At 32.5% G+C, this 288,358-nt stretch overlaps 5 protein-coding genes and 2 long non-coding RNA genes across 18 annotated transcripts; 3 read left to right on the top strand and 4 right to left on the bottom strand.

Annotated features, from left to right (window-relative positions):
• Positions 1 to 97,344: 97,344 nt before the first annotated feature.
• Positions 97,345 to 129,774, top strand: LOC130445078 (anoctamin-5). The gene is made up of 17 exons (XM_056780579.1): positions 97,345 to 97,512; positions 98,743 to 99,060; positions 106,728 to 107,052; positions 110,060 to 110,128; positions 112,054 to 112,116; positions 112,235 to 112,395; positions 114,394 to 114,559; positions 116,374 to 116,606; positions 116,667 to 116,827; positions 116,882 to 117,114; positions 118,240 to 118,416; positions 118,493 to 118,696; positions 120,198 to 120,447; positions 122,445 to 122,650; positions 123,166 to 123,329; positions 124,428 to 124,681; positions 124,905 to 129,774. Exons 2-17 carry the CDS (start codon positions 98,744 to 98,746, stop codon positions 125,078 to 125,080), a joined length of 3,159 nt encoding a protein of 1,052 aa, XP_056636557.1. The 5' UTR covers positions 97,345 to 97,512; position 98,743; the 3' UTR covers positions 125,081 to 129,774.
• Positions 112,033 to 118,379, bottom strand: LOC130445088 (uncharacterized). Its single transcript, XR_008910021.1, has 5 exons — positions 118,219 to 118,379; positions 114,250 to 114,437; positions 113,674 to 113,913; positions 112,226 to 112,393; positions 112,033 to 112,171 (listed from the first exon to the last, which is right to left on the bottom strand). It is a non-coding gene; the product is annotated as an uncharacterized LOC130445088 (long non-coding RNA).
• A 4,431-nt stretch (positions 129,775 to 134,205) lies between the features above and the next one.
• LOC130445526 (RB1-inducible coiled-coil protein 1) lies at positions 134,206 to 197,132 on the top strand. 11 transcript variants are annotated; one of them, XM_056781239.1, is made up of 17 exons: positions 134,206 to 134,504; positions 136,960 to 137,070; positions 157,022 to 157,236; positions 160,134 to 160,416; positions 166,450 to 166,572; positions 166,864 to 167,098; positions 169,140 to 169,322; positions 173,867 to 174,039; positions 175,143 to 175,329; positions 175,434 to 175,636; positions 176,063 to 176,344; positions 176,439 to 176,565; positions 180,656 to 181,700; positions 182,810 to 183,096; positions 184,188 to 184,666; positions 186,064 to 186,187; positions 190,857 to 197,132. In XM_056781239.1, exons 2-17 carry the CDS (start codon positions 137,003 to 137,005, stop codon positions 190,860 to 190,862), a joined length of 4,020 nt encoding a protein of 1,339 aa, XP_056637217.1. In that variant the 5' UTR covers positions 134,206 to 134,504; positions 136,960 to 137,002; the 3' UTR covers positions 190,863 to 197,132. The 11 variants fall into 11 exon arrangements, with proteins under 11 accessions (XP_056637217.1, XP_056637169.1, XP_056637234.1 ...); XM_056781191.1 differs by having other exon boundaries at positions 176,439 to 177,024; XM_056781256.1 differs by having other exon boundaries at positions 134,227 to 134,721.
• On the bottom strand, positions 183,212 to 185,896 carry LOC130445590 (uncharacterized). The gene is made up of 2 exons (XR_008910065.1): positions 185,089 to 185,896; positions 183,212 to 185,031 (listed from the first exon to the last, which is right to left on the bottom strand). It is a non-coding gene; the product is annotated as an uncharacterized LOC130445590 (long non-coding RNA).
• LOC130445579 (Y-box factor homolog) lies at positions 196,849 to 208,283 on the bottom strand. 2 transcript variants are annotated; one of them, XM_056781292.1, is made up of 7 exons: positions 208,038 to 208,283; positions 205,794 to 205,891; positions 201,145 to 201,414; positions 200,869 to 201,024; positions 200,560 to 200,802; positions 198,721 to 198,756; positions 196,849 to 197,705 (listed from the first exon to the last, which is right to left on the bottom strand). In XM_056781292.1, exons 1-7 carry the CDS (start codon positions 208,108 to 208,110, stop codon positions 197,661 to 197,663), a joined length of 921 nt encoding a protein of 306 aa, XP_056637270.1. In that variant the 5' UTR covers positions 208,111 to 208,283; the 3' UTR covers positions 196,849 to 197,660. The 2 variants fall into 2 exon arrangements, with proteins under 2 accessions (XP_056637270.1, XP_056637279.1); XM_056781301.1 differs by lacking the exon at positions 198,721 to 198,756 and having other exon boundaries at positions 208,038 to 208,280.
• Positions 208,284 to 213,084: 4,801 nt separating this feature from the next.
• Positions 213,085 to 256,213, bottom strand: LOC130453031 (protein PF3D7_1417600). The gene is made up of 11 exons (XM_056792618.1): positions 256,002 to 256,213; positions 248,985 to 249,374; positions 240,517 to 241,640; positions 235,592 to 235,787; positions 234,088 to 234,290; positions 232,826 to 233,076; positions 232,453 to 232,769; positions 231,440 to 231,535; positions 220,326 to 231,324; positions 217,621 to 218,848; positions 213,085 to 215,379 (listed from the first exon to the last, which is right to left on the bottom strand). The coding sequence occupies exons 2-11, from the start codon at positions 249,319 to 249,321 to the stop codon at positions 215,053 to 215,055; spliced, it is 15,078 nt and encodes a 5,025-aa protein (XP_056648596.1). The 5' UTR covers positions 249,322 to 249,374; positions 256,002 to 256,213; the 3' UTR covers positions 213,085 to 215,052.
• Positions 256,214 to 258,596: 2,383 nt separating this feature from the next.
• On the top strand, positions 258,597 to 286,107 carry LOC130444313 (alpha-(1,6)-fucosyltransferase). The gene is made up of 2 exons (XM_056779395.1): positions 258,597 to 259,782; positions 264,175 to 286,107. Exons 1-2 carry the CDS (start codon positions 259,004 to 259,006, stop codon positions 265,157 to 265,159), a joined length of 1,764 nt encoding a protein of 587 aa, XP_056635373.1. The 5' UTR covers positions 258,597 to 259,003; the 3' UTR covers positions 265,160 to 286,107.
• The last annotated feature ends 2,251 nt before the right edge of the window (positions 286,108 to 288,358 follow it).

Raw genomic sequence — 288,358 nt, 5'->3', positions numbered from 1 at the left:
AGTTTGTTGTTGAGTGTGAAAATCAATTCTCCGCTAGCAGTGTAACCTTCGCTTTAACTGGAGCGTCTTTCTTAGTCCATACCCAATTCTTCAGCCACGCGCTCACTACTGCGTTGGTCTCCCAAAATGAGTTTTTCTACAGCGCTGTCATTCTCATCGGTAATATTTGTTCCGGGATACCGTGTATGTGGCAAGTTTGCCACCACTTTTTGGCCGATATGGAAAGCGGAACACCATTTATGCACTTAAGTCTTGAAGAGGCACTCATTTCCGAATTGCTCAAGTAATTTTCGATAAATTTCCGCGGATTTTACATTATCTTTGACTAAAAAACGATTACTAATAGATAGATACAGGTACATTTTTCTCGCTGATACCTATAAGACACCAAAAAATGAAGTTACAGGGTTTCGGCTGTTCTTCACGCTTCGTAACAGATTAGTATAACGTCCAGTTCATCTACTTTTACGAATTTTTATTTCATAATTCAAAAATTTCGATTCATTTTATAATATATAAAATTACATTCGGCAACTAATTTCCAAATTTGGTATAGGGACCTAAATGATAATTCTTAACAACTTTACTCCAAATTTTTTTTCACATTTGCCACACTTAAAAAAAATAGGATTTGTGGAGTTATAGATTAGACTTGAAATTAATTCTTGAAGCAGTGCTTAAATTGGAATGTAGAATGTTTTATTTCTTATTACTTATCTGGTAACAATTTATAAGTAATAGTAAGATAGTATGTACAGAGACAACCCTGAATTATATGTTTATTTTTCAGCTCTTCTAACTTGAGCTGGCACTGCAAATACGCAAATAAAAGGGAAAGGGTAACATCCGTAACACTATATATTGAAAATAGGACATTAATAACATTCGACTTCGACATTTCGACATATGCTCTTCGACTAATCGTAGTAGGTGATAGATCGGTCTATAGGCACGTGCAAGCGCCCCTTGATAATATACATTCAGCTTGTACCGGTCACCCCTTCATTTGTACACGTTTAATATTGCATTTGGTTCAATTATGTAGGGCTTCCGAAGAGAGAGCTTAGGTAAATGGTTTTACCGCTAAGCTTTTAGAACTATTGAAGTTTTACGGCAAATTTTTGTTCAAATAATTGAGGTAATCAATTAGCCAAAGTTATGATCAGTATCCTTGTTCAATGAGGATGAACTTTTTTGATAAGTCTCAGCCTTTTCTATTTCTTAAAATATTCAAAATCAGAAGAAATATAGAATGAATATGGAAGCAGACTAAAATAACTTAAAATCAAGAACATTTAGATGCATTAATAACTATTAATTTGATTAGGTAACGAGTAATTTGTGATTGGTGCTAGAAAAAAGAACGACTTTTCCTTTGCCGAGAAGTTTTTTCGGTTCTGTTACATCTTAAACAATTGCTTTCCCTGATATTGTAATATTTATACATTTGGCTAAACATTGAAATAAAAATAAATTGAAAATATTATGTTCATTCACATTTCAATTCAACAAATCTCCATATTTACTAGATAGAAGTGATTTCAAAAAAGACCGAATAAAATTTCGGGGATATGATTCCAAATACCACCCTGATGAGACACATTCAAAATATATAAAGTTAAATTAAAAATTATTCAAATGTGATGAACACTATTTAAGTGTCACGCACGAGAGAATCGAAGGTATAACATCAACATTTATAAAAGGGCTTTGTCCTTTTTAAGCGCTTCTATTTATTTAAATTTGTTTTGTCAGGGGTGAATAATATTATTTGGGGATAATAGTTTGAGAACATAAATTTGTAGGACGTATGAGTCTAGGGAAGTTACATTGTAATTGATAAAAATGTTTACTTGTCACAACTACGGTGTACAGTCTATTTTCTACGCCCGTGTAAGATAATTTCAATAACATCGATTATTATATAGTCGTAAGACATATTTTATAATAACGTAAACATGCATTTAAAAAGTTTGTAATGAAACTAAAATCCACTTATTATCTGCAACATCATTTAGTCATTTCAAATATAGAGGATGTCTTATAAGTAATTTCGGCTTCCAATGTTCACATAAAAAGAAAGCCTTGATATTCGAAAACTATCTTCTGAAATTAGACCGAAGATCCAGACTAATTGGTCAATGTGGTAGGAGTTCAGTGCCACCAAACTAGTTTAGCATTGTCTTGTAAGAGAACCTGCTTTCGGTTAACTACACCTGGATATGTCTCGGAAAAAACCTGATATACTACCATCAGTTGTCTACTATATTCCTCGGTATTGATAGCTCTACAATATGGAATGATTTCGAATCACACCAAACCTTCATAATTCCATTAGACACACAACAAGACTTTACGCTCGAATCGAGTCTTATTTGTGACAGGTTCTGGTAATTTCCTGTTGTATAACCACTGAGTTTCAGTGTTCGGGTTGTTTAAATGCGTCCATTTTTTATCACAACAATCTAAAACAATCTAATAGGCAAGGTAAAGGCCTCTACACGACGTTTCGCTTGAACCTTGATTAATTCGACAAATTTCATAGTATCTCTGTAGGATCCAAGGAAAGATGATAATCGACGAGTGCTGATACTAGGTTGATGTTCTATTGCTTTTTTTGTCACCTCAATGTACCACACAGGTGGACAGACCGATCGTGAACGATGCTCAAGCGTCAAATTTTTATTATTAAAATGCTTAAACCAACCACATGGCGATCCTGAAATATTCAATAGATGGTGTAAAGACGGTACAATATGCTTACTACTGGTTGCCATAGTTTCATTATTTTCTATTTCTACAAACTAGTACTAACTTCCTTAACGCTAGACTTCCTTACAGAATTGTTTTTACGGGGTAATTCTTAATCGCCGGATTGGCCACCACCAGCTTAAAAAAATTGTCCTCGGCTTTTTGATATATATGACATGCTCACAATTCAATAATGCGACGATATTGTAGTACTTAGGTACCATTTTTTTCTTTTTAAGCAGTTCACCTTCAGACAACATCTTGGTTATAGAAACGCGCGTCAGACAGTGTAATTATGAGTGTTGGTGTAGTGTTGGTGTAGAGAGTATATTCAGTATGAATATCGCCAACAGCTCCAGAAATTCCAACTTAGTCAAATAGATTGGTGAAATGTACAAAAGACAAATTATGAACATCAATTCGGACATTGTCTCGGCGATTTCAGGTTGCACAGAATTCCGATATGCTGCCGAAGACATCATTTCACAAAAAACAGAGTGATTATGGATGACGAAAAATGTTTCACTTTATCACATTCAGAAATTGAAGACAATAATGGTTTTTACACAGAGGACATAGAAAATTGTCCAAATAAATGTGAAATATAAATTCAAAAAGAAATTTGAAGATAAGTTTTGGTCTGGTGTGCCATATCCGAAGTATGTATTTCACGTCCTTATATCAGGTATGTGAGTGGTGAGGCGTTACATCCACATATTTATACAGGGAGATGTCTCCCAAAATTGGTTGATTTTATTAATACACATCCTCCCAATGATGGATTTCGCTCCTTGTCACTACGCTAAAATAACCAGAAATTGATTAGAGGCTCACGACATACCATTTGTATCGAAATGTTCCTCCAAATGTTCGTTCGCCCTATTAAAGATTTTTTGGCGATATTTGTTAGAAAAGTATATGATAAGGATTGGGAAGCCGACAATGAGCAACAGCTTCCACGTAGAATATTTCGAAAATTGACAATCGGTATATGATGCAACGCGATAAGAAAAAATTACGTGCAATAATTTAAATTGTATCTCTTGTTAACTGTATGTGGAAAGAAAGTGCTGAATAAATGAATTGTTATCATTATTACGTTGTTTCAAAATTAAGCTAAAAATTTTTTCCGAAAACTTTTATTTGCATACAATATTATTTTCGGAAAACTGTATTATCTCGGGGATTATCTGACATATTAGATCATGAACTAGAATTTAAAACACCTACACCACAAAAGTATCATTATGACTTGTAATGAAAGAATACAATATTATTGAAACTTCATTTATTCAAACTTGTTTCTGTAACAATGTTAAATAGTGATTCAATACAATGAAAACATCTCGAAGACCATCTAATAAATGCACTTCATTCGATTTAATACTATGTAAACCTTCATAAAGCCGTTGACAATTGACATGACAAAAAAATTTCATCGCAAAGGTATCGTCTCTCGTCTTTTCTTTTGGTGCTGTCGTTGGAAATGAATAGTCTGCTGGATCAAAAAAACAAAACCAGATAAAATTAGTACTCGAAAAGCTTTTATATAGCGTACATACATTCCTATTAAAAGAGTATCAGATTACATAGGATTTTCTTTATGTTAGTTGAGCTCACTATAGACGTGGAGGAATGTATTTTCATTCTACATAATTCGTACTTTAGGAAGAATAGATTTTTGTGAAAAAATTAATATAAATGAGTATCTTCACACAAAAGGTAGTATAAATCATTGATTCATTTACTCACATAGAATCTTACAGCTGTGAAAGAAAATGTAAATAATGAATGGAAAAAGGAATAATATATTTAACGAAGACTTTTTGATTTACTACTTGACAATAAACATTAAACAGTTATAGAGATGGAAAATAAACTTTTCTTTTAATAATAATTTCATCGATGTCTTTAATTGGTTGTGACAGATACTGTTCTCAATCTTAGATACAATTAATAATCTTCAAGTTCTTTATGCGGTCATAATTTCCGCAGAACTTATAGTAATCAAAAATTTGTTTAGAAAAAATTGAAATTATAGTTTAGAGAGCGATTAAACAACAACATAAAAATGAAATATAAGCACCAACATCAAGCGATACATTTTAAAAAGTACTAAGAAAAACGACGACCAAAAACTCACTTTTTGTTAAGAGGAGATTCCACTTTACATCATAACTTTACATATCATATCAATAAAAATTCGGCATAATGTATTTATTTCAGTATAAGTACCTTAACGTACATTCAAAACATGTGGTGTTTGTCAACATAATAAGGGTGTGGGGAGAAAAAATACGCACAGTTTTAGATAATTAGGCGTTGACTGAGAATGTTATAAATAGTTTCTCGTAATTTGGCAGTTGTGAAATGTCCCAAGTATAAACATTACGTCTCTGTTAGAAGTATAGTTTCTAGTGTGGAAATTCTAGAAGAAAACGAATGACGTAAAATAATTGTCAATTTAATGAACAAGATTAAGGTGAAATCGTTTACAGTTAATCGCTTTGTAAAAATGAGAATAGCCAGACAAACAATTTACTATATCTGTCGGCGTGTTGAGAGAGGTATTTCGATTGAAAGAAAGTCAGGATCAGGCAGAAAATAAAAAATGTCAAATCAGGAGAGAGAAGCTTTGCTTGAAACATCTCAAGGAAAACTGAGAGTTTCCAAAGATTGGGCAGAAAATTTAAAATCGATAAGAAATAGATAATGCAACATTCTAGAGGAACAGAAGGTAATTCAAAAATCAAGAAAATCGGCACTCAAATATTCTAAAAAATAAAAAATGGAACAAAAATCAAAGCTTAGAATTGACAACGAGTTTTCGCCCACTGAAGGTTTGGAAATCATTAGCGACGACGAGTTTTAACAAATAATAAGATCTACTGTTGTCAGAAAGGCAAGAAAATTAATTCAAAAATGTGTTTCAAAAGACACAAAAAGTTCAACACGAAAGTGTTGGTATGATTGGCAATATCATCTCGTGATCGTTCTTTAGGATACATTTGTTCTTCTGGAAATTCTATAACCGCCAAATATATGAAAAAGAGTGTCTTAGATAAAGATTAATGCAGTTAATTAGGAAAAAGTATCCAAAAGGATATTTTGTGTTTTAGCCAGATATGGCAACTGCTAATTATGAGAGCTTTTGCAGAGTTCAATATTTCGTTTATTGTAAAGTGTAGGAGCGTTCCTAATTTGCCTCAACTGAGGCCAATTTAACGTGTTTAGCGGAATTTTAGACGAGATTTATATTCTGAAGGTTGGAAAGCAGCTACATATGAAGAATTAAAAAAGACTAAACTTCTTCAAACGTCAGATTTAGAAACAAAAGTTAGGAAAACGAGTCGAGCCGAGCCGAAGCTCTGATTGAGTTATATAAAATGTGTGTAATTATAGTGTGACAACCATTATTTCATAGAGTAAGGTGCAAATAATTGAATTAAAACAGTGTGTATGGATTTTTTGTCCCCGCACCCTCACTTACATTTTATCAATCAATCAATTACTAATAAGAGGCATAATGGTAACTGTCAAACGATGAAAAGACAATTTTTGATAGTCAAAAATACTAAAAAATAAGTAAATGAAACTATAGTCCATTCGTTTAGCGCGCGAAGGAAATTACCTAACTAAAAGCAATAACAGGTTCCCCTGACCCGAGTCCGTATACCGCTAGCTATGTACTGTTCGACGCGGCTACGGCAGAATATGTGCATCTTATAGTACTCGCCGTCCAGTTACCTGTTTCAATGTCTGTTTCATGTCTTCCACGGTTGTAACTCAATCCAAGTCCATCATTTACAGTTGGGTTTTTGCGAGTTACAGTCCTGATATTGCCAGCGTCACCTACGACATGTTGAACCGCGCGTTGAAAATCGCCTCGTCCCTCATCTGTGTTTGTCCGTATTTTCAAGAGACAGAATTCATTGTTGGTCTTCCTGCACTTCATTCTTCGTTGGGTCTACAGTTGTTCGTATCTTCCGTATTACGTCCGAGTACGTCTTATCTGGCCCTTGTTTGACCAGAATAGCCTTTACACGATGTTTTGGTGGCGGTTTGACTCGGTTCTTTTGGAGATTTTGTGTATTATACTGAATTTCGTCTTTTCACGTGTTACTGTTGTCCAGGGATCAGCCGCTTCTACTCTTGTGGGTCTCTTTTACGAGGTCTCCGGGGTAGTTCTGGTGGTCTCTCGTTTTCGTTTTGTTCGTAGCGTCTCCTATTCTGTAGTCCCTGTTTCTGTGTCTGTCATTTCATGTCTCTGCTTGTACAGTTCAAGTGTTGCCTTCGCATGTTCATACAACGCTGCATCGGTATCTTTGAGAATCAGCTTTATTCCGGTTTTGACCGTCATATTAGTATTTTTTATACAAAAAAGTTTTTTAAAAAAATTTTCCGGTGTCGAAATATATAATTGGCGACGTACAAAACAAAAAAAGGAAGTTAGGAAAAACTATTTGGATATTAATAATAGTGAGTAAAATAAATAGAGCGGGATAAATCTTAGAGCAGATGAAAAGGAATTTGGATTAGATATAAAATAAAAGAAGATGAAGCCTTTTGATAAACAATATTAACAATAATTCTCACTCTACACATTGTCTTATCGTAATAATTTTCATTTATCAAAGTCTAAAAACAAAGAAACTGCTTGGCATAGCTGCATTAACCCTTAATTAACATCTCTCATACTGATATGACAACACCAAAAGGAATTATCGTTTTAATTAAATCTAGACTTTCAGAGGCACATGCTAGCTAATTATAAGAGAGAGAGAGAGAGAGAAGTTTCGCATATATTGTATGATTCACAATCATTTTATAAGTGGTATTTCATCGTATCAGGACATAACAATTCCCTGTAACGGTTCAGTGAAACTATTCTCTACCCCTTTGATAATATTAAACTTTTGTTGTTTGAGAGTAACATAAATTAGAAAAATGGGTGATAAGATGAAGAGGATTGTTGTATTCATTACTATTTCATCTGACCTGGAAAATAAGGCGACGATTATATAGACTTTGATACAAATTGCGAGAAAGGTTTACGTAGTGATCAGTTTACAAATGAAATAAAAAAAAAAAGAATTACAGGATAAAGTGAAAGCAAAGAAATAGTGACAGTATGATATGAAAGGGTTGAAAAGCTCATAGATATTAATTAAAACGAGAACGAGATTTGTTAGAATAAAAATGTTACAAAATGTAAGAAGATTTAACTAAATATATCAAGGAAAAAGAGAGTAATGCGATTAAGAATTTACAAAAACAATTTGGAATGAGCAAAGAACAGGAAGGAGGAAAGTATTAAGGAATGGATGAAGGAATTGAAGAGAAGGGTTTTAACAAAGAAAAACTAAGCGGGACCGAGAAAATAATACAGGAAAAACGGATGAGATAGTATGCCAATAGCTACTTAAAAACGAAGAAAAAGATAATGGTGCCAGAATTAGATGAAGCAATACAAAGAAGAAGTAATCTGGGAAATTACTAAACAGAAATATAGAGATAGCTGGAAAGGAAACCGGCATTGAAATATAAGATTTAAACTAAAAAATAAAAACAGTAAAAGCACACCATCAGAACAACAGGAAGTTGAGAGAAAGAGAAAGTTTCAAATAATGTAATAGAAAGAAATAATATATAACTCAAGAGTAATGGAAAGCTCTAATATACCCAATTATAAGAAATATCGACAAGTTACTACTCTAGAAAAATTATAGAGCTGCCTTATTAAATATCTGTTATAAAGAAAATAATAAAGAACAGATAAGTATGCAGAGAAAGCGCAGAGCTTTTGACCTATAGCTCATTTTGAGAAGTCAATTATAATCGCGCGAATTGGGACCACATTTTTTAACTCAGTTTTAAACCACTTAAATATGTTAAAAAAAAATTATAACCAATTATCGGAATTTTCTATTATTTTCCCGGTTAATATCCTTTATAACATCATTTTGGTTGAACAAGTAAAAAATCTTTTCTCTCATCTCTATGGTAGTATCATAAAAAAATTAGCAAATAAACGTTAGGTTTGGAACTTTATTTATGAATGTAACTGAATTAAAACAAGTTTAAATTTATTTTAAGACCATTATCTCAACTTAATCTATCACATCATTTGGGTGCGCTACAACTCGTGGCCATTTTTAAGAGAAGGATGCGCCATCTCGGGACTGGGATATTTTAGGTAAACGAAAAGGTAATCCTAGTACATAATACAACTTGTGACGGATTCGTTTATTACCGGGAATTTAGAAACTAGAATTTCTAAATTTTTCAAGTTGCCTTTCAACATTAGGTAGGTACTAAATAATAAACAACAGAGATATGAGTTTTTAAACTTAGCAAAAGTCGTAATTAGTATATTTACATATAACTTAATAATGCATACTTGCTATTTGTTAGGTTAGGTTAGGATGTGTTAGTCAAATAAAATAAGAGAATATGAATTTGTGAAGCAGGTCTCTTATAGTCACAAAATGTAATATTTTACTAAAATACACTGTACATGTATATTTTATTATTGTTTCGCATTTTATAATTAAAATCCCGAGATGCATTATCTTCCGTCACGAGCTGTCTAATCACGACAACCACGATCACGAGTTGGCACATTGTAACAGAAGTTATAATTTTACGGCGGGTAATAAAATCAAGAGTTGGCGCACGCCCCATTATTTTCCTCATTTTTCACATACTCTATGGTTCGTATCCCCTTTTTCTTCATAGTACATTGAACGGCTTCCATACATGATACCAACACATCTTTCATTTCAAATATAGTAATATTTCTTGCCGCCTTATTAAGGCCTTATTAAGAAAATATAGATTATAGATTATTTGGTCAATCATTTTGGATTTTCAGCTACTCTATACTTATACCTAGAAGGTATTTTGTATAAAACTCTGCATCTCATTGTTCTACTTCAAAAGAAGACTATTTTTATTGGGTTTTCGAATGTGCTAGTACCTACCTAAGCCTTTTAATGATATCTAAGCTTTGCTTACTAAAGGAAGCTGAATACTTAGAACTCATATTAAACTTAAAACTTTTATGGAATGTAGAGGTAAGAATGAAAAAAGGAATCAACGCTTTTTACACCTAAGCGAGTTGTTATCAAAAATGTAAAATATTGGTTGTGCACAGCAAACGCTTATTATAATGTACGGTTCAGTAGTATTGTTAGAATCCACAAAACAAGAAACAAATGAGAAAAATCTGACGAAAGTGCAGAAAAACGCAGCATGGGAATCAACGCAGCCGTGAGAATTACTGCACTAGAAACAATCCTAAGCCTACAGTCTATATAATTCGCTCTCGGTTGAAGTAAGTAGAACAGTCTTTGGACGCAAAATAATCATAGACATACAATTACAGAAAATGGCTAGAATAGGAAAAACAATAATAAAGGATCTACTAACTGTTGGCACAAGACTCCATACATGGGGAGACACATTAACAACTATTCGAAAGAGTTTATTATCTAGAAAAAAATAATAGAAGTATAAGTAGAAAAAGGTCGAAAACTTCTATGTTGGAAATGGTTAAGTGCTCAACAATAAGTTATGAAGGGGAAAAAGGTGGTTGAATAGTTAACTAAGTTACTAAAGTATGGAAAATAAAAGGTAATACTATAGACACCAATTGAACTACGATCAAAGTATGGCACAGATATTTTGAATGCCGTAATTCTTCGTTATGGAACGTTTGTCTCCAGAGAACAATAGGTTAATAATTATCGAGTTATATACCTCAAATGTTAAATAAACAGTTCCTGACCAATTGGATTTATTCATTGCTATTTCCATCTTAAAGCGAAGATAAAACAAATATCGAAACCGAGAAGGACCGTCTTTGCTTACAAGCTTACACTTTCGTTTTCATTCGGCCAAAATCTTCCTTTAGAAATAGACATACACAACCCAACAAAACCACCACCAACCCAGCCCAGCAAAGGAGCTATTCCTATATCTGGGCCTACTCAAACAAACCACATTCCTTACAAAAATCCTCCTTATCCTCCCAAACTTCAACCAACGAATCTCTCACACTCTTAAAGCGAAATAGATCATTGTTAAAAAAAATTCGTGAGTTATTGAAAGTGAACGTGAAAGAACTTTTATTGTTTTTTAAAAAATCTTGTCTTGAAAAGTTAAGAAACACCAAGGAGGTGCATTGTAAACATAGGCCTCACACCAGACGTTCCCAAACTTTTTCCTCCTAAACCTCTTTCAAAATATTCATTACTAGTTTCAGTTGATACATTTACACCATATTACCAACTCGTCAAAAAATCAGATCTAGCTATGGAAATTCAAGTACACTCTTGTTGTAGAACTTCCATTGGAACCCTGGGGGTGCACTTTGAGAATCACTGACTTTCCGCTATTGAAAAGGTGAACCTAATATTCAGGAGGGACCACGGAGCATAATCACGGTGCATAATCACGGTGCATTTGAAAAGGAAGTGAGCGAAAAAGCTGTTTCAAGTGCATTTAAGCTGAGAAGTTTTAGCAAAAAATTTGCCACCGTGTCTTACGACTGCCGATGTTTGCTGTATTAAAAGAAATATCTAGAACCCTTCCAGGATATTTATTGTTGAAACTTCAATGTATATAAAACGTCTTTTGGAGACTGTTATTATGTACTTGGCATTTTTAATGTTTATGTATTATTATATAAATGTTGCTTTCGAATTATAAATTAGTGAAAGTGAAGTGAGTCACCCATTTTTCTTTTTGATTTCGATATAAAAACCTAGCGATCAATATATAATCAATTATAGGACAAATAATTGAAACAAAATCATTTACTTTAAATAAAAATTTGAATTTATTGATAATAAAATATTTTAATTTTCCTTAATATTCGTTTATTTATTATAGACTATTATTATTAATTAATTTATTTATTTATTACAATAATTGCTACTGTAAAAATTACAAACTTTTTATGTGGACCAGTACGACAAATATGTCCAATTCGAAAAAAAATCCATTTTTAATAATTCATTAATTACACTCCCTACTCCATCAATATATGAAATTTTAGATCACTCCTAGGAATCTGCTTAATAATTCAAATTTTCACAGGATTATTTTTAGCAATCCACTATTATCCAAATATTGAATTAGCTTTTAATAGAGTCACCCATATTTGTTGAGATCTTAATTATGGTTGTTAATTACGAACATTACACACAAATAGAGCTTCTTTTTTTATTTATTTATACATTCATATTGGTCGAGGTATTTATTATAGATCTTATAATATCATTGAAATATGAATAATTGGAGTAACAATTGTTTTCCTAGGATATGTATTACCTTGAGGACAAATATCTTTTTGAGGTGCTACAATTATTACTAATTTAAATATCTGCTATTCCTTACTTAGGTAACATATTAGTACAATGAATTTGAGGGGGATTAGCAGTTAATAATACAACTTTAACCCGATTCTTTACATTTCAGTTTATTTTACCATTTATTATTTTTGCATTTATAATCATTCATTTATTATATCTACATCAAACAGATAGAGATTAAATGGATCTTCAAATGTTTTTATCGGATTTGTGGAACATGTAATCTTGGTGACGAGAATGCCACAAGTTTAATTATAGTATATTTCCATACTGTATTTATGTTTGATTATTATATATGTACTGTAGATACGAAGTAAGTACTAAGGTACAAATCGTCTATCTCTATTTCTTTCTCCAATTTCATTATAGTTATTATCACTTTCGTAGAACTGGATGTATTCTCAAGTTTTTGATTGAATTTATTTTTAATTTCGTGTACAACATAATTTCAAATAAAATATAATATTCATAATAATCATGCGGAGTCTTGAGTGGAAATACGAATTAAGACAAACTAACCCTATTTCTTTAAATCGATGTGTCACATTGATAAATGTGAATTGAAAGTTGAAATGAAGAAATATATCAGTACTCATTCTCATGACTCTGAAAATATTTGAAGAATTTGTGTTATCTTGTAACCCTTTTGCTCAGGATATCGAAAAACAAGTTTCGAAAAATGAATGAATATTTTAAGATGTCACAGCATATGTGTTCACATACTTTTGTGAGGCATCTACTCATTAGTCGCCTAAGGTTAGACAAAGTATACCTGTTGCAAATAATTAACCAAGCAGTTAATTCTAGAATCTTATAATATTTATTTTTCAGTTTAAAAAGAATTTGAGTAAACAACTATACTTTAAGGACATTCGTAATTGCCAACAACAATTTTTTTGAAAGAATAATTTCCACAACGTTATCCAGTATTGAGTTTTCAGAATAAATTTCTGTTAATTTCTCAAATTCTAGTTTCAAAAGATTAATTGACAGAATTTGTTGTTTAATATTCATTTTAGTGGAAAATTATGCATTTATTTAGAAAAATTGATCTTTTTTCTAAAATTGTTTTTACGGTCGCTCATAATCATCATATTTGCAGTAGCCAAAAACCGTTATTTTCTTTTCGTCTAACTACCGAAATGGGTGCGCTACAACTCGTACGATACTTAATCTATTGAGATAAGGATAGGCCAATTCGGAACGGAGATATTTCGGGTAGACGAAAAGGTAATTCGACTACAAAACTCGTAACGAATTCATTGTGAATATTACTTACAATTGTTGAAAAATCCGAAAATTAAAACCTTAGAATTTCTAAATACTCCAAATTCTATTTTAACATTAGGTAGGTAGGTTGTAAGCAATATATAATAGAGAGATAAATTTGCGGAATTAGGTTGGATGAGGCTAGATAAAATATTTTTCATTTGAAATACACTGTAAATATATATTTTATTTTTGTTTTTTATTTCATAATTGAAATCCCCAGTTGCATAATCTTCCGTCACGAGTTGTCTAATCTTAATGTAAACCATGATCACGAGTTGGCACATTGTAACAGAAGTTAAGTTTTATAGAGAGTATTGAAATCAAGAACTGGCGCTCATCCACAGATATCGACCAGGATCGATAATTTTTGGAATTAAAAAAAGTAGTAGCATGAAACCCATTGGAAAATAAAGGGAAAATAAAAAAAATTGAGGAAAAATAGTTTAAGCTCTATGTAACATTCCGCAACTTTTTTACTAACACTTTTTTCACATAGCCTCCAAATTCACGTGGCTTTTCAAAAAAGTGATATTTTCGTTCATTTAAATCTCTACTTTCTATGGAGTGGAAAAACATACATTGATATTTTTTGAAATTTTACACTTATACTTATCAACGTAATATGGAATCTCCCCTTTTTCTAGTAGTTGTAGTGAAAAATTTTAATAAATAGTAAAAAATTGTACATAATAATTGAGAAATATTCAAGTTTGTTTTATTGTTTCCATTTTTTTTAAAAATTCATCAAAGTAATGTATACCTTTTCATGCCATTAAAAAGTAGAGAAGCCAACGAACAGAGAGACAGACAGATGTTGGATATCAAATAGTGAATTTTTACCGAATTTCGTGCAAAAAAATTTTCTAACAATAAAAAGCCAAAAATTTAATTATTAAGATGAGAACTTTGAGGTTATGTGATGAAAGTGTTAATACAAAATAAGAGTTTTTAATTACCTACAACTTTCCCAGGGGACTTGCAGTTTTAACTATAAGAAAAACCATTCTTATATCTTTAAAATCTCTTCCCCTCCACATCCTGACCTGAGATCGCCGGTAAATTATTTTTCCTTCTATTTTTGTTATATTCTCTCCTTTTTTCAATGGATCGCATCCCACTATTATTTTCTTGAATTTTTGACCCCTTTCAAAGGCTTTAGCTCTGGTTTCAAAATGATTATCAGTTTGTAACAAAGTAACTTATTTAATTTTCATAGTTATTATGTTTTACAATCTACTGACATCAAACTTTTTGTGGTGTGAAGCAGCAAAATAAATTGTAAATGGTTAATCACCGCTACCATATTTTCAGGTACATCACATTGGGATTATCATAAAAATTAAGTATTTTCTACATTTATATTGCCAGTAGTATTGATCGTTAAAATTATACGTTATCGCCATACAACTGCGGGTTGAAATAATCTCTGATTATTGATCATAAAATTTTAATAGACATGAAAACAGTCATCCAAGACAATTACTTTCAAGACCTCACAACATTAATCAAAGACACGTTGGATGGTGTGTGAAAAAAATTTTTCTGCTGCAAATACTCCAGTAAATACTTTTTGCATTGAGTTTTGGAATTTGTAAATTGTGATTGCAATTAATCCGAAGATTGCCTTTAAGAACAGAAGACAAGACTTCTGAATCTATACAATATGATTTAATACGACGGCTACTATTTAAGTATTGAGATGGACAAATAAAAACAAATATTTATAATTGGCTTTATTGTTTTTCATAATATTCTCCATTAAGATACGCTTTTGCTTGCGTTTGAACCAATTGTCGAAGAATTCTTGCCATTCCAATTGAGGTACCTCCAAAACATGTGATTTGACACATCAGCCGCTTCTTCAGGTATAGAAAAACGATCACCTCGCAATTTATTTTCGATATGCGAGAATGAGAAGAAATCATTGGGTGCCAAACAAGGACTGTATGGCGGATAAACCATCAATTCGATATTTTGACTTTTAAAAAACGTTTTAGCTTGAACTGAGAGCTTGAAGTGTCTTGGTAGAGAACTATTCGTCTTCTTCGATTGGTTAACCTTATTTTTTAAAATTTTCCTGGTAAACAAATGATTCCCGCCTGTAATGATCTCATAGACATCTTTTGAAACACCGCTATGAAATTTTTTTTCAGCATTTCTTTGCCCCAATCGACACGAGCTTTTTTTGAGCGATAATCAAATTATGCGGTATCTAACGCGAACCTTTCTTTTTTTACAGCCAAATGTTCATGCAATATTGAATGTATGCGAGTAAAACTAATGCCCAAGTATGCCACAATTTCACGATCTTGCAATATCAGTTTACGCACAGCATTGATGTTTTCTAGCACAACATCCGATTTTGGACGATCTTCACAAAATTCATCCTGGAGCGAAGTTTCACCACGATTGAATTCGGAAACCGAGCCAAACACGGTGGCTCGAAATGGTGTTCCAGTACCAAAAGTCGAAGAGCGTTGATACGCACACTGCTGTTGGTTCAATCCATGTCGAAAGTCATAGAAAATCATCGCACGAAAATATTTGATTCCATTTTTTGACCAGGATGAATGTTTCAAGTATCTGTAAACAACTCAAATAGCACTCGTATAACAAAACGTTCCGAGGGCGTTCATCATTGAAAATGTCAAACTTTATAATGACATTGTCAAATTTGACATAATGACATCAGTGTTGCCATATCTCCAAACTTAAGTAGCAACCATCGTACTAAGTTTATACACGACCTCAATATTCAACGTATCATAGTTTTTCGGTCATCCTGAAATAAAAAATTGGAAAATACTGTTTGTAGCTATATCAGGAGCTATGATATATTTGTGCCAACCAAGCCAAAGAGTCATTATATTTCTCTTCTTCTCACTCTTTTCTTAAAAGTTGGTCTTGAGAAGTACATTTACAGCTTTCATGCTATCTCTTGGAAGATCTACTGGGAGGTCTCCTTGAGGTTCGTTTTTTATCCTTTGCCCATTTAGCCCATCAATATTCCATCATTCTGCCGACGTGGCCTCTCCTATATCGTCTTCTCGATCTGGTGAATCGTACTATATCCTGCATTCTCAAATCTTATAGCTTTGCTTCTTATTTGATCTCTTAAGCTCACTCCTTCAATAGTTCTCAATGTTTTTATTTCTGCTGCCCTTATCATGTTTCGTTTTTGTTTTCTGTCCGCTCGAGTTTCCACTGCATGTCTAAGTATAGGTCTCACGATATGCGGACATTAGTATCGGTGGACATATATTTGTTTTACCATATGAGGCCCCACAGACAACTAGATGTGCTTGAAACCTTATTTACTTGGAAGTACTTCTTATTGTTTTCGGAGCTTATGATCTCGACTCCTAAGTATGTACATTGGTGAATAGGGTTGTCGTTCACAGCTAGTTTATATCTTGTAGGTTCTTTTGCTATTACCATTGGTTCTGTTTTTCTACAGATATCTGCATATTAAGGTATTCCGTTGTTGTTTGGTACCGATATAGCAAACTCTGTAGATCATCCTCGTTATCCACTATCAAGATTATGTCGTCGGCGTAGCATGACATATTTATTGATCCACATCCCATCTTGTATCATTTTTTTATCCATAATCAAATTGAATAAAAATGGTCTCAGACTGTCACCTTGTCGAATTCCTGTTAGTATTGAAGCTTGTTCTGTAAACCCCTGTTGTGTTTTGATCTGTTTTGTTGTTTTATTTCATTATTCTAAAATGCCATAAAAATTAAAAAAATATCTGTTGAAAATTCGTGAAAAATTTATCCCTCCGAATTACCGTAACCAAGATAAAAAATTTTGGAATAGCGGTATTAATGTACACCAATGGACGTCACCTAAATATGGTTTGCATGGTAATGGAAATAGTATAATTCCTAGAATATTCTCAAATAGAATTGAAACAAGCATGACAAGTTTTATTTATAAAATAATAATTTTCGACCGTTTGCAGATATTCTAACAAAAAATCACACCCTTTTAGAATTATCCATGAAACTGCTCTCTAAACAAAACAAAGCATGACGTAACATCCGTTATCTGTCTGACGATCAGCAGGAAGTACATCAGGAAGTCAGGATCTTCACTAATCTACAGGTTCCCACACCACACGAGACATCATTTAGGGTTGGTTGATAAATCCCCTTAACCCCTGCGGACACTTAGTAGATAACAGAGAAACCCTATACTACCAACATGCAATCGTGATATTTATTATAAAGTCATTGATGAGTGATTAAATCTTATTAATTTGGGTTTTTGGGAACAGGGAAGTTGTGGGAAAATTGTGTAATTTTAATGGAATTATTTTCAAAACAAACTGCATCTAATATGTTGTAAATTCGAAAGAAACATATTTGGTTCATCCTATAATATTTTGGTTACTAGGAGTGAATTATTATGAAAATTTATCACAAAATAATTCTGCTTCGAACAAAATAAATGTAAAATGTTACGTAAAAAATTGTATGTGGAACTTTGCCGTTCTTTTGAACTTTGCGGAACCCTTTTAAAGGGAAGTTCATCCCTCAAAATCTTAAATGTCAAGCTCCACTTCGTCCAATTATTTCGGTCTTCGTACATAGTGCTCTGTCTGCTGCTTGTATCTTAATTATAATATACCTACACTACCACCCTATTGTTTGTGTGATAAACAACAAATAAAAATTCGATGTTGATATATATATTATTATATTTATTATATAAAGATAATAGTACACTTGAGTCCCGCTAATCCGTACACGTGTAATTCGAACACGCGAGAAAATTACAGGAATTTTTGTTAGTAAATAGAGTAAATTTGGATATTTTATAAATTAAAAGTAGACAAAGCTGCCGGAAAGGAGAATAATGTTGAAAAAATTTTAAGTATGTACAAATAGTTTGTTCAATAAATACAGACTAAATTGACACAACGTAAACAATAAACAAAAGAAGTTCAAACATATTACGCAGTCAAAAAGATTGTAGGTACACATACCTTACTGAGCAAAAGAATAAACTTAAGTTACTTTTTGAACATAAATTCCCTCATCGTCATTCTTTGCAGCTTTGTCATTCTGTTTTTAGCCGCGTAGTTTCGTCATTTTCGCCATTTTCTCATGAACAGGACTTCCACGGGTGTGGCAGTAGACTATTGCTCCAAGTAGCGAAGGGGAAGGTCAAGTGCAGCTACTGCGTCATTGTGCTAGACTTTCTCCTCTCCCCCCGCGTACCCTGGCTCCTCGTCGCACTGAATCTGCTCACGAGTCACAGTTGCGATCATGTCATCATCTGTCAAAGTCTCTGCGCTATCACCGTCTGACGCCATCCATTCATTCACGTCTGCGTCGACTACATCCTCACAACCAGAAAGGTTCTGTAGTGTAGTATTAAATTAACGGTGTCATCTTTTGTTGAGTCTTCTTCAAATTCCAAAGATGTCCATACTTCATTCCAAGATTTTCTTATTGCTCTAACATTTTTCCAAAACTCAACTGCCCAAAAGACAACATCCTTTATCTTTGTTTCTTTAATCTTTTGTATCCAAGGTATGGTAGCGTCTTCAATTATAGATTTCATAAACTGTTTTCGTTACTTCATTTTCAGCACCTGCAAAACTCCCTGGTCCATTGGCTGTGGTAAAGGTGTCACATTTGGTGGTGAATAGGCTGCCTTAATCTCACCGCAAGAGAGTTCTTCGATATCTGGGTGGGACGGTGCATTGTCGATCAAAAGGATAGCACGTGGGGGTAGATCATTTTCCTCACTAAACTGCTTATCAGAAGGCATGAATTGATCATAAAACCATTCTTTAAATAATTTTCCATCCATCCAGCCTCTTAATGTTTAAAGGCTCGAGGCTCAGCTGTTTTGCCTACCATCATGAGTTGAGGTTTGTGGTTGCTGTCTGTCTAATCAGTCTTGATCAGAAGTGTGTACAGTCCGCGCCCAGTATTGTCACGTATTCACCATGCACGTCACGAAATTATAAATATCTGCGCAGTGGGCTGGTTTGCTGTCTGTAATGCATGCTGCATGTAATATTATTTGCTACTCACTAGTATTAGTAAATATCCTATCCTAACTGGTTTTTGTGTATTAGTCGTTCATATTATAACATTACGGACACGTTAAATTGCATTATTATTGATTATTTTAATTATTTCGGCTAATCGAACAATCACCTGATCCGAACAGGGCTAATCCCAATTAGTTCGGATTAGCCTGACTCAACTGTATAGTAAATATATAATAAAATAATAATAAAAATTCAGTCTGTAATTGTTAAATATTTATATAGTTATGTTTTTCATTCATTAATATAACCCCCTTTTACTTCTATTCTTTCGATGCACAATTTTTGCAGTCTCTATTTCTACAAATTATCGACGTCTATTTGATTCCATTAATTTTTCAGGATACTTTGAAGTTGTGAAGGAATTTCCCCTTCCAATTTATCCCACAATTCAATTGGGTTGAGGTCGGGTGGTTGTGAAGGCCAAATCATTATTCTCAGAACATTCTTCCTTTCCAAATTCCAAATCAAAGAACGTACTAGATTTCACTTCAAGATTTTTTATAGCCTCCTTCCTTAAAAACTCCCTCAATTTTTACCACGTCTCCAGTCGCCCTTCCTCCAAAACATCCCCAAACCATCATCGGACATGCGCTCTTCTTTCAGACCCAAAAATCAATCAAATTTTAATCTTATCAGCCCACTGCAACTCCTTAATTTTATTTTGACGCCTCAAAAATAGGTTCTTAACTGTCACCCTTCGAAAAAGGCCAAACTCACTCAATCTACTTCCCAAAGGGAAATCCCTAGATTCATTCATCTGAGCTTCTATCTCTGGGTCCATGAGTTATCGATCACGTTCACTAATCAATGCAACTCATTTATCTTCAACGGTTGTGGTTTTTCGAGGACGCTTTGAATGTTTTCTATCGCTCCTGGTGGATGCATATTTTTTCACATTGTAGGCCACGGTACGTCAAGGGATTTTTAACTCAACAACAATGATATAGTTACTTTTGTCGTATACAAACTTCGGAAAAGGATATCTTGGTCTAAAGAGTATGAATCATAGCACATTCTTGCATATCACAGAACTAACTGGTACTGAACTACAATTATAAACAACTAATAAGTAACTAATGAACTAATTAGCTGATATTTGCAAGTTTAACATGTCGCACTCACCGACAAAATATAAACATGCGCTCGTATAAAGTAAACAAATAATGGAAACTATTTTTTTGATTTGTGAGATACCGTTTCGACCTTCGCTTGCCAATATGAAAGAGAAATTTGTTTGCAAACACTTTGGATCGGTAGTTTGGTACTGATTGTCTTTACTACTTCAAACTAATATATTCCAATTTTCACTTTGTTTCTTCTTTGTTCCCTCTTGTTCCTAGATTTCATATACAAACTCTCAGATAACATGAATTCTATCAATTAGAAAAAAATTTAGGATTCTCTTGAACGTTGAAAATAAAAATACTACGATTAGATTGTGAGATGTGAGAGATTTTTCAACTATTTCTCTTCATGGGAAAGACCGTTTTATTAGAATTTAATTATCATATAAAAAATTAGAGACATAAACTTTCTATCTATTAACATATCGACTCAAACGTTGTTCGTTGCCTACTTTATACACACCAAAATACAATAAGAATGTCATAATATCAATAAAGCTATTGAAAACACGTTAATGAAAATGACCTCGACAAGATGGTCTTAGTTTAGGAGTGTAACTATCACGCTCAATACACCACCCTACTTGCGCTTGTATGGCCCTTAATTCTCCCAATGAATTCTCCATTTCCTACACTTAATTGACAAACAGAAAGAATAAGCAGCCGACACAGACGTCTCCCCTAGTTGCTTCAATTAATATTATCGGATTTTAGGACCTGATTCGATGAAAACGTTGATCATATAAAGAAAGGAATATACAGAGTGCGTCATCTGTATAAAATTTGTGTACAACCATCACTAAATTCGGCAAAGCATTTAATATACTCATTTACATAATAACCGAAAGGCCCACTAAACATCATTTCATTTCTGTTATATGTCGTGTATATGTCATGGAGTTTCTAACACGGGAATAATTATAAATTTCAGTCTAATCGGAATAAGACAACTAAAGATTTTGCTCACCAGCTTCACTATCATCAGGTGATCAGTATCCGGTGTTAAATTCCATGTCACTCTAATAATAACTGTCATAGTTTGAGGAAGACGCTGTAAATTAGTTTGATCATGGTAGATTCATCTGGATACATGGCCGAACGATATGTTACTGATAAGTCAGATGACTTTCCATTATTTCTTGAATGTATCGATGTGCATTCGTATAGCCTCTTATCAAAAAGTGAGCTATATATAAAAAGGATATACGTTCACCTAGTCTTCTAAAGAATGCACAATTCCACTCGTCATTCCACGCAATTCTTCGACGATCCTTATAGATCAGAGCCGATAACTTTAAACATAAAACCTTCGTTTACGATCTTGGCCTTATCTTTTTGTGTTCAGATTTATTGATGCTATGTACGATAATATGTAAGAACTTTATCCACATTGTGGTTTATTGTAGTAGCAATTTCTCAGAACGACAACTTACCAAAGAGCAATAAATGGATCTTTCTCGGTTCCAAATTGCTGCTAATAATTTGCGGCCAATTCCAAGAGCTCTTCAAGTACCCTTTCCTAGAGAGTTGAGAAAGACATAATACTAAAATAAACGCAAGCAAAAAGAGCTTCTTAAAGCTCGCTATTGTTAATGCAGTTCTTTCAAAAAGATAGATTGGTTGATGACAGTTGATGAAGTTAAACATTTGTTATATGTCAATCTCCTAAATCCCGTTTCAAGGATATTCATTCTACAATTTCACATCTTAAGAGGATAATGTGGAAGTTATTTCGCGTTTCAATGGTATATACAATCAGAATCTACACCTACTAAGAAATCTTCGCAGTATCCCATAACTTTGTTGACAGTTCTGAATAAAGCTATTAATTGGTCATTTTTACTTTTCCAAGAAAAAAGTTTCTTCTTGTTTTTTCCTCAGCATACTCAGAGATACGCTGACATTGTTGTCTAGTTGCTGAGTTTTCTCCAAGTCCCTTCATCTGATCTTTAACAAAAGCTAGATCTTCAGCACAATCTTCGAGAAGTTTTCTGAGCACCGAGTAGTCACACAATAGTAAAATGAACAATTGGTGGTCTTGCAGAATAACAGTCCTCCCAACTGTTTTAAGCTTTCTTTCAAAACCATGAAATGATGGTGAACAAACCTATAACTGCGAATTCGTCTAAACTTTATGAATACTGACACAATTCTCATTGATGAGGATGAATCCTCAAGCCAATTGAGCTTCTGCCTTGCAATAAATCCCTTATTCACCATACTCAATGATACGAAATATCAATTGTACCATCCCCCATCTTCTCTACATGGATGATATCAAACTGTATGCAACAAATGAGCGTCAAATCAGTCACCTTCTTGATATAATACATCGCGATTCTCCGAAAACGGCAAAACCTACAAATACACAGTATTTGAACAAGCTAAGTTATTGGACCACAAGCAGGCAAAAGTTAGAATCCATAATCACTATACAAAAAAAGTGAAATCATTTGGTCCAGGCAATCAATATCTATGGCACGCCTGTTTTAACGTACTCTCTTGGAATATTGGAAAGGACGAAAACAGAAACAGAAGGAATTATGAGGTTAACAATGATGACAAAAACAACATGCAACACCCTAAGTAACTATTATAACAACATTTCACCGAAAAGAAGGTGGAGCAGCATTAACTGATGTTTGTAAACCTACACTCTTGGCATGAAACTACGCGAATTTGTTACACAGTAAATCAGAAATCTCAGCCCTATATCAGATATACAAGGCGGATAGGAATTACTCTTTACCTCTGCCTCACCTGAACCTGACCTTAAGTTGATATTAGACACCGAGAAGTTGAAGCAAGGGCCACAAAAGGCATTATTCGGTAGACATTATCACGACCTCAACCATCCGCACATTGACATAGAAGCTTCGACAGGCGGCTTACTAGCAGAATTATTTTTCCAGAGACTGAAGGCTTCATGATAGCCATTCAACATCAAGTTATCAACACTTACAACTACAGAAAATATCATATCAAGGATTCGAACACTCAATCCAACGAATGAAGAAAGTTTCAGCAAACATCAGAAACCATTCAACAAATAACATCTGCTTGTAGCTTCTTATCTAATACTAGACACTCTGCAATAGTATAATTAAGTGTACAACATCTTTCACTACAAGTGTCAGCCACAGAAGGCTTTAGAAAATGACAGTTTTGGACTCTACTATGACAAGTCCATTATCCTCGATATACAACATAGTGTTTTGAGAATAGTTATTTCAGTTCTTTTCTTCGCAATACCAAATACTCATCATCTCATCAAACACTAGGAGCAATTGGTTGAGTACATAATCTCGCAATTGAGATGGGACATGGGGATAATTTGGAATTAGTTCCAGTTATTTTCTCCCTAGCCAGCGTCATGCCTTAGACTCTGCACGAAGGCATCACAAAACTGGTATTACCATAAAACACCTGCGCCGGCATCCAGAAGTTTATTGTGTGATCCCTTGTATCCTATGATGCAACTGGGTGATAATCGTCTTGTAAAGGAAGAGAAGGTGGGATTCCGCATTGTACAAGTCGACAGCATACTGAAGATATGTGTTGGGTGAAATTCTAAGAGTTAAACGAGTCAAAGGAGTGACGCTGCGCTTAGTTTTTCTAAAAATAGAGAGATGTGATTGGTTTTAGTGGCCTCTGAGATCAGCTGCACCGATATGGCCAACGTTCAGAAATGCAAATTTAGTTTTCTAAAAATATAAATCTTGATAGCGAAAACACATTGATAAAGGGTGGAATAATTATTATCAAACAGTATTTTCATTGAGTTTTGTGGCCTGTCACACTTACATATATTCCAAACAAACTCGAACAATCAACTGTCTTCTCAAAACCGATAAAATATAAAAACGTATAAACGCAGTTGGTATTGCAACAGACAACTTGAGATCGACAGACTAGATTAGTTATAGAGGGGTGAGTACCAGAACCCTTATCGGCAATAACCATAAGGTTCAAAACCTCAAAACTCCCTCGGTTTATTAAATACATTGAAAGTTGCGTCACGATCTGACCACATTGTAACTTGACCTGATCCTATTTGTATGTGTTTTGTGTTATTTGAATAGTCAATAAATGTTTTGTTGAGTTTTTATGAGGGTAACTTAAATATATTATATTCATGATATTTTCAATGTGTAGATCAAATAAGGATATTACTAGTAAAAAAAGTAGCGTAAATTGTAATTCGTTGACCATTAATAATATCGAAAGAAATAGTTATGATGAAGTATTTATTCGTTATAAAATCACTTCTTGGCGGTCTGTTAATCTAATTGGCATATATTGTTCTAAAAAATCTACGCATGGTTTATTTATGAGGGCAACGATTGATTGTCTCATGAATTATGTCGATATCCAATGCTTTATTCAATAATGATACAAAAAAATGTCTTAATATTTGAAGTGTAGCCCATCACATTCTACGGGTATAACCCTACGTTCAGCAAGCTTTTTGAGGCCTTTGTAAAGCCATTCTGTCGGCAAAAAATGGTTGCAATGCATTCTCAACTTCTCCTTTGGATTCAAATGTTTCCCCACGCAAGAGTTTCGCCATGGATCTGAGTAAACGGTTATCTGACGGTGCAAGGTCCGGACTAAATGCTGGATGTGAAAAAACTTCATTACCACCAAGTCCTTCGATAACATTCCAAGTAACTTTCACAGTAGTTGGTTTATTAGTATCTTGCTATAAAATTATCCACTTTCGGTTAACTAAATCTGAATATTTCTCACCTGTCCACTATATACCTGGGTAAGGATGGCTTGATCATGTGGAATGATTTCGAACAACACAAACTTTCATAATTCCTCTAGACATAAAAGACTTTCCGCTCGAATTGACCTTTCTTGGTGACGGGTTTTGATAATTGTCTTTTGTGTAACCACTGATTTTGAATGCATGGGTTAATAAGATAAGATAAAAGAAAGGAGCTCTTCCTACACCTGAATCTCGGTTAATTTTTGATTTTAAATAGTTATGTACGGTATTTGTAGAAGGACATACTGAGTCCGATAATCGGTGAATGCTGATACTACGTTGGATTTCTAGTACTTCCCTGATAACCTTAATTTCCCACTCATGTGGACAACCTGAGCGAAAACGATCTTAAAGCATCAAATCTCCAGTTTTATAACGCTCTCGCTTAATAATTGTGTCAATTTAATATATTTTATTTACTGCCATGACTCAACTTCAACTTTTGTTCCAAATAATTTCTTAGCTAAACAACACGAACTACATATTTATCACAATCCATACTTTTTATTAGAAAAACGTACTATGTCGTTAATAAACAAAGAAATTTGATTAAAAAAAAGTAAAGCTAGATTTAGTATCGAGGGTAGTCGAGAGGTAACACAATAAACAAAATTCGATAACTCAAACTTACTTTACATCAACAAAATAATATAAATAAAAACATATACAATGAAAGATTGAATAACGTCGCGGGAGCTAAATTTCTGGAATCGACATAGCTTCGCTAAGATCTCGGCGTTCGAGATCTGATCGCTTCGCTGTCTAGAGACAAAATGAATTTCTCCTCGATTCCAAACGTCTCGCCTGCAACAATGAGTAGGAGGAAGGATACAGATATAGGGGTTTTTCTTAAAACGTGTGTCAAGTATATTGGAAAGGATTAATTTAATTGTATGCTATTAGGACATTAAGAAGCTTACTTGGAATTTCCTGGTTCAGGTATCGGTGAATCAGGGCTGCAAGGATTATTGTTTTGATGAGGATATTGTTGGGAAAAATGTGTACCTGTCTCAAGTGTTTTTAAATGCTAGGGCACATGATGAGATCGCCACATAACCCCCCCTTCCAATGATGAAGTCACGAAATTGTGTTTGTATACGTGTGCGTGTACTTATGTGTGTACGTGTAAATCAGTATGTGTGTTCACGAAAACCCGGCTTGATAACGTTGTACAAAGAGAATTCGTCGCTCTAAACGTCGAAGCTCTTGCTCCTGCTGCGGTTGGTAATCGTCAGGCTGCTGTTCCGGATTGTGAGCTGCTGCTGGTGCCTGTTGTGATGTCTCGTTCAGCGTATACGTCAGTTTCAGTCGGTCGATTGTTACACTTTTTTTCCGCGGACTTTGGTAATGAGTTTCATGTTTTCTTCCCTCGTTCAATCACTTCATAAAGCCCGTCGTAAGGCATGTGCAAGGAGTAATTTACACCGTCGTAGTGAAGAAAAACGTGTTTTGCTGTGGTCATATCTTGAAAGACGAACAAACATCAACCAAACTAAATACATAAAAAGGAAAGATTAAACTACGTTGCGCGAGCTAAGTCTCTGCAAACGGCGCAGCATAGTTGAGATCTTGGCGTTTGAGATACTATCGCCTAACCTTAAATAGAGATGAAAAAGCACAATGTGGCATCGAGGGAGATGTATAAATATATCAAATGGAAATAATGATTCTAATTTATATCAGCCTTTAGCAAGAAAACGTTTCTATCAAACTTAGAACAAAGAAATGGTTTAGAGTGCTGTTAGGAGGAAATAAAATTGATTATTTGCACCGATATCCGACCGCGATGAACCATAGAATACTATAATCAACCTACAAAAATCGCAACAATTGGCTGAGAAGTTTATATTTCGGGACACACGATGAATAAATTTTTTTATAGAATAAAAAAACATGCAAGTGTGTCAGCATTTTGTCTAATATGGTTAGAATGACTCTAGTAGCGATTACCTAGTTATAATAACTAAACATATTCCATTTAAACGCTCTCCAAACAGAAACGTTTTCCCATAACGGAAAGAGCTTAACTTTAAGTGCCCGACACAATGGTGTAATTTAACCCTTGTTATTTGGCATTTATCCTTTAATGAAGGGTTGAATATTGACTGAACTGCCACCACCCTTTTAAAAGGGATACGATACGTTGTTGTACGATTTACTAAATTGACAAGGAAGGATAAATTGAATGTATTAATTAGTATATAACAGAGTCGAATTCAGGGATTCGCTTTTGCATATAACATAGTTATGGCTATTGTCATTTTTATGAATTTTGCGTTAAATGGTAGTATTGTTTCAATTACAGAAAAGGAAGATATCCAATCTGAATGGAGTTACAAGCTTTAAATAAATCAAGAAGAGTAAAAAATATATAGGGAGTTTCTAAATTCAATAACCAACTTTCCTGCTCCGAGCCCTTTTCGAGATATTACCTCCAGAAGGTGGTGACTAAAATTGAGTTTTTATTTTTTTTCAAAAATTTCAGTAAAGCTGAAATTCTGTAATTTTGACGTTTTGACTTTTCTTTAAATCTTTCTCAAAATATGATATTGACACTGACATTCAACTTAGAACTTTCCAATAAGAAAAATTAATTTTTTCTTTGGTTCCCACATCTCAAATATATAGCGGTAATCAATTAAATTTATGAGAATTTACAAAATAGAGCTATATATTTTACTTAAATTATTTAAATATTTTTTATCATTTAAAGCTTCTTCGTTCTTATGAATGTGAACCAATTCTAAAAATTCCCTTTTTCGTGTATTAGATTCCGTATCAAGAATTTTTAAATCTTTATACTTGAATTTATGTTTTTTTGATATTTCATGATTCGTTAATGCAGTTTAATTTTTTTTAATCGTATTGATGACCTTTTAGTTTATTTTCTAAATACTGAGATGTCGTCCCTATGTACACAGTGTCACAATTAGTACGAGGCACTTGATATATAATATTACTTCTTTTGTTTTCTGGTGTTTTTAATTTTAATTTAGTGAAATATTTGGATTATGTATTATGTCCTCTATGACTTACACTAATATCATATTTATTGAAATAATTCGATAATTGTTGGGAAAGTCCTTGTACTTATGATGGGGAAAAGTGTTTTATGTTTCGATGTTTCGTTTCTGTTTTGTTTTTAAATTGATTGTAGTAACTGTTTATCCTTTCCTTGAATATGTTATTTGTCATTTTTTCCGGATAATTATTTTCTTTCAATGCAGTTTTTGCTTTTTGAATAGCTAAGTATCTAAATTCAGGATCTGATCACTGATCTTTTTTGTTTAAATATCTTGAGGACCATCTTGGTTTCGTTTACCGTATGTTCTTGTTAATTTTATATAATGTGACATCAAGAAAAATGATTTTATTATTTTGCTCAACCTCGATTGTAAATTGAAGTTTTTCATGATAAGAATTGAATTTTTTACTTATGTTTTCAATTTGATTCTTTGGTACAGCATTAATGCAATCATCTACATATCAGAAAAAGAATGGCTTGCTTTGGACGGTTTTCTCAAGATCTTCCATTACCAATTGTGCTATAAGACAACTGTTTTCTAATCTCTTGAGCTATTAATTGCTCTAGTAATCTATTCTATTATAATGGACAGCCCCCAGCCTTCCAGGTTATTTTTTATTGAGTTCTTTCATTGGTAAATAGGTTGCAAATATATTGTTCCTTGATAGTTTTTCTCTGTTCGTGGTCCATTTGCCCATGTTCATTCTGTATGTTAGAAAAAGTCTGTTTTCTATATATTCCAGATGTTTCTTCTCTTTTTTGTGCAGGTTATACTCATCGTGCTGTTTTTGTAAACATTCCATATCTTCGTACTGTTCGTTCAGCCATTTATTGATTTAAATTTTGCTTCTCTTATTGCTCTTCTTATAGTATTTTGCAACGTTGTATATTTGTCGCGGCTACCTTGGTTCTTGTATTTTCTTCTTTCTTCAAACATGGCTAGTGTTTCGTATGCAATCCAATTTTTTTTGGTTTGTTGATTGTCTCATATTTCTACTGTTGTCTTTCATTATTTCTCGTATGTCTTTCCATGTGTTATGTATTATGTTACTATATATCAAAGATTTGATACAACTGGCATGTATGTAGAAGAACGGAAATTCTAGAAACTTGATTATATCGATAGAGGAAACAATAGAACCAACATTTCTGTGGGAAGTAAGGAAGCTAATTATTGCTCCTTGAGAGAAAATGAATCATTTATTTAGATCTGTCACTGTATATTTATAATAATTTACTATCTAACTTTGATAACAAGCATTTTTAAAGGAACTTTAATTGATTTCCATTGGTTTACGTCAAGAATTTATAACGCCAAACAAAAAGTTTAATAATTGTCTAATTTGTTAGAATAATAACATTTTTTGAAGCTTTTTCCGTTAAATTCATATAATATTTGGAGACTCAACCGTTATTATATGAAATCTGTGACTAGCAACTGTTATTACCAGATGTCTTAACTTTTTCTCTTCACATTGCTTCGTTGTTTGTTTTTGAGAGAATTCGCAATCTTGCGGCATAATGTTCATTTGAATTTTGAGGTAGTTACAACTTCAACTCCTTTCCAAACTTGAAGCACTTACTTAGTATAGGTGTAATAATATTTTAGCACCAATACATACTTTCGAGTCTTGATATTAGGCCTTTCACTTAATATATTTCATTTGTTTTAGATTAATTTTATTCTGAGACGAAGTTATTTAACAAACGTATTGAGAGGGAAGAATATTTATGATGTGCTATTTCTTGTTCAATGTCAATTGTTGTTGTTAATCGAGTGAATTATGACTACACCTAAAAGCGCCATTATATTTTCAGGCCTAAACCGTATACCTAGCTACATGTCATGTTATTAACAAGTGTTTGAGAATGTGTGGTATATGAACAATTTATATTTGATATATTCTTACTTTGTAAATAAAGGTTTATTCGAATTTTGTCATTTTTTTGCTTATAATGTGGCAGTGTTTTATAGCTTTATATTTATTTTATTTTATAGTTTGTATAGCATGAGGTGATTAATAAAATTTAAACGGAATATGAAAAGGATGTTCATAGTTGTATACCTGCAAAAATACCAGTGAATTTTACAATTAGTAAGAGCGATACGTGCGAAAATGTAAAGTACGAAGGGATTTCATGTGAAATTTATTGAAAGCGTAAGAGTTTTACAGTAACAGTTTACTGAAGCTCTTTTTTAGCACCAGAATAACGTACCCAGTTGAGAAACCACCACATTATTCAAATTTAGATTATAGACTGGTTCCAAAACTTAAAGAATATTTGCTAGGTAAACGATTTTCTTGGATCAATGAACTAATATGTGTACCAAATCGGTATTTCACAGAGGTTGAACAACCTTTTTTTGTTTGAATGAAGGTACCAAAAAATATAATATCGCAAGATCTAAATATCAGTGTGCACTACATACTTTTAATGATTATTATACAGAAAGATTGAAGATGTTGAAAAGTTTTTGATAACGTAAATGTGGTTACGTCATTTAAAACTAGTGACAACGAGGGTTGATATGTTTCTTGTGTCTTTGTTCCATTTACGCATTTCAGAAGAAAGAATGATGAATCCCTTCAAACCACTGATACTGCACATTTGAGTCAAATATTCGAAGAGATTCGTTCTCCATGCAAGTCTTATTTAAGTATGAAAACAGCCGATAATTGGGAGGAGCAAGTCTGAAGGTTACACATTGAATAATTTTTTGCAACCGCTTTGTTGCCACAAATAGACAATAAAAAAAGGAATACAGAAATTCCAAAGAGGTTACGAGCCTCATGATCGAGAAACAAGCAGAGAGAGATAATTTATAAGAATTTATCCCAAACTCTTTAAGAACTAGAAAGTCGAATCAGAGCCAAAGTACAAAATATAAGCCGGGAATAATTCAAATATTCGCTAAGATCATTTGTTGACAGGTTATAATATTGTCAGATAGCCCAAGGTTTCCAAGGTGTATAACTATTTCAAATAAATTTCAAATTAATTTTTGATTACTTTTAATTAATATCATATCTACTAGAAAAAAAAATTAGAAGGATATTCCATTCCAAAAAGGTGAAAATTTTGCAAATTACATTTCATAGTAAACAAAAAAAAATTATTTCTAGTCATATTTAAACATATATTCGGTGTTCTGCCCATTTTCCGACTTCATGTAGCTGTGGCTCATTTATGAAAAAAGTAATTCCAAAAATTCAATATTTCTTATTTACAGCTCTTATTTATATTAACCTAATTAGTGAACCAAATACCTAGCACAGACATTAATTATTTGATCAATCAATTACATTCTATCCGAATCTATAATAAAAAAAAACCAGCTTCGCCAATTGCACTCGTAATATTGCAAGCGCTCATGCAAAATGAATCGTCGTTTTTTCTATTTTCTTTTATTAATCATTCTCGCTGATCGTTAAACTGAATACCTCTCGTGTTCGTAGGTAGGTAAGTATCTATTAAAAAAAGAGAAAAATGTTATCACCTGTACCCACATGCGTCGGGCACACGCCTGCAAACATTCCTATTATTACTTATATTTCTAATGTTCTTGTTAGAAAGGTGTACGAGAAATCAACAAGAAGTACTCCAAGTACTTGCAGGTTGCTTTATTTTGTAGTCGAAGCGGTTATCTCTAAATAGGAAAGTGGGTAGCTTGAAACGGTTTCAATTTGGAAATATATCCTTCATAGAAAATTCATTAATATGAAAACTCACTTATCAAGGAGGACAGTTTGTAAACTGGTTTTCAATCAACCTTCTAGTGGGGTTGGATACATGACCAAAAATAGGGCTTAAGTATTAATTTAAAGTTCGTTAAATACCTTTTCGAAAATAGCAATTATTAAATATTTTCTTACGGTACAAAATTATTGAGGTAACTTAAAATTTAATACATTCCATGTAACAAGTGTTTTGATATACAACGTGAAATATTAAATTTTCCAAATATTCTCAATTTCTTCTCTAATATTTTGAAAAGCTATTGCCTGAGGTTATTTTCTCCATGAAAATATTTTTATCTGTCTTTCAAAAATTATAAAAAAAAACAATTTTAAACAGGAAATATAATCAAGAAGATTTAGAAACATAAATATATACGCATTTTTCATTGATTCCTATTGTTTCAGTCTTCCTCTCTTAGTCCTCGCTCGCTCAATGATCGTTTTATTTCTTTTATCCACGTTTTCCTTGGTATTCCTTATTTTCGGTTTTCTGGTGGTAGGCATCTCATTACTTTCTTTGGTAATCTTACTTCTGTCATTCTCTGAACATGCCCTACGATATCAGTTGCTTCCTTTCTATACATGTTATAACTGTCTCTTCTACATCCATTTGTTCCTTAATTCTCTCATTATTAGACACTCTTTCCAATCTTAACGAGGTCATTCTCATTGAGTTCATTCTGAGTCCATTCCTGTAGCTTCTCTTTTTCGTTTCATTTGTTCTCTTTGTTGCCACGTCTCTGATCAATATGTTAAGATACTGGCATCACATATACTCATTATTTTTGTTTGCCTATATCTGTGCTCCATATAATTCCATAATAAAAGCACTTCTATCATCTGTTTCGCCTTGTTTATTCTCAATTTAATATCGGCGTGATCCATTCCTTTTTTCATTCAAATTTACGCATAAATATCTATAGCTATCACATTTTTTCGTTATGTTCCAGAACAAGATCCGTGGTCTCTTCACAAATATGATGTGTTTTTGTAAAATTCATTTGAAAACCCCATTTTTCCTACTCTTCTTCAAGTTTTCTCGCCATGTATTCAAGATCCTCTTTCTCGTTTGCTCATATCACCTGATCATCACCGAATTGTCCTCTGCATTTTCTTTTCCACTGAAAGAGTGCTTTCGCAACATACATCTTAAAAAGTGTCTATCTTCAATATACTCTACTTATGGTAGTTACAAATACGCCTCTATGGTTGTCTTTCTTGTGTATCGATGTTATAAAGGCCATTTTCCACTCTATTGGTATATTTTCACCGTTGATACATCTTGTAAACATATCCAGAAGAAACACCTCTTTTCAGTTCCATTTTTACGTAGTTCTGCAGCTCTACTATTTTTAGATGTTTAATTGCATTCTTTACCACATTCTGATCTATATGTATTTCTTTACCTACAATTTGTTCTTCGGAGCTCATTATTTGATTGTAATCGTCTCTATTTTCAGTAAGAAGATTTGTGTAGTGACCCATTTATTTGTCGGAGTTCCTCTTTTCTTTTATTGTTTGACTTTTTTGTTCTCTCGCCTTTAGTGTTCAGCCATTTTGATAGAATCTCTTTTTATCGTTAGCCTATTCTTCCGATTCGTTGTTCTACCCACATTTCTTACTTTTTTTTACTTTCTTATTGTTCTATTGCTCCAAATTGATCAATCAACCATGTGAGGTATTTTTTTTCTAATTAACCAATGAAGATAACAACTTTGGAAAATCAAAACATTTTACTAATCACCTTATTGGATAATATAAAAATGCTTTCCGATTTCTTGGTAGCGGGTATATGGATACAGTCCATTGTCCAACTTTCATTGACATTGGGGGAAATATTCTTTTCGATTACGTTTTAATATATCCAAACATTCATTTGAATTTTTAATCAGTATTAAGCAATCGAGGCGAGATTGAATATATGGGCATGTGTCTTAGGATCGATGATGGCGAAGGTGTAACATAATAATCAAAGTTCGATTGATTATAAGAAATTCATATTATATTAGGGATTTATTGAAATAATGGTGGCTTCACTTGTTTTTACTTCTAATGAAGAGGTTGGAAGAATAGTTTCATATGAAGATATTTTTGTAACAGTTAAACTTTATTAAAAATTCACCTTAATGTGAAACCATAACTTACATCATACTTAAACGAAGAGAAGTCCAGAATGACACGACACGAAATCTGTTGGAATTTGGACATCGTATACAAATAAAAATTACCATTACAATAATTCTCTATTAGAGAAATATAATTGAGTTACAATGGTGTAAAGTGTAAAATTCAATTTAGTCGATATCTTCCCGTTTGCCTAATCTCTAGGAGCAGCGTAGTCTGGTTAGAAGTAAGTTAGGTGTTAATATTTTCGTGTCGACGTTGGGTGGACGATTGATTCGCTCAACTCTCGGATCAGAATCCCCCACTTTGGGTTCGTGTAAGGATGTATGTAGGAGAGTATGCGTAGCCATGTTGATTTTATATGAAACGTGCTACATGGTATATTGGAAAGGATTAGGTTGGTTGCATGTAGCTATGAAAGTAGAAAGCTTATAAAAAAGGCAATTAAAAATTCCCTGGTTCAGGTGTCGGTCAGTCGGGGTGCAAAAGAATATTATTTATTAAGGTAGTTGTTCTGGAAAACGATAGAATGATTAAAAAAATTGTCAATAAAGTTGTACGTAAGCATTTTTAAGTGCGTCGGTTGTAGTGAACATAATATAACCTTTTGGGCAAACCATTCTATACACATTGGGTTGAAAAATATGTTTCATTAATTATTCCATAAACTTCTATCAAACCATCACTACGTATAGGGACACGGATTTTGTTAACCATGTGGTTGTTAGAGTATTTGACGTTCAGTGTCATCCGTGCCAACTTCTAAAAACAAACAGTCACCTCTTCTGTAGTATTTCGTAAGACTTACAGGAGATGTCTACACCAAATTTTCATTCTTCTTGTCAAGTTCTCCAAATATCGAGTTTATTTTCTATAATGAATCGATTCCATGGTTGCTATTCCTCGAGAAGCTTTCGATCAAACAAAAGAACAAGTCTTCATGATATAATAATTTTTATCTTTTAGCATAGTCCCTTTTTAAGTCCACACGCCTAACACTGCAATATTTTATGCGGTTTTTTCTTCAAAATATGTTTTTACATACAAGGTAACGTCTTTGTCTGATGAAAATCTCTCTCTTTCAATCTTTCGATCAAAATCTTTCAGGTTAGGGAACAAAAAAAAGTCGCTTAAGACCAAATCTTATGATTACGGTGAGTGGTAGACCAATTTGAATTGAGCCATGGCGATCACTGAAGTGTGAGAAGGTGCATTGTTCTGATGGAAAAGCACTGCGTCTCTTTCTTCTTTTTTTCCCTTATCAAGCAATTACGCGTGATACTGTTAATGTTCTTCTTTTTTGAAGATAGTTGATGGATGCAAACCCATGACTTTCCTAAGAAACCGTCGCCGTCACTTTTCCAGCCGATTAAAGTGGCTTTTTCTCAAAAGATTTTTGCCCTTTCCCTCCTACTATCTTGACTGTTTTTGTCGATTACTTCTCTTATCTTCAACCTTATTGTTAGTAAGGTCGTAGTCTAGTAACATTTAGTGAACTTTTTCGTTGTTTTAGGCTATCACGATCGCTCGTCGTGTGTTAGCTACGTACGAGCTTAGTACGATTTCCACGGCCCTAAATGTAAGGTGTTTATACTCTATTTTTTCCTATTTTTAGAAAAATCTTCATAACGACTCAATTATACGATTGTCAAACAAAAACTGAACATCCAACAATCTCTCAACACATCCATATATATGTTTCTCAATTTATATTGATTAGTGCTGACATGCTTAGTTTGAGTTTGAAAACCTTTTAGACAATCCTTGTATTTTCCCACTTCTACTAATGAATCTGTCCGGAAATATATCATTTAACCAGTAAAACTTCAAGGATGTAATATAGTAAAATTTTATTATGTTGAAAGTGAATAATCATTTTAGGAGTCGCATCAAACTAATTTTCCAAATCAGTAGCTTTTTTGTTGTATGGGAAATCCTTAAAAAGCGTTTGATGCAGAGGCCAAGCAACGTTGAATTTCTACCATAGAAATTCAATCCTACAAGATCGACAATTTTTAGGTATTAGAACATTCTTTCAAAGGTTTTTTCATTGATATTCATTTTATTGAATTGATTTTGGAGCCAAGTTTCGGAAATAAAACATATTCTTCCTGCTTTCATCCGTGGATGCAAACGAAGCAGGACATTCTATCACCCATTGTCATTCCGACAGATCTTCATTTTAATTATTGACGCGGTTTTGCGTAGACTCCTTCCTCTCCCCCAATCTCTATAGAAATTCATAAGGTCTTCTCTTCTTGTTAAGGATTAGCTAGATGGCTATTTTCCCCTTATCTCCGCGGTTGTCCTGTTGCCGTAATGTGTTTTAATAATGTGTAATGTGTTTTCACTGCCTTTAGTGAATCCTTTCCAACATTCTTCGGCCAAAAAAGAACTAATCCGAGTGGTCCTTCAAGTTCTTTACAGCTGACCCCGATGTATAACTCGGCACTTGCTTATGAAGTACGGAGTTACCGTGTCGGGGGAAGTCATCTTGTGGGTTAAATAACATTTTTGTAATTTTTTTTTGTGTTGTTTGTTATACTAACTCAATTTAACCTATCGATCTCCCATGTTTCATTTAGTTCTCTCTGGTGTACTTGATGAGTTCTTTTAGTTCCTCGTTAGGATGTGTGACTCGAATAACTCTTTTGCCCTGTCCAATAGTATTTGCGGTTCCGTTTCTCGGTATAGTTCCTTGCTTCTTTGGTTCCAGTGAACATTCAATGGTTGTTTTAGCATTGCTTTTAACGTCTTCCCTAAGAGTGAGACTTTGGTCCAATGTCACTCCCGCTATTTGACCTTATTGGTCACTGGTTTTATTCGTCGTTTATTTTGATGTTGTGGTTGGGTCGTTGGATCGTTCTCTTCTTGTAAAGGACAGCTTGGTTTCTATCGCATCTCTATTTTTCATGTTTTACACCATTCGTCTATCTCGCTGGCGACGTTTTGGAGGCTGTTTTTTACTTTCATATCACGTCATTGTCATGTAGGAATACATCGGTTTCACTTATTTTAATCCATTCAAAAAGTGTGTTTGAGAATATTCTTCATAGCATTGATCAGATTTTTCTACTAAAATTAAGTTCAAATACTTTTGAAAAAGTTTTTGTAGATCTTTTGAACTGAGATAATCCCTATATACTGATTTTATCTAGAATTGAATGAGACGTGTATTCGATTTTTTAAAGGGCGCGGTTTTAAATCGACACGTCGTATTTTTATATTTAAACCTCGGACATTTTGTACATGAGTAGGTAATGATGTCTGGTTGCAAAATGGTTGCAAAAAAACATTATTACAAATATACACATATTGATAACGCAAATTGAGGTATTTTAGATTTTGAAACTTGCAAATTGTGACATTATTTTCTTTTTCAGATATTTAACAATTGAGTTTATTGTAACGGTCGACCTAATCCAATTCTTTACCTTCCAATAATACAATATAAGTTGTTCTTGTGTAGTAGGTTTACCACGGAAATTATAAAAACGTATCAAAGCACCACCCGCTGATTCAGACAATCACTGCAGAGGAGAGAACACAGTATCTGAATAAAATTAATACAGGGGTGAGTTACAATGTGAAGGACACTTTTTTCTATACGACTGATTCTAAATATTCATTTAAAGTGATTTTGGATGCTAATTTCCCAATATGGTTACATTCGAGTATCAAGCGGTTAGATTTAAATAGGTACTTGTAGATTTGCTTCTTATTCAAATGGAATTTGTCTCAAGATTCGTTTGTGAAAGAGTTATTGTTAAGGTACTAGAAAATACATCGTTACTAGACCGAATAAACTGTATATTATCGCAACGTGACTTCCCCACATAAAATTTTTTAATATATTTTTTGTTTCCAGCTTCAGCAGCACAGAAAAAATTTATAGCTTCAGAAGTTAACGAAGATATAATTAGTAGGTTTGATAAAAAAACAATTATATGGATTAAAGTGTTGAGTTTTGTGTAGAAGCTTTAGCTTATGGGCTACAATTACTTCTCACAATTGAGCATTGACAGACCACAGGAATTCGAAGCAATGACTGGTAGTTTCAATCATCCTTTTCTATTCTGTTAATCCCAGGAAGCTGTTTTTTTAGTAAATCCACTATTTTCTGATATTAGAAGAAAGGATAAATTCAGGTACAGTTATTTTTGGAGATGTAGTCCTTCCAGCTCTGTCTTGTAGACATGTAGAAATAATAACCCAGTGATTATTTCTTATTAAGCTATAGTTATAACGGAACTACTTAAGAGCTAGGACACAACAAGTTTTGACCGGTTAAAAGAATGAAAGTATTGATAAGATCTTTATAAGAGAAAGGCGTGAGGTTCAAAGTTCTAACATTTAAATTTTAAAATCTATTAACTAAGTCGTATGGAATAAATCGTTTGAGTCTACGTATTATAATACGTTGCGACATTAGGTTTTTAGTAAATTTGTTTGGATGCCTTTTAAGCCTATCACTACAGTTTCCACTTAACTTTTTGGTTTCTTTTTCAACCGAGTTGACATTCAGATCACCAGTGATACCAATATTAGGCACACCGTATGACCAGATTGGTTTGAGAATAACTTTGTATATCAAGACCTTGTTCTCAAGAGATAGCTTGGAGTTTCGTTCGATATTTCAGTAGAGTTTATGTAGCTTGAAACCAAGCAGTTTCCTTCTAGTGAAGATGTGTTTTTTACACGTTAGTCTTCGGTCCAAGTGAATTCCGAGGTATTTTACATCTCCCTGTTGTGATATTTCCTTGCCGTTTAGTCTCACGGATGGGCAATTACCTTTTCTATTTGTGAATGGTATATGTACCGATTTTGTTCCATTGACTTTTATTTTCCAAAATTTTAGCAATACTTGTAGACTATCCAGGTTTGATTGTAAAAGTTGGGATGCTATTTGAGTGTCTTCGTGCAAAGATAAAACGGTAATATCGTTGGCAATAGTAGCCGTTAAGGCGTTATTAGAACTAGGATCCGACTAGAACTAAGTCCGACGAGTATAGTATGTAAAGAAGAGGACCCAGTATACTTTCCTGTAGAAGTTCAGCTTCTATGAGATGGAAATTTGAATGTTCATGTTGGCATTTAACAAGGAATTGGCGATTAGTTAAATAGGATTTAAGTATGAGAAAGAGGTTAAGGGGAAAGAAATTCATAATCTTATACAATAGTCCAATGTGCCAGACTTTGTCAAAAGCCTGGCTCACATCCCAGAACGCAGCAGAGCAGTACTTTTTGTCTTCTAGACATTGCATTATTTTGTTGTACCTGTTGTACCTGTTCAATAGTGGCGTGCTCCTCTTGAAAACCAAATTGTTGTTCTGGGATTAAGTGGTTATCTGAGATGATTGTTTCTAGCTTAGTTTTGATTATCTTTCCTAGTATTTTGGAAAAGATAGGTTGGAAAAGATAGGGAGCAGGCTTACTGACCTATGCGAAGTTACATATTCGGTGGGTTTACCAGATTTGGGGATTGGTTGATACTACTGGTATGTAGAAACAATTGAGATCAAACCAAATATTTTATGACCGCGACCATAAAGAACACGATTTTCTAGATATATTGTTAGATGCATATAAATCCAAAATAAAGATTTGTTTGACAAAAATTTATCTGAAATACTAGTCTCACAGTTTTCAAAATTAAGGCTTATATGACAAAAATTTATCTTAGCCAATAATTATAATTTTAAAATCACCTACTTGCCTTCGAAATTTTGAAAATTAATTTCCTGTCTGCCGTGAAATGAGAGACTATTTGAAGTATGAATAGAAAAATTATGAAATTATTCAATTTAATAATATAGTATCTGATACATTATGGATATATTTTGTTTATTTCTATGAGCGAATCATATTTAGATAAATAAACAATGTTTTAAACACTTTGCATTATATGGAACTATCCTCTTCGACATGAATGGAACAAACACACGCTAAAATGAATAACACATCAATAAGGAGTATCGTATCGTATTATTTTCAACCAGACTGAAACCGTTTTTGTTAATAATTCTATAAGTGTATCGACAACATCATAAAATAAGTATAATTATTGGAAAAAAATAGAAATTATGTATGTTGTTTTGTGATTTACATACATATTTTAAATTAATTTTATCCTCTCAGCTACTGGGTTCTATCCACTGCTTCTCAAAAATTTTTTTTGAAGCCAAACTATCAAATGCCTGTTTATTTTTTGTATTTCGATTAGTGTTATTGCACGTAGCGACGTGAAAGTACAATATTTTGAAAGAATAATAACAGTTAGTTCAACTGTGTAATAGTCGCTAAATACAAAAAAAAAAAAGATCAAAAACACACAACCCAGTAAATACGTACAACTTCAACCTAATCTTATTGGCTAAGAAAACATTCTGATTCCAACGTAACGTAATGCGTGAGGCATGTCAAATTTGAACTGACAATTCAGTATACCGGTGTATGTGCAACATTTCCAGAGTAACCACTTCGTCTAAGGCTTTCTTTGATAGCTTTTCCAATAGCAAAGGATCATTCATCGTACTATCTATTCAGTAAAAATGAAATAAGATGTGATGTATATCTTATGTATTACTTGGAAATAATAAATTTTTAAAATCTGCAATAAGATTTTGATTGCGGATTAATTTTATTATGAACCGCTTTATCCGCATTTTATTTCAGTGGTTGTACTTACCATTAATCAAGCTAAAAGTCATATATATAATTGAATTCTAACAATAAAATTGAATACTGTGATTGATGGTAACGGGAATTTGTAAATATTTTGACCTGAAAATGTTGGCTGATGTTTTTTGGTGTTAAGTACATACAAAATACTTTTTCTACAACCGCCCGGGAAGTACCTATTTTTCGAATGCTGTTTCTTTGAGAAATTATAGCTTTTTCGACCTAGTCCTAGAAGTACTTACTTTCCAGGCTAGACCGGGAATGGCATACGTTGTTGTCAATGTATGTATGTATTATTATGGAAATCTAGATAGATGCATTAGAAAAATGTAATTCACCGTAACTATAACAACGACATATCAACTTGCTAATTTGCTTTTTTGTTTTTAAAAGTTTGTATGGTTTTTCGTTACGATTATTACAATAAATGATGGGAAGAAACAGTGAAAACGAGGTTGAAAATGAGCTTGACGAAATTACATATGCAGCTACATCAACTACAACACACTATACAATACACTTAAATACTCTTATCAATATCACTTACATAATTTTTGCGATCAATTTTTAATAATACCTTCTTTTCACTACGACTATTTATTTGAAACTAACTCCTTATATATCCTAAATAGAATCTAGAACAAAAAAAACAACAAATAATCAAATATACTTTTCTGCAAATTATTTAAAAGAAATACTGTGAATAAACTGCCAGTTATAATAAGTTTTAAAATATGCGCTGCGCGAATTCACCGAATTTTGAAATTCCATTGTAGCTGGACAGGGCTGACCTAAGGACCCATTTCGCGAACTTGTTCGTAACAGTACGGAAATATTTTTAATTATTCACAAAATTGATCGATCTAAAGAAATGCAGAATTATTCCGTGGGATGTAGTTTTGGCTTATTTGGCACAAAAATCGTTAAGCCTTCTACTCTGTGGACCATCTACTCGAAGCTGAAAAATACTATTTTAGCCAACAATTTTGTAAATATAGCCAAGATTCCGGAGGTTATCGCATTTCTTAAAAGGAACAGATAAATCAGAGGTCTTCAGCAGAAAACAAATAAACAAATTTATTAGGAAATGTAAAGTTTTAACATAATTTATTTATACGTTCGGGTAGCAACAATTATTGGATTAACTAACTAACAAAGATGTCAATTTATCATATGAACGACAAGGAAGACATACTGCTCATACAAATATAAGGTTCGAAGATACACATCGAAAGCACATTTATTGTAATTGGACAAGAAAATTTGTTACTAAACGAAAAATATTCGATTTGGCCTGTTAGTTTTTTAGGATTTTAGATTGCAAATCCAGAAATTACATAGATCTTCGCCATCGTCGATCTACAGCGATATTATTTGTTGATAATGGTGGAAATATTACAAATTTAAAAAGAAATGGTGGCTGAAAGTCAATTCACTTAAAAACAAAATTAAAATTGCCTAGACCATACAAAATTTCTTTCATGAAAATAATAAACTTGATTCGGATATTTCACTTTAATGCTGTGACAACAACAAGCATTTAAATATACCATGTGGTGATTAGAATATAAAGAAATGTGTTTCACTTATTTTTATATTGAAGTTAATAAATAATCCACAAGTTTGCCGAAAAAAAAGTACTTCTCTCGACCGAAAACTATTTTCTCAGACTCGGGGACTTCCAGGACTTTCTCGACTTGTTACTTAAATTATAAATAAATATAAAAGTCTTCTATAAAGGTCATGTCTTAAGATGTTAAGTAATGTACACTCTTTAAAACGTACTAGAATGCAAAAAACATTATTCGTTTACACTTAAAAAATTTCTCTTCTTTTTAAATAGAGATTCCAGAACTCTTTTTCATTTTTGCTTTTTCGTTTCGAATAGAAATAACCGCAGTGTAAAACAGATCCGGTCGATTTCGTTCAGAAAACTTTGATTTAAAAAAAACCCTTGCTCTATACAGCCAACGGTTGAATGAAATTCTTCAAAAAATCGAAGTAGATAAATATATTCCATGTAGGGATATCATTGAGAAACTGATTGTTGACCATCAAACAATTTTGAACCGATTACTTGAGAGTTGACTTCAAAAAGAAACAAAACTAAATCGAGCAATTTTCAAAAGCGATAAGAAGTAGATCACGAGCAACTAATCTATTCGAAAGAGATTATAAAGTTCGAAAAAGCTTCATAAACTGTTATAAAGCCTGTATTGACGTGACGTATGTTGAGGGGATGCTTGGCAGGATTGAAACGCTATATATTCAGAACAACGTGGACAGACTTAATGAAAAGGATGCGTTGCGTTTCATCAGGACAACGCTAGACGCTAGACGCTAGACATTGACCCCTCAAAACCTTAACTATTAATCGCTCTGAACTCTGCAAAATTCTTTTAATAGCCAAAGTAGCTTCAAAAGTGATTCTTGATGTTCATTTTTGCTAATTCTTTACTAAAAAAAACCAGAAGTTCTACATTAAAACAATTATGCTTCTACCAAATATATGCCAAAATGTCGATCAGAATGGCACGTATGTCACTGATTGATGTTGTACATTTATATTGTTACTTCCACTTTGAAAACTAATATTGCATTTTCCCCAACCCGATCATTCAAATCAAGATAAGAAATTTTTATAACTAAAAATTTCTGTTCATTCCATTTGTACTTGTATGGACGTCGTCGTATAGCGTAAAATGGAATATTATTATTTTAATATTAATATCGTTTAGGACAGGTTTGAGGTATAATTTCAATTAATGAGTTAGTTTTTTCAATATAAATCTCCAACATCCTGTTGCTGGACTTAAAATCAATGGTTTCGTGAGATAATGAGTTATTTTTTTATGTGAAACTGCATAAACGACAATTGAACCTAATTATAAGACCAGTAAATTTAAAATGTTAATTTTCAATGCTTGGGTTTCAAAAACAAGTAAAGAAAATTAATTAGTTTGAAAGCAGACTTACAGGAATTAATTCAGTTCTAATATAAATAATAATTCAGGATTCAATTTTCAATTTATGTCAAATTTAACAAGAATATGAGAAAAAATAGATTAATTTACACTCCTATTATATATATGAACTTATCAACTAAAATTAATTTATAAAAAATTATATATTAGGTGGACTAAAAAATTTGAACAAGGTGAAATGAGCATTTAGGACGATGTATGCAGTGGATGCCCCAAAGATTTTCTCGCGACAAAAATATCAAAAAATTTCACAAAATTTCGGATAATCGTAAAGTAGAGCTGAATAAGAAATCTGGTGCCCTAAAAGTGAGCAAAACAAATGATAATTTTGAGCAGTGTTTGGGGCTATTCAATCGTAATAACCCTTTGGTTTTGCGTTGATAAGTGACAATAGATGAAATAAGACTCTGTTATATCCCATCTGTGACCAATCAACAGTCAGCTGAGTGGACTGCACGTGAAAAGCATGAAAATATGAAAAAGTCAGATGGCAAGGTCATCAGAATTTTGCGCCTGATATACGATCCATCGACTTTCTTAAAAAGGGGAAAGCAGCTACTATTATTAGCGTTCTTGGGAGCTTTTAAAGAACAAAATCACGAAGAAACAGGCTCATTTAAAGAAGAAGACAATGTACTGTGTCACAAATCAATGAGAACGAGTACAAAATTGCATTAATTGGGTTCCACTTTGTCTCCACCTCCACCGCAGATCTAGCCCTCAACGACTTCTGTACACAAACTCCACGACGATGCTAGCTCGACAAAAGTGTTATGCCGGTGAAGAGGTTATCGCCGAAGTTGCAGCCTATTTTGAGACTAAAGGCAAACCGTACTATAAAATTGGTATCTTGATAGTTGATAAATTTCGATTTTGAAGCATCACTTAATAAATGTAGTAAACTTTGACCGAGCTGTCAGCAAAATGACCTTCTATGTCCAAGAACTTAACAAATCGTTCCGTTGATCCAGATTGTGAACTATCATAGTCAGTTGGTCTACATGCGGTATATCTAGAGTAGAATTCAATGAAACATGTTGAGCCATAAAAGCTTCAAATTGAGCTATTTATTCTAGCAAGCCTAAATAATTTTCGTTGAAGTGAACCAACAATTTTGTCACTGCTACAAAACGCAAGACCTCCAAAAACTTTATTACTGCAATGATTTGAATTAAGATGTGCTTTCAATCCTTTTGCTCAGTCTCAATTTGGCTGACATCTTGAGTATCAAAACGCGTACTCTTGTTCTTGAGGCTATCGAGTTTTAAATTTCACTTCTAGGAAGGTTATCATATTTATAAAAATCATCACAGATAATATCAGAAAAAAATATAATCACTGGCACTGTAGCAAAAGTCAATTTGGAACGTGAGTGTTCAGTCAATCAGTCCTCGTACATCAGTATGCAAAATTTTTTATTCAGATATTTAATTAGATGTACAGCAATTAAATCAAAGCACGATTCCTCATATTTTCGATAACTGTACAGGTATTCAATAAAATATATAGAGGTCACTTTCAGTTTCAAAACAAATACAACAAAACCGGAACGGGGCACTTTTAAGCACAGATGCTACTAGCCTCTTGCTGCCGGGTTTCGGTATCGAAGAAAGATCCTAACAGCTCGCAAGATTACCTTGACCCTGACCGTGGCAAAGATATTAAAACTTGAGGTAGTCCGGGGCAGGGCACAAAAAAAAATAAATATGCGCGTCACGCATTGAAAGGAAACGTGAATAGAGACAGGTGTTGAAGTAGAAGACAGGATTTGTTATAATATTGGAGTAGATTACGTATTTATAAATTGTTAGAATACTAAACAGGAAAATGATAACGCAGTTACTATAATATTTATTTCGATAGATGTTGTTGAGGTTTATCTTTTTTTTAATTTTGTACCTGTCAATAATATGTATGAATATTCGTAATGGAAACGAGGAATAATGGTATATTATTTAACGATTGGTAATATAGGTCATGATGTTGTGATTCATCAAGTTAATTATAACCATTACTGAAAGTCAAATACTATACTTTATCTACGACTATAACAATAAATATTAACATACAAGCACAGCTTATGTGAATGCATAACTTTAGACGTTAGAAACGCTTCAATAGCGCATCGTGGCAACACATTCTCGATGAGCTTAGATTGAGAGGAATCAATGAAAGCTTAATAAGCATCAAGGCATCGTACCTGTCTAATGGGAAGATAATCACCGAGGCAGAAAATCACTCCTGGATTGTTCGACATGAGCAGTGGAGTACCACAGGGATCAGTACTGGATCCAACTCTGTGGAGCATCTTGTATGATCTGCTCTTTAGAATAGGGATGCTACAAGGAGACACACTAGTTGGCTTTGCAGACGACGCCGCCTTAGTGGTAACAGCTGTAACAGCACAACCTTACACAACACTGCAACTCGTAACAAATTAGCTAAAAATCAAACGTCTATCGCAAGAAAAAACAGAAGCTGTCCTATTGACACATAGAACGAAAATTGGGCGAATATGGTTAAATGTAAAAAGCACGACTATTACGACTACTAAAGCAGTAAAGTACCTAGTCGTTTGGCTAGACACGAAACTCAGCTTTAAGCAACACGTAGAGAAGTCAATAGAAAAAGCAAAAAAAAAAATCTTTCAGTTTTGGCGAGTATAATGTCAAACATTGGTGGTCCTAGAGGATCTAAGAAGAAAATACTTTCGAGCGTGGTCCATAGCCGAATTTTATACGGCGCGGCGTATCAATATGGCATACTGTCTATGAAAAGAAAACTTTTATGGCAAAGCTGACATGACTACAGAGGAAGATGGCTATTCCCATACGCAGCACCTACCGGAATGTATCTGCTTAAAGAAATAGGAGTTATCGCAGAGCTGGCTCATATGGAACTGCAAATTGAATAGAGAATAGACAGGTAAGACGGAGGTGCGAAGGCTGCCGCAAGAACAATTCTTATACAGAAGTGGCATGTTAAATGGGACAACGCAACATATTGCCGATGGACCCACCGACTCATTCCTATTATCGAAGTCTGGGTGAACAAGAAGCATGTGAATGCTTTCGTAGCTACCTTTATACTAGGGGGAGATTAGATACACCTTAAGCTAAGCACCTACTGCAGTGAGGAAAATGATGCTGAACATACGCTTTTCCACAGCTTCAGATGAGAGAAGGGAGAAACTTGTATACCCAGAAAAGTGGGTGAAGCTATAATAAAAACCAAAGACAAAAATAGTAGGAGCTAGACAGAACGAAAGACAGCCTTTGCAACGAAGCATTGCGGGAGCGGATAACATTGCAAAGTGCGGGAACCTAGGGGAGGTTTTAGTTGGTAAGAGTCCGACACTACCCGACAAATTCGCGGGGTGTCCAAGAAGATTTCCCCTCCCACAGTAAAAAAAATTACAAGCACAGAGGACTAACTTCATTAACATTGACTAACTGCTTGAGGTGTATTCAATTTGCAGTGTCTTTCTTATGTCTTCACACATGTAAGATATTGGCACCTCATTCTCATTTCGAGATGTAGTGTTTTTTTCCACAAGCTTTTCAATAACACTATACACGACATACCTGCAAATGTGAAACAGAAGTTAAGATAAGGTTAATAAAGAAAAATTTTTATTAACAAATTTTGACGAAGGAGTGTTATGAGTTAATTAATATCGAACTCAATTTCCAAACTATTGGAACTTACCAAGTGACGATAATTGAATGCATATAGGTTTTTCGATAATTTTAAAGCTATCGCTAGCTCTAGTTATATTATTTGGAAATTACTTACCAAATTAAATGAATACTAAAAATAAAGAAATTATTTCTAGACCTATTGAATTTATACTGTAATGAAGAGATTTAACGTTCAAAGCTATATTTAACACTAATTAGTATTTGGATTAAAAATTTATTGATAATCTTAAACTGGATAAACTGGCTTTCACGAAGTAGATATTTTCATATTTTTTTGTTATTAAATTTTATCGTTTAATTATTTTTGAAATTCGTAGCTTCAATTTAGCTTAAGATATTCACTCTTACCAGTTATGGTAAAATTTCATTATTATGCTTCAGCATATTATTGGCTCCTGTGTTTTTTGTGTACTATACGTTAATCTTCAAACAGAATTTTATCAATTCACTAATTGGTCCCTCAAGGAGAATATGCTTGTAATGCCCTCTTAACAAATATTTTTTTATATAGAAAACCAGTTTGTTATGTATACAAGTCATACTTTTACCTTACTTAGAGCTCCTCAAGGATGATATCATGAAGCTACTAAAAAAGTCAACCCTTCATCTTTATGTATTTGTGAAACCAATGAAAATGACATATATGCGACAAATTTTTAATGAAGGATCATATCTCATCAAACATAGAACAACCATAATAACGTATAACATCATGAGTAATTAATTTGAAGAAATGTTATAAATTCAAAGTATTTAACTGGAATGATAAAGTGTGAATAATTACAGTAAAGACAAACACCAAACAGCTAAATAACAAAAACACAATAATTGCAACAAAATAAGAATAATTTAAAGTAGAATCTCGAAATAGAACCCATCAGCCTATTCATATCATTTACTAGCTGACCCGGCAGACTTCGTACTCCCTTAAGCGATAAATAAAAGACCTAAAGCTCTGTATAAAATAAACTTAAAACAAACAAAAAAAATCCTTTCAAACATATAAAAAGAAATACTTTAAAATCGTTGGAATCATCGGTATACGTGGGATCAAGACATCCTCTCCTTGTATTGTCCCTTTATGATTGTTGCCTCAATGACGTTATTATCGCCTTTCTTAAAGCCAGTCCTGTTTCATTGCACAGTCGAGGTTGATTAATGTTACGCAGCAAGATGACAACTGATCCTACTTTTAACTGCAAATTGTGAGATAGTAATCCAGGCAATTCCAGCGAATTTAAAAACTACGTGGGATAGTTGAGTACGTCCTCCTGGTTCATAACGGTGTTGACTGATTTGAAGGAAGCCAACTGGCGCGAAAGAAAATTCTGTAATTGTGAGTGTTGGTGTAGCGGTGGTGTAAACAGTGTATTCAGTACATTCTTCGAATAAAAATGTTCGCATTGGCAAGCAAATTCGCAAAATATTTTGTAGATAGTCCAAAGAGACTTGTCCTCTTAAAGTACTATCAAAAAAGTAAGGACCTACCGATTGGTCATTTACGACACCAATCCACACATTAACCACCCTATCCCGACTCATGTAAATTAGTCGGTATCTGTAAATAGTAGCCTGTACAAATTGTTCGATGATTCGTCTTCAAAATTCCAACCTATGGATTTAATCTCCAGGATTTAAACCAGTAACATTAGGTTCTCTACTCTTATCTCCTATTATTGTAGGTTCACAGTAATAACGTCAATAATATCTCCATTTACATCTGCTCTTTTACTAGGAAAAGTGCCACTTCCTCACAAATAATTAAAATCTGCTCCAAATGTTGAATTACTGGGAGTTCGATTATCAGAAAGATTCCTGCAATATTCTCTAGCAGCAGCTCTGACATTACCATTGCAGAGTCCACGAACAAAAATTATGTCGGCATATTCTGCGGTCGAAAACTGATGTGGCATTTTACACGAAAGTAACAAAAGCTCTACCAAAACTAACATAATAGTATGATAAAGACAATTGGTATAAAAATATTAGTCAAAAAGTTATACGTGGTGGTGATGACATTTTGCAAGATCGATGTCAGAAGGTTAGGGTAGGAACATTCGAATGGAAAACCAATAGTTTCAATTTAATCACATTGCTTGAAAATCGAAAGGATTGCTACAGGAAATATTTGGCGATGCTCTAACTTCAACTATCCATACTCCTAATCATAACAGTCCACTCTGATCTTACACCACCAAATGTCTATCTAAGGGATTTGTAAAAGAAGAAAATTCTTCAGCGGAACAGACCTACCCCCACCTCTCAATGATTTAAATAAAAAATCCTTTATTTCTGTAGAAATAATAATGTATAAATAATAATAAGTAATATACTCCATTAGTGTATGTTTAAGCACTCTGCATTTACTCACAAATATTTCCGTCTTTACTGCCTGCAACGCCAATTGCATTTTACAGCTGGTTCCAATACACTTTAAGGGGTATTTGTATCCGTCCAGCTGATAATAGACAGTTCGCCAAACGTATTATATTTATCACCCACTCAAAAACTATGTTTTAGTTTTATAATCACATAAAAGGTACTTTTAATTTAATTCTTCTCATATTTTTACTTACACTACCGGTCAAAAGTTTTTGCTTTGTCCATTCATTTAATTTCAAAATAATACACTTAAAGATACAAGTCGAAACGGTATCTTACAAACCAAAAATAATCGTGTCCGTTATTTTATACGGGAGCTTGTTTATGTATTGTCGATGAGTGCGTCAAGTTAAAACTTGCAAGTACCGGAGTATTTGTTTATTGTTATTTAACTGTGAATTATTTCTTTGGTGTTTATGATTGTAGTTTAGTCCCAGTTAGTTCTGTGAGACAAAAGAAGGTGCAGTCATTCATACTTTTTGAACTTTTTGAACCAAGACATATTTTTGTGAAGTTCGTATACAAATTATTTTCGTTCTCGTAAATTTAGACTTGTGAGTTTTAAAATGAGTGAAACCAAGCAACTACCGGTTGAAACATGTAATAAGTAAGTAATCGTACCATTGCCGCCGAATTAAAAATACCATGGACTACAACGTGAAAAAAATGCATCCACTATAAACTTTGGCGAATGAAAACATTCATGGCGGCCCCGAAAAACTATAAGGTGTGAAATCGAGGTTGAGGTATAAAATCTAATAGAAGAATGTTTGTACTCAGATTAAAAAAAGAACGGATCCATGTGTATTCTTCTTCTTCTTCTTCTTCTTCTTCTTACGTTAGGACTAGGTCCTGTATTTTCATCAAGGGTTTGCCAGGAGTAGTTGGGATGGGAAATTAAAGGGACTTCGAAGGAAGATGGCTATAAAAATACTGAAGGAAAATTTAATACGTTCTGGCCAGTGTCCGATTGGCAGAAAATATACCTTCCAGCATGATAACGATCCCAAACATTTCTTGAAGCTGTGCAAAAAGTATTTGAAAGAATAATGTACTGAAAGTGATAATTTGGTCACAATCGCCAAACTTAAGCCCGATTGATTTTTTGTGAAATACATTGAAGTCAGAAAGAAGTGTCCTACTTCTACTTCAGATCTTTCAAATATCCTGAAAAATCAATGGAGCCAAATAGGCGATAAATACCTGTCGAAATTGTTCCCCAAAATATAAATATCAAAAATGAAAGTATTGCTTTTATTTTTTTATAAACTATAGAGTGGACAAAAGCTTCTGACCGGTAGTGTATAATCTACAATTATCAATTATACAAAAATCTCGCCAGATATAAAAATATCACACGTGTTTTAATTTCCAATTAGATGTAAGTTTTACCAGCATTGATCTGAAACTGTTGCTACACAAATCCCATAACAGATCTTTAACTTCCTATTGTCATACCCGCAGAGTTTTAAACCTCTCAATTAAAATTTAAAGATCAACTCAAAGAGATATCATCAACACCATCAAGTCACCGTTTTAGACATTCGGTATTTTTAATCTGACGATCTTAAAGTGTCGGAAGTTAATGGAGCAGCTATATATCAAATTTTCATTCATGATCGTTGTCATGAAAGTAATTACCAGCATTTTACGTCTATTAGTAGTAGATTGTAGATATGTTGCAATTAGCGAAGCTGTGAAAAATTTATTATGCGAGTTTTAAGATTAACATAATCACTTTCGATTCAAATCTGGGTACATCTAAGAACAATATAGTTCTGAAATATTCCTTCCAAACAATACGTAGTGAAAATTGAGGACAATTTTATCGCCGGAAAAGTATTTTTTATAATAATTAAGCAGTATTGAAAACATATATCTAAAAATAATAAAACATGGTGGAAAAAATTACAAAAGATATTATGAAATACAAGTATTTTACAGAGGTTTTGGCAAAAAGGGAAAGTTCTTAATTTATGGAAGAAGGTAGTATGCCCAATTTAAAAGGAAGATAAAATTATTGCTAGATATAGTATATAAAGTAATCGCCGAAGTGATACGAAATAAGTTGAGGAAATATGAAGATAACATAGTTAGATAGTACCAAAAAGGAGCTGGAGGGAAAAAAGAAGAGTGTGTCTAAAGAAAATACTACTACAAGAAGTCAAGTGGGATGTATATAAGGTAGGAAGGATGGAATGAGAAGTAGGAAAGGAAGATTAAAGCCAAGGATTTAGAAGACCTGTTAAGCTGAACTTGGAACAATTGGGTTTCAAAAAAAAAATAAAATTAATAGTTTAATAATTTTTTCCTGTAATGAAGATGTAGTGTGGAAACTTGATCTTGATGAATTAATTTAATTTAGAAATTTACACTAGTTGTTCAGAATACCTTGAAACATTAATCGTGATGTCGTTGCTCCATTATTTTATTATGTTCAAGTGTCCCAATTTTACCAAATTTAAACAAATTATTTCCTATTTTTCCAATGTTCACTGTAATCTTCAAAGCGGCGCTTTGGAAAATCTTGAATCATATTCTTTAAATAAGTTGTTGCCGAAGTTAGATAGCGCACCGGTGCATTTTGAATTAGCTGTAAGAAATTATCTAAGTAATAGAAAGGGGAGGTCCATTCAGTTGCTCACCCACATCCCCAGATCTGACTTGGATGGTGGCACGTAAATATATGTTATATTTATGTTAAACATAAATATATGTTTATAGTACTCCAACAAAGTTACCTTCCATATTTGAACATCCTTTTTAAAAATTATAGAATAACATCCATCGTGATTAAAGGTATTCTAAATCACTTATGTAAATTTCACTTGTCCAAATTGAATGGTACATGGAGCCTAATTTAAAGTTGATCAAATTTTATATTTAGGGTTCAAAAATGTGGGTGGTCCATTCCAGAAGTCGAATTTGTGAAGTGGCTGAAAATGTGTAAGATCAGATGACTTACTTTATTTATTACCATAAAAAGTGTAAATCAGGCGTTGAAGTAATGTCAGTACCTAGAAAAGTTTGAAACTTATAGACATTGCTCTAGAAGAATTTGAAAAATTTTGATTATCCAGACTAATTAAAACTAATACAAGGTTATTAAGGCTTAAGGTAGATCAATAGAATAGTGCCAAATTGTACAACTTGATGATAAATTCAGCTTTATGTCCCTGAATGTAAATTGAATAGAAGGAGATGTAGGAAAATATTTCCTTATATTTTTCTCTCTTCAGTAGTTGCTTTAATTTTGATGACACCAATAGATTAAAATAAAAATATTTCGTACGAGTCACTTAACATACAATGTAGGTTCTACTTTATACATTTTCTTCTTGGTGTGGAAATTCCATTTTTGCACAACTTGTATCAGGAGTGACACTTTTAATGACAGTCAACAGTGTTAGAAGTGATAGAAAAGTGTTAGAAATATTTAAAGCTCGAAAAAAATATTTTTAACACAGTGTTACGATTATTTGAATTTTGCAGTTCAATGTTATTCCCAATTCGCTTATATCATCAGAATAGGAAAGTAAATACAAATACAAAAAACATTGTGTGACATTTTTTTCACGTTCATGCAATAAACACTTTATTGAACTTTATTGCATTCATCTGTCATTACAGTACTGAGGTTTGTGATCAAGACAAACATAAACATTCAAATAAGCGAAATATTTAGACTTTATCTGTGAGATTGTAATTCGTTCCAAAGAATTGCGGATTTTATGTAAAAATGTCTCAAACGTAAATGCAGGTCTAGAAATGTTAGTGAAAAATAAATTTGAACAATTAAACAAAGTTTAAAAAGAGTAATTTTATTGGAAAAATGGATGAAAGTGATGAAGAAGAATTTGTTGGAACCCTACCAGAAGTTATTGAAATTGCAAATACACTGTCATTAAACTTATTACCTATCAAATCAAGATAACCATATAAAATTCGTTATAATCGTTTTAAAGAGTGGTGTTTCCATAGAAAAGTTCTAAATCTTATAGAAAATGTGCTTCTTGCAAGATATTAAGCCCTCATCACTTTGGTCTGAGTATGCTATGGTGAGAGCTTGCCTTGCTACAGAAGAAGATATTAATATTAAAAATTACAAAAAACAAATGGCATTTATGTAGCAGAACTCTGCAGGATTTCGATCAAAAAAGTCAAAAGTTTTTAGTATGGGACACATATCAATTTATCTCCGAATTCCCAGTATTAAATGAAAAAAGTAAATCAATAATTATTGTTTAGCTTTTGTAAAACATTTTAAAATTACTTGTTGTAGATCGCTGTAATATTTGGTATCGCAGAGGCATGTCGTAGAGATGAGCTTCAAAAATTGAATATTGAAAACATGGAACAAGTAGGTTCAATATTAATTGTTAAAGTGCCACGTTCAAAAACAAGGATTGAAGTTTTGTCATTAGAGGTGAGGCTGAACAAAAATCAAATTTGATCGATATATACCGTAAATACACGAAATTACCTCCCAGTAGTATTCCACATAAACGTTTTTTTACCAATTACCCAAATTAAAAGTGCACTGTCCAAGCTATTGCTGTAAAAACGTTTGCTAAAATCCCGTCTAAAATTGCCAAATTTCTGAATTAGGAGAATCCTAAGCTATACACAGATCATTGCTTCAGGAGATCATACGCAACACTTCTTGCAGATACTGGAGCAGATATACTAGAGCTGAAACAACACGGAGGATGGAAAACGTCAACAGTAGCAGAAGGATACGTAGAGCAATCACTTGCAAACAAACTCAATGTTGCAAAATAAAAATTTCAAGCTGAAGAAAATGACAATGTACAGATACCAAGTACTAGTACATTTAAAGAAGTCGCAATTTAAGAAATAGAATTAAAAAGTAATTCACTAAGAAATATTAATATTAAAAATTGCAAAAATTCTACATTTACTTTTAATATTAAAGATACTGTTTAAGTTAAATTATTCCTAATGACTAGTTCTCAATGTTAACCGATAGTATTAGTAATTAATCAATATTTTGCTCTTCAATTACGCTATCTATTTATCTACACCTAAATAAAACATTTTTTCATGAACGTAGAAAAAAAATGGATACAACTTGTGTAAAAGTGTTTATGGCACTTGACGTGTTGTCGTTAGACAAACTCACGTCGCGTGCAATTAACACTTAATTTTTGCACTTGTATAAACTTTTTCACCCATAAAATAGAACATCTCTTTTAACACTCATATCATAAATAACTATTTTCTTCTAATTCCGTGAATCAATTGGTGAATTTATATTCCGTTTTATCCTATGTTTGCAATTATTCGAAAATTAAATACTATTAAAACGTATAAAATAAATGATCGTTCTATAATTCCTCGCGTATACAAAAGGCTTATCCTAATAACCCTCATTTTTCGGCAAACTTCTTATCTTATATAAAGATAAAGGGCTTATTTGCCGCAATTAGAGAAATAGAGTAATTTGGGACAATCATAGGCTTATCAACTTCTCTAACACCTATTCGTCTAATATCTTTTTCTTGATTCATTTTCGACTTATCTACACGTATCGAACGCTTCGATTGATGAAGTCCATTAACGTTTTTTTTCCTACCAAAAATTAACGCTACCATGTCACAGTTCTAAATTGGAATCAACTGGAAGTATTGGTTGAGAAACGAATTGTCTATACACAGAAAATATTTAGTGAAAAATATTTTCAAGAAAAATTCAAATGAATTATGAAAAAGTTTAAACGTTATTATTTGTTACGAATTTTGAAAATTAACGGTGAAATAAGTGCCCTTAAGTTATTATATATAAAAGCCTTAAAATGTCTTAAGCTAACTTAGTTTATAGACATGATTTGGTTATGATGTATGATGGAGATATTGAGTCCTAAAAGTGTCCAAAAAGAATTTTGTAAACTGTACAATGCATACCAACATTGAATTATCCAGTATCCAGTGGTGGTGTAAACAGTGTATTCAGTTTTGTGTAAAATTCGCCAAACGTCTAGAAAATAAATGGTTTAGACCATGCGTCCTGAATTTGATACAATTTGCTATCGCGAACTTATTTTCATAAGGTTTCAATACGAGCGATTCCATCATTCATGATTAGAACGTGACTATATCCGTTTACGCACGCACGCATTAGAAGCTCTCAGAAAAAATCATTTTTTTCCGTTCTTTCAACATTTTTTATGGGTGCTCCGCCCCCATTGGTCTGTGATGGTTATTAACCTCGAAGATCATAAATACCCTATATGAACTAAGTTGAACCTGGGCAGAGAACAAGGTTAATAGAAATCAAAATTACGTTCATTATATAGCTAAACATCTAAAAGGTAGTTTTTGTACATTTAGGAATTTATGTAAGCATAAATATAAAAACACACTCGGTATAATAAACCAAAGCGCGAATTGTTTACTATAAGTCTCAGATAGGAACCATGAAAGAGAATGTACACATAGATAATTGTTTTCTCATATTTGATATAGTTGCATATAGTTGTATACAGCTAAATAGGTAAACAGAAGTATGTAGTATGTAAAATTGTTTATATAATGTAGATAGAAATTGTATTTAGTGTAATTATAAACCATGTGAACCAGACTATGTCGTTGATTTTCTACCCTGTATTCTCGTTTGGGGTGAATCTTTATTTACATTATCCTTCAACGTAACGATACACTACAGGTCGTAGCGTAATGTTGTATATTCTTCGGTCATAAACGGCCCATAGAACATTGAAATACGTTTTCCAATCAATTATAAGAACAAACGAAATCTTCAACTTTATAAAACTAGTATAAATTAAGAAATATCGATCTTCAACCTCATTTTGAGGTTACACAGCTGGTAAATGGGACACTAATATTTATTATTGTATCGCCTTCAGAGCAGGTCTCTTAAGTAACTACGGCGAATTATCTTTTAATTTTTATGTCGACCGAAAACGTTTGCCTCGAAGTGGTAATTTGGGTCATCCAGTGCCACTTTGCATGGTTTATACCTCCTTGTTTACCTTCGGCCTCTGAAGACAATAACGTGATAATCGAAACGCGCATCAGATAACGAGAAATTGTTATTGTTGGTGTAGTGATTATGTATGGTATGTTCTCTGTATCTTTTGATGTTTTTTTTTGCAATTTAAATCAAGGGGCAAGATAACCAATCTCATTCTAATAGAATACAAAACCTTAGAAAACTGATAAATAAGAAAAAATTCTTTCCAATTATAATATAATTAATGTAATAAACACAAACAAAATTCCGTTTCAAGAAATAATTATTAAAAAGCTACAAGTGTTTTTATAGCATTGAATGTTGTTTCGAAGGTTTTCCATGGCATGCAGTTAACCAGTTATCTGTCTAAAAACTAGATCAACATCGCTAATGACTTAAATCCTTAAATTAATTATTAATGAAAGGGTTTTTCTATATTTCGACTATTATAAAGTTCAGCTTTCAATGTACACTAACTATTTGCAATATTCTGCACCTGACGGCTAATGACCAATGAAAATCAGTCTGAAATATTTTTTTCTTCGGTAAATTGTCTTTACTGTAATCTCTTTTCGTACTGATATCATGTCGTGTTCCGCTGGGTATTAACATCTCACTTCAGTAAGACCGAAAGGGATTAGTAGAATTGAATATGTTTCCGCTTGAAGTATTTTAGGATGAATAACATATTACACTCCGTAGTACTTTTTAATATTTTTTAAGTGTAAGAATATGGTGTTCGATATTTGAAGTATCTTCACACATTGAAAAATTAACGATGTAACAACCATATAGGACTTTACGATGTGGCCAGTATAGGCCCAGACTTGGGCCAAGTATGTATAGCTAGCTCAGACTTGGTGGGAATCTGGAATAATAACAATGTCCGTCGCTTGGTTTAGAAGCCTGAACCGGTTGTCTAGATAAACCCAAGACTGATCTGCAACCGTGGGCCAAGCTGGTTGCTTGTGAAAACAGATTTTTAATATATTGTTAATAAAATTATAGATTTATGACAAATTTCTGTTGAGGCACTTTACTCATTAATGTACATAAAATATTAGTTAAATAATTAAAAATATACAGAAATTACGGATAAGATATTAGCACAAAACTTTATATAGTTATTCAGAGTTCTGCCAAGCCTGACTGACTATATGATGACCGAGGATGAGTAATCCAGAGTTCAGCCAGGCTTGGGTGAATATAGAATGGCCGGTGCTAAGTTACCCAGACTTCAACAAGGCTTGGGCCATTATTTTGCCAAGACCAGGTTCCTAGCGTTGGCCCAAGATAAGCCCCGTCGTTAAGTCCGGGGGCTCCTACATGGGTAATGGTTTACAAGCAGTTTCACAAATAGGTGAACGCTTCGAAATAAAATACACATTTTTTACGATTTTTCCGTAACATTGAATACGAATATGTTTCGGAATCTGATATATCCCATGAATTTGCTATAATATCTGACTCCCAAAGAGGCGCTTCTTACCCGGTTAATATCTACCAGTAGTGTATCGTTTTCGGAAGATTTTTATTTGAAAATTACGAATTATAAAACCTATATTGCTACCTATAAAGTAATGATAAAGCTATCGATAATTATTAATTATAATCTATTTTTAGTTACTAGAGAGTAATAGAACCCACCTACTAAATGTATCCGAGGTAATACCAGTTTTCTGGCTTTTAATGGTCTTTTATAACCATAAACTAAACAGATTACATAGCCGTATTATAAGTACCCATTTGGCATTAATAGTTAGAAATTTTATTTTACTTTAATTCCAAAAATCTCTTCGATTTAAGGTTTTTCCGTATATTAAGGAGGTTCAAGTTGTCAAGTACTTACAGAATGCGTATAGAGTAGCAGCTATGTCCTTATCATTAAGTCAAGAGCTCTTACCAAAAGATCTACCGGTTAGCGTGGATGTTTGTCAAACATTACAAGAAAGACAGCCCTCAATCGAAATTTTTAAAAATGTATTCTTTTTATGGACGTGACCTACTTTACGAGAATCCACAACACAAAAGATTATCACATTACCAACATTCATTTGAAATTAGGTAAAATTTAGGTAAAAAATATTTTATTAGAGCTAAATCAAAATTACAATTATACATAATAAGTGCATATCTATATTGATACATTTTTTTATTATTCACGTAAGAAATTACTAGTGTTAGTTTCATTTTATTTTTGCTACATATCGTAATAACTATCTCTAATACTATTTATTAAAGAAGAAAGCGCCATCATCGAATTATCATTTCTAATACTTCTATGAACAAGTCGTGATAACAATCTTGCATCCTTCGATGCCTCTTATGCGGTAGGTGAAGGTTCTTCTTCAACTTCCTCTTAATAATCACTTTCGTGTCTCATTAACTTGAATGTTCAGTACGATATTTTCATCTATGAATTCTCCGTATGTGAGAAGAGTATCTAGTATTGATATTCTTTTAAAATTATGGTATTCATTAGTATCGAGGCAATCAATCATATCAAGCACGATTCTTCCTAATAGTAAATTCGTGTGACCGTACTATTCCTTGATCAATTGGTTGTAAGACTGCTGTAGTCAGCGAAAGGAAAACAAGTTTATAGACTTTGAATCAGTAACTTTCCGATGTATTGGGCAACTGGTATTTTTTACTAAATTGCGATTTATTTTTCTCTGTGTCGCTCATATTTGCTGATACCATGACAGCTTGCCGCCCTTAATAATCCTCACCTTTAGATTTCAAATATGTCATCAAATTCTGTCCAACTACCATGTATTTCACTTTTTTTCTCTATTCTTTGTAATATAGTTTTCTATTATTCTGCATGCAAGATATCGCTTCCATGTGCCTTTTTTCTCTCTTATTTCTTTATTTGGATAGTAAAATATATTTTATTTAATAGTATGTATTTGAAAAATAGTAGAATTTGTAACAACCTGCGTGAAATAACTCATAAATAACACATTTGAACAAATTCTCATATGTGAAATTATACATAACACTCATAGAAATTTACTATTATCTCTAATCTCATTTTAAGAAATGCAGTAAACTATTTGTCGTGTCTGATACGTTTTATTTCCTGCATTAATCAAATAAAGAAGATCTGCTTGCCGACAAAGTAAATTAATGTACGTACTTATTCAAAAAATGATTTGAATGCACTTGTAAAAAATTTATATCAGATCTAAAGAACCGAGCGTCCGATACAAATATGGTATCTTTCTAGAGTAGTTTCTAAAAATTGCATATCTAGAATTCTGTCAACATTACACCAAAAGTTTAAAAGGAATACGAGAATGAAATTATGAGTTTTTCGAATTTACATAGACAATTTAATGTTTTTTTTAAAGGACGATAATTACACAATATAGTTTTGAATATTTTTTATGTCGAAACGATTCAAAAAGAGTTTTCTCTGCCCAAATGAGACCTGTCAATAAACTATCTAGAACAGCTCAATATTTGCTTTTCACATTTGATTCCTGTAAAATTCTATCACAGTATATCTTTCGATTAACCAAGTTTTATCTATATAATATATTTTCTACAATCTTCGAAGCACTGATATTTCTTTCAAATATTTTGTGTACCATTTTTAATGAAGGTGTATTCCTTTTTTCTCTTTATAAGCCTGAAGTTCATCTCATGCAAAGTGTGTTCATTAGATACAGAGAAAACAATTTTCTTTTCACTCGGCTCTTTTTTATAAAAAAATTTATCTCAGTATCAATATCGATTATTTCCTCCTTTGGTTTTGATTTATCTTATATACACCAGCTTCGGAATTTTCTGTCAAAATACTACATAAAATACCTCATTAACATTTAAATTTTGTTCTCTGATTCTGCATTTTTCTTCAGGTGTTAAATTATGACTTCTCTTTTTCCTTTCTGGTTCACTATGACCATTCTCACTCATATACATTATTTGTCACTAAATTACTGCAATTCACATTTCTAATTATATCGAAAATCAACAAAGAGATAGGAACAATGTTTTCAAAGCCTATGAGTATATACAATAAGTACCGTATGTAAAAATATACAACCTGAATTAACATAAGAAATATTTTCTTGATAATACAAAAAAATCTCTGCTTTATGAAACCCTACAGATCAATGACGTTGTTGCCAACATCATAGCTTCGATTTTCAACATCAATGTTGATCTCGTCTATTATCTACTGTCTTAAGTTGAATCATACAAACTGACAAACTTTTATTTAGCATTAAACCGTTTCAGCGGACCCGACAAACGTTGTCCTGCATGATATTTCAAGCGATTAGGATATAAAACAAAGTATGGAATGAAAGACAAAAAATATAGTAATTTAATTATTATTTACTTTGAAATAATATAAATTTTTCTAAAAACAAGTCGTTGTAATCTTAATGCGAGTTGATGAACAATATTTTTAGTCAATTGCTGAGGAGTATAAATGAATAAACTTGACGATTTTTCAAAGCGAAAACACGCCACATATAATTGGCAATGTGAGAAAACAAAAAAATAAAATGTTATAATAACTAAACAAATTTAATATATTACAATAAAATTAAAATGTCAAACAATAAACGGAATACATTTAGTCTACACAAAATTTGAAATAGTAAAACAATACAAAGCTTTTGATATGTACGTCGAATTACAGTGCTGATTTGAGAATGTAAATTTCAAAAGTCAATCCAGCCGTTTAATTGCAGTAGATACTGCAGAGCCATCTGCCGGGGTGACTTGTAAATCGAAATTCAGGCACAAAACAAGAATTTCATTTGAAATTAAAAAACCTTAATTGATTGTCATTTATCTTATTCAAAAGTATTTCCGTTAACCGAATTTGCGTTTTTTTCTTAACCTTTGAATGCCTATGATGGGTCCTCGAAGGACTCCAGTACAATATTTTCCTTACGATTTTTGAAAGAAAATACAACTGGCAACTGCGCTTCTAGCTGTGTGCGACAAAACTACAAAACCTATAATGTGTTAGTGTGTTTTGAGCCGTGGAAATTTGGTTCTAGAAATAAGGTGTCTTTTGCAGATTTCGATTAGAATAGATCGTTTTCGAAGACTTTGACCAATGACTCAACACGTGCATGAGGAGGCATTTAAAAAAAACCGAATACAGATAGTTCGGAATTAGAAATTTACTATGAAACGGATGAAGAATATGAGGACGATATCAATGAACTTGTTTCGGAAATAGAGAACAATATATGAATATAAATTGAAGAAGATTCGTTTCAAGAACCCACACCTCAAACTGTTGTACCCATACCTCTTACTCAAACTCATATTTGAGATTGTCCGAATATACCTCAAGATCTGGTCTAAAATGGCAAACTGTACCGTTTAGTTTTAACTTATCTTAGTTTTTTTCAATTTGTTTTCTACGACTCAAATGAAAGAGTTAATTTGTCTTCGCATCAACGAAGAAGCTTTTAAATATCACAATAACTGAAATGAACAAATCCAAACAAACAAAAACAGTGGTTACCGATCGAGAAGGTCGAACTAGATATTTTTATAGGCATTCTGATAAAAGCTGGGGCACTGAGATGTAGAAAACAGTCAACCCGAGAAAGTTGGTCCACGATCAGTTCCATATGCTGGTGGTTTTTACAACCGCCATGTCTAGCGATAGATTTTAACTAATGATCGGCTTTTTACGATTTGACGACAAATCTACGCGAGAAGAGAAGGAAGAATGACAAATTAGAAGCTATTAGAGAAATTTGGGATATGTTCGTTGATAAATGAAAAAAGTTTTTGCATCCATTCGAAACCGTTACAATTGATGAGCAGCTAGTTTGTTTTAGGGGTAAGTATCCCTTTAGACAGTTTATAAATCAAAACCGGGGAGTTATGGCATGAAAATTTGAGCAGCCTCAGACGTAAAAAGAATGCATCTTTGTAATCTTCAAAAGTACACCGGGAAGTTGTTGACTGGAAAAGTAGAAAGAAATTAGTATCGTATTGTATCAGATTTGGTAGAACCATACCCCCGCTGATGGCGCGTTGTTATAAACAACAGACAATTTTTTTACAAGCGTCCCTCTTGCAAATTACTTAATATCGAAACAATCAACACTTTTGGCAACACTTCGCAAAAATAAGTCTGTTACATCGCCTGTCTTAGTGTAACTGCCAAGCCTTTAGAATCATCAATGCTTACGTTTACCAAAGACCTAACGATTGTTTCGTACAATCCTAAAAAAACAGAATGGTCCACCTATTCTTTATGTAACATGACTATGACAAAATTTGTCCTGAAACTAAAAATAAGCCACAAATAATTTCACATTATAACAAAACCAAGGGCGCAATTGATAACGTTGACACACTGATAAGAATATTCAGGTGCTAGAAAAACTGCTCGCTGGCCACTTAGACTTTTCATAAATATGACTTATATACATGGAAAAAAATTCTGATTTTCGGAAGAAATTCAAGTTTCATAAATTACATGTAACAAGAGCTTTGCGTGATTGTGGCTTTTAATCCGAACCTCAAGAACAACAAGATGATCTTTCCCAAGATGCAGGTGTTAGAAACGATGTCCACGTAACTGTGATAGAAAAGTCAACACTAGATATAGCATTTGTGCAATTTATGAATAAAAAAATAGCAGACAATTTTAAGCGGAGTACCTATGTAGTTTAGAATAGGCAATCATTTGTTAGACTTACGAATATTATGTTAACCACTTTAGATTTATTTTTTTAAGGTAACGTTTCTATTTCTAACTGTGTAAAATTTCTTAAAAGTTTCAATTATATGTTAGCAAGTTTTATGTTCAAACTAGCCTTTTATTTCATATCGTTCTATATATTTCTTATGGGTCCTTAAAGAACTCTTCTACGTTAATTTTCTAAGCACCAGAATTAATTTCGTTTGACAGTGTTTCTGATAATCAATATGGTTCGTGTAGATACGTCCACCCTATATAAGAAATCATACGATCTTCAAGTACACTTTAATCTTTGCATTGTAACAATAGTTCATATAAGACAAATTTGATTGTATCTGAATATAGCTGGAAGAATCGCAACAACCTCAAAGGGAACTACCACAACTGTCAAACCAGTCTCAAGCAGACCCGTTGATAACGATCAAAATATTTATACTTGATAATTATTATAATAGCAAAGCTTCCTCTACTTTCGTTATTAATTGTTAACAATCTACATAAGCCAACAGGTTTCAGACTAGGGCGCACCAAATCATGTTTTATATGAAATAACGTTAGAAATTGGACACTAACTACTCAATATATTGGTCATTTAGTCGATGTACTTGAACATATTTCTGAATCTTTTCTATGTTTCGTGATTTGGGATTTGCTCCCAAGAATTAACTACACTTAAGAGTGAGAAAAATTAAAAAACTGTTGAACAGTAGTTGAACTAGCAATTGTAGTGTATGAAAACTAGTATATAAGTACTATTTTCAAGCCATAATTCTTATCATTAAAAGGTGTGTACATGTCCATTTAGACAAGAGATATCTCATAGAATGATATAAAAATCTTATTCAATAGCCATGCAGCCATAAGATTGATTAACTGATGAAAACAAATCATCACACACCAATGATATACAAAACGAGAAAACTGACGATTTAAAGGAAAAAAGTTCTTAAGCTCCTATCATAGAACCATGTTTCTCAGAAGTTATAGATTCTGGAACTGTTGGTGGCAAACAGTTTACCGTCAGTTTCTGAAGACGATAGTTTGATTATCGAAAGGCTCGAAAGTTTAACTGTGAGAGTTGTTATAGTGGTAGCAGTAAATAATGTTTTCAGTATTTTAGCCATGTACTCGAATTAAGACTATTCGAGACTTTTCATTGGAACGGTCCAATAAAACTAATAAACTAAAAAAGAATCACCATAAGCACTCTCAGAGTTCTCTTATCGAAACACTGTCATTTTAACACATACATCAACACACTCAACAAAACCGCCCTTTTTATAATGCTCCCTTCCACCAACATTAGAAGACAAACTTCCCACCTTCCGTCATCAGTTTATATATGCGGCTATCAACTTTTCTTCGAGGTAATTCCAAGCACTAATTCTTTTCGGCATTCTAGTTAAGTATATGTAGCCCATTAATAGCCCATTTACTACTAAAAGTTAACTCCACGTTCTTCAAATTCCTCGGATTTAGATGTCTTCTAATAGTTATCCTTGTTTCATCTTTATTTTTATCCTTACTGGTGTCTTCACAGTTGATTTTTTGTTGAGTTTTTTTAGCTGGCGTGTCCCTTATGTACTTCGTACTTCGTCACCTACTTTAGTTGAGCTACACGAACCTTCTCCTGGCGGTATCATGATCTCTTCAACCTTCTTCTGATCCAAGTCACGGTAGATCTTCTGATTCATGATGTTTTTAGGGGAGTTCACTGCTTGCCTTATTCTGAAGTTTTACTAGATTTTGATTTTTTAGATGGCAGTATATTCCATGTATACAATGTGAACACATAGAAGATAGTATGAATCCTTCTTCTCATCCTCTTACTCTGTCACTTGAACGAAGAAACCATGGGAAACAACATATTTTGTGTAAAAAGAGTGGAACACATAAGTCAGTATGCACCCTGGCGGTATTTGGTGAAACAACATCGAAAACCAAAGACGTTTCAAACAATAATATTTAATAATGCTCTGACTAGATGAAGAACTATAGCATAAAAGACACAATATATCTTTTTAATCCGGAATGTGAACAAACCACTAATCTTTTTCAGCAGTTGCTACGAGGAAGAAAAAATGTTCACCAAATCCGTAAATTAACAGCTTTGTCATCTACACATTCCATTTTCGCAGAGAAATTTGGGCGTGTTTCCAAGATTTGGTTTGTAGTTGATTTACAAAAGGTCCTTGAGTCATTTTGCAACGATAGATATCCAAGTAGTTGGTTTTTTAAACAAGAATTGATGAGAGAGGTCTTGTGTATCTAATAGGTCAGTGAGAAAGATCAATATATTCAAAAATATTTTGTATGACACTTTTGTGAAGCCATCTGGTACGCTACTGAGAAAACTGACCTTGACTTCAATGTGGATAAAAATGATTCTTATCTGATAAACTGGCAAACCGATCAGCATTGCTTGTAGATATTTTAAACAGTCATTAACGATAGTTACTTACAGAAACGAAAATGAAATATATTTGTTGTTTGTTTTATGCATAGAGACAAAAAAATATTTATTAGATAAACAAATTCCTAACCCCAAATTTTATCTAATATTTTGTACCTAGTTCAACAATTACGAAAATCAGCTGATCTGTTAAGCCAAAAGTAACTAGATCGCAACTTGCACGCAATAAAAATGGCACAAAACCGATAATGTCAAAATCTTGCATGAAACAATCAGATGAACTTCATCTGCGCATGATTTTGATCAAGAAATATTGCATCTTGCATTGCATCGCACGTTGTATTGCATCATGCCAAGCGGCCTTACGAATTATGGAAAAGTGTGCAAATAGACAAAGTAGAAAAAATGGTTGGTCATTTATTTCAGAATACTTCAAGAAATATATAAAGTGCATCACTGTTTTTCAAATCAGCAGTTTATACATTTGTTGACATGAAAAAGACAGATTTGAACTTAACATTGAAACACTCCAAATGGTTTGAGCTCTGCTTGACAATAAAGTGGAGCTGCTGGGTTTTCTGTTTGCTTTGTGAAGCGGGGGAATTCAGAAGAAACAATCGTCGAGCTGTAGCTTTACCTATAACTATCCTCCGATATGCTAAAGAGAAGTAGATTAAGTACATGTTATTAATTATAAAAAATTCACTTCCTTATTAAAAAGTACAGTAGCTCAACTTCGTTGAAACATCTTATTCCGCTTCAGAATTATTCAAATTTTCCATTAGCAACCATTGAGAAATTATTTAAACTGCATACTGCTTTAATAAATTCTTTTATGTTTGCGGCAAAGATCAGACAGAAAAGTTAATCCATTACTTTGAAATTTATTAAGTGGGATCACTTCATATCAAAAAACGGTAGATTACTGTGCTATTAGTGCAAATTACACACAGTTGTATAATAAACAGGAGTAATGTGATGTGCAATCATGGCATTTTTGATTAATAAAAATTGTATCAAGTCGTGGTCTTTGGAATTTTTTATAGAATGCAATGACATGTGAAAAATGTTACTTTGATATCTGGAACATGTGATGAAATTATTGAAATGGAGATCAACAAAGATAGATTGAATTAAAAAACTAATTAAATTAGATCCAATGCTGTCGTATAGTACGGATATAGTTATAAATTTTGTAAATGCATATACAAGTAGGTAAAAGGACGATATAATTATTTCCAAAATGAATATATAAGCTCTAATCTGTGTAATGCTTGCATTATTTTAGATTCGATCCAAATAAATTACCGATAACAAAAAACTTACTATATTGTGTAATGCAAATCACTAACAGCGTGATGTCAATTGACCTTTTTGCCGAAATTAACATCTCCAATGGTTCGCAGTTGCAAGGAGAGGTTTGTAACTACTATATATAGTTTCGACGTTATTTCGTCTTTTCAAAGTGGTTTAACAACTCTCGTTCGGGCTGAAGACAACGTCAAAGAGTGTCACTATTTGGTTTATGCAATTGAACATTCTCCAGTGAACGCTAACTGGTGCTATCCTCACTTCCAACTGCCAACAACTGGTCAGGTAGTATAGTCGCCGATAATATAGATTCCGATGATAAATGAAGTGTGTGAAACATATTAAAATAAATGATAAGAACGGCCGAAACGATTCGGTTGAAAATTGGTGGGGTTTCTTTGGAACGTGACATAAAACGTGCTATAACAAAATGCAACAAACAGAAAAATAGCTAAACGGAATGTTATCTTTGGTTAAGTATGTTAGAAAAGACAATTAGTTTTCACCGGTTTATGTGTTTGTTTGTTTCGAGCTTCTATTAGCTCATCTTACCGATATTATTATTAACAATACCCGACAAAGCTATAATGCAACTAGGTTTGTGAATGAAAGGACTGAAGAAGAACAAGAAATTCGGTTTGAAAGATTGTGGTCTAGAAAATCCAAGTTTATCCCAAGTTTATGGTCAATTATATATGATATATTTACGGGTTGGAAAACCATCTGAGTTATTTGTTCTTGCGCCTGACAATAAGACAAAAGATGACTTCTATCACAAGGTGCTTGATTGAATATTCCAACCTATGCACTATGGCCAATGAATTGAACTCAATAAAATCAAAAATTTGCTAATTTATTTCTTCTAATGCGGAACAAAATTCTTCAGTTTAACTAGTACTATATATAAGTTGTTAAATAAAAATAAATTGGGTTAGTTTAGGAATGGGGTTAAGTTTTCTTCATTCCGCTACCTCAAGTGCCAGGCCTTGTCTCACCCTCATCCAGTATCAACCCGATAGGATGTATGCAATCTTCGCCGAATTTCAGGTGTATGCAATCTTCACGTACTCATCTGTACTGGTTTCAAGAAGTTCATTTGCCACAAATTTCCCGTGCAAACCATTTTTTGTGTTGTCTTATGAATAAATGAAAAGCTCACTCTGACAGGGTAATACGAAGTTATTTCCTCTTTCCTATAAAATTTGCACTCATCACTTTCTGCTATACGCAGCTCCAGCAGATGCTGGGATCAAGATTTCTCTTAGATATCGGAGCCTTCCAAATTATACTTTATCAAAAATCATAAAGTTTTGAAAAGTCGAAAAGTAGAAATTGCATTCCAACGAGGTCCATTGATATTCTACACTAATGGCTCTAAAATTAAAACTAGGCTTATAAGGACAGGAATATATGATCCCAGAGCTAACCTCGTCATCTTAACAAACTCAGAATTTTTCATTTTTCATACGCCGTACGTACATGCGTAGTCAATTACGCCATGCAAAAATATTTATTCTATCAGACAGCAGAGCAGCTCTCCAAGCACTTGACTTTTGTGAAATTGTGTCAAAGCTAGTGAATGAATGAATGTAAACTCCAAACTCAATGACAATAAATAACAAAGTTACTGTGATGTGGGTGCCCGCTCACACCAAAGTGCAAGACAATGAACGTGCTTTTTTATGGAACAGCAACTTTTCACATGTTTTCCACAAACTAACCAAACCATGATCTTTAAAAAGTGAAGAAACAAGAGGAAATCAGAAACACGGAGTAAGGTCCCACAATCGGAGAAATTTCTTTGCTCTCTTATTTTCCTAAGTGGATTCAAAAAGTCCAAAAGTGGTTTCATGAAGCAAAGAGGAATTTATAAGAGTAAATGATATGCTCAATGGACACTATTCATTCAGTTACCACTTGAAAAACATTGGAAAAACCCGACAGCTCTTTTCTTTTCTTTTCTGTAGACGAGTACTTCCTTTGTGGAATCGACTGTCCATCATTAGAGACTACAGTAATAACATTCATTATTCTTGAAACCAGAAGAGGTAAGCTGCATATTCCCCAAACAAATAGCTCACTTTATAAAGCTGTTGCTATTTGACTGGTAAACAGTCTGGAGTACACAATAGTTCAATTTTATTCTCATTCAACACAGTTGCATCTTAGTTCTATTCGTGCATCAATGAATTTATTTTTTTCTATGTCAATTTTATTTTCTCTTAGTAGCACAGCGGTCCAAAAGGTGGCGAGAGCATGGGGTTGAGTTTGCAAAATTCGTTAACAGAAAGCGATCTACACCTAGCATTATTGTCTAATATCAGCAATACTGGCTCTTCAGCAGGAAGTTCAGCGTGATACTTGAAGTGCGAAAGCCAATCAAAAAGCTGCTTATTTATTCAGTCATTGAATCTTTTCTATAGTCTCGAGCATGGAATATATAAAACTTTTCGTGAAAAACCATCTACTTTAACAATTTTCACCTCTTTTTCTAAAGTATCAGAAGACCAGGAAGCATTTCTAGTAGTTCTAGCTCGTATTTTCGGCATCTATAACAAAAATAACACTGGCCACTACCGAGAAATGGGTCTCATTACTTTATTTCATACAGGGAAAAAAACAAAAATATAGCTATATTAAGCACATTCTTTTTTTATATGAACAACTTTTGGAATATCAAAAGGAAACTAAAACAAATGTCACTGGACTAAATTATGTTACTTTATTTTGTTAGAAATCCTTTAATTTTAGTGAACAACACTAAATATCAGCTCTGCTTTGACGTGAAGTAAACAAATACAACATATAAATCAATACGACATCAAACGTATATTCTCCAGACGGCCGTATAATTATCCGGTTATCCAATACAACTGATCAAACACTGCTCGCCTAGAAGGGTATGGAACAGCCATTTTGGTATGAATAACGTCGGTATGACTGAAAATGTCTCCCGAAGTAGAAGCCACTCTATTTGTCATCAATAGTCTTTCTTAAAAATTTTGGTGAAAGACTTGTTTGATGTTCTCTTAGAAACTTCAAATACTGCATGAGCTTCTTCGAAAATCATCATAAGCGACGATATCTATTTGCATATCTGTGGATACGCAAATAAGCAGAATTGAAACATTTGTTTTACTCGCCAAAAGATACTGTTCGATTTTGAAAACTTTGTGGGTCAAACATCCACGATGAATTTGGGATCGAAAACAAATATTATAACAGGTATATGAGGTGTCTACTGCATCACATAATTGAAATTGTACTGCATGTGGTGAGGGCTGCATTCTCGTTACCCTTACCTCTCGTTTTGGTGATTTATTACTACCTTTATACCTTCTTTTTCCTCAAGTTAGATGAGTTTAGCAGCAAACCTTGGACTCGTGAAGTCCTCAATGAGAATATTCGTTAGTTGTATGGGAACCTATCGCCGTAAATTCTCGTAGAAATAATAGAGCCCGTGTTGTTAAAAAAATTTTTACCACTCGAAAAATATGATATCAAAGCAAAGGAATTCAAAACGCAAAACTAAAGATTACTAAAAAATGACAGTAAAAAACTTTTACGCCACCCTATAAACGCCTATAATATATTTCTTATGTGAGCGAAATCTTCTATTCAAACTAGAGTATTTTCAAGTATTTTCTGTATTATAGTCTGAATTCAAAATAATTATTTCATTTTGTTGATTAATATCAATTGACATTAAAATTATGTTGGAATTGACTTATAATGTTTTTTGTAATTTCAATATTCCCGTAGATTTTTCTACCCCAAAATTCCGTTATAAAATTAAAAGAATAAACCATCTCCAGCAGTTCGAATTCAAAATCGAGTGGTCCTTGAACCATAAGTGCCCATTATAGTATCCTCGAACGAAATTTGTGACAAATTTATTGTATTTTTTGGGGGACAAAACGCTCCTTATCTCGTACGATCAAAAAGTCACTTTTGTGGTAAATCTACAACAATGCGGCACAGATTTTTCGGATTGATAAAGTTGCAGTTTAAGAGATTTTAGCGCGTTAGGAGGGCATGTGTAATAGATTGGAGTGTAATGATGTGTGTATGAATACTTTGAATTTGAAAGTTTTGCACCCGTAGGTACAAGATTTATACAATGTTGTTATAGTTATAGAATAACACCAATGTGGCTATTATGAATTTATACCAGGTTATTAAGGGATTTTACGATTAATAGTATTTCACTATTTCATTATATGGCTTTTCAAAATGAATTCAAAAAATCAGATCAATAAATTTGTAGTTTTCGAATAGGAAAAAAATTCTCCTCTTTATAAACATTGCTTTTTGACACTGTTATACTAGAATGGTCCCAGAAGTACCTGGCTTGACCTAGAGATAGCGGTAGTTGCTTGGAAAATACCACTGTTTTAGAAAGTACCCAACCAATATAAGAGTTGAACTAGATTCTAACCTGGGTGAGAATGTTCCTTCGTTATCAATGGTAAAATATTGGGTAACAGAGTTTAAACGAGGCCGTACGACCTGCGAAGACAAGCATCGACTAAACGAGATGACGACTCCAGAAATGTTGAAGAAAATCCACAAAGCAGTACTGGATGATCGTTAACTGAAAGTGCGCGAGCTAGCAAACATAGTTGGCATTTCAAAAAGTTCGGTACATCGCAGATTAACTGAAAATTTGGACACGAGAAAGATGTTGGCAAGATAGGTGCTACTTTCGCTCACAATGAAACAAAAACAGCGTCCTAAAGATATTTCCATCGAGTGTTTGGCAATATTTGCGACGTTAGTCCATCACTTCACACCCGAAGAAAAAGAGCAAGCAAAACAATGGACTAAAAAGGGAGAACAAGCTCCAATGAAGTCAGATATCTTTCCATCTACAGGTAAGGTCATGGAGACAGTCTTTTAGGATGCAGGTGGATAATTTCCATTGACAATCTGGAAAAAGGAGAAATGATCAACCGCGAGTATTATGCAAACTTATTACAACGTTTGAGTGAAACAATCAAGCAAAAACGGCCGCATTTGACTAAAAGAAAGTGTTGTTTCATGAAACCAATGCACTACCAGACACTTCCATTAGTGTGCAATGGCTAGAATTAATGAATTAAAGTTTGCACTGCTACCTCATGCACCCTATTCGCCATATTTAGCCCCCTTGGGATTATTTTCAGAAGAAATGTCTTGATGGTCAAAGATTTTCCAGCAATGAAGAACTGATGCTTGCAGTTAATGGCTATTTTGAGGAGCTTGACGATTTTGATAATCAAAGGGTATCGAACTTATTGAAAATCCCGGGAAAAAGTGTATAGAGTTTAAAGGAGATTACGTTGGAGAATAAATATATTTTTTTCAAAATTTTTGTGTTTTCTTTGTTGGTTCAAATACTTTTGGGATCATCCTTGTAAAGGACGTAATAAAGAACAATTACCAAATAGTTATAGATTGCCCTTAACGGCGGATTGTAAGTCAACTTACCACCCTTGGGAGATAATAATTTATGCAATAAAAGCGTGTACCCGTATATCATTTATTTAAAAAATCTATATTCATCAAGTTCCAAATACAATTATAGAAAATACCTTTAACGTCAAACAAAAATAAAAAGTAATCGGAAGGAACAATAAAAAGATACTCAACCAAAAAACGAGAGTATATGTACATGCCCAATAAACTACAAAATATTAAAATACACTTTAAACAAACAAACAATTAAGAAATTGAGAGGTGAAAAAATTAAGAGAAGGTACAATCAGTTAATTTCTGAGTACCTTAAATCAATGACAACAAAGGAAGGAACAGTTCTACAAGAAAAGTTCAAACATGGGTTGAATATTTAGGAGTATCGAATTGAGGAAGCAGATACCAGATATAGAAATAGAAAACTTGGAGTAATCAAAGGAATCAACGAGATTTTAAAAAATATAGAAAATTTTAAGTATCATAATTGCGCAGGAGAGGGTGGGCTTCAAGTAGATATTATAGAATACAACGAGGAAGATAAATAGAAAAAAATACGCAGAATAATACGGAATGTAATGAAAAACAAATGCCAGCAAGTTAGAATAATGGAACACATGTCCAATATTCAAAAATGAAGGTAAAATTAGGTGTGAAAATTATAGAGAAATATCACTTCTGGTTGTGGTATACAAAGTTTTGGCTAGAGTTGTAAGAAACATACTAAGCGAGTATCAAGAAAAAATAGTAAATAATACCAAGGAAGAAGAACAACGGATCAGATATTTAACCTTAGACGTTAATGGATGAAATCTATGAGGGAAATCAAGGGATGCGTGCTATTTTTACAGATTTTAAGAGGCTTATGACAGAGTAGATAGATATAGAATGTATATTGCCTTTTTATTAATCTTTTATAGATAGCAAGATACTAAAAACGGGGATAATTTATCACCATGAACAGCAAATAGTTGCATATGCATACGATTTAGCTTCAATAACTAAAACAAAGAAGTGAAACTGGTAACATGGACAGGAAAGGTATCAAGAAGCATTTTTGGCAGAATAAAAAAAATGAAGAATGTAGGAGAAGAAGAACTAAACAAGAACTGAAGGATCTGTATAAATACCCATCAATAACAAGATACATAAAAGCTCAAGGAATTGTGGCATACTAAAAGGATGCCAGGAAATATATTTGAAAGAAGGGCCATATCAAAGAGGTAGAACCAAAATGGATTGCAAAAGTACAAAATCTCAGCCTGTGTAGAAGAATTGTGAAAACAGCTGAAGAAAGGAAATTAGAAAAAAAAAGTAAGTAATGTGCCTTGAAGGAAATATATATAAATGTCTAGCCAACAATAATTTTTTTCAAAAGCACGAAACTTAAGTTACTTAGAAATATAATTTCCTCTGAAAAGGGTGCATTTCAGCAGATTCTGGGAGAAGAAGAAAAACTCTTATATGCTTCACAGGAGATCAGTATATAAACTAGTCTCGAATTTATTGCCAGCCCTCGCTATCGCTCGGGTAAATGTTACTTACGTACCTTTAGTATAAATAACTATTATGTTCCTCCTCTGATATTTACACACTTCATCCGACATTTTTCCAATTGTTTTATTCCACTCCAAAAATATGAGTTGTCATTGTCATTAAAATGATTTTGATAAATTTTCCGTTGAAATCAAAGTACTAAATCTGGACAATATAGCGGATGAGAGGGCTGATTGTGTGCAATAAACTTTTTTTACTCATACAGAGGCTTTTTTTCAAATCCTCCTTGAAATTGGAATAGTTGCGATGATTTTATCTTTGGTGTGTCGTAGGAAATTCACGCTTGGCTTATAGTTACTAAGCGGCAGAAAAATTCGTTCTTTAGGTTGAACAAAGTCAAAGTTTTCTCGAAAGTTAGCATACGATTGCGTGAGCAAACGAGACACTCATATTGCCGAAATATTTTTACAAAATAAATACAAACCATTGACCCATCTAAGGTGCCTATGGTCACCACTATCTCCTACACCTTACATGGTTGTACACTTTACAAGTTTGAGCTTTGTAAATTCTCCCAAAATTGTTTGAAAATCTGTTATCCTGGCGTCTTTACTTTCAATCGACCTAATTACTAAACTATTTAATTCATCTCAATTCATTGACGATCTCAGATAGTATTTTATTAGTTTTAGCATGGAAAATGATCCCTATCCAGAAGCAACGCTTACTGGAATGGTTAAGCAATAAACAAATTTGGAAACCTATCATTAATCGATAAAAATTTGAATATTTTAAACGTATTTTCAAAATTTTCAACATTTTTTATATATCAGTTTCTTTTACCTTCGGAAAATTATTTTCTGTTAACTCAGAATCTCTTAGAGAAATTTCTGATACAGCTGCATGTTTCTAAAGTAATTCTTTCTCCACATTTTGAAATGTACCAAGAATCCCAAAAAATTCATTATGATTTTTCAATTGTTCAAAACGATCTGTTAATGATCCTTTCGCTTTATCTATAACAACATTGAAAGATATCTTGTACGTTTTAATCGGGTCTTCAATGGGTTCATCATCACCTTCATAATTGAAATGGAAATTAAATTCCAATTTTTTTTTGTTAATTTTGTTGGTAACGCTTTCAAACGTGGGCCCCGATTGGGCCCTATCGTTCCAATTACCCTTCATCTGGCCTGTCTAGAAGACTGTCGAAATACACTATCCAGCTGCTACTACCTTTTCGTTCGATGAATATTGCTTACCAAATATAATATAAGAACAGCCAGAACCTAAAGCTAGGCTAAACAAATATGTCACGCTGTCCGAACAGAGCATTGACGAATGACATTATTTGAGTCGGCTTTAGGTAGCTCACTCTTGGTGAAATATAAATATATCATACAGGTACCTGCTGTTTTATTTTCTCTATGTGCTCATTTAAGTGACAGTTTTCCATGAAACCCTGAACGAATGCGTAAGTGATCCTATTAAGTATTCATTCAATCCAAGGTCATGATTCAGTGGGTGTCACGTGCTTGTTCGCGGTTTTCTCTTCTTTTTAATACTCATTTTAAGTGGTATGGCCTCCCTTTTTCATTAGATTATTCGCTTTTTCGTTTCCGCGTATACCTTAATGTTCTCGTACCCATATTGGGAAAACCTTTTCTGTTTTGCTTAGTATTTCTAGATATTCCATGATGAGCTTAGACTTGATTATTAGAAAGTTAATCGTTTAACAATAACATCAAAGCATGGAAAACGAATGAAAATATAGAATCGTCTTCTTAACAACGTCAAATATTATTATTTGTTTTAAAAAGTCTCCCTTTACCAATGTCGATAAATAAACCATCCATTCAACACAAGTTGTCTCCTACATCTATTTTACTACTAGCCATTTTATAAAGGTCATTTCAATATAAAAACTCTCTTAAAATGCTCTCACATTACAAATAAAATTTCAACTTGATTTACTCACTAATATCATGTTTTGGAGAAATGAGGTATCTTGGTATACATATTTTTGCCCAGACTATGATTAATTAAAAATTCAGAAACGTCTTTTTTGTATAATGAATAAATTACACTCGAATCGAAAGATTGAAGCCTATAGAATATGCAAACGTCGTCTTAACTATAGGGTTGGTAGGCATAAACAAGTTCATTTATCCATTTAATAAGAAAATTTCATATCAAGATGAATATTATTTCATTGCTATCACGACGATAAAAAGTTGTTTTTTCTTTTTGCAAACAACCTTATATCACTGTGCTCGCAATGAAATTATCATTATTTCGATATAAAGCTATTTTATTGAACAAATTAGTGGAGATACCTGTTTTTACTTGCCAATCCAATAGTTATGACATGAAAATGATACGTATAACGTGTGCTTAATCTATATACAGGCCCCATGGTCTCATTTTGTGTATGATTAATTTATTAAGCAAATGAAGGTAGTTGAAAAAATACCTTCTGAATTACCTAATTACCACTTGTGATTTATTCGAAAACTATTTAATGGGATATAATAGCTATTTACATACCAAGAGTGGAAAATTATATGTTTTCTCCCGAGGATAGTTTGATATTAATATCCTACGGAGAAAACATATTTTGAGACATATACGAGGATATTCCCAGAAAATATATTTATTTTCCAACCCTTTTTATTATAAGACTCGTAAAGCTCCTCAAAATAGCCGATATCACCTCTTTATAGTTTTTCGCCCTAAGGTTGGAATAAGTTCGCATAATACCCGCCGTTGATAGTTTTTCCTTCTTTAAGATAGTCAATGAAAGTTATCCCACGCGCATCCCAAACAACCGACGCCATGACCTTGCCTGCAGATCCACGTTTTCATGACCTTGCATGCAGATGGAATGGTCTTTGTGTTCTTTGGACGTGGCTCTACCTTTTCAGTCCTTTCTATTGTTTTGGGTGTAAAGTTATGGATCCATGTTTCATCCCTGGTTATGAAACGGTGCAAACATTGTCAAACACTCCATGGAAACATCTTCACGACGCTGTATTGTGAGCAAACGCGGGACCAATTTTGCGCACAGCTTTCTCATATCCTGATTTTCAGTTAATATACGATGTACTGCACCTTTTTAAACGCCTACTATGTCTGTTAGCTCGCGTACGTTTAGTCGACGATCATCCAGTATCGCTTTGTGGAATTTCTTCAACATTTTTGGAGTCGTTACCTCATTTGGTCCACCACTGCGATGCTGGTCTTCGCACGCCTTCATTTGAACTCTGCCTAACCTAACCCAATATTTTACTGTTGATAACGAAGGAGTTGTCTTACCCAGAGTAGAATCTAGAATTATGATATTGGTTGGGCTAAGGCCTCTCAAATAAAAGTATTTCATCACAAAACGATGATCAATTTTTTCCATGTTTACAAATTTACTGAAAACGTTCACTTTTGATTGCTGTTAAACCAAATACTAAACAAAGTGGCGTATTCAAACTTAAAACATATGCTGTATAGATTGTGTACATTCTAATGCAGTGGTATTTTTCAAGCAATTACCGCTATCACTATAGTTTCCCCTCTTATACTCCAAAAACAAAATTTGTGAGAATTCTGCAGCCGCAAAAAAAACAATTAAGTACATCATACCTAATAATGACACCTGCAAGTCTAATAAGGTTATTTTTGTTATCATTAATGACGCTTGACCAACGTTATTCAAAGCTTAGAAATAAAATAAAATTAGACAGGGGATACATCACTTTATAAACACATGTATTTTTGTCAACATATTGAATCTCTAATCTCAACAGTTGCAACATGAAAAAATTTGCATATTTTGGTAAAAAACGCCTCAATTATCTCGGTAACGACTTTTATAATATTTTGTTGTATAAGGGTCTTGTGATACGGCTGATATTATGTTCACTGTACCTAAATGCAAGTTTAACGAAACTGGTTCAGTGAAAGATTTATCCAAATCAGGGCGCAGAAGAACTGTATCGATTGAAAACAAATCTTTAGATGTTTGTGTCCTGCTAGACGACCAGCCACACTTGAGAACAAATATCTAGGGAACTTGATATTTCGCAAACATCCGTAATGAAAATTTTACGTGATAATAAATTCGATCCACACAAAGTAACGTTGTTTCAATAGTTGTCAGATGACAAATTTTATAGATGTGAAGAGTTTGCAGACCTAATGATGGAAAAAATGTTACAATCAAAACGATCCAATTTTTTAAGTAATGTTATGTTTTGTGATGAGGCCATTTTTTGTATTAATGGAAACGTAAATCGGCGTAATTGTAGATACTGGTCACGTAACAATCCTCGTTGGATGCGTGAATTCCACACCCAATATCCCGAAAAACTGAATGTATGGGCTGGAATAATAGGCGACAAAATAATTGGTCCCTTTTTCATTACTTAAATGGTCCGGCGTATTTAGATTTATTGGAAAACAGTATTATCTGAGTTGGCTCGGATATCTTCAAATCTAAGTATGTATTTTCAATTACTTTTAGAAAATCTTCATTATTAGAAATTTTCAGACAATAACAATATCCCAAACGACAATATTTGGCTACAACAAACATTTTTCGGCGCCAAATTTGGATAAATGTTTTACTGCACCAGTTTCGTTAAACTTTTCACTTACACACTCACTCACAACTTACTGACACTAGACCTTGTTACGAGATTCGTATTAGCACATAAATTATTAAAGAATATTCAAATAAAAACGAATTTATTCAATCGTAGCCATCTAAATGTACAATATCCCTTGTAACTTTCGTGTAGATACTGTAAACGTAGTTACAATTCCGAAATTATGGCACTTAGGTATAGAAAATATTACATAATAAATAATCAGTATTTCTTAAAAATTTCTAAAAACACAAAATATATAGGGTGATCCATTTGAAATAACAAAGTTCATTATTTCTCCGGAAAAGGAAAGATCTGACAATAATGTAGATAACACAAGACCGTTGCGTACAAAAATTATTAAAATCGTATGAGCCGTTTCCGAGAAAATTTAAGCGTTCCATACATAAAACTCACTCTGTATATCATCATATACTCTTAAATAGAATCTTTTATCTTAGAAAATATGGAGAAATAAACTATTTTATTCTTTTACGTAGTTAGTGTGAAATTTACATAATTCCAATTCGTATGCACTTCATTACATTTCTAATATTCATTTTCCCCATAATTTTAGAATAAGTCTGAATAAATGAGCTTCTACAATCTGAACTCTGACCTCAGAACGATATCATCACTCGACCAGTTACACGTACACAGTAATTTTTCATTTCTTCTTATTTTTGCTTCAACTTCTTCACGTACCATAAATCACGTTCCGCAACTAACTTCATAACAGAATTGATTAGAGTCATATCGAACGGCATTTATCATTATTTATCATTAAAGTAAAGAAAAATTGCGTTAACTATATTAGTTCAATCACCCTTAATAACTGGTAAGACCTTTACTATGTACAACGCCTTTATCGGTTCGAGTTGATTAGGTTTAAATTTTTCAGAAATGCTATTATTATATTCTTTCCGTTGGTATAACTGCAAGTTTTACACAATTGGATAATAAAATGAATAATCCGTGGTATAATTAATGAAGTCCATGTTGTTATTTATCCACCACACCTTCGATCATCTCCTTAAATTAAATGTTGTTAAGTGTTTAGCAAAAATTGTTTTTTTATGATTTCAAAATTGGCAGTCTTCTATAGATATGTACCGTTAACAGAAACACATATGACTGGTGGAAGAATCCTAACTAGGACATTCCAGGATCTGCTTTGGATATTGTTACGAGGGTTGGTACTTGAGTTTTGAGATGGCAACAGAGCTTGACATTTCTATTGAGGAACGTACTCAGAACGTGTGAAAGTTTTGTTTAATGTCCGTCATATTTACCTATTCTAGCTCCCTCAAATTACTTTCCGTTCCCATACTTTTAAAATGATTCATTTGCAAGTGATTACAGAAAAAATTAGACTGAACTTTTGGAATGTTTATTTGGATGGTTTGAAAAAGTTTGACTTACAAGGAGATTATCTCCATCGAACCGCCCTCGTAAAAGTCAATCTCTGTTTAGAGACTCAGGCAATCCATTAGTGGTTTTGTCTGTTGAAAACAGTATTCGTTTCTCTTTAATAGTATTTACAAAATACGAGTATAGATTATAGCTAAAATAATTCAAATATGAATATTCAGCGCTTTTCTTCTATACATATTTCTAATTTATTCTTCTTTACCCTGTATATCAACACCGTGCTCAACAAATGGAAAAAAAGGAAAATCATTAGTGACTCGTGGCTTTGAAATTAATATGCTATAAGCTCCCTTTGAATGAGCCAAAGATAAAGGTGAAGCAGTTAGTACACCACCTGTACACCTTATCAAAATGCAATTTCTAACTGATGCGGGCGCGTGTCACACTTACTTCATTTTTATTTTACATTTTTATCGATAAACTGATGTTTACGTTCAACGTTCAAATTATAGCAATAAAAAATAATATAATAAAGTCCAGAATATAAATCAACTGTTAATAACATTGAAAATATTGATAAATAGCTGTATATAACTGATTGTTGACTGATTTTCTATTGGAATTAGATGGAATTTGAATAAGAACGAGAAAAGATTAAAAGGAATAGAAGAAATGGGGCCCAGGTCGCCCTGTGACTGTTTCAACTTCGGAAAAAATAACCAAAATCAACCAAAATGTTTGTGCAGATCGTCGAATGAGCATCCTGATGATTGCTAAGGCTGTAAAAACCAGAAAAGAAACGGTTAGAAAAATTTAACACGAGGAATTACCCACCAACTTCGCACTGTGCGATGTTGATGCCAAAAAATCCTGACCAAAAGCTCTGACGTCAACGGGTCTGCTCAGATTACTCTTTTTCACGCTTTACTTGATTTAATTTCCATTCACATTCGAAGTGGAGACTGTCTAATGAATTTATTGAGCACACCGCGGAATTGATCCACAATCACTTCATAGTTTTTACCTGGTAATTTAATTAATTGATGCAACGAGCATTGTTCCCTCATGAAGCGATCCATTATGATTAAACTTCCTAAGAAACGACGAATTATATGATATTAGCTCCGATCCCTCCCCCAGTGCGGTTCCTACGCTAGACCGGTTATAAAAGTGCCCAAATGTAGAGCCCACCCTGTATAAATACTAGAAATTGATTATTCACAGTTTTACTCCGATGTATGCTTATAATTCTGATCCTACCTGTAAAAAATAATAAATGACACTTCCTAGTCATCAAAAAATCTCGATAACTCGCTACCGTTAGAAGACCCTGCATTAGGTATCCACCAATTTGTTGTCTTACGCCATAACCCTTTGCACCTTTTCGCTCGCCCTACTCGTGCTCTATTCAAGGACCAGATTACCCTCCGATTAGATTTCGGAGAATAATAAAGCGATAATGGGACACAGCTTGAATCATTCTTCGAGGTGGTCTTTTGATTTCAAGAAAAGAAGAATTGCGCGTTTTTTTTTTAATTTCAATGTAGATGTAGATTGTGAAGTGTTGTTTTTGTGTGTTGGAAGTGTGAAAGAAAGATCGTATCTGAGTTATTTTGTTGGTTATTCAGTAGGGTTAGAAATAAATAATAAACTGTTGATATTTCATTTTGAAGTAACTGGTAGAAAAACAAAAGTGGATTCGTTATGATACAAGTCGTCACTTTAAGAAAACCTGATCACCTCAGGTTAATAAGAATAGATAAAACATTGATATACGAAATGATAATCTTATCATATTTTTTACACGAATCAAATGGGTTCTAGATCGAAGAATTGAAATTTTTCAAAAAAATTTCGATGTTAATAGTTTCATACCATTTTTATTATAAAAATCGTTAAGCTCCTCAACATAACCATTATCTGCCGACATCAACTCTTCATTGTTGAAAAATCTTTGACCACCAAGCCATTTTTTCAAGCCATAAAATACTAAATCTGGCGTATGAGATAGCAATTAAGACTTTAATTCATTAATTTTGGCCATTGCACACTAACGGATCTCTGGTGGTGCATTGTGTTCATGGAACAACACTTTCTTCTTAATCAATTGCGGCTGTTTTTGCTTCATTTTTTCGCTCAAACGTTGTAATAAACTCGCATAATACTCCCCTTTTTTTCCTATTTCTATATTGTTACCTGCAGATGAAACGGTATTTGCTTTCTTTGGAGCCGGTTCTATCTTTTCAGTCCATTGTTTTGATGGTTCTTGATTCGGGTGTGAAGTTATGGACTAACGTTTCATCAACGGTTATGAAACGACGCACACATTGTCAAACACTCGATGGAAACGTCTTCAAAACGCTGCTTTTGTTCCATTGTGAGCGAACGCAGCGCCCATCTTGTACACAGCTTTCTCGTATCCAAATTTTCAGTTAATATGCGATGTACTGCACTTTTAAGTTTGCATAATACTCGCCGTTGATGGTCGCGCATCCCAAAAAACCGATGCTATGACCTTGCCTGAAATTGGGACGGTGTTTGTCTACTTTGGAGCCGGTTCTCTCTTGGAGTGAGTTCTTCTTCTTCAGTCCATTGTTTTGATTGTTCTTTTGTTTCAGGTGTGAATTGATGGACCCACGTTTCATCCTTCGTTATGAAACGGAGCAAAAATTCGGCTTTATTTCTGTGATAGAACCATTTTCACGGCGCTATTTTTCTTTCATTGTAAGCAAACGCGGCACCCATCTTGGTGACAGCTTTCTCATGTCCAAATTTTCAGTTAATATGCTCTGTGGATTTTTTTTAACATTTCTGGAGTCGTCACCTCATTTGGTCGATCACTACGATGCTGGTGTTCGCAGGTCGTATGGCCTCGTTTACTTCACCATTAATAACGAAGGAACAGTCTCACCCAGAGTAGAATCTAGTTAAACTTTCATATTGGTTGGGCTAATGCCTTTCAAATAAGTATTGTACCACATAACGATGACCAATTTTTTCCATGTTTACAAATTCACTGAAATCGTTCACTATTGATGGCTGCGAAACAAATACTAAACAACGTGTCATGATCAAACTTGAAACATATGCTGTATAGATTGTATACTTTCTAATACAGTGGTATTTTCAAGCAATTACCGCCATCTCTAGGTCAGGTCAGGTACTTTTAGGACCTTTTTCGTATTTTTCACATCTTTCTATCGAATCTACCATTAGGTATATTAATATATAAAGCGGCATACTCTAAATATTTCTTAATATCTATTTTATAATTATTCTAATGTCAATGTCGTCCTCATTTAGGTTGATAACCAACAAAATTTGTATTTAAGTAGTGATTCACTGTTTATTTCAAAAAAGTAAAGTTGGATGGGGTCACTTTTTCAATTGTCCAATTTTGTTTTTTTGATATCAACTCACAGCATAATGAATTAAAATTTATTTGAGAATTTTTCGAGATTTGGAGATTGATAGTACTGTACCTGCAGGGGATCCACGGGATTCAGCCAAATTGTTAAAGTGATGTCTATGAAATAAAAAACTTTGGGAACCAATAATATACGTATTACAAATGAATTTATTTTTTTCGCTACGCTTCCCTGACAAAATAAAATCTTAATTTCAACACTTGTATCGTAAATAACTATTTTTATTAATACAATTATCAAATAATATTAGCTCCTCAAAGATTTAGAAATAAATCATTAAGTACCCTTGAACACATTCAGTTTTTTTAAATGTTCACACCTTCCCATATATACCCACGTCGCAGTACTCTGTAATATTAAATAAAGTTGCACACTCATCAACTAATTCCTTATATCAGTGTTTTATCAAATTTATAACTACTTATACTACCTTTTTATTTTTGATCTCACCATAATGACTACATTTAATTGTTGATTTAAGATATATATCCGCCATGTCATCGCTGATACATTTTATCATCAGTAGTCCATTATCTTGTTGCAAAAAAGTATATTGTGATTATAAAGATCGGGCGCTTGATGAGTTTTATTGAATATGATGGTGTAATTATTATGTCGTACACGTGTACCTCTTCGAACAATGAGTAATTTTAATTATTATGGTTCAATATATGGACTTATAGTGCACTTTATCTCTTTGCTCATTTTTCATGCTTAACAATTCTCTTTAGCTTATAATCCTGCCAACCAGTTATTATTCTAGTTAATTTCTCAATTTTTTAACAAGGAAATTATTTTCTGATACCGATTTGACTAATCACTTTTGATACAACAGTCACGACAGTTAATTGTGCGAAAACAAACATAATGGTTAACCTCTTTTAGTCTCATAGATTTCTCAATAAATTTTGCCAGCGATGTTAAAGAAAGAGAAAATAATATGGATATATCAAATCAAATTATATATTGATACAACTAAAATAGTCAAAGTTTATAAAAAATAGTAAAAAACAGTGAAAGTCATAACTTTTTTTGGGTACTTCTCACACTTTTAACAATATTTTGTCTAAAATAAGTGTAATATGCTTGACTGTGTTCAATTTTTTTCTCTTTTTTGGCATTGCGAAATCATTACCAAAAAATAGAGAGAGAGAAATGCTTTATTGTCAAAAAATTTGTAGACAAAAACGTATAAAAACTAAAAACCCAACATGAAAATAACTAAATAAAGATAAAACAAATAAAATAAAATTTTAATATACAGAATAAAACCACAATGAGTAACAAAATTATAGGTAATAATAATAAATAATAATTAGTATAGTCCATAGCAAAATTAAACCAGTACAGAGTAGAAGGCACTTTCCAGTAAATATGCTCTGAAATTATTGCGTAATGCGGGAAAAGATGATATAGATTTAGTTTCAATTGGCAAGTGATTGTAAATTTTTTGTATATATTGAGCCCTTAACTAATTCTGAACGTGGAGTAGGTAGGTAGAGGTTGTGCAACGATCTTTCTAAAATTGGAAAAATGTGCTTACGAATTAGGCAAACGGATTCAAAGATAAATGAGAAAGCATTTTTAATCTTTTAAATAAGTCCCTGCAGGGAGCACTAAGTAAATATCTCTTTTGTATTTTGAAGATTCGCACAAATTGAGTCGCCGTAAATGTATTCAGCAATAAGGTATCAGATATTTTTGACTCCCTTAAAAACAATTAATAAAAATAAGCAAAAAGATTCCCAAAATACGTCTCTGTAATGTCACCTCTTTCATAAAATATTTTTTATTCCAAGGATATCTAGGTACCTCTTTTATGTAATCAGGTAGGTAATAAACTCTTGAATTTTCAATGAAGAAATAATAAAATTGAATGTCCTCGATCTACCAAATTCAAACTAGCATCAAATCGGCATGAGCGACAAAGAAATTACAATTTATAGAGCAATAAACTTTGCTATAGAATAAGAGACGTTTTCACGAAGTTTTTAGTAGCTTATGCAAATATTGCCCCCCGTTGGGACATTCAAGGGATCATAGCGGGTATATAGATAGTGATTTGAATTTTTTTTTGTCATTGAATGACAAAACTAATTGAGTGTCAAGATTTACTTTGATTTTTATAGTATCAAATTTACCTTTTGAATTACAGAAATGAATCAGAGTGGAAACACCGGATTTAACTTTATGTAATAAAGAAAACGGGGGATATAAATGATTAACTGAATGAAATATACTTCTCAAATCATTTATCCATGATGTTTGATATCTGTCTATTATTATAAACATAAAATAGATTAACTTGAAACGTATTTATGGAACAAAACTTAATCCTTTACTGCATGATGTATTGAATATGTAAATGAAAAAATGTTTTTTAAAGTGATTAGTTTTATTTATAATACTCAAAATAAATACACTTATATTTTGCCTGCGTAAATCAGAAATCCTACATAATGGCACTGTCATTGTCGGTGCCTCCTCAGGTAACTGAAATTCAGAAGACTGACAACTCATCTATAGGTCTTACTTTCAAATAACGCACAAGATGTTGCATTGATTATTTGTTGAGAGAACGTCCCTTTGATTAAGCTGCTAGTGTTGCATAGGCACAAACTCTTCAGGATCGCGTCCTACGGCATGGAGACGAATTAAAGCTTTGGATTCGAAAAGCTGTATAAGGAAATCATTGCTTTCAAATGAGTGCAAACAATCCAATTGACGGAAGTAATAAGAAAATTCAAGACTGAGGTTTACCTGAATTTGTAGACCACAATATGTTGTCATCGGTAAATCAAGCTTATGGTGGAAATGATATCATTTACCAACATGTCCTGCCGATACTACTCGCATAATTCAATAATGGTTTCGACAAAACAATATTGAAACTTTACAGTGATCGACAAATAATCCTGACACGCATCATTGAAAATTTATGGGAGTGGTTGTTAAAAAAAATTTACAAAAGGAAGTTTTGTCCCAGAAATCAAGAAGAGCTATGAGAAGCCATTGGAGCAGCATGGAAGATCTAAATCGAAATACGATTTGACTCGATGTTTTCATTCTGTAGCTTTCTTTGGTAATAACATCGGAAGACCCCATCGGAAGACCCCCGAGCATTTTTCCTAAAGACCGAGGAACACAGCTTCTGACCAGGTGTCTATATCAACTCAAGATTCAGAAAAATGGAGCAAAAATGGTGGGGCGCGGACGGGATAATGCCAGTTCCGACTCGTTCGTGCTTGCATAAATTCGACTTTTACTACATATTTAAACATTTCGTAACTTGGCTCGGATAATCGAGTTCGTGCTGTACAAGCAATTAAAAAAGTTGGATTTGTTTTTCAATTACCAATTCGTAAAGGACCGACCTTTGGAATATTAGTCATAATGATTATTTCTACTGAATCGAATGATTTGATTCATATGAATATTGTACTGCTGCTGCGTATAAGTCACATGATGGAAGACCTCTACCGTTTCTACTTTATGATCGTTCAAAATGGGTAAAAATTCCAATAAATCTGTTACGTACGATGCTAGTGATCCTATCAAGGATACTATTATGAATTTATGAAATTATTGTATTGTCCGATCCTTAAAAAGTGAGAAAATTTTCGACACATTCCGACATTTTTAAATGGTCGAATTCAAAGTTCAAATAATCGTTATAGATATACATATCAAGATAAAAAAAGCGTGTTAACACAACGAATGTTATAAATAATATACAATGAGTTATGAGAAACGAAACCACCATAAATTCCTACCTGCTACTTAAAATGGTCTTAAATGAGAATACAAAGTCTTAAGGACTACTTGAAATCCTTTTCTTTATTCCACTATTCATAAACCGCACCATCAAAAGCTATAGCTATTTTTCGTTCTCGAAGTACTAACTCATTTTCTTAAAACAATTGCTTAATAGCTCCATTATGAGGTATTCGATTGCATTGAACAGTAGCCATGAAATGATCAAAACAATGTAGCATCAACTGAAACAATATTTCCCACGTCCCCCTTTTTTATATTTATGGCCCACTAGATGCTAAACAGTGGTTTAGTGTTACCCATTGTTTGCAACACTTCATGAAACAAAAGAGAATTAATACAGTGTTTTGTCTACTATTCACATTATTCGTATTAGGGATACTTGGCGTACGTATTACGATTAGACCCATGGGCGTTTTCATAAAAAGGAAAAGATCGATTAAAATCAGTAAGAGAAATATTAAAAAACTAAGAAGAAGTGAAAATATTTTGATGTAAATCTTTGTACAATTAGTCGTTCATAATATAATTTTGGAATTATTACTTTTTAATAATTAACTGAAAATCCGCTATTGGATAAAGTTGAAATTTATTACTTGAATACTAACGTAAATAGAACTCAATCATGGTCTTATAAGCAGGTTTTGAAACAAGGGTATCAAGGTAGGCTCATTTCATGAGCTTTTAGTCATCTCATTTTGTGGTCGCCAGGGCGGCGTTGTGATCGAGGGAGTTAATAATAACATATACTGTGCAGTTTGATCTAATGATAATACGAGGGTTAACTTTTGAGATATGGCAGCACTGATTTAAATATGTAAAATGTGACAAATCAAATTTCGTGCGATGATTTTCTATGACTTTCGACATGGATTGAGCCAACAGCACTGTGCCGACCAGGTCACTTCGACTTTTGGTGATGAAGTACCATCTGGAGCTAGCGTGTGTCCCTGGTTTTTCGAATTCAATCGAGGTCGCACTTCGCTACAAGATAAATTTCGTAAAAGTTGTCCAAATTTGGCTGCCGTGCCAAAAAAGATCGATGTTGTTCATAAACTGATATTGCAAGATCGTCATGTGACATACCCTGAGATTGAGGCATACTTATATAACATGAATTAGGAGGTCGACGTTTTTGTACACCTGAAGAAGCGGTTTATGCGTTCAAATCACATGTTTTGGAGGTACCTCAATTGGAATGGAAAAAATGCTTCGATAATTGGTTCCAATGCATGCAAAAGTGAATTGATTTTAATGGAGAATATTTTGAAAAACAATAAAGCAGCATCCAATTATAAATATTTATCTATCCCAAAACGTAAGTAACAACCCTAGTATGAATGCTCAAATTTTTTCTCCTGATTTTGTGTCTTCGAATTTCCACACACACATTGGGATGTTCAAGAGTCGGAGTTAACCGATGATGAAGATTTTATGGGGCTACTAGAACTATTTCCAAAGGCTCAACAGAATTTTAGGAACAGACAAAACCTCTGTTTAAATGGCATGGGTAATGATGGGTAATTCGTAGTTCGTTTTCGATTAACTAAGCTACAGGATCAACACTACAGGCATTAGGATATTTCACAGGTTAGGTGTTGAATTGTGTAGAAAGTACATAGTCTGGAAAACCTTGATATGTATATATTACATACTTATATTGTTGCAAGCCAAGTAATCGAGAAAGTATTAACCTGTATAGCAAGACTTCTTCCTGAAATGATTAAAATCCCCAAGTACCAAAATCATCGTTTACAATTGGTCACAAACATTTTAAAAACCGTTAATGTTTTTGGTATCGGGCATGAGAATGACTGTTTCTAAAGAGTTATCAATGTAGTTGGAACAATAGTTATTTTCCTAACAAGTGCGGAAAGTGATACTTTCCCGCACGCGACTGCAGTTCTCCCGAACGACGCGAAGCGTCCAAACTACCAATTACCAACCAAAATACTACCAACCAAAAACTACTAATTATTATAAATATTAATATTGAAAACACAATTTGTTGAATTCTTTAGACTAGTAAGAATTGCCGGTCCAGTGGAGTTATTTGGTTTCATCTGGAAGGTAGATGACGTCGATGAGGGTGGCATCGGTTACAGCAACGGTTTTAAGTCATTTGTAGTACAGAGAATTTTATTTGATATTTTTTTCTTCTGATTCTCGGAGTCCTCCAAATAGCCTTCAGCGACAGTAGTAGACTTCCAGCCACCGAGGCGCTTTAGGTTGGTTATTTCTTCGCCGGAGTCTGCTAGGAACGTTGCCGAAGAAAGACTGAAACTGTGTCCTGTATAACGTTCCGAATTAGGTAGGCGTAAATATGCGACGAATGATTTTTGGAATCAGAAATTTTCACAACAATTAGGTTGACTTCATCTTGAATGTCGTCGACAGTGATATTTACAAGCTCGGATCTGCGGAGAGCGCCAGCCAATGCAAAAATGGTACTCACTTTAATCATCAGGTATACCTCATCGGAAGCTAGCATAACCCTGGATATATCTTCTTTGGTGAAAACTTGTGCTTTCTGTACTCGAAAACCAATATTTTTTTGTTTAAGAAACGACGATAAGTTAGCTTATGGAAGTTTCCTATATCCAAATTTTGTTTTATTTTTACCAAACTTTTTACCATCGAATAGCGGGGCCATAATGTATTAGATTTCAAAACCTTACTTAGGTCTGAAAAATACCCCAAAAATACCTCTTCCTTATAAGTTTTGGCCCCTTTCTCCTTACACCATGTAACAAAATGGTCGTATTGCTTATCATACCTTAGTCTGGATTTGGCAGATAACAGCTCGGAATTAGCTTCATTTGCAGCCTTCAAAATGGCTTCGGGAATTTCTTCGTCGGATGAATCCATTAATATTATTGTATCGGATTCGGTTTAATGTGGTTTAATTTAGGAGAAGATTGTTCTTATTCGGTCACTTCCAAGACGTTTTGAACAACTTTGATGTTTTAGTAACAATTACACGCTTGGGTTGTCATAGCAACTGATATCAAACCCGGGTGGTTTAATAGTTGTTTCTCCTTTGAAGAATGTCACTTTCCCGCACTAGTGCGGGAAAGTGACACTTTCAAAACTAAAATGCGTGCGGGAAAGTGGGTTAAAACGCACGGTCGTAGAAAAACCTAATATCTTCACACGCGCACTGTTTTCAATGCATCACCAATTTAAGGAATCGAATATCAATAATTTATAGTTATATGGAACGTTATTAATCTTTCGACCAACCACCGATAGACCAATAAAGCTACCAGATGGTATAATACACGTGAACAGATCCGCAAGGACTTTATTATATTGTTGCTATACACAGTTGCGTGTGAACGGGGTGGTCTTCAGGGTCCTTATCTCTCTCATCTTCTCTGCGTGTTACCACTTCGGTTATGCAGTTTAGGGCATTGAGCTTTTAAAACGTCAGCCCTTCACTGTGAGAAACAGTTACTTTTCTCAATTAAATTTTGGTTTTTATTTATCAGATTAAGACTCCGTTAATATCGTTTTTGAGGTTTGAAAGGGAAAGTAACTTTAATGATAATTCTGTATTTTATAGTAAAAGGTGGTTTTTGGGGTAACAGTTTTTTCTTTTATAAAATATCATATTTTTTAGCAAATTTTATCAACACCGGTATTAGGGCTATTTGAAAACAATGATCCGTTTAACCTTATCAGGATTTGAATCCTTACATAACTAGGACAACATGCTGTTCAGCCTGTTTCGATAAGTGTTGTCACGATTAAGTTTATTAATTATTGTAGTTACTTCTGTTATATAGCTACCCCTAATATCTCAAAGATTCCCTACTTCATTTCGATCTTATTTTAACTATTTCCAAATTTTTATCACTGATTCCTCTACCGTAATGATATCTATCTTTAAACTTAGTAGCTTTTGTGTTAGATCTTTTCAGCTTTACTTTGATGTGTAGCACTTCCAGCATATTAAAGGTCGTACCTTTCCTTTTCAGGTGATCTATTATATCGTTACTTTCAATTTGGGTGTGAACTGGTCCTTAAGTAGACTTGCTTACCAGCTCGAAAAAATGTTGTTGCTGCTATAATCAGGAAATTGCAAAATATCTTCAAATGAAACGTCCGATGGATTCAATGATGTTTGTTTTGTCTTTTGTTGCTGCATAAAATGACCAAAGGAATATTTGTATTACTTTCCGAACCATTATTTTCATCTTTTCTTTCCATTATTACTGTCAGTTTAATTTGTAGGCTATCTTGAACCCCAAAACTTCATTTGTGTGAACATTTCTGTTTACAAGTTAAATGCCAAATTTCCGAAAACCACTTGCAGCTTCCTGAAACTTCCCTTATGATGCGTGCTACCTGAAGCTACTAACCACTCTTCAATAATATTTTCCCAACAAGTTCTCAACCGCCTAGTCATAATAAATCTTCAATAGCTAAAATATCGATGTAAAAGAATAATTCCGTTCTCTCGAACTAGTTCTATGGCTGTTTTGGGCTTTGTGTGCATCTAGAATTGAAAGCACTTTATTTTCCGTCATTGGTTGTTCGACTACAGCATTAAAGTACTTTATCCAGGTTATACATGTTTCAGCGTTTATGTAACCAGTACCGAATATCTCAACTATAGAACCAGAAGAAGCTTCTTCTGGTAGATTTAATTAATATACGTGTCATATATTGACCTGACGAGATTATTTTAACTTCTATTCCGCCACTAGCCACAACTTGAGATTTTCCTTTTCCATCAACGGTGAATATATTTTTCAAAAATCTATTAACATGTCCCTTTTAAATCCTCTGCATCATACGATTGGAGTTGACTCTGGTTGTCTGAGGGGATAGCGTAGTATAAACAGATAGAACCATGTCATACCAGTCATTTTCTTAGTCATATTAAAGTTATGTTTTAGTTCTTTACGTTCAGCAAACTCGAAGGAAGCTTTTCTTAACTCTATAATTGTTATGCCATAGAAGATTGATTATAATTTCAGAATATGTTTTTCCAATTCTGTCTCTTCACTAAATACACACGATCGCCCGATTTTGTTTTCTTTCATTGGTATGAATATCAAAAGGTTTTAGGTCTGCTGAAAGTTGGTTTTGAAAATTGATACTGATCTCAATATAACCTATTTTACCGCCCCGAAAAGCTCTTATTGCTGGTCCTCTCCACTGACTATACTTCTCTGAGCTAGTTGTTTCTTTTATCATTGCTTGTTGCTATAAAAATAATGGAAAATAACATTTCATTCAAAGTCATTTCATTGTAGAGTCGTCAAATAAAAGATCCTTGAATTGTAATGCTGTACCTTTATTGAAATTGCATGAAACTAGAGCAGATATCAAAGAAGCAGGCACTCGTACAAGAGATGATATGATATGACGACGTCGGTGGACATGAAAATCACTTTTTGTGAGCATCCCCGATTTTATGTCAGCAACCAATTTACCAGTAAGTCGTCACTAGTTGTTAATGAATCGATATCTCCAGTTGACAAGTTAATAAAGCAGGGCCGGATTAAGCTAGAGGCTTGGGGGGGCTATAGCACCGGGCCTTTGTGAATTTTTCCGGGTTTTCGAATTCCTTAAATTCCTGAAATTATTTAATGTTACTAAGATCATTATTGCATATAAATCGTACGAATTAAGCAACCATAAGTACAAATTGGACATCTTTATTTAATATAACAAGATAAATTATTTAGTCGGATTTTCAAAAGTAAGGTTATGTTTAATCACTAGGAATGGAAGGTAATGACCTCTAGTTTCAGAACAAAATACACGTCCTCAATAATGTTTTCTTAAGCCATACAAAATTGCTTACCATGAGCCATAGAAATTTTACAGATCATGTATAAACAATTTTTGACATGATTTATTTCTTCAACCACGGGTACTACTTGAAAAAGATTTTAGGTATTATTTTTTGGTTCGTTAAGCTTACTAAATATACCGATAGGTAAAATAGATATTGAAAAGTTAATTTGTCAATTATGGCACCAATCCACACATTAACTGGTATGGAACTATTTATCCAGTCTTTTGTAAATTGAGCTTTATCTTTAAATAACGTCTATTGTCATTTGATGTTGATCGATGTCTTATGATGTCTATTGATGTAGATTCACGTCAATTCATATCATTTGGCCAATGGGATCACATTTTGGTTGGTTTAATTAATTTACAGACAGTAGTGTACTGCATCAAGAAAAAATTTAGTCAAATAAGATGTGTAAACGTTTGTAAACGTTACAGCCAATTAATTGGTCAATTTCACAAATCACCTTATAAATTAATAAAGGAAAGTAGTTAACAATTTTTAGTAGCCTCTTGACATCGTTCCTGAGAGGCTCTACATATAGTAGAAGTATGTAAAGTTCTTTGCAACTCACCCTGTATACTTCAGCCACAACTTTTTTATGTTGGATGCGCTTCGTTTTATGCTGTTCAATTCAATTCAATAGAAACCTATTTAGGGAATACGGTATCCAAAAACTATCCAAATTTAGGCGATTGTTTCTTATAAATAGATATAATCAAATATTTTATCTCAAAAACAATAATTCTCGTATTTCCTCTTAACTATATTATACTAGAAAGTACAGTGTGAGTAGTACCCACATGGATTGTAATTGTTTCACTTTTTATATAGATGATTAATTTGTAAATCGTTGAGCACGCGACGCTAAAGATGATGGTAGTACAAAGCTTCCGAGACATGGACTAGACTTTGAGGTCTCTAGGCTAGCAACATTCTTCGTCGACCTCAAAGCTAATGTATTTCTTTCATTATTCAATGTCTGCTATCGTATCGTCGCGAATATTTATAGTCGACATCCTGTGGAAAAAAATCATTCACAATCTACTGGTGGCATCCAATAGAAACGTAACTATGTCAACAATGTAATGTTTTTCTTATTTATTTATATGATTTATATTCGTGGGGTTAATTAATAAGCACTGTCTCTCACTTCTTAATTTATTTAAACACTATACACTACACTTAAATAACTTTATTTGAATTCTTCGATTTCTTTGAGAGTTCGTTTTGTTCACTACGACTATTTATTATAAACTGAACTAAACTGAGCTACATAAACATAAAAATAAACGAATAAATAAATAGACCTTCTTAGAAATTATGTAAATAAACCGCTTGCTATAAAAACTTACATAAAAACAAATATCAAACGAATTCCGGGTATTTCATTAAATTTCGGATCCTCAGAAGAGGTCTGAAGCAAGGGAAGAATATTTCTTGTATTCTGTTCAAACTGACCTTGTAAAGAATATTTAGGAGACTGCAAAGTAACCCAGGAGAAACCCTACTCAACCGATTGAGACAGAAGGGAAATGGAGCTGAAAGAGAACTTCCGGACATTCAACGATAAAGTCAATCGAGCAGGACTCAGTGTAAACGAAGCTAAAACGAAGTACATGCTCATGTCGCGCAGCCGAGACCACGCAAAAATGGCAGCGTTACGGGAGATAAATATACCTTACAGCCTGTTGACGACTTGAAATACCTTGACTCTCTCATAACTGAAAATAACGAGACTGCTTTGGAGATACAGTACTCAGAAGATGCTGAAATCTCGCCTACTAAGCAGACGCACAAACGAGAGGATCTACCGTACAGTACTAAGGTCAGTTGTCATGTGTGCTTCTGAAATCTGCGCGATAACTGCTAGAGACGAACTGAGACTCAGCTAGTGAGACAGGAAACTACTTCGGCGCATCTAAGACGAAGGAGAATGGCGCAGATAGAGAGCCCAGCCTGGTAGCAGAAGTCGAACGAACGAGCAGACTACCAGGATGACCACGCATGAGAATAGGACCTAAAAGAACTTGGCATCCGAAACGGGTGGAGAAAAGTGCAACATCGAGAAGAATTGAGGATAGTTGTCCAGGAGGCCAAGGTTCTTCAAGGACCGTAGCGCCAATTGGTAAGGTAAGTGGACAAAAACGAATTCGATCTGTCGTTCCAAAGGTAGTATGAAGTTGGTGTCGATCGACCTGGAGTACAATAAATCGTTTAATATGTAACTCGTTTAGTTCTATAGCTTCGATAAATTTATGGATTGATGTTCGTTCTCGGCATAAATTTCAAATATATTTGGCATTGGTACATTTGAAAAAAGATGTCATACATTCATTAATACCTGTGAAGGACTTGGCAAATAAAAAAATAACGTTAATTAGGTAACAACCTACTATTATTCAAATGTTATTGTGTTTCATTTTTAGAATTTCAAACAGTTTATCGGAAGATAATTTTATTTTTTATACGGGTACCATAAATTACGGTTTTTTCTATTAGTTCTATTGATTTTTCGAAAGTCTATCGAGAAGTTTAATAACCCTTGTTAAACTAGGACAAGCAGTAAAAATTGCGAATCCAATATGAAAATGGTAATTTAATGAGCTTATTCGTTTTGGGTGTTAACACTAGATTAGACCGAGCCAAATAAAACCTGCTAATGTTAATGTTAATCATTCATTTGATTAATTATATAAAAAATAAAGAATTATTTGAGTTAACATTGGTAGATCTTAATGGTTCCAACCCGTAGGAGTCAGCGAATTCAGTTAAAACAACTGAGGATGTGAGCAGAATTGAGGCTGTTAATGAGGTACGAAAATGACTATTGAAAAGGCGAAAAAGGACATCAGAAGAATGAGAATAATAAATTAGATTGCAAACACCGAAAATTTGAAGGAATGGAGATCCATTTATTGAACTTTCTAATTTATGACCGACGTAAATTGTTAATAACAATGTGAGGTTTTTAACAATTTCTTAATTCTCTTGACGGGAATCTATTCTGAAGCCTTTGTAGAATACTTCTATTAAAGGTAAAAAATCCGATATTCGTAGTTTAATAATAACGTGCTCTGTTAACATTCAATCTTCATGAAATATTTAATTGCCTGATGCATTTCTTGTTGAAATATCGCGATATAAATTTTCGCTGATAGATTATTATTCACATCTAACCTATGAGTAACTGAGTTTTCTCAATTTTTGTTCATATTTAAAATGTTTAAATAATATTTTAGTTGAAATATTCAAAGAGGACGTTTTCTGACGTATTTTCAACCAACGGTAATAATTACAAATATTGATGCTACAGCTCCGTATGTCAAGATTTGTCTGGAAATATCTTCTGTTTTTTTTTTGATCTTTTGGAAAATCTCAAATGGCTTTTGAGACATAAGAAAAAAACAAACGCCTTTTTTGGAATAATTACGACCGGCCGAATAAATGTTTTAAAAAGTACATGTTGACTAGACTACAACAGCTACTGAGGCAAAGGAATACGAAAGTTTTTTACAAGAGGTAAAGAAAATGTGATTTAATCCACCAAGGAAATCTAATTGAACGAGCTATGAAATAGCTACAAAATTTAATCTTTCACATCCCTGTATATATAGTATATATGCCTATTTTTACTGAAATAAATAGTTCTTACTATTCCGGTTTCTATGCCACTCTGTATATTTGAATGTAATATGTATACTGGTAATGTTCTTTAAACCTTAATAATTAAAGAAAGTTTTAATAGTCTCTGACAATAACTAACATCAATTAACAATTAAATTCGTCTTCTATTGTCACGATGCTGCCACCTTCATGGGAGAAGCTCTACTATTATTTACTTTTTCAATTAAATTTAAGATTTCTTTAACTGTTTATACAGTCAGTTATAATAATAGTTCAAATCAATAAGCTAGTAGATTCAAAACACCGAAAAATAGTTCTAATTGATAGTAGGTTTCTGTGTCAAATAGTCGGCACTTATCTTTAGTGTCATCTCTAGGTTAACTTTTAGTGTAGAATTTAAGCAAAATCATAGATTTGAAAAATACCACTTAAAAGCAAAACATGTTATTTAAAAGTAGTTGAAGTTATTTATAAAACAGTTTATGTAATAAAGGTAAGTCACTCAATATTTAAAATGTTTTGTTTTACAAAAGTGAAATTACTAGGATCCTATTTTTAAATTGTTTGTTATTCTATAAATGGAATTATTACTTTTATAGTTCTAGTAATAAAAACTTAGTTTAACACTGTAAATGCAGGTGATAATTATATATTACAACAATGAGTCATATTTTTGGTTACAAAAAAAACTTGCCATAATGTATTTATAGATTACATTTCTAATATTGTTAAAAGGAACGTAAGGTATTTATTTTAATTTCCTTAAATTCCTACCTATATGAAATAAACTAATAATAGAGAATTTAAAATTGCTACACTATTGTATTTAAAATTATGCAGATATATCGATATGCTCTGATACATTTGAATTACTTGAAAAATCTTGAGTTCTTTGTATCTATGCATTACCTGCAATATCTCTAAATTACAGGTCTGTTAGGCTATCAGTGAGTCAATAAAATCAAATGAATTTTGTTAGTGAATTAGTTGCTAAAGAATTAATTTTGTTACTTAAGTTTATTAAAAAAAATTGTTAATACTAACTTTACATCAATATTTTTTTATATTCATCTTAATCACAACTACTATAGAAACAAGATCATCAAGCGTACTTTTCTATTAAAATCTTAATAAAAATAAATTGGTTTGAATCACTGGTGTTTTCAAAGCTTTTGTCTTGGTTATGTTAGGTCTATCAGCTGGCTTGCATTGTGATTGATTGTTAAGCTGTACTTCATAATTCCTTATAAAAATTCCATATCTCATCTAAGACGATTTCCACTTCCAGGTCGAGGTCGCATTTCTTGCACACAGGCTTTATCAGTTTGTGTCTCATTGATACTTAAATTTCTAGCTAATAGCCAATATAATTCTCAACATATGAGATTCCGTTATTCTATTTTCTTCAAGTGGTGTTTCCATCATTGCTATGCATCATCCAGATCATTCCCAGATTCTTAGCTGAGTACACAAATGAAATAATATGATTGCACTAATAATGATAATGGTCTAGAAAATATAAGCTTGTTATTTTGAAAAGGTTCTACAATACAAAGGAAATATAGATGATATATCACTCGCATAAAGAGAGTTCAGTTAACCCGAATTTTAAAAACCGCGTTATATCGAAATAGTGCAAAGTGAGGTCGCGTAAACCGAGGTATAACTGTATTTTATTTATATATCTTAATATTTTTATCCATTACTGATATTTTTGTTTCAGTATGTCCTCCTTTTGTGATATCCATAGTCCACAGTTATGTTCTAAGGGTAAAACACCACTTATCCAAAAACCCTCAGCTTCTAAAATTAGTTTAAAGAAAAATGAAAAAAATACAAACTCAACTATAAGCTTTAAAAATGAGACCAAACAATTACCTCAAAATTTTACTAAAGAAAATTTTAATTTAACAAATGCAAGATCTATTATATATGAAAATAATGAGACTGATGATGAATCAGAAAGTGATTTTGATGCAATGTCTATAGCCAGTAGATACCATAGTGGAGATAATTTAGAATACCAAATGGATACTGAAAGGTAAATATCTGTTTTAAATCCTCATACTTTTAATAAAATTAAACATCAATTATATTTGTGATTAGATTTTTGTTACAATTTTAAACAATGTTAATATTCCAATTTTATTTTTGGTTATTGTCCAATTTGTTCAATTGTATTATGCATTAATTGTGAGATTGGTTTGTTGACTACATTGCTGTGAATGGATCAATTAGCATAAACAATTACATTGATAAAAAACTATTTTCAAGATTAAACAAAACTTGTAAATTGTTAGAAATGAGCATTGAAGTTAGAGGACAATGCACCTTTATTGAATTGTATATTTTCTTTCAACACACATACTAGTTTTCAAAAAACCCTTACACAAAAGTATATTCATAACAAATGTTTGGTATTGATCAAGTTCATTTATTGATCTGCTGTTGGGGTTCTGACTCAAATCCGAAAGTTTTTTAACCCTCAGTCATTCTGTAATCTGCCTAAATTTAGAAAAAATAGGGTTCAGACTTAATCTGCCTACTCTCTGATCTGATAACACTGTTAAATCATAAGATATGGTCAGCAAGAGCTTACACTACCACTACGCCAACTCTCACAATTACACTGTCTGACGCACGTTTCAATAACTTGACTTATCTGTTTTATACTGAATTTTCCCACCGATAAACCTTCTCCCGCGAAACTTAATTCCGGCGGAAAAAGCTCCTTGTCCTGAAAAAGCTTAAATAAGGACAAAGGGCCAATTTCTTACTGCCCAGTTCAATAGTCAAGGAATAAATGTGAAGATTCCCGCTGGAATTAATTTTCGCAGGAGAAGGTTTATTGATGGGAAAATTCAGTATAAAACACGTAGGTCAAGTTTACCATATCACCAACGGTTACAAAAATTTCAACTTAGTTTAATAATCTCTCTAAGGTTTTAGAAGGCAACTAACATCTACATGAAAGAAATAATTTTTTAACTGCAGAAACTATGTTCAGATATTCTCAAGCATGTTTTGTAGCTTAGTAATGTTTTTAAGTGTGAGTTTGTTTCTTCTAAACAGTGTCATTTATTAACGAACTTGTATTGGTTTTATCATAGTACGAGTGTTGAAAAGAGAAATTAAAAAATTTGTGAAAAATAGAGCAGAATAAATTACAAACAATTTAGTTAAAAAGTTTATTTCTACACCATGTCAGTTTTTTTTTCTATCAAGGCAAAAATATATTTTTCTCTCTGACTCTCATATTTTGTTCAATTTCTTCCTTCCAGGTTCTCGCCTCCTTCTAATCTTCGGTTGATACATCAATGTTGTCTTCGGCCACCTCCTCTGCCCCATCCTCATCACAGAGCAGAGCAGTTGCTTAGCCTTCCTGTCCTTCATCGTACATCTTCGTTCTGTATATGCTCTGTTCTGGATATTCTGCATGATCTTCTTAAGTAGTCAATTTCCACAACCTTTATATTTTTCTCCTGTCTATCTTTTAGTTGCCAGCACTCACATCCATACGTTAAAATAGGTTCTACTATGACTTTGTATATTTTTTCTTATTTATATTTTTAATTAATTCTATTTCAACATTATGTCATGGTTTTCCCACACTGATATTCTAGGAAAGTGAATCATTATCACAGTCAATAGTGAGGTAAGAAACATTTGTGATTAATAAATTGTGTACTGATGATACTTGATTTGTATTAAGAATATTACTAAAACTGTAGTTGTATTAGTAATTACCTCAATAACACATTCATACAAATAAATATATTTACCATATTTTTTTACATAAGGATATCGCGAATGTACGGGGTTAACTCAAAAGAATCATTCATTTAAAAAATCTATTTATTCATAAGTATTCGTATGTTATAAGAAAATCACAACAAAATATCAAAGTTTAATGCTCATTTTGCAAATGTTCTATATACCTTCTTGATCAAGGAGTAGTTCAATACACATTTTGTAGCATGATTACTCTCTGATTACTCCCATTTTACCCATATATCTTTTATCTCCTTTAGTGTGCTTTTTTCAATCAGGCAGAGGTCAATAATGGATCTTTCGTTTCTACTGCTCACTTCTAAATACCTTCTTGATTAGGTGGTATTTCAAAACATTCCACACATTTCGTATCATGATTACTCTCTGTAGTGTACCCCCTTTTTACCCTTATATCTTTTATCTCCTTTAGTGTGCTTCTTTTAACCAGGCAGAGATCTATCATTTCTACTGGTTAACTCCTCGTTGGGAGTGTATGCTATCAATATTGTATATATGTAGTGCAGTACATGAGTTCTCAGCCTAGCATAGAAAGAAATCTCATCATTGGAAAAAAATTATTATTTTTCAAAATGTTCTCACTTCTACAAACTTTTTTGAACATCTGGCTAAAGCTATTATAACGTTCTTCGTATTTATTTACACTCTTTCTATTCGTGGGGTGAATTAATAAAAACTGTCTCTTACGTTCTTAATTTATTTACACACTATACAATACACTTAACTTATAATAATTTACTTATAAATTTCACTTAGATAATTTCTGCTCTTTTCACCACCATTCAAAAACTAACTAACTGCGTTTACACCAATCATTTATATACCTAAATAAAAGTCTATAAAGTTCTAGAACAAAAAGACACAAAAGAAATAAATAAGTCCTAGATATTATTTAGTAGAAATAATGTAAATAAACCTCCTGCTACTAAAAAAATTATATACAATTAAACATCAAACGAGTTCCGCCATTTATAAAAAATGTAAAAGAGGCCGACCGGAAAGCGCCGCGCGAATTCTCCGAAATTATAAAATACCATAGTAACAGGGCAGGGCCGGCCTAGGAAATCATTCGTGTATAGTAGCATTGGTAAGCGAAGCTATGTGGACTGGAGCATTGTCATGAAGCTATCGCACACCTCGGACGATTTTTCCGCACCTTTCTTCGTCAATTTGATAACGTAACTGCCTTAGTAAGTCATTTGATTCTTGTATGCTAAACTCATGAAAGTCGAGCCCATAGGTTTCGTATATGAAGTGCTTAAAGCAGGGTTCACACCATGCCGGGGTGGGCCGGGTGGTCTGACCAGGGCGGCCTAAGCCGCGTTAATGTAGATGCCACGGGCAGCTTTGCCGGGTTAGAAAATGCCGGCCCGGGCCGTGCCGATCCCTACCCGCATAAAGTAGGTACAGATCAAAGGAAGCCGAGCCGAACAAAAATATAGAGTGGGGACGTGCCGAGCGGCTTCAGTTACAACTAAACCTCCGACGGAACTAGACGAATTATTTTATTTTCGACTCAGTTTGTTTAAGTAGGGTTTTTTATTGTTCATTTTAAGAGATGGAGTGGAATGACGAGGTCTTCTTCATCTAAAATTAAATCTTTCATTAATTCGCTAGCCCTGTAGAGCTGCCGTCCTCTCCTAAGGCTCGGGCGAATCCAAAATCTTCCTTGACGTCTTTTTAGCGGCTGATTTAAAGCGAGTATCACCACAGCCATGGCTGACATAGCGACGTCATAGTCGGTAATCATTTTGAAAACACTAACACTTTAAGGACACTTTAAAAACACTTCTAAAAAGTACTCTTCAACGAAGTCACCAGTCTTGGTGTTGAAACTATAATGTACGTAGAAATAACCCGGTCGGCTTCGTTTTCGGTGTGGACGTCGTGCCGGCCCGAACGTACCCGCCCGGCCTACTATGCCTACCGCGGCATAGTGTGGACCCTGCTTAATAAATTGAAAAGAAACTATTGTGTAATGCTTGTTGAGACTTGTCACTGATGCGTGCATAAATATTTTTGCGAACGCACTCTATTTACTATATAAGGTCAAGAACTTATGCACTGCACCATGTATTTGTTTCCCTTATAAGTGTTTCACTTATAATATAATAACATACGATGGGAGTACATTCGAAAAAATATGTTCGCGTTAATTAATTAAACTATATTGATTTTGAGAATTCAATATATTTTCCCGCATTTTTTAGTATCTGTACAACCGTTTATCATGCGATATTATATCATTTGACTCTGTTTAGACACGTATAATTTGCGTTTTCCCATTAGTAGTGTTTTTCCATTCTTGACTTCATCTTGAATTCTCAGTTACATATAAAAAATGTGAGTATGTTTTATATTGTAACGTTTTTCTTATTTATTTACACTTTTTATTCGTGGGGTGAATTAATAAACACCGTCTCTACATTCTTAATTTATTTAAACACTATACAATACACTTAACCTATAATAATTTACTTAAAAATGTCACTTAAATTATTTCTGCGATTACTTTTACTAAATTCGCTCTTTCCACCACGACTATTTATTCAAAAACTAACTAACTGCGCCACATAAACTTATTTATATACCACAAATACAATTCTACAAAGCTCTATAACAAAAAGAAACACAAGAAATAAATAAATAGACTTTCCTACAAATTATTTAAAAAAAATACTGTAATAAACCGACTTCTATAATAAAAAGTGCATCAAAGGCGCGTCCGCCATTCATAAAGGACATGTTAAAGGCGCCGCGCGAATTCGCCGAATCCTAAAATTCCATTGTAGCTGGACAGGCCCGGCCTAAGAACCCATTTTGCGAGCTTGTTCGTAACAATATTCATTACAAAAATTTTTATAAAACTAAAAAAAATAATTTTTTGCTCCGTTTTACAATATTACTATAAACTGAAAGTGAATTTACTATAATTTATATGAATTAAAAGAATTAATAATTGTAGCATAGTGGAATCAATTATCAATCATTAAAAAAATGTTAAATTAATAAAATAAGTGCAGTATTTTCATAAAGAAAGGCATCAGCTTTTTTAAAATGTCGTTCACGGTTCTTCTTTTCTTTTTAATCGATAGCTAAATGCCTATATGACTCATGGGCTTTCAGAAATGAAGAAAAAGAATATCTGTTTCAATACATAACTAAATTCCCGACTTATAATTTAGTTTTTTTTCATTTTTGATTTCTTTACAATATACGATGACTTCATAAAAAAGAAAAACCTTCAGGCTAGAAATACCAGCTCTGTTCCGATATCTATCTTTTTAAAGTCTACTTTTGTAAAATGTAACAATACTTTTTCCTAATAAAAGAGCTGACAGCATTTATTGCTGACCATGTCTTCGGGGACAGTACGCACTGAGTCGAAAACCAGCATCACCATCCCTATTCATAAGAAAGGAAAGAAGAACGATCCAAGCAATTATCGAGGCATATATCTCCTTAGCACCATAATGAAACTTCTAACAAGAATTTTAACATAGTACCTCTCACAAAATAAAGAAATAAATGAAGAGCAACAAGACAAAGAAAAAGCTTTGTCGACCTAAGCCAGGTTTTCGATATGGTGAAACTCAAAGACGTCATACGCATTTTAGAGGAAGAACGAGTCAACAAAAAAAGTGACACAAATGTCAAGGAACTAAACCGTACAAAAATACAGCACGAAATCACACTCACAGATAACATTCCAATAACAACAGGAATTAGACAGGGTGTCAGTCTAAGTACAATGCTTTTCAAAATTGTCTTAGATCGCATAATAAACAGAATCAAAACTGCAGAAAGAGGATACACGGTAGGAAATAGCGACTTTCGAATTATATCCTACACAGATGCTTTCCTTATAGCAGAAGTCGAGGACAATCTACAATAAATGCTCTTCAGATTCAACCAAATTGCAAAATAGTTCAAGATATTTATCCCCAAGACAAAGTCTATGACAATAAATAAAGACAAATTATAAACTTTTAGAAACTATAACATCAAGCAATAGAAATATCTATGATGAAGACGTATATAAGCCAACAAGGCCGCTGGAATATCCGGGAGTTGGCGCGACGTCATATGGCTCAACATATTCATGTCCACCTCAAGCAAGTTGCGTATATACAAAACAGCTGTACGTTCCATATTAAACTAAGCAGAGTTATTTGAATAACATTATTTGTATACAATACTACAGTCTTGACAAAATAATATACAATGACCGTAAGTGGCAGATTTGTGTCAATTTAAAAATGGTAAACATTCTTTTCGGTCAATAAAATTGTTACACTAAGTTTCCTTGTTTTATAAGTCTTTGGAGCAATCGAGCTAAACAAAAGTAAGAAGAAACTGCCCATTGAGAAAAAATATGCTTCGACAATTTCAAAACGCATCTTACTGGAAAATATTTTGAATAACAATAAAGTCATTTCCAATTGAATATACTTATAAATTTCGAAGGTTAATTCAACACTCGTAGCGCCACTGGTTACTGTTCCGATTGATCTTTATCTATGGATTGACATTTCTGTAAATTTTTTCAACCAAATCACCATGTCTTTAGTCTTTATCTTGTTTTCAAGCGATCATATCAGGAATACCTTGAGGGGTAGTGGGATTGTAGCAAAATTAAACAACAAAGTGTACTAATTGTAATATATTTCCAAGCTTTCGAATATTTATGTATTCATCATCGGGGACTTGAATTGTACAATTACAGATTATCTATAAAAGTATAAAAATTACTTTTACAAATGTTCAGTTTTGTGTTCGCTCAACATTCGCAGTTCATTCTTTTAATAAACAAAATCTTCATACTCATAGTATTGTATTATCTTAGTAATTATTGTTATAATCGTAGATAAAGTATAGTATTACGGCACGAACCACCACGAGTATTTCAAACTTTCTTATGAATTATAACCTAAATAACCAGTTAAATAATATACAAAGGTGGTTCAAATATAAACCGAAATATTTGAATAAACGCGGGAAAAATTCAGTCCTGAAAAAGTGGCTGCACTGAATGTTAGGTGGTTTGTTACTAAGCGTATGGAACGGCCTGGAGGGCTATCTTCGCTTTTTAATGTACTTATAGCCATGAGAGAGAAGGATGTACCAGTGTTTGTTATTCAACGCATCATTATTCGTTTTTGGTCAAATATAATGTGAAATACGCGAGAATTTCGGAGATGAGTGTCAGGGACGTAAAATTTCCAAGTGCAGCTTCCCGAAGAGAACGTCGCCGCTTTAGAAAAACTCATTTTGGGAGACCGACTTAGTATTGTACGCGATATAGCTGAAGAATTAGGCATCAGCGTAGATTAGTGTTGAGTAAATAATACATGAACGGTTCGATTACCACAAAATTTCAGCCAGATGTTTACCAAAATTTTCTGAGTTATATTCCGGAGAGTAAACCGCGCGTCTATGGAGTTGAGGAAACTTTGAACGAGGTAGGAACCACTGGATCACCCTCATTAAAGTCCTGATTTGTCGCCATGCTAGTATTATTTATTTGGTCCATTCAAAGAGGACTTGGCGGACTGCGATTTGAAAGTAATGCGGAGGTAGAATCCTTAATACGCGACTAGCCGAGAGATTTTTACGAAAAAAGGCATTCGGAAGATTTCGGAAAGGTGGCAAAAGTGTGTAGAGTGTGACGGAAACTATCTAGGAAAAACTGTAAAACATTTTAGCTCTGTAAATTAATAATAACCTTTTTTATAACAAAATTCCGGTTTATATTTGAACCACCCTTGTACTATTAATATACGTAGAGGTTTATTTGGAATCCCATCCTCATATCTTGTTTTGTTTTCAATTTGATACATTTGTGAGTAGAGATTTATTATTTATTAAATACTATTAACCTATTTATATACATTTTTAGTATATTCTTACATTTTATAGGGATTTCACGAAGCCATCTGCCACAATCGAAGACTTAATTGAAGAAACTCCAATAAATCATATATCAAATAAAACGAAATCCTGTAATTGTTCCTGTAAAAATTCTAGTCAACATTGCGATGCCGCAAAATGCGCCACACCAAAGATTTTCTTCGAAGACGGAATCAGATCTGTAGATTACGTTTTAGTATGGGACGCTTTCAATCATCACGCCATAGAGGAGAAAGCGTACGATAAAAGAAAAACGTTTGAAACAAATTTAAAAAGAGAAGGTTTACAATTGGAATTTGGAAAGCAAGAACCCAACGGACTGAATTTTGTGAAGGTTCGTAATCATTGATTTCCCAAATAAGTACGTTTAGCTGTTTAAAGCCTTACAAGATAAACGGTTTGGTCTACGGTATCACCTTCTAACACATTTAGCATTTAATTTATCAGAAAAAATGGTAAACAGCATTTTTTACTGTATGATGTTATATATCGCTATAATTAAATTGATACATAGTACTAAAAATTGAAGGATAGGTTATTTTTTTTTCGTCCTTTTAACTTTTACCTATATGAATACTCATCCTTCAAATATTCTAGAACTATCTATAGAATTTTCAATGTAAAATATATATTTCAAAGCCTATAAGTTTTGTTTTGTTTTCCCTCCACTTTCTTTAATATATCTTTCCACCCGTTTCTGTTCTTTTCATCCACTCAGTTATTCCCACTCTTCTTACATCTGAAGTTACCTCTCATATCCATTTCTTTTATGGTCTGCCTCATATCCTGAATCCTCTTCCTCTATTTGTGCTCTCTTGGTAATTCTATGTACATACATTATGTACACGTGTCCCAATCACCTGACTCTTTCAGCAATTGCTCTTCTTCTTCATGAATCCGTTGCTCACTTTCACGTAGCCTTGTTTTTTTTTTGGAGCAACTTCCTCTCCTAAATTAGTATATTTTCATATGGTCAAGCCGTTTTTGAGATACGATGGAGGAAAGTTTGAAAAACGCGCTTAAAGTTTCAAGCCTTCTTAAATCTATTAAAATCTCAACTTACCCTCAATCGGTGATGTCTGGTCCATAGACTTCTTTTCTCTTCCTCTTGAAACTTTTTCTTGAGTCAATCCTGGCTTGTTTAACGACAAAACTTACGCACCGCTCGGAACGTGGGCTTCGAGGCCAAAGAGGCATCCCATAACCGACATTACTTTTAAAACACCTCCAAAACATTCATTTAAGATAATAACTGATGATAGCTAAGAATTCCAACTATCTTGGGACCAGAATGGAAATGCTTAGAAGCAAAACTCCAAATCAGTTAATTCAAAGATTCGTTATTGTTTTGTGTCTAAGCTCCAAAAAACTAATTAATAATTCGTCTATTGATAAAGATTTGAAAACAAGTTTGGTAGCTATTTGTACTTCTGCTATTAGAGGTGTTTTATCGTGATGAAACTGGTCCTTCTACCTTACGCCATTTCTACCAACTGTCTTCGCCATCCTAGACAAAATTGATGTTGAGGGTTCTCATCTGAAGAACATTTGTGATAATACGTTGCTCAAACTTCCTTTTTCATATCTTCAAGCGCATTTGAATGACCTCGAATAGCTAATCCGTATAATTTCGTTGTTTCTTGAATAACTTTATCAGTAAGTTTACCTGGTCCTTTTCCACCGATTCCTTTATTTGTTTTAACAGCCCGAAGTCGTATTCCCATTCTTTTTTCTATGTGGCCCACACATTCTTTTTTGTTACTACAGTATCTCCATATAGTTTTACTGTTACCATCGTTGATGTATGTAAGAAACTTTACGCCTTATTTTTCCATACACCTCAAAAACATTAGCATGATTGTACTTATTTCCATTTTACCGGAACTTCCAGAGTGGCTTATGATGTTTTTATCTACATCCGTTTTTTTACTTTTCCACTTATTACATGTACCACATAAACTCCACATAACCATGACATCTAAAACTTTCCCGATGTACTTTCCAATTAATGTAGAAGCTCCAAAATTTTCTTACAAGTACCTCCACCTGGTTTTTTTGCTTTTTCAATCATAGCTTTTTCTTGTGTGACAGCGAATGATAATAAAGTTTGACACAGTGAAAATGTGGCAATATGAATGTTTTTTAGTAGTGCAGTATAAGTTGATTTTCCAATACCTGAATATATATACCATGAACCTTCGTAATAACTTTTAATAAATCGCATCACAAATTCAAACTGGGGATTAACCTCAAATGCAATCTCGATCAATGGATCCGAGTTTATAACTATCTGTTTTTCACACTCGCACAATAAAGTAATTTTAAAATCAAAGCCTTGGAAACTTGATTGCGAAATAGACACATCACTTTTACCATTTCAGAAATTGCAGCGAATACAGAAACAAACTCCGAAATACAATACTCGAAATTCATAGCGATGCCGATGGGAACCTCCATGTTCAAGTTTTTTCGCCGAAGCTAATGTAATTGCCGTTTCATTTTGGGTGGTAAAACGGTTTCCACTAAATTTTCTTTTTTTTACTACGGTCAGAATGAACATTTCCACTCCTATTTCCTTTCCGTCCACTCGTTATGAAAAGAAATCATTTATAGTTGTTACGTTCTTCGAAGTTAAACCAAGACTAAAATAACTTCAGTAAAATATTTAATGATTATAGAAATTACTTTTTTAAGCCTGTAGAAACTTGTCTAAACGTGTATGTGTATAAAAGGTTGCCAGGTACCAAGCCATCAAATACACAATAGACCCGGACTCCGACTGCCAACTTAGCGCTACGAACAGCCCCTTCTTCTAACTGCTGTATCTTTCAATCGACTTCGAATTTTTAAAAATCACTCTACTACAGTAGACATTTTAAAAAATCAATTTATGAGATGATTCTTCTTCTTTTCAATCGTTAATTACATTTATACATCATTCAATCTAGGAATTTTTTATGTATACACTCAGATAAAGCTACAAGTTTTTGCAAAAAATTGTTCCAAAGAATTGGTTTAAAATAATTCAAAGAAAAGAACCTCTAATATTTCTTCTTTTTTGTATTACTTGAAAAAGAGCAGCTATCATATAGCTGTTAATTACAATTCTTCTCCTGTCTTACTCTCCTTATTTACTGTACTGTAAACAACTACACTAATAGTTATTTTATTGCATTCTTGTATTTGGTCTGACTACCTTCCACCAACTTAGTTTAGCATTCTCCACTCAACCCTCTAGGATGGGTCATTTTTGCATATGATGAAATGTTTTAGTATCATTAATAACAAAATCATTCAAAATCATGTGATTTAACTCTTAGGTTAGAAATATTTTGTTTTAGATTCATGTTGAAAACGAAGTTTTGAGACGATATAGTGAGATATTGAAATTAAGAATGCCTATGAAAGAGGTAAGCTCATATGTCAAGCTTTTTTCAAGAACATTCACAAAATGTACTAAAATAAATTTTTTTTCTCTTTCTATGCATTAAAGTGCATCAAAAAATAATATATTAGAGTTTCATAAAAACTTTTTTCTCAAAAATATTTAAACAGCGTGAAAAAAGTAAATAGAATTAGTTTCGTTATTCCCAGTCCCCATTTTTTGAATGTGCGGGAATGTGGCTAGGACCAAAATGAGGTTAGCTTGCTTTCAAGTGATGAAATCTTCTACAAGGAAGTATTCAAAAAAAGGCGAGCTGGCTAGAGTAGAAGTACAGAATGAAAAAAGGATAAAAACACATCCTTCCCCTACAAAGGTACACTTGTATAGACCGAGCTAGTGACCATAATCAACTTGTTACGACATTACGAAGCATGACCACCAAAGCAAAATTGATTTTGAAATGATACAAGTAAATGGCTAAAGAAGAAATACGAAACATCAAAGGAAAGCCTCAGGAACTAGTAAAATATGACGACGTAAGCGCGTTAAAGGATAAAAGTGTGGCGAAAAAATTTGAAAACGCAATGACGACAAATTTGGAAAACAAAACAAAGGGGATATCGAGATGGAGTGGACAGAGATTGAGAAAACAATGAAGGATGTGACACAGCATCAACTAGGGAAAGTGGGGAAGAAGACAAAGAATGGCTTGATGAAGACTGTAAACAGGCATTAGAAGGAAAAAAACCAAGCAAAAGAATGTTGCAAGTCCCAAAGGACGAATTACAACAGGATTACGCACAGGATAGGAAGGAAGCAAAGAAAATGTGCGGAGAGAGGAAACGAAAGCATCTCGAGGATAAACTGAAAAAATTTTAACAACATTACATAAACAAAGACGTGAGAAATTTTTAACAAGAGACAAAACGAAGTCTGATACCAAACAAGATCGGACAGAAATATTACAGAGACAAAGACTGCTCACTCATCGGGGGAAAAAAGGAAAACTGGACAGGTGAAGGGAATATTTCAACGAACTGCTAAACTATGAAACAAGGAAGGCAATTTTGAGGAAGAGGTCAATGAACTAGGCTTTGTAGAGGAAACAGCATCGAAAATATAAGTATGGCAAAAGTGCTGGTAGGGATTCCAATGGAAGTTCTAAAGTATGGTGGTGAACCCTTATGGGAACGAATATATAATTTGATTAAAAACATATGGGAACCTGCGCAAATGCCAAATCAAAAAGAAAAGAAAAATAACAAAACAAGAGCCAATAATTAGAAGAATAAAAACGAAACAGCAGAATTCGAGTAGACATAAATATCATCAGAATGTTAACAGATAGAATGATGGAAGGCAGTACTATCGAGGGAAGGAGAGATAGCCCGAGAAGAAAGTGGAGAGACTAAATAAAATAGGAGATAAGGAAGAAATAAATATATTATCTGAAGACAAAAGAGAATGCAAACATTTGGTATAAAATGAAAATGAATTCTCCGACATCCGAAAAAGTAGAGGTAATTTCATAGATTGACACTGTGAAATTGAAAATCTATACAGAGTGTACTATTTAAAAAAATTTTAATAAGTTATATCAGATTAACAGCGTTTTCGGTATACTTTTAATCAACTTATTATAATTTTTTATCTATTTATTACTTTATGAACTCAGTATATGCATTTTTAAGCAAATATAAGTAAAATAAGTATTTTTTCTGTTTTACTTTTAGTATTACATCATTTTACAAATATTTAGATTATTTCAAATGTTCATAATGCGTATTATCTTTACTCGTGTATATACTGGGTACAAAAATTTGATGTTACAATAAACAATTTAATAGTTTTGTTCACATTGATACTGGGTGACAAATGATTGTTTGTGACAGGTTCTATAACAAGTTTTTTTATTTTTCTTTTTTTATTTATTATTATATTTTTGTTCAGGAATTATGTAAGGAACCCAAGGAATCTGACAGTTACAACGTTTTTGCTAGTATCGGTCAAAAGGTACTTAATTTTTTTTTTTTTTTCATGTGTGGTAGACTCTTTTCATTTCATCTTACTGTAAGAGAGCAATAAAATAATAAAATCAGTACAAGCGGTAATTAAGACATACTTTTTTTAGATTCCAGCCCTTCGGCAAATATCAAGACGAACAAATTTTTTCATAGATAATATAAGTAGTCGTTGGGACAAATTAAAATCTTATATAACCATTGATGAAAGTACTTTCCCTGATAAAGAGCATCGGTTTACTGCCATTTATAGTAGAGATAAGGAATACCTGTAAGTAAATGTTTAAAAATTTAGTTCAAACTAAAACAAAAAATGGTTTCATCAATCTGGTTTGAAAAAAAACTGTGAAAAGTTGAAACTTCTAAGTAAATGATTAAAAATTTAGCTCAAACTGAAAAAAAATGATTTAATTCAATCTGGTTTAAAAAAAAACTGTGAAAAGCTGAAACTTGTAAATAAATGTTTAGAAATTTAGTTGAAACTAAAAAAAAAATGATTGTATTCAATCTGGTTTAAACAAAACTGTGAAAATTTGAAACTTCTAAGTAAATGTTTGAAAATTTAGTTTGAACTAAAACCAGAAAATGGTTTCATTAAATCTGGTTTAGAGAAAACTGTGAAAAGTTGAAACTTGTAAGTAAATGTTTAAAAATTTAGCTCGAACTAAAACAAGAAAATGGTTTCATTCAATCTGGTTTAAACAAAACTGTGAAAATCTGAAACTTCTAAGTAAATGTTTGAAAATTTAGATCAATCTAAAATAAAAAATGTTTTTATCCAATCTGGTTTAAAGAAAACTGTGAAACATTATTTTAAACGCGTTATATAACAGAATACGTAGTTTCCAGCTATTATAGCTCATTTTGCCATAATAGGTTTCAAGGGATCAACGGCATTGGAGATATTGTTATACGTATGCCTGATCTAGTAAAGGTTATAATCTTGGTGTTTCTTTGGTTATAGTTCTCTATATTTCAGACAACTACTTTTTTGACTTTCCCAATCAAATTTAATAGGTGTTTATCAATAAATGGCTGTTCAAATTTCTCTAGGCTTTATACACATGCTCTGTGATACCTAGGATCCAAAAAAGATTCACTTATATTTTCATATTGAATTTTTGTATATCAATCAACGATTTTAACATTCAACTATGATTGGTAAAGCAAAATTAGTAACAGAACCATATTTCTGCAACTCGTTTTATTATAGTATAGGAACTTGTTTTGATAAAAGCACATGTGCAGCTCTTGAAAAAAAATTTCCATCTCTCAAATTGTGGCAATGGAAAAATGAGACTGGTAACATGACAACATTGGAAGTACACGACTCAGAGAGGTGAAGGCTGATGCGATAGACGTTCAGTATCAATTGAAAATTCTTGTCGTAATATAACTTTCGATAACTGGTTTCCGCCATCAAAGCTCTCGTTCCATATATTCCGAAAAAAGAAAAAATGCTTTTTTTCAACATTACATCATTCGGATAAAATTGTCGAATCTCCAGGAAATAAATGTTTATCAGAAATTATTTCTTTTTATAACTTACTTAAAGATAGATTAGATGTAGTTGATGAGCTTCAATAAACGGCTTTTTAGTTATCAATCCCAATCTAGAAGCAACCTTGAATCGATACAAATTTGTAATGAAATTAGGAAGAGATCTAGTTCTTTAATTTTTATTCAAAACTTCAACCAATGAACTTGAGGCCTCCTGTCATCTTAAGAAGAAAAATATCTGAATTCACCAGAATACCCAACTCTGGGCACAAAAAAACCGAAGGAAGACCTGAAAAAAAGCAAGAAAAAATCTAGTAGGTGCTCAATTTGTAAGCGTAACAAAGATCGAAATCGTTTTACAACTGTGTTAAACGTAAAACATTTGTTTGCTTAGAGCATTCAATTATTACTTGTGATACATGTTTCTTATGTCATGAATGAACAATAAAAATGTTGAAATATCTGCTCATCATATTTACTCATTTATTTCCACCTTCTACATCCTAAAGCTGTGATTTTTCCAAATAATGACTTGAATAAGCAATGTTTTAGTAATTTAGTTTACGTTACTGCAATTTTTGTAAAGATATCCAATTTTTTTTAAAATATAGCTTGTGTTACGCACCTAGTTTTCCATTGTGAAGTAATTTTGTTAAGATCTATGATCAATTTAATTTAAAATACTCGTTGATTATTTATCTTTCCTCGGTTTTCATTTTTCTCCAATTTTTAGTATCAATCTGGTTATTAACTGAAAATAATTTTGCAGGTTTGATGTCGATTCCCCCTTTTTCTTCACACCAGCAATACGATCTAGAATAGTACAGTTTATTTTAGATAGAAAAAGATTCAGTGAGAGTGGTAACGACTTCGAATTTGGTATAGAGAGATTATTAAATGATAAGACGTACGCAGCGGCGTACCCATTACATGATGTGAGTTGATGTAATTTTTAAAGTCATCAGGCTAAAAACAAATTAAAGTTTTGTTAGATCTTATTGAAAACAATTATAATTATTTTGTCTGAATACCACAGTGAATATATTTATGTATGCTAGGTTGTGTGGAGATTTAATGAGACCTGTGTCTCATCCTATACACAGTTTCCAAAGACTCCCTTTAATAAAATTTTCAACAGCCATCAGCTTGAATTTGGTCAAGTCTTTATACTCTATCCAGTATGTTCTCATCTACCAAGATCTTTGAGATTTTGTTGTGATGTGCAATCAACAATTTATCTAATAACATTGTCTCTTATAGAAGGATACGGACTATGCTAATCGACTGAATTTTGCGACGAAATGATGCAGCGATTTAACAACTTTAAAAACATACTGTTCAGCGACGAAGCAAATTTTCACCTGAATGGTCATGTTAATAAGCAGAATTGTCGGTACTGGGCAGTCGAGAATCCGAGACGAAAGCATGAACGACCCCTGCACAGCCCAAAGGTCGTTGTTTGGGCCGCTATGTCTGCTAAAGGAGTTATTGGTCCTTATTTTCATGATGATCAACTAGGCCGAGCATTAATGTGAATAGTGACCGTTGTTGCGATATGTTGCGAAATTTTTTGGTCCCAGAGCTGCAGGAGTTTGCAGGTTTCAACTCAGGAATGTGGTTCTAGCAATATGGGGCCACTTGCCATACCTCGAAGGTACCTACCTACCTACCATACCTATGGAAGTTGTGGATGAATTATTCTCTAATAAAGTCATTTCGCGAAGGGATAACATCAACTCGCTTCTCAGAAGCCTCGACCTTAGCCCGCTTGACTATTTTGTATGGGGATACCTTAAAAGTAATGTTTATCAAAATAATCCAACGAACCCAATTGAAGGAAAACATCAGGTCAGAAATAGCAGCAATATCAAGAGCTTTGTGTCGACGTGTTATCGCCAATCTTCGTTCCCGTTTAGAAGAGTGCCAGCAACGTAACGGTCATCATTTGGATAACATTATCTTTTCCAAATAATTTTCCAATTCATATGGTATCAAAAAACTATAAAAGTTTTTATTGCTTATAAATATTTTTTGTTTACTTGAACTTAAAAATACCCGATACCCTTTCTGGACACCTCGTATATGACCTATTTTTCACCACTACAAATTCTAGAGAGGTTATCTCTCGTTGTCAGTAGATAGGTTATAATGCTCCAAGTAATAAAAAAATTATGTCTACCATTTTGAATATCTCTCAAGATTATTATAGAAACAAATTAGAACAAAAATCTAAAAACTCGTTAGTTTTAAATTATTTCTAGTGGAAAAAAATAGTTGATTTAATGGTATCTAATTATTGTTCGCTCAAATAGCAACTTGGCTATAATTTAACGGTTTCTCTTCTATATCTCACAGTTTTCGATATTCTTATCATCGTTTTCTTGCATTTCATTTTTATAAAAATTCACAATCAGTTGTTTTTCGCTAGCGTTACAATGCAGCTTTTTAGCACTTTTCTTAGGCGGAGTATAACTAATGTCAATAACTTCATCAGCTGTATCCGTTCAGATATGTTTAAGAAAATTACGAAATGCGGCTCTGGCCCTTTCTACACTGGTTTTAATTTGCAGTGCCTCGGATTTGGACCAATAACGATGCCGCGCCCTGTTTCGCCGGGATGCTCACATCATGATCATGCCCTGATCATTATTTTGGGTTCACTATTTTTCATCGATAAATATATTTTAATTATCAACAAGCTTTTGATAGTTTTTTTCTTTATTATATATAAAAGCAAATTTTTATATAGGGTGATTTAAGGCGCCAAGGCTCAACGAGACATTTACTATACGTAGAATGGGCGTCTTTAAAAAAATGGTACAAGTATCAACCACTCAATTACATAAAAGAATATTTTGGTGTGAAAATCGGTTTCTACTTTGCCTGGTTGGGATTTTACACTCAAATGTTAATACCAGCAGCTCTAGTCGGCCTAATATGTTTCATATATTCTTGTGCTACTTTATATTCCAATATTCCGAGGTATGTCAATTTAATATCCGTTCAATTAAGAAATTATCAAAATTTTTTTTATTTATTCAGTGAGGATATATGCAATGAAAAGATCAAAGAAAAAATGTGTCCGCTTTGTGATATCTGGTGCAGTTATTGGAATATTTCTGAATCTTGTGTTCATGCAAGAATAACGTACCTTTTCGACAATCCGACTACAGTATTTTTCGCCATATTTATGTCCGTTTGGGGTAAACTCAACTGTACCAAACCATGATATCAAAATTAATAAAAATCTGTTTCAGCTACTTTATTTATGGAAATGTGGAAGAGATATTCTGCGGAAATAACTCACAGATGGGACGTAACTGGTTTCGATATACAAGAAGAACATCCTAGACCTCAATATTTAGCACGTTTAGCCCATGTTACAAGGAAACAAGTTAATGTTATTACAAACACAATGGAACCTCTTGTGCCTTATTGGAAAATGCGAGTACCTATGACTATACTCAGTTTTTCAGTTGTACTACTTTTGGTTAGTGATATTTTGTTGATTTCACTAAAATATTCCACGAATATTCGTGTACTGTAACAATAGACCTACTAATAATGATATAGGAAGGTTTATTGATGACTTACTAATCACCTATATAGTCTTTTTCTACTTTACAACTATTTTTCTTTAAATGTATTGTGATTTGAGTTTTCACTCTCCTTCTATTAATTTTTTCTACTCTTTCCGGTCCTTTACTACTTCATTAATTTATCGAATTACTTTGCAATTTCGCTGTGCTTCCTGTGCTACTTGTTCTAACAAAGTTTTCCTTAGTCTTCTTTTCCTAACTTTCTTATGTCTTTTTGCTCATGATATCAAGTCTATGATACTAAAAATAGAGATAACACCAAATATCCATTGCAGAACCTCCCTTTCCAAAAACAAAAGCAAATTTTCATCAGTCTTGTTTATAGTCCAAATTTCCTATCTATATGTATACATAGGGATTGGTTTGATTATCTGAAAGTTATTTGCTTTGGTAGTATCGACACCAGAGGCTCAAGTAACTTCTATTTGTCAGTGAAGTTCTTCTTCTTAATTCTTCGCTGTTGTTACTGTCACTTCTAGATTAGACTTCATACTGAACACCCTGTTTACACTACCACTACAATTACACTGCCTGACGCGCGTTTCGATAACGAAGTTATCGTCTTCAGAGACTGACAGTAAACTGTTTTTATTGTAAGTGTTGGTGTAGTGGTAGTGTAAACATTGTGTTCAATACGACTTATCCACTGGCATGTTTTATCCAATGTTTCTAGTTCTATTGCTTGCTGGATCTGTTGGCATGATATTATTCGTTTTGTTTTTGTTGATTTTTAAACCCAGTTCAAATGGTGTGATGGTAAATGTAACAAAAGCTTCCGTAGTGTCATCCACGTTATTAGCATATTCAAGGATTTGTATATTTTTGTTAAATATAGTGCCTCTTATATTCATTTGTGCCCCCATTATCACAATTTCTACAGCAATGTTAAATAATAAAGATGCTAGTGTGTTTTCCTGTTAGATTATTTAGCAACCATGCTTAAAGTAAAGAAAATCGTTGAGAACTATTGTCAGTATTAAGAGCATTATACTTACTCAATATTCTTTGTTTTGTAGATCGCTTTAGCTCTTGCAACAGTTGTAGCAGTTGTTCTCTATCGTATGTCCATTTTAGTATCTCTAAAAGCATTCAATCCATATGCTGCTGTAGTTGTAGACAACAGTTCGGCAATGTTATTCACCACCTGTACTTCTGCCTGCATCAATTTAGTTTTTATTGTGATATTTAATTATGTAAGTAAAATATTCAATAATTCAAACGTTTATCTTATTATATTTTCATTTAAAATAGTTTTTATTTTTGTTTTAGATTTACACATACGTAGCTAAATACTTAACAGAATACGAATTACTTAGAACTCAGACTGAATTCGATGATTCCTTAACATTAAAGATATATTTATTACAATTTGTTAATTATTACGCTAGCATATTTTATATCGCATTTTTTAAAGGAAGATTCGTTGGTTATCCTAAAAAATACAATAGGGTTTTTGGTTACAGACAAGAAGAGGTAACTATCAATTTCGTTAATACACATCAGTGATTTTTCCCTTATCAAATTAACACGAGTGGGAAACATTCATGATTGTCAGACTATTTACTTATAGGAACCTCAATGCATAACGATTCAACCTGTCCAAATAAGTAGTATTCTAAGAAAAAGATATTCATCAAAGTTGATAGATATGACATATAACTTAATTTTTCTGGCAATTCGATCCAATGACTACAACAATGAATTAATAAATAATCTATTCAACCAACCACTATCAAAGAGACGGTTGAAGAGAATATGGCCAGAAGATCTCCCAGTCTCAGAGTACCATCAATGGTTGGTTCCTGACTCACTTTAGTGACTTATAGATAATTTACTTATTACTCTACTTATAGAATAGATTGTAAAAGGGCTGTATATTATTAATAAAAAAAAAGATATTTGAGACTCCATATTAAAAACTTCAACGGACCATTGGCATGGTCATGGTATATCAATCGCCCGCTTGATATATACCGTGAGCTTGGGATTCGGGAGTTTGCGATAAAATTTAAAATAGTCGCAAATATACCAACATTTACTCCAAAAAATTTCCTACCCAAATTTTTCTAAGAATAAAACAGTTTTAGAGTAAAAATTTACAAGATTTTCTAAGAAAAATTTCTTTTTGTGTTCACGTTTCTAATCAGATTCGATGTACCAACCACAGGATTGTAAGCTGAGTTCACAAACCATTGAGCTATCAAAGCTATTTTATTTCGCTAAAGGCTCACATAATTTACTCGTCAATTTGTAAAATCAAGTTTACTTTGATTAAAAATACTATTATATTATCACAAAAAAAAAAACAAAATTATGCATTTACCAGTGAGACCATTTCGACTGACGTCAACATATTTGTGTTATAAATAGTTAAGTGACAAAATTCTTATATGAAATCATATTTACATTTATTAATATTTAACAATTTATAAAAATTCGGATCAAATCGCGGCAAGTTTGCGCTTTTTACTGCAGCTAGTAGGATGGTTATAGTCCAAGCAAGCGGTAGCTTCCAAATCCCTATGAGTTACAATGGAGTCGTTGTCTGACGATAAAATATTTATGTTAGATAACGATGGTTTGATATTTCTGTTGTTAGATACTGAAAGGATACGTGAAAAATAGGCAAGTGAGTATTTTACCGACAAAAATGAAGACGGGGAGTACGCAAGGATATTCGATGATTTGTTGTCACAACCCGATAAGTTTTACGAATATTTTAGGATGTTACCTGAAAATTTCTATCATATTTTAGAGATCATTGCGGAAATTATCAATCAGTCCAATTTTATTAAATGCTTTTCTCCGGAGGAAAAACTTGGTAAACTAACATAGATTTTTCGTTATAAATCAAATCAAATTTATTTATCATATTTCAATTAAAAAGTAAATAAAAAGCTCATCCGGAAAATTTCCGCCGGTAGTGCGCATTGATCGCTCGTATTTAAAATATCTTAAGCCTCTTTACTTTTAGTGTGGACCCGGTGGATGCCTAACTGAACTCTGTATCCAACTGGCAATAATTATGGTAGGCAAACAAACCATGAACACTATTCTAGAGATGCTATTTCCGTTATTTTTCAAATGGTTGAATACCTTGAAAGTCAAAACTGGTTTAACCGCCCAGCAACAGTTATGTAAAAACTGCCGACCTCAATGGGTGAAAGATTACAAACTGGTAGAATGGGGACCTAGGAGTCTGTTTCCGGAATATTTAGAAATGGGTAAGGTATCTAACTGATTCAAATATTTTGCTATACGATAGTGAAAACATAAAAACTAATAGAATATAATATACAGCGTATATGGTGATATTAGAAAACAATAGTTTAAAAACAGTATTTTTTCAAATAATATCAAAGAACATTAGATCGAAACTGAAAAAAGTAAAAGTGTACGGTCCGGTGATATGGATCTCTAATTACAATATGTCCGATGAGCAAAGTTAAGCTTTTAGACTGTATAATTTGCCTCAAAATATGCTTAAAATTCAGTTGCAATTAATGAGATGATGCTAAATTAGCTTTGCATATGAAAAGACCAGTAACGAATATACATTTACTCACCTCAGATCTAATCCAGCTCACCAAAACTTCATAGAGGTCACTCCAATACTGATTCGTTAACCAATTAGCAGCTTTTCTTTTACATATCACGATAAACATGGGAACACGGGGATAATGAATACCCGCACATCTGAATAGAGTCGAGAATTCTACCAGATAAGTTCGTTTTTTAAAATGCTCGTACTAGTTCGAAGGTCGAGGATAAATTAAATCGCTTACAACTGCGAATATACAACCAAATACTAAAACTTGTTTTGGTTTTCTACCTCGCAGGAAAATAATTAAATTTTGTACATTTAATAGAAATCCTACAGTAAGGATGCAACCACACTAAGATTGGACAAAATTGGACTATGGCAGTAGTAAAGTACTAAATCCTCGAACGTAGAGACCTAGGAAGTACTTTGACATATCAAACTAAGAAGAAGAATTGATTATGAAGATTTTGATGTATCAATTAATTAACATCTTGTTGATTTCTAAAAGTTTCCTATTTTCTAAGTTCAATTAATTGATGTAATATGATAGCTTGACTCTCCCGATTCGGCAGCATGAAATTGCTACCTATTTTTTATTATTTTTCCCATAAAGTTGTCCGGTAGCAAGATTAGGATTTAAAATATATATAACTTCTTGCCACTCGCTGGAGAAGTGCCGCCGAGATGCCATTTCATTCAGTTCAGAGATTGTCACCGGGCTTGTTTCGTACACTTTACTTTTGAGATACCCCCACAAAAAAAAGTCCATGAGGGTAAGATCCGAGGTCCTGGGTGGCCGAAGGATGTCACCGAAGCCGCTTAAGTGGACATGATGAAAGTAATACTTCCGATAATCGTGGTATGTTTCTTGGAGGATAAATTTTCCGACTGCATTAGTTGTAATTCGATATAAATGAACTCCAAGCATAACTCAGTTTAGTAAACTATCTCTCAACTTGGTGAAGTTAATGAGGTTAAATCAGTTTATGTATATATGATGTGATTAAAGTTACTGGGGTTAAATCGATTTATGTATAGATGTTGTGATTGAAGTACACTGTTACCCAAAGGACCTATTGTATCTCCTTTTCTTACCTTTGCACTGGGGTTACTGAGTACTAACAGCTGATCTATCGACCCCATTCTTCTTAGATAATTCAGGACGAGGGATGGCTCTAGCTACCAAAGACCTTCGTCTTCTATTTCATACACTCCCTGGAGTAATGCTCCTCTACGTAACAGAAACCGCAGTTTGCAAGACTCCTGTTAGTATCCTTAGATTTGTCATACCTTGGCTGATACACTTAACAGATCTTCTCTGGTTATAGTTCCTAAGGAGTAACTTTGTCTTTTTCAACCCCTAAATCTGATTAAGTTGTTCGGGATATTTTTAAAAATTAAAAGATTGCGAAATTTCGTTAAAGACAATAAAAGTAAAGTAATAAACACCTCTGTGAAGACGAGAAATAGTACAGGGTGATTCATATTTTTCTTGTATGGCAACCGTTCAATCAATCTATAATTTCAATACGGTCAAAACAAAAAGTTTTTTTTGAAAAAATTGCGGAATATCTAAAAATTTTTTACAACAATGCACCAAAAACATCAGAGCAATTAAATATTTGTTTTTATTTCTGCCTAAACGTATATAAATATATGATAATTAAAAAATTTTAGTTCTTCAATATGGTTTTGTAACAATATTCGTAGCGGCGTTTCCGTTAGCGCCATTTTTTGCTTTGATAAACAACATTCTCGAAATGCGACTAGACGCCCAAAAACTTTTAACTTTTTATCGAAGACCCGTTTCTCAGAGGGTTCGCGATATTGGAGTTTGGTACAGAATTTTAGATTCCATAGGAAAATTGTCGGTAGTAACAAACGTGAGTACAATATCACATATTTTTAATTAATTATTATTAATATAAAACGTTGAAAAAACCATTTTACATTTGTTTAAATAACTGTGTTAACACATAGAATCTGAGGGAGTATGTCAGTACGTAACTGGTGAATTCAGTCACTGTGGAGAGTTTCTCATTAACGGACCGCGCGTCGTGTTCACTAAAGTTGTGAAAAAACGTCAATTGTGCAACTGGAGAACTTTTCGCCGATTAAATGATGCACCTAACACTCCGTTCTTACAAAAGTAGTGTCAATTTTTGACCATTTTGCTAAATTTAACAAAAAGAACCGTTATTTATGTCCGAATAGTCCACTGCATTCAAAAAGGTGATCAAATATAGGGTACTCCATTGGAGAAAACTTTTGTTTAATTTGTACTACATTTGAGACATCTTATATGGCTGGAAATAATATTAAAGATAATTATTTGATGACTCAACCTCCATAACACATCTTTGTCACAATCACTTATAGTTATCGTTCTATTTTTTAGGGTTTCATTATAGCATTCACATCAGAATTTATTCCAAGGCTTGTCTACTTAACGAATCACAATAATTTGGAAAATTATTTAAATAACTCATTATCATATTTCAATACAAATGATTTTAATAATTCGTCGAGGCCCAACAACTGGGATTCAGAATCTGTTTGCCGGTAAGTAGCGTATTTGGCCATATTTAAGATCAGGCTTACAAATAACTGTAAAAAGTTTAGTATAATTATCTCTGAAGACTGGAAGATCCTCTAGAGGCAGCAATACTGAAAAGTGCATATGTAGTGATTATTGAAATAAATAAATTAGCATAGGAAATATAAAAAAAGTATTTTCTTCTAGATTAGAGTTCACACTGCAATTTAAAATTTCATTCTATTTCGTATCAGAGCTCCTTGTGTATACCTACAATGACAATACATTCTAGAACTAAGAGAAGTGGAGTTTGTTCGTCCTCTTTATAGAAGCTACACTTGTCAGTTTTCAATAGTTTTAGTCTTATCAAGTCCTTCCTGAGTCGGCAAAGACTTGTAAGGAAGCTAGTGAATAGATGTAGATTGGTTTTATTAAAATCCATATAATTTTTGGATCTATCGGCATCAAGGAAATTTTTAGAGTCATTAAGCTGAGGAAGACAACTTTTCTTTCGCTTTCCTTCTTAGTTCGAAATTCTTTTTTATAGAATCATTATCCTAAGCCAGAGGAAAGCTTCTGGACCTTAAGAGGACGTTTTCTGGCGAGTGTATTAATTTTTTTTTCTTTTAATTTCTGTATGGTGCTAAATCTGTAGACAGTTGCAGACAGACTGGAAAAATTTTGATTGCCAGTAATGCGAGTAACAAAAGTGGCCCGTTTTCCAGGTCTCTTTTTTTCGTACATAGTTCGCAAATGTTACAGTACTTCAACTGCCTGTATAAATTAACAAGTGAGTCCACTTTTTGGAAATTTCAAAGGAGGTCCTGACCGTTTCCTCGTCCTTAACAGATTTATTTCCTTTTTCAGCAGACATATTTTAACATTAGTGAGTTTATTTTTCCAACTTCAAAGGCGTTGTTCAATATCAAAGTTTCACGAACACACTATGTCTCTAAAGCGGCTGTAGTAGCAAACTGATGTGTCAATATACTAGATACACTAATTAAAATAGATTGCAGCATAGTTAATAGCAGCCATAAATATTCATTAACCGTATTCTTCGATGTCACCTCGTATTAACCGTGTATGTATAGCGTTATGTTTTATAACTGTTTTGGTTCTAGGTATCCAGATTATAGAGAACCACCAGGAACCTCAAACGAATATCTTAGAACTTCTTTGTATTATCAAATATTGGCAGCAAAACTAATGTTTGTATTAGTTTTTGAAAACGTGGTGTTCTTCATATTAACTGTTGTCAAATGGTTGATACCAGATATTCCCATGGATCTTCGGGATCAAATAAGAAGAGAAGCATACATTACAAATGAAATTATTATTATACAGGAAACTCAGAGGGCGAAATCTGGAATAAAATGTAAGATTATTATTCCTATAAATATTGACAACATATTTCGATCTAGTATTATTTTTACTTTTCCTATATTACTTTATTCAACAGGAATCAAAATGTTGAATTATATATAATTTATTTGGTTAGAAACTGGTTATTTAGTGCTTTTTTGTCCTATAAAAGCTTTCATTAAAATATTCCTCGTATAAATTTAACATTAAATTTTTATGTTTCGTTCGTGTTGTAGGTAAAACCCCCTCAGAATTAGAAAAGATAAAGAATCTTAATGAAGCACCAACATCTCTAGAACAATGGGATAGAATGCTGAGTGAATCGATTGGTCGTTTCCAAGTTAACCGGTTAAACTGTACGATTCCATCAAATTCTACTCGCGAATCTCCACTTTCGCAAGTTAGTATTTAACGTCGTTATGCCCTTTTATTGTTATTAGTCACTTAAATTATCAAGGTAGCTATTTTAATACCATAAAGCTGTTCTTTAAATACATTTTATGGAATAAATAATTGCTAGCCAATTGATGGAAAACAAAATTATATATTTGATGAAAAATATTCTGTAACTTTATATTTCATTGTGGTACTGTAGAAGCTATTTCTATTTGAGCACACATATGATAAATTATAATATAGTATGTGACTCATTACCATGAATAGAATAAAATTTCTATTTTTCATCGTTATAATTCCAAAAACTTTAAAATATTAAATTTCATTTGAAAAAAAAGGAAGTTATTAGGTATATAAATTTTATTTTCTATAAATTTAGTACAGATTTTATAAACCGCAATGCTAGATTCTTTTAATAGATAAGATTAAGTTGTTTAGGGAGTCTTTTTCAAAAAAAAAATATATGAACAATAAAATTCAATGAAACATAAAGAAAACTAAGATTCAAATAATAAAACTAGAAGAGTGGTCTTCCAGGGGGAGTACCGGAATGACTCTTTATACGAAGAAAAAAATTAAAAATAAATGTATAAAAATATATTACGAAAAAAACTGACATAATTGACCAATGTGGTTTTTCTATATGCTTACAAATATCATTTTTAAAGCGAGAAATTGAAAGGATGGGAAAAAAGATTTAGAACTGTTTCAAACAATATAGAAAATTAACCTGGTAACTCCTCTGGCAACCCAATCGGCTGTAAAAACTCCTGGTAACTTTCTGTGACCACTTCTACTTTCTGGTAAGCTATTCAAATTGAGTTTTCCTTCCTCGGGCATCGGTATGGCGGATAAAAGTAATTTCTATTCTACTCCGTAACGACAGTCGAATTCTTCACTACAAGTACACGCAATGAAGATTGAAAAATACAAAAATTTTATATATTGCCTCTGGTCTACTCCCTTTATAAGGATGGCTTGAAAAAACTCTGGGAGCTATGCCACAATATAACACAGATATAATTATATCAGAAACGATCTTCTTCTTAGACTACTCAGACGGAAGAGAGCGTTTTAGTAACTCTTGCAACCGTCTTCGATGTAGAACTGCCAACTTAGTACTATCAACAATAAGCACTTTGCTTGACCTATCAGCTCATATACATCGTCTAAAATAAAACATTTCGCAGTATTTATTTTTTAACATATTTACCAACTAAAACAATCAACGCCATCGTACTGCTTCAACTTGCTAATCAATTTTTACTTCTATCTCTATCTATCTATTTATCCATCTCTATTTGACTCTAAGTATAGAAGGATAGTGAGAGGATCGACATGGAGGATTGTTAGATTTTGAATAGCATGTAATCCAATTAGAGTAGTGTGAAGGAGTTTTATTCCTTTTGTGTCCAACTTTCAGCATTCACAAGGTGGTAACTATACCTGACGCCAGATTCAAAACTGAATTGTTCAAAATCTCTTACATTTGATCATAGAGTTTATTCCTCAAAAATTTATATACCTAGTAAACTACCGATATGACCAATAAACGTAATAAGATCAAGATCAATAAAAAAATCTCATAAAATACTCTTCAGCATATCAAACTCATATATATTTTTTAAGAATTTATTTATATCGATAAGTTTCTCAAAAATCTAGTAAATTGTGATCTTACTATGTATATTTTCTGTGATCCATATAAACTGACATATAGATGATGAATCAAGTGAAAAAATTATGATAAGCACTAAGTTCAATGGAGAAAGGTCGAGAAAATAAAGTACAAAACGGATCATGATGCAATAAAGTGTATTCAATTCGGGGGAGCCTTAAAATTCAAAACTATTGCTGGAAATGACTTTAATTTAACTACTCTGGAGTTTTCGAGGTCGCTGAACACAAATATCACGACAGAAAAAGTCTATGAGGTACCTGATGCCCAGGATGACTGACATCTGCATCTGGGATTGGTTTTTGAGATTGTTGAACACAAATATCATGACCTGCGAGGTACCTAGTAACCAAGGTGGCTAGTTTAAACGTTATCTCCTTGAGTCCCGTGGAAATTGGTTATGAAATTACCCCATATATACACCCAGGGATTTCAAGATCACTGAACGCGATGATCACGACGACGATGACCTGTGGGGAACCTCGTTCCAAGTAAAGTTGGTTTATACGTTGTCTCCTGGATTAAATTGACCAAACATATACATCCTGGGGGTTTTCGAGATCGCTAAACACGAATATCACAACGGCGTTGACAAGCAAAGTATCTGTTGCTCAGAGAGGCTGGTTTATACGACGTCTCCTCGAGCGCTGTGGAGCCAAATATGCTCGGTGGGCCAGCCATATGTGTAATTTTTATGGGGACTAAATGCTGTTCTTTCAATTCCTATTCCCAATTAGTAAGATTCATGCCGCATTGATTCCCATAAAGCCACATTTCCACTTGCAAATGAACTCTTTTCAAACTTATTAAAATGATATTGAAACCCACCTAGTAGTAAAACTGAACTTATTTCCGGCAAGATTTTCTGTGTTATACGTACACTTTTCAAAATGCAGAAATTCCTCTGTTTTGCCCTTTTTGGGCTTTTATTTTTTTGTCTAGTACAAAGTTATCATAAATGTATAGACAAAAATAATTTTTCTTCTTAATTCAGAATCTACTTCTTAATTTATGCAAAATTTGTCACTGTTACCGACGTTTTTTTTTTAATATATGAAAAACGTTTGTTTTTGGATTATGTTTATTTGATGTTTAATGTTATTTTTATTAATTAGAAAAATTATAATTTCGTGGTGTAAACTTATATATACTATCGGTCAAAAAATTTGCACACCCTATAGTCTGCGTGATAAACGATCGATTTTGATATTTATATTTTAAGGAACATATATAATTTCCAAATATTTCAAATTTCTAGTTTAAGTTTCTTTTTAACTTAGTTATCATTTTTCGTTTCCTCCCATCTCTATTCTTTTGACTTCAACTAAGTTACCAAATAGTTTCTTGTGTCAGCCGACATCATCATGACGAACCCGTTGTAAGAAGGGTCATATAACATAGTAAAAAAAGCGCGCGGGAGTTGACTGTTGAAGCATATTCTGTGAATAATCCGAAAGACGTACAGTATCTGGAATAGACGTTATTTTGTTTTAAAGACTTGAAAGACGTAAGATGACGGTTACTAAGTTACCAGTCGCCCTTCCTCCAAAATATCTCCAAACCAACCTCCAGCTTCTGCCGTGTTTTATAGTCGGGATTACACTTGGATCTAACATCCGTTCTTCTTTTAACTTGTTGTCAATCTCTTTTTCACTGTAGAAGTATTGAAAGACAGATCCATAGACTCATTGATCTGAGCTGATATCTCTGGGCTAGTGAGTCGTCGAGTCACGTTTACTAATCAATACGTTTATCTTCAGCGGTTGTGGTTCATCGAGGCTTTATCATTGGTTTTGCCCATTTTAAAACTTACATTATGCGAGAACTAAATCAAATCATATAAGAATCTCACAAAAAGATGCCTTAGTCGGACAAGTATGAATCACAACATTTCTTCCCTCTCACAGGGCTAACTGGGACTAAAGTCCAATCCAAATAACAAAAAATAATTTTCAGTTAATGAATAATCAACAAATCAGGCGGTACTTGCAAGTTTTAATTTATCGCACTCACCGACAAAATATAAACATGCTCTTAAATAAAGTAAACAAATAACGGACATTATTATTTTTGATTTGTTAAAGTTTATTTTTTTGAAATTTAATGAATGGATTATGAGGTTGGCCAAAACTTCTGCCCGGTACTGTATATATGTGCATATAATAATTGAGCCATTTCTCTTAATTAATAAATTGTAGATGTAACCCTTAACCAATGAATGAAATGAGAAAAAACAGTAATTTAGTCTATATTCAACAATGTTACCTGTATGATCATTAATACCGTTTACTAAATTTGATGATTAGTGCACGGAAATGGAATAATATTTTCCAAACCATCGATATTGTTTCGATCAGTTTTCTTAGGATTGTATATGTGTGTGTTGTTAAAAATTCAAATTATTATAATAAAAAATAGTGATACTTGTTAATGATATTATTTAGTTTATATGTTGTTACGATGATCCGGGTATTTCCCGAGGAACTTCTAATTTGCTTTTAATATAACACCCTGGTTTTATTGCTTATTGGAAACATTATATGTTTGAAATGCATTCAGTTCATTATTATTCCATTTTTTTGCAAATTAACAAAAAATTATTTTTTGGAAACAAAAAGAATCTAGTCAACAATTATCTTAATTTGACTGAACTAAGTCTGAAGCAGCTTTCTAATTATTTAGAAATCAATAAAAATATGAGAACTCAAGATTTAGTAGTTGATTCGGTTATATCAAATACTATTTAACCTACTTTTCCTGATCATATCTCTTTTTTTCTTCTCTAATGAATTTAACGCTACGGTAAGTTTTTGCTTGCAACTCTATATTTGAATAGAAATATTTCTGTAAAATTTTGGGAAAACTAAATTTGAAAATATATTAATGTTTTCGTGTTAATTGTATATTTCTAGTATTTGTACATTTTAATCTGAAATCGGTTGTGATGTTTCAAATACTGCTTGTTAATAATATACTTGCCCTTTATCCATCTGTATTATTTTTACAGTTAAATAAAAGTATTTTCAAATAAACATTTTATTTCTTCCCCTTCCTTATTAATAAAGTTCTAAATTCGGTATTTGTACTCAGAAAAACCCCAATAATTTCGCGGGAGAATGAGTTTTATAGAAACTGTATAACCTGCCAAGCGACCTGTCAAATATTTTTTCTATTTCTTTAATTATTGTGACACGGAAAGCACTTGGAAGTAGAATATATTAGAATGGGTATAAAACAGAAGTGACTACTCTGTCACAATAATTAATGAACGAAGTAACAAAAAGAAAGACGTAATAGGCTCTTTATCATGGTACAACTACCTTTGAGGGCTTGGTATAAATTTTATAAATTGCATAAATAGCATTTCAATCCTTCATAGGCGACACATATGAAAGTCAAGTAAGTGCATTGAAAGATACTTTGACAACCAACATTTTTTTGGATAGGGTAAACTCCTAGAGTAATTTATACAAGAATATTCTACAATCACTTTTTTCACAAAATTATAAAACATTTCTTCATTTATACTATTGATTTCTACTAGAAACTAAAAAGGTTGGGTCTATTGAAATGTGTCTATAGTGTAAATCCGAAATTCAGACAGTCACATCTCGGTTTCTAAGTAGATCATGTAGAGCAACCTGCGGTGATTGAATACTGGCGTTTGGAAGAGTTGCCTTTATGCAACCTAACAAAGATTCTTGGGGTTAATGAGTCATGCGTGGATTTGTTGTTCCTGTAACAACAGATACGACAACTGGGTGTCGGCCATATTGTTGAAACTGAACATGAGAAGAGACATCGAAATGTCAAAGATGATCTGAGACCTTGAATTTACAAAAAAGTCTCAATTACTCCTGGGGGCGCAGGACATGAATTTCAGTAGGGAAATTGAAATCAAGTGGAAAGAAAGTAACACTATTCAGTTATATATTGTTTCATTGAAGAGAAAGATATAGGAGGGCGCATAAAATGATATAGGAGAATGGAAAGCAATGAAAGTGAGAAGAAAAGTTATTCAGATATTAAGACAAAATGTGATAAGAGTTAAATCCTGATTCCAGACGAGCAAGAGGAAATAAGAACACTCTGGTACCAATGAACAACAAGTGGAATACAAACCTTACCAAGCACTATCACACTTTCCCCTGGCAGCACTTTCACACAAGGATGGAATGCAAGGTTAGAGGTGAGGAAATTGTCAGCATCTAAACTCTCGTAATTCTTCATAGCTGCTTTGGTCGTAAAGTTCATGCGGATTGTCCGTGATGCCAATGCTGTGGAGATGGCGTCTTAGATGGCAGTATCCTGTTACTACTCGGACTTCGCGCCTGTTGAAGCAGTTGTTCAGTGTGAGACGCACAAGGTCCACATATGTGTGCCTTTGCTTGACTCATATTAGATGTATCTATCCATCTCTGCCGAAACCGCTTTGCGAGGAGACCGCGATAGCAACACTTTTAGCTACACCAAATGGTTCTGGGCCAATCGGTTAGTTTGATGATCCCATTCTGGTAAATGAGTCCCCCTCGGTAAGTTTTTTGGTTTGTTTTCGCAAGGGTAGACCTTGCGAAAAGTGAATGGCACTAGAGGTTAGTGTTAGCCGTTATGCTATCGAAAGTCATGCATAATGTGATACAATACTATTCCTTATAATTTACCTTGCAAGAAAAGATCGATTTAAACGTACTACTACAAGAAAAAGTTTTAAAAAAAGCATCTAAAGAAGAAGAAGAAAACGCCGCGGTTATAATCAAACTCCAATCGGAAGGGGAAAATTTGGTAAAATCGAAATTGTATCTATGGGATACCCTACGTAACCTATAGTAAAAAATACTTTACGATTAATAGTTTTTAATATACAAAAATTGTCATTGTTTTCCGACCCTTTCATGCATCACAATTTTATCTTTATTATTTATTTATTTTACAAATACACTAAAAGTAGATTCAATCACGTATTTCCACAAAATCATTTTGTGAAAATAGCTTTCGAAATAACAGTACATCCTTCATAAAATGTTTGTTACCAACAAGAAATATTATTATTTTGTTCATATATAAGTTATTCAATTGGGTTATTCTGTAAATCAACAATATAAAGATTATAAATGTTCCTGTCCAGGCTAATACTACAGTTACTTGAATAGCCGTATCACCGATGACACTTTTACCAAAAAACAGAAGTCAATCTTATCAGTAAATATCATATTTTGAACAATTCTTCACAGTAAATATTTATTTTCATAGACGTACGTAAAAAATGCCAGTTCACCATTCTATTATAAATATTTTATTTTTTGTAAATTCAATTTAAAATATCCACTAAAAATATAATCTACAACTTCCTAAATCTTTTTTACGAATTAAGCTAAGCTCTACTTCTCTTTCTATGAATCCATCTCCTTCTCATCCTTGATTCCAAATTATTTGCTTTGTGTATTTTTCTTTATTTATTCAATGTTTTGTGTCTTCTATTGATGTTTCTGACTCGATTTTAACTTAACTAATCCAAGCTCTGCGGTGGAAACGAATCCTATATTAGAGCCGTTCAAATCAATCCAATCCAAAATAAAACTTATTACCCAAAATCACAAAACCCGTCCGAATAGTGGTGGTAATTTTCTCCTCCATTTCTATTTTATTTTGTTTTTATTTAAAATTAAATACATATTAAAATCAATTTTCTCCAAAAAATTTATTTGACAATACTTTCAAAAGCCAAATTTTAATAACATAAGGTACGACCATGATTTTAAACCATAAATTACCCCACTTAATGTGTTACATTTGTCTTGAGGCGACTGTACTTCTTTACTTAGGTAAGTAACCCTTAGCAACAAAGTATAAACTTTCATTAGAAAATTTATAATAGTGGACTGAGTGTCTTCCCTTTTTTTTGGAAATATTTATTTATAGTTTTCTATTATTTCATATACAAAATAAAAGTTGTGTAAAATATGTTGCATAAAGCAAGAGAGGATATTTGATATATTTTTCAGATACTATTGGTTAGTAGATAATTTTAAATATCAACATAACAATCCATTTTTTTATCGATATATCAAAATGAAATAATATATATCTATGTTAAAAGAAAGACCCTTAAGTTGTTGAGCATTTATGTAATAATTTCACATTAAAAAATCTTATTTTAAATTTGAACTATATAATTTAGAGAGTGTATATATCTCCATTGGGACGGATTTATTTCGTTAGCTCTGGAATATTAAATTCAATCATTAAATACAAATTTTTAACAACTTGACCGAATCATAATATTGTTGATTTGATTAAGACGTGTTTTTACCAACCAATAAAAATTGATATTGCATTAAATAAAACGCAGTAACGATGGGAAGGTTTGATAATTTTATCATAATGCTAGATAAATTGGGTTTTTCGGCCTTTTTATCATGAATCAACAGTGATTAGATTTGGGTAAATAATCAGTTCTAATATTCACACACCACATAATATATATTGTATTTGAATATAATTTTTAGACTATATTCGTGAATAGCTAATTGATTTCTTTTCTGGAGTCCGCTGATCTACTTGACATGTTTCTAACTTTATTTAATTCACAAAAATTATAATTTGTCTTCTAAAATTAATTTTTCCGTCGATATCTTAAGCCAATAATTGATATTTTTTCTTTTAATGTGTTCCTCTCTAGTTTTTACATATTCATTACTTTGAAAATATTTATCAATGATCTTTTAATGCACCACAATAAAAAATTCTAACAGGGAATCCGAATATACTTAGGATTCGTCTAAAGACCCTAAAGCAGTGAAAAGTAGGGAATGTTATAGTGTCGTAGCATTAAGTTATGAAACAACTCAAGTCATATTTTGGCTTCACAACTTGTAGGTTGTACCTTGGCGGACGCGATAAATTATGGAATATTCACTTTCAGTTTTTCGCCAGTTATAACAAATGTGGTTGTGGACTTAAGGCTCCAGCTTGATAGCATTTTGGACTTTTAGTGCTATTCACATCATTAAATCTCACCCAACACGATTTCTTGTGGTTTTTTAAGAGCTGTAAGTACAATTATATAATTATACATTATCGTTGTAAGCAATTAAAGTTCATCATTAGCAAAAATTATTTGAAATACTTGCCTGATCTCAAATTTCTTCCAAATTATATACATTTCTATATATTTAAAATGTAATCTAAATCGTAAAATTTATCTAACCACGGTTTGTTAACTTATTGAGCACATTGAGTGATAATATTATGTTCTAATCTAGTTTGGAGATTTAAATGTCGATTCATGTTTAAATAACATCAGTTCGCTAACTTCTGTTTGCAAAAAAAATTGTATATCAGCTGACTTTCCACATTAGAAATTATGCTGATAGTTGTTTGAATAACGTCATTTTATACATGTTCGATCCGACCCGTTTGTGCAGTATACATTTACAAAAACAAATATCCCTAAATTTTCCCCCGAAATATAAAATGGCCTTGGTGATAATGAATTGCATGTCACAAGTCGTTTTAAGTTTGCAAAATAACACTTCCTAGTCAGCTGATTGTTAATTTACGTTTTGAAATAGAATGTCTAATTATAACCAGTCGTGTATATTGAAACGAAATGATGAAAATTGAAGTAATTTGTAGTGAAAATGGTGGAAACAAAAAGATTAGTGTTTACCAATATCAGCTGCGAAAATGCCATTAAACTGTCATAACAATGGTTGAAAAAAACTAAAAATTCTTTGTGATCGGAGTGTCCAACACCTCTTAGGTGCGATTTAGTATTAAAAATCGTTTTTACGCATTTGATTTAAAACATGTTCGGGAGTTCATGAATTATTGTTTCTTTGTTTATTTTTGTGTTGGGTAAACACATTCTAATTTTCCAAAATAGTCGTTAACTAGTTGTGCTTAATTGTGTTTATTTAATTAAATGTTATGTTTTTGTTGATAAGGATACCCTACATATACGATACAGTATCGACTCGGTAGGTTTTTAAGTATATTTATACAAGTTAATTATGGAGTAAGTACTTATGTGATTATGTTTTTTCTAACTTCAGTTTGTTTCTTAATTACCATATTGTCTTTATTTTATTCTACCTTATTTAATGAGGGTTAACGAATGGCGATTCTAATGTAGACATAAAAAATTATATTACAAAAACCAGTTAATTCGTACTAATTTTGAAAAAATATCTAAAGTACTGTATCTATATAAATTGAATGAGAGATTAAGAAACTGAGATATGTGATTTGAATTAAATAAATTGAACCGTATATTATACTAAATGTTGTAAGATTGTATCAATAAAAATATTTTTGCTGTAATCAATGGCCAGTGACCTAAGTTGAAAATAAGTATAAAAAATAACTGTTTCTTTTAAATCAGTTCAAAATACACATTCTAGATAATTCTTGACAATATTTTCATAATTATTAAATCCTGTTATTGATAACAATCTTATCTACATTCTACCTTGCTATCCATATTCACAAAAATGAGTCATGTACATTTCACATACTCAATAATTTGTATTGTTGGTATTCTATCAATTTATAAGTATCAAGTCACTACAAGTTCGAATATTTTGAATGTGATGAACTTTTTTGTATGAAAATAACATCTTGAAAATACAACTTCAATTATTGCTCACAAACAGTCCACTAAAGGACATTTAATAAGAATGTGAATAAATGAAACAATTATTTCATTGTACTTTAATTATTTATTAAATATAATACGTTATTAAAGTTTAGATTAATCTTTGTTTTCACATAAACTTCACAAAACATTGTTAATATGGTTCATTATTTTTCCTATCCTGCTTCCAATTTTTGCTATCCATTTGCAGTCTACTTCAAATTTAGGACATTTTATAAGTTGATATATCTGGAGCCTTTTAAAAACCTCTGGTACCATTTTGATGTCTATATAGGACTACAATCAAAATTTCCATTTCTGTACCAATTATATACTTCTCAATCTGAACTGCACAATCAAAATTCCTTTTATCCACACCAGACCTTTAGATCAACAATAGCACAGACTCTCCACTATGATTAACTTCAGCATACATTCTTCACTCTCTTGTTCAACTGCTGCCAGATAAAACTGAAAACCAAAAATTTATTTGTAGGTCCAGTATAACTTTTCTTGGCATACTCTACGTTTGTTGGAAAAACAATACATTTAATATTAAATATTTTTATGCAGCTTTCCAATTTTCCAACTATCCTCCTTCTGTATGTGGACATTCTCACAAGTTGATTGAAATGTTCTGCTATTTCTGGTACAATTATGCAATAAATTTTGTTGTTACTGATCACTAGTCTTGCTTCTATTCTTTAAGAGATTCTTTACACCTTTGTTACCTGATACCTTGACTCAATCACTGTTGTTCAAACTTAAAAATCCAGAACCTAATCAATTAGTTTAAAATATATGCACACAAAAGTTTCCAGCCTTTATACTTTAAGGTATAATGAGTAGTGCCACTTTAGGAGAAAATCTAATAAACGGAATTGCAGCCGAATCTATTAATGTGGGATAGCTTTAATTGCCACAGATTTTTGTTTTCTATTTCAAGCTCTCCCAGGTGTAGTGCTCTGGAATTCCTTAGAGTTTCACACTTTATGAGAATATAGCGATTTCATCCTCTATCCAATAAAATCTGCACGCCGCATTACCTGCTAGATCTAGCGTCTTCAGGTGTTTGTTGAGGCGACAGTGCCCCAATAGTTAGGTTGATACTTGATACATTCAGAGTCTTTGCCTATCTCAGCCCCTGTAGGTTGTTCCAATACTTGGTTTTGCTCCTATATACATTATTTTCCAATGCTTTCTCCATTGTTCTGAGGCTGATACTACAGAAGGGTTCACATCCCACAAATTGAAAATATGTATTTATAATATATACATACTTGTGAAAATAACCATAATTCTTAGACATCAGTTCCATTTGGAATAATAAACAAATATTTACATTATTTTTTTACAGTTATTAAACGAAACGATAAACTTCATGTAATCCACTTTTAAACCTTGTCCTGACGTGTTGCATTATTTTCAGTTCAAAATACAATTTGAATACTACTAGTGTTTAACAAGACTAATAATTATAAGAAGGTTAAGTGTCGAATTGTGCAATTGTGTTGAGTCTGTATCCTTATCAGCAAAACATTTTTGTTTGCTTTGTTTTAAATATTGTGAACAATCTTTTCAGGTATGCTTAGAAGATTGTTATTTGAATAAATTTGAGACTCAAGATGCTGCACATATTCCATGTCGATGCCGGTCAAATGATCACATTAGATATGAATCTAGCCCTTGAAACGTAAGTCTTATTTTTATCTCATATTCCAATAAAACAATGTGATCTCTTTGTACACATAAAATAGAGTGATGTAAATATAGAAAAATTGATTCTTGGGATAATATATTTGGATGTAAACTTTTTCTTCCAGTTACCACATACTTTTTAATATTTTTTCCTGATACAATATGAATATGTGTAGAGCATAGTTTTCTAGATAGTTATTGTGATTTATTAACATGTTACTATGGTTATGTGGTAGGGTTTCAACTATTGGTGAATTTAGCAAACTATATAATTTGCCTTTCTGGTGAAGCATGTACTTAGTCTTTCATCAATTGGAACTTGTTTCCCTGCTAGTTATAATATTTTTTCATGTATGTGTCGATTTACATGTACATTCCTACGCGGACGTCTAAAAAATTTGAATTGTTACTTATTTGTTTATGAGATAAATATCTATATCAAAATGCTTCCAAATAATATTTATTGATAACAACTAAAAGTTGGAAAACACTTGAGCTTACAATTAAAAAAGAATGTATCAATAGATGTCATGAAAATATGATTCATTTTTTAATAATTCTTAGAATGAACTAACAGTGGAGAAAAAAATATTTAAAGTAACATCAATATAATATTCAATAAAAGAAAACTAAACTATAAGAAAAGTATATAAATATTTTACTTTATTTTCAATCCAAGCTTTCTCTACCAATTCACTATCTAGTCTGACATATTTATCCTTGAACGGATTTTTTAAACTTTTTGTGTGATTATTTTCCTGCAAAACAAGTCCAAAATTATTAAGTTGCCTTGAGCTATCAAGTGCTTGAATGTCCTATTGACTGGAGATTCAAACGGTGCTTCAAGGAACCCTCCAATCTTTCTGTCTCATCAGTCCATGCTGTGGAGTAGTAGGTGACTTCTACCAAGTAACTGAGGCAATGCTTGATGACAATTACCCTAAACTATTAAGCATCTTGATCACCAGCTTGTTTTGATATAAATCACAGTCAGTGTTAGTTTTAAGTACGAAGAAGGTTTTTACTAAGTAGAAGGTAGTGAATTCGATGCCTTCCAACAAGTAACTGACGCAATGTTTGATGATAATTACCCGAAACTACCAAGCAGCTTGATCACCTGCTTGTCTTGATATAAATCACAGTTGAAGCTTATTTTAAGTATTAAGAAGGTTTTTACGAAGTAGTAGGTAGTGAATTACATGACATTAACTAAAATTTTTGATAACTTATTCAGTAGTCTAAGGACATCTTTAGATATTTCTTTGTTTAATATTGTTATATGTTCGTTATTATATTGTTCGTGTAGCCCTTGTGTCACAGCTCTGGTATAATAAACTGAACACCCATCTAACTATAAAAGTAGATTGAATCATTAATTGGTAACTCGATGCGGCTTCCCAAAAATTTAAACTTTGAAAGGTTCTCCATTGAAATTTTTCTCAAAAACAAAAGGAAAAATAATTATTTCGTTTATTATCTCACAGCAGGGGTTGATTTTTGGTAATACTACCTTTTAAGCTTTATTATTCAATTGGCTTTATCTCCAGCCCAATAGTAACAATGTTGTGGTGTTAATATTCCATTTGTAGTGAACATAGCTTTGACAGTAAAAAATACATTTTTAAAACATATCTGTTGTTTAAATATGAGAGTAAGTCCATTAACAATATTTCAAATTCTTAGTCTTGTCGCCTTTTTGCAACGTGTGTAAAATTTTTTGTTTTAAAAAAGGATTAGTTTCTTTTGCAACAGGCTAATAGATTCATGGTGAACATTATAATTTATATTGACATTTCTTCGAATGGTACTAGGATTATTTCTAAAGTATTTTAGAATAAATTATTAATTTTCGTTTCTCTGATACACAGGATTAATTCTTTGGTGTTTTGATACCATACAAATAGTTTCTTGATGGTATTTCTAAAACTGCTACTAGGATCGTTCTTAAAATAATTTAAAAGAAGTTTCTCATTTCTGTTTCTCCTATGCACAGGATTAATTTTTTATTATCACACAAGTTTTATTAAATGTTAAGTATCACATGCTCTATTCCATGAAAGGCTTTACTTTATTTAGTAATCATCTACTGTCTGGTGAATAATGTTAATTTAAATGAAACTTAAGTGATGCACAGGATCATTTTTAGATGTTTTTATTGTCATACAAGTTTCATTAAATGTAAATTGTCAAATACTCTATTCCATCAAAGGCTTTACTTTAGTTATTAATCATCTAGTGTCTGGTGGATAATTTCAGTTAATTTTAGAGACGCTTTGATGCATCTACAGTTTATTTTAAAGTCCGATTGGTTCTCGGGAATCAAATTATAAGAACAGGTACCAAATCGTTCATTTACTATAAAGTAATTTTTAGGGAAAGGATATTACGAGTAGTATCATTCGCAATAGAATCTCCTAAGTGAATAGTTTCTTGATGCCCCTTCAAATCTATATTGGCATTTCTAAAACTGCTACTAGGATTGTTCTTAAAATAATTTAAAAGAAGTTTCTCATTTCTGTTTCTCCTATGCATAGGATTACTTGTTTCAGCATACTACAGGCATAAACTCCTCTGACACTTCTGTTATGTCTTCTAAAAGAGACGTGTGATTTCAATTTTTTATGTCACATTTAATATTTTCAGGTATGTTACATAATAAAGTAGTTACTGTATATAAATCATATTTTTGATGCTATGCATAAATTTCCAATGTCACTAAAATCGTAACTTTCAAAAATTAACATAATTTCCATGGAAATTAAGATTGATTTCCATTGCCATATATTGATATAAGGTGGACTTTTGCACCTGGTTATGGAAGTTTTCCAACTTCAAGTTGATTGTACATATTAACACTGTATATATAGAATAAACCAATATTATTTTATGTTTAACATTTTCAAAAATTTAAAATCAAAAGTAAAAACAACCGGAATGAAAATATATAGTGTGTAGGTAAAAATATCTAACACTACCGGCCAAACGTTTTTGTTTAAGGGGAAGTAAGACACTGCTTTCTGACTTCCCTGTCCAACTTGTTCCATAACATCTCAATTGGGTTGAGATCAGGCGACTGTGGCGTCCAAATATTATTTTCAGTACATTCTTCCTTCCTTTTCAGCAAATCAGGCGTTGGCCAGGACGTTCCTCAAACTTCGACTCATTACTCCATAAAATTCGCTCCCACTCTTCATGCGCTCAATTTTTATGTTTTTTAGCCCACTACAATCTCCTAATTTTATTTTGACGAAGAGGTTTCTTCACTACCATCCTTCCAAAAAGGCCAGAACTCAATCTCTCTTTTACTGTAAAGGTACTCAAAGGCAGATCCTTGGATTCATTGATTTGATCTGCTATCTTTGAGCCCGTGTGTTGTCGATCACGTTTACTGATCTTCAGCGTATGTGGTTTTTCAAGGTCGCCCTGAACGTTGTAGTCCTCGGTACGTCGAGGTATTTTTAATTTAGCGGCAATGGTACTTTTTTGGTTTTACCCATTTTAAAACTTACAAGCCTGAAATAGCGAGAACGAAAACAATTCATGTACGAATCTCACAAAAAGATGCCTTGGTCCAAAAACTATAAATCACAACACGTTCTTTCGACTGACAGGCATAACTAGGTCTAAACTACAATCATAAACACCAAACAAATAATTCAATGTTAAAGAATAATAATCAAATCAGACGGTACTTGCAAGCTTTAACTTTTCGCACTCACCGATAAAATATAAAATAAAATACGCGCTCATGTAAGTAAACAAATAACGGACACTATTATTTTTGGTTTGTAAGACACCGTTTCGACCTTCGCTTGACAATATGAAAGATATTTAATTTTTATAAACCAGGGGCAATCTATCCTATATTAAAGAGAACTATAACGTTTCTTATTGAAAATTTGTGGAGCTTAGAAATTTTATTTTGGAAAATTGATTAAGAGACACACAATAATTATAAGCAATCGAATGTTTAAAATGACCATTACTGGCATCAATTTAACGTCTTTTTTAGTTGATTATTACACCTTTGAAAACATTGAAAATTTGAAATTATTTCTAGTTGTGTTATTGTAAATTTATACACCCCATCTTGTACGTAACCCCACATGAAAATTAATTTCACTCACTTCCGTATATCACGTTCAGCTGGCCGGATCCCTATTTCCTATTCTATTCTGAAACACGCAATCCAGCTAGTTTTAATTTACTGTACAAGTTGGGTTGAACATTAACAGTCTTAATAAAAGTGAATGTGGGTAACTCATATTTTCTACTATTACCCTTTACATTTTGAGTTTGAAGTATGGAACGAATCTCGTAAAGATTATTAAATTGTTATTAGCTCTTTCGCAATGCCGAATTTTTTCAATAGGCCGATTGGGTCGCGATCTTTTTCATGTAAAAACCAAGCACAACACAAGAGGGTAAACCCTACTACAATCGAGTAGTTTGAGTGGTACCTGCCGTGTGGATATCAATCTTGAACTTCTGTAGGTTGTAGTTTTCGGGAAAAACGTGCCTTGTTCGCTGGATTCTATAGGCTTGAAATTCTCCAAAGAAAAGAGTCCCTGTATGCGAACATGGTGTTCATTAGCCATGTCTGCCTGTCGAGTAAGTCTTGTAAAAACTCTCCTAGATGGGACTATGCTGGACAGATCGGAATAGCATCTACCGTGATAGTATCGGTAAAACTGAATCAGGTCAGCGACCTTTCTTCTATTTTCTAAGCTGATGCAAATTTCTGGTAATATATAAGTCGAATTGGTCTCTCCTTTATTGAGTCGAGCATCCTCAGGAAAAAGGTATGGAAACTGGGTCTTGTAACGGATTAGAAGCTCTTGTAGAGTATACGAGGTCTGGTTATTACATAACGAAACTGGTTACGAAAAAGAGCTTTATTATAAAAATTATTCTGCATTCGAATGCTCCCCTTCAATATACTTCCCTCCCCTCGCCACACACTTTTCCATACGTTTTTTCCATTGATCGAAGCAGTGCTTGAAGTTTTCTTTGGTGAGTGCCTTTAGGAGCTCTGCCGTTTTTTGCTATATCGCTTCCTGCGACTCAAATCAAATCCCTTTCAAAGCAGATCATCTAACCTTTCAAAGAAATCTGAGCAGACCCGTTGACGCAGAAAACTTTTGATCAGGAGTCAGTTTTTTTGGCACCAACATCGCACATACTTTTGTCATGTGCAATTCCTCGTGTAAAATTTTTCTGACCGTTTCTTTATAGGCATTTACAGCCTCGGCCATCATCCGGATGCTTATTCGAAGATCTATACGTACAATTTGGTTGATTTTGGTCACTGTTTCCGGAGTTGTAACAGTAACAAGGCGACCTGGGCGCTGATCATCTTGAGTGCTCTCCCGGCCCCCACTAAAGCGCTTACACCACTCAAAAACATGCGCACTAGATAGAGAATTGTCACCATAGGCCTGTTGCATCAATTTATAGCACTCATTTGGGATTTTTTTTAATTTAACGAGAAATTTAAGATCGATACGTTGTTCCTGTTTTTCGGCACGAGAAAAAAACACGTTCGTTTCAAACCGCTATTGCACAAATACAATAATAGTAACGGAAGCGTGTTTCGGGACGTGCATAGTCAAGATATCTAGATACCTAATGCACTACTCGTTTTTTACCCCACCCGTCTAGAGCGTCCTCTAGGCGCGCAGTCTCGTTATTTAATAGCCAGACTTCGTATAGTTTTTTGGTCTTGAAGAAAGCTCCAAGTTATGCATTTTATACTTTAATTCTGTAAGCGTGAATTTGGAAGATAAAATTTAATTTCTAGCATTCATCAATGTTTACCAATGTGTGTTTAAGATATCCCAACCCACTCACTAGTTTTAATTTGAGATTGAAATAAGGTACATTCCAATTTTCCACTTAAAATGGACGGGGCCGGGCAAGTTCGCTAAATCCGGCACTGTCTTTGAAGGTTATATTGAGAAATCAATTAATAACAAACATAATTTCGCAAATAAAATTCTTGAGCTAAACACTGCTGTAGATCTTGTTAACAATAAAAAAATAACGACTAATGAAGTACAAACGGAATTTATCGTAACACGGGTCAATGTAAAATTTGACTTTGTACCAAGATATAGAAATAAATTTCTCCAATTTCTTACTTCTTACAGCTGTTTTTGTTGATAAATAGTCTTGATTTTTGGTCTCTTTTGATTGAAAATTAATTAAGTAAGACCCTTTCATATGTTTTTCTACTTCTATACTTCAATTAATTTCCTAAATTTGTACTACTACTGCTTTAATGACATTCATTAAGGTACAAGTTTATAACCAATTGAAAGATGAAAGAGCAGCATTAGATAAATATGGAAAACATCACCTATTGCCATAACCACAAAACGTCTCTAAAATTTATTAATCTTGACAAATTGTAGTAAAAATTTAGCAATTCAAATCAAAATTTGCGCTTTTTAAAAGAAAAATCTGTGAAAGTGTCCAATAGTGGAAGTGATATCGAGAATTTAATTACACCAAATATTAGAGACCAAGCCACAAGAACCGCAAATAATTTATTGCCAGTATAATCAGCAAAAATGTACGAAGAATTTGCCTCTTTAGAAAATAAAGTGGTTGTTTTTCATTATTGTGATTGATCGTAGAAAATATAGTATATGCAACTCGCATTTAATGACACTCGCATTCATTTAGCCATCCATATTTTATTGCTAAATCATTTTAATTGTAGGTGTCTTTTGATTGAATATTCTGTGGTTTTAAAAAATTGACGTTTCAATCTAAATGACTTTGACCACTTGCATTATTAATCAATAGATCATCTACAACATTAATATCAAAATGAAAGACTTAAACATCTCTTCAGATTGTAGCCTTTGACATGACTGGTTTACACCAACTGTCTGACGAAGTAATGTAAACAGCGTATTCAGTATGAATATCACCAACGGTTCCAGAAATTTCAACTTGGTAAGCTTGATTCAACCTATTTTTGGAACGGGACGAAATATTGTTGGTTCAACAACAGGAAACTCGTGGATGTTTTGTTTTTAGATCATAGACAAGAAAGAATAAAAATGTATTAATTATTCCTAATGCCGAAAATCAGGAGCAACGTTTCAATCTTAAATTTCTCATTAAATTGAAAAAAACTGAGACATATGTGGGCAATTCTAACTGGTGCGCGTGTTTTTGAGTGGTATAAGCGCTTTAGTCAGAGAACTGAAGATGACCGGCGCACAGGTCGCCCTGTGACTGTTTCAACTCCAAAAACATTGACCAAAATCAACCAAATTGTGCGTACATATCGTCGAAAGAGCATCCAGATCATTGCGAAGTGGTGCCAAAAAATCTGACTTCTGACCAAAAGCTGTTGCGTCAACGGGCCTGCTTGGATTTCCGTGAAAGGTTAGGAAAATATCTGCTTTGAAAGGGATCCTATTTGAGTTGATGGAAGCGGTGAATCAAAAAACGGCAGAGCCCTTGAAGGCACCATGCTGACAAAATAGATTCAATCACAAAAGAAATCCGAACCATCTATTGTAACTTTTTACAATTTCAACCAAATCTGGAGTTGATGAGGTAGATAGGAAAGCGGCAATCTAGATGCTGGCCCCTTGTAGTATTATATTCTTTGCTTAATACGGCAGCAATTAATATGAATATTATTTTTTGTGCAAATAATGGAAACATTGATGTGTGATAGCGCGACTATACCTGGTAAAAAACAGGACGCGACTACTCCAGTGTTAAGGGTGATATTTCGGAAAGGGGTGGGCCGAGGCAATTTTGTTATGGGAAAGACTTAATTTCATACGAGCAATCACCTCCTGAATTTTGTGGCATGAGCTTCTATGCATGAACGAACTACAATGTATTTTATAATAACGTTATAGTAGGAGAGCCCACGGTGCTAAATGGGGATTTACTCGAGCGTCATAGAGACTTATTGAGTTGCCAAGCTTAGACAATAAAATGAAAAAAATGTTATATCTGTGTGGCGATGCAGCTACAGATTTTGTACGTACCATGATGTAAAGACTACATCATGGTTCTGCGCATCTCTCAAGAGCCAATGAGAATTCGCTCCCAAATTGGCGCGTCGTTTTGGGAGCGAATTCTCATTGGCAGCTTTCCAGCTGGTGCGCTATAGCACACCTTGTAGTTTTTACATCATGGTACGTACGTTAATCTGATCGTTTGCATGATGGGGGTGGTCATTGATATATTGATCATCATCAATAGAATTACCTCCCTCTTATCATTCGATTTCATCTTCAGATTTTGTTTCTGTAACAAGAAATCATTAAACTATTTAGCAATATTAATTTTATGAATGTTTTCGAGATTATCGCATTATCGGTAAACCGGTTTGCTCCGACATTATTCTAAAATATTTATACATTTTTGTAGCGTTTCTAAAGTAAATTTAATTGTTTTTTGCATTGTTTTTTTCACCATAAAATACATACTTTATGCTAATATAGTTTCCATAAGTTAATATTTTTGAACTTTAATGCACATAAGTTCATATTTAAATAACAAAATAAATCAGAAGTTAGAAATACGTTGTAAATAATATTATAAAACGAACGAACTATGTTATCAGCTGTGATGATGCCATGGCAAAAGAAACCAGAGTGGGGATTGAGTTAGAGAGTAATAGATAGAGAAAAAGTGAGATAGGAATATAGGCATCACGCAGCTGCATGTATTAAACGTTATCGATGAAATTTTGTTACTGCTATTAGTGGAAATTGTCAGATTATATATTTTTCGTCATCCTCGGATTATTCCCTTAAAAATAAATAAAAAAATTCAACCACGCTCGAGAATGTCGAAATGGCTTTTTGTTTACAACTTTGTCGCCCTCCCTTTTCTTTACGTCGTTTCCAAATTATCAGATTAGTGGAATATACACTTTTTAGGATGTAATTAACTCACCCTACCTTAATCTGACGCGCTCGGGGATTTCTGATAATCAATTTTTTTTACTAATCTGATCCTTTATTCTTAACGTGCGGTCATATATATGGAACTCATATTCGGTGTAAGTACGAGGCATATTTTTTAAGTAAATACCGTTTTGAAATTAAAAAAGAAGTGCAAAGATATCCCAATAATGTTATTTTTACATGAAAGCCTGTACCTTAATCTACTAATCTCCTCATAAAATTCTGTCGCCTGACTTGTTAACCACTGTGTCACAACTGTTTTGACTTCGTTATCGTCTTGAAGACGCTGACCGCCCAGGTGTTTCTTCAAGTGCAGGAAAAAATGGTAGTCGCTGGGCGCCAGATCAGGGCTGTAGGGAGGATGATCTAGAGTTTCTCATTGAAAAGATTTGTTGAGATCTTTGCTCCGATTAGCCACATGCATCAAAACGATACTCTTACTCAACTTGACACGTCTTTTGTTCTGGATTGCACGACGCAGATTGTTCAATGTCTCACAATAAGACGCTGCATTGATTGTCTCATTACGAGACCGAAACTCTACTAGCAATACTCCTTTTCTGTCCCAAAAAACTGAGCACATGATTTTCCGAGCAGAAATTGTTTGCTTAAACTTCACTTTTTTGAGTGATGATGAATGTTGCCATTCCGTGGATTGTTGTTTCTTCTTCACGATTGTCGGAGGCATCTTAAACACTCAGTAAACAACGTACACAATGAAGAATCAGACTGTAATGGCGTCAGTGCGTAGACAAGAGATGTAGGTAACCAGCGCGCACGTGCGGAACGGCGATCTTGGAGTTGCGGCGGCGGAATCGCAAAACGGTACTTACTTAAAAAATATGCCTCGTATTTAACCAGGTACAAGGTATCCCCTTGTATATTAATCTGCCATGATTTATTAAATCCCGAAATTCTCGCTTGGGCTCCCCTATTATTAATAACAAATCTGAAATATTTTCGAATAATAATTTCAAATCTTTCAAACCATCTGGTACATTGAATACCTGTTTATCTACGATTATACCGATACAACAGGAAATAACCAACAACGTTATTAATCTCAAGCTCTCCGTTTGTATCGATGCTCTTTAAATTTCAGCATATGCGGATCTCAAGGTTATAAAATTAGACTTGAACTAATGACGAAATCCACAACTACACGTGCCAACTTTTTCCTACGCAATTTTATAAATTTTATTTATAGGTTTTTAAACATTTCTCGTCTTTATTTTTTCGCAGTATGGAAAGAGTAACGTACTTTATATATTTTTTATAACCGGTAAAGTTTTGAAGGATTTTATGGTTCGTTGTACATTATCTTGTTTGTGTTTTTATTTTATACCGTCTCAGTTGAAAGGATAATGAACGTTTATTACCATTTCGTTCGCTATACAAATCAAAATCATTTGTTATATAAAAAATAATGTAAACAGAAGTGGGTTTAATCCACCACTTAAGCTGAATACACAATTCAATTCAATTCAAAAGAAACTCATTTCTGACGCAAATCACTAACCAGTTTGCAATGAGTAACAACCTCTATATTTGAATGGGGAACTACAGACGAGGCAACTGGTTGCCAACCAGTCGGCAACGCATTGGCAACCGGATCAAAGAAACTCGACGTGTTTCGCTTGCAACTTGAATCATCCGCTTCTCAAAGGGATAATTGAATTTTTTGACGTAATTAATATATTGAAAAATCCGTTCGAGTCCAAATTAATAACACAAGATCCCAAATTAATTGTTGCAATTTCATCAATCTCATTTCTTTTTTCAATTTTTCTATATAAAATGTCTCTGGATCGTCATATGACAGTGTTGAACTTTTAAACACACCTCGTATCTCATGTTGAAAAAAATTGTACTTTATCTACTCACGCATAACGTTATCCAATATTTAATTAGAATTTTTCATTCTTCAATTGTCGATGGACGAACTATAAATATGTTAATAGTGTTGATAACCTAGACCTTGTAATCTTTTTTTTTTTGGAACATTATTCCGGCTTTGTGATTTGTCAATAGTGTCTGTCCCATTCCTATATTTAAACGATTACTTAAACGAAACCAGCTGTTTGAATGTGAAAATTTTCTTTTTTGGTTTTTTTGGTTTGATCATAAACATAAACCTGAGTTAATTGAAATAGTATTAATTTAATATAAAATTATTTATTTAAATTCATATCGATTAATAGAATTCATATACCTTGAAAAAACACTACACTTTCGAATTTCAGTAATTTCGATATCCGTGATATTTCAACATAATTTTTGGCTTGCAGAATTCCAAAGAACATCCATTTTTCGTATATGCAATCTTTTTTTTGATCAGCATTAAGCAGTAGTGGTACCTTGCTGATAACATCATCCATATAACCACTTTCATGTGACAGAGCCCATCAAGCATAATATTTACGTAACTTTACCTTGGTTTCTTTGTTAGTTTTTTTTCGTAAAACATTAGATAATTAACACTTATTTATCTATGATATCCCAACCTCCTAAATTGTTTAATTAATTGAATGTCATTTATTCTGTCTACTTTTATTTTTAATCAAATGCTGAAAATTATTTGAAAATATTTGAGATAAAAAAAATAAATATTTATAACTATTATATATTTTTATGACCCGATATACTACGTACTGCCTCAGTCGATAAAAAAAAAGAACTAAATTTTTATATAAAATAAACTTAAAATAAATAAAAGAAATCCTTTTTTTCATTAAAACATTCTATTAATTACAAATGATATTGCTTACTTACAAATCAGAGTTTTCCTTAAATACTGGCTATTTATAAGATTTCAATTTAACATTGACAGACATACGAGCTATGATACAGTTTATTAATCAATTAAAAGCTTTCTGATAAACTATATTTTTTTTGTTTTGTTTTGTGGTGCGTAAATAAACAAAGATGCGCGAATACGTGACGTATAATTGTCCATGCGTGAAACAGGAAAACTCCAAGTTAATTTTGTAAACTTCCAACGACTGGCCTTGCGATTTATTTATGGTCTTCACAAAGACCAGACGAACCGGAAATCGTAATCTTTTGAAATGGAATGAAAAACCTGTTGGAATTATAAGTATACGCGGGATCAAGATATTCATCCCCTTTTTCACAGCCAGTCTTGTTCCATTGCATTTCCAGTGAATTTAAAAACTCCGTGGGATAGTTGACCACTTTATCCTGGTTCATAATTGTGCCGACTGATTTAAAGGATAAAAATTGCCCTGGTTGGCTGGTTCTTGAACTGTTACTCTATATCTGGGAAAACACGCTGATAAGCTCCTCTTTGGAGTCTGTGATGTGACAGAAATCTGTAGTGAATCCGGTCGATGTGTCCACTGCGACTTTGTTATTTCAAATGTCTAACAACTATTTCGCAAACACATTTGCAGTTTCATCTTGGTGCAAAAATACTCGCAAGTTAGCAGTAAAGTATCATTATTACAAAAGATCAACAAAAAATAGCATATATCCTGAAACGTCACTATCACAAAGGATCACTGAAGTAAAAAAAGTTCTCGCGCACGTAGCGGTAATCATCACTCACAAAGATAGAAGGATGCACTCTTTGTCTGAGGTATTGATCGACATGTCAGTTGGTTGTCAAATGTCAAATATTATGGTTGCGTTCAGACATTTAAGGACAAGGAAAACCACAATATTTTTCATTTAATTCCGAGCATTTTCATATTTATTAATCTTTTAAACCTTCTCATAATTCAAGACCAAAATTAGCCAAATCGGTCCAGCCGTTGTCAAGTTATAGCGAGACTAACGAACAGCAATTCATTGGTGTATATATATATAGATTGGATATAGCTTTATTGTTTTTTTAAATATATTTTCATTGAGATCAATACACTTTTAGATGCGTTTGCATCAAATGTCGAAGCATTTTTTCCATTTCGATTGAGGTACCTCCCAAACATGTGATTTGAACGCATAAAACGCTTCTTCAGGTGGAACTAATGCCCAAGTATACTTCAATCTCACGGTATGTCACAAGATGATCTTCAATATCAGTTTACACAGAATCGATATTTTCTGGTCAATTTTGGACGACGTTGACGAAATTCATCCTGTAGCGAAGCGCGACCATGATTGAATTCGGAGACCAGCGAAACGCGGTGGATCAAGATGATGCTTCATCACCAAAAGTCGAATCGAGTTGATCGGTACACTGATGTTGGTTTAATCTAAGTAGAAAATTATAGAAAATCTTCGGATGAAAATGTTCGCGATTTAATTACATTTTTTGACTAAGATTAATATTTCAAGTACTTGTAAACAACTTAAATGGCACTCGTAAAAGTAATACGTTCTGAGTAAGTTCACCATTAAAAATGTAATACTTTATGATTGCAATGTCAAATTTGACATATTGACATCATATCATATCTCAAAACTTAAGTAGCAGTTCTCGTAGAATTGTAACCTTGATATTATTCGGTCTCTCAGTTTTTTTAATGAGTCAATATTTATCATTGAAATTATTAAATTAAAAGTAATACATTTGGAGTTTTCATTAGTGTAGAAATCATGATTTTGTACTGGAAATGTCATGGTGTTATCCTGGATTTTTTTAAAACCTGTAGAACCTTGACCCTCCAAGGCAGTGTTTATGTGTGTACATAAAAGTAAAACCACCAACATTTGCAAAACGCTTTAAATCAAATCGGAGAAGACAAATATATAGTAAAAACTAAAAAGATAATCATCATTTCCAAAATATCAATTTTTGGAGTCAGTTTTTCGTCTTCTTAAATTTATCATGAATCAGTTACACGTTTGGTGACATAACTTGCAATTTGCGACGTATATTCAGAAGATTTTATAATTTTATTATCTGGTAACACAAAACAAACGTCTGACCTGCTAACCTTACAATATTTAAATCTTTTTTGAATGAAATCTTCACGATAACCCAATTTCAGTTTGCATATCTAACGATTTATTTTTAATATTTGGGTTATTAGTATATAGGTGATTGATTAAATATGGTTTAGTCTAGTGTTGTATGTCCCAAAAACCATAAACTGTAAATATGAGCGAATAATAAAATGAGAAACATTAAGAGTTGAAATAGATAACTAGCGTTTCATTAATGGAGAAATTAGAATTTGTACATCCTAGAAATCGATCTTTAAATTTAAGAATTTTTACTTTTGGGCAATCTTATAATTTAGTGTCTTATGTGAAACAAAAATGTTCCGGTGGTGTCTAGTATGCATCACGACGCCAGTATAAGCGAGTAAACACAATGTGTGGCGACAAAAAATCCGTACATTTTAGACCAATGTCCCAAGTATAAATACCACGTCTCTGTTGAAAGTTTGGTTTCAAGTATCGAAAATTTAAAAGAAAATGAATGACGTATAATAATTGCCAAATTTCATAAACAAAATCAAGATAAGAAGAAATCGTTCATCACTTTGTAAGAATGGGAATAGCCAAACAATTTACGATATCTGTCGCCGTGTTAAGACATGTATTTCGACTGGAAGAAAGTCGGAATCAGGCGGAAAAGCAAAAAAATGCCAAAAAAGAAGAGAGAGGCTTTGGTTAAAGCGGCTCATGGAAAACTGGCAGGAAGTTTACGAAAATGGAGCCGTAAATTCAAAATCGATAAGAAATATGTAAGCAACATTCTAAAAGATTAGTATGAAGTTAAAAAATTGGCACTCAAATATTCTGAAGAGCCTCTAATAGGACAAAAATCAAAACTTAGTCTCGGCGACTAAAGGTTGGGAAATAACTATGAACGACGAGTTATATTTTTCTTTTTATGGGAGCGAAACAGTGAATAATAAGACACAAAAAGTTCAGCTCAGAATATTGGTAACCGACAAAATATACGAAAAGAGTGTGTTAGATCTACGATAATGGTCCCAGTCGTACATGGCCTGACTTACAGATGTAGGTAGTTGCTTGAAAGATACCACTGTATTAGAAGGTACCCAATCTATACAGCATATGTTTCAAGTTTGAAGACGCAACGTTGTTTAGTATTTGTTTGGCAGCCTTCAAAATTGGTCATTGTTATGTGGTACAATACTTTTATTTGAAAGGCATTAGCAAAACTATTCTTTTACTCCTTCGTTATCAACTGTAAAATATTGGGTAGCACAGTTTAAACGAGGCCGTGCGAAGACCAGCATCGAATTGATCGACCTCGAATGAGGTGACGACCACAGAAATATTGAAGAAAATCCACAAAACGGTACTGGATGATCGTCGACTAAACATGCGCGAGCTAACAGACTTAGTAGGCATTTAAAAAAGTGCAGTATATTAACTCAAAATTTGGACATGAGAAAGCTATGCGCAAGATGGGTACCGCGATTGCTCGAAATGGAAAAAAAACAGCGTTGTGAAGATGTTTTCATCGAATGTTTGGCAAGTTTTCACAAAAATAAAACACACATCCGTTATTGCAACTACATAAACGACATTTAGCCCCCTCGGATTATTTTCTGTTCCCAGACTAAAAAAAATGGCTCGGTGATCGAAGATTTTCCAACAATGAAGAGATGATGTCGGCAGTTAATGGCTAGTTTGAGTAGCTGGACTATTCTTATTATAAAAAGGGTACCAAACTTATTGAACATCGCTGGAAAAGGTGTATGGAGCTAAAATAACGTTGAAAATAAATATATTTTTTCCAAAATTTTTGTGGTTCTTTGTTGAGCCAAGTACTTCTGGGAATACCCTCATAGATTAATGCATTTCATAAAGAGAAATCATCGTGAAGGAAATTTAAAACGTATATTCTGAAGGTTGGGAATCAACTACACATTAAGAATTCAAAAAGTGAATTTTGAGGAAGCAAAAATCAAGTAATCCGAGACAATACGTTAATTGAGGGTAAAATAAGGCACTCTTTGTATCAGTTAACTAGATAATCAACAGATCCTGATGGTTTCCAACACAAGAGGCTGTATCTCTGGCTAAGCTACATTCGAACAATGTTGCCTAAATTTAAATAGGAAATTATTAAGTCAGAACATGGGGTTATAGGGCATATGTTCCTAGGTGACAAACTAAAAAACAAATATATAAGAAAATCAATTGAAGTTCATGACCCAATTGATTAATTACATATTATATTCAGACTTAGGCAATGGTTTAAAGAATTTCATAATTTTTTCATGCTTGCCAGTTTTTAAAAGCTCCTTCAACTCATTAACTCAGACTGCAACAGTGGCTTGAGCAATTTGCTTTTTAAAAATTAGACTTCGTTCTATAGACGGATTAATTTCCATAATTTCCATTTACCATTCTTAAACCTTCACTAAGATTTTCCAAATGAAATGTCACGTTTCCAGTGCTTGTTGAAGCCTCTGCTTCAATTGGCTGTGACTTTAACATTTCCTCTAAGTCGGTATCAGTCAAATCTTCATCTTGCGATTCAAGCAACTCCTGAATGTCACTTGATTCCATCTGTTTGAACCTATATTGTCCTATTCCATTCCCAATTTCAGTTATGTATGCAGTCAAAGTTTGAATTTGCTTCGTTCATCTTCTTCATCATCATTTCCTCAGTAAGAGCAGGCAGCTCTTCCAGCATAGTTCTTATGAGATTCATTTCACTTTTTTATTAGTCCATTTGACGACGAAGATTATTATTGGGTTGGATACCTATTGGAATATTTTTTATTAATATGTATGAGTCGATTAGATCCGCGAATATAGGAATTGCTCAGGCACCCTGATATTAATGACGCCTTTGTTGTTTGAGCTTTCACTTCATTATTTTCATTTCTATTACTTGTTATGTTCGCTCCTAGATATTTGAATGACATCACTTGTTCTACACTCCGATCGTATATTGCGAGTTTACATCTTCTCGGTTCTTTGGATACTGCAAAAGATTTGGTTTCCTTCAGGGATATTTGCATGGTAAAAGCTTTCGCTATTTGTTCAAACCCATACTACAGTAACCTTTGTAACTTATCTTCGTCTGATGTCATCTAGTATCTCTGAGGAACAGCAGGGATTCAGAAAGAACTGGTCTGCTATAAATGTTATTTTTGTGATCTGCTAAATTACGGAAAAGGCTATAGAGTTCAATAAGACCCTGTATCTTTGTACATGATTGTAAAGTTCAAAGCTGTAAATAACTTTTTCGATATCTCGTTTAATAACATTTATAACGGTTAAAGTGACCCGTATTTCTTTATTTAGGAAATACACCAAGCATTTATTTACAGATTCGCGTTTTCTATTTTCAGTATGCACTAATGATCGATATAGTACAGAAAACAAAAATGTGTTTACAAAATAATACGCCCCACCGAGCAGTTTATAAATTGAGATGCGTAAATATATCCCGACTGTTTATAATGTTTCTTGCTAATTTGATAGCTAACAGTGACGTGACCAGCCTAATTCGGAGAATTTCTATAATATATCGAACAGAACCATTCGTTTTTTCAATTTTCAGGTTACTTACCAAGTTTTTCTGAAAGGTTTCCGTCCTAACAAAGAAATAACACATTTTTATTTTTCAAGTTTATACACTTGGTCCAGCGATGGTCTAATCTTTTCAACCCTTCCAAATCATAGTTGCCATCTAGAGTATGTGATAACGTTCTCGTTTGATTAAAATCTCTTTCTTGCAAGCGCAAAATTTGCTGCGAGGAAGTTTTGGTGAGAATGGTGGGTAGTCAATGAAATTGGAGTCGTTGATCACGTTCATTGATCAATACAATACGTATCTTCAGCGGTTGTGGGTTTTCGAAACCGCCCTAAACGCTTTCTATCGCCAAAGCTCCTGGTGGATACATGTTTTCACGTTGTTGTCCATGATGCGTCGAACCGATAGCTCCTTAGTTTCGCCCATTTGAAAACTTAAAAGTTTGAATTTGCGAGAATGAATGAAAAAGATGTCTGGGTCCACAGTACTAACTGCAACTAAACTACAATCATAAACACCAACCAAATAGTTCACAGTTGAAGAATAATAAACAAATCGCCGTTATACTTATATAACCAAAAAAATTAAACATTTAACGTTTTTTTCCTTAAGCTGGCTTGAAGTTATAAGCAGGTTAATTATGCATAAACCCATTATGTTCATTATATTTAATACGAAAATATTCGAGGTAAAACTTGAAAAAATATTTTAACTCTCTGCTAAAAGAAGTGATACGCCTATGGATTACGAATGCTTAATCTTTTTATTACTCTCTGATCCATCAAAGTAGACTATGTAAGAATAAAAATCAGCTGATTTTCACATTAACATGACAGAGTGATGAAATGGCAAATTTGAGAACTATTTATCTACTTTAATAATCTTTTGTTCAGCAATGTAAATATTAAAATAAGTTTTAAGATGTTTTTGTTAGTTTATAGAATTTATTTTCCTCGTTAGAGATCGATTAATTGACACGTGGGGTGATGGAGATCGTCAATCATGCGTATACGTAATAACTATATTTAAATAGATCAAAACACAGATAGATTGTCACGTGTAACTACTAACAAAATACGAATTTTGAAGCGATTGTTTAAGCGGCGACACAAAGTCTCCTATATCCAATAACAATAAAATTAACTATACAGGGTGTAATAAAAATGCAGGTCATAAATTTAACCTCGTATTTTGGTATCGAAAATAACTTTCAATTCAGTGGCGTAAATATTTTATTTAAAAACAAATCACTAAGTAAGACTACGAAAGTAGCCTAAAATGTCCAGAAATTGGTGGAGGTTATTTCTACAGTTGATAAAGGAGATATGAGTGTTCTCGAAGCAGGTAGACATTTGGGTATTTCGCCGGCAAAAAAAGCGGAGACCGTCACAGGAAAAAACTTGGAACCTTCTTCTACATTAGGAGTTCAAAATGAGCTAAAAATAGTGGTTCATGAAAAAGTTACAAAAATATTTGAATGTGAGTTTCTAATAACCTGTATATTTTATATTGAATTTATAAAATATGTGCCGGCTGTCCTCCATTTACCTAATAATAATGTTTTAAGCTAGCGGCTTTGGGGGGCTATAGCCGCAGGTCCAAGAGGGCCTCATCATTTAGAAAACATTCTGTATTTTGATTTGATGTGTTGATACCGCAAACCTAACGTATTGATTTTGTTTTTTTTTTAAATTTTTCGGTTATCGATTTCCTTAAGGGTGCCCCGTCATTATTTTAGCCCCGGGCCTTTTAATCCGGCCCCGAATATCACGAATTAATAAATGTTTATAAATTTAAAATTTTGCTTAAGAATAGGTCCCAACTAACAATTAAAAACAAGCTGTTAGTATATAAAGGCACACTGAAACCCATCTAGAGTTATGATATACGACTATAGGGCTCTGCATCCAACATAAACACATCAAAGTTTTCAGTCAAAAGTATTCAGAATTCTTGTAAAATCTCCAAGTAATTTTATTACTTGTGACATTCAAATGAAGTCAGAGGGACTAGTACCGGTTATAATTTTCAAAACATTGATTTTTTTTCATTTTTCGAATACTTTTACTTTCAAAAAAAATCTCCTAGAATTTCATAGGTGGGAGGCTATCATTTTCGCAGTCTCAACTTTGGTGCCCTCTATAAAATGATGTTAAATAAAAAATAATTGTTATCAAACAAAAAGTTTTATAAGAAATTATAATAGAAAAAACGAGAAGAAAAAATATTTAATTTTACGTAATTTTTACCTTTATAACCGGTACTAATCCCTTAAAAAAGAAATATCTCACTTCTCCCAGATGTACCCCTTAAGCTCTCTCCACCACAACTTTCTTAAAAGATCTAAAACTTGACACAGTTTTTCTTTTAATTTTCACCATTTTTCCAAAATATAGAAAAAACAGTTTTTATCAATTTTTTGACCCTGTCCGGGGATGAACCCAGAACATTCTGGAAAAATCTATTTCGGATACTTTAAACTAAGTGAAAATTCTCGAATTTATCTGGAATTAGCATTCGTGGACCCATTTATTTGGAACTAATTAATCTTTTTGTTGTAGAGTGGGCAATTTAAAGAATGTGATCCAAGAAGAGCTTAACATTGCAGCTAACAAGATGGTGTTGCTAATAAGTGGAGGTATATCATTGAATAATCGCATGAGGGTGTGTTCCTATTCTGCCGGCACGGATACAAACCCGATATTTCTATTTAGCAAATCTATTATCGAATCTCCCATACCTCCACTACCCGGCTTAGACTCAGCAAGTGAAAGTGGTAAGTAGTTTTTATCACTCACAACACTCATTCTCGAATTTAATGAAAATTATCACACCACTCCTTATGGGAACTACAGACTCAGCTACCTCATTTCGAAGACGTGCTGCTTATATCATTTCTTACAAATCATCTCACCACTCCTTATGGGAACCGCAAATTACTTCACCACTGCTCTGGCTCAGCAAACTCATTTCTTAAGATCCACTACTTATATCACTTTTCACTTTCAATAACTTTCAATATCTGATTTTGGTCACTTTCAAGTCAAGCTTTGTAGATGTTAGATGTACTTTTACTGTAATAATTAATTTAAACAATAAAATAATTTTTTAAAAAACTAATTTTGAGGATAAAAATCATTTTTCTGGCGGAATTGAATAATTCTTCGAATATAAAATTTCCTCGAGGTAAAAATAAAAAGAATGCGGTGTTTCTCCCGTGCCGAAAAGTAATCGAAAACAATAATGATATTGACCAATGAGTTTTCAGTTGAATAGATACTCTACTGTAAAATAAATACACTCATGAGCAAAAAACGACTCCAAGTCGCACGTTCGCGGTCATCAATCTCAAGCAAAAAATCTATAAATACTTGTCTTTTTTCAGATTTCAGCATCCCAAAGTCATTATTCTTAGCTTTATAATGAGTGGTCTATGTTATTAGTGTTTCTTTAGTAAAGAAAAAATATCAAACAAATCAAAGGAATCTTAAACAATGAAAAGAGGTTATAATTAACAGTAATGAAAAGACACCCCTAGCTCTAATAACAGCTTCTAATTTCATGTTTCTTTACTAGATCTTGTTCGATGCTATCTAATTCTAGGATTCCTAGCCCGAACTTTTCCCTCAAGTTCATCTCATGAATGCTCGCTAAGATTTAAGTTCGGGCTACGCGCTGACCAATCCATACCTGCAATTTGGACATCCTGTAAATACTGCCGTACGGAACCTGCAGTATGTGGACGGGCATAGTCTTCCATTAGGAAGAAGTTTTAGCCAATGAAACTGGCGTAGGGAACAACGTGATTCTCTAAAATTTATTTTATGTATCAGTCTACCGTCACTTTCAATAAAAACCAACTCGGATTTGGTTCAATTAAAATGAACGCCCAAACCATTCAGAAATCTTCTCCAAAAGCAACGTTTTCTTTTTTGTAAAATTATGCGAGTCTGTCTCCTGGTCTTCTGTAGATTCATCCTCTTCTATCGCTACCATGCAGACACACTCTGCTTCCGTTTGATTAGACAACGGTGTCCCATTATTCGTCAGTCCAATTAACATGTTCTCTGGCAAATCGTAGATGGGCAGCTCGGGATGGGCTTAATTTGGGGCCAGTAGCTACTATGTAGGCACATTCGGCTTTCGTATGAGAAGAGAACGGAGCATCATGGTTCATCAACCCAATTAACGTTTTCTCTGGCAAATTATAGACGGACTGGGGTTAGTTTGAGGCCAGTAGCTGGACTTTTCGGCTCAAAGTTAGCTACCTTAAGTCTTCTTCTGACTGTCGACCCACTCACAGCTACTCATCGTGTTTCTATGAGCTCTTGTTGGATTTGAACACCAGTGAGGACCCGCTTCCTCGGCGATGTGCTGACAATGAATCGATCATCTCTCTCGGATGTGCACCTTTTTCTTCCGGACCTTGGTAACGACGGTAAACCGACGGAAACAGCAGTCCAATTAACGTGTTCTCTGGCAAAACATAAAGGCGCTGCTCGGTGTGCTGGGCTTAATTTGGGATCAGTAGCTGGCTTTTTGGCTCAAGTTTAGCTGTCTTAAGTCTTCTTCTAACTATCGAGCTACTCCTCGGGTTTCTCTGAGCTTTGTTGGACTTGATTACCAGTGAGAGCCCGATTTCTCAGCGATGTGCTGGCAATTAATCGGTCATCTCTTTCAGATGTGATTTTTGTTCTTCGGGAATCGCGTATACCCGTATTTCGGTAACGGCGGTAAACTTTGGAAATAGCAGAATGAATCATATTCAGCGCACTGGTCACTTCTCGCTGACTCTGGCCTTGTCGCAATACGGTGTCCGCTTGGGGAGTTTTATTACATGCTGTGTCCATCCAAGCAAAAAAGGGTGGTTGCCGATCATAACATATTGTTGGACTGTGAGACCAAGAAACGTTACAATATTTTATATCATTTGAAGCTTGAAGATTTCATTCAGAAAAATCCAATTTCGTGCTCAGTTTTTTGCCAATGACTTGCGATTGCAGGGGTGTCGCCAGAGTCGATTTTTCTGACCACGAGTATATTTTATTCTTCAACCTCACACAATTAGTTCAGAGAGTTTCCAATTTTTATAAACCAACCTGAAAATAATCTTTTCGCGTTGACATAAGCGAGATATCGACGGAAAAATTCACTTGAATTATCTTTGAAAACATCCAAACAATACGAGCTAGCTTTTAATCAGCATCAAGCAATCGCGGCACTCACCTTGCAGAGAGTTTTTTCATATGTAAACCCTAACGCAGAATACTGCTTGGTTGACAAAGTTATTTCATTAACTATCTCACGTACTTTTATTCAACAATACAAAGTCACGGATTATATTAAACATTTCTACAGTAGTTACAGTAAATGTTAGTCTTGGACATTACGTATTCATATATGTCGAATTTTAAAAGTAAAGAACCCAGTATAAATAATTTCACGGGACGAAGCACTTTAAGGATAATGTTCAAGTAACTTTTTATCGTTTTTATATTCGTGTATCAAAAAAAATCTATTTACCAAATTTGTATCAAATGTTGGCTGATGAAATCAGAATCTAACAACAAAACCACCATAGAATATTGTCAACCTCTGAAAAGTCACGCTTCCGTCTAACCTAAATGTATGATACTCCATTTTCCAATTACTCTAAAAAATTTTTCATTCCAGATATTGAACAAAAAGTCCGTGAGCACTGTGATATGCCGGTAACATTTGCTACAGTCGGAAAAAGGACTCAATTAGCTCAACACCTTCTGGAATTAGCTAGAAAACATCTATCGATCTGCGAAAATCTTGTCCATGATCAACATCTTCAGCAACAAGGATGGGCCGCCGTTGTAGCGAACCTAGAAGACTCCACAAACTCATTTCGGAAAGCGGTTGTAGATTCAGAAAAACAGTTCAGACACTATCTTAAGATGAGAGATTTTTACATAAAAATTTTAAAATTGTAAGTACATCCATTCAGATTATATATTCAATAGTATTGTGTTATTAATTATAAATAAATAATTTGTTAATGATATTTGGTACTGTTACCAATGTTTAATCTAGCCATTTATGGAATGCCAATCTAATAACCACCAATCAAATATCTTATTTAATAGTGTTCGAACGCTCAGTAGATGTCCAGACATGCAGCAGGTAATTGGTGTACATAATATGCGGCTGGCTATTCCGATAGGTAATTTCCTGTTGAAATGGTTGTCGCTATTGATTCTACAACCAAGAGTCAATTGCTAGCTGCTATTCGTTTCTTGTAGGCAGCAGGGAACAGTGCAGCGGAAATTCATCGAAGAATGAGTCGAGTGTATGGAGACACCTTTATGAATGCTGGCGTTGTTCGTAATTGCTGTATAAATTTAAAAGTTGACAGAACTGATGATCATGATGAAGGGAGTCAAGGACGCAAGGCTACAGACGATATTGTTCATCGAGTTGACCAAGCGGTTAGGGAATTATCGAAGTTTCAATGTCTGTACTGTACTGTATATTTTTATGAATCTATTGTAACGACAATCACAACGTAAATTTTATTTCATGTTCTCTATATTCATTATCGAATTTTTAACCCACTTTCGACGTTAAAAAACAACCCCTTGATAAAAAATTATTTGGAAAAATTTTGTTTGATGAAATGAAAAGGATTTAAATGTTATTCCACATTCTCGAAAATGATTTTCATATTCTCAAACTTAAAAATAATTTAATTATAGATCAAGCAATTCTTCCTTTTCGATAGTTTTTGATTTTCTTCTAAGTAGAAAAAAATACAATCAGTTTTTGGACAACAACTCCTTCAATTTTGAAGCTATCATAACTAAAAAACCATTTTAGGTAATTAAAAGAGCTACAACACAATATATATGGAAAAACCTTAAATTTTAAAACGGTGAAGAGTCAAAGGGCCTACATTTTCATAATTATCCTTTTATAGGTATCATTTTTGAGATATTATGAAAAGGTGTTTTTTTTTTAATTTTTTTTATGAAATCGTGATTTTTTTGAAAAATATATGTCCTAAACTACTAGAATTTATCAAACTCTTCATATTAAAGTTGATTCTCGACGGAATACGATTAATTTTAATTTTGGTGGAAATGGCACTTATAAAATCTATTGACTTAAAAGAAAAAACCATTAGATGTTCCTCTTATTTGCATTACAGCTCACTTATTTTACGTGGAAAAGATTTTTAACAGTGCTCATTTTAAAGCTTATTTCAAGCATTACAAAACTCTATGTCATTAGAATTCATAAAATGTATTTTCTCGCCGCTAGATGGCATTGAATGCATCGATTAAATTTCAGACAAAATAAAAAACGGCTTTGATCTTTAATATCTCGCTTAATATTGCACTTAGAACACTTTACAACCAATTTGTTCAGTTTTTTTAACTGTTACAATTTTTTCATCATAAAATTTATGTTAAAATGCATATTTTTGGTAATATTTGCAAAAAAACCGATGTAAAACGTGAAAAAATTCCGAATTTTCAATTACCAATAACTTGAAAAGTATTGGGTTTTTTGATAAACTTTATGGGATATTTTGTTCTTAAAATTAGGCCTTCTATGGATATCTGAGGTTATTTAAAAAAAATTTACATCACCGACAAAGGGTGGCAACCATCCCCAGGCTGGGTGTGGAGTTCAGATCATCTTCACTTTTAAAGTTAAGGGTAAGATGAGCCTAATTCCAAAATTTCATGAAAATCGGTTCAAAGTACTCTTCTCTGGTGTAATTTTATTAGTTCGTATTTGACTTCGAGCTTGTTTCTTCTTAGGATTCCCCGTATTCTTCTTTGACTTCCAAACATGTCTCTGTCTCCATGTCTTTTGTGAATTTTTCCCAACGGTTTCCCTCTTATTCGTGCCTTCACCTCGTTTCGTTCCCTTCTTTTGTTTGGCTAGTGAATAATGATTATGTGAATAGGTTGCAATATTCCATTATAACAGTTTTTTGATAGTTGGTTCATTGGATAATTCCACAATCGTTATAGTTTCAATGTTGAAGGGATATAATCCCAACTAACGACTGATTTGCGTTTATTGGTTTTTCCCAAACTTATGATATCAAAAGAAAAATGAACGCACAACATTGCAGTTTGATCCATCCTTCTGCCAGTTGAACATTTCCATTTGTGATTATTTCTATGTAAACTCTGTTCTGATAAGAGTAATAATAAATTTTGTGTGCTATACTTCAAGATATCACTCATCAGTAGTGCTAACAGTTGAGCAAAAAACCTCATTTTGTATGTTCTGCTTTTGTTCAACAAAGTTTAAAATGTCGAATGTAGCTTCATTTCATTATTTCAAATCTTCGACTATTCCTTTGTGACAACATTAAAATAAAAAGTTGATAGCAGTTAATTTTTCCATAATTATAATTACGGGCAATTCCAAATGTACTTTGATGTAAAAAATGTTTAGCTACTTCTATTCATGTAATTATACAAATGTGAACGACTAATTAAATGTAAATTGTCAATTATATGACCCATTAAACAGATTGAATTATAAATTTGTTTTTGATAGTTTTAAATTTACACCATACTCATAATTGGTGCTAAATTAGGTTCACCTCAATTTGCATACAATAGAAAGATTCAGAAAGGACAGAATCACCTTTTGTGAAAGTATATTTCAAAAAATCAAAACTGTCAACAATCTAATTTTGCATATTACATTAATCATAAATAAAAATAATCTCCATAATAGATATAGGAATCTTACGAAAATATTTACTTTAAATGACACTAATCTTATGAGGAAGGTATAGATATTGACCTCCAGATCAAAAGTTGCTGTTCACAACATAATAGTCTGTTCAGATAATGATAAGTTGTTGAAACTGGTTTTTTCTTTAATCATTATTATTAATAATGAGCTCAGATTACCAGGATTTAATTGTAATGTAATTTAAAGCAGTAAAATTTTAATCTAAGGAACTTACCCACATGCCATTTAGTCTACATTTACTTTTGATGGTTGAGGATTGTTTCCAATTACATCAGGCCAGTTTAGGCTATTTAATTATTATCTATGATCATTTGAAGGTCACCATTATTTCCTGTACGGCTTAAATTGTTTTTTTTTATGTTTGAGAATAGTTTCAATGTTCTCATGATTTGACTGTTTAACTATTGTCTATGATCATATCACTCGAAGGGCTCAATTTTTTGGTTTTGTTTATTGAGAACAGTTTTAACGCTCTCATAATATTGGATCAATTTTAGCTATTTCATTATTATCTATGATCACTGGTAGGTCATCATCATTACCTGCAGAGCTTCAATTTTTTGCTTTGGTGATTCAGAATCAAAGTTCTCATAATATTGAACCACTATTTTCTATTCAATTATTGTCTATGACCAATTGGAAATAAAGTAATTATCATTAATTAAGGACTTAACTTTTTGGTTTTGTTGATTAATAATGATTTCAACATTCCCATTTTAAGGTCATTGTGATTACTTACAGAACTTCCGTTTTGTTTTTTATTTTGGTTATAGAGGATGGTTTCAACATTCTAGTGATTTTAAACTACTTCAGCATTGTGGTTTTGGTGATTCATAATAGTTTAAACGCTCTTATAATATTGGTCCACTATTGCCTATTTATTTATTGTTTATGACCAATTGAAAAGAAAGTCATGTTCATGGTTATAGCAGATGGTTTCAACGATTTAATGACATTGCACTACTTTTGCCTATTTAATTATTATCTGTATTATCTGATTCAGAATAGTTTCAACGTTCTTATAATATTGGGCCTCTGCTGCATATTTATTTATTGTCTATAATCAATTAGAAAAAAAACCTACATGACCACTTGAAGGGCTAAATTTTTTGGTTTTGTTTATTGCTAATGATTTCAATGTTCCCAAGAGGTTGGGCCGCTGCTATTTAATTATTAACTATGACCATTTTAAGGTCTCTGTAATTACTTGCAGAACTTCTGTTTCGTTTTTTTTTTTGTTTCGACGATAAATGATACCAGACTACTTTTGGCTAATTAATTATTATCTATAATCATCTAAAGGTAATCATCAGTAGTTGTAGGGCTTCAGTTTTTTGACGTTTTGACGATTGAGGATAATTTCAATATTCTCATTTTATTGGACCACTGTTGCCTATCTAATTATTGTTATGTCCATTTACAATGATTATAATCATTTGAAGGGCTCAATTTTATTCATTCTCCTGATATTGAACTAATTTTGTCTATTCAAAGATCATCATTAGTACTTACAGGGCTTCAGTTTCTTTCGTTATGGTAATTACGAATAGTTTCAACGTTCCCATGATATTAGACCACTTTTGGCTATTCAATTATATATGATGATTTGAAGGTCATCGTCATTACTTGTAAGGCTTTAATCTTCGGGCGATTGAGGATAGTTTGCACATTCTAATGATACTGGACCACTGTTGGGTATTTAATTATTGTTTATGTTCAAATAAAATCATTATTATCACTTGAAGGACTTAATTTTATTCATTCTCATGATATTGAACTATTTTTGTCTATTCAAAGATCATCATTAGTACTTACAGGGCTTCAGTTTCTTTCGTTATGGTAATTACGAATAGTTTCAACGTTCCCATGATATTAGACCACTTTTGGCTATTCAATTATATATGATGATTTGAAGGTCATCGTCATTACTTGTAAGGCTTTAATCTTCGGGCGATTGAGGATAGTTTGCACATTCTAATGATACTGGACCACTGTTGAGTATTTAATTATTGTTTATGTCCAATTAAAATCATTATTATCACTTGAAGGCTTTAATTTTATTAGTTTCCTTGATTGAATATAATTTTAAAGTTCTCAAGTTATTGGATCATTTGCTCATTCAGTTATTGTGTGTAACTAATTTAAAATCATTATTTATACTTTAGAGGGCATCATTTTTTTGATTCTGTTGGTTGAGAATGGTTTCAACGGTATCATAACCATTTTTGCCTATTTAATTATTGTGTATGACCATTTCAAAGTCATTATTATTACTTGATGGGCTTAATTTTTTATTCTGTTGATTGAGAATAGTTTCAACGTTCTCATGATCTTGAAGCAATTTTGGCTTTTTAATTATTGTCTATGATCATTTAAAGGTCGTAGTCATTACTTGTGAGACTTTAGTCTTTTGGCGATTGAAGAGAGTTTCAACATTCTCATAGTATTGGACCATTGTTGTCTATTTAATTATTTTTTTTAATCTGATGATATTGGACTATTTTTGGATATTTAAGGCTATTTAAAGGTCATCTTTATTAGTTGTAGAGCTTAATTTTGTGTTTTAATTAATAATTTAATGTTATTTTGCCATATTAACGAATAGCAAAATAAGCTATCGAAACCATAACTTATACGAAAATTTACTAAATTACATCTTGACATTTTCAATTGTTAGTTTAGTTTGTATTATGGCTGGATCTTTTCTTGTGATAAATATCATAAAATTATTACAAACCACGATATTTTCTCAGCCATTATTCAAATTATCTCTTTATGAAGAAACAATATTTAAGTTTCGTAACTTAAAAATATCGATTCATTTTATCTCTTTGTTTGCAATAAGAGTTTCTTCGCTTTGTAAACAATAACTTGATATTCGACTAAAGACTAAACTAAGTCAGGATTTTATGATGCTTGTGGAAAATAAATCATTTTTATAGTCGATCAACCCCCGATTATCACAAGACGTTACCAAATTTGATTCTGGTACTTTTATAATGGAATTATTAAAAAATTCTATTTATTATTCTATATTTTACGGTAATGTGAGGAGGGAATTAAATACAATAGTAGAACCTTCTTCCTAATCAATTTGAGATCAACACTGATAACTCTTTTCATCTCCTCATCATTACTAATCAAATTGTTATTTTGGTAAACTACAAATCAATGAATAAAAATGGCAAGTCATTTTTATCAAGCACCCGGTATATATTCTGTAAATTACTTATTACAGGGAAGATCCAGCTGAAGGTGAAAATTCTGATAAAAAAGAAGACATAAGACAAAGCTCAGTCGTTTTTTCAATATCGCCTGAGCAACAGGATGATTACTTAAAGAGAAATCCATCAAGAATCTTGTGAGTATGGTTTTTGAAATATGGGGAATATGACTAAAATAACTAACAGTTTGTTTCATCTATATCTAACTCGCTAAATAAAATTGAATCTTTAATATTGTTTCATCGTCCCTTAGCTTCTAGGACAAGGTTTTAATGTTACAATAACAAATAGAATATATCTAAAAGGTATTTGGAAATACTCGTTCGTTAAGTTTTGTCTATTATCAAGATTTGTCAGCTTACAAAATATTTTTTAATATTTTCAATAATAAGCGATACAGATTTTCTCAATTTTCTTTTTATTTGCAGTTTCGAAAGAGATTTAGAGGTACTGAAAAGGATTCCAGTTTTGCCATCCTTACTAATGCCAGCTGCGAAAACCTTTATAGAAAACTTCAAGGCATCGATAAGGGAAGATGAGGAAGCTTCTAGTAGCACTTCACAGACAAGTAGAGTAATCACTCTGTTTGATTGGATAAACGCCACCAAAAAATATGGACCATTAGATAAATTATACGAAATTTGTTGCGTAGGCGTTCAGCAGGTGATATATTTTTCAATTCTATATAAAAATTAATTTTTTTAAGAAATATGAAAAATGTGTATTTAAAAGAAGTTGATATCCGTCCTGAAATTTGTTTTGTATGAAAAAGGTAACATTAGACAGATCTTAAGACCTGTAAAAAATATTCGCCATTACTCAATACTATTGGCATTGAAAAACTAATTTTTAACCTGTCATCATTCAGATATATTTGAGTTTATTCTTCAGATACACATATATGCTAAGGTTTGTTCTGAATGTGGATGTAGTATCGATCTTTCTTTGCGCAATTTGTAAATACTTTCTCTTCTTTCTTCCAGTTCTTCTAACAAAGTCCTCAAAGAATTTTTCATGATGAATATGATAGTTAACTTTCCTTTCTTCAAGAAACTTTAGCAGATTAATCGTTAAGATTCAATTTTTTACATGTACTAAGAGTGTAACTCAGCATAAGAAAGTATCCCTGGTGCACCTCAACCAATGGAAAGAAAATATCAGATATGTTCGATTCAACTACACAAATTGTGGTGTCTATCGGTGGAGCTAATGCAACTCGAATTATACTTACCTAATTACCTTCTAGTAAGAAAAAACTCGGGCAAGTCATTAAGTGGAAAACAGATGGGAAATATATGGGAATCACACTAGAAAGTAAATAAACATGATTAGAAGATAACCACTAAAGCTATATAAGCCATAAAGGTGTGCAGATACTTTACAGAGAATAATTGGGTTTGTAACTCAAATTTCCTATTGTGGCAATAGTTTGCGGTAATAGAACGGGTATGAATACTACGAGGAACCATATTTCGAAAATTTAAAGACTGGATTGCATGTATACAACCATGGCCATGAGATCATGCCCAATAACCCCACACTAAATATCCCACCTCTCCATTTAATACTGGGAAGCGTGGGGGGTAAAACGTCACTCAGATTGTTCAGACACAAAATTAACTAGGAAAACCGTCCTTAAAAAATGAACAAACCTGAGACATGCCTTAGGACGAATTACCAAAAAAGTTCAGCTTTGAGAAAAAATCACCATAATACTAAACTGCAGAAGTGAGATCAAAACACCATACTAGAAATAAACAGAAATGCTATGGTACATGGATAGCTCTGAAGCAGCAGACAGAATTGGAATAGGAGTGTACAGGCCCACTCTGAAAGCCTGGGCTTTGACGTCAAGCATTTTTGGACCAGAAATATATGCAATTGAAAAATGTATCCAATTCAATCTAGATAACTATCTCAAACAAGAAACCATCATCTTGTTCGATAACCAAGCACCCATTGAAGCTCTAAGCTCCAATATATTAAAATCCAAACTAGTTTGGGAATGCCTAAACAATTTATACAAGATATAAATTAAAAATAAAGTTACCTTGCAAGGACCTGAACCATTCTGTGGTATCAACTACAGAACAATAGAAAAAGTATTGGAAAAGAAGGTAGATAGAGGTAAAACCAGTTACTGGAACAACCTACAGGGGCTGAGAGAGACAAAGACTTTCCAGGGAAACTATAACCAGAGAAGATCTGCTGAACGTATCAGCCTAAGTAAGAACAACCTACAAATACTAACAAGAGTACTATCAGGGCACTGTCACCTCAATGGGTACCTGAAGATGCTAGATTTCTCGAAGTGTCAGACACTAAGGAATTCCAGAGCACTACACATGGGAGCGTATGAAATAGAAGACGAAAATCTCTGGCAGCTAGAGCCATCCCACATTCTAAGATTTTTAAGAGGAGTGAGATTAATTCACTGGAATCTCCAGTATCACATAAAGAAAGGAGGACACAAGAGATTCTGACATACATTATGTTCGCTTTTCACTTACACTGTTTTTTCACGGCACAACTGTTTTACCAATGTTATTGATTTAGTATTGCATATTTTTTAGTATTTATGATATTAATTTATATAATTACATTTTATATATGCCAATTTACTTAATACTACAAACAAACCTTGCATGAGGTTTTTTTTTAGTTCAGGAAAATCTAATTCTTGGTTCTTTTTTTTTGAATACAGATTGATAAGCAACTCTACCAGTCACTCTCCAAAGATTTCGCAGAGGTTATCAAAAATGCAGACAATATCCAAATGAAGGAAATTAAAGGATTGGGAGAACGACTGTCTGGGCTAGAAACACTTATGAGGGAAGCCAAGAAGCTGGTCAAGCAACAAGCAGAATTAACTCTCTCGTTCGTTAATGTAAGTTTATCTCATTATCAGCTTATACTTTATTAGTTTAATATTATTTCTGATAGAGCACATTTATAAATGTTGGGACAAGCAACCAGAGACAGGATAAAGGAAAGGATACAAAAAAGCTATGGAATAAACAAAACCTTTTAAAAAACATAACCAAACAAAACAAAATAAAAATGTACAAAACCCTAATAAGACCAGAAATCACGTATGCGATGGAAACAACAGTAATCAACAAAAGGAGAGAGGAACTTAAAAGAACTGAAAGAAAGGTAATGAGACCTATAACAGATCCAAACATAACACAGAAGGGAGAAAGGAGAGCAAAGAAAAACGAAGAAATAGAGAAAGAGCTGGAGAAGGAAAATATAGTGACATACATAAAAGCGTAAAGACTCAACTGATGCATATAATGAAAAGAAAACCAACTGAAATGATCAAAAGAATAACGCAGTGGACCCCATTGTCGCCAAGAAGAATAGGTAGGCAGATAAAGAAACGAAATAGAGGAGAACATAATATAGAGAACTGGCGGGCAAAATGCTGGAACTCAAAGGAATGGAAAATAATAACAAAAGCAGACAAGACAAACGATAAACTATAAAGAAAACAAAAATAGAAAACGAGGAGTAATCTACCTCAAACAAGGATTTTAAAGCGCTATAAGCGATAGCCACAATCCAAAGGATTGAAAGGCTTAATGGTGATGATGATGTATTTTGGAATAAAGAAAAAATTAGTAACGTTCATTTTTTTTTTGCTTTATTTCCAGGTAAATAATAATAATTTAGTGAAAGGGAGTGTGAAGAAATTCTGATGTTAGGCAGACGGTTGCATTTATTGCCTTGTCTAAACAGGTTAAGTTAGATTGAAGACTAACACAATCCCGCAGACAAAGTCGAATGGATACTAAACAAGACAATTCACCATCCACTGTCAGTTCTACAGTTCCTCATCGTATTTTGCACGATATTTTTCGTGTGAAGACTTCTTCTTTTTGTCCTAGTTCTGTGGGAGATTCTGGGAGGTTTTCCTTTCTTATGAAGGATCAAATCCGATAAATATACATCTATAAAGAAAGCAAAAATAGAAAACGAGGAGTAATTCACGTCAAAAAAGGATTTTAAAGCGCTTTAAATGATAGCCATAATCCAAAGGATTGAAAGGCTTGATGTTGGTGATGATTTATGATGATTTATAAATCAGGAAATAACAAACATTATCGAATGTTTATTATAATCTTATGATCACTTGTATATGTTTAACTTTTTAATCACCAGTGAATATATTTGTAACTATGTCACCAATGATTAAACATCAAGTATTGTATTCATATAAGTTTATGTTATTTATTCAGCATTACATATTTATGTTAGTTAAAATGTCTTCAAGAATTGTAACATTTTGTTTTATCACATGTGGCACTTATTATAATATTATAATTAAATTTTATTTGTGGTGACCTAATTGAATGTTCTACACGGTTTTATTTACAAATACAGAGTCACAACACCGTTTTTCCAATTTATTAATGGATATTCTGATCTTGAACGTATATTTTTTCAATCATCTCTGAAAAGCAGTTGAAACACAATTATTATCAATATCATGTATCAAAAGACCTATTTAAAATAAAATTTACTGATTTACCCCACTCTATCCAACCTGTTTTATCTACGATTGAATATTTACCAGAAACTTGTTTTTGTTTTTCTATTGATTGTAATTTTATGAATAGCGAAACCTGATTTGATATCCTCTGTTGTCTGCCATTGACTTTTTTTGTTTGTTATTGTTAAACTTGGACTGTGGGGTTCAATGAACAATTCATTTCTATGGATTAAATATTTACTTAGAATTCAATTATGTGATGCATGACATGTTTCCGTTGTTTTTTAACATCGATGGAAAGATAATAGCTAATATTCTTTCATTTTATTTTAACATTTCCTTCAGCAGTATACTAAAAATGATTCTATAGTAAAGTAAAAAAGATTTTCCTTTATTAATTTGGACATTATATAGAGAAAGTCTCTAAAATGGAATAAATTCAATACTTGAAAAATGTAGAAGGAAAACCAAGGCTCAGGTCGTAACCTCCCCGGATTCCAAGGTTGACTCGACCTCAAACCCTCCTCCTCTCAGGGCTTCCAACCAATTAAAGCCTATTAAGAATAACGAATTAGCTCCAAAAGCTGTAAAACTGTATTCGCAGAAAGGCTCGATGTTATCTACGTGAAATCTGCAGCTAGCCGTTAGTCAAGCAGAAGAACTCGATACCGCCTTCATGGAAAACATCTGGTTATTGACATGGTGACATCATGCAGTCTCATCCGGCAGCGGAACCAAGCCACTGTAGTCTTTTCCTCTTCAATATCTTAATTCGTCAAAAGTTTTAAGCCAAAGCCTGATTGAGTTTTCAAAGCATATCAGTCTTTGGTCATTTCAAGTAAGACATCACTGGCGTATCAGAAAGTCTATAACTGATTAACTTCTTATTCGTTTTATGGATCCTCAACGGATCTTAAAAACTCTGTTTTTTAAAAACACTCATAAAGACAAGTTCAAATAATCTGGTTACCATTCGATGGGTTTCCTTTTATCTGGTGGAAATATCGCATCGAAATACTTAAATGATTGTTCAAACCAAATATCTTTATTCAGGACTTTAGTATGTACAGGGATGGAAAAAAATTAGCTGTTTACTAATTATTCTTCCAAGAATTATAATTATCTTATTCCATTGAAAGCTTCCTCAAAGAATATTCGACCTATAACTTGATGTCCTACAACACCAGATCAAACATTTACTTTCATGGGCATTGAGTATAACCTTCCTTTATACAGCATTAATTTTCATCACAATATAAACAAGCTTGTGAGTTTACCCCCCATTTAACATAAACGTGGATTCATTAGAAAACAAAATGTTGTTAAAGTGTTAATTCATAATTTGTTCACAAAACTGCAGGTCTATGTTCCAATCATTCCTTGTAAATATTCAGTTTGTAAAGACTTCCGTTTAAGTTCTTGTATGTATGTATCAGGATATCATATACACTGTGATCATTTGTGTTCCCCTTTCTTGTCGCGAAACTGGGGAATACAGCTGACTTGTTAATCCCACTTCTTTTAGAAATTCCAGAATGTGAAATAGCTGTAGCTATTAGAGATCTTGTCTTCTATTTCATACGCTCCCAGGTGTAGAGCTCTGGAGTTCCATAGTATTTCACACTTTGAGAGATAGAAGATTCGTCCCCAGTGCAACAAAATCTGCACGCTTCATTATCTGCTAAGTCTACCGTCTTCAAGGATCTATTGAGGCGACAGTGCCTCGATAGGATACTGTCAGTATTCGTAGATTGTTAGGTAGGTAGATACTACATTGAGCAGATCTTCTCCGGTTATGATTTCCCAGGAGAGTCTTTTCCTGTCTCAGACTCTGTAGGTTGTTCCAATATATGATTTTGTCTTCTTTTCCAATGCTGTTTCTATTGCTCTACAGCTGCTACCACAGAAGAGTTCAGGTCCCGTGAAGGGCTTGTCTGTCCCTGTTCCTGTTTATGTTCTTGCTCTATCTTACTATTCAGTTATTTGTGCAGTTCTGGTAAATAAATCATATTGAACGATTTATCTAAAAAGAATCATATCTTCATAAAATCGTTACATATACAAATTGTCTAATTGTAAGTATGAAGACATGGCATAGACATACACTTTTTGCGCCTTCTCTATTCTATTGTTTAATTCCAAATCCTATCTTCCCATTTCTTCCAACATAATTCCTTGGAATGAAAGCTACTAACTTGTTCTATAAGTTCTCATTAAGTTTATAAAGTTGATTGTTTTAAATTCAGGCTTGATTCATTTACAAATCACTTGTTTCATAGTGGTACATATACCGAGTATGGTTGGAGGGTTTGATTCATAATTAAAAGGTATAATCTAGTTACTCATATAATTATTATATTTTTTCCAATACATTCCTTCTTTTTTCCCCTTTCTAAGCTTATTTTTGTTTCAAATCCCGTCAAATCCCAATCTTAGAATCAAAATCCAACGAGTCCAAATATTGATTTTAAATTTTTCTAAATATTTATGAAACTTTTTGTGGGGATCTCGATCATACATTGTCTCTGTTATAAAGTAAACATTGATTTTTTATTAAAAAAATTAATAATTTCTTATGATTCATCAGTATGTGACAGTTTTTTCCGAAAATTTCTTGAGATGGACTTTCATTCTAGGCGCCTCATTTATTCCATATTGAAAACGCTGTAGAAAATTGTGATTTTATTTGACTAACTTGAAGTTATTAATAAAATCTGTTACTATAAGTTGCTTCCGTTCTTTTTTAGTATTGAGTAATTTTCTTAGTTTTTTATTATTAAGTTTTGATTGCGTTTTCCATACTTATTGAATGTTTAAATTGTTTTCAGAACTATTGCAATCAAAATCATTTGTACCAACAATATCTTTTGGCTACCTCTAAAACAGCATGATACTACGCCCGTTCTTATTTCTACTAAATTCCATTTTTTTTTCAGAATCAAAGCCGGGCAAGTAATACAAAAGATCCATCGGTACTTCCCGATTTATGTACGTCTCATAAAAAACAACTAGCAATGATGGCAAGCTACCACGCTCAAATATGTGACATTCGAAGAAGATGTGCCAAAGCGAAAGAAGAACTAAGTATAAATCTGTATCATCGGCTCAAGTGAGTAGGAATTCATTTTATTTAATAGTTTTTAGAAATCTCAAAAAGTATTGTTCTCCTTGATTGTAATAAGTTTTAATCAAACAATACAAACTGTCTTCTCTCCAATGGACCAATGATTTTTTACAGATTAAGTTACATCAATATTTTAAATCGAAAACTGTAACATGCTATTAAGTAGTCAATAAATCATGCTGCAATTCAATTAACTCTATATAAACATGGCGCAATCGATAGGATAATAGTTAACAATACCAAAGAGTTAGTCAAACTCTGAAATAACTTAAAATCGAATAGGTTTATTGAATATTTTATTTGCTTTTATTAAATTTCATTAATGTGTTCATTGAAGTGGACTAATCACAAACCGTTAGTTGCATAGATGAGTATATACACAGAGTCTGTTTTAAAAGCAATATAGAGAAAACCGAAAAATTATGTACATTTGTTCTTTAGTTTGAAATCTTTTAACTGTAACTTCCTGTCATATTAGAAGAACATGTACATACTATTTGGTGATTAGAACGTGTGGGCTGAGAAACAAGTGAATCAAGCATATTAAATTCTATAATTTTATCTTTTACGGAGTATACAACAAATGTTCTAGATGTAACACATATAAAGTTTCAACTTGATGCCATTTTCAGGAAAACAAAATCTCAAAAGCATTAAGAGTAAGCAGTTGCTTCTTCACAATAAACTGCTTCACTTGTCTCATTGATCTTAATAACATTTACTAATTGTATGCTTAAAAACAAATGCAGAGCTGAGAGTGTTTCTCAAGAATCTCCATCTATATAATTTATTTCTAACTATTTACTATAGTAGTACATGAAAAAGTCTTTTGTGGGTACTTAACTCTGATAATTGTCATCCAAGTAATTACTTCCACATAATAGAAAATTTCTTAAGAAGTATCATTGAATATCACTCTTTCATTCAGCTAGAAATGTTATAATGATCATTTCCTTCCTGATTCCTTGATTTCGTGCTGCCAGTGAATAGGTTGAAAATTAATATAAATTGTAATAATATCAATATTATAATTTTTTACCTCTACTTTCAATTCTATTTTGAAATGTATTTTTAATTATTTTTCATAGATGGGTAATGTATATCGAAGATCGAGTTACAGAAGCCTACTACAAAATGGACGCATATGGTAGTGATATAGATAAACTTAAATACAACATAGGTCTTCTCCAGCAAATGCATATGTGTCCAACCTACTATCTATCCGCTCTTACCGAAGTAGTCAGAAGAAGAACATTTTCTCAACAGTTTTTATTGGTAAGATCAGAAGATGTTGAAAATTAATTTCTTATCATTATTTTGTCAGTAATTATGTTCTTAAAATGTCTCGTTATTAATCATTATAACGTTTTTAATTTTAGTGGGCATCCGAATTAGCCTGCCGTCTGCTTGCAATATACAATGAAGAGGTGACTCGAAGAAAGGAGTTTCGATCTCAGTTCCAAGGGCACTTCCTTAATGTTTTATTTCCCGGTATGGAAGATCTTCCTCCAAATTTCGCTACTCAAGCACCTCCGATGTTTGACATGTCTCTGCCCCCGATAACGCAGGAAGATATAGATACGTAAGTTGTAGCACATAGTGTTTAAATTTCATATAATTTTTTTATTTTATGTGGAGCCAGTAACGAGACTGTAATACAATTTTTCAATTTACTACTGTAAATTCTTTTCTTCTTTATTTGAGAGTACCATTTAGGAATTCTCAAAAGTGAATCATTGTCGATCTCGTCTTCTTGATTCCTCTGTTTAACAGTTTTGGTGCGGGTTCTCATTTCCATTCTTAGTCTTCCTTCTTACTTAGCATCAAGATTAAATTCTTTTTGATGCTTGTAAACCTAATTTAACTTCAATAACATCTTATTTAATGCCCCTTTTTATCAACAAAAATTATTTAATTACTGTTAAGTACATTCACATCATGAACAATTATTTCGACATGTGTAACAACTATTATAACCAATATGTTTATTTTTTCTATTTTGTTTTAGTCTGAAAACAGAAATTCCAGACTTAGCAGATAAGCTGAATGTACCAGATACAAAGAGTTATACGAATTTTTTTCTATTAAATTCTCTTACTAGAAAAGAAGAAGAAACGGAGGATACAGTAGGTAATGAAGAAGCATTGAAAGCAGTTGAAGAAAAACTGATACAGGCAGTTAATGATGTAGGTTTGGCTAGCGATTTAGACAAGGACATATTGAGATGTACTGGTAGTGAGCCTTGTCTCACTACTGCAGTTGGTATAACACAACATAAAGAGCTAGACAAGTTAGTATTGGTCATATCAATTGAACCTTTTGACGAAAATTGCTAAAAAAATTCTCAAAGTAACAGACATGTTATTTTCATTTTATTTTTTCAGAGGCTGTGAATCTGAAACGGATACTGAGGAGTTTGAGAAAGTGTGTCAAAGTCCTCCTGAACCTAATTTCGATAGGAATATACCATCACTTCGTCCGCACACCCAAGATGCATCTACCTCCACAGAGGTCAGTGACAACAAAACGTCTCTTCCTCCCAAAAAACCTCCTAGAACTTTCCAACAAAAACCCACTCAACAAGAACACTCCTCTTGTCACACCCAAAGGACTTTAAGCGTCAGTTCCAATACTGATTCATTTACTAACATCAAACATCCATCCTTAGAATCCATAGAAGAAATTTCTAATGTTAGACCTACAGATAGTTGCTTCAACTCCCACTATCACGGAAATCCCGTGCTTAGATCTAAATCCATTTCACCTCACACTCCACAGAGTCCGCAGGTAAATAGTCCCTTGGGCCACCAAACTACGCAGAACCTCGCCGGAGTAGGAGATTTTTCAAATGATGAATTTTACATCGACGAGAGCCTACCGTCGAGCCTTAGTATCGAAACGGGACACAGTCAAGGCTCCGAATTCATTAAACAACTCGATACCGCTCATAACGTCGTGGCTTTGTTGCAGGTATTCTTGAACATTAAAAGCGAACAAAACTTTTTATTTATACCAGTATCTGTTTCAGTTGCGCTTTTTAATATTTCTATTTCTAGTCGTACAGATTTTTATAGAAGCTTTTGTGTGGTAATTTGTCCTATTCTTTAGTTTCTGGATACTAGATTATTATCGTTGTGAGTGTTTGCAAATATATGAGAGTTATTTTTATTGGTTACAGTTATAACAGAAGTTTCAAAAATTTCAGAATAACAACTTCTTTATTGATAAACGAGAGATGTTCGTAAAGTTTCATTATGAAAAAAAAGACCACTCTTAATAATAATTCGACATAGTGATTTGCCATGTATTTCTATCAGAGTGTGGTACAATCTTCTATTTATTTTCTTCATAGAATATTACCGCATCTGAATCAAACCATAACATCTTCGGGTATCAAAGAACAATTAAAACTTTCTCGAAATGAGAATGGAGCTGTAGGAGTCTATCATCCAATAAGGATCTTATTAATTGTTAGCCCTCGCCACCAAAAGAATTAGTGCTTTTTTTATCCTAAAAAACTGTGTACATTAGTTTTTGAAGATGAAGTGTATCACCATTCCATGATTTCTTGTTTGGTTTCAAGTATATATCATAAGCAACCCATGTTTCATCCCCGTGACAATCTACAGTACAAATTTTATTTATAACGAATCAAGAAATGCATCATGTTTGATGTTTAAATGCAAATTCTTGTGAAAGATGTGAAAATTAAATATTTATTGTGAACCTTTGGTCTTGTCTGTCTTCATCAACTGCATAAATCAGTTTATCATTTATCACAGAAAAAGCTCAGAAAAATGAAACTCGAAAGCGCCGAAAAAAAAAAATAATACAAAAAACGCAAATATAAAACTAAAACAAGTAAATTCTCTATCTACTAAAGCAAAAAACATCAGATAGCTTTAACACAAATATAGAACTAAAATAAGGTGGTACTAACTGGAACGCTAATAACAAAAATAACACAGTTGCTAACCTATGCAGATGATGTGGTAATTTTATCAACAAGTGAAAAAGACTGCAAAATACGTGCAGGGCTTTCATAGTAATAGCAGAATGGCAAATAAAGAGAAATCCAAGTTCATGAAAATGACGCATGCCAACTTTTAAAGTGGAGTTACACACGCGAAATATGATTGAATTCCAGTCAACAGTTACGTTTATCTTGGAAGACTTATCAATGACAATGGTGATGGGAAAGAAAACATAGAAGTAGGGTTAACTCGAGGAAACGAACAGAACAATGATCGAGTTCCTTCACAAAGTGCGTTCGCATTGCAGAATAATTTAAAAAGAACTTACTTTACGAATATATCTCGTATTTATTAATTAAAACTTATCAGTTCGGCCTCAAATTAATGAGACTATCTATGCGCGATTAATTTAGATTTATTTGCACGTAGTGTTTATGATTTTTTAGGGTTTAGAGGTATAAATATTTATACAACAGTATGGGTAAAAATTTAGGTACATTTTTGCTGTTATCATTTCATTTGCGCCTAAAGAATGCTATTTGAATTTCAATATGTGATTGTCTTCCTTAAATCACACTAGTTTATATGGTTTTATTGTTATTGATAATTTTTGCAAGTGTGGTGCTCAAGGTGGTTGCAACCAAAATTCACCTGAGGCGAGGGAAAGAAAACAAAATAAATCATCGATCTGCACGTATCGATTATCAAATGTTTGTATCAGACTATGTTATTGTTCCGTCATTATTTTTCATTAAATCTATTAACTGTATTATCTTAATTCTTAAAAAAATTATACAAAAACTGTGGTCCGGTTTAATAAATATTTGTTCAAATATTGTGAAACACGGGTAAACTAGTGTCATTATCAACACGCACAAACACATATCAGATATTTTAAAAGTATGATTTATGCTCTTAATTATTTCTGCATATTTTAGTTTAATTTGGTCACAATTTTTTTCCGTCTTTATATTTATCTTTAGTTTCCTGTGGTTGGTGGCCCATAATCCTTTTAAATATCCTCTCCCTACAAACCTGCATGTACACAAACACATCAATCATTTTACAATAAGTTTATATAGTACCATTAACCCTCCTATATTGATAGTATTCGATAAGTGAGAGTGTAGCCATGTCTTCTTTGGACTTGTCATACTGGTGCCTTTCTCTGACTTTCCTACTAATAATATAGGAGTAGAGTGTTGATTAGTACGATAAAGTTCGCTATTAAAGAGAGATTGTAGCCATTATTATGAAAAATTAGTAAAATGGTGCTAGAAATATGTTTTATTTTTTAACACCAAAGTGTTTGTATAGGAACATAACAAACAAAAGACCAAGTCGTGGAGATGAGCACATATCACACTGTAGGAATCAAAATAAAGTTCCAAAAAAGTATATATCAATATCAGAAGACATCTTAAGAAATGCCAAACTTAGCTATACAGAATGGTAATCCAAACTACTATATTGTTTGGGCTCGATATAAATCTAAATCAACCGATAGGGAAGAAGATTGCTTAATAAAATCTTTAGTAAGCTAGAAGATGACTAGAGAGAAGGAGAGCGAATCTAGAATTAAAGGAAATCATAAATTGTTCGAGACAGTTTGGTTGCAGTGGTTGGAACTCATTTGTGCCAAACATGTGTTAAAAAGGAGGAAAGATCACAGGATGAAAAGTAGATTCAGAAGAAAGAGGATTCAAGTTTCTGAGGACTATCTATGAAGTATCAAGGAAAACTAAAGTCAATCGACTTAAAAATATGTAAACGGCTCAATAGTTCGTTCAGATCACACGGAAAATAGAGACCTGTACCAGATATACAGTCAAATCTTGAAGGGTTTATACGATAAGGACAATGCTTATCCAAATAGTAGCAGTTCCAAAAGTGATGAAAGACAATAAAATTAACAAAATCAGAATATACTTAATTCAAATTTTAATGAAAGGATATGAAAAACTATTTCCACAGCAGAAAGTGAAGCGAATTTAAACTTCGTTTTCAATTAGAACCTGCTCCATCATAGTAAATGTGGTCTAATTTTAAAATGTGATTAATTATAATGGCTATAATTTTCATATTGTTTACGTAGGGCAAAAGATACTGAATTTCATCAAACTATTTATACCAAAATTTTGCTGCAGATTTACCTACACATGTTCTAATAGTGGTAAGTCTCATTTGAAAGTTGTTTTCTTCCATATTGACACGGGGACCATATAGTTGATTAAAAAAATTGCTATATGTCTTTCCAATGACTCTGGCTGCTCACAATAAATTAGCGTTCAGTTTTAGTGGTTCTTTGGGATATGATATAAATAATTTAATCCTAGATTTCAATCACACTAAATCTGTGTCACTCAAATGGTTTCTTATCTATAAAATGTAATAATATTAACATTTTGTTATCACTTTTTGAACTTATTTCAAACATTTTAGTATTGCAACCATTAGTTAAAGAAAAATTTATTTAAATGCATAACCCAATAGTCTCTAGTTGATGACAGATAGTGAAATATATAAACTTCCACATAAATAACTATGATAAGAAAAATAACACCAGCAGCACAAATTCTATTTAAAATAATTTATCCACTTTACCTAAATTAAATAAATAATTTCAGGATAATCTTCAAATATCCAGAACCGAACATGATCGATTAAAAAATGTACTCGGTAAACTTCATCAGTTAGCAATGGAAGCAACCCTGGATCTCCGATCTGAACTTTCTGCCCTGAAAACACACGTGTTAGCTACACAAAACTGTACTAGTCAATACTGCGATAGCCTAACGAATTCTTGGGAAAATCTAATCGTCTTGCGTGAACAAAAAGAAAAGGATACTCTAGAATCAATTACAAAAAATCATGAAGATGCAATTAAGGAATTGAGTAAACGAGAAGAAGAAAATAATAAACAAATTGAAAATTTACTGAATGATAAAGTTTCTTTAGAAAACGATCTTCTGAAATCTCGTGAGTTGTTAGAAGAATTGAAAGAAAACTTAGTTAAATTAAATGAAGAAAATATCAAAATAAAAGAAGATCTTCAGAACCAGTTACTTGAAAAAGATCAAGAAATGAATAAATTAATAAAAGAAACTTCGGATAGGCTAGTTAAGGATCATAAAGCTGAGATCGAAAATATAAGATCTAGATTTAAATTAATGACTATGGAAAGGAGTCCTTCAGATAATACCTTTGAAAAATCATTGGATTCCAATAATTTACAAAGTAACTCTACTTTCCTTCAACAAATGAAAGATAATTTCGACCTAGAAAAAGAAAAGGCAGTTAACGATGCTGTAGAACAAGAACGAACAACATTAATGGAATTAATGGATAATAGGATCCGAGAAATCGAATCGAAGTTTCTATCAGAAAAAAATCTGGCTTTACAAGATCTAGCGATAAAAATTTCAGAAGAAAAAGATAAACAAATCGAAGTTCTTATGGAAAGAGAAAAGAATCTAACTTTAGAATGCATCAAATATAAAGGAACAATTCAACAATTAGCCGAAAGTGCGACGGAGAGTTCGGATGTTGAGTTATTGAAGATGATTAGCACACTGCAAAGCGAAAAAGAAGCTTTAATAGAAGAACTAGAAAATAGTAAAATGTCGAAAGATAAGTCTATAGATATGTCAACATCCGTGGCTGTTTGCGAAGGTAAATATTATTTATATTTATTTATATTTTATGTCCATGATTCGGCCCATCACTTTAGAGGACCTGCTAATGGTCCTCTGGTAGTCCACTTCTCCTTAAATGCTTGTTTTGACATGTGCCTTCCACTCTCGTCTATTGTTTAGTCGCAGGCCTATCTAATGTCAGAACTGCGTTTTCTGAGCCAGAAGGTTGGCAGACGTTGTTCTGTCCTGTTTGTATTCGCTCTCGTTTCAGCTGCATAGGTTAATATGGGACATACAGCTGTTTCGTATATATACAACTTGCTTCAAGTTCCTAGATAATTTCAAGTTAATAACTATAATTTTATAATCTTGAAGTATTCGTTGTAGATTGTCTTCGTCTTCTGCTATGAGGACAGTATCATCTGCATAGTATACAAATCGCTGATTCCCATAGTGTATCCTCTTTCTGTAGTTTTGACTTTGTTTAATAGGCGGTCTGTTACAAGGTTGAAAAGCATTAGATTTAGACTGTCACCCTGTCTAATTCATGTTGATATTGGAATGTCATCTGTCAGTGTGTTGTCGTGCTGTATTCTTGTACGGTTTAGTTTAGAGTTGAATTCCTTGACTATTTGTTGTATTACCCTGTAGAAAGCCTGGGTTAGGTCGACAAAGCATAGGAAGGCCGGATCTATTGAGTCTGAGCCTTATTACTCTTTATTTATATCTACCCTTTGCGAGAGGTATGGTATATTCAGTTTCATTGAATTTATTTTAAGGCAGTTTAAAATTGTGGACCTCTAAAAACACTGTAAATTAACCAAATGGCAGTTGACTGACCATATTCAGTCTAAAAAATATTCCGATTCGCTGACTGACTGACTATGGAATAGTAGATAATGCTTCTTAAAGTATAACTTTACATTAATGTAACTAAATGTAATATGATTTTTATCTAGTTGCCTCGAATTTTCCCTTAATGTACACTAATTGTTTCTATTTGAAAATCCTTTGTTTTTGGATTGATTTTATTGTGATGGTCCCTACCATCTTCATATTTATTGTTAACTGTTTTTTTTAATTTTATAAAAATTTCAAATTAAAAAGTTTTTTTTGTGGAATATACATCTAAATAAATATTTCCAGCTAAAGTTGATGTAACTACTAGTCCTATGAAACGAAAAGACGAGAAAAAATCGGAATATACACAGAAAGGTATTATTAATATTGAAAGCTGCAAACCTGGTGATCGTGTAATAGTTTGCTGGGACAAAGATCACGAAAATTTTAGAGTTGTACAGGACAAACAGCATCTTTATTTTTTACATTCTGACTATTTAGAAGAATTAGGCTTTGAAATCAATGAAAATGGACCTAATAAGTTTTTTTGTATAGGCGAAGTAATCAACAAAGAATATTGTTACGCTAGAAAGGTAAGAAGTTCTTTTATATTCATATAGAATTTATTATCCAAGCTTGTATTTTTCAAAATTTCCATATTGAAAATATAATTCAGTAATAATCAGAAACATACCAATTAAATGTAGATTTTTTTCCTTTTATTTTTGTCTCTTTAATCTATTATTTAAAATAATATCTGTCACTATTTGATAGTAATACAATAGATTTGATTGAAACTCTTGCAGTTTTATACTTACATCGCACACTAAAAATATCTATCGTGTGCCCCTTAAAGCTTCTATGCTACAGCTCTTCTTAGAGTTCCAGAGCATCAATAGATATCATTTTTTGGAACTGCTTCAGGAATATGTTTGTTAGTAACCTCCTGGCAAATAGAACGATACAGGTGGCGATGAAATGGGCCCCTTGTTTGCCCAAATTATTGGTCTTCTCTTACCCTAGTGATACAATATAACCAACGAAATATTTTTTGAATTTATTTGCATCAACATTGTTCCAGATTTTTACAATTCCTACATGGGTCTTGTTAACTATTTTAAATTTAATCTATAGTCTAATAAAATTATAATTCAAATTAACGTCTAAAAAGGATTTATATTTGAAAAATGTTTTAACGGGTTGGAAATAATTGATAACCATAATGACTTCAAAAAAACATAATAGATCTGAAAAAATTCTCAAGAAAAAAATTTGATGATTAAAATTTCTTATAAAATTATCTGGATCCACTTTTGATATATTTCTATTACATACAGGGTTTTCGACTACTTATTAAACAAAAGTTAAGGTTCATTAAGTTTCTTATTATTATTTTGAAGGTTTTTCAAAATTATCTATCGATGTTTCCCCTGCTCGTTCCTCAGAACAGTTCCAGAACATTTAGTAAAACTTAAGGACACTCCAGAATATTCAAAAACTGCATAATCATATAAAAAAGGTCAATTAATCCTTAAAAATTTATAAAAAAATTGCTAGTATCAGTGTAAACGAACATGGAGCATAAACAGTGTTTATATCCATCGTTGATAACCAGTTGTTGGCGATATTTTTGCTATAAAGTGATTAATTAAAATATATTATTTCAACTTATTTTTATTTTTAGTCGGATAATAGATACAAAGTACCAAAATGCACCAAGTTCTTCCGAGTGAAAGTCCGACCGCCAACAGCTCTAGCACGCGACGTTACGCAAAGCCTTTACCAACCCTCCAGTAGCCAAAATACATTACGAATGACTCGAAGTCAATCGGCTGCTTCTTCATATTCAGAAGACGATAAACCAGCTACTCAATTACCCTCGACGTATCCTATTTCAGTTATTCTGGAAGGAGATCAAATCGACGGATCAGATATTCTTCAAGATAGAGATATATGCCAAGACCACTGTAATATACAAGAAAATAAGTCAGAACATGAGTCCGAAAATAACGAAAAATTAGTGCAAAATAGAGTGCAATGGCCCGAACAACACTTTGCTGAAGATAGTGGTATTGTTGAAAATGTGGAAGAGGTTATGGCAGCTTTTGATAATACTCCCCCAGTAGAAGGCGAAAACAAAAATACTTTAGATGTTTGTGATCGGTAGGTGTCATTTATTGTATTAAAAAAAAACAACCTAAATAATATTTTTCATATAAAATTTTTATAGAAAGTGTTTTATAATTCTCATATTCCATACTTTACTAATCAAACTATTTTTTTGTCATCTTTTTGTGATTCAATATCTATCTATCAAGCATGGAGATACAGTTAAACCTTTAAGTTAAAAAAGCGAAATAATTCCAAGGCTAGAAGTTGACATGATAACGAGATTTTGCACTTCATTTGATTGGTTTTAATGTCCTTCCGAAAAATGCTTACAGAAGATCACATTATAAAAATCCTGCTTGTTCAACTAGATTTTTCTAATCGCAGTGTATATCAGGAGTAGCATTATAAAAATGCTCCTACAAAAAAAATATGTTGTTTGCTTCATTTTCCAATAACAATACACACCAAATGACCTTTATTATTGCTTCACCGGAGTTTTCCAGTGACCTTGTCTATCATAACCAGCAATCGCAATGGATATCGAGGACTTTAACAAAATGGATATCCCATTGTCCCGCTGAAGTTTTCTCATGGTATTTTGCACAATTATCAACTATGCTAACAAAAGTTTTCTACAAAATGAAGATCTTACTTGCTTCACTGTAGTTTAACAATAGAACTGTGCATCATAAGCAGCCTTATTAAATCTATACTGAATAAAGAAGCAAAGTATACATTTTTGGCTACAATCTATATATGTTATATCACAGTGTAAGAACATTTTCCATCACAGTATAAAGAAGTCTCGATATAAAAATTGAAAAGATTAGAAGTTGACACATATAAACAGATAAATAACAGTTAATACATATAAAAAAAATTAAAAGTTGTAGTCCTGTTCACAGTCTTATGGTTCTTTGTATTACCTCGTCCCTCCAACATGCTCGACATAGCAGTCGCGTTACTAGATAAAAGTTAGTTCATCACCCACCGGTATTTCTAGCTGTTCTCTTGCACTCGTGGACCTTATCAATTTTTCCGGCATATTTCTCGTTGTAGAAAACAGGCTGCTATTTTCATTTCCGGCCAGAAAGAACAGCCACAAATACCGTTTGGTGATGAACTAACTTTTATCTAGCAGTTTACGAACTCAAACGTCGTGTACCAAATCGACGCTGTTTTATGTCTTGGACCATGCGATAACTGGTTCTTTCCGAAAATATTAAATGTGCTTAACCAAAGATGTTTTGATATTGTTTCTGACCATAACAATTAAACTTTGCTATCTATGTGCAGTATGTACTTAGAAAGAAGGTTTTGTACTTTATATAATTCATATTCTAATTTTTTATCCACTTTTTTAGGTTGTTTGAAAATGATGAGTATTTTTAGAACTTTTGAATCTTAGATTAAACTAATATTTTTGTTTTGTATTTTACTATCGTTAGGGATTGTAAACATGTTTTTCAAGAACAGCACGGTTATGTCACCAACACGTGGCTGGAAATGATACTTAGTAGAGTGTTTACTAAAAGCATTCGAAATCAGAGAGACTACATTGAAAAAAGCACAGTATGTAATTTGAGTTTGATTGAAAGCTTTAGCAAAAATCTCAGTAATACATATTTTGCCATCAGTAACATAATAATATTTAATTCAAATTTGTAACAAACATATTGAAAAAAATATATCTTGGTAGATATTTTAAAACTTCTGGAACAAGAATCAGTTATGTCAAGTACATCTCTAAAGATTGAATTATTTGAATTATTTTTAAGTGAATCCACTACTTCCAATATAAAATGGTTTTTCTTGCTTTTTATCACAGTAAGATCAGCGTCTTTTAAGATTTACAATTTGTGATCGTGTGGTATTACCTGATTCCTTTCAAAAATAAATAAAAACCTTCTATTAGTAATTAGCTATGATTGCAATATTATCATTGTAGTTACTTACTATTATAAACTCCTTATCCGTTTGATAAAATGATGAATGAACAGAAGTAGGCCCCATAAGCCTTTTGCTACATCTAATTATTGGGACTTGGAAGAGTTCAGCAGTTCAATGTACTGCTACTAGTAATTGAAGGATTGTCAGACATCAAATATCAGCGACTTCCCAACTTTGAACCCAACTACTTCAATTACAAAAAAATTTGGATAAATAGGAAATAACATATAAAAAGATATTCAACAATTTTTTCAGAAAAATTAGTTTTAGTATGTTTGTTTCATATTTAATAATTTCACATTGTGGTGTTTTAAGAGTGTTCTAACATTTGGAAAAGAGTTTGTATTAATTGTTTGATAAAATATACAAATTAATAATAATAAATTTATATTTTCAATTAATAACTTTCGTTATCAACAACATTTTACCATTTAAATAACAAATTTGAAATCAAATGGTTTTTGAATAAAAAAATCAAGTTGGCATTATGGACATCATCCAAATTTTCAAATTTTTTGCCACTAAGCGATCGGAATAAATAGAAATGTGAGGGCGCACTTGGCGAGTATTGTGAGTGAGGTGAAATGTTACTATTAAAGATTAATTGGACGGTGTAACTACATCCAATGGATTTAGATGTGATTTGACGTTTGGGTTGTACATGGTAAAGTTACTCTAGGGTATGTGGTTATGATAAGGGTGACGATTCAATATGTAAAAGTCATTTGTCTTACTGAAGCAGTTGCCAGGAAGAACCTTTTGTGATCGTCTAATTGAGTAAAGATTCGAGGTGGAGATACATGATTCCGAAAAGCGGCAGGAGTCTATCCAGGAAAAATGATTCGAAGTAATGGGAAGTGAAATTAGGTTAGATAGACTGTTTTCTCCTCTTTAACTTGTACATTGCATATATTGAATATTCTGAAGCTATTCTGACTTTTAGAAAATTCCAGGAAATTTGGAAACAGTTAATTGTAAAGTTCGATGAACCGACAGGACTCGTTTACATTATATGACAATGCCCTGAATATGTATACAACTTTAATCATTTGTAATTTTTCCACTCTAAAGGTATCCGAGTATTTTAAATGACATATAATAATACTTTAACTATAAATTCACAAGAATCCTTACTTCCTCGTCTCCTATCCTTCTTTTTAAATTAATTCTCTCAAATTTTTTCTCAATCGCAAAATTTTCAAGTGTGTTTATTTTAATTCTACTCTAATATTCTTAAACTGCAATTTGAATTTCTTCTAATATTGTTTTATATTCTTTCACCACGTTCTCATCTTATTTTTCAGGAATTTCATGGTAATCTTGATTTTTGGATTAGTTTTTTATAAAATTTATGAAGTTTTCACGCAAATACAAACATGAAAGGGCGATTCCCGAAATTTGTTAGAGAGCAAAAAAATTAGGTAACTACAGTCATATTCATTTAATACATCCACTACATTGTAACTATTACAAGATTATATAACTTTAATAGTATTATTGATATGACATCCCGGTTTGTTTTGTATATTATTATAATTTAATGATTGTGATAATTTTATCAGAATTGTTAATAGTATATTTCACCAATGAAAGAAAAAGTTGATAGCAATATCTTGTACTATTATTCCATTTTCTCTGCCATTTATACCTTTTGAAATGTATGAGTTATGGCTATCAAATAACAAAACTGGCGCCGTAAAATAATTTAGTTTGAATTCATACGTTTATTTATACACCTTCAATATATACTCTTCCTCTATCCATACAACGCTTCAGCAAACCTTTGAAACAAGTATTCTTCTGTTACCTCCTTCAACTCGTTTACTACTTTTTCTTACAAAATCTCAATTGATCCAATAAGGCAGATGATATAACATTAGGGTGCTGAACTTAGCTATAAACCTCTGGACAGACCATTTGGAATGGACCGATGCAGTGTCCTGTTCTTTCTTCCACAGATACTTAACTGGGAGTCAGACTACCTACTTGATACTGTATTTGTTTTTGATTCTCTAGAAGGTCTTCTCGGTCATTCTGAAAACGCTTAAACCAATCAAAAATACTTGATTGCAATAATAATTCACTAACATACACTTTTTTGAATAAATCATAAGTTTGAAGTGAAATTTCATAATAATTAGTGGTTCAACTATCTTAACAAATAAACATCTCGAGGCTACGACTATACTGATTTGTTTAGTATCTTAGTATTTGAAGTATCGAAAGTTTTACGGTGATATCTGGCGCATATTTAGCACGACCAGTCTCAATATTTAATAGCCATGTCTCGTACGAAAGCAAAAAAATTTATCTTATTAATACATTAGTGTGAATGTGTGAAATAGCTAGGAGTACTGCACGCAATTAGTAATGCATTTGTTTTTATTAATATTTTACTTTTTCACAATTATTTTTTACAAATTTAGAATAATTTATATCAACAACATTCATCTGTACAACTGAACTGTTCTTGTTTTGTCAACGTTGCGTTATTTGTATTAACTATGCGAAGTTTCAAACCTGACGTTATAGATGCTTCCCGATTCCTCAAGGCTTCACGAAAGCTCTAGAAAATGTAACTTTACAGGTTCGTTTCGACGTTTCTTGGTTGTAATAAAAGAAATATTTTTTATTTAGTAACAGAATAAAATGTATAATAATATTTATAGTAGTTGGCAAAATTATAAGTAGTGGTGATGGATAAGATGTTAGAAATGGGGTCTACAAGTTAATTGTTTAAGCCATGGCGTGCATTTGGTAATAGTATGTGATTATTCAGGTTAGATTTGCAGCTCACAAATCAAACACTTTTTTACATCATTTATTTTAATTATTCGACTATGAAAAAAATGTTTTTGTAATGAAAGGGTAAATTGGCTTGAGATTTTTCGGATTTCATATAGCATTTGATAGTCTATTTTGTATCATATACATTTCCAATATCTGTATTTATGTTCACGATATAAATTGAGTTAGATCACATTATAAAGTTTTGTCAAAAAGTGTTTTAATTTTTGTATCAATTTTCTTTGAAAAATCCAAACCTAACTCTAGCTTCCCAGTTTCAAAATAATACTAAAATAGAACTTTTTTAGTTATTATACATTGTAAATATCATTTAAATATGTGCCATATCATCTCAAAGTATCGTTCTATTTATTGGCATACTGATATTGTAGGTGGATCTTTAGTTTTGCTTTAAGTAGCTAGATCTTTAATTATTTTGCTATATAAAGCTAGATCTTTGATTATTATTTCTTATATGGCTATATCTCTTTTAATTGTGCTTGCTTTAAGAAGATTCCTTATATGGATGGATCTTTAATCTGACTTTAGATGCCTGGATCTTTAACTATTTTGCTTTATATGGCAATATCTTTGATCTTGTCTTAAATAGGTGGAGCTTTGATCTTGCTTTAGGTGGCTGGATCTTTTATTGATCTTGCTTTAAGTTTTTGTATATGTGAATAATTACTACTACATAAAATTATTTGAATACTACTGCTGTATTAAAGACAATAATTTATGAATACATCTTTGGTGTGGTGAAAACAATAAATGTGTAATTTTGTGGAATTTTTAAACATTAACGAAATTTTTACATCTAAATTAATGTGCCATAAATACATACAATAATGACATGAAATAAAAAAAGTGGTTGTGAAAGTTTCGTTTAAGTTCAAATTATTAACTGGGGTTGTCATAATCAAAAATATGTATTTTACTAACAAAATAGTATTGTAGTGTTAAATGAATATGTACCAAAGTAGTTGTCTTAATTATCAATTACATTTCATTTGCAGGTGTAATAAAAAAACGAGAAACTTTATTCTCCAGCAATTAACAACTGGACATTATTTAAATAGATTGATAACGTCATAAAAACTATCGTACTATGTTATTTTTGAGGTTACTTTAATATCCGTTAACTTTTCATGAGTGGACACCATCTATTTTCGGCTCTCTTGTGAATCTTTTTGTTTAAATTAGTGCTTTAAACTTATTAACGTTACTTTTGATCAGTATTAATTTTATGGTTAACTTATAAAGATTGTATTAAAGTATTTAATAGTTGAATTAAAAAATAATAAAAAACAGTTATATTTTATAATGAATCATCCTGTGTATTCTAAAAATTCCTTATGCTAAAGACAAAGTATCAAAAACCTTTTGACACTTTATTTTGAGAACTTCAATCCAATAAAATGTGAAAAATATTTTTCAAAGGAAATCAGTTATTACTTATTTTTCAATATATACACTATATTAATGTTTCCTCATATCTTTATAGGAGTGAAGAGGATAATTTGCAGTTTGCAGACAACAAACCCATCGAAAATACTTTTCTCGTAATTTAAGAAACTTCACTTAGCATGGATCTGTGGACTACATGTTTAATTTTATTGTGATATTGATATTCTGCTACCTGAGTAAATAAATGGGAGATATGATTGACATTTGTCAGTTTTGAGTTGACAGTTCATGTTTAAAATAATATTTTGTTTATATAGAGAGGACTTTAGAAGGAAATATTTAGTTTGGGAAAAAATCGTTATATTTTAGCTGCTGCCATGATTAAAATTTAATTTAGATTTTTTCCTCGGTTATGAACTGACAGCATAAATCTTGTCGGTTAATCTCCTTTCTTACAATGATAATAATTTATAATTTCTTATAAATTTCTCTAATTTTTTCATTTCTATAAGAGAATCGGTATTTGTTGAAGGTTACCATATTTATACCTTTTACTGATTTACATTTGAATCTTAGGTTGTAGATTGAGGTGATTTAAAAAAATTTAAAAAAAACATAAAATTTGAAAACAAGTAATACAGTTTTTAGGAATCAATCATTATTATTTGACGAAAAATCAAAAACATTTTTGTTTGAATTTTGTACATATAGAATAGTAAAAAATGATGCTGTTGTTTATTAAAAAGTAATTAGTATTTTCAATACTAATAATTTTTCATTCTTCAAAATATTTGGAATTTTGATACCTCATCCATTCATCAAAAAGTATATGTAAATATTTTTTTGAATATTACAGTGTTTACAAAATAAGTTAATTTGTCAGTAATAGTATATTAATAGTTATGGAAAACTAAACTCACTTCAAAGTATTAAGTATACCAGTAGTTGACAAATATTTTACACTCTCAATAGTGTATAGTAGGATATTCTTTATGTACGTCCATATATTCTTCTTCAGGATTTCTTATAGTGCTAACTTTCATTACCACGTCAAATTTGCGGTACAAAACCCGAATCCATTATATATATGGACTAGAAGTTTAACCTCCAAAGGTGTTTTGCTTTATGGCTTTCTGCAAACAAACAAGATCAATTATAAAACTTGTCGATTGACTAACATAAAAGAATATTTTAGTCCTGGTGAGACTTCAAGGTCCCCATTAACAAACTAGAGCTTTATTCACCAGGTCAACTCTCCTAATAGTTCGAACTTTTTAAAGGTGATACCACAACATCAAAAAATTGTAAGTACCATGGCGCAGTCCGCTTTGCAAATTTTTTGTAACTTTCAATAATTTTTGGGCTTCCTCAAGCTTTCCACTGTTTATTTTCGTACCGAAATAAACTTCTCTTGTCCTAAATAGTCATCTTGTTCCTTTATGATAACTTTGCAGCTTCTAATTTCTTATTGTCAGTTTCAGTCGCTTCAGTGGCTTCACAATATTTTTTCTATTGATTGGATTAAACGCTTATTGGAAATCTAAACACAGCGTTTACATATCAATCTGGTGCTCATGTGATTTTTCCACTCTCTGGTTAATGGTAGGTCATGCAAATTGTGGATTTACATGACTTGCCATTAACGAATAATTTTAAAGACTATGATATACTGACCAGCAAAGGAGAAACTGAATAATTCACAATCAATAAAAGAGTGAGACAAGGTGACTGTTTCATCATTCAATCTAAAGCTAAAGCATGTAGTAAAAAATTTTAGTGAAGGAAATTCTGGTAGAGGTCAAAAAATAGCATGCGCGGACGACGTAATTTTAATTAAAAAAATAAGAAACATAATGGAAAGTATGTTGAAGAAACTTACAAAAGAGGGAGTGGAAATGTGATAGAAATAAACAAAAATTGAGGTATGCAAGCAATTCAGAATCAAAACTTCAAATATATAAGAATTAAGATAAGAGTAATGGGGAAAGATGATCAGAAATAGAAAAAAAAAATATAAGCAACCTATAGCATATCGTTCGAATAAGAAGATGAATTCCAAGGAGTAGGCTTCAGAATCAGCCGACAGGGGTGATTTGTTGTAGGTTATACCTCGGAATTGAATAATTTCTTAGATTAATTAACGAATAACTACCCTACGCAACACCCTCTCTTGATAATGAATTAAAAGTGGAAGCGGAAATGTCGGGAAAATTTAAATTCTCTGATTTTGCAATACACTCGATCCTGTATCTATTTAATTCTCCTAGTTCAATATTTTCTCCAGTTCAGCTATAGCATCTAAATCTTTTTATAACTTTTCTTTTTCTTCAAATAAACTATCAGTAATTTCCTGTTTTGTCATTTTTTCATTAACTGTCGGGATATTCTTTATATCTTTAGTTTAATCTAAAGTACTAGCGGTCACTTCATATGAATTTCTGGCAGGTGAAATGGTTGCAATAACTACTGATTTCGTATGTCCTCCCAAATAATCTTTGAGGGGAATTTTGAATCTCTATAAAGAATATGTTTTTGTGATTTGTCAACTAAAGCTTGAATAACTCTACCAAGTGTTAAAAGAGATTTGTTAATATTTCCCACCTACATTAACCTCTAAGTTCAATTTTCCAGTTCCATAGGTTATATCACATTTACATATAGCTCAATCTAGGTTTAAAAACTGTTTGAAAGCTGCATTTCCTATCTTTTAAAACCAATTCCCTGGGTCTATGATTGATATTTTGTTCCTCTTCTTGTTTACTTGAAGGCCTTATACGAACAACCCCCATGTATAGTGCTTATATTTAAAAATATAGTTGAATCCAAAAGTGATGTTTTCCTGAGCCATTGAGCAAAATATTGACACATTAGTTCCATTAATTTTTGTTATGTACAATTATTGCTTAGAAGATACTAGTAGTTTTGCTTTTTGCACATTATTTCACAGCACGTTCATAAAACTACTGTTGAATATTTTGTATTCCAAAATATTACTTTTTGGAAGGTAAATAGGTGAGTTGGATAATATTATGCAAGAAAATACAAGTTTTCTGTATTTCACAGCATTGTATGGCCTTAGTAATTTTAGATCAAACTTTTCTTGTTTAATGGGTCAAAGTCAAAGATATACGAGAAAATTATAATTTTTATCCCGATTTGAAATGTATTTTATATGACTAAAATGCACGTTATTGTCGAAAATATTTAACATAAAAAATAAATAAAAACATAATTTATTTTGATATTTTTCTTTAATCGACTGTGTACAATTTCTGTATTTAGAATAATAATTTTTCTAATAATATAAATTTTAGTCATCAAACATTTTAAATCAGTTCTCGATGTAACGTGTAATCCCACAAAATTTCCAATTTATCTTGGAACAGATAAATAGATTTAAGAATATAATTGTTAATGATTGTAAACAATTATATATGACATAAAAGTGAAATTTTCTTTTTTTTGTGATAATTTTTTAGTTGTATTAATTTTATTTGTATAAAATTTGTGTGAATATGTATATATGCAGAAAGTAAGGTATTATGTTGTGGTAAGAAGAACATCAATCTAGTTATTGTTTCATGCAACGGTCTTAAATTTATGACAAAAAATAAATGGAACAATGAGGTGTGTAGCTACTCACCGACCTCAAAGTAAAAATTGTGATAAAATACGTTTTTTTTTGTGAAAACGGTTGGTAATTAGCTAAACAGCATCACATTGCAGAAAGATATAAAACTAACAATTTACTCAGATAATGAACGTTGTCCATATAATAAGGTTCCCAAGGAGTTGTGGCCCTAGAAACGCTGTCAAGCGGAAGTTTTAGTAGACTGACGTGTAGCTGGGCTCCATTTTTCCCAGTTCCCGTCCCACGCTTCCATTCGATTCTCACATCAAAACGTTTTGAGTGGTAACATTCATTCCTAACTGTCAGTCTCACACAACTCCCTTTCAGCCTAGACCCACCCAGTGATTACCATATCTTCCTTGAATTAAAGAAACTTTGAGCGGGACGACGAGGAGCTGAACGAAGAGGTTTTAAGCTATCTTAACTACAAGCAAGCTAATAACTATTTTTCATTGTGAAAATTCATTGGGACACTTATTTATGGATAAAATATGACATAAAATATGGATCAAAACAATTTCATGATACAGAGAAGAATTATCTGTAAACTGATCGCAGTGATATTTTTTTAAATCTAAATTAAATGTTCATTTTAGTATTTTCTGTAATTGTTAGTTTACCAAAATACTTACTATGTACTCAATAAATCGTTAAAATTGGTCCTATCACTGCCAAATCACGGTTTTAAAGGTATGTTACCAAAACTTTTATGTGCTGGTACGAATTTTTATACTTTATCACAGTCTTGGTGGTGACTACCTGTACAATGTATGTTTATTTATTTACTAGTTTGTTTACAATGCTATTCATTTATATGAATTGGTGTGTTCTACATGTTTCAAATCTGAATGTGTGAACCTTCACTGGAGCAGGAATTCCATTATTAAGCCAACTTTGCAATTGTTAATGCAATTGGGAGGCAAAAATAAGCAGATGAATAATAGAAAATAACAAGTTAGTTATAAAATAATTTGTCCACAGATTGATGATAATTTCTTACAATATTTAGTAAAGCCTGAATTTGAATGGTGTTTTTAAAAAAATGTGTTATTTTTTGTTTCATGAAATTGTATAAAGTATGATATTTTTATCAGCAGGATGTATTTGTATGGAACTAATTTAATCTAAAAATGTTCTACAAATTTTTTATAACAATGCCAAGTGCAATAATAAATTAGTAAAATCCATATTTTGTTTAATTTACTCAGCGTGAATAATTTTCACGTGCTTATATCAATAAATGGGATTCCATACTTTACTTTTGAAGTGACCACGTGTGAAATTACTTTTTTTTTTAAATATAAATTAAATCCTGTATTTTCGAACAGCTAAGTCGTTAGTGGTGCAGCTATGACCTAGAACACACAATAAGTTTACAACTTAAGTTCCTCATCATTGCTTGACTTATTCATTAATTTCCATAGTATATAACCCAACTTCCTAACCCTAACGCATTCATGTCATTATATTCGGGGGCCCTTGGCCTCCACATCCTAAGCCACCTTATAAACTACCAAGAACACAATAAAGAATTATGAAGTATACGATAAAGCCCCGTACATTGTAGTAGAAAACAAAAATATTAAGGTAATTTTAAAAGTATCAAAAAAATTACCTGAATAAGGGAGCAGCTAGACATCTGTCACAACTAGGTCAGAATTGAAGTGTCACGAACGTAGCACTGCTGACTCCATAATTAGCTCCTTGTTGTCAGGGAGAATTGGAAACAACTGAAAATAGCAATCAAATGCCTACAGCTACCACAATTAACCTAAGAGGTGGGGTCTATTCAAGATAATGAAATGGAGGGCAAAGGAAGCTGATTGGAATAAATGGACGAAGGCATTGGAAAGCATTGAAATAGGCTTAAAATATGATAAGTGGGAAATGAAAATTTCTACTTACTTTCTCAAGTTGACTTTTTTTACTTCTTACTACTACTACAAAAAAATGATACTGGAACCCTACCAAACTCATTCATACTAACCTATTAACTTCATCCGTAGGAACATTGCGTTTAGGCATTATTTAAAACAAAAAGTTAAATGTCAAATCACACTATATATAAAATGGAACCAATAACTAACGTCAAACTTTCCAAAAAATATACAAGAACACAACTTGCACTAAACTGAACAACTTACCAACTCATAAACATAAATATTAATCAGATATCTAAGTTGAAATTTCTGAAACCGTTAGTGATATTCACACTGAATAAACTGTTTACATCATTCACAATTACACTGATGCGATAAGCTACACCTTCACACTCACAAATTTAAAATATTGCAATTTTCTATTCTTGTTAAATAATGCACTATGTTTTTGACCTTTATTTAAAAATACTATAGAACTATTACATAACTAATTTAGACGTTTTTAAAAAGATAATTTTTCATTTTAAATAGAAATAGGGTTTAGTTACCCTGAATTGAGGGTAAACCAAAACAACAAATTCTTCGAGAACAGTTTTATTTCCCTTTTGTACAAAGTACTGAAAAAAAATTAAATATTAACTCCAATAGTACATGTGATATTCTCAAAAAAATTACACAATTCAATATGAAAATATACTCAATTACTTACATGACTAGCACCCAAAGAATACCAAAAATTTTATATTTGTATGACGAGATTTCATGAACAAATGATGAGAAAAAAAATATTACCCAAAACAGTTGAAAATTGAACTGTCCTTGTTTGAGAGTTTTACGAATTTTTTTGTATTTTTTCAACTTTTTTTTGGTCTTTTCCCTTTTGTTCACAAGTTGGAAAAGATTATTTTAAAGTTAGATGTTGCAATCATTTTTTTTGGTACGACGCTCGTCACTGTTGACAAGACAGAACATCGAATTTTAAAGTATTTTTTTACTTTTTAATTGTTATGAAGGAAAAATTTGCAGCAAGACATAAGGTCTTAAGACATTTCATGATCCGATAACAAAAATACAAATCAGTTTGTCGCCATTTTCAAACGAGTTTGAATTTGCTTATCTACAATTTACAAATCAGTATACAAACATCAAAGAGAATATAAAAAGTATCAAAAATGTTTTAGTTAACTCTCATTGAAAATTGCAGCGCCAAACTGCAGCAAACACATATTTTTTGCAAGTATTTTTTTTTGGTGAATTGACAAGAAATCCTTAGAGACAAATGGACTACATGAAATGCCTTTTTGTCTGCTATAGTTTACAAACTCACGCGCTAAACGTTGTTAACATAATTATGAATATTTTAGAGTGATGGACTTGAGCGCGATTACGCTTAAGCACTGCTCTCTGTAGTTGTATTCTGCACTGGTTGACTTTCCTGTAACAAAAATATTACATTCAGCTTATTTTATTCTCTTGTACAATATTATTATATTGGAAAAAAATTCACAGACACAGAGCTAAACATGTAAAATCTACCTTATTAGAGTCTACCAGTGTTAAGTTTCCATAGATTATAACAATTTGAGTATATCATTGGATTCCCATGCCACTTTACCTGAGTTTGGTGAAAATGAGTGTGAATATGACTTTCACTAATTTAATTTAAAAAAATATATATATACTGCCATAAGTTATAATTGGTATTATTAGAATCCTGTAGATTTTCAACTTAGTTCTTCTCATTATTATTAATTTGTTTTAAATGAACTTCAGGATCGCACAAATAAGATATATTACAACTTTGTAATGTGTCTTATATAAGTCTCCTACAATCTTCTGATGCAGGTATCTTCTTAAATACAGTTTAAGATTCATTAAAAACTATGGTGAGTTTTTACATTTTATTTCTACACCTTGAAAAAGTTCTATCAGTCTCTATTTCTTGCTATTATTGCAATATCATATGCATATGCACAAATCTGGGTCGATTTATTAAATATAGCATTCTCCAATCTATTTGCTTAATTACTTTTTGTAGTATTATAAAAAATTTAATTATATTTCCATTATATATGTTAATTTCATACCAATATGAGAAATGAAGATGGATTCAAATTATTTTAAAATATCTGTTTAAACTATTGAAAACTATCAGCAAACCATGAAATTTCCTTCCAATATAAGAATGAATTGTTTTGCAAAAATTTTCTATCAATTTTGAACATTATCTATTAATAATTATATATTTATAATGTAACAAGGTTACTATCAAACTCCATTCACAGAATCTAGTAAATTCTCATGGTGTTAGCGAATCCTTGTAATAATTTTGCACAGCCGAACACTTCAGTGCTAATGTTACAACACTGCCGTTGCCTTGGATGTGCACAAATATATAAAATTAAAAAAAAAAAAACGCGACATGCACCACACAAAACTTAACTACTTACTTCAACAGCTTTTTCAGATGCAGAATTTTCAGGAGCCTAGAATTCAAAGAAAATACTATTGTAAAGAGGGCGTGCAAAGAGAAACTGTTAGAAGCAGGTCGATAATTGAAACTTATCTATTCTTTGGTTAGTAGAATATGTAACTGTAATATTACACATCTATTCAATGATAATTGTAAATAAATTAATTAATATCATCATCATCATTATGCCTTCAAATTCTTAGAATATGGCTCATCATCAATATCTAGATAAAATAAATAAATTCTTGAACAATGACAATAATAAAAGTGGCATTTTTCCAATGGGTGTAACAAGTGATGAAATAATTTACAAGGAATACAGGTTTTCTTGAAAAATATTATGTTTATGAAAACTAAAATAAAAACGTTTTATGTGAACATGTAATGAGACTTATGACCTTCAGAAGTTTCTTTACACCAACCAAAAATTTTATGAAAAAGAGGGATGTTCGGTAAGTTTCATATTTAACCCCTTGGCAGTCGCGAGGCGCATTGCAACTTATTCTCAGATTTCTTTGCGCATGTTTTACATCGTTTACCCTCCATTGAGGTATGGAAATGAAAAATTGAAACAGTCTTGATTTACCAATATAAATTTGAATTTTTCAATTCAAATATTAATGTTACGAGTTACGAGAGCTTGAGGAAAATTTATCACATTTGGACGAACTTCGAGACGATGTTGATAATTTCAACAAAGAAAGTGAAGGTGACGATGAAGTTATTGAATAGAATTTGAGCAGTAGTGATTCAAAGCAATCTGATGATGAGGAGTGGTGGTTTTATATAGGAAAAAACACAGAAACGATTTGGAAAGGTTTTCCAAGAAAACTAGATGTAAAAATGTCTTGCCTCGGCTCCATTGGTCCTGTCAAGAATTCTTCAAATCAAAAAGAATTGTTAGCTTTCATAACAACATATATGATTGATAGTGTAGTAAATTGCACAAACATTTATATTCACAACAGAAGAACAAGTTTCCTTGTAAGAAAGAGACTGTAAACTAACTGACCATTCAGAAATACAAGCCGTATTAGGTGTACTTTTCCTCAAAACAATAAAGAATAAAGATAGTCATGTAAACAGTCAGTCATGAATTTTGGACCCCAGATGGAGCTGGAATGATTCAGATCAGATCAGAGATGTTTTTTTACAAAAGGTTTCAAACACAACTACTAGAGCGGAAGACAAAACACTGACAATTAGTTGCCACAAGAGATATATGTACACAACTTTTGTGAAAAGTTGTATAAATAATAATTTGAGGGCATATAATATGTCTAATGATGAAATGCTTCATAAATTTCGAGGCCACTGTACACTCAAATGGCATAAACTAGTTTACAAATAAGTATCATCCAATACAAACTTTCTATGAATATAATTGTGATAAAGAAAATGGATCTCAGCGCTCAATTTTAATAATAAAATTTTATTTGCAACATTGAAAGTTTGCACTTTAAATAATTTTTATTGAATTCTGACTAATTACAGACTATTCTACAGTTGTTAATATTATTTACAAATATATATTTTACATATTATATTTGGAATGTAACAAGGTTACTATCAAACTCCATTCACAGAATCTAGTAAATTCTCATGGTGTTAGCGAATCCTTGTAATTATTTTGCACAGCCGAACACTTCAGTGTAAACATTGTAATAACACTGCCGTTGCCTTGGGTGTGCCAATCATCCATCACCATTGTTATTAAAATCTATCTTTTATTTTATTTAACAAAATTTCCAAGTAATGTTTCAATATTCGAAGATATTTTCACAAATTTCAAAATTAAACAATATAATATACATACCTTGACATTCTGTTGGTTTCCTCCAGCAGAATCCGAATGAGAGTTACCGGTTCTTGGACGTGGTGGGCCACGTCTGCGGTAGCGTGGACGTGGTGGTCCACGTGGTCCACCTTCTTGACCGTTTTGCTCTCCAGCTTGGCCCTGGCTGTCCTGGGAACGTGGTCTAGGGCCTCCTTGGCCTCCACGAAAATTACGGCGGAAAAGTCCGCGCATGGGTCGACGACCACGGGGAGCATCGCCATTCTAATCGAAAAACAATAAATTATATGTATATTTTACTAGTATTTGAAAGGCTCAAAAACTTTTTACCTGATCTGGATCTCCTGGCGGTCCACGGTAGGGTCCTCTATAGTATCCTCTTCCTCCTCCATAGCCTCCACGACCTCGTCTGGGTCTAAAACGACGTGGTGGACCTTGTCCTTGGCCGCCTTGTCCACCTCCTTCACCTCCAGATTGTGCTCCATCCTATAGATAAAATTTTATTCAATAAAAACTGCTTTACTAAATATCCTGGAAACTAGTACCAAAACGGTAGAACCAAGTTGTTAAGATAAATGTTTTAACAATAAATTGAAAATTACTAACCTTTAATTCACCATCACTTTGACTTTCTCTTGGCGGCCCGCCGCCTCTGCTTACTCCACGGCGTCCCCGTCTTCCTCTAGGATAGTACCATTGACGATATCCTCTTCTACGATCGGCGGCATAAGGCGAGCCCCTTACTGGATCACCGTTAGGGCCAGTTACATTGGCTGCCTCATTCCCTTTTTCTCCAACCACTACACTAAACTCTACCACTTCGCCGTCACCGACGGATCGAACGGCCTTCTTCGGATTATTTTTTACAATGGCCGACTAAAACAGAATATATATTTTCAATGAAAATAATATCGTATATTTCATATATGAAATATCAAATTTCAAAATAAAGTGGTTTTACCCATTGTTACCAAAAATTTCAAAAATCATAATTTACTTTGCAAACGAGTGATTTGACCAGAAGATATAGTTGAGCAACAAGTTCCTAACTCTTTTTATAACCAACAACAGATTGCAATTTCCAATTTGTGTGGCTTATACCACAATTATCAATAAGTGGTATTTGTTTAAAAGAAATTCAACATTCAGTCAAAAAATGTTTTTGATAATTTACTTAAACAGATATTAATAACTTGATTTAAAGGACAATAAACAGACAATTTTTGACCTATCAAAAAGCACTTTCTCATAGTATTACTTCCTTATTGTATTGTAATGAAAGTTAAAAAGCACCCTCTCCAATTATATTCTATTAAGCATAACTAAATTATAATTATAGTTTCAGGAATTGAAAAGAGGATTTAAAATGCTCATTTATTATTTAATCTTACAGGGTGTATTTTCGACCGACAACGCTCTACTACAGAGAGATTTCAATAAATGATTCATTTTGATATAGGAAAACGAATCCTTACGGGGCCTAGTTACTGAGATATAGGGCGACAAATTTTCAAATCAAAATCAAAAATTTGCCATAAATCAAGAACGACTTTAAATTTTTTTTTTCAAATTTGGTGACCAATATGCTCCTTAGTTAAGTGACATTTTGACATAAAGCTGTCAAGGTTAGTTGTCACTTTTATCCCCCTATTTTTTACGCCACGGGAGGAAATTCTTTTTGTCATTTTCTTTTAAATTGCCTTATTATTTTTAGTTAAAAAACGGTGTATTGGAGTAAGCGGCTAACAGTTTGAACATATGAGATAATGAATAATTTTTATTTGTTTTGAAATACTTAAATTAAATGAATTTCTACAACACTGTTCATTTTGGCTCCATAAAAGGATATTAGTTTTTTAATTGAAAATTAAAACGATCAGGAAATATAAAACAACTAACCCTGACAGTGCGCCACTGGTTAAATTTTTCAAAAATTTGTTTATGTCAAAATACTACTTTATTAAGAAACATATTGGCTACCAAACTTGAAAAAAAAATTTAAAGGCATCTTGATTTATGGCAAATTTTTGATTTTGATTTTAAATTTTGAACATTCTATATCTCAGCAACTAGTCCCGTAAGGGTTTGTATTCCCATATCAAAGTGAATCATTTATTGATATCTCTCTGTGGTAGAGCGTTGTCGGTAGAATATGGAAGCACCCTGTATAAAAGTTCGCTACTAAAAAGTTAGGGGAAGACTTGTCACAAAGCTATTTCAAAAGAGGGTTCATTGGAAGTCTTGAAAAACCAGTTTTATACCTGGTACAAATAATAAATTAATGCCACCTGCCTATTGATGAAGCATCTTTAGAAAAACTGCACTTTCTAAATAAAAAGCATCACTTTTATTTATTAGAAGAAACTGTAAACTGGTTTGAGATTTTTCAATCGATCACCTTTATAAATTATATGAAAAGATGTGGAATTTTGAAATGCCTTAAAAGAACAGTGACACCATGCTTCATTAAGATATTTTTAAATTAGGCAATTGACACCAAACTGTATTAGCTCATTTATAGAGGCTTTTCATTCGTGCATGTTGATTGGAAATGAAGAACATTCACTCTGTTAAAGATAAACCGAAATATTAAGTAGTCACCTGACAAGCCATTTGACTCCCTAAAGATTAATTTTTTTCATGATTTATAAGACATTTTCGTTATAATAGACTAATATCCAATGAATTCGACAATACGACTGTCAATAAAACAGCAATTATTCGTATAAACTGTTTTCAATTATGAACATAATGGTGGTCATAATGAATGATACTAGCTATTTACATCTATCTTCAATGAATTCTTTGGAGAAAATTTCAATTTCCTTCCTTCATTTTGATAAATAGCTATAATGATTAGCAATACTTGAAAGCGTAAAAAAATCCCGTCTATACTTTTAATTGCCACTAACCACGATTTAAAAAAAAAATGATACAACAGACACAACTAAATAGAAAAAGTAATTATTTTACCTTTATTACAGTTTTTATCTTTAGGTAATTAGTTTATATCTAATTAATTTAATTGAACTATTAAAATGAGGGAAACATAAATATCTAGTAAGTAATTAGTTCGTTTTTTTTATTTTCTCAATTTAGTATAGTGCAATTAGTCCGGCAGCTATGGGGGTCCCGTAGCCGTTCATATTCCCCCCAGTTTTAGAGCGTTTTTCTATGTTTTTTGATGCATAGAATCGATTTTTCGAGGGTGTCGAGCTCAAATCTGATCGAGTAATTTGTTATATAATTGTTTATAAAGCTATAATTCTTAAACAAGAGATATGAAAAAAAGTTACAAATAAAAACAATTCGTTTGAAAAAGATCTACATAAAAGGTCTCTACAGTTTTTTTCTAAAAATCAATATTTAAAAAGTTAAGTCCATATAATGCAAAATTGACGTTTATCGATCATTATTTAGTTAATAAATGACGTAGGAAGATCTGAAGTAGCTCATTTTAAACTTTAAAGTTTAAGCTTCAAAATGAGATGTGGCGTACTATGTAAATATTATCTGTTAAAAAGTTACTGAAGTTTGAATGTACAAATTTTCATGAAAAAAAAACCCGTCATTTGTTTGTGTTTTAAGGGTATATAAATTTAAAAAAAAAACGAGATGCACCTTATAGTAGCTTAAAGTGTCAATAAGAACATTTTCACCACTTCCAATTATGTTTTCAACCCTTATTTGTAAAATTATGCAGGTTTTACTTTTTACTACTACATAATTTCTCAAGCAGTTTTTGTGATCAAACACTTCTGCTGCAAATACACCAGCTGCACTGTTTAAATTTAAAGACCTTTTTGTAGATCTTTTTTTTGAGAATTATAGTTTTATAAACAATTACATTTTGTATCACAAATTACTCGATCAGATTTGAGCTCGACACCCTCGAAAAATCGATTCTATGCATTAAAAAACATAGGGAAACGCACTAAAACTGAGGGGAGTATGAACGGCTACGGGACCCCCCGTATCTGCCGTACTAAATACAACTTTATACATTTATATTCATATTCAATCGTTTATCTAGATGAAGCAACTATATGAGAAAAAAAATCGGTGGAGTGAAAACTACTTGATTTCACTCAAAACTCCTTTATTATTCCTCTGAATTATATATATATATATATATATATATATATATATATATATATATATATATATATATATATATATATATATATTATTATATAGATTAATATCCATCCCTATATTCGAATTTTTGAAAATAAAAGTAGAGACCTCCATAAACAAATGAATTAAATTACTTCACAACTATTAACCAGTCAAGTTTGAATACAAATATATAAATACATAATTAAAACATTCATCAATAAACACTAAAACAAACAAAGTATGGAATTATCTTATCTGGATTTTCCAGTGACCTTTAATTTTATCATACAGCAACAAAACATAACATTTGAAACATGTATTATAAAATGTGTTCCCCATAAAACAGCCAGTAACATATTATTAAGTACAAAATGTTACATAATCGGCTGCCTCGTGGAGTTATTGTTATATAGCACACTTATGACTCAGTCATCTCTTAAAAAGACAAAGATGGATCTAAGGAGTGTGCAAAAATAAATACCTAACAGCTTAAATCATTTCAAATTATAAATAATAATTTTGTTTCATCATAAATCCAATATTTTTAGAAATTTTAATATTTAAATAAGTTTCAAATTTGCCCGTTTCTTCTGAAGATCTAAAGATTCGCCAGAAACAATACTAGAGGGATGTATACATTGGGGTGGGCTAAATTAGTAGATTATTTTTTTTATTATTTATTTTAAGAATTATGTTCAAGAAAAAATTATATATATATTATATATATATATATATATATATATATATATATATATATATATATATATATATAATATATATATATATATATATATATATTATTATATATATATATTATATATATAGTTCTTGATATATATAATTACCAATTTGTAAACAAATAGTTTCAAATGAAAAATTTTTAGATAAGATAAGCCAAAAATAACTAATAAATTATATGTATTTAATTCGACACATTTGGTAAACAAATACATCAATATCTAGGAATATTCTATTGGAACAAAAAAGCTTCTTTAATATTTACCCATTGAAAATATTTGAAAAGTATATTGTTTGTTTGGACTACATTTCAAAATTTAATATAATATCAAACAATAAATATTAATGTGCACTCCAACTATCAAATATAGTTCACAAATAAAATAAAAAATACTCACTTGATGCACAAAGACGTCTTCTTTGGTATCATTTCTATTAATGAATCCATAGCCACTTTTGACATTAAACCATTTTACTGTGCCAGTTACCTTCGTTGCTGTAGAAAAGACAATGCAAATCATATTCCAAAATAAAATCTAATTCTGCGAGTACAATGTTCAAGAATTTACACCAACACATCGAAAAAGAAATAAGCTATAGTGGATTAATAATCAAGAATGTAATATGATGAACAAATCAGGATATAACTATACAGCACTACTCAAATTGTTGAAATCTTCATATAAAAATAAAACTGGACCACTCCAAAATAAATGCTATACAAAAAATTGGGCTACCAACATATAAAGAAAAATTTCTAGTACCAACTTGAACTGACAAAAAAATTCCAATAAAAACTGAAAAATAAATAAAAGAAATTAATAAATTGAATTTGAAAAGCACACATACTTGGAACAGAAAAATTTATAGGAAACTAAATATAAATAGATGCGAACAAAAATAGTGAAAGGGAATAGATATGTGAAAAAAAGTAATAAGTTGTTGAATCTTTGAGAGTTCACTATTTCATACAATTCTAATCTCCTAAGTGATCTAAATACTCCAACAAAATAAAAATTCATCATTTTAAAAACACTCAATTTTTTTATTTTGAACAGTTGTTATTCAAATTTTCATAGATTATCTAAAAATATGCAATGATGACAACACAGTTTAATGAACTTAAAAAATATACATACAAATAAGCAAAGTTTGAGCATATATTTATTTTTAAATTTCATTCTAGGACTTTGTACTAGTTCAAGGTTGGCACAAACTTTGGATAAACCATTAATATATGGGATTAATTAGCTAAATTAATGTCTGAACCATTTAAAAAATAATATTGAAATCCCAAAAAGTACATAGCATAATTAAAATGTTAGAATAAAAAAAAAATGTTGTGGTTGAAAGACAACTAAGAAATGTTATTAAGCTGAAAAATCTGAAATCTGGAAATCTGAAATATCTACAATGTGATAAAATTCTAAATACATCGAAATATAAAAAATAGTAAACCAAGCAAGGTAAAATCATCAGAAAAGTTTGGGGGGAAAAAAAGACAAATTTATACTCAAACGAATTATTTTACAACACTAAATAATGTGTGTCTAAAAATTTGAATTAAACTGTTAATAGGACATAAAATTATGATTTTAATGAGAGGTCGATAGATTATGAATAAATGGAAAAATCACTTCTGGTTTAATAAACGAGGATGGATAAAATGATATAAGAAAAGGATAAACAGAACTAAAGATTGAATGCACAAAGCTATTAAAAGTCTAAAGAATACAGCTCCAGGATACAATTAGATTTCAAAGCAAATTAGAACATGGAAATAACATAGACAAGATACTAATGAACAGGCACAATGAAATGAAAGCTCTCAAGGAATGGAAGAAATCATTTCCAGAAAATGGATAACTATTACACATTTTCAAAATTTGATTAATATTAATTAAATGGTTCAGTCTGAACCAGGGCATTTTTTATTCACTAATGTCAACTACAAGGGCATGATGTTTTTAGAAATCCTTAGTAAATATAAAAATTGCACTTGTATAAAAACAAGGTAATTTATTATCACTTTAAAATGAAAAAAAATCTTGTTATAAATTTTTTGTGTAAATATAACAATATTTGAAAACTAAGTGAATTAGACAAAAAATTATAATTCGATTTGAAGCAAATTTGATCGTTTTATATCATTTACAATGTTAAAATTTCTCCAAAGTTTTAAACTCTACACATTTCTACCCACGCTTGACTAACTTTTTTTGGCGATATTCTACAAAATATAGAAATAGGCTAATTTTAATAATGATACTATTATTAAAAGATACATAGAATTCAATAAGTAGAACATGAATAAGAATACAAAATATAAATTCAGTAATAACTATTTACTTATAAAAATGTATGACAAGCAAGTAGAGTCAATAGCCTCGAGACAAAATGTCGTTTGAATAGTAATTTTAATGTTTAGGTTTTGAAAAAATGTTAAATTCAATAAAATGAGTTTAATAGTTGAAAAAAAAACTAATACTTAAGTATATGCCACAAACATAAGCTATAAAACTATTAAATATTACTTTTCCCGACCATGTGCTCGTTAAATAGAAATATGGATGCCACCAAGATGAGCGAGGAGGGTAAGTCAAACTGAAAATTGTCAATTTTATATTTTAAAAAAGTCTTACCAAGTACTTCCTTCTGTTTTGGGACTGCCTTAGGTTGTTCTGGCGTTGCTTGTTGTTGCTCCGCTTCAGCCATGATGGTCGGGCCGGTGGATGATGTTATACCGCTACCTCACCTTAGATGTTACTTCCTTCCTATCGAATTCAGTTGTTCAAAGATCTTGACGATTTGAGTTTTGTTTTCCCTTAAATATACTCGGTTTCCATGATCAAAGACGTGTAGTTAATAGCATATCTCTTTTTACTGCCACAGTTTTAGCCAAGTAAAAGTGGGACGTATTTCTGAGCTTATTTCAAAAGACGCATGCGTTGTTTATTTTCTTAGCGACATTCATAAGAGGAGCTCTGATTGGTCAAACGAATTGGCTTGGGGTATGTTACGTATGTATTTATATAAATGAAATAGTACAGAAATCAAAATAGAAATATGTAAGGATGTAATGGACGCGTTGTAAAATATTTGATAATAAATAGATATTTAACTATATTTCCTATATACATGTACATTCACTAACAGCTAAATAGAGAAAGATACCTTTCTGTTTTGAACTGATATCTAGGATTATTAATATATTTTATCTATTGGTATCATGTACAATTATGTAGGGTACGTTCCACTCAACGCTTGCAAAGCTAACTTCCGCGACCGTTGAAATTCCCGTATCTTTAATTTAAAAAGCCTTGAGCGTTGTGTGCGAAAGAAAATGTGTAGTTTGGTAAGAATATTTCACATAAATTGGAGGAATATATGATTTAGCAACGATTAATTTGGGGATTGCATCAGTGACTTATTTCGTACTAATGGTTAAATTTTTTGGGCGAAATCGGCGCGATACTGTCGGTATCGCGTGACATCATATATAACGTAGAGCGTTTGCTCGCGAAAGCCACGGGTCGATAAAAGCATGAATTAAAAGTTCTTTCAATTCAATGGATACAAGCATGTATATAATCTTTAGATAGAAGGCACAAAACATACGCATGGTATATTCTGTGATACAATATACACAAAACTTTTGCACATGTACAAAAGGAGTCTCTATAACCTTTTATTTCAACGATAAATTGATGTAGTTCTGTGATATTTTATGTATTTCTGGTATTAATATTGCTTACTTTTGTTGGTGGCCAGATCGACTTAAACTTTTTAATGTACCTTGGTTAATATAAATTCATTAACAAACTTTATGTTCTTTGGCAAATTTTAAAAGAAAAATCATTTCTACTAGTTTTTCTTGGTTTAGTTGAAAATGTATGTGAAAATTATTTTTTAAATAAACGTGACCCAGTTTTAAGATGCTTTTTATCGTGAATTCAAGAAACTGCGAAATCAGAACTGGGTGGAAATGAATAACATAGAATACAGTAAATGATCTGCGAAAATATATTAGTTCTGCCACGTATAATTTAGGGCACCGGCATAGAAAATCCGACATGCTGAATAACAACTGAAATGGCATTTCTTCTTAGGTTATATTATTTGTTGGGCACTGGGTATTCAGTAGTGTTTGTTTACATAAATTATTTAACTAATTGGTACCATAACCGACTAAATAAATAACGAAGTACGGATGGTAACCTAAGCAGATGGATGTCTGTGCCGCTCCCATGTAAGGATAAGGCTGAATATAGAGTGAAACTATAAGACTATCTCACAGTTCCCAAGAGGGTATGTTATCAGATGAAATGTCTTGAACTTGAAAAAAACATGAAATAAACAATGAGATGCAACTAATCAAATATACTCATACAATGTTAATTTCGCACATTTATATATATATATATATATATATATATATATATATATATATATATATATATATATATATATATATATATATATATATATATATATATATATATATATATATATATATATATATATATATATATATATATATATATATTCTCAATTTAGTTATTTAAACTGATATAGATCTTTTCCTTAAGTTTAAATCTCGTATAAAATTTGATATGCTGATTGAATACATTACTTGTTATCCTGTCATTAAGGATATTTTAGTTTTATTCTAGGAAATGTGGGCATAAATTTAAAAGGCATTGATGCAGGGAAAAGTATTTATTAAAAAAACTTCCTGCTACATGGTTGACAAAAACACAATACCGATCTATATATTTTATCCATATACGAATTTCATATGACATATTTATAATACACCTCTATGCTACATTATATACAAAACAAAAATTATCACGACCCCAAGGCACATCCTGGCAGTGTAAACAGTAAGCAACAAAAAATGATATTACCCATTACAGAAGTTTAGAGTATTTTATTACTTTCTATATGTCTATTGGAGTCAGTAAAACAAACTTCTGTTAAAAAATACACTTTGAAGCATATATATATATATATATATATATATATATATATATATATATATATATATATATATATATATATATATTGTTTTATATTTATATAGTAAAGAAATACACCTTTTTGACATCATTTTCTAGCAATGCATCTCAATGGCTTATTAATAAAATTTCAACAGTTGTAGTATCTTTCCATAAAATCAAAAAATAAATGCTCTACAGAGTGAACTGCCATAAACCCATTAAATCACACTATTTTTTAAACTAAATTCCATCATGTTTTGCTTATTCATACTCAAGGCATCAAATTTTTTATCCCAGCAGTTTTTCATAATTGAAGATTTCATTTCTTCCCAAGGCCATGCAAACCAGTAGAGGAATCATGTTTGTTTTGAAAAACACTTTTTGTAAAACATTCAGTGATCTCTTGGTCAAGAGGTTTTTATGTTTGTAGGTGTAGGTTAATATTATATCTTCATGTTGTAAGATCTGATGGTGTGTTGGAACTTTGTCTTTCAAAAGAACTTTTCTTGAAGATTTTTTGAAATGAAGAGTGATTCTACTCTTTGAATAAAATATTTTTGAAACTATTCCATAAACAAGTTACTGGGTAACTGTGATCTCTTCCGACTCTTGTAATAAACTAGAGATGTATTCTAAGCAGTATCTTTGGATTTATTGATTTTCCAATCACAATAGATTTTATGAAATGGTTTCCTATAGGAATAAAGGAAAATTGGTTTATTCATTTTATTCTCAAAATGTCTCCCGGGCCGCATACGCAAATGTTTTAGGTGGAGTTTCTTTTCTGCCAAGAAAATTTTTTAACAAAACTTACTATAAGTATCATTTTAAAGCATTTAGACAGTGAAGTTTGACAGTTAATAAAAGTTAATAGTATGAATAAATTGTCCCCTTTATTAATTTATTATTAATTTGCAAAATAACGAACACTAGTCTCCAAATAAATGTCAGATATGCGAAGAGTGCTAAATCAGTATGCATGCTGTGGCAGGTCGCCCCCCGAAGAGTGAAAGGAGTTACGTTTAATTCTATGTAGTCAGCCGACCACCTGCTTTATTAAAGTATGTTGCATACATTCAAGTAGGGATATGATTACAGCTGCTCGAAATTATAATTCTATCACAATACACAAATTCTGTTGATTATAGAGATTATAGATTCATATTAGAGATTAAAAGAATTGCTGGAAGAAACTGATGCAGTAAGCGGACCGGTTTTTATCCACCCTTGACCTATGCGATTACACTATGGGCATCCACGAACGACCCGTAGTGCCGCTGGTGCATGGAGGAAGAAGAAACTGCAGATCATATCATCTGTGAGTGTCAATCAATCACAGGAGCGTGGTCATGCACTTAGGCAAGCCTCACAGTTTGTCTAGTGACATCAAAAGGTTCAAGCCAATGTGCCTGATCGCTTGCCAAAGGTAATTTTAAGTGGGACACGGCCAATATGCTAAACGATCATCATCCCAAATATTGAATGGATGAATAATCTAAACGAACAAGCGTACTGCAGTATAAATGAACTGACTCATCAAACGCGACAGAATTTTTGCCACAACCCCAATTTCTCCTGTTGAATAATATGGGGCAGTCTAGGCATTCCTCGTCCGTTTGCCTAAATAGGCAGGTGACTATTTTAATATCTTACTTCATTTATTTTTGTAAGTTTAAGAAAAGTTTTACTGTAATAAGTTTGCAAACAATTTTATCCAAAATCATCAATAATAGGCCAAGCGCCGGGTGCTTTTTTTGCAAAGTTCTAGGCAACGGATTTTTTTTTTTTTGGAATTTGTTCAGATCCCGCAGATAGCTCCGCAATTTTTGGTGCATTTGCACAATATTATTTGAAACAAACTTGACGGTGCAGGAGCCATAGCAATGCGAATAGGAAGTCCTTGTACAGTTCGCTGCCAACCCAATTTTTCAGCATCATGATAAAATCCAAGCCAAGTTTGAACCTGGTAATATACTCTGAAAGAATGGTAGCGTGCCGTATCTCGTGTTGGAGGTAGAACTGATTGATTCAGTTTTGTCTGAATCGCAAATTTCCCGAAGCATTTGTAGCGAAACGAGTTAGTAGAGATTTCCGATTCGTCACCTACGTACAGCGCAATTAAAAAACGTTATCTGGCGTGAGCGATTATGTTTGGATCAACGTTACTTTCGGTGAACAACTCCACGGCTTTCAATAGAGTATTGTTGTTTTGTAACGTTGTAAGAACTTTGGATTTCCCCGTTTTATATGCAGCTGCTGTCGTGGCGCAGCCACTGAAAGCAAGAAGGAACAAAATGTTGTCCCTAACACTTTTAGACGCATGATTGAATGTCTCCTTAAGTATAAATGTAACGAGAAAATTTTTCCAATAAAATTTATAAGAAAGTTCATACTCTACAAATTCATTTATCACCATTTTGAATTTATCATGAACCGTTAACTATGTATTTAGCAAAAACTATATTGTAAAAAAATAGATTGGGAATGAACTATTATTTTGGCGACCTTTTACCCCCAATAACTTTTCAGTATGAGTTGGAATAAAAAATGTTTGATTAGGTATTTTCACCATTAAAACTTTTCTTTTGAATAGTTTAAATTGGCTGTTCCATACATTATCCTCACCTTGTATATAAAATAGGTCAAGCGTTATATGCAGGGAATTGATATAGAAATAAACATAAACTTTTATATAAAATAATTGTTGGTATAATGGGTAATCTTGCAAACTGCTACCATAATAAAAAAATCTCTACATATTATGAACACATTATGCTACAAATAAAAAAAGTAATTACAAAAATCGAATGAAAAATAGTAAAAACACTAACAAAATTGTTTTATACAAATCAGCTTATATTTTCATAAAAAAATGGCAACATTGGCAGCTACAACCAAAAGTATTTGTAAAATTATAAAACAAAAATATAAGTTTAGTTATCAAAATTAACAAAAATATAATCACTTCTAATTCAATCATTTCCATGATTAAAATAAAAATAAGAACGCAACTGAAGAATCATACTAAGCAAAGTCATCCTTTTCAAATTTCTAACATTCAATTTTCTTGTATAAACTTTTCAATTGAAATCAATCCACATTTCATTTTAAACAAATATCTCTAATAAAGGTCGCCAAACTAATTTCAACAGCTCCAATATTATTTTTTATTTAAGAGAAAAAAATTGAAATATACATTAATATATTAAACATGAGAGATAGGTACTGACAACACTATTTACATTACCATTACACCAATACTCACAATTTCACTGTCTGATACCAAGTTATCTTCTTTAGAGACTGAAGGTAAACTTGGTTATCGAAACGCGCGTCATATATTGTAATCGTGTGTGTTGGTGTAAACAGTGTGTTCAGTACGAATATCACCAACGATTCCAGAAATTCCAACATAGAAGAGAGATAGGTGTAGAGCTCTTATTGTGTCACAAGCTACATAAACAGGTTAGTTGAAAAAGTCTTACTTGTCAACATTTTTAAAAGGCACCAGATATTTCAAAGTTGCTTTCACTTTACTCTGGTTCCACAGAAAGAGGTAGATACAAACAAGACTGTTAGTGTCGAGCACTTCATATCTCCTTGAAACAAAAAGATGACCCATGTTACTTTACGAAATATTCAACCTCAACTGAGATGTATTTGTCAAAGGTGTTATTCAAATCATTAAATTTACCAAAATCTTTTTCCCTTGTTTTTCTCAAAATTCTTCAAAAAAGGTAAACCAATCAACAATAGTTGATGAGAAATAAAGTAGATAACAATTATTACATACATTTATTTTGTAGTATATTAACAAAGCTAAATTTACAAATTTAATCAAAAGAAAAATATATAGATCATATATATATATAATATGTACAAAGTTATTTTTTTGTAAATCAAGATATATTTTCATACAAAACTACAGAGCTAATATGGTAAATGAAATTTAAGAAAAAAAGTGACCAGAAAAATATCTACAGATTACAACAAGAACAATATGGGTGAGACAGATAAGTTCTCATTGAAGATATCGGGTATTTGTTAAGGTGGCAAAAATTGAGTAAAAAATTAAACCTGCTTTTATGCAATTTTAATTTTAACCAAAACACGAAAATTAAATGTTAATTTGAAGTAACGGATGACCAATTCCACCAATTAATATAAAATTTCATACCTAAATATTTTAGTGCCATTTTATACGACATGAATTAATAATGACATTTAGAGGTACACATTGTTAAGCTGCCCCTTAGGATTAATTAAAAAAAAGATTTTTTTTTCAAATCTTACAGCTAGTCAAGATAAACTGTACATTTTCTGGAGTTTTAGCACAAGTAATTTATAATGAAACTATGAATAGTCTGTGTGACATATAAATTGAAATTACGAGTAAAATATATACCTCAACTTCATTAACGCTGTACAAAACGAAGAATCCTGATCTCAGTAACATCCACAACAAAAAATATTTATCCCAATCCCCAAGTTTCAATTTGGTATATATTTTTAGGTAATTTCAACATTTAAATAATATATCAGTCATGTTCAACTGATTTACCAATGATATTCCGACACACACCTCCAGAGAGCTTTCCAAAAACAATAAAAACCGTGTCCCCCGCACAAATATTTATACAATCACATACTACCGTCAACTAACAGTGTTAGTCCGTTTTTTTCCTTGTTCTTTTACACAGTCTATATCGGATTTTTTGCCCTTAGCCTGAGCCAACATGGTCACTAATTTTTTAGGAGAGTCCCCTACTATCCATCCATGCTGAACAGGTCTATCTTCGTCGTCTTCGAGTTCGTCCCTTAAGGGTTTTATTTCTATTAAATCGCTGGCTTCATCTTCAGAAGAACTTGACCAATGGTAAAGAGGGTTAACGGCTGCACGTTTTCTTCGATTTACCGTAACGCCATCGACAGTCGTTTCTTGGGTTTTTGGTTTCTTTTTTCCCGATGTAGATTTCTTCTTCTGTGGAAACAAAACATTTTATCAGAAGAACTTTATTGCAAGTTTGTTTTTACAAGAAATATGGTAAAATTTAGTAATTTGGTATACGCAAATAGTCCTGTAATCAATATAAATCTGTTTATGACTTTTTAAAGTTCAAAACAACAGGATAATATACTAGAATGAAGACAAAATAAACAGTAATAGAATGGATTCCATTATAGAGAAAGATCTGAAGGAACGAGATGAGATCACTGGGAATTATAGAGTGAAAAACGAGAGATACAGGAATGGAAAAATGTAAAAGAAACAGATAGGATTAAGGAGACACTATAGAGAACAAAACAAGGATTTATAAATCCCTTCCCTGAAATAAAGACGAATAGAACGGATTTCATTATAGAGGAAGACCTGGTTAAACGAGATTACTGGTAATTGTAAACCGGAAAACGACAAAAACAGGAATGGAAAATATAAAACAAATAGAATTGAGAATAAGCTTCAAAGTGAAAAAGGAGGAGTGATACATTCATGAAATAAAGAAAAATTAATAGAATGGGGAATAGATGACCTGGAGAAACAAGATGAGACTACTGGGAATTAACAACTGAAAATCGAGAAAAACAGGAATGGAAGAATATAAAAGAAACAGATATTAAGGAGAAGCTTTAGAGAAAAAAACGAGAAATGATCCATGCATGAAATAAAGAAAAAGTAATAGAATGGAGAATGGAAGAAGACTTTGAGGAACGAGATGAGACTACTGGGAATTGTAGACTGAAAAACGAGAAATACAGAAATTGATAGATGTAAAAGAAACCGGCGTTATTATAAGAATCTATAGCAAAAAAACTACCAAAAACGCTTGACTTGATAGTTTTATAATTATTTTTTTTTGGGTAAAAAACAAGCACGAAAGAGTAAACCCTATACACTCGAGTGTTACCTGCAGCGTGGATGTATTTGTGGATATTGGTCTTGAGCTCCTTTAGGTTGTATCGTTAGTTAAAGACGTGCCTTCCCGTGGATTCCACTGAATGCACTTCTCCAAAAGAAGAAGTTTCACTAACTCAGATCAATCGTTACAATATTGATTATTTGCTAGAATCACTCCAAAAACTAAGAGCCTAGTTACATCTGTTATCAAACCATGTAAAGCGCACAACAAATTGGCGTTATCAGCGTCATAAACCAGTGTTTATGAGCCACGTCTGTCTGTCGAATAGAGCAAATACTGCTCTAGGTGGGATTATGTGGGAGAGCTCGGATGAGCATCTGCCGCAGTAATATCAACAGAGGCATATCAACGACCTTTCTTGTATGGTCTAAGCTATCCAAGTTTCTGATCACCTGTGTCGAATTGCTGTTTTCTGTATCGAATTAAGCATCCTCGGGGTATTGCTTCGGTGCCGAGCTTCATCAATACTACAAAGCTCGACAAAGCTAGTCCTTAAAGAGGATGAGAAGCTGTTTTTTGGCATTTAAAGAGGGTTGCAAGTTTTTGTGACGATAGTCTGGTAAAAACAGCAAAGGATAAATCTCCAATTAGAAAACGGAATTGAGGTCGACCACGAAAGAGGTGGAGTGGCAATCTAGAGCCAGGATGCCTGACTTCAGTTGTGCCAGCAATATTAAGAAGCTGGACGAAACTAGGTCTTAAAGAGGATGAGACGCTGCCCTTGCTATTTCGGCCACATGACTATGCCAGGACACATTGCTCTCAACATCCAAAAGGCAATTTTTGAATGATAGTGGTTTCATGTCCAGATAGGGCCAAATTCAAATCCAAAGGGTATAGTTTCTGATTCAAAGATCTACTAATGGAGATAAAACGATTAACATCATGCAAAATATATCGAATGATTTAGTTCCAAAGACCTATTCCCATTCAAGAAATAGGATAAGAAAAAATAATATTCTAGTGGACTGGAATCAAATGGATGGAATCATTTGGTTTAGTTCCACAGACCTATTCAGAAACAAGAAATTTGGTACCACTGCCCAAGTTATCGCCTTCAGTGACCGAAGATAAACTTGTTTTCAGTAAACAAGTGTAGGCGTGGTGGTAGTAAACAGTGTGTTCATTATAAATATCATCAAAGTTTCCATTAATGTCAATTTAGTTCAGAAATTTTATGTTGGCGAAATTGTTTTATAAAGAAATATCAATAATTGCAATAAAACTTCTTTTTCTTAATAATTCCTACAAGGACTATTCATTCAAAAGTGAATAAAAGCATTTTAAAACAATTTTGTACTTACCACTTTCTTAACTTCCAATGGTTTTTTAATGTTATCTACAGGTGGTAATTCATCTACAACAGTTTCATTCTGTTGTTCAGTAGGTGTTTCAATTATTTGTTTCTCAATAGGTTTTTCTCTTGGTTTAACTTCTATAATTTGTTTTTCCAATAGTGCTTCGAATTGAGAATCATCTGAACTCCAGTATTCAACTAAAACGTTTTGTTTTCCGGAAGTACATTTTCTTTGACTCTTTCTACTCGCTACACCTATGCACTCTTTCAATTCTTGCTCTAAATTAATGACATTGTCTTCTTCTTTTGTATTCTTTTTGTTACTTCTTCGTTTCGTTGTTTTATTTAAGCTGAATTCATCATCAGTCGATTCCGAGTTAGGTCTAGCTCGTTTCTTTCCTTTCAATTTCATTTTCTTTTTATTTTCCTGTTTTTTGTTGTCTACTTTGGGTTTTTCCGGTTGTTTTTGTTCTCTATCAACATCGAGTTGTTGATCAGATACATCATCGAATGTTAAAGTCGATTGACTCCTAACGTAATTCTCAACTAATTCTTCATTAGCGATGGCCGGTATACTCCTTATTTCTTCGTCAATATCTTCCACTTTGGATTTAGCGGCGTTTTTAAATATTCTACCCATTATCATGCATTTCTTTTTTGTTATATTTTCTTGTGCCTTGGGTTTTCTATTTAAAGAAACTGGTATAATAGTGGTGGTAACAGTATTCACATCTTGTAAATCTCTACTTTCAGCTTCACTTTCATTTTCGGTATTTTTCAAGGTTCTGAAAGCTTTGAAATCTGGTTTGTTAAAAGCATCGGTATTATCCTGAGTTTCTTCAAAATCGTAAACGTCTTTTTGAAATTCTTTGTTGTGAATACTGGGAGAAGGAAGCTTCTTTTTAGATACTTTAAATAATAAATTACTTCCAACCTGAGCTTTTTTGACAGGTTTCGATTTTCTGGAATTTCTAGATTTTTGAGTTGGTGACATAAGTGGTTTCTCTATTTCAACAACAACATCAATCACCTGATCAGATTTTTTCTGTTTAGGACTATAATTCAGAACTTCTTCTAGATTTAACTCCTCAGTGGGTATAGAGACTTTGAGGCCCTCAAATACTTTTCTTGCACCTTTCGTCATCATTCTTTTAGTTTCATTACACGACCCATCACTAAACTCATCGTTGCTGGTTTTAGGAGAGCTCGTGTTATCGGGTAATACCTGATCAGACCTGTAAATTACAATCATAAATTGTTATTGGAATTTATGCAGTTAGATAGAGGTGTTAAAAGTACAAATCGATTTAATCCATTGCTTCTCTTTAAAATTACAGTTCAAAGGGATATTTTCCAAGAATATCTAACACTTACTAGATCATATCCATGTTAATTTTGATAGTAGCAACCATGGAAGGAAAACATCAATTTTTATACCAATGGTAAAAGTATAAATATGAAAATTGTGTATATCGAATATATTAAGGAAAATTTCAAGCCAATTTTATTTACAAAAAATACATTTTTTTCAGTTATACTTCTTAATATGAACAAGGTTACGAGGAAGAAAAGGATGAGTAAATATTAAATAATAATTAAATAATCTAAAGGGCTTTGAAGTCATTAAAGAGGGAAACAAAAAAAAAAAGGAATTAAAAACATAAAAATTACACAGAAATCTGAGAAAATAAAAATAATACTGGACAAGAAATTTCAGGACAAGTCTCTATATTAAAGGCCTATTTGACATGGGATAGAAAGTATAATTAGATCACAGCAAAAAAAAATATAATTACTAAAAAAAATCAAGTAACAGCATATACTAAAGACAACTATAGTAGCAAATTATTCAAATAAACCAGAAGAGAATCAATGAAGAAATAATTTATGATATTGTAAGATGTTTAAATTTTACGAAAGAAAAATTAATGACAATTGACACAGTTTCTTATTTTTTTATGAAATATTGTTAATTATAATTAAACATGTAATTCATACTTCGACAGTTCTTCCAACATTTACAAAATTCAAAGCCCCAACAGGTACCTATTAAAAGAACAATTATATATGTGTGTCGAAATGGTTTGGTCGTTAAGCTACCCAAACTTGTGCTAAAAGGGCGAAATGGAAAAATAGTTCAACAAAGAAGGGAAATGGAAGGAATCAAGGACATGATGGAAAACAAATTAATAATTAAGGATATGTTATCTATTCACATGCTACCAATTTATTATTTATCGTAATAAGGTTATGAAAGTTACCTAGAAAAAAAATTGATTATTAGAGTCAATATAATATAGAATAGAAATCAAAAAGGGTAAAAGGTTCAGATTTTCTGATTGACAACATTGTAATAAAAAATAGGTAACAACATTTGAATATAATATAATAAGATATAATCAGAAAACATAATAGATTCCACTATTGACCAAAGGAAAAGGGAAAGCAAAGAAGAAGAACAAGATAGAGGACTAGAAAGCAAAATGTCAAAGTAAATGAAAATAAAAATGGCATTAAAACAAGTCGAGTAGCAATCCACGTCAAAAAGACGTCTGAGGGTCAAGAAATACAATAAAAATATATTAACAGAAGTGACAGTTATGAAAAATCTAATATTAATCGTCAGAAAAACCCAGAATCCACAAATCAAGAGAGGTAATCTGAAAAATAATATACCTTAAGGTTTGAATAATGAAGAATAAGACGACTTACCTAGTACTAGATAAAATTCCCTCGAATCTAATGTCGTCACATTTTTCATTGTGATTTTTAGAGATGTTCTCAAAAGTCAATCTAACATCATTAACTTCTTCCTGATTTTCTTCTAGCGATTGATCTATGCCCCAATTAGACGAAATAGTATTGGAATTGGAAGCGTCGTCGTCGTAACTGTCGCCTAACGGCGTCGGTATCCTCGAATTGTTGGAATAATCATCAATACCTGCTAAATCTCGATTTTGTATGAAATTCTTCTTCTCTAACCATTCAGGTTCGTCTATCGGCTTCAAACCTAAAGCTCCCACGACTTTCTCTTGCATTTTTTTGTTTGAATAACTACTAGAAACTTCCGAGCTACTTTTCAGCAAACTGCAACATTCCAAAAAGAGTTCCTCGTCCCTGTTTAAAGTTTTTCTTAATTTAGGATCATCGTAGTTGCGAAGATTAGTGCTATCCTCGGAGATTTCTTCGTATTGGACCGGTTTAAGGAAACTATTGTTATCGGAAGCAGGCTTTGAGACACTGGGCGATCTGGGTTCAGAAGGAATATCTGATTTTTCAGATGATAAAGAGATATCGTCAATATAATTTCCACCTGTTTGATTTTCGATTATGTTCTCTAATAAACTAATTTGTTTTTCTAAAATTTGAGTCTTCGACTCGAACGGTTCAGTGAGACGCGTGTCTGTGGAAATTAAAGTATCAGAGTCGAAACTTTTACGTTCGCCCAAGCTTTTGTATCTTTTGGTGTCGTTATTTTGAAGAATTAGATCGGAAAATTGGTTAGGTTCTTTTTCGATAGTTGGTAAAACTGGTTTTGTTAGAACATCATTTATAATGTCGGCCAATTTCAAAGAACTATTTGTTGAGAAGGTCTGATTCGGCGATTTAATTTCCAGTTCGTTATTTTTCAATTCGTTAGCCTTTTCGATTTCTTCTGACGATTGTATTAGCGACGGCGGTTCGATAACAGATTCTCTACTATTCTCATCTTCATGTCTACTGATAATTTTTGATTTTTCAGCTTCTCTTGCTTCCAACTCTGATAATTTCTGTATGTGCGTTAATGTTCTTCTATGTTTAATCAGATTCTCTAATTTCACAAAAGATTTATGGCATATTTCACAATAATTAGATTCAAAGCTATCACTCTTCGATTTACTTTCCGAATTAGAATCGTGATTTGTGAATATCGGTTCAATCTCGACAGGGATCTTTCTAAATTTCTTTACACCATTAATTTCGTCTTCAATTAATGAATCATTTTTAGTAAAATCATAAATCTTTCCAATGTCGTTTTTACATCTCGATATAAACTTTTCCTCGGTTAAGAATGCGGATTTTTCCAACATATTTTCAAACATATTGTCAAAATTTTCGTCATTTACATCTCTTGAAGAATCCTCGATATTAGACAGGAAAGAATTTTGTTGTTTTGGCACGTAAATATTATCGTTAGTGGAAGCTTTAAGAAGATCAAACAGTTCGTCACTATTGAGTTTCCTGTCAGATTCTCTTCCTTTTTTTTGTTTTGTGTCACCAATAGATTTATCATCTTTCTTTCTCCCTTTTCGTTTACTCTCAATAGCATCGATTAGTGGATCTATAAGGTCGTTTTCATTGTAAGAAGCAACTTTACGAGATCCTCTCCTACTTCTCCTCAGTTCTTGATTCTCTTCAGTCGTTTCTAACCCTTCCTCAACTAGTTGGTTCGCTAACATTTCGTCAACTTTATTTTGTATTACTTTGGATTCTTTTTCTAATTCTTCCCGAGTCATTTCCGCGCGCAGTTCTCTTTCTATACTATTATCTAATTCTTCAAACCCATTCAGTTCGGCTACTAGATCTTCCAATAAAGGTGTTTCAGTATTGAGAACTTTCCTCTGGAAATCAAAATCGTTGTTTGGTTTTTCATTTTTCTTTTTGTTCCTTGTCTTTTTATTTATGTTATCCAAATTTTTCGTATCTTTTATCGACTTTTTATTGATATCCACGTCGGTGAGCTCTGCTAAAGCTTCATCGTGGATATGTTCTAACGCCTTTACTTTTGCTGTTCTCATACTCTTTCTACCTCCAGATACATCGACATCTGTTACACCATCTTTAATCTCTTTTTCCACTTCCACAGGAACCACATCACTGACTGATAATATTGGAAGTGTAAAACTATCCACAACTGCATCTTCTTTCACTTCACCGTTAAGATATTGGTCTTTTTCTGAATTTTCACAGACACTTTCTTTAATTTTCGGTCTTTGTTTTCTTTTTATACTGTCTTTTATTGGAACATGTTCTTGATCTTTTAATTTTTCCACGGAGTCGTTCTTCCTAGGTAACCTACGAGGTAATTCAATTGGTTTTTCCAATTCGAAATCTTCGGTTTCTGAAAATGCGTATATGTTATCTATTTCTTCTCTAGTTACATCATCAAGTTTCATGTAACAAGGTATTGCATTTTTCAATGATTTTGTAACGTCGTCTTCTAACTTTGAATTATCAACGTCAGTATCATCGTTGTTTGATTCCATGTCTTTAAAAATATCATTTGCAGCGTCAGTAATATCTGTATCATATTTATCAAAGGAGGAAATTTTAGAACGTGATTTTCTCCTACCCCCTTTTTTCTTTCCCTTTTTAGATACTTTTGTTGTGGTTGTTTCAGATTCGTTTATAACAAATTGATTGGGAATTTCATCTTCGACATATTTTTCAACTTCCTTCTCTTCATCAACAGTTGTTTTATTTAATTCTCCAAGTACAGGTGGTTCAGGTCTCGGCTCTTTCTCCTCAAACGGATTTGATAAAACTTGTTTCAAATTGTCGCTTGAAGGTATCTCTAAATCATCAACTTCTTTATCTAAATTATTTTCTTCGTTATTTGTAATAATATTGTCTTCTTGGTTACTTTTTTCTACAGAAATGTGATTTTTAATTTTTTTCTTCTTTATTTTTTTTAATCTACGTATTACAACAGGTTCGACAAAGTTTAGTGTTGTTTCGTTACTGATTTTGACAGATTCATCAAATTCTAAATTAGTCTCAAACTTTTCTGTTTCTTCTTCGTTCGTGTTCAATTGAGTACTGTTAATAATATCTGGGAGTATTCTGTCTTTTTCGTAAATTTGTTCGGCCTTATTTAATTTCGTACTTATCTTTAGTAAAGGTAATTTAAATTCTGATATAGTTGTATCTTCTAAATCATCTTGCTGGTTCAATACATTTTCCTCGGAATTTCTTTTGGATTTTTTCTTTCTACCGATAGTTTTTGGACTTTGAAATAATATTGGGATAGAATTTGAAAATCTTTCCTCTACTTGTAAGGACATCACGTCTTTGGTATCATAATTATTATGTAAAGTAAGATCTAGTTTGGGTGTTTCAATTATACTGGTTTCTATAGGAATTTCGTCAAGTTCCATGTCCATTTCTTGTACAGAATCATTCAAACAATCTTTGTCTGATATTTCTACTGGAGATTTTGAAACTTGATGCGTTTCCATAGGATATGTATCTTCTTTGGAGAAGGTATCTGGTGGTGAAAAAGTTATAATTCTTTTTTTCTTAATCACTAATGAGAAATCTTCAAATAAATCGTTGTGACCTTTTTCTCCCACTTTTTTAATATTCTTAGATTTTCTTCTTGCCTTTTGTTTATTGATTATTATTTTTATTGGTGGTTCTTTTTCTTCCGAAGTGTCTGCGAGTGGTGGTATGGTTGTTAAAAACGCCGCATCATCGGTACTTACAATAACATTTTCTGCAATTAATGAGACATTGTCGTTTTTAGACTCTATTTTGTCTTCTATATTTGCTTCGATTGTTAGTTTATTTTTGAGAATCTTCTTCCTTCCCTTTTTAGCTTTCAGCTTGGTTCTATTTTTATTAACACCGTTATTTGTTGTTAATAAAGAATTTTTGGATAAATTTTCTTTTAGAATATAATTTTCACTTTCATCAACACTTATTGAATGTTGTTCTTCAACTATATGATTATCTTTTACTTCATCTATTTGATTTTCTTCTAATCCATGTGAAATATTTTTATTGTTGCTTGTATCGGTTATTTTAGTTTCCGAAGTTTGAGAATCTTTACACTCATTGTTGTTATTATTATTAATACCATCGTCTTCTATCAATTCTTTGGTTTCTTCCTGTTCTGCATAATTTATAACAGACTTCTTCCTAAGAGATCTACTAGAACTACCATTATCAATACCTTCTAAGGTATTATTATTATTGATGAATAATTTCTTGATTTTTTTAGGTTTTTCCATTTCTTGCTCAATGGAATAGGTATTAAAATCCGACGAATTAACTCTAATCTCGTTTACTTCTGATATTTTATGATCATCATATTGTTTAGTATCTGAATTAGGAATGTCACTAGATTCAATATGGGAATCAGGTGTATTAATAGATGACATGAGACTTTGTCTAATAGCATTCCGAATTTTTTCTTCCAGTACTTTAACATCTGATGTATCTGTTTCTGAACTTTGAAGAGAATAGTTTAATTGTGAGCTGTTGTTAGAGTTGACATCCCTTTGATTTAAATGTAACTGGTTGGAGTCCGAATCGATATTTTCACTTATGTTTACAACATCTATTTTTGATAAATTATCATTTTTAGATTTTTTGTTAGTTAGAAGTTTAAGGAAATCTACATCTGAATTAGAATTCATTTCTTCACTTTCTAATTTATCTAAATATTCCTCTGAAGCAGAAAGCTTAGAATTATTACATTTTCTGTCTGGTAAATGTTTGTTTAAATCTACATTTCCAAAATCTGGGCATTTAAAAGATTCTTCATTTGTAACAAGTTTTGAATTGTTAGATTTTCTACCAGTTATAGGTTTGACAAAATCTACATCTGAGGAATTAAAAAGTGGTGCAGACTTTGTTTCCACATCTCGTTTATTTAAGGATTCTCCGGATGCGAAAAGTGTTGATTTTATAATTTTTATTTCAGTCGATGATTTATTTTCTGCCAAGTCTAGTTTATCTATAGATTCTTCAGATGTAAAATACTTTTTGCATCTCCTACCGAGTCTCTTAATTCTATTATTTGGACTAACAGATTCTGGTTCACTAACTTCAGTCATGGATGGGCTGTCAAAACTCTTTCTCAAAGATGATGATCTACTTTTAGACCTGTTTGATTTAAGATCGGGTGAATTAAATTCAGACTGTGACAATATATTGCATACTTCAGCATCTAAAGTATCGTTTAATTTTGATATAGATTCATTTGAAGACATTAATATATTAGTAGATGATCTAGTTCTTCTTAAATTGCACAAAACATTTTTTGATGAATCATTCTGAATGAACTCAGATTCGATTACCATTTTAGAACGACCAGATGCCTTGACCATCTGGTCTATTAAATCCGATTGTTTAGTTTCCATATTTGTTGAAATATTTTTTAGTGATTTGGATAATTTTCTTCTAGGTGTCAGTCTTTGATTATCGAAGCCACTATCAGCATTCAATTTTTCCATTGAATTAGATAGAATTTTCGATTTTCTTGGCGATCTTAATCGTCTTTCTCCTTCTACGCTAAGTATGCTTATAGTAGAATCATCTTTGTAATGTGTAACTACAGTTACATCATCTCCTGATAGGGACTTTGTCTTATCTAATTCTGGAAATTGTAAAAGTTGCAGATTATTATTCGCTGTAGTATCTGTAGTTTCTTTCACTTTTGTTGATTTCTTTAACGATTTAGTTTGTCTAGGACTATCTAAATCATCTCTTTCAACGAGTATATTTTCAATCTTCTCGGATACGAAAGAATCTGCAGTTTCAATTGATTTTTTGGAAGACTTTGACTTTTTAACTAAATCATTTTCTTTTATACTGGTTGTTTCAATGCAGTTTACTTCCAAATTATTTGAATATTCATTTTTATTAACCGTTTCAATACTTGCATTTAAAGATATTAATAATTTCTTTGGAGACTTTGGCACTCTTGTTGTTTTAATGCTCTTATTTTCTTCCAAAAGTGGACCATCATCGTTTTGATCTACGTCAGATATTGGTGATATTTTCACTTTTAATACCGGTTTAAGTGATTGATCAGGAAGTTTATCTTCAACAATATTATTTTCTAAGCTAACTCCTTCTTTCTCAGTTAATTTTTCTTTTGAATTGTATGAAGTTCTTTCAACATATGCTGATCTTTTTATTGCTTCCTTTATGAATTGTTCTGACAATCTGTTGGAAGTTATTTGTTCAGGAATGAAGTTTTCCAAAGTTACCGATAGATTTTTAAGCTGTTGAGAAAACACTATATCTTCAAATGGTTTAGAAACATTGTTTTCAGTAGATATTTTCTTTTGTAAATCCAATGTTTTAATTGGTTCATTCAAGTGACTGTCTTCTGATTGCTCTGGTGTGGGAAAATCTTCTACACCATCATTTACAATTGCTGTAATAGTTTCAGAAACAAGTTCCTTATTATTAATGTCAGTTTCTAAATATCCCGAAACTAAAACCTCATGTGCATCATTAGGTACAACTAAAGAAGGATCTTGTACATTCAGAGTGTCCTGTTTTAAAGCTTTAGGCTTTCTCCCCCGTTTACGTTTGGTTAATTTGATTTTCAAATCTTCATTTTGTGGTACGATTTGTAATTCTTTGGTGATTTCTAAAGCATCGACCAATTTTTCTGCATTCAAATTATTTACAGACATCTTTAGAGACTTCGGTTTCCTACCTCGTTTTTTACCTTTGGGTTTAACAATAGTTTCTTGTTGAACAAGGTTTTTTGTTTCTAAAGTATCAATCTTAGTATTATACATCAATTCTGGTAGGTTGTCGAGAGATGAGTTTGTTTCTTTTCCATAATTCAAATTTTCGTTATTCTTAAGACATATATCTGATTCTGTTATTGGAGGTTTTGTTTTTCCTTCTAAATTACTCACTTTGGTTTCTAATTTATCTTTTGAAGAATCCGGATGCGATAAATTGTTGATTTCACCTATTTTATCTAAATTTAGTTCATCTACTGTGTTAATTGCCTTCTTTCTACCTCTCTTGGATGGCGTTTTTATTTCTTTCTTTGTAGCTTCGGTATCATCCGATTTGTTACAACCAAATTCAATTAAACTATTAATATTATTTTTGCTATTTGTTCCTTCCAAATTGATTTCGATTGATAAATCCTTACATAGGGTATTATGTTTTGTATTGGTATCAGTTGTGGTAATTGTATTATCTTCATTAATCTCTTTATGTAGCTCCTGGACAACGCTGTCAAGCTCCTGTAATTTATTAGTCAATTTTTTAGGAGATTTTGATCTTGTAAGCATAACAGGAGTTGAATCATATTCTTCTAATAAATCTTTAGTTTCATCAGTTTTAGACATCTGTTCTGCTTTAATATCTTCAGAGTTGACATCTTTTTTAATTTTAGACTTTCTTGGTGAAATTGGCCGTTTGGTTTGGCTTTTTAGACGCGATTCTAAAACGATTGGCTCTTGCAAATGTTCATTAATTGTTTCACTAGATGAATCTGCACTATCTTTTGTGTGATTTACATTTTCTCTTTTTGTTCCCTTTCTTGGTTTCCTATCGGTTATTTGGTCGGAATCATTACTGGAGCTGTCTAGTTGTGCTTTAGAGAATATGTTTTCATCATCTTTTAGTTTTGTTTCTAATACAAGTGAATCTAATTTTGTTTCTTTAGATAATTCAGGCCGAGTATCTTCTACAACTGGTGTTGCTTTGAGAATATTTTCATTGTTAATAAACTTTTCAGATGACAATGAATTTTCTTCGCTATCTTTTTTTATTAAAATATCAGATAATTCCTCATCGGGTAATATTGTTTGGTTTTTCTGTTTTTGCTGTCTTATTTTTTTTGGTTTTCTACCTCTTTTTTTTGGTATGATTTCAGTTATAGTTTCAGTAATCTCAGATTCTTTTTGATTAAATTGTGGTGTTTCTTTTTGTATATTATCTGATATTGAGGGCTCTAGAATCGAAGTAGAAACCTCATTATTGATTTTTTTGTTTTGATTTTTATCTTTTTTCTTAAAACGTCTTATTTGTTTTTTGTTAATACCATTAGGTAACATGTCAAATTCATCATCACCAATGGTATCTTTATTATCTGCTGCACATTTACCTATAATTGTTATTTCTATTTGTGCCTCAATGTCACCATCTTCTACTTCTTGATTGGATTTTATTTTGTTTGCATCATTGATAGTTTCTTTGTCTAAAATTTCTACACCAGCTGCTGCCTCATGTGTTAAATGAACTAAATTCTTAGATTCATTATTTGCAGGCGGTATTTTTCTAGTTTTCTGTTCCTTTTCCATGGTTTTCAATATGGTACTATTTTCGCCTATTGTATTTTTATCTAAACTATCTGTTGAAACAACATTTACAATATCAAACGATTCTTTTTTAAATATCTCTACATTTTTAATGTCTTCTCTTTTTATATCGTTATTTTTGGTCTTAGTTGTTACTGGAGGAATTTTGTCTCCAATTATATCGACGTTTCCAATGGAAGAAACTAAAGTTTTCTTTTCAACGTTATTTAAATTCAATGTTTCATTACTAACTGAAAATTTCTGAACTTCATTTAGATTTGTTTCAGGAATTTTTATAGTCTTGTTTTGTTTCCTGAAATTCCTAAGATTTTGTTTGTTAACAGAATTTCTAGTTTCGTCGATTGTTTCTTCGTTTTTGAGAGTTTCACTTAGACTTGCTGTAGGAAGAACGTTATCACTAACAGTCTTATTTTCCAAAAAACAAGGTTCATCTTCGATAGGAATTTTATTCATATCTTTTGATTCGATTGGCACTTTTAGTGTATTTACAGTTTCTTTAGTTTCAAATATTTCATCTATGCGAGTCTCTGGTAACAACTTTTCATGATCCAATTTCCGTTTAGATCTACTCTTTATTACTTGTCCAGCCTTTTTAGTTACTTTTTCTTTAGGAATAGTTATTTTGTTTGTCAATTCTGTTTCTATGATGGTTTTCAAATCAGATACTTTTACACCTTCAGCATCTTCTCCAGCCTGAGTTTTCATTTGTTCAATAACTGATGTTATATTTGGATTACATTTCCCTTTTTGCTTCAAAGATGAAAGCAGATTATTTACATCTACAATTTGATTTGATACAATTTTTGATTTATCAATATTAACAACATAATCTATAATATCGTCTACTGTAGTTCTAGTTTGCATATTTTGCTGTTTAAGATGACCGTCTATAACATTCTGAATTGTGCGATCTATTGAATTGAACAGGTATGGAGTAGGTAATTTGACTTTTTGTGGTTCCTGGAGTTTATTATTTACCACATTCTCAATAATTCTCTCTACAGATGTTAATCTATTGAATTGCCAAGGTGATTCGTTTGACTTGGCAGGTAAGGATTTTTGAACATCGGTCGTAACTTTGTCTCTTGGTTTTATACTGAGATCTAAAGCGACTTCTTCGCACGTTTCATTTTGCGTTTTAAATGTGGGAATTTTAAGAATACATTCTGTTTTTGGTGGCGAAGGGTCAGTAACTGTTTTTGGACATTTAATAGCAGGCGATAATGTTTGTTTCGGCTGTGAAACATTTTCACATGATTTTTGTTGCAGTTTGCTCGTCAACATAGCTATACAATCGTTTAAGCCCCTAGCAGGTTTTCTGATTTTTCCTTTTAAATTAGGTGAGATCATTGGGAGAGTTTTAGGTTTTACCGAAGTTTCTATCGATATAGGTTGTAACTTGTTTGGATCTTCCGATGCAGGTAAATTCACAAGTTCAGTCACGGTAGTATCTGTATTGATTACACTAAAAGGATGAGAATCAAAATTGGGTTCTCCTTTAGCTTGTAAATTTTTCTCGTTATTGGAATCGAGCTTGAAAATATTTTCAGGAACTGGAGAGTCTTCATTAGTTTCATTAAATGTTATCACAGTATGGGCAGTTTCTGATATGTCAGCTATATTTTCTTTTGCTTCCATGGTAGAAGGAATCACTATCTTCACTGGATCTTTTTCTTGTTTTGGTTCGTCTAAAAAAGGACTTTTCGAAAGTGGAGATTTATTATTATCAGTTTGTACTTTTTCTGATGCATTATCAATTTTCAGTCTCTTCACTCTATTAATAACGTTTCTGAAGCTTTGTTTGAGATTTCTTTTTCTTTTATTTAAATCTAATTCTTTATTTGCGGGTTTTTTAGAGAGTTCTTGTTCGTACTTTTGAGCAACTTCTTGACTAGCTTTTTTAGAGGTCTTTTTCTTGTTTATACTAACAATATTATTCAACTTGTTATTTTTCTTCGTTTTAGGTTGGTCAACATCATCGTTATTATCATCTTCCGGTTCACTTGTTCTTGTTTTACTTCTAGTTTTGATATCAACATTTGGTGTAGCTTCTTGTTTGGATTCTTTTTTATTTTTTCTTTTCTTTACAGGAAAGAACGATTTTATATTAATGTTCCCCGTTAAAAGTTTCTTAACTGCCAGTTTTCTGGCAAGTTTCGTGCTTCTAGGGGGTGTCTTCTTGACAGCTGTATCATCATTGTTAATTTCCGTCTTTTCCAATTTTTTTCTAGTTTGAGGACTAGAAGAAGGCTTCTCCGAATCCTTTTTGTAATGTTCATTTTTATCAATATTTTCCGCTAATACTGACTGTCTAGTCCTCCTCCTTTCATTTAAAACTTTCAACTTTCTTTTTACGGAAAGTGTGGTTGTCGTATCTAAAATCTTACTAGATAATACCCTATTTAAGCTACGCATAGATCTAATATTGGAAGTTTGGTTAGATTTTTGGGTATTGATAGTTTTTTCAGTTGTTTCTTTAATATTGCTACTTTTGCTGTATATCACTTTACCACATTTGACTTTCTTCTGTTTCGTTTTTTCCAGTTCTTTATTTTTTTGCTTTCGACGTACTCCATCATAGAGAGATATCAGCTTTCTTGTGGAGCGTTTTGCTGGTAAATTCGCCAACATCCGTTGAATAGTTTCCGCTAAATAATAAAACAAATAAGGTGAAAATTCATACTTTTATGATTTGATTATAATAAATAACTTCAACTAATTGTAATTTATATAAACTACTTAGAAATATTATATTGAGCTCACCATCGCTTGGTCTTTGTCTGGGACCATCATACTTGTACTTTTTCTTCTCAGTGGAATCAGTCTTTCTTTTATGATGGTGCATTCTTACTACCAAACCTAAAATTTCATAATTTTGTAATATTACTTCAACATATCAACAGCATCAATTGATATCAAGCAATATCAAATAATCATCTAAATGAAGAAGAAAGGATAGAGGGAGGAAAAGAAAAATGGCATAGATTTAAAAATAGTATTCTTGAAGTTGCCAAAGAGACATGTGGAGTATACCTAATAAAACCACAAAGAGAACAGAATGGTGTGACATTGATAGCAAGAAACAGACGAAAGCTTGAAGAAATCACAAAACAAGTAGTATCAGCAGCTGAAGAGATAGGCCTACAGTTCAATAAAGACAAAACAAAGTTTATGGAAATAAAGAATAAATGTGGAAGCAAGACAAAAAACAATTTCAAAGTACATAAACATTAATAGAATTCAAGGAAGAAGAAAATTACATGTATTTGGGTGTACTACTATATAATAAATGCAAAAAAAAAGAAATCGAACTAAGAATTACCAAAAGTAACAGCTGTGCAGGCAACCTTAGAAGAATATTGACATCTAAAGAGATATCCAGATCTACGAATGTTCGAATTTATAAGACAATTTTGAGACCCACTCTGACATACGCCTGTAAAACCTGGATAATGTTGAATAAAACAAAACAGAAATTGGAAGTCTGGGAGAGAGAAATATTAAAAAGAATTATTGGAGGAAAGCATACAGAGTAAAAATGGGAGAGAAGATAAATTCATGAAAATTACACACTTTTCAATGAGACACCAATCAGCACGTTTATAAATACAAAAAGTTACAATGACTAGGTCACTAGAACGATTGGAAATAAACAGAAGAGGAAAAGAGGTAGACAGAGCTGGAGAGAATAAGCAAGGAGAAGTGGAGAGAAATTACAAGGCTATGGACCTAAATGGTCTGCATTTAAGCCTATATATATATAAACAATAACATACCTCTTCGTTTTCTTCTAGATTTGGCTCCATATCTATATTTGCACTTTTTTCTTGCCAACATCCAAGTCCAATCACCTCCACACTCTAAAATATGCCTGTGTAATTCCCCTAAAGTGTTACACTGTTTTTTGCACTTAGTACATGTTCGAGCGTCACTTCGTTTCCACGATTTACACTGCACATTGTTTTCTATAAAACCGACTTTACCTAATGCCGGAATACTCAAATGTCTATACAGTTCACTTTGATTTCCGACGAATTCGTAATGCTGCACCCAAACATTCTGGTGGTAGATCGTTTTATGATCCAGAAGATATCTGTAATAAACATTCAATTAATAATTGCGATACATCTTATTCAAATTTTCATATACCTCATATTTGGAAGTTTTGCACCACAAGCTGCACATATATACATTCGACATCGAGCCCATTCTCCTGACAACTCTATGAGTTCGTCCTTTCCGCGCGTTGGATTAGTAGGCAATTCAAAGTTTTCGGTTTCTTGTGATGAACAGATCAAAGTAATTTTATCTGATTGGTCTATTTCTCCGTCATTTGGTAACGACGATTTTCGACGTAAATTTAAAAAGCTGGGAATTTCTCTGAGATCGGGTTCATTTGTCTGTAAAACATTTACTTTTTGAAATATCTTCAATTGTACTTTTTAACATTACTGAATGAGTTTAAGATGGAAATTTATGTGCAAATTATGTCAAACTCGTCGTGTAAGCCACGTTACAAAAACCAAAAACTTCACTACGTTTGTGTGGCTATTACTAAAGTGATTAAGCCAATTTGTTGCATATATAGAGGTGTTTAGTTGCTGCCCTAGTCGGTTGTCTTTTGTGGTGGGGACTGCTACTCGACCCGAAAAATACAATAGACTTCTATTTACTTGACTCGACCATTTACACGACTCTGCCAGTCAGCTCGACTAAAATAAATGTGTTCAAACGGGTCAAGCACTAAATTACTCGACCACTCGACTAAACTACTAGCTGCGTCTGAACCGACCTTAAGGTTATGGCTCACTGTCTGTTGATTACTTTCCAGTAGGTGTATGGGCATTATATTATATTATAGTATATATATACTTGTACGCTTCTATACACAGGAGAGTCTTGACCTTTTTTTGTTTGTAGAAAGTTATTACGCACAGTTTCTTCTTTACTTACTCGATGTGGTCTTCAAGCATGTTCACTCGATCTTTCAATCCACTGTTTTATTTTTTTCAAACACCTTACTTCATTTATGAGGATCAATAATGACATCCTGATGCTCGTCGAAGGTGTCTGACAAAAACTGGACTGACCTAACCTCTCCTCGTCCATTTCTTCAGTTATTAAGAGTTTTTCCACAGGTCCAACTTATATAAACTTTAATATAAATTGTGCAGCATTATCAAGATGGTTCAGTTCAGTTGATTAGTACCAAGATTAATGAGTGTTTTCATATAAACAATGTATCCAATTTGTATACAAAAACTACTGAATTTTTTTCAATTTCCAAAATTTTTCCAGTGAAAAATGACACTTATAAAAATATTTGTATTTCTAAGAGGAAGAGGTATTGTTATGTATTAAATGTAAAAATTATTCATTTTTAAGTCTTTAAGTAAACACCAATATCTTACTTGACTACTTGCTATCATGGTTACTTGATCGTCATCACGTTCCTCTATTTTCTCAGTCATATTGAATACCCTATTTAAAATTTCATTCAACACTTCTCGGACTTCCGTGAAACTTTCATGACTAATACTATCTTCGGAATCTGAATTTAACTTATCCAGAGCTGCTTTCTTACTAGCCTCTTCTCGCAAGTCCTCAAAAGGCCCTACAATAATTGATATATGTAATTTCAAATAAAAGGGTATATTTGAATAAAATAAAATTTGCTATAAAGTCTGTCATGCTATAAGGAAACTTGATCATTTTCCAAACGTTATAAAAGTTAAATTGGAGAATAAAAAACATTTTCAGTAACTGGTTTCCTTGATTAATTTGAAAACTACCTAGAAATCAATAAAGTCCATATAGTCATGTCGTATGGATCTATGGAGCTGTATAAACATATCCATAGTTCAAAGGAATCCTAACTACCACCGGAAGAGAAACTTCTATTATACAAATAATTATACAGTCCATTTAGTTAAGTCGTATGGATCTATGGAGCTGTATAAACATACCCATAATTCAAAGGAATCCTAACTACCACTGGAAGACAAACTTCTATTATACAAACAATTATACAATCCATTTAGTTATTTGTATGGATCTATAGAGCTGTTTAAACATATCCATAATTCAAAGGAATCTTAACTACCACTGAAAGACAAACTTCTATTATACGAAACAATTATAGTCCTTTAGTTATGTGGTATGGATCTATGGAGCTGTATAAACATAGCCATAATTAAAAGAAATCTTAACTACTACTGGAAGACAAGCTTCTATTATACAAAACAATTAATTATCGCTAAAAACATATTGTACTTTTGAGGGCATAACCATCTGTTGCTTCATTATAACCCTCCATAAACACCCATGGAACAACCTCTACGGAAGACTTGTTTGTCACAGCCACCAATAAAACTACTGATAGAAAAAAGAATACTCGTAGAACAGAGACCAAACCAAAAGAGAAAAAGGTCGACTAATCCTAGATATAGAACAGGAAAGGTGGGAGATGGATTAACAAAAGCAATCATGGTTAGGTAAATTACTGTTACCATAAGTATCTACACCACTTCAAAATTGGTACATGGGGTGAATGTATCTACTGCAAATGTGCAGAATCCTAACAATCTTAGAGACCACATGTTAGTCTCATAAACTTCATATTGTGCTCTATTGGATGTAACTAATCAAATTTTACACAACATTAATTAAATAATGGAATAGTTACAAGGAGTTAAAAAAGAATTGACCTGCTAACCTAAGAAATGAACGGAAAAGGATTTTCTCTGACTTTAGCTTATCATACCAGAGACAAGATTGAAGCTACTTTAAAGCCAACACATTAGTCTATACAACTAATAGTATCTTATTGAAACATAATACCTAGAAGAGGAGCGACTTAATTATTATTATTATTTCATCTTTTTTTAAATATTATTATGTGAGAATTCGTCTTACCTCTTCTGTCTAGAATTCTGTTCAACTCCTCTCGGCGAATTTTATTTTTATACTCATCGCATGTGGTGTATTCCTGAATTTCCTTCGCAGTTTTCTTATCGTCGATAATTTTTTGTTGACGTTTTTTAATTACCAATTGCGTCCACATATCGAGTTTACTGAGATCTCTATTTTCAGTTTGCTCCAAAATACTGGCCTAGAAGTATAAAAAAATATTTTCAGAACACAAAAATAACCCATCCAATGCAAACAATAATGGAATTATAAAGAGAAAGTTCTAAGATATGACATAAAAATAACACTGGAAAAATGGGTTTCACAAGATAAAATTAAATGTTGTCGTTAAGCTACTTGTCTCACCAGAACGATTACAGTTAATTTTTGATTTTCATTAATAGTATCTTTTTCTTTAATAATTTTCGCTAAAAACATATTCTATACTTTTCGTGGCATAACCATCTGTTGCTTCACTATAACCCTCCATAAGCACCTATGGAACAACCTCTACGGAAGACTTGTTCATCACAGCCACCAATAGATCTGCTGGTAGAAAAAAGAATACTCGTAGAACGGAGAAAGACCAAAAGAGAAAATGGCAGACTAATCGTAGACATATGGCAGGAAAGGTGGGAGATAGATAAACAAAAGCAATCATGGATAGGTAAACTACCAACTGTTACCATAAGTATCTATACCACTTCAAAATTAGTACAAGAGATGAATGTATCTACTGCAAAAGTTCAGGTACAAAGCATAAGATGACGAAAAAAAAAAAAGAAAATGAAGAGTTTTGTAGGACCTAGCACTCTTCGGGATAAAAAGATACTAGGGAGCCAAAATAAAATGAAAGGAATAGATAGACAAAGAAACATCGATAGTAGTTTTGCTCTAAGTATCATCTTGCTTGTGACAACTAAACTACCACCAATATACCAGTTGGTAGAAGAAAGAATGCTCATAGAACAGATAGAGACCAAAAGAGAAGATTGTAGTCTTATTCTGAACAAATGAGAGGAAACTTGAGATATGATTGAACTAACTGGAAAAACATTCTTTCAGAAGTATTTACACCACTTCAAAATTAATACAAGACAAGAATGTACTTACTGCAAAAGTTCCGAAACAAAGAAGAATACATTTTGTGACTATATGAAATGGATGGAGGGAAAAAGAGAAATGAAGATTTTTGAAGGATCCACCACTCTTTAAAATATAGTAAATAAGATGCTAGATAGCCTTGCTTGTCACAACTATACTACTTCCAACAGACCTATTATTAGAAGAATGTTCACAGAACAGAGAAAAACCAAAAGATAAGCTTGAAGACTAATCCTGGATGAACTAAATGGTCACACACAATACCAGAAGTGTTTACACTGCTTCAAAATGAATACAAGGGGTGAATATATCTACTGCAAGCAATTAAATAACAAGGAGCACATCTTTTCTAAATACATGAGATAGAGAGAGGAAAAAGAAAGAAATGAAGAACTTACTAGGACCCACCACCCTTCAGAATATGGTAAACAAGATGCTAGATAGTCAAAAAACTTGGATACAATAAATAGCATAAAATATACTTATGTATAAACATATATATGAAGACAAAAAAATATAAAAGTATTGGGTAGACAAAGAAACATCTTTAGAAGTTCTGCTCTAAATGTTACCTTGCTTGTAACAACTAGACTACATCCATCAGACCTGTTGTTAGAAGAAAGAATGCTCGTAGAACAAAGAGAAAGCAAAAGAGAAGCTCGTGGATTAATCCTGGATGAACTAAATGGTCACACACACTACCAGAAGTGTTTAAACTGCTTGAAAATTGATACAAGATGTGGTGAATGTATATACTGCAAAGGATCAAATAACAAGGAAAACACATTTTCTAAATGCATGTGAAGGAGAAAGGAAAAAAATAAGTGAAGGACTTAATAGGACCCACCACCCTTCAGAATATGGTAAACAAGATGATGGATAGCCAAACAGAAGGAAATGTGATAAACTAGAACAACAACATGAGAAAAAAATATATAGATAGATAAATATCAAAGCTCAAATTAGTACCAGTTCGAGGCAGTGATCACTCTAGGTTCGACACTGTTCGATGTGATAGAAATAGAATAGAAAAAAAGTTGTAAGTGATAAATAGTTTAATGGGGAGACGACTTGTGTGGGAGACGATAATATGTCACAAATATGGGTTTCATACCAATGGAATTAGGTTTATAACACCATATACCGAGCAATACATATTCTTTTAAAATATAAGTTTGGAGACAATACAAATTAAACTAACCAACACGTGAAGAGGTGCTTCGTCTAAGTTGGAAATGTAATATTTTTATAATAAAACTGCATAAAAACAGAAAAAAAATGGAACAACATGTGCGAGCACGGTTTTAAACACAACTAGTTAGCTTTAACTAGTGAAATTTTATTTTTTTCCAGCCGAAAAACAAATTATAAACAGAACGTGTAAAATTATATAGTCTTGTTGAGAGAAATATCCACCAGAAAATAAAAATGTAAAATACAGTACGACCATAAATTCGTAATAGGCTAAATCGATAGTAAAATGATTTTCACGATTTCAATTTATTATTTTTTTTAAAGAATGATTCATGATACAGTGTGAATAATCATTAAGGATGTCAACCTTTTTTGGAGTTAGGGATATTGCCAAGACTTAGCTCTTCACCATCTTGTAAGAAGGGGAAAGTCGGTCTGACGGCATTCCTTTAAATTGAAGAGGCATTTAACAATACCCCCTTTGAAGTTTTCTGCTTGGCACTCGAGAGATGTGGCGCCGAACTGTGTCTCTTAATATAAATAAGAGCAATGCTTTCTCAACGTCGAATGACCGCCGAATTGAACTGTAGGGACCAGCAAGGGCTCGCAGAGGGGAGTTTTGTCCCCAACCTGTGGTGTTTGGACATTGACGACTTGATCACTGACCTAACTAAGGCAAACTCTTATACACCGACTTACGTTAATGACCTAGTTATCCTTTGAACAGGGAAGGACTCCCTTCCTTGTAAAACCCCATGAAAAGTATCCTGCGACTAGGGGACAGGTGGTGACAGTCTAAATAATAACCCAAGAAAATCCGAACTCTTTTTTACCAGGAGGCGCAACACTGGACGTACTCTAGAGCTTTAAAATATCTGGAAGTAACTCAGGACACAAAACTGCTCTGGTACGAACACGTGGACAATAAAATAAAAAATGCCACTTGGGCCCTCTGGACATGCAGAAGGGTCTTCGGTGGCATCTGAGGTCTTTCACTTGAGATCCTTCACTGGATTTATACCTCAATGGTTAAACTTCTCACGAACGGGACCATCATGTGGTGGCCCTGTAAGGAAAAAGCAAAAACAAGATTGCAAGTGGACAGAGCCCAGCGCCTCATGTGTCTTAATATCACAGGGTCTATGCATACGCTCCCAACTACAGCCCTTGAAATCCTACTTGGTCTCTCACCTTTGGTTTTTGCGATACAATTTGAAGCCATGAGGACAGCATACAGGCTAAACATACTCAAAAAACTGAAGGCTGGACCAACTGGCCATTGACAAATCTTGACGCAAACTGCGGGTGGTAAATGTGCATTAATTTTGATGGAAAGTGACCAAATGGCGCCTACGGCAGTTAATAATAAGGGCTTGGAGGTACACATCACTGAGAGAGAGAGAGTAGAGGGACTGGCGACTCCAAGCCCGTTATACTAAATGATGGAGCCACTTGATACACAGACGGCTCCAGGATGAATAGCTTAGACGGAGCGAATATTTTTCACTTGGGAAATACGCTACCGTGTTCCAAGCCGAGGTATTCCCTGTGATGGAATGTGGACTTATGATACTCAATCAACGCCATAGGAAGACGTCTCAATCTGCTCAGATAGCAGCGCTACCATTCAAGCCATTACAGCAGAAATGGCGTGTTCTAGGCCGGTGCTGAAGTGCAAGAAAATACTAAAAGAGCTGGTGATTAAGGTCTGCATGACCCAAATCGTTTGGGTGGCTGGTCACTAGGGCAACGACGAAGCGGACTGGCTCGCCAGACTGGGATCGGCAAATACACCAATGGGTCCAGGATCCATTCCTAGTGTAGGCAAAAGTGTGGCAACTGCGTTTTTAAACGTTGTGCTTGTAAGGCAGGCTCGGCGGAGATGGTTAGAGACACCTGGCATGAGGAAAGCTAAGGCACACGTAGATGGGGATTTCTACTTCTCTTACCAAACAACCACTCTAATTAAATAGGCGCAAAATTCGACTTTTACCCGGACATGGTCATCTAAGACGTCATCTCCACACCATGGACGACGACCAAGAGTGCCGTTGGTGCATGGAGGAGGACGAAACTGCAGACTACGTCATGCGTGAGAGTCCAGCTCTCACAGGAGAGCGGTTTAAACACTTGGGCAAGCCTCATGGATCGCCTAACGACATCAAAAGGTTCAAGTCAAAGAATGGCTCGTACGAAAAAAGTGCAATTAAGACGAATAGAATAGGTAGAAGAGCGGGTAGAATTGCGGCTGTGTTATCCTCTATCGTCGTCCATTTACTTGGTGAAAGAGCTCACCATGGAAATCGTAGAAAACCAACGAATGATTATGTGGGATTTTAATTTCATCTTATGGCGATTGAACCCTCGGGGAAAGCAAGAAAATTTTTGAGAAATTAGTTGTAGGCCTTTAGTCGTAGCCGAAGCTTGGAATAGAGGAGCTTCCTCTTGGGTTTTGAGGAAAGGGGCTGTCTAGTAGTCCAAAAGGTGTTTTTTGGTGTAGTGTTTTACCTCTATGATTATATACATACAATATAAAGTTGATGTAAAATAACTAAACAATTAATTATCGAAAAGCAAAGTGATGAAACTAAAATAAATTATTCAAGAAAAAATATTCACATCGGTTCTCTTACCTGAAATTTTCTTCTGGTGAAATACTTGTAGTGTACTTCGTCTTTCTTTGTCTGGGCTTTTTTTTTCGAAGGTTTAGCCCCGTATTCGATTTGAGATTCAAAATCCTCTCCGTATTGAGAGTTGAGCGACAACGAAGCGACCGGCGTTACCGCGTTTAACGTTAATTCGCAACCGAAATTCTCGACGGCAGAATTTTGAATTTCCTGATGAACGGTCGACACTTTTTCGAAATTCGAAATCCTGTTTTCGGATTCTTCATTTTTGAATAATTTCCCATCAATATGATGTAATAAATTTTCCTCGATATTGCACTTAATTCTATTGAAGAATGTCTTATCGAAAACGTCGTCGAACGTTAAAGAACTTATTTTTAAATTGTCTATGGAATGATCTGTGATTTTTTTGACGCGGTAAAAGTGATCAAATTCCGGGTAAGGGTTGATACAACTCGATTTTTCCGGCGCCGGTTCCGTTTTGTTAACCGTCGTCTGTTTTCCTCTCTCTACGGGTTTTTGTCTCTTTTTCTTCTGAGCATCACTTATGGCCTGAAGTCTTTTACTTTCCCTCCTGTTTAGCGCTATCCGCGAAGACTTGACCGTTAGTTTTTTGCTTCTCAAATCTTTAAGTTTCGCGTTTTTGCTTCTAATTGCCGTTTTCGTCGGTTCGGAGTTTTCCGTTGACTCTGTCTTTGGTTTGGTTTTGCTTCTGGTTAATTTGACTGTTACTTCATTGTCTAGAGTAGCGTCTTCGATAGGAGCATCCTTTGCTCGAATTTTCTCGGGAAGACTCTGTGCGATGGGATGCTGTAACGTATTGTGATCAGACAACAACGAATTTGTGAAGAACCTTTCTTCACACTGAAGACATCCGAAATATTTGTCGGAGTGTTCGTTAACGAGATGTTGGAAGAGATCTTTCAGAGTGTTTTCTGTCGTATTTAATTTCTCGCAGTAGAAGCACGGGGTCACTGTCATTTGATTTTGTTTTCTGGAACTAAGACGGCGGTTCTTCTTGATAGAATGTATACGTTCGACGTGTTTTTGACGGAGATTAGCACTGGCAAAGGATCTCTCGCAATACAAACACAGAAAAGTCATCCTTACGACATCCTTCCGTTTTAAATCTGAAAGTAAAAAAAAAAATAATTGGAATATCAATAATACTTTTGAAAACTGAATATTCGTACACGTTTGATTTGGTCGTCGCTGTTAAATATTTCATCCCTTAACTTGGCCTTAGCTTTGCAAACAACAAACTAGTCGGAAGGAGGTAGATCGGGTCTATATGGTGGGTATTAAATCTCTATGAAGCCACACTAGTATATAGTAAAGAGAAGCAGTGTGAACATTGTCATAAGTACGCGCACACCTCGACTGATTTTACCGCGGGTTTTTCCGATAATTTTTTGAGGCAACAGCCTTACTAAGTGAGAGTAATATGCCGCGTTAACAGGTTGTATTTGATTCCATAAAAAGAAAAGAGAAGAACTAGCACTTAGACATAAAAAATGTACTGGCCGATTGGAAGAAACTCCACTTTGTCTCTATATGATAAATTTATGCTGTATGAGCAGATACTTAAGCCTTTATGGACTTAGGAGTATGGTCTCAAAAGTACCTGGTCTGGTCTAAAATACTACTATATTGGAAAGTACCCAAACATGGAAAGAATTGGTCATCGTTATGTGATACAATACTTTTACTTGAAACCAATAATAAGACTGAACTAGATTCTACTGGCCGAGACTGTTCCATCGTTATCAACAGTAAAATATGGAGGCCGCACTACAGAAATGTTGAAAAAAATCCACCAAGTGGTACTGGATGATCGTCGACGGAAAGTGCGCGAGCTAGCAGACATAGTAGGCTGTACATCGCATATTAACTGAAAATATGACCATGTGAAAGCTGTGCGCAAGATGAGTGCCGCGTTGGCTCACATTGGAACAGAAACATCGTCGGGAAGATGTTTCCATCGAGTGTTTGGTAAGGTTTCACAGAAATAGAGCTGAATTTTTGCACCGTTTCATAACCATGGGTGAAACGTGGGTCCATCAATTCGCACCCGAAACAAAAGAACAGTCAAAGCAATGGACTAAAAAGGGAGAACCGGCTCCAAAGAAGGCAAAGACCATTCCATCCGCAGGCAAAGTCGTGGTGTTGGTTTTTTGTGATGCACGTGGAATTATTTTCATTGAATATAAAAAAAAAAAGGAAAAACATCCTCCGACTCTCAAATTTTTTTGCATCAATCTTATGGTATTTTTTCTTTATCTCGTTTAACAATTCTTTTAATTAATTTATTCCTTTTTAATCCATTGTGTCAACATTTACATTGTCTCTTTCTAGCGCTTTTCCTAGCTTCAATTGCTTCTACTACTTTTCCATTCCTCATCTTCTTGAAATTTCTATTGATGCTGATTTCTATAGTCTCATTTCCGCATTGTTAATCTCCTCAAAGTATTTCCTTCATCTCTAAATTACTTCATCTTTCTTCGTGATTATATTTACTTCTTTGTTGTTAATATTTATCATATTATCCAGTCTAGAAAGTCTAGACATAAATCCAAGGTAACTTCAGACCAAGAGAAAAACCAGTTTCTCGATTCATAGATCACGAATTTGAATAAATGAGATTCATTATCAAAAATCTAATAAAACTTATGATATTATAGTCTACCAAAATGAAATGAATCATCTGCGTGATCGTGTGCTAGACATCAGCTTGCTTCCTCTTTCGTAAATTAGATTCAATTCAATTTTATTATTGTTGATTTATTTTATTTTTTATTATGTTTCAGATAAACACTGAAATTGCCTTTTACGTTAGAAACATTAAAAAAATGTTTGCAATATGTGAGAAATGTGCGCCATTAAAGTGAGAAATTATTTCTCACTACTTTTATTATTAAAACTCAAGGCAACCATGAATTGTTACATTTCAAAATGATAAAGAACGTTTTCCGTATTGACGACGCAACGTTGATGATTAGCGCGCAATATTTTCATAGACCGTTTTCATAATAATATGACCAAAGCCCTGCACAATTATTATTACTGTCAACCTTCCAAGTGGGAATACTTTTATTGATGGTTTTTACACTAAAACGGTTCAGATTTGTTAAGTATGAAAAGTTTCCGGCCTAACAAAAAACAAAATATTTTTTCCATAATTAACAGTCTCCTTATAAGACTATAAACTTTTTCAGCGATGATTTAACCCTTTTTAACCCTTCCAAATAAAATAATAGTACTCCTCAAAATAAGCGTATATATATGCGATAAATCCCATCTCTGAGAAAAATCTCTCTCCTGCAAGTGAAATTTTAAGGTTAGGAAACAGGAATAAACCTCTGGGGTCCAGATCTGGTAAATACGATGGATGGTCAACTAATACGTGAATTTTGTGAATTGTGGCAATCACCGAAAGTGTTTACAGTGACTTGTGTCCATCATTTTCAAGATGTCCCTCGTGCGGAATGTCCTGTGACGGTGAATACTCCAGAAAACATTAAATTAGTGAGAGAAATAGTTCTAAGTAACCGGCGCAAGCGCCTAATAACAAAAGAAATTGCAACACAGACCGGTATTTCCAAAAAAAAAGTGTAAAGATTCTAGTGGGTGCTCCGAATTATAATTTTTGCTGTAATCCGACCAATTTAAACGGGTGATGAAACTATCGTCTTTACTATGATCCGACATCCAAAAGATATTCCATGAAGTGGCATCAGAAAGGAGAGACCGTACCAAAACAAGAAAATGTCTCGAAAGACAACAAAAAAGTGATGTTGATAATATTTTGGAACTGCGAGGGTATTCTTTGATTGATTTTAACATGCAATTTGTATTGTTCTGTTTTTAAGTGTGGATTCACTTATTATTTATTCTGACTGGAATATGATGTATCCTTTTGTTTGTGAAATTAATATGAACTAATTCTGTTTCATTGTTTATGGATCGTTTATTTGGAAAAGAACAACAAGAAACGTGTAATATCTTTAATAATTTATATCCTAACCGAAGATTTACTGTCTGTAAATTAGTAAAAAAGTTTAGGAATCTAGTTCAGGAAAAGATTTATCCAAATCAGGGCGCAGAAAAACTTCATCAACTGAAAACAAATCTTTAGATGTTTATGTCCTGTTAGAAGACGATCCACACTTGAGTACTAGACAAATATTATTCTGGGTACGTCGCAAACATCCGTAATGGAAATTTTACGTGATAATAAATTCCATCCATACAAAGTAAAGTTGGCTCAAGGGTTGTCAGATGACGATTTTGGTAGACGTGAAGAGTTTTCAGACCTAATGATGGAATGTTTCAATCAAAACGAACAACTTTTTCAAGTAATGTTATTTTTTGCGATGAGGCTACTTTTTGTATTAATGGAAACGTGAATCGGCATAATTGTAGATACTGGTCACGTAACAATCCTCGTTGGATGTGTGAATCCTACTCCCAATATCCCAAAAAACAATGTATGGGCTGGAATAATAGGTCCCTTTTTCATTAAGGGTAACTTAAATGGTCTGGCGTGTTTAGATTTATTAGAAAGTAGTATTCTACCTAAGTTGGCTCGAATATTTCCAAATCCAAGTAAGTATTTTCAATTACATTTAAAAAAACTTCATTATTAGAAATGTTCAGACATTAACAATATCCCAAACGACAATATATATTTATAAGTATCAAAAGTAAGAATCTAAAGTAGCAGGTAAAAATTATAGAAGAGCAAAAAAAATTGTGAAAGGAGCAATAGATGATTAAATGGGAAAAAATAAAAGGTCAAGTAAAACATAGAAAATCACGAAGAAAAAAGTAAATATCATAACCTCCAATCAAAAAGTCCTGATGGAAATGTAGTTTAGAATTAAATAAAAATAAAAAAACAATGAGAAAAGTGAGAATAAACTTCTATTAGATTATTATTACCTAATAATAAAACTATTGTGATCAATTCACGTGATAAAATATAAAGCTAATTAATTAAACGTGATGTTCGTAATTAGGACGGTTGATTAATATCAATTATAGTAATTCGTGTTAATAGTAACGAATAATAGTGAATTTTTATTGCCAAGTGTATCGATAGAAATTTTATCGATTGCATAATTTGAAATAATATCGACAACGTGACAAAAACAAACATAATGGCAGGAAACCGGCATTAAAAAACGCGATAGCACAGATTCGAAAAAAAAGTGGGATTTAATGGGTTACAATTTACCATAGAGTTAATATTTTAGATAGAGTTATGGGAGGTTGTTCAAATTGACCCGAACTGTTTATAAAGAGAGAAAAAACATCGCTACACCACTCTCTATCTCTGTCTACTCTATTCTGAATGTATCAATTCGAAAGTTTGAGTGGTGAGAACGACAAAGGAATCAGAAGCGAGTAGAAAAAAATAGAGAGTGGTAAATCGATGCTATAATGCGGCCATGTCCAAGATACGGACTGTTTACACTACCACTACACCAACACTCACAATTGCACTCTCTGACGTGCGTTTCGATAACCAAGTTGTCCTTCAGTTGGTTTACCTTCAGTCTGCGAACACGATAACTTGGTTATCGAACGAGCGTCAGACAGTTATCATCTAAAGGTGAAGGTTTACCTTCAGTCTCTGAAGACGATAACTTGGTTATCGAAACGCGCGTCTAACAGTGTAATCGTGAATGTTGGTGTAGTGATGGTGTAAACAGTGTATTCAGGACGGATTTATATTAAACGAAAAGTCTGTTAAGAATAGATTTTTATAGTATTCTGATCAAGAATTTTTTAATAAGGAATATGTTTTTAACAAAATTTCACACCAGTTTTCAACTTAATCCCATGAGAAATGGAAATGGTTACTTTGTCCTCAATCATGTAACATTTTTGAATCTTCATGTAAATTATTTTTTTCAACACTTCGCAGATTTCCATTTCCAATGGAGTGTACTATGGAGTCAATATTAAACAATATAATCAAACAGTTTAGAATCGATTATATTTAGACAAAAGGGAAAGGAGGATACACACCACAAATTCCTTAAGAATCAAAATTAAGCTGCAAATGCAATATATATACAAGATAACAACAAAAAAATTGCATTGTGTTGGATCCCCTCACATACTGGAATATAAGGAAACGAAGGGGAAGACCCGGGTCGCTAAGGAAGCTGTAAATAGTGACAGTGCGCAATACGTGAATTTTCTAACTAGTGCCGATAGTCAATACTACAGAAAAATCGTAGAGAAGAAATTTTCTAACGCGACTCCGTCATTTGTGGTGATTTTATTCTTTATATTCGCTGTTATACAGCTGCCAAGCTGGAGTTTCAACCACACCCAAAGGACTCAACCGGTACACCACAATCAAAGAAATTCAACTTAACCCCAACAACTGGGAAATCAGTTGAGGGCTGCAATTTCCATATATATCAATGGAAGTTAAGTTGAATTTGTTGTTTGTGGTGTATCAGTTGAGTACTTTGGGCGTAGTTGAAACTTCAACCTGGCAGCTGTAAAACAGCGAATATAAAGAATAAAATCACCATAAATTTACTAAAATTTACTTTAATTTAAAGTGTACATAGGTAGAGGAATAATTCGAATAAATTCCGAGGTTTTATTGAATTTCTCGAATAAAGGTCATAACAAATTAATTTCTTCAAAAACTGGAATGTTAGAATAAACAAAGTGACTACTGTGCCACAATACGTGAACAAAGGAATATTCATAATGTTTTAAAAAAAACGTAAGAAGCCGAATGGCATCTAATCTACCACTTGGAACAATATCTGCAATTTTAGTACCTAAATGCAATATTACTAAACTCAAAAATTACCTCAGACAGATCTCGATCATAAACTTAATTTAACAAATATTATAAAATAAAATACCAATATTTAACTTGTACTGTGAAAAAAATTGAATCGTTAATACCATATAGTTGATGCGAATTTTATAATAAGAAAAATTTCAATTGTTTCACATAACTTTATTTATATTTAATTCATAATTATGGCGGTTAAAGCTGGATTTTTTTTTCGGTGCGTCATTTTTTCAATTTGATTTTGGAAAAAGATTTCTTTGTTTATATTAACGAAATACTATTAAATTAACAAAAAATGTGGAAAGGTAATAAATTGAGGTATAAAGAATGAAAAGACATATTAGTTTGAAAAAAATAAACCTTTTAAAAAATTAGGAAAAGTTAACTTTTTAGGTCACACTATACACAGATGTTTGTCTATGGTTTCTGTTACTATTAACAGCGAAAAATTTAGTCAACAAATATAATTTTTGTCCTTACGATATCCTTTTTCATATGGAGGTCGAACACGCTGTGAGGGGTCACTAATGTACCAACTGTCCCTTCGAATGTAATCAGAAGATATCGACTTTTTATTTGATTATTCTTACACCTATCATCATTTTTTCGTTAAACATTCTTTTATATTCAGTTTCATTGACATTTATTTGATTTTGAACCGTTTTAATTGACATTTATTTGATTTTCAACCGTTTTCATTATCATTTATTTGATTCTCAACCGTTCTTATAGACATTTATTCGATTTTCAACCGTTTTCACTGATATTTATTCGATTTTCAACCGTTTTCATTGATATTTATTCGATTCTCAACTGTTTTCATTGACATTTATTTTATTTTCAACCGTTTTTATTGACATTTACTTTTTTTTCAACCGCTCTTATAGAAATTTAATCGATTCTCAACCGTTTTCATTGACATTTATTCGATTGTCAACCGTTTTCATTGACATTTATTTGATTTTCAACCGTTTTTATTGACATTTATTTGTCTATTTAGACACATGGTGATGTTTATGACGTTTATGTTTATTAATGAGCGTTTCATTGAAATTTTTTTGTGCGTTTTTATTGACATTTATTCATTTACAAATGCTTCTGTCAACACATTTTTTGGTTAATTGACGTTTATCTAGTTTTTAAATGACTTCATTGACATTTATTCGGTGCTTTTAGTTTGTAAACTAAAGACAGAGTGGTTTATTTTTGAGGGGATGGGGGAATTTTATGTACGATATGGAGATTTCAAGTATAGGTCTGATGTAGAAAAACTTTTCCTCTGCAAGATTGAGATTGTCGTGGATTATAGGAAGTGTGATATTATTTAAAGACGATAACTTGTTTATCAAAACGCGCATCAGATATTGTGAACGTGAGTGTTGGTGTAGTGGCATTGTAAACAGTGTGTTTAAATATAAATATGAACTAAGGTTCAAAAATTTGATATATGAGGGTTAGGTTTCAAATGAGAATTAAGTATTCCCGAAGTACAATTTCGAAATCTGTCCATCTATTCTATAAACTTATATATATATATATCTAGTATTGTAAGGTTATTGTGAACTCTTCGCTTTTTCCATCGATACTATTTTCATTTTTGACTTTAAGTATTTAAAGTTGTTTTTACTAAAAAAATAATAATCACCTAATAATTTCCTAGTAGGTTTCTGATCGTCGACTTTGGGGGTACTGAAAGGCGTTAAAACACCCTGGACCTTGTCGAGAGGGACGCTACAACACAAAGTACCTTTCTCCTCGTCGGATATCGTTCCAACATCGTCGTCCGCCACAAGATTTTTATTCGACGTCTCATCGTCCGGCGTCGATTCGTCATTAGAATGCGCAGAAGCGGAGACGTCTCCATCGTTTGTCGAGTTAACGCATTCTGGAGAAACTTCGACGTCTGAATACGCACGGTTGACTTTAGCATTTCTATCCCCTTGCCCGATAGCGTTCGTGTCGAAAGTACCGCTGTTCACCATACTTGTGACAAACAGAAACGACGAGGCCTACTTGTGTTGCCTTCTTTAGTTGTCTGCAAAAAAATCAATATTTATATTTCAATGTACAGGAGCAATTTAATAGTAATTTTTGAATAAGTCGACAAAAGGTATTTGTCGTCATCATTTGAACAAGAACGAAAAACCATGAGCGACTATTTCACTGGGTATCTTTGTGGGCGTGCAAGGAGGGGAAACGCCAAACGTTTTGGATACTACTTCTGAAATAAGGTGTGGCCGATCAGAAATTGAAAGTACGTGAGATTGTGGAAATCAAAGACGTAGTTTATTTTTATGAATCAGAGAGTAATAAAATGATTAATCATTCGTCATCAATAGCCGTATCACTTCTTTTAGTAGGCAGTTAAAATATTTTTTCAAGTTTTACCTCGCATATTTTCATATGAAATAACTTTTCTTTGTATAAATACGAGGACCGTTGTTTTTTTCAACCTCCGATAGGTTATTAATAAAAGACAAGTTCATATAAAACAATAATTTTATTACCAAAAGATTGGTACACTTCCGGTTACTTTTCGACATAATCACCAAAGAGATTGAGACATTTGTCATATCTATGGACAAGCTTTTCGATAGTCTATTCAAAGAAAGTTGCCGCCAATGCATTCAAGTAGAGTACAAAACAGACCTCGAAACTTCTGGAAATTCCGTAGACAAAGCAGAATCACATGTTTTGAAGGTACTTCAATCGTAATGGAAAAAATGCTTCGACAATTCGTATAAATTTATGAAAGAAAAATATACTGGAACTATGGGTTTTCCTCAAATTTTACTCTCATTATTGCTTTAAAATTAATAGTGGAAAATAAATAATGGAAGCAGTTCATTTGTTATAAATTATATATTAAAATTCAAAACAATTCAACTAAAAATTGATCTCGCAATTGAACATTTATCCTAAATTTGTGGTTTATTTTAAATTGTTTTATTAAATTCATCTATTTTTTCCACAAAATAAGTAACTTTGATTTCAACTATGTTATTCTCTGTAAATCATCTGTTTTCACCTCGCTTCTACTCCACACTGAATTATCTGTGATTAAAAGTAGAAGGGACTTACTGCAAATCGATTAGTAATTACCAAACTAGTCATTGATGATGAAAGAGTTCGCGAGAAGTAGTTTACCGAACTGAAAATTAATATGAAAAATTTATTTGACAGAGTTTGATAGAAAGTTTCTTCGAATTTTATTGTTACTAAAATGAAATGAGATGGTTTTGTTAGAAAAGAAATGAGATAAAAATCTAGGGGAGGTTATTTTTTAGATAACTGTACAAAGGACATTTTATCTTAGAAAAGTTATTAATATCATTGAAGTTGATACTGACGCCAAAAATATAGAATACTCATGTTTGGTTAAAACAAAATGGAAATCCCTAATCCTTTCTCGAAGCACAGAATGCTGAGGGTGATCGAAATAAATCATCTGACGGATTGTTGTACAAAACTAGTAGTCCGGGAGCCAGCTGCATATTTTGAATAGTCATTCCATTCCACCCAATTCTGCTTGTCCTGACAGAAGTCACCTTAGGAGTGAACGTAATCAGCTGGCATGGTAGTGCCGGGTCCGTTTGATCCAGGAGTAATAAACTTATTTTATATTATAAGCTTAACAAAAAAAAACCGTCAGCTACATGTAGGGTGACGGAAAGTCCTTCAGCTGATACGCTAAGGTCCCTATAGTGCGCGCGCGTAGGTATATAGGTATCAGCGTTGATCGCATAACAGAAATACTTTCTACCCGTGAATTACCGGCAAAATATTTTATTTTTGTATGTATGGATTGCCGAAGACAAAAAATGTCAATAATGCTAGAGCGGAATTATTTTTGAAAAAATATGAACCCAATAAAATAGGCTCTTTGATTGAATTTCTCAAACAACAAAGCATCGACGCTTCATCTTTACCATCCTGTCAAAAGGAGCTGAAGCAACATTTCTTACGATCCTCTTACATTGCTGATATTTGGGTACATTCTCATAAAAAAATTCCTTCAACTTTATCTCCAAACGAATGCGGTTGGAAAGAAGAGAACAACAAGTACGTTTTTCAATGTCAATGAACGTGATGGTAATTTGTCCCTATAATTTTATATTTTTTTAACAAAAATAAAACATTCATCCGGTAAATCCCTTTCTACCATACCTACAAAAGATCGTCAAAAAATGATATCATATTTAAGGACGGTTAAATGGTTTTAAGAAGCTCTCATTTTCCACACATCTGCAATTCGTTCAGATAATCAACACGCCAATAGGCCCATAATTGCTGTATCATGGATTGGAGTTTCTGCCATTTATCAAGGCGATTTTCGGAATTCGCGAAGATCAAATTCAAGTATCACCTGTATCATCTTAAATTGAGCAATCTCAACTGCGGCTCAATTATCCATCATTATAAACAGCGCATTTCAAAAATTTGTGCCAGCGAATGTTTTAATAAACTTTAAGTAAAATTTAATCTTCGTTCAATCATATTTTTAGAAGTATAAAAATGCCGATTCATAAATTTGAGGTTAATTAAGACACACATTTTTAATTTGACAATTTCAAACTTTCAATTTCATTTCATTCCACATTTTCCATAAAATGTTTCAATATGTTAAAAGGAAATATTTCATTTTAATTAATTTCAAAAATGATGCATTTTCAATGTGATTTGTTCCGGCCAAGTTACCAAATAACAGTTAAATGAAGGACATTGACCCTCAAAAACTTATCTGGTTATAGCTGATGGATTTCTTGTGCGTTTTCTGGCTACTTAAATATTTTTGTCGATTTATAAAACGTCCCAATTAGTTCTATACCAGGGGGATGCTTTTCATTTCTCTATTCTCCAGATTTTTAATATACGAGGGTTGTTTTAAACGTTTCCGAATTCATTTATTTTTTTAATATAGCCTCCTATTAAGTAAAAAAAAAATGAAATGGGAGTAGACAATGTTAAGTAGTAAAGCTCTTTTTGTGCACGTCATCTCATGTTTGTTTAAATGGTATGAAAAATACAAAGGAAATCTGGCACTCTGCATAAAATGTGGAAAGTGATTGTAATGTAGTCGGAGCTGCTTTAAATTCATAGCCTGCTACAGTGTTTTTCTAGACAAATCTGAACTTTAACCACTAGTTTGAAGATATAACAGAAGACACCTAAAATCAAGACTATTTAGAAACATAATCATATATAAAAGGTCTAATAGATAAGATATTTAAAAAAATACATATATGAGTTGGAACAAAGTCTTTGCCAAAGTGTTTTCGTAGTGGGATTGTCGCAAAATTGAACACCAAAATGTACTAACTCTAATATATTTCCAAACTGTCGAATAATCATGTATTCATCGTCTGGAACTGAAATTATAGTCAAATACAATAATATAAAAGTTTTACTAGGCTAGTTCGTTATGGATGTAGCTGAATATTTATTGGTTCATTTATAAATGACATTAAATTTTATAGTTTAGGTCGTCATTGTTGAATTTCATAGGTTAGGTGAGTTAATTGGTCAAGTTAATTTCTTTCATAGAATTTGTTACTACAAATTCCAAAAAATATGCATAGATAACACTGAGGTTATTTAAATCAGTTTTCTTATTAATGCATTGATAATTTTGGACAAGATATGTCAAGCGTCAATTTGAGTATTGCTTTTTGAAATCGATGAATTTAATGTTTTTTTTAAAGAATCAACTAAATTTAAAGCGCCGTAATTCTTAACTTATTAATGTAAGTGATTTCTATTATTTTATGTATTTTTATACATATTTTTATATGTACTTGACCATAATTTCAGTTCCAGACGATAAATAAATAAGTATTCGAAAGCTCGGTAATATATTAGAGTTAGTACACTTTTGTGTAATTTTGTCGCAAACATTTCTTCTGATTTTGATAACTAGACTGATATTTTTGATTTTATTTCAAGTTGGGATTGTTACGCCATAACTTCAGATTAATTTTGTTGGACATACCAAAGATATCGTTCAAATGGAAAATGTGTTTTACAATCAAGCAAATGTTATTTCAAATTCAGTTCCTCCTCTTGTGAAAACTGAAACACACATTCCAAAATGGATGAAAATGTTACTATCCAGTTCCTCTTGATAGCCACACAACTTCGGTATGTGGTCAGATGTAACCAAGTAAATACTGAAGTTGACATTTAATGAGTTTTTTGAAAGTACAACAAAAATACTTTCTACCAAAATATCAGTCATTTTAATAATAAACTTGTACGTTGTTTTGAGAGTTTCAAATAAAAGCTTAGTTAATTTTAGGAGCACAACCACAACCACCATAATCAGTTTTCGTTTATTATGAACATTGGAAAACTGACTCTTGTCCACTTTGGGAGTCTCTTAATATTGTTTTAATCTTATTGTTTTTGAATTGTTGTATATGAATTGATTGTTTTTTTGTTTTTTTTTTTTAAATTGGAACATGTTAAATCATGTTCAATGGACTTAGGTTCCTTCAAATTTTGTTAAGAAGTGTATTTACTTTGAAAGCTAGCTATTTATTGAAAATAAAACAAATATTATTCACTCTCTAATTACCACTATGTTGAAAGAACTATAAATCTAAGATCTTCAAAATATTTCATAATAATTATTAAAAAAAATAGAGCTACGTCTATTCTGAAATAATAGACTTGTATAAGTATGACTGTTAATTACTATTGCTAAAAATAGAGTTTTTTTATACACGATTTGTTCAAAATAAAGTATAAGGCTTCTTACTCTTGAATGACATTGAAAACTTCTTGTGGGAAGGAATGAAAACAATAGATTTCAAAACATGGAATTAGTACATCGATCATTAGATTGAGGTAGTAGGTAGCTAATAATATGCTTGAAAATTCTATGGAGTCTGTTTTCATTTCTCTAAATACCCGTATGAAGATATCCACGGATTTCTACCACGAATATTTTTTCACAAAATAAACCAAACTTTTGCAAGAAAATGTTAATAGAGGAGACATCTAATGACATTATAATAGGCTACATAATTTTCTACCAAAAATTGAAGATTAAGGGGATAAAACATTTTTAAATGCACGTTTTTATACTTATTTTACGATTCTGAACTGAAGACTGTTAAAATAAAAAAAAATCAACTATTAGATAATAGATTTTAGGTCTCATTTGATAGAAACTTACCATACCAAACAGATAAAAATTGACGTTCCCATCTATTTTGGTCTTTATCGAAATTAACTAGACATTGAAAATTTACATAATTATATTAATCAATCACCTACAAATAATATCAAAATAGAAATCTATTTTAACCACAAAAAATCATTTTTCCTTAGTTGATACATTGTTATATACAAGAAAAATGCAGCCAGACATCAATTAAATTATTTGCAGTTTCATTAAAATTTATAAAACAAAACTATAAATTTTATTGTTGTGTAGGTCTTCTTTATCATTGACAGCTTTATTGTTTCTATTTATGCGAACCATCTCTAAAAATGATCTTTTTCTTGTATTCTGTTTCAAGAATTTTTTCAATACAAACATCTCAGTATTTCGAAAATAGATTAAAAGGTAATAAATACAATAAAAAATACAAACCATGGAATATAAAAAAATATATGCTGACGACAAAAATATGTCGAAATGTCAATTTTCACCATTTTTTCAAATAATTTTTATTAAAAGAATCCCAAAATGAAAACGATTTATCAAGAATTTTTAGTTACTCCATATTAGAATAATAATTAATGTCTCAATTATATCAATAATTATAATCATGTATAATTGTGATATCTACATATAGTAATATCCACCACACTCTTATTCGCCAAACATATATTTTTATTGTATGCCAATTATTTTGGCAAATATTTAATACAACCTTTTAGTTGTCCACCCTGTTGGAGAAAAATTAAATTTCATTACAGGTAAGTACATTAAAGAGAGGAATTGAAAAATCAGGAAAAGATTTGATAAAAAATTAATTCTGGTTATTTTACATTTAATATTGTTTCTTTTTTCTAAAAAAATACATTTTAATTTGTTTTATAGTTGAGAAAATATCTAGGGTCAAATCAAGAGAATAAAACCAAGGATTTAAGCAGGTAGCAACATTATTTAAGTTGTTTACTCATCAAATTCCAGTTAAACTTTTGAATAAATACTTATCCATTTCTCCGAACAGATTTCCATTTGTCATTCTATTATCAATCATGTCCCCCCTAATCGAGAAGTTGAGAAACAGAAAAAGAGGGAGAGTAGGGTCGATATTTCCAAACCACATCGCCAAATGCACTGATAATGGTCCCAAACAAAAAACTGATAACGGGAAAAACGTGTTATTTTGTTTGACTGTTGCAAGTTAATAAATAAACACTACAACGTTTCATTCTAGATACCATTTGTTGCCCAAAATCGAAAATGAGTAAGATGGAAAATCAACGTCTAAAATGACAGCTCAATGCCCGAACAAAAACTGTACCTTGTTTTTGTTACATTCTCATTTAGAAATATACCGAATCAATAGGAAAGTTATTCGAAATATATTTATTGAATGCTTGACATTCTGTATGTAACTAATAAGATACTATTTACTAAAATTATAACACCCTTTTATCAAGGACACATATAATACACATACAAACTGTCATTAAGTCCACTTACCCGAAATGAGGTTAATCTCCCTTTTTTCTCCAGCGTGCCACTTTCGGGACATGGCCCAATGCACTAAAGACACGTTGCACATTCATTTTACACCCTAATATCCGACTTTGGGTTAATATCAACAAACAAATCACAAAGTTTTTATTAATTTAGCATAGGGCGAAGCCAGCGCTTCGAGCACGTACGCGCACTATCTGTAGAGATTGTACTTTACGCTAAGCGCATGCTCACTCCCAGCTGATAGGTATATAGCATTGCCAGATCAAATTTTTATCAGTAGTATTTCCTTTTTGATCGTAGCTATTTACCGATTTACCAATTTTGACAGTTCGAAGTTGAGTTTCTTGCCCTAAATCTAGGTGATACTTTTATGAAACGGACAAATATTTATGGTACATTTAAATGGAAATCATCTACCCTGCTTATAAATCTGAAGGAGCCACGGAAAAATTATATAAAAAATTCATATAGAGTGACGCAAAGTTTTTTTTAAACTTATACACGTTAAATTTATTGTCAATGCTTTTATTTCAAGTTAAATAAAGATACATGATTGAAAATTTCTTAAAAACCCGAAAGAATATGTTTTTGTGTCAATAAAAAATCGGTAAACCCAAAAATGTGGAAATGTACATTGTTCTATCTAAAAAAGTAGAATTGTGATTATAGTAAGGGGGAAGTAAAGTTATAATAAATACATAGCTATGACCAAAATATGTTTATATGGTTTTTTCAGATGAATTCATATTTATATAGGTTATAAAGTTGATAAATGCATAATTTTCTTTTATAACAGGCTCTAGCTTTCGTCTTTTTTAAAATATTATTTAACATTGAAATTATAGCAAAAAAATTCATATCTAAGGAATCTTTTAAGATAATAAATATAAAGTTAATAAAAATTAGATAAGAAATAAACCTTTTTTCCAAAAAAACTGCCTCTTCCGAAATTATGCTATAATTAGTTGAAATTTGGCAACAGCGCCTGGCGCCATCATGAACATTGACTGCTAAATGCATGTGTGCACTGTTACATAGACATTTGCATGAGGTCTTATTCAGATTCAAGCTTTGTTTACAGTTCATTCGATTATTTATTTTTCTGATTTAGTTTGTTGAAATTGTAATTTAAAATTTTCTTGGTGGAGCGTCAAATGATACCTGGAATAATTGGTTGATTTTTTCAATATAAATAGTTGGGATTAACAGTCATCTTTGATTATTCGAAGTTTGGTACAGGCTCGTACTTGGCAAATAATTTCAAATTTTAATTTTTAACAAAAGTATTTTAAATTGCGTTAATATTGGAATTTGAAATAGTAATCTATAAAACTACAGGATGTAAATTCAAGGATGGCGACTGCGTATCTCGGATATCGATGAAAAATCATTTTTACAACAAAATCAAACCCAAAAAATGCTTTAAAATATTTTTAATATCGTAGTATCAATCTTTGTTAAGCCAAAACGTAATAATCTCAAATTACATATTCTAGTGAAATTTCATCTTACTGAAGTCACCTATTCGCTTCGTTTAGTATCTATAGGGTTAACGACGTTAAGAAAAAATTTATTTTGTAAGAAATTCGATTAACTCGCCTTAATATTATGGTATACATAAAATGGGAGACAAAAAGGAATTCTTTAGATGTATACAATTATAATCTATGTAAGTTACTGTTCCCTGACGCCACTAAGGAACAGGCTCAACAGTAACCATATGGAGGAGGGAATTAGTGGCGTAGCGAGAAGTACACTGTTCCCCGGGCCGCTACTCATAAATAGGCGCCAAATGGTCCGCAAAAAAATTGATGCATATTTTTTTTGTATTATATTTTGATTTTTATTTTAAATCGTATGAGGTAATTAATTATATTAAATCTTCCTCTACGTGATCATACAGAAAAACTAGCACTTCAAGATAGTACGTACAAATGTAGCAAACATATATTTTTATTTATACTTATAGCTCAGTTTAATCCGCTACTAACAAATCATATGCCACAGAAACTGTTTCATATTTGTCACTAGTTTGAAATAAAATAATACACGGTATGAAAAAATATACTTTTGTTCGATTTAATTCCTGATATCTGTCATCAAGAACAAATATATCCCAAATGATAGATACATGCTTATGATGCAGCCTCGATCGTTTGTTTTTATCGATTTGCGATTATATTTTTTACCTATATAATATATGGTTTTCAAATGGGGGGCAAGTTAAGATCGTTAAACTACTGGGGAGAATTTATTTGGGGTTTAAAAAAATGAGAGGTTATAAAGATAACCATTAAGATCGTCTACAGCGAATTCGGCATACTGACTCTGCCACCCTTATCATTAAAAGGTTACAAATGATCAGATTTAATTATTGAGGTTCATGTATAGGTATTCACAGTAAATTACATTGTTACTATGTATGCTTATAGTTAATTTTTTACTCAGTTTTTCCTTTCAATGCGTTTAGTTTTTAGTCACATGGATAAATTATTTGTTTATTAATCAATTCATTCTTCCATTTTCAATACTATTATTTACAATATACGTCATTTTGAGTTTTGAACACTTGACAACATTGCAAAAACATATCTTGTAGAGACAAGTAGTACTTCTAGTCGAGACTGTGATATAACCTTGTTAATATATATCGCTTCTTTACAGATATAGGTATTCTTTGGTTATAATTAAGTATGAAAATGTAAAATGATCTGCTTTCAATTGTGTCCATAAAATATAATTTTTTGCGGTAGACAACACTCAAGATTTATTTCGTTTTTTGTGTTGCCTATGCGTCAGAAAGAATGTTATTTAATAGTTCAAGACCAAAAAATTATGAATATAGAAGAAGCGTATTCTGATTTGACGACTCTGTTCATTTGATTTTTGATAACTGTATGTGGAAGATCGTGAATTGTCAACAAACTACTTAACTATTGGTGTAAATAGATTAATAAATTACAGTGATTTAAGTTACAAAGTAGATAAATATAAAGAAAAAAATGTTGTCATGTGTGAAATATCTCAACTATATAGGACGTTATAGAATTCTGGTGATTTTTTTAACTTTGTGGCTCCTAGTACTAGTGATGTCTGCATTTCCCGTTTTAAATTCAAATATAACTTACTCCGATAGTAAAGTAGCCGAAAGGTTGACGAGGGCATTAAGTGACTTGGATGTATTGAGGAAACAAAATGAAGAAATACAAGAAATATTCCGGGATATAAGTATTAACAATTTAAATGATGAACAAAAAGAAGCTATAGAAAATTTTCAAATGAGATTGACTAAGGCCGAGCGTCCTTTTGATAAACGTAAATTGGACAATATTAACCCAAAGGAAGAACCTAATTCTCAATATGAATTGCTTAGAAGGAGAATCTTTTCTAATACTAAAGAATTATTTTATTTTTTGAACGCGGGTCTCCAAGACCTTCAAAAGAAAGCTGGAGATGTAGCTCCAGAAATTTTAGAATCTATTAATTATTTAGTAAATATGGGAAATGAGCATAAAAGATCTTTATTGTATGACATTGAACAACTAGCAGATGTTGATGGATATACTACATGGAGACAAAAAGAATCTGCAGCATTGAGTAACTTAGTTCAAGAAAGGTTTATGTATTTACAAAATCCCCAAGATTGTGATACGGCAAAAAAATTAGTGTGTAATTTAAATAAAGGATGTGGATATGGTTGTCAGTTACATCATGTTGTTTATTGTTTTATGGTCGCCTATGGTACAAAACGGACTCTGATATTAAAATCTAAAGGTTGGAGGTAAGTCAAAACATTAAAAGATTTTCTATTCTGGTTGACTTATCCTTTTCTGACGATAATATTTAATATTTGAAAGATATTTCAACAATTAATGAAATGATCATAAAGAATAATATCTTACCTAATTTGTGATAGTGTTAACAACAGACTTATAGTTGTGTAACTTTTTTTTAGAATTGTATTCCTGTTATGTCTGTTTGAATATTTTTTCATTTAAATGTTTATAGGTCTTGCAATACATAATGATTAGTCTAATATTATGCAAAAATAAAAATGTTAACTTATAAGTCTCTTTCCAATTAATCAAGCACTTTGTGCAGTAAACCCATGGGCTCGACGCTCATAAGCTTTGACCTCAAAAATTAATTGGAAAAAAATGTTTTTCTCAAAACTTTAAAAATATCACAAATTATTTATTTGTTCTTTGTCTGAAATACAAGATACTTGATTAATTGAATTAAAAAATAGGAATACTATGGAAGCAATTAATTATAACTATACTTTGTCTTATATATAACCTTCTTGGGCTCTTTTATAGTCTTCTTCATTAAGTAGGTAATAATATAATAAATTCCTGGGCAAAATTAACACACCACTCATATTTTTCTCAATATTCTTTATTTATTGATAACTTACTATATGACAAGTAGGCCATGTACCTTGTTTGATAATGTTATTTAAGTTAACTATAGTATCACATAATCTTGTTTTGACAGTAATCCATATTAAACTTCGTTTTAGACTAAAACTGTTAACATTTTTTATAAAATGCTGATTAAAGCCAAGTTTCATGCTGCATGCTGTTGATTGTAATTGTTTTTATTACATGCATGTCTGGAAGTTCATTGGAAGTATGTCAAGTAAAAAAATGAATTGCCAAAGGAATTTGTCAATGAAGGAGGTAGTGCGAGCAGTGGTTTGTTAGGAAGACATCATTCCAGCATAAGTCTCATACTATCGAAGACCAGGACAAGGGCGAAAATGTTGCACTAATCAAATAGAAGATCGTTTATTGAGACATCGTGCTCATAAAAATAGAAGAGTCGCCAGCAATGTTCAAAATATCAATATATCGTCTCGAACTGATAGAAGACGTTTCCATGGAGCAGTGTTAAGCAGCAGAAGACCAGTCAAAAAACACTTGCTTACTAGAGAACACAAAGTTTAGAGATTAAATTTTGCAAGACTACAGAATTAGACTATCAATTATTGGAATCAGATTCTGATCTCAGATGAGACTAGAGTTAGCTTTAAAGCTCCAGATGGATGTGAGTGTGTCTGGTGAAGGCAAGGAGAAAGGTTTGCCAGCTGTAATATCTCTCATAAAGTGCCTTTTGGTGGTGGCTCTAGAATGTTTTGGGGAAGAATTTGCTTCGATGCTCGTACCGAATTGGTTTGTATATTATGTATGAGGTCTAAGAATGCCCAATATTACTTAGACAACATTATTGTCGAACATGTAATGCCTTTTGCTCTGTTTGTTGGCCCAAATTTTTTATTGATGCAACACAACGCTCGTCCCCATGTGGCTAGAGAGGTTATTGGCTACTTACATGATGTCAATATCCCTTTATCAGAGTGGCTACCTAACAGTCTGGAAATGAATTCTATAGAACACTTATGGAACTATCCCAAAAAGAGGATGCGAGGTCATAGTTTCCCTGGTTCTAATTACAATTAACTCATAGAGGTCACTATTGAAGAATGGGAGAATATACTGCTAGCTTTGAATGAATGAATGACACATATGCATCTATTTTCTTATTTATGCATTTCCCGCAAAAACAAACTTATGTGGAAAAAATAAGGCAAATTAAGGTTATGTTAAGGTCATATTTGACTAATTTGTAGGTGTTCATTATTATTTTAATGTAACTTAGTTTTATTTTGTGTTTATATTGTAAATATTTAGATTAATTGAAGTTTAGGATAATGTTTTGAACAGCACTGTTGTGATTCCATTTTAAAATCGCAAATGTAAATCTAATTAAGTTTCAAATAAATCATCAACTTATTAAAGTTCGAGGTAGAGCTAAAGAGGACAAACAGCTATACTATTATGTAGAATATAAATAGGATTATCAACAAAACTATTAGGATTAAAATGACACTTTTTTGAAAATTCTACTACATTGAATACTATATAAAAGATATGATATATATAAAATAACGGGGTTATTTAACAAACCATAAGTCAAATAAGTATAAACGATGGAAGTAAATAATTTTTTCCATAAAATCTTTTCCATTTCCTTTACCAGGAACTATGCCCATATTTCTGAAAATTTTTGGTTTGATTTAGATCATTTTCTTTCCATATATAACTATTTTTCTATTTCATTTAGGACAAGGGATGATTTTAAATAAATGATAAATGAAGGAAAGGTCACAAGTCAACTAGTTTATTTATAAATTTAAAAAGATATACAATATAAAAATAATATTTATTACATTGGTACAGTTTGAAAGTTTACAGTTTACATGTAAAAACCATGAATCATAAATAATACCTAATAGAAATGATCAATAAGACTATAATTTAAAAACCAAATGATGATCTAATTTGATTTTGGATGAACAATTTTATTTCACCAATAACTACAAAGAAATTAAAAATTAATAATGCCATACCACCTAAAAATATATGGTCTACCAAAACTGCACAAACCTAATATACCACCAATCGTCTCAAATATTCAAACCCCTATCACTCCATTATATAATTATTTGAACACAATTTTGAAAAGAATTTTATACCAAAAATAGGTAGGATATCAAAAACACATGGCAGGTCAAAGATAAAAAGATAAAGATTTCATCAATATAGGTTATTAATCATAGGCTAACAAAATAAACTCAAGGCAACAGGTATAAATTCTTTTAATTTGCCCTCTTTAGATCCATCCTTCTTATGTTGTTTCTGTTGTACTGCGTTGGCATCGATTTAAAATCGTTTTGGCTGGTCCGTAATCTTTAATAAGCATAGAGACAATACCCTCTCCTCCGAGGGCTTCAGTTAGTTCTGCGCATTTTTTGCGCGCATGAAGCATGCGCAGTGTAGATAAAGTGTCTCAAACGAGAGAGAAAACGAATATTATCGGCACCGTAACGTAGGAACGGTTTTTCCCGTACCAACTGTCCTTATAGGAGTATTACATATATGATCCAAACGGCTGGCAGGGTAAGAAAGGACATCCATACCACTCTTTATTTCTCTCTATTCTGATTATATCAAAAGGACGTCAGAGTTTCAAGTGGTAGAAATGACCAAAAAGGAAAATAATAAGTTTTGAATTTATTGACTAGTAGAGCCCTTCCTCTCTAGTCCAATAGTGCACTTTCACTTATATGGATATATGTAATACTACTATATGGACAGTTGGTATGAGTCATTTTCTCTCTTGTTCGAGACCCTTTATCTATACTGCGCATGCTTGAGAATGCTGAAACCTCGGAGAATAGAGAAATCGTTGCCATTCTGTCTTCCTTAGTCGAAACAGCTTCCACTTATAGAAACTACCCATTTAGAAGTATTAGATGTATGCTTATATGACACTTTCTCTAACTTTAATGTCTTCTCTATGGTAATAAGTCGATGAAATAAATGTCTATATAACCTCAACCCTATAGTTTATGTTTAAAGTATAATTTTGAAGCTCATAAAGTCGAAACATTTATCTGGCATTTGAAGCATTGCGTGAGCATGTGCTCAATTGGATGCTCAAATTGAGTACTTGGAAAGTTACAAATTTAATAGAGTTTTTATAAATAAAGATTGGTAATTATGAAACTCAGGACTATGTAAAAATTATTTATTTTTTAAATAAATATTGAATTTTGAATGCAATGAAAACTGAATTGTCTTTTCTAATTAAGAAAGAAAAACTTGTACCGAAAACTCCCAGTAGTATTGTGGCTCTTAATGAAATGTTTTAATTGGGTTGAAGTCACACATATCTGGAGAAGTCTAACGGAGTATGCCCATGCTGTCTGAGAAAACGATCAACAACATAAAATTTCTGATCGTTAAGAGGCTTATGAATTTGAATTATTTCTGATAATTCCCATTTTCTGAAACTTGGATCATGTTGCATGCTTAGATATTTAGATATTATTTTTTCAAAATCAGATTTAAAATATAGGTATAGTGTATACATTTAATTTCTCAAAAATAAGTAATAACAATGAGAATTATGAGTTGAAGCAAATTTATTTTTTGCAATAACAAATCTTGAAATTCATAGTTGCTTTTTGTATCTGTAAGTTTACTACCAAATAACTTTCATGTAGACTAAATATGGTGGTTTACTTTATGACAAATCGTTTTTATTTGATTATTAATATATCAGTGGGTTAATATTTCGGTAATGTTTTTATAATTTCTCTATTTAGATACCACAAAGGAGGCTGGGAAGAGATTTTTCAACCGGTTAGCAACACATGTACAGATCCAAGCGGTCAAACTACGGCTGGCTGGCCTGGAAATTCGGAGACTCAAGTAATCAATTTACCCATAATTGATTCTTTAGCACCTAGACCACCTTTTCTACCTCTAGCTATTCCAGAAGATTTAGCACCTAGGTTGATACGTTTACATGGTGATCCAATAGTATGGTGGGTGGGCCAGATTTTAAAATATCTTCTGAGACCACAAGAAAAAACAGCGAAAATGCTACAAGATACAATGGCTAAAATGGGTTTCAAGAGACCTATTGTAGGAGTTCATATCCGTCGTACTGATAAAGTTGGTACCGAAGCTGCTTTTCATGGTATAGAAGAATATATGTCCCACGTGGATGAATATTATAATAATTTGGAGTTGAAACAAAACGTCGACAAAAGACGAATATATCTAGCTTCAGATGATCCTAAAGTATTCCCGGAGGCCAAAAAATTGTATCCAAAATATGAAATAATCGGTGATCCTTCAATAGCCAAAACAGCTGCCGTATCAACCAGATATTCAGATTCCTCACTGTTCGGTATTATAAATGACATACATATGTTATCTATGAGTGATTATTTGGTATGTACTTTTTCATCTCAAGTTTGCAGGGTAGCATATGAAATAATGCAAAACTACTATCCAGACGCAACAAATAAATATCGTTCTTTAGATGATATATATTATTATGGTGGTCAGAATGCGCACAATGTCGTCGCATTATGGCCACATGAACCGAAACGAAAGGGTGAAATGTTAGTTGCAGCAGGGGACATTATTGGAGTAGCTGGTAATCATTGGAATGGGTTCAGTAAAGGTCGTAACCTTAGAACTAATCAAATAGCCTTTTATCCCAGTTTTAAGGTTAACGATAAAATAGAAACTGCTAAATTTCCTACATATTCTGAATTGCACAAAGCTCAATTGCAATAGGAAAAAATTAACAATAACTGCATCGGGTTTTGTTAACTGTGATCTTAATAGTCCACCAAAAATAAAAAAGGCTGTGTTTTCACATCAGGAATTAAATAGGGGCAAGTGGTAATAACTAACCCTAAATTAACTAATATTAGGTATTAAAAATACTGTATATTGTCGTTTTATTTTACATTACGACAGATAATAAGAAAATTGTGTTATTAATCAATCAGGATCTGATATAAAATTATTTTGAATCACATTATTTTACTGAAAAGTAGTTTTATTAATTGTTTCTATCCTCTCTTCATTTCAATTGTGAATATTTTACAATATTATTAACCCTTAAGTACTAACACATTAAAATACTCACTAATACACCGTATGAGAGACGCCTTAAGAAAAAACTGTTTTTTTTGCATCCAAATAAATTTTTTGTCAAGTAATTAACGAATGGACATTAAAACAATACTAAAAAAATTGTCTCATGTTTTTTTTTCACAAAATATTTGAAAAAATTTTAATATCCTTTTATTTTTGACACATCTTTATTTGCTAATGCTGTGAAAAACAAAATTATAGTAAAAAAGTAATTTATTTTTATAATAATAATGTATAAACAAATACATTAAGCAAGAAAACACAAGAAATGAACAAACTAATAAGAAAAAGGATAAAGTTGGGCTTGTTTGCAGCACTTTCTACACACCTTTTTTGGGCACTCTAAACAGATTGGTGTCTGGCAATGGAAGCAAACCTAGGCAATTCTCCTTTTCTTTTTGTAGTGACAAAGTGAGCAGTCTTTTCTTTTTTCTAGCTTTTCAACTCGCGTTTCCAAAGGCTAGTTCACCACATCATCAACGCCGAATATTCCACATATACTTAGTCTCAGTTTCTTCGGTTAAAATTCATTACCCAACCTCCTTTTCGTATGAGGTTCCATAAGATGAAATGCTAATTTTTCGATAAATTTTGAGCGTTGTAAATGCTCAATGTTCCTGAAGGATTCGTAAAGTATATACGCATTCACTGTACTAAAAAAAAAAACACTGCCATAGGTCACCGTTGGGTTCGATGACAACAGCTAAACTTACTACATTTCTCATCTAACGTGTCGACACCACCTTTGGTGTAGGTATAATCAGCAATGATGTCGGGCTTATTAGATAATGGGTCTATAATGGCATGGTGGTGGGAAGATGATAGTAAAAGAACAGCATTATTGATTTTTGTGGTGTATGAAAGCAGAGTAATATCTTTTGTATACCCGTATAGGCTTGTTCCTACTTCACGTTTTCTTGTTGGTAGGAAAACTGCCGATATTTTCTTTCTGTTCTTTTTCAGAGTACCAATGCATGTTGAAACCCTTTGTCTCATGGCTTGAACCCACTCAATCGAAGTGAACCAATTGTCAAAAGTCACTTATCTATTTGTACCATAAAGTGGATTTGAAAGTCGTAATACGGCCTGTGTAGATTTATTGAATCTCTGTTCATCATCTGATAGTCCGATTCCATCCGAGTTCCTACCCGTATAAATTCATCATATTGTTCTGTAGGTCTGTGGTACAGGCTATGCATTTTTTTAATGTTTAATTCCTCAGGCAGGTGAACTTTCTTTGATTCTGACAAATTATAGTGTCCTTTTCGTCCTTTAAATGACCGAATATGTTTCTTTACTGCATTATATTTTTCCTCAGATAATTTCCTGTGTTTTGAGGAAAGCTTTTCCATTTGGTCTTTTGGAGCCAATTCATACCTTTTTGAAGGAATTCCATTTTTTTCTTTTCTATCCCGTAAATTGATATAAACGCTTTTCGGCAAACAGTTACCTCTTTTAAAAGGTTTTGGTCATCTAAAAACCTTACTCTGTATGAGTAACTTGCGTCACGGAAACAAGCATTCTCCTCACATTTGCGTGGGCGGCGTCTTTGAATTTCTTGTACACTTATCTGACCGCAAATGTGAGCATTTTGTTCATCAACCGAGCCCAATAGATTGAATTCACTAATTATTTTAGCTCTACTACGTTCCGTGACATTTTCAAAGCAATTAAGCTTACTGCAACTACAATCTGATCCTGATACATCGCTTTGTAAATTCAGTTCTTTATTAACCTCAGATATTCTTCCAAAATTATTCCTCTTCTTTGTCTTCGTATTCCTTACACTAATTGACTCTTTTGGCTCCTCCACATAATCGTCACTGTCCATCATTTTTAACACACGAACTAAACACTGATTAACACACACCTAACCTCAAAGTGAAGCGCACTGACCGGACGGTGTATGAGGAACTGAACACGAAATGGCGGCAGTGGCGACTCATCACATGACTCATAGTGGACCCTTCTTTCCGTATTACACTTGGACTCTTTCTTTCCCTGCACACTACTTTTTCTTTTGCTTATTTGAAGCGACTAGCCTCGTTTGTTCTCTGTCTTGTTTTCACAAAAAATTAACTCAATTTTAATTTTTTTGTAACTTAGCCCATTTTTTCCCTGTATCCCTCAAATCTAAACAGAACATCGTAATATTTAGAAATATTTAACACTGTCAATAGCAAAATTCTCATTACACCTTAACTCTATGTCGCTATTATCACTGCCAACCTCTTCCCACCACTTTAGAAGGACGTCCTCATAATTTGTGTCGCCATATTTTACCCGCTTTGAGCCACTGGGTCCTTCATCCATTGTTACCGTTAACACTATAATCCCGTCTAGCAAACGGCACCGACGCTTAGAATTCAAATATCTCGATACAATTTCTCAAAGTGTGCTTACCAGCCTCTCATCTGTACCGATGTATACTGAAATTACATGATCGGTCGACGTTTAGAAGATATTTTAGACTCAACCTGCCAATACCGTCTGTGAGACGGTGTGCTAGTATTTAAGGGTTAATGTTTTAAAAAAATTTTTAGTTTATTTATATTTTTTTAACCCCATCTATTATACTATCTGTCCTTTTGAAGGATAACAAGTATTTGGTATGACTGTTGAAAGATACACGAAAAGGATTGTTCCAACGAACATGATATAATCCGAAATTTTTTATTAATTAAGACTAAAACTAATTGTTCACCCCCTTGTTAATTAATGTTTATTGTTAATATTTAGACCCCTCTCGCAGGTCTGTTGGTCTATAGTTTTAATCTTGTCATCTCAGGACTCTCTTCTATTAGTTGAATGGCATATCCACTAATGGATGTTCGCGATAAAATTTTTCATCGCCGATGAAGTTTAATTGGGTCAAACTTTTCTTGATCAATTCTTTTGAACGACAGGTTCTCACCACAGTTTTCATTCAACTTTTATCGATCAACTAAAATTGGTCAATTAAACTTGACTCGTGAGAACGCGCCTTTATTTCCCATTTATAGAGGAAAACCCTGTACAATTAGAACGGAGTAGATATTGTGCAATACCAAACGTTCACAGAATACAAATTTAATAGTTTCCAATTAAATAGTAATAAAATATAAACAAAATATATTTAATTATACCTTTTAACATATTTATTATTATCGATGGCGTGATAAATAATTATTTAACTTTGACAACAACTACGAATACAAATTACGTTGAATGCAGTTTTTATATCACGTGTTCTCCATTTCAATAAGTTAGCAAAAACAAAATTGATAACTTTAAATAATGATAAATATAAATTGTTAATCTACTTCCTGAAAAAATCGAAACATAAATAACTATCTGACAAATTTGCGAATTCAATTTTCAGCGACTTATTTGAACACACTGTTTACACCAACTTTCACGATTACACTGTCTGACGCGTGTTTCGATAACCAAGTTATCGTCTTCAGAGACTGAAAGCTTTACGCGAACGATGCGCTCCGATCAAAATCGAAATATACGTATAACGAGGTCAATGAAATAAGCAAAATACATTACAAATTACTATACGCTCACAAAAAACACGGTATAAACGGTATAACGGATATAAAACACGGTTGGAATCACTATCCGAACTTTTCAACATCTCTAGACCAGAATATATTTTTGAAAGTGCCTCTTGGATTACACTTTACCATATTTTTCTTTTTTCTGGCGACTCTTCTTTATTTATTTACGAATTATTTTGCATTGCCATTAATTCTTTATCGTTCAAAGGCACGCTATCGGTTGCTACGAATTCTTCGAGTTCCTCGACTGCAATACTCAGACCCCTCCATCATAATAGCGATATCGTCAACTACCTGTCTTATAGTATCTTGCAAACGTCTAGTTGGCGCCTCTACCACATCAGGCCAAAGGTTTCTCCAAACTTGGATCAAACAGCTCAGCTTTACTTAATTCCAAGCTGCAGCAATGTTTTGTATAGCAGTCATCATGTTGTAGGACTTCCACCAATCACGCATAGATTGGTGTATTCCATCTGTTTCTCAAATCAGCTGTCCAAATGTGTGGCGGTGATAGTAAGTCTTGAAGTTGCTATAGCTCCATGGCTATAAGCCATTTTTTAGGGCTGGGAATAGGATGAATCAAAGAGAAGCTTTCATAATGATTGGCCAATTCATTCCCGTTTTTAGAAGTTTCTTTTTTTCCAGGTGTTCATCCTCAAACCTGAAGTGTTAATTGGCTTTTACCATCAATTTTACAGTGCCTCTAAAGGAGTTTTGTTTGTTATAAGTTTTCTCTTTTTTCGCTAATAATTCTCCCTCCCCTGAACTCTTTAGATCTTTTAGACCTGACTGAGCCCAAATTTTTGTACTCCTCAAAATATTCTTCTTTTTCCTCCAAAGTTTCCCTCACAAACACCCTGCCTGGGGGAAAAATACCCTTGGACAGGAAACGTCAATGAAATGATCTCAATGTTTCCTTATGTTTTGGCTACTGAATACATTAAACCATGCAAAATTCGGTTTTTGTTTTGGGCTGTGCAGCCGTCACGAAAGAGCCTAATATGGATGATATATTCCTCAAATTTGAAAGAATTTTGAAGCATAAAAACAACCTCTGTTGATCCACTTCCAACCTGTTCCTCGGAACAAATAAAACATTCAGGCTACATCCGTTATACAAGTTCAGTTCGCTGGCGTAGAAAGCTTGTTGTATAGGAGTTCTAGAAGACTATGAACTTGCTATATGTCAAAACAGAAAGTTATTTCATATTATCTTTATTTTCGTTGGCGAGGTCAAATTAAGCTTTAGCACGTTTGTTATAGATTGTTTCTTCAACAAAAAGTCCAGATTTGTCATTAGGTACTCCAGTTTCAATTTTATTATCCATATTTGCACAATAGCCGCAAATGTCTCATTCTGCGAATTTAAATCCGATATTAAACTCCTTATATAATATAAAAATACATTGCTGCCTTTTTTATTAAATAACACACCATGAATCTGTGAAATTTTTATGACTCGCTGTGGTCAATTGTTTGAAATGGGAGTTACATATTGCCGCTTTATCTAAAAAATTGAGTTCCTCCTGTTTTGCGCTGAGATCAGTTTCCAAAGAACTGAACTTATCCATCTTTTTAATAGTTAATTACGCCCTTATCGAGTCGCATCTCCGATATGCCTTTTCCTTCTGGGGTACGTGTGGTACGATTTGAGCGAATCCTTATACCACAAAAGAGAGCCGTTAGATATTTACTCGGACTAAGCAGGGCTCACTGCAGTGACTTCTTTAAAAGATTAAAAATTCTGACTCTTTCTTCCTTATTCATCTTTGAATCCGTTTGCCTAATTCGTAAGTATGCTTCTCCAATTTCAGAAAAGTCGTTGCACGTTTAGGTTTACGTAAGAGCTCTATATTTTACAATGCAAAAAAATGCAGAATCATTTGCCAATTGAAATCCAATCGATATAATCTTTTCCCGCATTTCGCAATAATTGAGGAAATATTGAGGAAAGTGCCTTTTACTCGGTAAACGGTAATATTTCATTCCGGGCATGCTGCACACTGGTTTCATTTTTGCTATGGACTTATATACTTATTATTACCTATCACTATTACATATAATTTTTTTATTCATTGTGGTTTCCTTTTGTATATTGAAATTTTATTATATTTGTATCTTTATTTAGTTAGTTTTATGATTGTTTTTTAGTTTTTACAAGCTTTTGTCTACAAACTGTAATATTTTTTTTGATAATAAGACATTTCTGTCTTTCTACAGAAAATGCGCCTAAACATAACTTTGTCACTTTCAGATCTTTGGAGATTGTTGAGCTGTTTAAATTTTCAGTTGTAATGACTCTGTTTTTCTTTAAAATTACCTATGAATTCCTTAGTTGCATTTTTTTAGCAAGCTTCTTTGGTTTACACGTTTCCCGTTCTGGTTTTCAACAAAGTCTTCCCATAAAGAGGTTTCTTGAAAATTTCCTTCTCCCAATCTGATTTGATTTCGGTTAAATGGAGAAAAAATATTTGTCAAATTATTTCCATTAGCCAAAGAAAACTTGTAATGACCGGTTAGTTTTTTTTTGAGGTAGGCTTATGCCTCAGCAATTTGTAGTACGAAACCTCTGACTCTTTACTCCAGAATAATGACTGAGTCTATTTACGTTTTGGTCTTGTAATTGTTCGTAAGAAGAATGATATATGATTTTTACACTTCTTTCTGAACTACTTTTCACTAAAACAGCACTTCCACGATCAATAGTTTTTGTATAAAAAACACTAGCTAAGCAACTTCCGTACTGAAACACAGCAGAACATAACCTACAAACTGGTGAAGCTACAAACAGTGACCAGCGGGGCCTTTTCCTTTTGGCTCATTGAGCATGTGAATTTTTGTTTGGAAATGTTTGTAAAATAAGTGAGGTTTTGCTTGAAACTCTTCACTTTACATTTGAAATGGGATCTGTGAGTTTTTGTCTGAAATGTCTGTGATATTCACCTACAGATATAATATTAGAGATTAACTCGATTGTGACAACATTTGGACATGTGAGGTTTTGCAAGTTACCTCCTCACTTCTTAGCTGTATATTTATTGGTCGTAGTTTTTAAATATAAAACATTATTCCATAAATAATAAATTTTTATTTTTTAACGTGATTTTTTATGTATGCAGTAGATTTTTTCCCTTCCAGAATCTTAGATTTTCTTGATAACTACGAAATTTCATTATTTTAATAGTTTTTTCTCATGTAATCGATATAGTTGTGTCTAACTTTCAAATATATTTTCGATTTTATAATAAAACTTCTAATTTAATAATCGTTTTCATAACAAATATTTTATATGTGTAATCAAAAACTCACGTTTTCTAGCTACGTAATCATTTATAGTGGTAAAAACTACTGATAACGCATAATGTCATAGTCAAATCATGAGTTGATGAAATTAAACTTGTTATGCAATTCAATGTAAAGCGAAAATAATTTAACGCGTAAATTACGTTCAGATAAACATTATTCCGTATGAAACAGAACATTCAGATGGTACGGATTCGTTTTATCGAAGGCCGAAGTTGAATATCACGTTCTTCGTGGTATTAACCAGGAAGTAGCTGTTCAAGCCAACAACCGAATCATGAAATTGGAAATAATTTTCACATATCTCCGTCTACTTGAGATATACTTGACTAATGGTTTCGCATTTGGAAGTGAAGATGTCTCCAGAACGCTTCTACTGAGGAATGTTTAACTACATGAATCAAGTAGCAGCGCCGGCTGGCTGTATCTTCAGTTCGGATTAGTGACTCGTTACATTACTCCAAAGAGACGCAACAACGTCGAAACTAGTCAGTGGTTACGATCCTCTCCTTGTAATTTCAAGCTCTAAGGGATGCCAATTTCGGCGGTTGTTTGATGACATCACGTTCTTCGAAGGAGATGTAATTCAATATTTTTCGTGGTATTGGCGTTTTCATAGTGGGATTATAGCAAAATTACACCAAAGTGTACTAAATCTAATATATTCCGAGCTTTCGAATACTTATGTATTCATCGTCTGGGGCTTATATTATGGACAAGTAAAATATTTATGAATTGAAACGCAGTCTTCGCCAGTTAGATTATGAGCGTTTTCTTAGAGGGATTAGTGGCAAAATTAAATACCAAAGTGTGCTAACTTAAATATATTAATGAGCTAATACTTATGTGTTCATGGTCTGGGAATTAATTAGTTAAGAATTGAATGAAAAACATTAGATTCAACAAATTCAAAAATATTTATGTCACGAGTCAATTTGAATATTGATTTTTGAAACTTATGAATTTATTGTTTTAATGAATTCCCCGACGATGAATACATAGGTATTCGAAATCTCAAAAATATATTAGAGATAATACGTTTGGTGTTTAATTTTGCCACAATCCCACTAAGAAGACGTTTCAAATTTTTTCAAAACACATTATCCCTTTCACGAAAAAAAGTCACAAGAGCCCAGACGAGACGAGTGAAAAGCGTGGGGCAGCGTAACCATGTCATTTTTAACCAAAAACTGTTGTTTTGAGATGGCTGTGTGTGTAGGTGCTTTGTCATTCTGAAAGAACTTGTTTAATTTCAGCAAAAAATCGGGTCTTTTTTGATTGAACATTGTCTGGCAACTTTCTAACACTTCTAAATAAAAGTTTTACTCGACTCCCTGACTTGGGGGAACAAAACAAACAACGGGATTGACGACTTTTTTGACGGGATAACGTTGGCATCGTCCATTAACTGTTGCTTTGTTTCTGAGTCATCACCAACAATGATCTTTGTCAGAAAATCTTTTACCAAGAATAAAAAACGAAACTGTTTTGTTTTTCAAAATGTTCTATCATTTAAGTACATTATTGTTATTATTATTAAATCAATTGCTATTTGCGGGGGATAATAATAAATCTATATTTTTCAATGAAGCCATGTTTTTGGTGGATTATTGGGATTAAATACAAACGTTGAAGATCACTCCAATAACGCGTACTCGAAATTCTAAATCAATTCTCTTCCGTTTCTGGATTAAAATGATTTGTAATATTAAAATAATCAAATATTTTTTGGCAACCTTCGTGTTAACTACCCTTTGGAAATGAATTGTCTTACTGGCTTTGAAACCTGACTTTATAGACTTGTGAAAGTAGAAGAGTTGTTTATTATTAATCAAGATCTATTTAGCCGACTATTTATATACAACTGATCTCTAGATAATTCGAGTATAGAGTGTAAATAAACAAAAAGGCCTTCTCTATAAAAAGTCCCAACACGATGTAATGTCCTATAAAAACTGTACAAAGGATGCCGCTTTATAACTGGTGCATTTTAGGAAATGTACCCGACGTATATGCCCAACTTCAGATTCTTTTCTTTAACTTTTCACTTTTTGTCGTGATATTTTGTCTTGATTTTAGATCAGTTTTTAAAATAGGTGAAAATATTGGCGTTTCGACCTACGTCGGTCTAAAACAAAATGATTTTCATAGAAAAGAGACCTAAAATCAAGGCAAATCATCATGAATAACTTCCGATTCTCTAAACCTAATCCAACATCACCTGCTTCGCGGTTTATGTCAGAGGACGAGTTCATAACAATTGTCTTTATTGTTAAGCATTAATTGAAGATTACAAAGATGAATCCTCATTCGGTTAAACTAATTCTTGAAAGTAATACAGCTGTTGGCGTTTTCAATATATTTTTATCATGGCCTAACGACCAACCCTGGGACAGGCCTAAGAACGTTGTATCGAAAGAGTTTAGCTTTGAGAAAAACCTCATCTCAATAATAAACTGTACAAACAAGAGGGATCAAAACACCATAAAAGAAATTAATAGTCGGAACTGGAATAGGAGTGTACGGGCCCAGAACAAAACACTCTAAAAGCCTGATAAGCTCGCTAATGCGGGGCAGACAAGCCCTCCATGGGACCCGAACCCTTCCGTGGTATCAGCTACAGAACAATGGTAAAAGCACTGGAAAAGAAGGTAGACAGGAGGAAAACCAATTATTGGGACAACCTACAGGGGTGAGACAGACAAAGACACTTCTGGGAAACTATAACCAGAGTAGATCTACTGAATGTATCAACCTAAATAAGAACAATCTACGAATACTAACAGGGGCACTGTCGCCTCAACAAACACCTGAAGACGCTAGACCTAGCAAATAATACGGCATGCAGATTTTATTGCATAAAGGAGGAAATCTACCCACATTCTGCTTGAGTCAAAAATGATTAGGTATTTTTCTTCCGGTAGTGAGTTTTGTTTTGTATTGTTTTTTGTGTTTTATTGTGTGAAGAAGATATTCTTTAGATATGTTTCAATGGAACTAATACAGCTAAGATTGAGTATTGTTGCAGTTTTTTTAACAATGAGCTTTCAAGCAATTTATAAACTTCAGAACACTTGTATTCATTTTGTGCTTAAATTACGGTAGTTCTTTGGATAATAATTTCCAGTGTTGCATTCAAGCTTATCATACACGAGTGAGTACTTTTGAAGGTTGCAAAGTGATAACCCAGTGGCAACTGAAACGTACAAGGACAAACTTAAAACTTGATGTGGAGTTAAATCCTTTTGATTAGGTGGTAAGAGTTTTACTCAGAATCCTGCTCATTATCTACAAGTTTCAAATATACTCAGACTATCTTTACCACATTCCTACACGAAATACAACGCGACACAGTCAGAAATAACCCATCAAAGCCACGTTTTCGGGAGGATCTTTGGTACTTCTTCAAGTAACAACTCTTTAAAAAGATATTTCGCAATAAAACTGAAATGAATAAGCTCCAAATAACTTCACAAACTACACATAAACTTACGACACAAGCATTTGTTTATACCATACCCTTTGTCTTCACCATTTGAGATGATACTAATATTTACCACAACGAAGGAAGTCTTCGTATGCTGTTGCTAGCAGTCGAGGGGACGAATGGGGCAGCTTCCTTTTGTGCGAAGAGCCGTCTATTGGCGAGCCAGGGGTGACAAGAGTCTTGGAGACAACAGAAATGAAAAATTACGGGCAGATCTCGGGTAAAACATTATCGAATGGCTATCACAGTGTAAAAATCAATGGAACCAACATGTAAGTCGAATGACAGCTGATAGACTGGTAAAAATAGCGAGGGATGAATCTCCAGTCAGAACACGGAGTGGAGGTTGACCACGAAAGAGGTGGAGTGCTAATCAACGCCAGGATGAGGAAAAATATCGAAGAAGGAAGATTAAATTAGATTAGATCTATTATGGAAGAAATAAGAACAGGTCTTGTGCTCTATTATTACCGAAACTTTCAATAATAATTAATTTCCATGACCCGCGTCTTGTTTTCAATATTTTATTTACAGAAAATTTGTCATTTCCTCAATAAATTCAATTTTGACATGAGAGAACAATCGTGTCGCTACCGCCACGCAAGTTTAGATACAAAAAAATTAAAAAAAAAATAATTTACGTCGTCTAATGTTTAAAGATATTACTAATATCATTTTAATCCAGAAAAAAATTACTCTTCTAGGTAATATTTTTATATTGTATAATATTAAATAGTCAAAAATGTTGCTTCAAAATTACAGTTGAACATTTTAATGAAATTATGAGGAAATTTCGTGTATGGCGCAACGGAATTTTTGAATCTCTACAGTGTGTTTTAATATAATATAGACGGAAACCGGAAAATAACCGTATCTGAATCGTATCCAATGATATTTTAAATGTGAAACTTACATGTCAAAATTGTACTGTATTAAAATTTTTAATGAAAACTTTATCAATTCCAACAGCTACTCCACTTGAAGGGAATATTATTATAAAGGTCATATATACTGTGCCCCTGGATGGGTAAAAGATAAAAAAGTTCTCGATTTAAATTTTCATTCTTTAGAGTCCAGCCCTGCTTGGTGGAAGACAAATTTTAGTATTGAAAAATTAAGTATTTGGAAATTTTCAAAAAACTTATTTCTTGAACAACTGGCACTAAAAGTGACACCCTTCTGAGACAGGGGCAGCGGAGCCCCCCTCGTTTTTTTTAATTAGAAGATAAGCTTAAGGTTATATTGAGTGTAAATCAGTACTGACTAGTTTAAATTGCCAACGTATTAAACAGTTCTCCGCGCCCCCCAAGCTGCGAGGGGTGCCTCCTGCTCCCCGGAAAGAGCTGCGAGACTCCCCGTAAAGGGCGCCTTTCTTTAAATAATTTAAAATTGATGTTATATTGGGTGTATATTAGTATTCACTACATAGTACTCATAGATTGTTAATTTTATGGTTGGTTGAGGTTTTAAATGGAATCCAGAATAATAATAATAACCTAACCTAACTTTCTCAACTGTTAGGTGAACTAACTATAAATGAAATTGCCACGCCACAGTCTTAGCAAGTCTGTGTCAAAATTTTGGGCTAATTAGTTTTTTTAAAAAGCCAGTTAGTCAAATTTGTAAAATAAAAATGGAAGTAAGTAATTTTTCTTGGGTAATTTTAATAATTAAGACATAATCCGACCCCGGTGATGATTAATGGACACGCCAAAAACGAGCTACGTTCCGTTTCACATAAAGCTGAAAAAACACATATTTTCAAAAATTAATATGAACATTCGACGTTCCATAATCAATCTAGACTTTTAGTAACACCAACGCCATTTTTAACAAGGGTGCTTAACTGGATCATTGAAAATTTGCCGCACATATTTTATTTTTCTTGTTAGTATGCTGAATAGTAAATTACATAACAAGTTTGGAAAGTAATACAATTCGCACTAGATACTGTTTTGCACGAGCCGCATAGCGGCGAGTGCTGAAACATAACGAGTGCGAAATACTTACCAACGAGTTGTGTACACTATTTTTCCTACGACCACGTGAAGGATTCTTCAAAAAAACGTATTTTTTAAATAAGAAAATCAATTAAACAATATCACACATGTGTTGAAAAATATTTTTTATTTTGTAATAGCATCTTCTATTATTTCTGGAGGGGTACAATCAAAATCACTAGAATCCATTTTTTGTTAGCACAATACTTACAATTTTACAAAATGACTGCTTGTGTGTTTGACAATTAATATTAAAGCCTACTTAATATAATTTTTAAACTTTTAACTTACCTGTTAGTAAAATCAAGACAGTCATGAATAATGTTTTCCTTCACTATGGAAAATAAATTTTCATTCAACTACTTTATACATTACCCAGTAATATTAATAACACTTAATTTTAACGTTTATATTGTCTTGCAGACCCTAGTAAGTATTTGAACACAAATCACAACAAACTTACACTAATATAACCTCAAAAAAATCATATTTTCCACTTCTTCAGTCTTCTTAAATTTGGCCTTTTGCCTTTCGGCACCCAGCCAGATTCATATTGTATTCGCGTATTCCCTCTATCTTTCGAGACCACATATAACATAAGAAAAAGAAGTATTTTAATACATGTATGTTTTTTTATTTTTTAGTACATGTGTGAAATAAGATACTTTCTTAGGTAAAAATGAGTGTGCAATCTATCATTCTCATAAGTGGTCGTAGGAAATAGTATATTGTGCAACAAGTGGAAAAACTTTTCACTCATGCTGCACACTATAATTTTTCTACAACTGCACAATTTGAAAGAATAAAAGTAATGGAACTTAATGTTTATTTTTATGATTAGCAAAACCAAAATAATACTAAAGTATCCTCTTAACTGTTAAATAATATTATTTAAAATTGTAGTTGATTGTGAAATTTTTACAATTTCGTATAGTTAAACCCGGAACGTCATGTCTTTTTATTAAATTTTCTGTTATGTTAATTTTAGATGTTAAGGGTTGATTTCATATACGGTATATTTTCTGTCTCCATTTCTGTGAAGGGTTCGAGTGGTTTTTCAATGGAATTGACGATTTTATTAGCAACGTTAATTTTATTTTTAATAGACTCCTCGACGTATCCTTCTGCCACGGTACTGCATTGCTTTCCTGCATGGCGTTTTAAAGTTAATATGTCCCCTCCTGCATTTACTAAAATTGTTGCCGAAGAACTTCTGAAGCGGTGACCTGTGTATAGATGGGGGCTTTCTAATTTTCAAGAAAATCCAATTGTCTTTACAGTACTACCGAATTTGTTAATGCCAACTACCTGTACACATTTTCCGTGTTGATAATTTAAAAAGAAACGTTTTTCTCATAAATCAATCGGTCGAAGAGTAGCATATTTTTTATATATCTCATAAAATTCGTTCTTGGCTTTTTTGTTTTCGTGTTATCTAATTTCACAAGTAAAGCTGAATTTAAATCCACTAAATTATGGATTCTTAACTTCCACAACTCCCCTCTACAACATATAGCTACTACTGTCTGCAAATAAAAATACCAGAATTAAAATTTTACAAAAAAATTCTCTCATATCATATCAAAACTCATATTTTCCACATTAAAAAAAAGACACTTTACAGAAAAATGTGAATTAGTCTTCTGTCACTTGGAGTTAAATCCCAAAAAATAATCGTAGTCGAGAGTTTTCTAACTTTTCTCAAGAATTATTTTACCTATCAGGGGACACAGTAACAATTCATATTTTGTTTTTAGTAGGGTGTAATCAAAATAATATTTTATGTAAAGTACGAGGCATATTTTTTAAGTAAGTACCGTTTTGGAATTAAAAGAAGAAGTGCCAAGATATCGCAATTATTTTATTTTTACATGAAAGCTTGTACCTTAATCTACTTTTCTACATAATTTCCGTGAATATTGAGGCACTTGTCATAACGTTTTTGAATACCCTCCTCATAAAATTCTGCCGCCTGACTTGTTAACCACTGTATCACAACTGTTTTGACTTATCATCGTCTTGAAGACGCTGACCGCCCAGGTGTTTCTTCAAGTGTAGGAACAAATGATAGTCGCTGGACGCCAGATCAGGTCTGTAGGGAGGATGATCTAGAGTTTTCCAATGAAAAGATTTGATGAGATCTTTGGTCCGATTAGCCACATGTGGACGGGCATTGTTATGCAGCAAAATGATACCCTGCACTCACCCATTTCCTTACCATTCCATCACTCATAATGTTTTGTCCGTAAACTTCACAGATCGCACGATGAATATCGATCGGTTTTACGCCTTTACCACTAAGAAATCGTATGGCGTATGACGTACTTCACAATCGGCGGGACTCACGATTGTCGGAGGCATCTTAAACACTCAGTAAACAACGTACACAATGAAGAATCAGACTGTAATGGCGTCAGTGCGTAGACAAGAGATGTAGGTAACCAGCGCGCATATGCGGAACGCCGACCTTGGGGTTGCGGCGGCGGAATCACAAAACGGTACTTACTTAAAAAATCTACCTCGTATATAAGGATTATTTGAAGAAATATTTCCAAATATACTCTTACGACTGGTTTCATAATCTCACTCTAACCGGCACTTTAATTAAAGGTTCCTTTAGATTAAAGGACCTTATAACTTACGGCTGGTTTCATAGTACATTTGAAGGAAACTTTAAATTTAAAGTTCCCATTAAATTAAAGCGCGCGATTCATAATTTTCATTTAGTCTAAATTTGAACTTTAAGGTGAAGTCAGAAATATTTCACTTTAGCTCAGCAAAGTCTCCTTAGAATTCAAACATAGGCTATGCTTGAGTTCTAAGCTTACCCAGGCGTGCCTATTCAAGATATGACGCAGCACAAAAATTACATTATTTTCACGTGAAAATTCAACAGCTTGCGACGATACAATATTGCATGATAGGAAACGCCAAAATTTAATTGGGGGCGGCTCAAATATGATCGAGACAAATGATGACACATTTATTTATTATCGAAAATATTTACAAAAATTGACAGTTTTTCTAGGTAATTTCCCTCATTAGTAACACATTTTTGCCCCTTCTCCGGAAGCCATATGCGCACAAACTCCTCGGCCTCGTCGTCGGTGTTTTGACTTCCTAGGGCTTTTTTCAGTGGTCCAAATATGTGGTAGTCGTAGGGTGATAAGTCCAAACAGTAGGAGGATGTTTTAGTATATTCCACCCCAGTTCTGATATGGTATCGAGCGTGAGACGCGCGGTATGAAGGCGCACGTTATCGTGGAGAAGAATCGCACTTTGCATTGGAATGCTCTTCCGTTTCAAGGGATAAGTGGATTTCACGTATATTTTTAGAGACAGTTAGGGTAGTATACAACATTTACGGAACGTTATGTGCAAGGAAATCCACGTACAGCACTCCCCGACGATCCCCGAATACAGTACACATTATTTAACCTGCGAACCTTGTTATGTTCGCTTTGATTGGTGCCCCTATCTCCTTTTTCCACTTTTTAGACATCACCTTGCTTTCGGGAGTGTATTAGTGTACCCATGTATCGCCTGTAGGGAAGATTCGCGTCGAAAAACCGTCCCCCTCCGCCTCGTATTGCATCAGCAAGCAGCGACAAACTTCCAATTTTTACTCCAAATTCAACAGTTTGGCAACATATTACGTCGTTATTTGCGTGTTGAAGGTGTTCATGGATGATATGATTCTTCACTACCAATACTAATGCCGAGTTCCGTCGAAATTTTTCAAAACTACCGAATTAATTTCGTAAACACCGAACAATTTCCCCGTTTTGAATGCCTTTCCACACCTAAAAACGAACGACAATACGTTGCGCAAACAGGGGTTTGCACTTGACGTTCAATTATGATCGTATCATGCGTGAAACGTGTATTAGCGACAAAAAACTATGCCACACTGTTAGTAAGGAACTCAGTTAATACATAATCAAGCTGCGACCTTCAAAACATACAGGCGAGCAGGATACGGCTTTTGTCTCGATCATATTTGAACCGCCCTCGTAATTACAAAGTTCCGAAATAAAAAAATATTTATCGCGCATTCCGCGACGAAAAAAATTAGTCTAGGTCAATGTTTGGGTTCCAAATACATCAAGTTCATTGGTAGATATACAAGATTGAGATAGATTCAATTTATTATAAAATTTAAAGCTTCAATGAAGTATAAATATAATGCCGATCATCGAATAGTAAAAATGCTATCACAGATTGCCCATAATCGGCTTACAAACGTAGATAAGGAACCCATCAATAAGAATTGTACAGAGTTGAACTCAATATTACAAGCGAAGGTAATTTCAGTAAAATTAAATTCAAAGACGAATTTGTTGCTTCCGAGTTTTATAAACTAGATTAAAAATTACATACCACTTTTTGATGAAATTTACTCATAGAGCTAAAAAATCTTTGGCAGAAAAAGTTATTAAGACCATTTTTTGTCTATTCTTGTTCTTGTTGTCATAATTTAGATTCAATGCAGTAAAATTAAACTGGGGAATAACTTTTACACTTCATAACTGACAGTTTCCTGGAAAATTATAATATTGTGATTATCAAATTCCTCCTTGATAAGTTGCTCCTGTTTTTGGTGACACATATTTTTCGACACGAGAAAAAAACACGTTCGTTTCTAACCGCTACTGCACGAATACTAAAATAGTGACGGATTACCTTCAAAAAATGATAAAATATGGAATAAAAGGTGAAATGATATGATGAAGATATTTGTCAAAAAGTTTGTTTCTTGGATAGCATCTCTTCTGGACATTCCTCGGCGACAGAATCGGATAAAAGCAATTAAAATCACTTTTTGAGTTTCTGTTAATTGTTTGGCCTCTCATACCACATACTTTATTATTCACAAAACTTTCATTTGAGAATAATTTTACCTTCAGACACCGCAAGCTTGCACACAACTAATTAATGAATATGAAGCGGAAATTCTACTAAAAGTACCCATCTGATGATTATAGAAAAAATATTTCGAATTATGTTCTCAGTATTATTCGATTTAGTAACCGATTTTATTTAGGATTTCCAAGGGATTAATTCTTTTGATGTAATTTTGTTGTTTATCTATACTTTTAAATGATTCACTGATTCGGAAAATTAAATATTGTAATGCGGACCTGGACAAATTGTTTACAGTTCGCTTTGGGGCGTCTCATATTTCTTTTTGTAAATATTTTTGCTATTTGATAATCGGCTTTATGCAAATATTCTCTTCTTGAATAATCCTTAAGAACTAACAATTATTTTTTTTATTTTATAAAATTCGATATCATTAATTACAGAATTCTTTTTCAAATGAATTGCCCATTTCTATAAAACAATGAAAATTGAATGTAAATGTAAAATAAAAATCAACCATCATTATTTTTCCCAAAATTCTTCCTTTTCTGAAGAAATAGTTTTATTCCACAATTTAGTAGTTCACTGTACATAAAAGTACCTACATGATCGAAACTTATAGTTTTAATCTTTGATATTATATGTTATTTATTATAAAAATACGCTAAAATATTTTGTTTTTCTCTAGTGTTATTTGTGTTGTTAAGATATTCGAATTTTTTAAGTAGTGTTATTACAATATTTCATAAATAATAAAAATCATCTTTGTTAAAATGAGTTCGTCGGTTATCTTTTACATTGAGATAACCTATACGTAGGTATAGCGTCACAATTTGATTAAATCGAAGAAATTGTAATAAAATTGGTTATATTTTTTGTAAAAAGCAATTATAAATTTTTATGTTAATTTTTTGTTTTAGTTTTCATTGTACTTTCATCTAAATATGGCATTTTCTAATTATCCAAAAAAGAAAACATTATTCACTCATGGTTAATAACATCATCAACACTTTATTTTCTACTCCTTTATTCAATATATATGTTTACTCACAACAAGTAGCATCGCCGAAATAAAGTATCATCAAAAATGAAAGACCAAAATTGATGAATTGACATAAGTAGAAAAAAGAAAGAAACTACAGATCCAGAATTTTCCTTTTAAGAAAGCCAAAAGCGTATTATGACGGGTAAACGTCTGTCTAATAACAGACACTAAAAGGAAATACAAAGAGACCAAAATTTAACGATTACATTGGATTGAGCAGAAGATAATGAACAAATTATTAACATACTGACTCCCCCATATAATCGAAGGCTAATCAGAGTTGAAAGCGATGGATGCAAAATACCAAGTAGTCAAAAACATGTTATGAGAGGAAAACATCCGTCCAACCAGAAAACACGCAATAAAGAGAAATACGAATATTAAAGAGACCAAAATTTAACGAATGAATTGGATTATTAAAATCCTGATGCTCTCTATAAAAGGCTAATCAGAGTTAAGAAGCGATGGATGCAAAATAGTCAATTTAAGAAAGACAAAAACATGTTATGAGAGAGTAACATCCGTCTAACCAAAAAACGCACACTAAAAATAAATACAAGAAGAAAAAGACTTTTTTTCCAAATGAATCCAAAGGAAACAAACAAAGGAAATTATATCTCATTATGGAGGATCAAAAAGAGTTTAAAGGAGCAACAGATCCATAATACTCCTTTTAAAAAAGCGACATACACTAAAAATAATTGGAATAAAAATCTGGAAGCCGAAGAAGAAAACAATAAACATAGTGATGATGCTAAATTGACTGTCGAGGAGAAACAGTTTTAAAAGACTCCTTTTAAGAAAGCGATAACTCTATGTATGACCAAGTTAGATACATTAGAAAGAATATAAATCTAGAAGTAGAAGAAGAAAATGATAAACATAGTGTTCAGGTGAAAATAACTTTTCACCAGATCAAAGAACATGTAAGTAGCAATAAACATTTGTCGAGTTGTAAGTAACATGCACAAACAGGAAATACAAGAAGGAAAAACCGAACACACTTAAATTTACTCAATGAATTGACACAACAAAAGGAGAAGAAAAAGAAAATGACAGAACATACTTACCATTAATTACGAAGAGATTGTGGAGTGTAGAGGTAATGAGAACCGTTTTAAATACGAGGAAAGCTGAAAAAATATCAGCAAATTGTTGTTCGAAGACTCACCAAAATAGCGCTAGTGTAGCAAATGGAAAAGATATGAATCTACCAGTTAAAAACATAGTGAAGTGTGGTAGGTTGTAAAATTTAATATTTTCCTTATTCACGTAGTCAAAAATAATTTGTTAGATAATTATAACCTTTGAAGTTCTTCAAAAAACGTGGATAGTGATTTGATATCAACACGCCTTTTGGTTATTATATTGTAACGTTTTTCGTATTTATTTACACTCATTTTATTCGTGGGGTGAATTAATAAAGAGTGGCTCTTACGGTCTTAATTTATTTACAAACTTATAAATATCACTTATATAATTTCTGCCATTACTTTTACCAATTCGTTCTTTTCACTACGACTATTTATTTAAAACTTAACTAACTGCGTTTACTCAAATTATTTATATACCTAAATAAAATTCTACGAAGTTCTAGAAAAAAAGAAACAAAAGAAATAAATAAATAGACTTAGACAAAATTATTTGTTACTAAAAAAATTATCTACAAATAAACATTAAACGAATTCCGCCATTTATAAAAAATGTGAAAGACGCCGCGCGAATTCGCCGAATTTTTAAACTTCCATAGTAGCTGGACTGTGTCGGCTTAGGGAACTATTTTGCGAACTTGTTATATTGAAAATTTATTGAATTTATTATTGTTAATATAAAGATAAAAAAAAGTATCAACAATGGGAAAGTTGTGCACAGTGAAAAGTTGTCCAGTTGGTCGAAAATTAGTAAAGAGTTCGATATATCTCAACTTATATCTTTTTTTCTACCAACAGTATGCATAACCACAATACTTATGAATTTAAAATAAGAATTTCATTTTAAAACCTTTCCACTTGCTACTAAAGCGCCACCTTCATTTGCTCCTTTTCAACAGACACTTTTGATACACTGAAAAGATTCTCCTTAACCTCCACACTCCATAGAAGAGTTTGATAAGAAATACATCCAAAATAACCATCTGGTTGGAAAAGCAACTATGAAGTACCTTGTATGGTAGCTGGGAGCATGTAATTTAAGATAATTTCAATATAGAACTAAACAAGTGTAGAAAATTATTTCCAAAATAACCAAAAAATTAGGAGAATGTGTTCAGAAATAAGTATAATAAGGGTATTGTAAAATAAAAACAATTCTTGTTTTTACTATTATATTATATTTTCAATAATTATAACCTAATAATATATAATATAACCAAAAAAATTAGGGAGTGAGTATGTGACGTCAAAATAATGGTTAACAATCCGTAACTCTTATAGGGACAACCTGTATAATATAAAGATAGCAAAAATGAATTTTTCAATCGATTTTTCAACAAAAAGATACCCCTTGTTTACTCCATAAAATTTATGGTTTAGACACTTTATGGCGAACGGTTTCCTTGGCATGTCCACGATTTAAAAACCTACATATCTCCTAAACTATAAATTTTATCGACTTTGACAATCTTTAGATTGCCAGGTTGTCCCTATAAAACTCAAGGATTGTTAACCATTGGGATGAGCCGCCCCTGGCTTTCGGATAGTAGTGTAGAATTACTTATTCCGTCAAAAATAAAATATGGACATACATAATCATCCATTAAAAATTCATAATGTTCGAATGTATAATTTAGAAAATATACTTAAATATAAGTTCTGAATTCGCAACTTTAAAGGCCTATAACTCGTATGAGAAATTTTTTTTTCATGTCACAACATTATTTTCACGTCATCTCCTCACTCCCGAATTTTTTGCATCAAACCCTGTATATTATATGTAGTTATAGCAGTATTGGAGGTGTTAAGGAGTTCAAGGTTTTTTTTTATATAAAATATATTTATATTATGATACTGTTATTTTTAAAGTGTATCTGCTACACTAAATTTAGAAAAAATATTAAATAGAAATGTTTGAACGAGTGATTAACTAAAATTGAAAAAATCACACTAATCTTATTAGATCATACAATCAGCTGAAATTAAAATGAAATAATATTGAGCAATGTATATCAACGAAACACAATATTATATTAACAAAAAAACTATGAATATGGCCACAAAGTGTTTTAATTCAACAATTGAGTTTGGTATTTTCGTAAAAACTAACTTCAATAATATTTCTCAATTATCTTTTATAAATATTAAACAGAATGTCCCATCAGAACTATTTGACGTTATCAGTTAAATAGAAAAGCGGTGCCGGGCTGTGTCATACGAATATTGGTAAACATTTAAAGTTTCTACAGGGCCGGATTAAGCTAGGGGCTTGGGGGGGGCTATAGCCCCGGGCCCCATCATTTGGAAATCATTCTGTATTTTTTGATGTGTTGATACCACAAATCTAACGTATTGATATTATTTTGTGAATTTTTCCGGGTTTTCGAATTCCTTAAGGGGACCCCGTCATTATTTTAGCCCCGGGCCTTATAAATCTTAATCCGGCCCCGAGTTTCTATTATTTGTAACAAATTGTATTTACTAAATTTAAAATTAAAAAAACACTAATATTTAAAAAAACATTATTTTTTAGTTATATGCTTAATAAAAGAAATAATTTAAAATTTATGAAAATTCAGATTTCATTGCTGATTTGACAACAGTAATCATTCAAATAAGGCATCAAGATAGATTTATACGAATTTCTAAGTTTTCAATTGATAAAGCATTAAAAATACCGTGTAAATGTCAATTTTTCTTATTGTAAAATTTTACTCTCAGTCTTTACAGTAAGTCTTTTTGATGTCATTGACGTCAGTTGACCAAAAATACACCTAACAGACGACGACAGCTTGCTAGCTGGGAAGGTACACTTCTAAAACGATAAAAACGTGGTAAAAGTTGTAGTGTTACAAAGGTACTAAGTAGTTGTTAAAATCCTATTCTAGTAGCCAATAAAACTCTTGTGTACCTTTGTAGTAGTTTTGTGTAGATATGCAAGTCTCTTCGCCCTGTATACTTACATGAACAGCATCTTCTGCTTCTGACTCCAATATATTCCATGATGTTGAGAAGGGTTACTTCAAGATTCGTCATTTTTAGACCGATTCTTAAACACAACTTTTTGTTCCGACACACATACACGTTTGGGAAATGAGACATAGTAGTTAAAAACTACATTGTCGATTCACTTTATGAGAGTATTGTAGGTATAGCTATTTTCTGGTGCTTCATTTGAAGAGAAGACTTCTACGTCTTTTTCTTTGCTACAACTAAAGCATCTACTGTTTAAATTTTATTTCATGTGGTTTTAGAACAAGTGAAACTTGATGAAAAACAATTTTTTTATATATTTTACATCTATAGAATCTATGAAAAAGGTCTATAACCTTAATATTAGTGGCAATAAAAGTAGTGTTCACTTGATGAAAAAAAAGTATAGAACAATTCACGCCAAAAAAACACCTTGCGTATTATATAATACTATAATATTATATAA

The sequence above is a fragment of the Diorhabda sublineata genome, chromosome 1 (assembly GCF_026230105.1).
Source record: "Diorhabda sublineata isolate icDioSubl1.1 chromosome 1, icDioSubl1.1, whole genome shotgun sequence".
NCBI classification, from domain to species: Eukaryota; Metazoa; Arthropoda; class Insecta; order Coleoptera; family Chrysomelidae; genus Diorhabda; species Diorhabda sublineata.
This window is presented reverse-complemented; position numbering and strand designations above follow the sequence as displayed.

Bases quoted from the DNA above. Each gene is read 5' to 3' on its own strand.
- LOC130445078 (XM_056780579.1), top strand. From the start codon at position 98,744: ATGTCCTCCTTTTGTGATATCCATAGTCCACAGTTATGTTCTAAGGGT. The intron at 114,560-116,373 runs GTGAGTTGATGT...ATTTTTATATAG, and splicing joins CGGCGTACCCATTACATGAT to GGTGATTTAAGGCGCCAAGG. The intron at 118,417-118,492 runs GTAAGTAAAATA...TTTTTGTTTTAG, and splicing joins TTATTGTGATATTTAATTAT to ATTTACACATACGTAGCTAA.
- LOC130445526 (XM_056781191.1), top strand. From the start codon at position 137,003: ATGCTGCACATATTCCATGTCGATGCCGGTCAAATGATCACATTAGAT. The intron at 175,637-176,062 runs GTAAGTTGTAGC...ATTTTGTTTTAG, and splicing joins ACGCAGGAAGATATAGATAC to TCTGAAAACAGAAATTCCAG. The intron at 183,097-184,187 runs GTAAGAAGTTCT...TTTTATTTTTAG, and splicing joins AATATTGTTACGCTAGAAAG to TCGGATAATAGATACAAAGT.
- LOC130445579 (XM_056781292.1), bottom strand. From the start codon at position 208,110: ATGGCTGAAGCGGAGCAACAACAAGCAACGCCAGAACAACCTAAGGCA. The intron at 205,892-208,037 runs GTAAGACTTTTT...TCTTTTCTACAG, and splicing joins AAAACAGAAGGAAGTACTTG to CAACGAAGGTAACTGGCACA. The intron at 198,757-200,559 runs GTATGTATATTA...TTTGAATTCTAG, and splicing joins GAAACCAACAGAATGTCAAG to GCTCCTGAAAATTCTGCATC.
- LOC130453031 (XM_056792618.1), bottom strand. From the start codon at position 249,321: ATGGTGAACAGCGGTACTTTCGACACGAACGCTATCGGGCAAGGGGAT. The intron at 233,077-234,087 runs GTAAGATATTGG...AATGTTTTACAG, and splicing joins CCATGATAGCAAGTAGTCAA to ACAAATGAACCCGATCTCAG. The intron at 218,849-220,325 runs GTAAGTCGTCTT...TGTAATTTACAG, and splicing joins GGAATTTTATCTAGTACTAG to GTCTGATCAGGTATTACCCG.
- LOC130444313 (XM_056779395.1), top strand. From the start codon at position 259,004: ATGTTGTCATGTGTGAAATATCTCAACTATATAGGACGTTATAGAATT. The intron at 259,783-264,174 runs GTAAGTCAAAAC...TTCTCTATTTAG, and splicing joins TTAAAATCTAAAGGTTGGAG to ATACCACAAAGGAGGCTGGG.